Raw genomic sequence first — 276,718 nt, 5'->3', positions numbered from 1 at the left:
AGACAGCTCCTTCCAATGGCTGCTGCTCTTGGAGCTGCCTGCTCGTCGGGCTTCTGCTGCACTCTTGTTGATTTAGGAAGGATTCTGTGAAAAGTGTTTCCTTTATAAAAGTCACTTCTTTTTCCACTGTTTTTATTGCCTGCATTGCAAGCTCAGCTTGTCACCAAATCATTTATGATTTCAGTACTTCAAGCTCCTGAAGGGGAAAAGGAGAAAGAATAAATTAAAGCAAGGTATTTTAATTACTCTGCAACTGCTCTGTAACTGCTCAATAAATAAGCTAACAAACTTAGAAAGAGAAATATTATGATTATTTAATAGTTTATGAGGTGCTTAAGCATATGCTGCTTTGATAGATTACACAATACCTCTGGTGATTTATATGCTTGCTTTTCAAAGGCCACCAAAACAATAGATAATTTTAAAAGTAGAGTCATTCACCTTTTAAAGTAGCTAAAATAAAGATAATAGACAGAAAGTTCTTTCCACAGTTTTAAAGAGTTGCACTTAAAATTCAATGCATTGTGGTAATTATGCTATAAAAAGCCTCACACAATTTGTATTCTGAGAAGGTAGATATACTGTTATTCCCAGGAGAATCAGCTCATCAATATTAAAACACATCACCATTGTTTTCCCTGATAAGAACATCTGGCATGAAACAAGATAAAACAAAAAAGAAAAATAGTAGTATTCAAATGCTACTAAAGAAAAAGAAACAGTAAAGTATTCCTCTATTTCACCCAGCATATTTAATAATTGATTTAGATGGAAATGCTTCCTAACTACTTTGGAAGCTTGTGCAAAAGTTTTAATCAGTTCCTGCTTCTACTTCATTTTTGCTTTAGCTGCATAAGCGTCAATATTTTATAAATACATTTTCTGAACTTTTAGACAAATATTTCCTTCCACCTTCAAAATTTAGAGTTAATATAACTGGAATAGAAATCAAAGGACTTGAGAATGTCAAGTTGCCATATTGGATCAATTCAGCTGTCCAATACCTTGGTTCAACACCAAAGAGGTAGTAATTAAATAGATTTTCTGTTTATATGTATTCCTCACAGCTATGCACTTCCTCACTTGCAATTTCCCTTTCATCAGGGATTGCTTAAACCAACACATCATTCCAGGGAAACACATTCTAACATCTAACTTTTACTTTTGATGTAATTCCTACCAGACATTTCACTTCTTTCCTCTGCCTTAATAGACATTAAAGAAGAAGAAGGAGTACCATTCACATTTTAAAAACTATACAGGCATCCTCTCCTCCCCCACCCCCTACTTCCTCCAAGACACACACTATTTTTTTCTCAAAAATTTCTAAATACCTTGACAAATCTAGGCTCTCTTTTTATAAACAGCAAATAAATGCTTTTTATTTGGTTTGGAAACAATAACACTGGTAACAACCCATGCAAAATAATATTTTGAACTATCATCATTTCTTCCTTGTGTTTCTTGGTCACTTACTGCTCTGATGTAAGCCCTGCCTTGAGGGGCCTGTGGTTCAGGCATGAGAAAGAAACCTCTTGTCTTCAAAAATTTGAGTATTTTATGTGGATCAGATGACTTTGTATACTCAGTGGGATGATTTGGTTGTCTTTGGTTTTTTTAATTATTTTTCCTTATCTAACCAAGTCAAACATCTATTTTTTTTCCACTTTTAACACTTAACAACTATAAATATACAAACAAGAACTAGTATAGCAAAACCTGCAAGAGCTTGTTAAATGATTTTTCTTTTTTTACTCCATTCCTGCTTTTATTTTCTGTTAAGCTACTTAGTTTCTACTTTGTTGCAGTATTTTACCTCTTACATCATTACTATGTATTTGCAAAAGGCTTTTGAAAGCACAAATAATTTCATTCCAACTGAAGATACACAGTAAGAATTAAGGCACAGTTTGAGAGAACCATTGTAGTAGAATAATACCTTGATGGGTATTTTAATTGACTAGAACTGACAAACCTAAGCTTTGATTACAACTGGAGTACTTGTATCTTCCAACTTGACTTAAAAACTGTTTTCCTGTTAAAATCTGCCAGAAAACAACATAATGCAGGAGTGGTATAAAGCTACTATGGACCAAATGTGTAAGGGAACTGGTAGAATTAGTGGAATGTTCTGAAACACTCCCTTTCCTTCCTTCTCTGTAAACTCGCCTGTCAGATCCTATACACTTCCACTACAACTAATGACAAATCACCAGCAGTGATTACTCTGTAAATTGTGTTGCAAAAGCAAGTCATTGACACAGGTTATAAGGCTTATAAGGGAGTCAAGTAAAGACCAATCTTCATTTCTTAATTAGATACTAGAAGCTTGTAATAGGTTTAATCATGTAAGTATTTGCATTTCCTATAAGTTTTCATACAGCATATCATGATGAGTCAGTCATTAAAAAACTGCCCACATAATGTATAGCCATAGATATTTTCAAAATTTAAACATATTAAAATAAAAAAACAAATGTTAATATTTTGGGATATGTTTATTCTCAGTCAGTCTTTTAGCTTCTAGAGAAAAACATGTTATCAAAAGTCAGCAAGAAACCATTTTGGCATCGTATAAGCTACATTTTAAAAGCTGGCATGGCATTTAATATTTTACACCTAAAAAAGAGAGACTTTCAACAGACACTAAATGAAGAAAAGAAAAGAATTTAGGTGTTCAAGAAAGCTATTTCATTTTAAAGAGTGATAATAACTCATTCTGAGTTACCATAATTTATCCATAGCTTGCTATAAATTGTCAACAAACTGCTGAGGCTAGTCAGGGAACCTGTTTCCCTGGCTTATTCAACATTTGCCAGTGCTCAACCAAAAATACTGAGGGGTGACACTACAAGCATAGACCTGAGATCCTCTTCATCTCTCACTCTCCTCCTAAGCTCAAGAGACACAAACGGCAACACACAGAGGAGAGTCAAAACTTACAACTCGAGACAGGTTGTCCTTGTGCTCCCAGAAATCTCCACATTAACAGTCTCCTGTTAAAAACACAAAACCCTGTCACAGGACTGCAATTATTTACAAGATAGTTACCAATCCCTGCAGCCTCGCTGGAAAGGTGAGCAGCTCCCCCAGCAGTGCCTGCCTAGCCCTTGATCAGCTGGGAGGGGAAGGGCAGCCCTGACTGCCCACACCTGGGTTCAGGACTCAGCCTCCTGGAGCACAGCCAAGGCAGAGTGCTGTCCTCCTGTCAGGTCAGGAGTTCTCCCTCCAACTCCTTACAGAAGGCTGGGTAAGCAGTTGGCATCCTGCTCGTTTGGACCTGTGGCAAACATGGGCTGCCTGGAGGAAAAGAGGGGTGCCTAGGGGAGCTTGCTCAATGGAGACACAGCTTTCTTGGGGTGGATAAGTTTTCACCATGCTTTACTGACTGTGGTATTTCATTCTGCTCTCAACAGTAGTTGTTAAATAAATCCCAGTAAAGTGAAGACAACACCCTGTTACTGCCTCAGGCTGTGCCTGCTGGAGTCCAAGCCTTTGGCAGGGTTAGGCTTCACCCACAGGACCCCAGGAAAGGGTTTAATGCACAGGAGTGGTGGCAAAATATAAAGGACACAAAGCAGCATCCCAGCAGTGATGCTGCATCAGTACCACTGCAGCAAAGATGTGGAGGGCAAAGAATGACCTGTGCCAAGTGGCCCCATAGCACCCTGCAGAGTGACTGAGGGACAGGCTCTGTACTCACAGCCAGCCCTTCCAGCAGCCCACAGTGGCTGGTCAGGCTACATATGTGTGTACATAGGCTCTGTGCCCTGCCACTGCCCTGCTGGGAGACTCAGGGGGAGATGAAGCTGCTGAAGCCTGGGCGTAAGACACGACACGGCAGGCCAGGGTAGAGGCTGACTAGAGGGGGCTGAATCTCAATCTCCAAGGACTCAGGCTCCACACAGAAGTGGGCTGAGGCTGGGGCAGCAGCAGTGTGAGAGCCACTGTACTGCAGGCCCTGGGATCTGGGCTCTGCTCCCCCAGCACTGTGTGCTCTCCAGCCTCTTCTCACACTGCTCCCAGAGAAGACATGGCTGCAGGGGATCTTCATATATGCCATACACATATATGCAGAGATTACATATATGCAGAGATTAATTTTAGTGAGTGGCTCAATGATGTAAAATTTATCTTCCCAGAAGGCATCAGCTACCATTAAATATTCCCTTACATTACCAAAGTCATGCTCCAAGCAGTTGAAAATTTCTTCCTGCCCCTACATTCCCATCTCTTTCAACTATAGGGAGAATTGCCTTTTAGAACTTCACAAGCTCTAGGTGTGACTGGCAAGGGATAAGTCAGGAGATCATAAAATATAAAGTGTATTGAGACCATAGTGGCTGGGATTAAAGCCAATCCTGCCCTTGCTTTATTTAGCTCCTACTGGATATGAGGTTCTGCTCTTTCTTTTACTACTTGTTTAAGCAGTATGAAACCATGCCTTATGCATTGTATTTATATTACGTAGAGGTGATCCAGCTACTGGGAAACCTGGTTTGCCTGCTAAAAAGATTCCTTTGGGAAGGTTCAAGGAGCTTGAACCTAGCAAGCAATGATCCTAGGTGAGATTTGACTTGCTTAGGAACTTTTATTTAGTGCATAAAAAACTATTGACTAGGATTTTCAAATGCCTACTATATAGTGCTGTACTTTCTCATAATTTCTATCTAGTGAGAACTATCATTTAAAATTAATGTGCTTGAAGAAGCAGTATCTCCAGCAAAGCAATGTTTGCCAGCTACATGCTGCAGAAGGGCACTGGTTAGGAGCCAAAATCTCTATGAAGCATTTAACCTTCTGATTTTTTCACCTAAATGCAATAATACATTTATGCATTGTGAAATAGAGCAGTTTTTGTTTAAAAATACAGTCAGCTTGACATAGCAAAACTCATACACATTCCAGTAAGTTGCTTTATTGTTTTCCCTTTGCATTTCCATATTCTTATTGCTTCTTTATTGTAAAATATACTTTTCATCATAAAAGCTATGCAGAACATATCACAGTTACTTATATGGGAGGGGTTGGCTGAACAGCTGCACTCAAACCCTTGCCAGCATTCCTGAGATTTATGCATTGCTTTTCAGAGTTAGGTCACAGAAACAAGCTCCAAAAGTCCAGGCCTCTGCAAATACTACAGCCAGAGACTCCTGGATTTGGAGCACAGTGTACTACACTGCTACTGTATCTAAACCCAAGCAATGAGGAAGTCTGAAAGTCTGGTTTATTCCCTATTACAGACTGAAAAGTGCAGTATCTTGTGTCATAGCTTCCCCTATTCCTTGCACAAAGTTTATTTCAGACAAATTGTATGTTGAATGCAGATCGCCAGTACTAGTTTGCTGGTATATACTGAATGAATTCAATGCAACTCAGTTTAGGCTACACCAAGAAAAGAATAATTAGCAAAATATCAGATGACCTGACTGTTAATGTAAAGAAAAAACAGTTTCTACCATTTAAGCCACTGTAAAATACTATCAAAAAATTGGAGTAACAGTCTAAGTTATAATTTTGTTTTCTAAAGAAATGAAATTTAAGCAATAAAGTTATTTCTGCAGACCTCATAATAGCTTTTGAACAGAGTAGGAACATCAAATAAACTTTTAAGATGGAAATAATTAAACCCCTGCAAAATTCACAAATGTGCAGAATCACTATTTGCATAGAGGGAGGAAAGATAAGCAGAACTGACTGTGTCAGTCAATCAAACAGGATTAACGTAGTTTAGAACTACCCACCACAAGCAAGCATTTCATAGGAAAAAATGAGAGTGGACAAGATTTATTGTACTAGAGGATAGAGAAAGGAACAAAGAACACAAAACTGTAGGAAACTAGGCCTCCTCATTTTCATTCCTCAAAAAAGAACATATTCTGTTAAATCGAGTGGAAAATTACATATTGTCTTGTTGGTTTTCTTGGACAACTCCCAGAGTACTTAATGACAGGTTTGAAAAATGTAGACTTTGATCATATCAGTGAACAATGGCGTATTTTTGAGCCTACTCCTTTTCTGCAGGAGACAAGGGATTAACTAAAGTACCTAATACTCTAATTTTATCTTTTCTACTGTAGAAATTATCTACTAGTCAGAAGGAAAAATTGACAAGGATCAGTTTTTCCTGAGACTCCTTTTAAAGTTTTTAAAAATCTCAACTGATTACATTGATTGTTTTTAAAAATACATAAAGAGAAGAAATAATATTAATTTTTTACCCTCTTGTTTTAGGCATCAGTCATTGTTCTGTTGCATATACATATGTGGATGTGTAAAATTTGGGTCAAATAAAAAAGAAAGAGCATTTGATCAGCTTTCATTTCTTGTTGAAACACCAAATGTTCTCCTGTCAATTGTCGTATGTTCTTCATAGAGTGAACAACTCTGGGACAAACTCTGTAAAACACTTGGACAAGTTTCCAGAATGTGATAATTTTTATTTTGTACTAATTTGTTGCATTGATTCAAATACTTTTGGCAATTAGAAAGCAGGACAATGGACATCAGCTGGTCTATAAGTCTATCTATCTACTCTAGTACTTGCTAACACCCAAGCAGTCCTGGCTGCCTCATTCCTGTCAGTGAGCTGTGACAGGAATTACCTACACTGAGACAGTTGCAACTACGCAAAGTGGGCTCAATCCATAATTTATGTTTTATGTCCTCAGCTAGACCTTAGCATGAGGGACCTAAAGCCTAGTTAGTACAGTGATTTCGTACTGGTTTTGTAGTTAATATGGCTTTCCTTTTGTCAGCTGAATGGTTATCATAATAAGCTACGGTCCTGATTGTCAATAATGATTGAACAGGTTGCAAACCATTTAACTACAGTAAAACAGAAGAAACATAGTCCAGATAAATGACCCAGATGCCTAGATAAAGGTAATGAAATTCAATTAGGATGATGATGTTTTTATATCAAAACTATTATGATATACATAGAAGCTACCACTGAACTATAGCTTTTGTAAGGCTAAATAGGTAGAGCAACTAGTGTGATCCAGTTAGGAGACTGGATGTTCATTCCATGATCAATATAAAGCTAAATTTTTCCAGATCGCTGTTCTGCTCGCTCTACCCATTTCCAATCTTTCATAGTCTTACACCTTCTTCCTCAACTTCAATGTCTTTATCTGATCAAGTATCTAATATCAACTGTCTTATTGAATTTTTTTGTCCTGAGCAACTTTCCTTTGACTTAGCCTCCACCACTGCTGTATACGAGAATTTTTTTTTGATGTCTCTTATTTCATGATCTATCCAAGGTCATTAAAACATTGACACAGGTAGGCTTATAAGAGATAAATCATTTAATGATTTATCCAAGAATAACCTCATTAACCTCATTAACTCAATATGATGGGTGACCTGCCCCTAGATACAAAATGGCACCTCTTTTTCTATATTGGTTTATCTTCACTAATTCATTTTTCTGAAGTTGTTGATCATTTCAAAGGCTTACATTCATTTGCCAGTTTCTACTGCACCTCCCCTTGCAGTGCCATTTCTCCCTTTTGCTAAGTAACCCTGTTCTCTTCTATACGTGATAACTGTCCTATCCTTAAATGGCATGTCATCACTCATTTTTTATCTTTTCATTCAAAATCTCGTTAACTGTACCTAGAGGCACATCTGTGCTATGATGGAAGGAGTCACTTCTAACTCTTGATAGATAGCCAGTAATGAATGGAAGCATGACCAAACATCACTTTCTTTCACCTATTACTGTGCGTAAGGAATATAATAAAATTATCTCCCCAGTTTACAGTTCAGGCATTTTAATTGCTATTACTTTTGCCTTCCATATCTTGGTTCTAGGATAACATTAGTAAATGTTAATGCCCATGTCTTTCAAATATTGTCAAGACATGACTGACAATATAAAGGACGTTCTGTATTCATCATCTATTTTAGCTATAATTTTTATACAATTTACTTTAGCTTTATGCAGTAGATTCATTTCCCCTTTGTGAAAACCCTGAGTTGGATTCCAGTCTTCTACAGTGTCACAGAACAAACAGAACTGGTCAGAAAGAGGAAGCAAAGAATTAAGTATTTGCCTCCCCATCTTTTTAAAGAGAGTTTGCGCTATGAAAACATGTAGAAAAGAGGTTAAGGAAAATTTTATTTAATTACTAAAAACTTAAGTTCTGAGAGAGAATTGTAAAGAGTGTAGGGAGTTTTAAGTCAGAGAATGCTTGCTAGCTCAAGGTCTTAATTTCTCCTAAAACTGTAACATGGTCCCCAGTGAAGTGGTCACAGCACCAAGCCTCTCAGAGTTCAGGAAGTGTTTGAACAGTGCTCTCAGGCACATGGTGTGATTCTTGGGGTATTCTGCTTAGGCCAAGAGTTGGACTCAATGATCCTGATGGGTCCCTCCCAACTAAGCAAATTCTATGATTCTATGAAAGTGATGCAGCCTAGAGTGCTTTGGGAAGTTGGTTATAGAACCCAAAGCACTACGCAAACATTAATTTATGCAACAATTAGCAAGGAAAATTTCAAGCAAATGTTTTACCATGATACAACTTTGCCAATATCCTTATATTAAGCATTTACATAAAATTATTTAGAAAGTAGGGTTCTTCCCAACATCCAAGCTGGTCAGTTTCACACATTAAATAACATGACATTTTCATTTCATTTCTGTTCAGGAAAGATGTTCAAATAACAAAATTTAAACACTCAGAAACAGTCCTATATTAAAATTAAAAGTCCTATATTAAACTTTGTGTGAGCTGTCCACAGACCAGCTCATCTTTTTGTATGTGTTTACAATAAGAAAGAGAAATTATGCCCTAAGAGATCTTTTAAATTTTTAAAAATAATATACACCACTTGGAGAAATTAAATGTAAATGTTCAATTAACAAAATTCTGATGGGCTTCTCTGAGCCAGCTCACCTGGGGTGATATTACAGGAGCTGTTTGCTTTACTAAAGTTATGTCAGGCTACCTTAGTATAGTGTAAAGAAAGAGAAAAAAAAAAAGTCATAAGGTAACTCAAAACTTTTAAATAGGGTATTCCCATTATCATCTGGCACTTTAGTTACTTCTGTGCCAGAAATATTCCCAGTATCCACAGATACTGAAATATTTTAGGATATACTACCTGAAAAATAAAAAAAAACCAGGATTTGGACTCAACATCAAGCTTCTAGCAGTTGTCAGTTTGACAGACTGCAGACAATGATGTAGGAAACACTCTAAGTGTAAGCAATGGGAAATTTAATTCCCCAAGTCTGTCATTCAGGTTAATGGATATCCTTAGATAAGGGGGTTGGTTTGATTGTTTTAATTGAGTCTCACAACTCCAAACAATCTTGTGCTGAACACCTTGTTCAGGGTTGTGCTATCATGTTAGCTGTGTTTTGTGCCCATGGACATGTCAGTCAAAGGTGGGACAAGCTGCACCAAACACTAAGCAAAGTGCTAGAAGCGCCCTGTTGCTACACCAGAGAGCTGATAATCTAAGCAGCCTCACGTGGATAACCTCATTAACTCAATTACATTTATTCTCTTCCCCCTGCCTTTCACTGCTTTCACACCACAGTGCAGTGAAGAGGTATTTAATGGACAAATATCAGTAGCCTTCCAGAAAACATGAGCTAGAAATAGATTCTTAATGTAGAAAGGATAGACATCCTGGCCTAGTAAAATTAAGTGGTTGCTTCATGTTTATAGCAAATATGTATAAAGTGGGAAAAGAGAGTGCTAAATCTGTCAGTACTTTCAAATCAAAGGACAATAAGCTACAGAAGGGCTCAGGCAGTACAGGTCATAGGTGTCACTGACATGGGACAACTATGACATGAAATGCTCAATCACAATACAGCGTTAAAAGGAAGTGAAGGAAAGTAAAGGAAGAATTGGAAAAGGAAAACTGAAGACACATGGAAGATCTGTCTTTTTTGTAATACATCATGAGAAAATATTGCCTTGAGCTGCCTTGAACTCTCTGATTCCTGGGTGGTTTAACTGTGGGTATAGACATTAACCTCATATTTCCATTTCACCCAAATACATGAATCCTCAAGCTCTGAAAAAGCAAAGATGACCTTTGCTGTCTCACAGATACCAAAGTCCTGGACTTCTCATGCACAATTGCAGGAACATATAATTACTCACATGAATGTACTAAGCATTATTTTCAACCATTACTGTTACCAGTGCTACTTTTGTGGTAAGATACTGTAGCTCAATGTGAGTATACAAAAGAGAAGGAAACTCATGACTGGACTAATATTGACATTAGGCTCTAGCATAGACCAAGGGCTCACTGTGCACTAAGTATCCTGTAAGCAGAGCAGAAGACTAGGTTTGGGGTTTTGGAGAGCCTGCTTGGTGATTTTCATTGGTCGTGGGTTTGGTTTCTTTTATTTATATATATTTTTTTAATTTAATTTGGGGCACAAGACGATTACCAATGAAGCAGAAATATGTAATATTAAAAAATACACCTTATTTTAATCTTGTCCGATAAATATCTTATACGAGTCTGAAAAACAAGGAGAAAAGAATTTGACAGGATATTTACAGATCCTGCTTTCTTTCTGTTCCACTCCACTGACCTTACTGTTATTCACTCCCATTAGAGACTATTCATGACACAATTGTTTTTCTTCTGCCATCATGTCAATATCTGATTAGACACAAATAAGCTTCTTCTGTTCCTTTTAATTTAGTACTAATGAAAAATATATTGAGTGCCATTACAGGCTTCTAAGCAATCCAAAGTTTCTGTGTGAAATTTTATAGTAACAGTCTGACATTTCTCCCTCTGATGTGGAAATCCAGCTGTGTCCCAGAGAGAAAATCAGATGGCTTTCTATTAAACCACAGCTCTCAAGATTGTCTGCACAGGCAGGAATAAGTCAATTGGAAATAGCTTTGAATAAACATCTGTTCAGCAGTATGCTGGATATACAATTTTTCTGATAATAGAAGCTGAAAAATTTCCATATATATATAATAATTCCTTTTCAAGACATAAAAAGCATAAAATATATATATATTTTTAAGTCAACTCCTATACTTCTCACCACAGTTACAGTTCCTTAAACGGGCATTAGCCCAAATCATGTATTAAAAAGACTGTTTATGCTTGCCAAATAAAGGCCTAACTGCATGGAAGATTTCAGGGAGACCTTAAGGCAAACCCACACCAAAGCCATCCTTATTTATAAATATACATGTATCTTGACACAGCTGTTTTGATCCCTCATTTAGGGTCTGCTCCAGCTGTGTCCTAGAACTCTTGATACTCCTATTGTAGCTTGGAATGAATAGATCCTGCCCACTGTTTTCTGGGGAAGGCATTCAGACAAAAGACAGAAATACCTTGTTCATGACCTAGAAAAGCATTTCTTACTCAAATATTAACATGTAGTACATCTTATATTTCAAAGAGATTAGAATGTCATGTTACTTAAGAATTAAGAATAATAGTGGCTGCTGTTATTCTATTTTGATTATGTTTCATTCCACATTCTCTTCTGATTCTGTCTTGAAAATTAGTGCAGAGAAGAGAGCCTTGAAATATTTATCATGTGTATATGTAAAGGCAGCTTTAGAGAATGCAAATTTAAATTCTCCATTGAAATATAGCCTGTATATAAACTTCTGTGTTACAGAGTATAACATTCAAGACAGTCATAAAGTTCTGACAGAAAAGATACTAAAGGCTCAGGCTATTGCATGAAGCAGAGAAACCTCCAGACTGGAATTTAATGATTAAAGCATTGGAAAGAAATTGAGTTATCTTATGTACAAGTATGAAAACATCGTAAGGAACTTAGCATAGGTAAGGATTAGAATTTTGAGTATGTAAATATATTTTTACTTCAGATCTTCACACGGAACAAAGAATTAATTTCTTATGCTGCAAAATGAATTTAATTTAAAAAATAAAAAAAAAATCGGAAGTTTGATCCAGGTCAGGGATGTGTGTACATATAAATCACAAAAATCATTGTGTACTTTCAGTATGATGATAAACTTTGAAAACTTCTGGGTTTTGGGGGATTTTGAGTTGTTGTCATATGATGAGTCAGACTGATGAAGAGAAATATTACAGATATTTTGTAAACACCAAGAATTTCAGTAGCTGGAATTGATTACAAGACTATTTCAGATCTATCTAAAGTAAGGTCTCACTACTTAAATGTTCTTTTACCTGGCACATCTACATTTTTTCTGTTATAGAACCATTTGCATAAAGACTTCATGAAAGAACATTCAATCTCACTTTTTTTCTGTTAAAAAAATTTCTTAATAAAACCTCAAAACAAGGTGCTTTTGAATTCTTCTGTACTCTTGAGTGCAACTGGTTTCTACAGGCACACAGATGAAACTTTGATTATGTGGTATTAGTTATTTCAACAGTTTGTGGCTTTTTGCAAATATATTATACTGTTTCTTCTGCTAAAGAAATATCCACAGAAACTGGGTTTATATTGTCACCTCATTTATCATCTCAAACCAGATAAAACGGGTCTGATATACTAAGCCACCTACTTGGTTGGTTATTTTTAAACACTTGGGGTATAGCTTTTTGTCTGTGGTAAGATATCCCCCTGCTTCTCCCTCAACATCTCTAGACAAGTCATAACTTTTCATCAGTTAAAAATGGTAAAATAATGATGACAATCCAGCTTAGGGAAAACACTTGCAGATCTTGGAATATTGAATATGAGCTGCTCTAAAGCATCATTATCTGCTATTTATTTCTTTACCACACTCATCATGTTTTTCTTTGAGGATTTGTTTTTAAATCAAAATCCACATCCAGCATGGATAGGATGAAGGATGAGCAGAAACAGTCTGATATTTTGGAAATATTAGTCTCCTTTGTCAAATTAATTGACACGTATTTTTCCTAGTTTACCCCTACCACACCTTCTCTTGGAGGCATGTAGGAAAGAACATTTTGATGAAAGAAAATGATAAAAAAACCCCAAGCAATCCATCCATTCAGTCAGGTAGCCTGGGTCACATAAATATAAGTTAGTGCAGTGTTATGTGGGCAGCCTGAAGACACTGTCATAGAGCTACACAGGAAAAAAAAGTGCTGTCCCGCCAAAGCAGCAAACCTCCTGTGCAGTGCAGCTGCTTCTCTATACTGTTCCTCTCCTACTTGTGCACATGCTGCAAGCAGGATGCAGAGCAGAGAGGAGAAACAAAGCACAAAGGGCTACAGTTGTCATGGTGTGAAGCTACTGCTTGCCTCCATGTAGCCAGGTACATGCAAACAGGATTGGGTAACAAGAGAAGGTAGGTGGAGACAGGGGACAAATAATTAATTACTCTTCCCTGTTTCTCCTTTCGTAAAGTAGTATCTTAACATACACCCTAACTATCTGCACTGGCCATCCAGTGTTTAGTCTTAAAAAGGCTTATTTCTAAATGACAGTTAAAGTTTAGAGAACTCATCTGAGTCTGTAATTATTATCAACCTTTTTAAAACAATAAAAAAACTTTTTTTTTTCTTTTGGACTGTGAGCTTCATAGGGAGTTAGGAATTCAGTTACAGATCTTCTGCTTTGCTTCTAGACCTTCCAATTTCTCTGAAAGTATGTGCATATGTCAAGTCCTATGTCTTAAATATATTTAGCTGCACTAACACCTTTGGAGGCAATTGCAAGTGCAAGTCTGCAGCTGCTCATAGTCCAGCCATCTCTCCCTGGCATAGTTTTCTGTCTTCAATACCACTCATGTGACACTCCAAATAAAACTCATTCACATGTGCACAGAGTTCAGTTTATCTCTTTCAGTCTTCGTGTCTAAAGATGCCCTTTACCCTTATGCACAGGTGGTTGCTGTGTGGCATTCCTTCTACTTAAAAGGTGGAAAACCTCTTAAGAGCCTAAGGCTGTTCAGAACTGCTCCCTGAAGTGGCTATAAGCTAAAACCCCAAATTCAGCCTTCTATTCTGTGAGATAATTCCAATATAATCCCAGAAGAGTTTTAGATACTGCTGGCAACATGTGAGCCACTTAGCCTTGTGTCCAGCCAGAATCCTTATTTAGATTGTTGTGTTTTTCTTCAGCTCTTAGACCATTTATTTCCCCAACATACCTTAATTAAAGGTAATAATGATAATAAAGGGGTCATAATGCAGCCTTACCTTGTTTCCTGCCAAAATGTATTCTGATGTGAACTCAGCAACTTCTACTTCTGCTCAGAGAAACATTTCCACACAGACTATACTTATACAAGAGTCAGAACGTCTGGCTTTTTTGCTCTGGGCACCATTTCCAGTCACATGGACTGGGAACAGTTTGATTCAGATCTTAACAGCCACTGACATTTGCAGGAATGTTAAAAAAATAAATCATAAATGCCTTAAGAAATTTCACTGCTTAAAAGACTTAGCACAAAAGTTATTGAAAATGTGGTATGTGTTTTTTTTGGAGGAACATAGGTGTTCATAGTAATAGGTCACATAACTGTCTGTTATGTTATGGAGCAAAGCATATTGAATAAAGTTTTCTTCCCAACTTTTATGCCTTTACAGTTTCACTGAAGTAGAACTTGTGTGCAAATCAGGGAAGAATCTGACATTTAAACTAATATTGGAGTTTGAGAAATTAACAAACTGACAGAAGTAGTGGGTTTGAATAAATCTGTGATTGGTGCCTAAGCTTCCAGTAAGCTCCCTTCCTTCTCTTTATTTAAAGCACAGTTTTTAATTCTGTAAAGTAATTTATTTTTATAGTCTTAATTTGAAGGAGCTCTGCATCAGGGGGAGGGGGAAGATGACAGATTTGTGGTTTACATTGCATAAGACTGTGGTAATGGAGACACTCAGAATACAGCTCTCTGTTCCAATTCATTTCATGCTCTGAGAAGTCTCATGCTCAGAAGGTGACCTTCAAGGGGCATTGCTCTGTCCCTGAATCACTGTCTTACAGGATAAGTCTTAGCTGACAGACTCTCATTCCTCTCAGAGTAAATGGAAGTTACACAGATTATTTTAAGCCTTACTCCTACCTGAGATACTTTCTTTCTGCAGTCTCTGGCTTTTTAATGTGAACAAAAAAAAATTAAAGAACCTCATGAAGCCTACAAGGAATAGTCAGAAGTTTTGAAACCTTTTCCCTTTTAAGGTCAGTGAGAGAGGAAGAAATAACTCCAAGGCAGCTACATGTAGATAAAAGAAATACATGCACCTTTTTCCCTTTACAACTTCCACATAGTTCTGGGAGCAGAGTATTGGTATTTTTCTAAGAAGAAACAGAGGAAAGGAAGCAATATATTTCCTCTTTCCCAATGACTTCCACAGTTCTTGCACCTTCACTAAAGAGATAACCAAATGATTGGCAAACCAAGATCCTGTGCTATGTACAGGAGAAAAAATAAATTGGTAAGTGTGCAGTGACAAATTGTTCTAACACAGCTGGTAAATTCCTGCTGTGCAGTGCAAGTTTCGCAGGAAAAGCTTATACATATTTTGTGGCCGTCAGATTTCCTAACTAGGCACAGATCACCTGAATTATACTTGGATGGACATTGAGTCCATCCAACATTTGCCAGAAAAGAGTTTTTTTTTTTGTCAGATTTTTTGTGTTTGCATGAGCAAAGGACAGAAGCAAAGAGTATCCATTTGTAAATGACATTTTTTTTGTTGTTCAGAAGCTAATGGTAATCTAAATTAATGATCACATCCCTCAAACATTGAAGTACTGAGAGGAAACTGCCTCTTCCAGAAGAGTTTGGGACACCAGCAGCCTGTTGGACTAAATAAGAATGAGCCAGTGCTGGTGTTCCACAGACATGTCTGGAGTGTGATGTTTCAGTAAGAGCTACTATCCTTCTGATGTAGCACTCATATTGGAAAATCAGTTTGATGCTTACAAGTAAATTGAGAGTAGATATGTGTGGTAATCACATATCCTCTGAACAGAGATATAGCTCTCCTAGGATTTCTCTGAGAAGATGTGAGAAAGCTCAGAGAAAAGAATGAGAAACAATTCTTATCTTCACTTATTGTACCTGTTGTTGTACACATGTGAAATGTGTTATAAAGATTTGTTTACCAAAGAGTGATTTCTTAATTAGACACTAGTAATTGTGTTTGTATTTTCAAGGACTGTATCAGACTGTGTGCAAGAATGAAAAGTGTTTCTTAATAGTAGAGGATAGTGTAGTATAATATAAGATAATACAATAAAGTGATTGATCAGCCTTCTACAATCATAGAGTCAATGCTAATTATCACCTGGAAGGGACTCCTGCTATGATAGATATGATCATGTAATTTTTTTTTTAATTCTCCTGAAAGATATACAATTCTTGGCAATGACCCTGCATGTACCTCCCAAAAGTTAAATGTAATGAGGCAGTGAGTAAAACAGTTGTTTCATTTAGTTTGGCAGCATGAAATGTTACTATTTATTTGCCATATTTTCAGTCTAGATTAGAGCTAAAGTGTTTCTTTAAAACAATATATACTTTTAGCCAAAAAGTGGGAAAATTCCATACTCTAGAATAAAGAATTCCAGCAACCTTCAAACATCCTGCTTCATGAGATTTCTGTGAACATCACAGTATTCCTGCTTCATGAGATTTCTTCCACAGTCTAAGATTTAAAGGACTAGATCTAAAGGATATTAATGACCTCACTATTTTCTCCATGCTCACATTGACTGCATCATCATTATTAAGACACAGAATTAGACCAGTAAGACATAATGACCATCTGAAAACTCCACAATTCAAAACAGGGGGAATTATCCTGCCAGAGTGGGTTATGGGTTAAGTTAGAAAGATTATCATCAAGACATCATTTGAGACTATTTCATGAAGATAGCCTATGAAGCAAAGATATTGAGAAGAAGGAAGATAGCATAAGCAATATAAGAAGCCACAGGACAGTCATAAAAATAATAAAATATATATAAAAAAAAACCCAAACTGAACGCCTTTCACTCCAACAAAAAACTCCAAATCAAAACAACAAAATGACACCCATAAATCTGGCAAGATTGCTTTAGAAATTGAATGGGAACATTTCCTTTTGACTTCATTTTGTCTCTAGAGCTGTCACCACAGCAAATTAAGCAGATACTGAATACGCTCCATCTCACCGGCCTACAAAGCTCCCTCCACTTAAATTGCAAGACTGCGTGGGATCCCCTGAACTTACAATCCTGGTTTCAACCCTCCACGGAGGGCTGTGCACTGATCATTTACTGAGCCACATGTGAGTGGATTTCGTATCTTTAGCACTACATGAGCTAATTTTACTTCAGGTGCAAGTCAAAGAAATTGCTCCTGAACCTATTTTCTTCCAATTATGAAACGATTCTATCTTAATATTTAGACAAATACGATGAGAACTAATGCCCTACAAGAAAAGCACCTGCATGGAGGTGCTGTGCTTTGTCTCCCAGTGTTACAGTCAAGAGAAGAAAGTGGATTTTGGTTTTTCCTATCTATCAGGAAAAATTAATATAGTAAAGTTGCCATATATTAGTAACATTGTCTAGAAAATCACAGCAGTGGGATACAGAGAACATAAGATATAGGAGTTTGGTTTTTTGATTTTGTTTTTTTCTTGGTTGGTTGGTTGGTTGGTTACGGGTTTTTGTTGGGGTTTTTTTTGGTGCTTTTGTTTGTTTGTTTGGGGTTTTTTATGTAACCTTGGTGAAATATAAGTAGAAGGCAGTATGCATTAATATTGTTGCCCTGCCAAAAGTCATGTCTAGGGTAACAATACTGGAATGATTTTCCACTGCCAAAAGCAGGATCTAGAGTGAGATGAAATGCGAACAGTTACTTTTTTCCACCATAGGCTGTTGAAGGCAAGCTACAAATGTTATTTCTTGGAAATTGAGTCACTAGGCACCATAGCTTTTTTGATGAAGAATCTTGCAGAGGTTCTCTGCAAGAACTGATTAAGTAATCAGAACTCGGATTTCTATATGTAATACAATCTTCCCAGAGGAGAAGATCCCATGTGCTGGAAAATGAAACATTACATTATATTTTGAAGGATCACAGGGGACTTAGCTGTGACAAGTTCTAATCCTACAGCCATTACCAAAATGGAGCTTTAAGACTGAAAGCCACACATGTGGCTTAAAAACTGTACCTTGGAACACATCATTTTGATGTTTTAGAAGTGCAAAACAGCAAACAGACGAGTTTTAATAAAAGGAAATATGTTCAGTAAGAACTCTTTCCTTTGTTTGAAAATTCAGCACTGGGAAAGCCCTTTCACTGCTCTCAAATCCTGTGATACCATATTTGATTTGATTTCTTGGTTCTGTTAGATGTGTGATGCATCACTACTTGTGATGGTCTAGGCACTGAAATTCTTGCAAACAGAAATGCTGAGCATTTTAAATTGAGTTGTTGATCAAGATAGAAGAGGATCAGAGGATCACACCTCAGTGAAGGCACTCCAAGGACACAAGAAAAAAACAGATTATAGAGAAACATAAAAGTCTGCACTGTCATTATAACTGCCCATAAGTATATCTTTACACATACAGGGAAAGAAAGAAAAAAACTCCTCATATCCTTTTTTATTTTTGGTGGCTATTTTGCCAGGTGAATAGTTTCTTTAGCACAGAAGCCCATAAAAGATTAAGTGATAAATCTCTATAAATTTGTCTTTAATTTTCAGTTTTTATTTTACTTTCTAGTCATTATTTTAAACCCATTTATGTAAATACTGCTGAATATACCATTTGGTCAGAGCTCCTTCAGAGCAACTTAAGGCAGTTATTTCGAATAAGCAGTTTTTCATGTGATATAAAACATCCTCAGAACACCAGATGGATATTATTAAATTTTATGATAGACCATACAGAGATAACACTCATTTTATGGAGACAGAAAGAGTCATAAATCAATTAGAGTATCAGCTCGGTCTTTAGGTTATGTTCTGCATTTTGAAGGCAGAGGCAGAATTCCCAGTAAAGTCCCATCAGACAGCACAAATGGCCAGAAATAGTACAGAATATGTCTACAATAACTGTACTATTGGAAAACATGTAATTCTTGCTCTCAGCCAGAAACAGCAACTTCATTGCTCTACTAGCTGCAGTCAGCTGCAGGGCAAAGCACCAGGTAGGGGATTCTGAGGAGAATCATAATCCCACTATATGGGATAATACCCTATTACCTCAGAAATAGGTGCATGCCAGTGAATATACTCCAAACTTTAACACTGTGCCTACTGGGTCTTTCATGTACCTTCTAAAGAAGAATTTGTGTGATGGGAGAGAAAGATACCAAGAAGATAAAGAGAAGATGAAAGCTGATAATTAAGAAAACAAAGCTGTTGACGTTGTTCATAGGAAACCATAGAGTTTCTTTCTGACAATTGCAAAGATTGGGAAAATGTTAAACAGTTCAAACTGAAACTTAATTCTAGTGTTTGTCATTGTTTTCTGGGCAGATCCTGGGTAATTCACAGAGCTGAACTTGTATGTAATGCTCTACACAGATGGCAAATGCACAAATCAGGAGGGGTCCAGCAACAGCAACCTCACCGACACCTCAGTATTGTTTTGTCCCTTTTACAAGCATGGAAGCATGGACAGACAATGTACCTTGCCAAAACCTGTCGATCAATTAAGCAACAGAACTACCTTGAGCTCAAGGCCCGTGTCCAAGTCACTGAAGACCACAATCCTTACAAAAAGCCCATTGCCTTAACTAAAGCTGTATCCCTGTTTTGGGCTCCCAGCTGGCCCTCAGACTCCACTCATGAGAAAGGTCTGAAGCTCTACCTGCATGGTACCTCCAGTTGCACCAAACAAGACAGATACTGTTTAGGGACAGAGGAAGATTGGGCTGTAGATGCATCACCTTTTAAGTGTTTCTCAAGAAAGAGTTGGAGATGCCATGTGCCAGCAGCCACACAGAGTTATGTTCTCTAAAGTTTGTTACAAAAATATATCCTTCCTGAAACTGAGGCTACAAGTGCTGCGACTGATTTTCTCACATTGCTTTCCAAACTCACCCACCAGCCTGAAGTTTTCTACTGACAAAAGCACATTGTTTTGATGTACAGGTCGTATACCTTATATGCCACTTCCTCACTCTTCAATTATTTTTTCTTCACTTAGTGGTCAGTTCCTTGTTTAAAAAAGCACAACCAAATTTGCTTATAAACATTTTCCTCCCTCCACAGCAAGCTCTGAATATTTTAAGATATGTGCATCAATGAAGTTTTCCATAATATTCCTGTTCTTGAACTTGATGACCTTCCTGTATTTCAGTTTGAAATAAAGCAAGTTACATTTTGCTACATTTTAACTAGTTAAAATGTTCCTACACTTAAGATGTAAAACATTAGGTGTATACTTGTTTAAAAAAAAACATAATTATTTCTGTTTGCAAAAGGCTTCTTACAAGACATCTTTATGCTGTAAATATAACTTTTACAGACATTATATTGCCTAAAAATTATAAAAAAAATTAAAAATACCTCTTGCAAACATAAAAAAACCCCTGATTTTAATAAATATATAAAGATACATTTCTTGAGACAGTATCTTAAGACCCAGCAGAAATCCAAGGAATTCACTAAAATGACAGCATATCTTACCTTAAGAAGAATCAGCAGAGGCTCTAGTTTTTCTCTTACCTCATATTCAATCAAATGCTTATGGCAAGACTTAATGCTGACTCCTTCCACCTCTCTAGTGGTCAAAGAACAGATAGCCAGAATCTAAGCTCTCCTATAGGTTTGTCAAACTGAATGGGAGTAACATCTGGCCTTCTGCCTGAAATTAATTGGAGAAATGTATTACAGGCTGTGTACTTATCATCAGCTGCCAAGAAGCATTTAGATGATGCTTCTTTACAAGAGGAGAAAGGAAGATTTTTCATTTCCAGAGAGATGCATGTACAATGTCAGGCAGATAACAATTAAGGACTGACTGGTGAATATCAGAGGGGAAAAAAAAAAGTGACATAATTTAGTTTTTTCTTTTAAAAAAATGTAATAGCAAATATAGAGTGGGGCACTTATATTTTCCTATGGATTCCAGGATGAAGAGCCCAGCTGATAAACTTTCAGTTTTAAGGTGCTTTGCCTATGTGCCTTGTTTAAGCACTGAAAGTCAGACCTATTTTTCCCTCTTTTGATAAATTATGAGTAGAAATTCCATTTCTTCAGGGCTGTGAAATTGCACCTGTGACTCTTTACTACCTCTCCTTACTCTGTCACAGGTGTCACAGTGCTTGTGTTAGGGCTGCATTACTACTGTCAACAAAAGATATTCAAGTAACTTTCTCTGTGGGCTGTATTACGATCCTACAGGGAGGGACCAGAAAACAATAAAAGCTGAAAAATATGGGCAAAGGGGAAAAGAAGAGCTCCCCAAAAAGCATAAGTTGAAGGACCCTTTCCTACTAAAAGGCCATTAGCATTACAATGTATATGGTAGATAACATCATAATAATATCTATTATTATTATTATTATTATTATTATTATTATTATTACTCTGAAGTGAGCAGCTTAAACCAGGCATACATTTGGATGAAGATGGATTAATATTGTGGCAGAGAATAGAGCAGGAAATAAAACAAAAATAAAGCAGGAAAAAAAGAAACTAGAATAGGACACAAAAAGAGTTTGGGTAGAAAAATATATGGCACAACCTTTTTTCTATTCCCTTTGCTTCTTGGATCACAGCACATGTCAGGAAAGGCCTGGAGTGGTAGGCATTCCTTAAGAGCTGGCTGCCTTGAGAGGAGGGTCCCAGCAGGATGCTTTAGGCAATGGCAGCAGGAGGGTCTCCCCAGCCCAGGATCAGCTGTGTGCCCACTGTGACTGCTGGGGGATCAGGGCTTAGCCAGGCACACAAGGCTGTGTGGCAGGAGACTCAGCATATTGCTATATGAAGTGCTATGGGCTGCAGGAACAAACACACTCTTTCAAGCAGGGGGGAGATTTTGAATGCCTTTCCATAAGATTGGCAGTCCTGCTGGCAGAGCAGGAGGGTTTTTTGCCTCCTCACTGGTGGTAGATCCTCTCTGCTCTGCCCGCATTGCGAAATGCAAATATGTGAGGGCTGGCACTGAATTCTTCTGGAGCTGTTTTAGGCAGAACAGATGTAGCACAGTTTTACAGTGCAGAGCCATTTCTCTAGGCTGGCAAGGCAACTGGAATGGTAGCTGTATGATTCCCAGTCTTTTGGCATTAGCATCAATGAGCAACACCAGCTTTTCCCATGCATAAAAACTCTTTTAAATCATCCCTGCAAATTTGAGCCAGTCTGAAAAAATCAAGAAAAATTTGTTTTCTGCACAGTAACATCTGGTGCAAGTTCTGAAGCACTAGAGTTCTGCTTGGTGAGGTTCAGTAAACTCACAGCTATCAAACAGGGAAGGTGCTGCCCACACAGGGGGCTAGATGCAGGTAGAGTAATGAAAAGAGGAGATAGCTGTGGTACAACACAGTAATTAGAATATAAATCAAGATTAATCTCCATGAAAATATTTTTATTTGAGTCCTGACAAATACTTTATTTCTAACACTAATTAAAAGTAGTCCTACAGATTATCAAATTATTCCCAAATTAATTTCTGCAAAGGTTTTACTGTACTACTGATTTAATAATTTCATATATTCATTCTAAAACATGGTATAAATGAGCACACACATAGCAGAAATTTACACCTGCATAGAGCTGACTTTCTATCACTTAACCAAAAACATTACAAACTAACTAAGCCATGAAAGTAAAGATGATGGCCCCAATATGAGAATATATATACATATCAGCTCTTATACTTACCTTTTAATCAAATAATGTCTACATATTGGCATAAAGGCAGGCATGTGGATGGTTGAATAGAAAAAAGATGTAGGTTCATATCTCTGATTATGATTCCACCAGCTACACTTTCATCAGGAAGTCATTATAGTTTAGCTGGGAAAAACTTTGTGCATGTTTGTGCATTTTGGATGATGCTAAGCATGCCTGTTTCATTTGCTTTCATATGCATTTGTTAGGCTTTTCTGCATAGTTTGATTAGCAGAAGAGCATAATGGAAAAATAAACATAGGCATGTGTTGTCTTTCACATTTATTGATACAGCAAACTAATTAAGTGGAGCTAGGCTTAGCTACCAAATTAAAAATCTAATGCTGATATTGGGAATCAATCTCCCTGTTAGTATTGCCAGTGATGTCAGCAGCACAGCACTTATGAGAGGTTATATTGCTCTTATTAATGTAATAACTGTAATCCTGTAATATTAAAAAAAAAAAAAGCTGCCTAAACCAAACAAGCAGAAAACCCAAAGCCTGGGATAATAGCTCAATAGTTTTCAATTTCTGAGATAGGTGTATCCATATCCATGGGGTTCAAAATTTCATGTCCCCCCACAAAGAACAGCTTTCTAACCAAAGTGGAACCAACCCTTGTGTACAGACAAGAGTTAGCAGTGGTACAGTGCTTTTGCAGAGCAGGAATTGGCTAAACATGTAGGAAACATGGTAAAGATCCCAGTCAATATGGCCAGGTGAACTCACTGGCCACCAGCTAGAGAAGGGTAGGAGCTGGGAGAAGTAGGAGGCAGCTCCTGCCCACTTGTTGAGCCTGGGGCACAGACAGTCTGACCTGGGAGGGAAGGAAATCCAGCACAGAGGACTCTGACTTGCTCCAGCATGATGAAAGATGAACCTCTCTTTCCAGTCCTTCCAGGAGCATGTCTATGCATTGGTTTACATGGCCTTTAGAAAGAGAGACATTCTTGGAATAGGTGTTCAGATCACCCTCCTCAGGTCCATGTCTCAGCTACTCTCCTTCATGGGCACCTGGAGAGCTGGCAAAAAGGTGTAGGATGCTATAGTAAGATTAATGTATTTTGCTTAGAGTGAAAAGATGACACTGACCCCTTATGATTAACTCCTGGTTGTTCTGCCTTTGAAGAAACCACCACAGGAACAACATTAAGTAGTTCTGTTACAAGTTTTCTTTTCCCTTGTGACATGTAACATTCACTTTCACATCAAGAACCACAATCAAGGACTGTTTTACCAGAGAGATACCTCCTAGGTTTTTATTTGCCCAGAAGGTAGAATTTAGGAATAAATACATTTAACATCGCATACTCTTTTATTTGAGGAGTGTATATGGTGTAGGTATGCATAGTTATATAGATACAGATACTCATATAGATAGATCTTTAATGTTAGAGACTTCAAGTGAATTTAATAGAATATATTTAATCAATGGAATATATATCAATAGAATATATTTAAGCAATTTTTAACAAGTAAAATTTTTAAAAAATTCAAATATTAACTATCTTGATATATTTTCATGCTTTCTTTCCTTTCTTATATATTTTTTTTCTCTCAAATGATCATGCAGTGCCACCTAGTTGTTGCTGCTGAGGTTTGCAGCACTTAACTGAAAACAACTACTTCTCTAAAGGGTTATTAAAGAAGGGATTTTCTTTGACTCTTGGGAGGAAGGGTGGTTATGTTGTTCCCTCCTACCCTCCCTCAATATTATTCTAACATCATTTGTTTATAGAATATTTTAAAATTTTACTTTTATGTAATTTTTTAATTTTAGAATGCTCACATTTACTGCTATGGCATACAAAACATGTTAATCTGAACAACATACAAAGTTACCAAACTTCCAAAAGACAATTGAGAAGTGATGCTTGAGACGAGCAGTCACAACAAATATGAATGAACATAGAATAATAATTTCCTTCTACATGTTACATGTGGAGGTAGAAGCAATTCTTCTGGAGCTGTTGCAGCCACAGGAAAATGTGAGCGTTAGCATGAACACGTGGCAGTAACACAGCTACTCCTTGGGGTTGATCCTGCAGTTAATAGAAGGACACAGCAGCCATATGGTCAGCCTCAACTTAAATATGCAGGTATAATGCAGTCATAAGAGGAGCTTGAATGGTTGCTTTTCAGGTCTTGAAATTAGGGTGTGTCTTGTCACAGTTGTCTGAAAACTTTTCTGGTTTTCTGTGGATCTCAAATACTTATGTGGCAATCAGCATCTTCATGTAAGCAATCAAAAGGCAAACCAAACAAAAATAAGTAGGGTTCCAGAATGTAACAGCTACAGAACACAATTTGGAAATACAGACATCAAAGGCTTAAAACTGAAGTGTAAAATAAATGATTTTTGGTTCTGTTAAATATACATAACTATTTTTAAATAAAGTCCCTAATTCTGGGAGTACCAATGCATGACTTTTCCATTTGTACTGTGGAAACTGATTGTATATCCTGGATCAAAATATTTTCCCCTCAGAGAGATGGTGAATTAACAGATTTTTGCAGAGGAGTCTTTTTGTACAGGTTTTTGGGTGCCCTCTAGAGTATGTAACAGACTGAAAGAGTAATGCATGATACTAGTTTAAATTCAGGTCCTTTGATAAATTAATAAGGGCTAATATTTCATAACCAGTATTGTCCATTCCATCTGACTTTTAGACTTTTTCTTGATATTGGAATTTTTGAAAGGTGATTATAAGGAAGTGTCTAACTAACACAGGACAGCTTCCTGCAAAAGCTGAGAAACTCCATGCAGATATAAGAAACTAATCCATTAAAAACCTAACCAGAGCACAAAATAGGCTTTTTTCTTTATCACTTGTTGATCTGCTCAAGAGGATGCTGTTCTTTTAAGCAAACATCCTTAAAAATGCTTTTAGTATCACCTGTTGGTTTAGAACATCTTGAAGGATATCTGTGTGAAAACATACAAAAAATCAGTGGATGGCACTGTTGGCTTACATGTAGAGAATCATCTCCTAAATTATAAAATATATAAAGATTTTAAAGTTAGCTGCATGTATAACACATATATTGTGTTTGCCTAGTACTTTACAGATTTTGCTGTATTTGAACAAAGTAATTTTTTTAAAGTTTATTGTCATGCTAAAGCCTCCAAAATTAAACGTTATTTAATTCTGAATTTTTGTGGCTCACTTTAAACAGAAAGTGTTTGGACTAAGTATTGGACTGAATAATCACCCCTTACAATCACTGCAAGGAACATACTAGGTCTTGCAACACTGAAAAAAGGACTGATTTTACCTCTTTAGTACCTCTTTAGTAAGCACAAAGCATGAAAATTTAGTTTATTGAAATCTTGTACAAAACCCCACTTTTTCTGACCTATAGAGTACCTTAGGAACTTATTCATTCAGGCTCCGATCACTTCTTCTTCACTGATCACAAGTTCCCTTAGAGCCCTCGAGCACTCTTTGAAACAAGGTAAGAGAGAGAAAATGATGTTGCTGGAAAAGCATCACATGGTCAGTGTGGAGAGGAAACAAACCCGGTGACAAAGCAATTGCCTTCCCCAGAACACAGGGCTCTGAGATCATTTGATGCTTGGCACCATTTATTCTGTGCTGCAGCTCAAGCGTTTCATGTCATAGGGAGGGGGAAGTCTGCAAATCTTTCTGCTGTGGATCATATGGGTAGGTGAAGGGAAAAGGAACTGCCAGGCTCCTCTACCATGGATAGAGAGGCTGAGGCTTCCATCACTCACAATGGAATTAATTCGACCGAAAATAAGCATACCTGAAGGTTGTACCTTGGCTTTGAAGGCAAACCAAACTGCAGCCTCAGTGTCAGCCTTAGTTTGAACCTACACCATGGATACAGTATTGTACATTCCTTTTGAGAGCTTGCTCACAGGGGAGAGATAAAAATGCTCATCTCTGTGTAATGGATGGACAATCAGGAAAATTAGGTGTGTTGTGTCTATGCTTTGGCTTTACAGCAGGATTTGCAATCAAGTTAGCCAAGGGTTCCCTTCCTGGATGAGCCCACACATAATGTAGCAATGGCACCAAAAGTTTGTAAGTACCCCAAAACTTACCTCATTTTTCTGGCGGTGTGGTACTTACCTGCAAGGGTCCTAACCTAAGATCATATGAGGCTACACGGAGCTAAATCAGGAAACCTGCTAAGGCTCCCAGAAGCTTGGAACATTTTAGAATGCCTGCATGATGATTCCAGCTATAGGGGAATACAGCTTAAGGGCCAGAAACAGTAAGCACTGAACACAAGAGAAAGATTCCCACTGAAATTAAAGGGGTACCTTTGTCCTCGGACCTAAATTCCAGCTGGATGGATATCTAGCTAGGGGCAGAGGGAACAGACCTTCCTTCCCTCCTTCTTATTAGGGGTTTCGCAAAGATATTTGTGTTGTTGCATTTTATGGAAACTAAAATTTTAAAACTATTTGTTATTTTAAGATGGAAAGAAAAATCACACTTTTATTTTTTAAACTGAGTGTTGTAACTCTAATGTACCAGTCAAGGCCCTAGAAAGCAGAATGCAGACAGGGATTGAGTAAAGTTTGGGGATTATTTTCCATTCACTTGCTGTGGAGCTTAACCTGCCTCTCTTACACTGAAAATAATACGAGTTAAAACACCTTCTAAGGGACTTTTGTTTTGTGACTCAAAGGTCTTGAAGGAGTCTTTTATCATGTCAGATAATACATTTCTGGCATGTCTGTTGCATCTCCACGCTTTTCATCTAGGCACCTACAATTGTCATGGCTACAGTATCCGTACTCTGAAAAAATAATAAATAAATAAAATCCCCTTGATCAGAGTAGAGGAAAAGAATATTTTTTTCTGAGTACATGAAAAACAGTTTTCTGCACTAGACTTATTTTAAGATTACAATTTCAAATTATCAGAACTGTGTTGTGAATTCAGTTTTATGCCTCCAGATGTGAAGCTGGAATATACATGGATGCATCTAGTCAACAACCGAGCTCACAGCTGGGCACTGCTGGAATAACAAGAAACACTGAACCTTGAAATAGATCATGAACAACATCTGTTTGCATTATCCCATGAAGAGAAATCTCCCCCAGAAATTTGGTAGGGTTTTTTTTTATGCAGAAGGGGCCAAGATCCCTTAATCATGAAGATCAAATATTTCAAGATGCAGGCAGCAAAACATTTCTTCAATGTAAGTAACATGGGAAGTGGGGACAGAGTCTGTGGTGTAACTCCATTAAAATGGAGGGATTCAGCATCACTTCAGGAGCACAATTAAAATAACATGTTTCCAAATGTAACCTCAGAATAATTCTGCTAACCAGTAGATGACTGTGCTTTGAGCCAAATCTTCTAGCCTCAGGGATTGAAAGGAAATGTCACAGAGATTTAATTGTCTCACTATTGAGTTTTGCAAAGCTAGCACTACTAGCATTGACAAGAGCATTATTTTGATCTAAGTTTACATAAGGCATTGTGCCTTATCAGACAAGGCATACAGTCCCCTGCCTCTCTCACTCATGGCTGTTGGGAGGCTTTTGTGAAACTCAGCACGCTCTCCTTGTCATGCCATCCTTTCCCTGTTGCTGCTTGCAGAGGTCTCCACTTGAGTCTCATAGCCAAATTCTTACCTCAGTTTTGCTGTTAATAAGCAAATGCCTTCACTGTGGTGCATAAGATTAACTGCAAATAGGGTGTGCAAATTACACAGCTTGGCCTCACTTGGTACCACTTTTCCCAAAATGTTCAGAGGAAGCCTGCTTACATTACTGGATGTCAGAGTGTTTCTGTAAGGTCAGACCCTGGCTGCCATGATGCTTGTGTAGATTTCTTCCTTATTGAAATGGAATGGCTCCTCTGCCCTGTCACATATAAACAATTCTGCCCTGGATATTGTCATAGGTGTCTGATTCTGAAAGATTTCATTTCTTGTTGGCAATAGCAAACCTACTTGCTAATACAATTTAGTGGAGTTTTAATCAGCAGCACCAGGCTGCTCACAGAGCAGCTCCCAGACATCCGCCATACATTTCCCATATCTGGCAGGACTTTTCCCAAAGCACATGCCATTTATCAAGGAAGGCATGTGATGCTGTCTCTTACCAAAACCTGTTCTCTTAATGCAAGTGTAATGAGGTGGCTAATGCTTTGTCAGTAGGAGTGCCCAGCCTTAATAAATACTGACATGCACTAAATGATATCATAGGCTTTGGAGTTATCCTGCAAAACAAACAAACAAACAAAACCCTTACATATGTATTTGTGTACAAAAATAAGTTTCCAAGTATGATTAAAATTTGAATATTTTCATTTAAATTTTTTTGTTACTCTCTGTTAATCATATGAAAACAATACAGAAATTGCAGTCTCTTGCTGTTGTAATAATATTAACACAAAGAAATCTACAACACCTATGCCCAAAGAATGTATTATAACTAAACATTGTAAAGCTAAAAGTAAACATTTACAGAGAGGAAGAAATAGTTTAACAAAATGTGTAAGTTTAGGGGGAAGACCATGCTTATCTGGCCAATAGCCTTTTTCAGCTCAATACTGCAGACAGCAATTCTGATAGACTTCTGATTTTGTATGTTCTGAGGGAACTACAAGTTCTTGCCTTCTGCTATAAGCAAGAGTCTAATACCTAAAATGCTTTTAAAGGCAGTCTTTCACCTTCTCTCTGATATTCAATATACATTTTCCTTTGTTTTCTTTTTTCTTAGAAGGCTACACCACTGACTCTCCACCTTTGCTGCACAACATTTCTGCAAGCTAAATCTGCTGTTGGGACCGCACAGTCCCCCAAGTCCAAGAGCCCATAATACTGAGCACTGCCTTCTCCAGTTGCATGGCTAACAGCTCTGCATTTCTCCAGAACCACATCCTCTGATTTCCTATTTTGTTCTGGGCATTTCTACAGCTATTGACCACAGGCTGCTTGGTACAGAAAGCTACAGCCCCACTCAGTGATTTTAACAGTAGGAAGTCCAACATAGTTTTGGACAAAATATTTCTTCCTGGGAAAAAATACTCCATCCCCACACAATTCTGTCCACCTAGGGCTAGGGTCTCTTATTCCCTTCTTCACAAAACACCTATTGTAGAAAACCCCAATAGCCACAGCATGTGCCTCATTGGGCTCTCCCTGAGATGGCATGCAGGGCTACAGCCACCAGCTTGGTTTAGGACCCTGGACAAGCTGCTTCACTTCTGTGAGCTGTTATCTGTGAAACTGGAACATCCTTTAAGACTTCATAGCCATCTACCACTCCCTCCACAAGAACAACGTGTTAGCAATTAACTGATCTGTATGTTTACAGTATTAAAGGATCTGCTTTCTCTTACTAGGTCAGTTTACTCTGCTGTAATTAGCTTTAGCCTCTTCTTACCATTAGTGTCACACCAAAGCCTCAGAGCTTAACATGGGCCAAACTTTGGGAGTGATCAAAACCGTATCCCACAGGTGTAATTGAAAAGAGGGTTTGTAATTTTGTATAACTCTGTATGTTCTACTTGAACACATACAAGACACTTTAAAATGGTAATTTAGGCTTGAATATAAGGGATTTACGAAACACAGAGATGCTGAAAGTGCATAGGAGTTTCCAGAGAAACCTGTGTGAAGCACTACAACAGGGGAGCACACAACCCACTGCTGAATGACCTACCTTCACTTCACCGAAGCAAGCTGGCTAGATGTGAGCAAGGTCTGATTTGAAAGCAAGTATACCACCAGCAGGGCTTATGGATGAGCTGGAGAAGTCAGTGCTTCTAATTCCCATTCCTAATGATATTCCCTTCAACACTGTCTGGAGCTTCACAACTTTTGCTCCGTGATTATCTGGAATGATTTATCACTTGCCTCCTCTGTTTGGATAATTGTTGACTCCAGTATTACATGCTCCACAAAAGCTAAACCACAAGCAGCAAACTTCTTAGCAGTGATAGTCATTCAAAAGCATGTAAGAAGAGTTGCAACGGCTGTGCTCTCAGAGTAAGGAGGTGCTGAGTGTGCTCTATCACCAGGAGTTGGAAACATTTATTGGTCGTGACGTTATCTGTGTTGCTCCTTATGACTGTCTTCATACATAATCAGAGATGATGCCCATGTTGGCATATAATCCTCCTCCCACTCGATACACTTGTGGCTGATGACAAAAAGTGCCAATGTAACCCAGTCCCCTGCTTGTAAGATAATGGGCTCAGCAAAAGAGCCAGACCTCTTGGTGCTTCATGTGACACCTGAGCTGGCAGGCATTCCCTGTGTAGCAAAGCAACACAGCTTCTGATTCTTGGGTTTTAATTTTACCTTGCCCATTTGGAGTCACTGTCCTAGCTTGCAAGCAGCTTCAGAATCTAATTCATCAAGAACCTCCCTCATATAGCAGGAAAGAAGACAAACTTTTCAGGATTAAACCATTCCAGTTAAGTTTAATTTCCCTCACCTTCCCTTATGGTTTGGCTGTCCTGTCTTCAGCTCAGTTAGCTCAAAATATCCCAAGTTTACAAAAGACTTTTGCTCTGCTTCTGGACCTTCACAAAAATAGTAGATGAACTGATAGAAAATTTAACTTACCAAAATGTGTGTAATCCATTGCTTTAACCATTCTATGGTGTAGTACTGGGCTGTTGTTAATAGACAACAGTAGCTGGAAGCCTGGTTTTAAAATTATTTAAAATTCAATATTATGTCATTAAAATGATGAATATCTGCAATATGAAGGAATTCTTGAAGAAAGTGATCACATGTAGATTAGAAGATCTGCTAATCAGGTAGCTCTAAATAAGTCCTCTGAGAAGAAACTACCAGCAACTGGAAATCAGCTGTTGTTAGACCACTCACTGAGCCTCATGGGTGTTCCATGCACTACTCTGCAGCAGCTGAGAGATTGACCTGTGGATGAAGGCCTGTTGTTCACAGCAGGGAAGGTTTATCTGTCTGATGCTTTTGCAGCTCCTTTCCTTTTTGGTCTCCTCTGAAAAAGGCATTCAAAACAAGGTTAACAACACCCCGTATTGACAGACAAGAATTCAAACCACTCAAAAAATTATGAGAATGATCAGAAGACTGAAGACAAGGTGTGCTGTCTGTAACAGAACCAGTCTGTAGCATAATAGACTTGGTCTCCATGTACACTTCCTGTATCTTTGCAGTTAATTTTTATTACAATTAAAAAGTTCTTACCATTGGAGATATTCCATCTCAACTAACCATCTGATATCTAGTCATTCTCCTTATTTTCCTAAACAAACTAGACATGAAAGGCTGGGGTTTTTATATGTTCTATTACTGTTGGAAATCACTCAAGCAAAATATATTCCTATTCAGGAGGGATCAGACTTAGGCTTGAAAATTAGGAAAAAGTAATTTCATTACATTCTAAGTAAAAAAATAGCTGCTGAATCTGACACTATTTCTTAAAATGAAACCCATGAAAGTCCCAGATTATTTTCTTCTATGCACTGTCCTTTCTTCTTTTCCCCCTTCCCTTCAGTTCAACAAAATACTGGTTTTTATTCTCACAATGAAAAATGCCGGCAAAGAGTGCAGAGCTTCAAAAGCAAGGCAGCGGGCTCAGACTTATTTTAGTACTACACAGCTACAATAATTCTGAATAATGAAAAACATAATAAAACCATAAGTATGCATACAGCTGTAGTTGCTCCATATCATCCTTCTCTCTGCACTAAGTAGATCTCTCTTGTTAACAGTTATATCCACTTCTCATTTTTCCACTACATTTCCACAGGGAACACTGCTATGGCCAAAGCAAACACACAGACTTTTTGCCTGTATGGATTGGATCTGGGTTTGGGGACTCCTGTCCTGCCCTCAGTCCTTGCGCATATCAAGAGGAAAAGATATTTGGCAAAATCTTCACAAACCTCACAGCTTGGCACATGTAGTGAAGAAAAAAAATGCTGTCTCCACAGCATCTGTAGACTTTTATTGTTATAGACAGGAGAAGCAAGAGGCAATTATTTCCCAATTTTAAAAATCTTTTGATCACATAATTAATAAATCCAAGGGACTCTTGCAATTGTTCTCATATTCTGTTCAAATAATCCAAAAGCAAGGCACATTCATACTGTGCAAAATCCCTCCTAGCTTGTTTTGTGTAGAACTGCCATTAAGGTAATTATCTTTCAGACTGGCTACAATCAAGATGACAAATCTTTAAAACTGCAAAAAAAGCACTGAAAATAAAATTCAGGATTTTTTAATTTGCATAATATTAACTGGAGATTTTTGTGCTGCTTTTCCTTTGTATCCTCAGTAGATGGGGGGGGTGTGAAAGAATCTTTTCTTTCTCCAAATTAAGCACATTTTAATTTAACATGTAAAAATTCACTAAGTAGCCATAATTCATAGCTACAAAAAGATCTATCATAGCTACCTATCCACTGTATTTCAGAGTAACAAGTCTATTTAATTAATAATAATGCAAATCCTTGCTGAAGGAACTGTAAAGTAACTTTGGGAAACAGACTAATATACTCAGGTTCTGTTTGAGCAGCATTAGCAACTGTATTACTTTTCCTTTGACCTCAGCTGGATGGAAGTAACAAAATATTGCTGTTCAACCTTTTCAATAAATCAACTTCCCATGCTTCCCTGCTGACTTACTACTTCATGGCAGAATAAACAGCTTCGGAGAAGGTACAAACAACTCACTAGAATTCACATCTAGTTGCATTAAGTAGCACAGCCAAAAAGCTGTGAAGAGTTACATCAGCTGTCTGACTTAAGTACTGCAAAAAACACAGCATACGGATATTTGCCCAATGAAGCAGAAGTAAATTTCCATTTTGAAAGCATCCTCAGGAAACAGCTTGCTGGCTAAAGGAAAGTGAAATGTGATTTTACATTTTCTTATTGCAGCAACCAGATGTATTTAGCTGCCATAGTAGCAGCTGTAACTGGTTACAGGACATGGCTTATTGTTTTATTTGCCAAAGAACCCTGAATGATATTTAGAATGAGGGAAGCACAGAGACCCTTGCATTAAGGAGAAGATTGAGGATGTTCAGAGAGTTAGGAATGAATAGCTTCATAAGGCCTATTATCTGGGTTTCTGAAAAGGAGATGGACTTTACAACTTCAAGGTACATGCATCAGGAGCTTGCTTTAGTCCCAACCCAGAGGTTCTTTAGAAATGCTTAATAGCACCTTTCAAACTTTAATCCAGGATTTTAATCTATAACTGCTTTAGCCTTACTTGAAGCAACTGACCTTTGAATGCAGCAACAAGACTTTCCAAGACAGGTCTTTCCCTAGCATCCAAATAGCCAGACCTTCTTTTAGGCTGTGCCAAGCAAACTTACAAGCCCATTCCACACAAGGTACTGCAAGAAAGCCCCAAGCCTCCTTTTCCTTCTCCCTCCTCTTTATTTATTTATATCTCGTACAGCATAAATAGGTCAGTTTGTATCAGCTGTGAAGGCACTCCTATTCTGGGTGGAGTGTTACCACTTTCAGCTGTAACTCGGAGCGTGGGTTGCTGCTCAGCTCCCTCCTGAGCCTGGCACAAGCAGCTCGCTGTAGATCAGCTGGCTGGGGCTGGAGGAGTGGCAACCTCAGCTCCTCACTGCATCCAGCTGTGCTCCAGCTGCTTGAGTTATTCTGTGATCACAGTTCACACAATTCCTGAAAGGATGACAATAAATCTACTACATCCTGTAACAAAAGGAAGGAAAATGGACAGGTGAAATTTGATAGTGATGAAAAAGAAAGGCTCATGACACAAGCAGATGCCAAATGACATAACAATAAAATAATCCTCTTTTGCAGTAACTATAAAAAGCAAACACATCAATTTCACAACATTAATTGTCGCCCTAATTTTTTAAGATTTTCTAAAGCCTTCTGAGTTTACATTCTTGTAGAAAACTTTCTCACAAAACTTTCTGTAAATAACCTATTGTTTTGCATTCCTTCATAGAGGCGGAGAAATTTGATGGACTGGTAGTTTGTCCAGTGTCATTGGAGAGGTGGTACATTCACCCTCCAATTCACTGGCACCTTTGGAAAGCTATAAATGTTGGAGTCAGAGGAAATAAAGTTAGTCTCTTCATTGTGACCATAGCTGTGGTGCGTCGTTTTTCCTTGTGTCCTCTAGTGACAATTAATTTCCCTTTTCTATTATGTGTGGTCAATGTCCAGGGCCTTGCCTTTTTCTTTTTATATTTTAGATATTTCCTTTAGCACTTTATTGCAGAGAACATCATATAAAGTGACATTTATTGTTTCTAGCTTCCTTTGCACTTATATTCCTCTGATCAGCAAGGAGAAAAAGAAATTGAACTGAAGGAAACTCCTCCAGTTAAGTTCATTCCTCCCATGCCCTTTCTTTTGTAGTGGCTGTTGATATGAAACTTAAATGTCTATAGACGACTGCATTTCAGAGTAACTAGTGGTCCTTGATGTGCGGAACATACATTTGGCACCCTGTTACACACCTGGCCTTTGGACTGGACCAAGGAAAAAGCTGGAATTGTGCAACCATTCCAAATGGCTGTGAATTTGCAGGTACATTCCATAGTGTACAAGGTGAGGAAAGTACTTAAGACTTCTACAGGCTGTGCTTGTGGAGGAAAGTTCTAAAGCCTTTCCTTCAACATGAAAGGAAACTGGAGAAGTATTATTTTACTGAATGAAATCTCAACAGTGGGGCTGATATTTTAAGGTGCTCTGCAAATTTGACCCATGTTCATTGTTGTAAGAGGTCTGAATGCCCCAACTTCAGAGAGCCTGAAATGACATGTGGTATGATGTGGAAACCATCAATTAAAAAGTAAAATGAAACTTTGTAGGAAAAGAGGAGGAGTTCTGACTTTTTGTCCCCCTTCACTTTCTGATGTCCTCTTGGTAAGATGCACTGAAGTGGCAATCCCTTTCCAGGACTTCTGCAAAGTGTATCCCCAAGTTCTCACATGGGCAAGAATAGCCCATGTATTCACCAAGAACTGGAAGACATATAGTTAAGAACTCAGTACACACTTTGTTTTAGTAAGGAATAGAATTAAAAGTATTAAAATAATGTACTGGATATAAATGACAGCTGTGACAGGAAAATGAGAACAACTTTCATGTTTTTATTGCTGCCTTAGAAGCAATTGATAAACAGTACACTTCATATATAAATGAGCATGTGTCAATATATGACAACAAAAATAAATTACAGTGACATAGTATTTAACTTTACAAGGTTTTACAAAATTCCCAAATATGAATAGATTTCAACTTAAAAATTTGAAATAAGTTAAAACTTCAACTATTCTGAAGACTTAAAAATATACATACAGTTTCACTCAATCACATCATTTACAGTATGATTTTTTTAAGCTGTTTATTCTTATACACCCATATATTTTTGACTGTATTAGTGGAATATATCCTGCTATATGCAGCTTTGCTGAAGTGGGATAAAGGGGTTCCCTGAGGGCATAGAACAGGCTTTGAGTGTTTATATTTTAAATAATTTGATTATATATATTAGCTAGAAATATAAACACAAAGTGTTATTTATCTGTCCTATAATGAGAGACTGATTTATCTGCTCTTTCTAGAACTTCCATTGATGCTAATGAGAATTTTGAAGAGAGCTTAACAGAAGGATTGAACTAAACTAAGTCTGTTTCGCCAGGATGAATTAGGTCAAATTATTTAATGAAGTATTTGAAGAATATCTGTTTAGTATTATATGTCATTATAGACTACATAGCTAGTCCTGGCTATGCACTGGCATATTTGCTTCCACAACTAATAGGAAAATATATTTGATATGGTACTTTGAAGTAATGGGATGGATTATGGATTGGCATTTTTAACACCTCAATGATATGCACATGATTACTTTATTAAATATTATGAAGATTAAAAGCATTTCCCAGAACTCCTTGGCTGTTGAGCATGTGATAATTGAGAATTCCAAGGGTCTAATTCAAGCTGTAAAATAAGGTAAGGTGGAGGAAATTCATACAGTGGCTGGATCACTCCTGATAACTTAAACTAAGGCTGGTGCAAACAGACTCTGTGCACCAGCAAAAAGGCAAAGGCTTGTCAATTCAGAAACCATTTGTAAGAAAACAGATAAAGAAAGAAATTTGAACAAACTGGCACATGTGAGAAAATTGCTCAATTGTCAAAAATACAGGAAGACACTTGTGCAGAGGTGGATCTTAAACTGCCTGTGATTAATTTGGTAAGAAATAAAAAATAAATCCAAGATGTCTATTTGTGAGACTGAATTTTCTCTTCTTTGAGTTTGTTAAAATATCTACCAGAATGCTGCACCAGTAATCTACAATCTTTCCTCCAAACAAATAAATGTTCTGTGTACATCATTTAAATGAGAAAGGAAGAAAAGGAGTCATAAACAGGCCAGAGCTGTGCAATTCCTCATTTCCATTTTTCTCTAATGTTACTGGTAATGAAGACCACTGCAGTCTACAATTCAGCTGGAAATTATTTTAGAAGCCAGTGTTTTTGTTGTGTGAATATGCTGGGCAGCAGCAGGAAGGAGGAAGGGAACTGGAAGGAGCTATACATACATACATTCATACACACACACACACACACACATATATATATATATATATATATATATATATATATATATAGGTATGAAAATGGCTGGGGCTGGTTTGCTCTGTTTGCTCTGTGTTTTCCAAGAGAATTTCTTTGCAGGCTCATGCCCAGGGAGTGCAAGGTGGGGGGCACACAAGTGGAGGTAAGTTATTGTTATGATGATGGGAGGCCACGCAGTCCAGCCACACATGATGGTGTGGGGGCCTGGCTGCCTCCTGCTTTTCAGGGGAAAAATGTTCATTTCAGAAGCACAGAGGGAACCTTTCCCTCTGGAAAAGCCAGCTGGAGCTGGGCTTGGATCAGCCCCCAGAAAAGGCTGTTTTTCACTGTCGCTAGGAGAGCACAGAGCAACTTCACTGAACAACAGACTGGGTCATTAAGTGAATTAATAGCAGTCAAAGAATATTGTAGCATATGACTGGAGTAAAAATTTTCTTCTACAAATCTGCACCTAAGGGGAGTCCTCCCACACTGAAGGGAAGGACAGTTTCCTCAAAGGAAAGCATCTACATGACAAAGACTTCAAAACACTTTCTAGATTGTTTACCCCTCTTGCAACCTGTAATCTCAAATTACTTCAATCAAAACAATTACATTTCTCTTAATTGCTTGTTCTGTATTCTGCCCCTGTTTTAGCTCCCGAGAGGAAAAAAATAACATGGAAATATATCTCAAAAGTTCAAGCAACATGTAGCAGTTATGTAAACCTTACCTCACCTACTGCTTGGCACACAGTGTATTACTGTACAATCAGATATGTCTTTTATATCCCATAATTTGTTTTTATCTTAAGTAGCAAGCCGCTCTATGAGCAGCAACTAAAGAAATGAGTTTATCTCCTTATATTAATGCAATTGTTATCAGGGGCATACAGGGTAAAAATAATTTGTAGATTAGAGTAATATATCTGCAAGGAAATTTCCACACGGGAAGGTGCCACCTGATTAGTTTCTGTAGAGAGTTAAAAAAAAAAAAAAAAAAAGAAAAAAAAAAGAAAAAAAAAAGGTATTAAAGCATCTTGGCAGGAGAAAAATCTCTTAAGAGCACAATGTTCCACTGTGATAGTTCAGTGGGAGCCAAGTTTTGACAGCACATTTTGGGCTGATACCCATGCGGTGAAAGGAGAAATGTGAGCTCTTGTGGGACACTTGACCTGCACCGATGTACTGATTTTTCTACCAACACACAGCCATCCACTTCCTGCCCTCAGGATTGCAATGGTGGCAGTCATGCCAGAGGGGAGAGTAAAGCATTTGAACCTCTCTCAGTACATCTTTTCTTACTCTCAGCTGCAAAAGGGAAGGTTCCTCTAAAATCCTGAAGCCAAGGAAAACGATTGCTCTTCATCATTATCTGCCTCTACTCTTCCAATTACTGTGCTAGTGTTTTGCAAACTGCTGTCAATATGAGCTAGGGCCAATTATTCTTTCTGAGAGTTTAACAAGACATAGAATTTAATTACATGGCAGAAAAATTGCTGCAGAGTAAGGTAGGTGTTAGCAAAAAAAGATCAACTTGGCCAATAATTTAAAAAATGCTAATATTCTGTCTAGTACCTGGATGGGTAGCTATGCCTAGATCAATAGACACCAGATTTTGAGTAAATGCTCAAGCACTGTCTTTGTACACAGCAGAAGTTGAGGGGCTCTTTCTTACTGTTTCCTGTTATTTTATGAGTTTACTGTTATTTTATGAGATTCATCTCCACTGGTTTTGATAAAGAAAATCAGTTTTATAAGGTGTTAAATTCCAAATTCCTTTTCATGACATCAATTTCTGAGATGCTTAATTACTGCATGCAATTTCTTCATACATTTCAAAATCAGAAAGCCACAGGCAAAAGTCAATTTATTTAAAATTTTCAAGCCTTAAAAGTATGTTGTAGAACGGTTTCAAGCCTCAAAAGTATGTAAGATATTGTCTCTGGGACTTGTTTCGCTCCATAACCAGCAGAACAGAAAGCTTTCAAGTAATAGGAACATAGCAGGGAACACATAAAATATGTTCATCAGATTCCTGCAATGTTATCTCTATTTCTATCACAAAAATACTCGCTATCTCCAAATAGAAGCAGGAAGCTTATGGCTCTTTCTTGTAACAGCTTGACTGGTGTGGCCCACACCCTTCCTGTTGTGGGGTGGCAGGGGCAGGAGTTCAGTTCCAGCTTCCTCTGAGGCAGAAGTCCCATGACTGCTGGTCAGCCTTGAGGCAGGAGGAATTGGGTTAAGAGTCAACTGGGTGATGGGACACCTCTAGAAACCCAGGGATAATTAATATCAAAAAAAAATGACATCTTCACTGACATCTAAAATCTACAGCTTACAACCACAAAACTTCACATTATATTTATCATTTTCTTACTTCTTTTGGAAAGCAATGAATTGTATTTCAGGCTTTTCAAAGCTTAAACTAAGAGCTCTTGTGTGCACTTAATACATGGACTTCAATGATCCATCCCAATGCAGCTTGCTTTTGAGAGCAGCTGTCCATCCTTAGTCTTTTCACTTCACCTCTAATGATGGATTCTGTGTCAGTCAATATGCATTGCAAAGACTAAAAACCAAAATCAAACAAAACCAAAAGTGGCACCTGTGCACATTAGTTTAAGTCTCTTGGCATTTTTCATGATGATCCTGTCTCACAGCAGGAGAAATATGCAACTATGTCATGTAGTTGTACTGTTTTGAAAACAAGTGAAAGGACCTGAAAGGACCTTCCATCATATTCAGTGAAGTGCAGGGGCAGAGCAGGAGATAAATGGTGTTCTATCCTTTCCACAGAAGATTTTGTTCAGATTACCCTATGGCCAAGAAATCACATTCATTTTGAATAAAGGAATGAAACATTTACTCAGATGTACTTCTACAGCCTGAAAAGTGGGGAGTTTTGGTCCTAATATCACTTGTAAAAGAAACATCATTAATGGACATATGAGGCAAGCAAATGGAATGTATTTCTGAATCAGAAAAATTCATGCCAATCAAGGAAAAAAACTGCTTAACTCCAGCTATATCTGTTTCATATAGCTTTGCAGATGCAAAGAAATTACATATTTATGTATTGATGGCAGAGGGTATTCAATAAATATATGTGATAGGTATGTTCAATAGGAGGAGAATGATCTATGTGAAGAATAAAAGTAATGAGGGGAGAAAAGTACTGAGCATCAGGGAATACAGCACAGGCCTATTTCTTGTGATGAATCTGCATAAGCAGAGTGCAGCACTTGTAGAGTTCAAAGTAAACTGGCTTATTTGTTTTGCTCCATGGTGTTAATTAGTCAGTGCCACAATGGTAATTATAATTCTTCATGTGGACACATTAACCACAAATTAAGGAAGGCCATTTGGCCATTTCCTCATCCCTTTGGCATCTCTATAGAGTAGGTAGTATTTCAGAAGTGACTCCAGTTGCTTTGTTACCCAAAGATTTCAATACAGAAGAAAAATAGGCTCAAGAAGACTGGATGTTTTGAAACTACGTAAGGAATCAGATTCTTGTCCAGAGACTTTATTTCCATGATAGTGTAAAAATTTTCGTATCTTTTGAGTATTTTCAGTAAATTAACTATGCCTGTATGAATTAATTGAAAAATAAATTTAAGTTCTCTTGGCACAATAATATCCTGTGCTTCTCTGATTGTTAGGCATGGTTGAGTAATGATTACCAGATCATTTTAAGAGTGCTTTCATTCCAGAAAGTCCACTAAATAACTTTGGTCCAGAAGCAAGAAAGAATCTCCCACCAAATTCCTGGAAAATGCATATGCACCCAGACAAACAAGCCCTGCTTACATATTAAGGCCTCATTATTTAGTCCTAGAATGCTATAAAAAGGATCTCTTCACAGAGGCCTGAGTGGGGTGTCAGGGTGCTCTGCCAACAGTGTAGCTGATGGTGATGTGTGCTGTTGGCTCACAGAGTCATTCATACACTGAACTTTTTTGGGCACTGTTTACATGTGTTTATTCACCCTTATGCAAGGAGGATGTGCACATCTATAAAGCCTTTAAATGTCTTGGGTTTTTTCCACACTTTCTGCCAAGTTACATAAATTTTATAGCTTCACTAGCTGGGAAAAAATTTACCTCTCCTAACCACCATTAGATTGAATGGTTTTATTGTCATTTTCATAAGACATTCCCTTAAGCCAGCATCACAAAGTAAAGGATTTATTGTTTGAAAACACAGAAGGGGGTGAATGATCTAGATATAGTGGGTATTTCTTAGTCTTACCAGGCAAATGAGGTTTTTAAATCCTGCAAAATTCCACCCATGGGACTGGTAAATGAAAATCATTATACTATGCAAAAGAAAGGGCAGAGCAATAGGATGGGATAAGGGAGGGTGGTAATTTTTTTTCCTTCTATTTCTAATGGAAGGAGTGCTGTTCTTACCTCAAAGACTTTGCAGTGGTGACTTGCTGTGTTTGTAACATTTGCCTCCAACTGTTTTCATAGTGATTGGATTTCTCTTTCAACTTTGAGAAACTGGCAGTGATGTTCACATGGACATAGGAGTTCCTCATACACGAACCTAGATAGAATCTAGTCTAAGAAGCATTTTTTTCTTATTTGAAAAAAGGCAGTGTGAGTTTGGGTAATGTAATGGAGTTAAATCTAGTGCAGCCTTGATGCAATAGCTCAGTAAGTGAAATATGTTCATGCATTTCTAAATTTTGGCTAATGTCTAAAAAGCCAGCTCAATACACTGAAAACAACATATCCAGAAATAAGAACAATGCATTTGTAAATAATATGCACTAAGGAAAGATGTGGAAACTTTTCTTGCAGATAAGCAGAGGAGACTTAAGCACAGTTTCACTGTCCAGTTACAAATGATGAGGCATCAAAGGCAATGTTTACCATGGCTGACAATTTCAGCATAAGTTTGTACATACATCTGTAAACATTGCTCTGAGTGTAGTACATCTCTCTGTATGTGCATGCACAGTAGAGTCACACATATCCTTCTGAGATATACACAGTGCATGGAGATGTATTGGCACAATATACACACCATACAGCACATGTAGGAATAGGCCATGAAATAAGCAGCACTTAATGTTTTCCCATGTTACCTGTGCTCCTTGCATTAAGCAACGCCTGACAGGGATTGGCTCTCTTGAGCCATCTTGATATCTAAAGTTAAGCAAAGCATCCTCAGACACATCTAGGAATGCATCTGGAAATAACTACAATGATATTTCTCAAGAAATACAATCTATGTTATATTTTTGTTATATTTTGAATGCGTAGTGAGAGTGGTGAAGAGCAGTCAAAGTCCCAGATGGGGACTTACAGCATAGGTAATGAGTTTGCCAGTTAAGATTGTGAAGAACTGTCAGTGACATCAAATGCTGTGATGCTCAATCTCAGCCAAGTTGCAGTGTCATGGTGTATGAAATGAAATAAACATAGTGTAGAATTCCCATTCACACACAATTTGTTTTCAACAAATAGCACAACTGCATTATCTCTGCCTTACTTTAAAAGCTGAAGTACAAAAATGCCCAAAAATGTATCAGACATTACAAATTAGCATTTTCCCCAATACCCTTCTGGCAGTTCAAAAATGTAGAAGTAGAGAAGTGCAGATGCTATAAATGATCTATGCCTGCTACAAGGAAGAACATCCTAATTAAATGAAGTTTTTAATTCCATGAAAACCTGAATGTCATGCATGCTTTAGCTAAGCTTCCAAACAGAAGTGTTTGGGTATCACGGGAGTGCAGTGCATGAGTCAGAAAAAGCAGCCATCACTATGAACACCTCAGCACCACCAGACATCTCTGCATACCCTTCGGGCTAACAAGAAGCAACCTACAAATATGTATCAGTTTGACCTGCTCCCAGAAGCCAGTGCAGTAGTATTTGAATGGGTAAATACATAAAAGATAAAAAGAATATATAAAATAGAAAATCACAGAGTGTGGAAGCAGGTTGTGAATAGGGACAGTAGATTTGCATGGATCAAAAAATATTCAGAACTACCACAATGAATATGTATGGGGTTTTTTTTAATTTTCAAATGCATTAAAATACTTGATGATTCATGAGCTGTGTGAAGTTCAAGTTAGTGGGGGTTTGGGAGAACATCCCTAGGGACAGGTTATCCCCCTGGTCAGGCTTGGTGAACAGACCACTTATGGCATAGACCATTTTTGCCAATAAGGAGCTGGCAAATGTGAAGCCTTCTCCAGTTGTTTTTGATATGTTTTATATATTTTTAGAAAAGAAAGTATCAGACATCAACACTTTACAACTCCTGAAATTAGTAAAGTGTCTTTTGATAAGGTAAGATCAGATAACTTTGCATAGAGGGATTGTGAAAGGAAAAGAAAAAATGCCTGATAACAAGACAGGCTTGTAGAGCATATTTTAGCACAAGAATCTAGGAGCCACCTGGAGGAAAATGAGGGTTTAGAATCTTGAATACAAATTTGAATAGTGATGCATAGTCAGATGGGTAAGGGGTGAGTGAAAAGCAGTTTATAAATAGTATGACACTGCTTGACCATCCCTACTGTATATAGGGTAGCATGATGATAACTATTTTTAAAATTATTGATATTGCTGATTAGGGAAAAAAGTTTAAAACTTCCTTTTGCTTTGATGTTTGCATTCTGTAGAGGAAAACCAAGTGTACTTTGGGATCTCTACTCACTTTTAGATATATAAGGTTGATAATGAACCAAGACTTTTTAGAATATTCTTGCAGAATACATGAAGAAATATAACAATAAAGACAGCAAAGTAAGAAAATGAAGCTGTACATAATTGAGAAAGGTCACCAACTCTCTCAGAATATCTGTGTGCATATTCCTACAGCCAGAACCCTGTAGGCTATTTATTGTTTAGGGTACACAGATCCACAAGTTTAGATCCTGGGAAGTACTCAGGTCTTTCCTGTATTTGTTTAGCTTTAAACAGTGCTAGATTGATTTGCTTTTGTTGAAAGTGTGTTATGCAGGAGTACTAAAAAGTGCTTCATGCACCATGGCCCCTGTCCTCTGATGTTCAGATCAGACATCTCTCACTGCCTATACCAGTACAGAAGTAATAAATTTCTATCACAATTTTACACTGAAAAAGCCAAACATATACTATAATGTATTTTGTTGCCTGTTCAGAGGCTGATAGTGATTGGGGTCTATTTTATGAAGCTTTCTCCAGACTACCCAATGGCTCCTGTCTGGCTATCGCTTCTGACTTTTTGGTCCTTTTCATATGGAGTCTAATCCTGTATTATTGCAATTAACAGAGACTGGTCTCTGGAAAGCCAGCTTTCAGAGCTGTGAGGAGAGTTAATGGGACTGAGCTGTTTGTCTGCCATGAGAATTATGCTTTCTACTGTGTTTCTGACTTAATTTTCCTCAAAACAGATGAAATATTACACCACTGTACTTCCTAAAAGTAACTCTGTGTCATTGATCTTGCATTGTTCTTCTTCTGCAACCTATTATGTGTGCCTGTGATCATAAATAATATATCCACTAGTGCATACAGCTAAAATTCTTGTGTGTGCATGGGTTTAAAGCAAATACAGCAACATAAAATACAAATTAAATTGATGCCCACTGTACTTGTAATACAGCCAAATTATTAATATTTTATAGTGCATATTCCAGTAAATAAATAACAACTAAATTGATCTATGCTACAATATGTGTATACATACACATTTTATGATGCCTGTAAATAACATTTTAAAGCCTCTTCACACATCAAAAGACAGGTTATTTATTTCTCTGTTAGAACAATGCAAGGATTTAACTCTTCCTATTACGTAAACAATGGTGACAGACGCTTTCAAGGAAGCTTAACCTCAATAAAAATAATAGTTTCCCATTTTAAAATCAATACTAATATACCATAAATCCCCCGATGATCTCCGGCTTCCTTACATGCTCTCACATTTTGTGTATTAGGGGCACAGCACTACTCTAGATATCAGAATATAATAATATGGCAATATATATAGATATAGATATATATTTAAATGGTAAAACATTTTTAGGTCAACTTGAGTAATGAATATATTTCAAATATATGCATCTTTCTATAAATAAAGGTAATTAATTTTCTTTGCAACATGGGTGTTTTTGTGTGTGGCTAGCAAACCAGCAAAGCAATTCTGGTATCTTTAGTTCAAAATGCAATTGTGACATAGATGAAGCTTTAACATTTTTCTTTTTTGTACTAAAACTGTACTTGCAGTAGAGTTTAATATAATTTATGAGATTACTTTAGGGTAGACGTTTTAAACAACTCATACAAAAGAGAATTTGTTTAAATGACAAGAAAGCTAGGTATAATCTATTCATTTCTCAAGCAGACCTTTATGAATCACTTTAAAAGGACACTACAGCTGAAGACTGAAGAGCAATATTTATCAACATTAAATAAAACATTTGGTGAAATATGTATAAATATTTCTTTATATGAACATAACACAAAATTAAATAGTTCAGATACACAGACACCATTTAATATATTTCCACTGTTGTCAAAATCATCTGTAAACACCATCTCACACTGAATACAAAAGCAGCTTTAACATCAGTTCTGTGTTCACAACACTGATGCCCCTTTGTAAAATAAGATACTTGTTTTATTTTCAGCAAAATAAGAGTCTAAGCAATAAAAAAAAGTTTTGGTCAGTTCAAAGGAGAATACAAAATAATCTTTCAACATGTAACTAAATCAGATTTAGAGCAACAGTTTAAAGTACAATCCTTTCCCCAGGGGACCTCTGACTTTTATAAATCATGTTTGGTGCAGACCACCTCACAAATACCAGGAAATACTGGTCATGTCTAAACTATAAATATTAAAGCCCTTTTAAAATTGTCTTTATCAAAAATTGCCAGGTTACAAATTGGCAATATCACATTTTTCACACCACCGAATAACCTAGTGTCAAACGGATTTAGGTGCACTTCTCCTGATGATTTTTAAAACAGGTTGTGGAAAACAAACACTTTCTAGTGAGCATCCTTCACATGCAAAAATAAAGCATTTCTTTGAGACAAATCACTTGCATCTGAAGATCACCTGGGCAGACAGTGGAAGCAGCAGGGCTCCACCAACTTGAACTTTCATCGGAAGCCATAGAGATACTGCACACAGGATCTGAGCTGGCTCTGAGAAGGGTGGTGCATCCCCACGGTGCAAGTCAAGACAAGGTGTTGCAGGAGCCATGTGTGCTTCAACAGCAGCACAGCCTCCCCAGCAGGACATGGAGCTGCTGTTTATGGTTGCACCTACCTGGCTCCTGAGCAGCTCCCTTTCAACATTGGTACTGTGCAGCCCAGATCTGGGTTCTCATCATCCTATGCCCTGCCAAGATAGTTTTACACTCTTCCCTGAATGTAGCCTTCAATTCCTTTCCCCTTTGTATCTTTTAAAGAGGTATGATCACTTGAGGAGACTCTGTGCTCAAGATTAAGGTTTTGTGGGCAAGTACCCAATTATAAAGCTCTGTAAACTCACAGGCTATGTTTTCATTTTCTCAGTTTGAAATGTGGACACCATGTTTTGGTTCCAGGCATAAACTTGAATTTCAGGTGGCAAATAATGAGCTATATACTTATAACATGATTTTCGGACTTTTAAAAAGTTTCAATCACATGTAATCATGATGGGGAGCCCTGTAAAACCTAGAACAAAGAGGTCACCTCTTTCCTGGCATGTGTGTATTTCAGAGGTGTGAATGTATGCTATGCATACATACACACTCACACACACATATATAACATCAGCTGCACCATAGATACTCAGAAATCAGGAATCAGAGATACAATTAACAATATATCAGAAGAGAAGTAAACAGGAAGTACTACCAGGACAACAAGAGGCAATTTTTCAACTTATACGGTGTCTCAAATAATTTCATAAGCCTGTTTCACTATCTTTCTACATCTGTATGTAAATTGAATTGAAAGTTGTTGGATTCCTTGGAAAAAGAAAAGTTGGGCTAGCTAGATGTGCTTACCTGAGATCCCAGAGTTGATTATAATCAAAGAGCTGGGCAGATCAGTAATGGGTTTATAATTGCTATACAGCTTCTGGCAAATTCATAGGAAAACTTTATTAAATCTTTCACTCCTTAGTAAAAATGTTGAAGTTTCTTAGTTTTGGCTGAATGTGGATTGACTTTTATATTAAACTGGATTTATTGAAAAGATAAATAATCCTGGCAGCTGCTTTCATGTCTTGATGTTTAAATCATAGAATCAGCACCCTGGAACCACCTTCTCACCCCAACCCATCCTGCCTCATCCCCTACTATCTTGCCCATCCTGCCCTGTCCTGTGCCATCCTGTCCCATCCCATCACATCCCTGCTTCATTATGTTTTTATTTGTTTAAAAAATACTATTCTATGAAGCCTCCCTAGGGATCCGCTTATGAAAAATGATGGACTGCCTTTGCTGATACTGCTGTTTGCGTCGTTTTCGTTTGTCACACTGGCACAGCAGCAGCATCTTGAATGTGTTTCTGAATGTTTTGTTACACAGTGCATAGCACATGGGGTTCACTGTGCTATTGATGTAGCAAAGCCAATACCCTAGGTGCCAGAAAGTTTTGGGGATACAGCTGCAAAAAGTGTTCACCAGGACCATGATGTTATATGGGGTCCAGGTAATGATGAAGGCAAACAAAATGGCACTGAGTGTCTGTGCTGCTTTCTTTTCTTTAATAAGTGACATTCGTTTTCGTTTTGTGATCTGACTTCTGGTCTTCAAGGCAAACTTTTTTGCCAGGGTTGCTTCCTTAAAGGACAAGGGCAGGGCTGTCGATGTCTTGGTGACTGATGAGATGCCATCAGAAGCTGTGGTTGTCTCTTCTGATTCTGGTTCAACTGGAAGCTTAGTAAAGCTCTTTTGGAAATTTCCACCATCCTGAACACCTTTGGGAGGGTGCAATTTTTTAGGTTTCTTTTCCTTCGATTCTGTGTCAGATTTCTGCAGTTCATCCCCTGACTCATGCAAATCTTCCAAGGAGGGTAATTTTGTGGAATTGAGGATAGCACTGTGACCAGGAAGCTTCAGCACAATTGAATAGATGGCTCTGGTCTCTGCAGCAATGTCTTCTTCATCAGAGGAGGCTGAATTTTCAAGGGAGGCAGCAGCATCATTGTTGTTCCAGCTGTCACTGCTGCTATGCTCTTGGTCCCCCTGATCTGTGCTGGGTTCCCAGCTCTTCATTGTGAGCCAGAAGTGGCAGCGTCTGTATTTCTTTCGGGCAGAGCGTTTCATGTTCTGACGTTGCAGCTCGTAGCTGCTGCAGCTCCGGGAGCTGCCTGTCTGGTGCACAAAGCGTGCTGCCTCTGCTTCACTGCCCGAAGCCTGTAGCCCTGCTAACTCTTTGGTGCGTTTCTCCGTCTCCTTGTAGATCCTCCAATACAAAATACTCATAATGGTGACCGGCAAATAAAAGGCAGCTATGGCAGTGCCAAAAGTGATGATAGGTTCACTTAGAAACTGGATGAAACATTCATCAGGAGGCACAGTCCTCTCCCCAACAAAATACTGCCAAAACAAGATGGCAGGGGCCCAAAGAACAAAAGAGACGATCCATGCTAAACCAATCATTACCCCAGCCCTTTTGGTTGTTCGTTTGGCTCTGTATGTCAGTGGCCTAGTGATGGAAAAATACCTGTCAAAACTTATCACAAGGAGATTCATGACAGAGGCATTACTGGCGACATAGTCAACGGAGAGCCAAAGATCACAGGCCAAGCTTCCCAAAGCCCAGTGATCCATGATGATGTATGTGGTATAAAGATTCATGGAAAGAACACCGATGATCAAATCTGCACAAGCAAGGCTCAACAAGAAGTAGTTGTTGACTGTTTTCAGTTGTTTGTTAACCTTAAATGCAACAATCACTAAGATGTTTCCTATGATGGTCACCAGTGCAAGGATCCCAGTGAGGAAAGCAATCAAAACTACTTGCCAGACAGTGTGTCCACCCAGAGGGTCTTTGCTTGTGGCATTCAGGGTCATGTTTGTTGATTCCACAGTGGAGAAAGTAAAACTCTCTGTTGTCTGAGGGAAATCATAGCTGCCAATGAGTGATGCTGCTTCATCAAGGAGTCCCAGTCCATGTGAATCTCTCTTCCAGAAGGAGCTCACATTAGGTAAAAGGGGCGAGGATGAACTGTTTTTATGCAGGATCATTGTGGCTCTCTGACACAGTCTGTAGCAGAGAAAAACCAAACAAAAATCAAGTGAACAGGTGAAGATGTCAAATAATTGTCCTCATACTTGTACATAAAATCACTTCAGCACTTTGAAAGATGTCTTTAAAAAGCCCAGCTGCCTGAGACACATTTCAAGTCAAACCTGTATATGATAGCACTAAGTTTCCAGACTGTGATTACTTTGATCTCTTTGTAGTGATCAATTTGTGTTTCCTTATAAACTTTCAATTACAGAAGAACCACAATCCCAGGAGAATTTGAATGCACAGTAGTATTAAAATGCCCCCGAACCCTAACTCTGAATTAAAACACGCCCTGCAAGATCTGTCCTGAACTCAAAATCTCAAAAATCCTGGAGCCTTTAAAAATTAAGTTCCAATCATATGAAGCCACAAATCTTCCAAGTTCCAATCTACACTGGTCCCCACTGCTATCCTGGCTCTAGCAAAATAGAGCCACAGCTTCTCTGCTGCCTCCAGCTATAGTTGATGACAAACAAAAATATTGTTCTGCCTTTCCTTAAATTATGGAGATACAAGCCAGCATAATTTCAAGCTACTCTAACCTGTGAGGCTGCAAAACTCTTCCCATTTTCAACTACCTTTCTGCTATCTGATAAAAGTAGTAAAAGTTCTTATTAGCACCTTTTGCAGGTGCCACTATTAATTTTTTTCATGCATATTTTTATACTTAGGATTTTGCATATCTAATGACTTCAAAATTTCTTTGGGGGCAACGCATGGTAAAAGTTCCTTTTAAATTATGGTCTCTAGAGTCAGGAAAATAACCTTTGGCAAATGTATGTCAAAGCAATCACTAAACACTTTAGGAAAATAGCAGAAAAAAGCATGAAAGGGATTCATAATTAAGCTTTAATCCTTTTCCCCAAGTACTAACATAAAATGAAAACATGCTCAGAATAGGAACTTGCAATTCTCTTATTTCTCAGCTTCTCTAGTCAGCCGACTAGATCCCTAGTAATAAATGAATTATATCATCAAGAAGAAAAAAATCAGCTGAAAAAGTCCATCATTGACTGTAAACATTGAGCAAAATATGCTGTCAATATTTTTTTGTTTTCTAAATGTGAGTCCTTCCAGAGTCAATATGTCAATAATTGTGAGTCCTTCCAGAGTCAATAATGGCACGAGATAATAATGAGTATCAAATTACACTGATTTTACATAAAAATATTTACCCAAAAGAGGAGGGTTTGGTTCTGTTTTTCTAATAAATTTCTAAATTCTGCTTTTCCTTGAACTGTACTTGCTTTTGTTATGAAGGCATAAGACACTTTGGGATTTTAAATGGTGCAGTTTCTTTGACGTATGCAGTAAATAGATCAGCAATGCCTTTCCTTTGCTCATGCAGGACAACTAACACAAACTTCTCCCCTATTTCAATATCTAGTGTAAAGGAGGTTTTATTGTTTCTTTTTATTAATAGGAACAGAGGTTACAATGAAGATGACATATTATAATCTATTATAATCTAATTCAGTCCACTTTTAACACATTCATCATTGTATAATTCAGAATATGAACACAATAATAATGAATAAATATTGCTCTGGTAAATCACACAGTTAAATGTTAAGTCTTTTCCTGATAGAATGATTGAAAACTCAGAGCAGCTCAACTTCTAAAAAGAAAAATGGTAAGACAGGACTGCTGGAAACCATCCTTGTTGCAATGTTTTATTTCAGAAGCAGGCATTTTTTCCAGAGCTGTCAGACAGGATGAGGTCAAAACCAGAATAGTATGAGAGAATTCTCAAATAATGATATTTGCTAAATATATGCCAGAAATTATTAATGTTATAGGGTGCAGACCTTTCTTCACTCACACTAGGGACAGAGAGCAGAGGATGAAAGCCAGAATGCATCCGCTCTGCAGCTGTAAGTTTCTAAAACCTCTGTAGGGCAACAGCCAATCCAGTCAAGTATTGGTTGAGAAGTCTGACAGGTACATTTAGATGGCAATGATATCATTATGCTTCTTTTTCATAAAAAAAAGATAAGCTGGCATCTTCTAACACACAATAAAAGATCAGGAAGAATATATTGATAAAGGAGATCAAACTTCCACTAAAATGGATAGAATTAAAAAAAAATCACTTAGAAGTGATGGTAAAAATAACAGTATTACTAAGAAATAAAAATAGTTAACAGTTAGGTAGTAGTTCCCATTTTCATTGTATAACACAACCATGAGCTAATCTGAGTGTTAGTCTTGGAAGTCCAAAACAAATACCATAAGAGATAAGAGATACAAATAATCTTGCAAAATTAATATGTAAATGCCACACTATCTATCACTAAGTCCACAAACTAATTGTGAATTCTATTTAACTGTAGACTTTGAAATGGAGTTCCAACGGAAATGTAATTATAAATCCTTTCAGAAATGCCATGATTCAAAAGACTCATGATGAGGAGTCCTGGGATCATCATAATTCAGCTGTAGTCTTTCAGACACTGAAGAAGTTTTGGAACCAAACCTTTCTTTCTCAGGTCAGTTCGTTCATGTCTGGACTTCAAAGTAGTTTCTCTAAGCTATTGTTTCAATGAAAACCTGAACAGTCCTTAGCAGTCCAGTAACTGAGGAAAAGGAGAAACTGAGAACAACCCACCATCTGTCTCCTGCTTTCCAGTGCAATCCAATTTTTTAAACTCCGCAGGGATTAGCAGGAACCCTAAACTCACATTGACTGCACTATTTGATAAAATGGAAGTGCCAGTGGGATGATTAGTACACCTTTTGTTATTCTGCCTCTTCTACAAGCTCCTGTAATTGAACCATTTAATTAAATAAAAAAATGTATTAACCATATGCTCATGTGCACAGAAAAAAGAAAATATCACTACCACTACCACCACCACTACAACATACCAGATCAGCACAACTGGATTTTCTTGCCTTTAGAAAACCAAGGCAAGCTACATTATCCATCATTTTCCAAAGCTGCCATGCAGTTTCTGCTTTCTGTATAAGTGCTGCAGGGAAAGAGTGTCCTGGGTTTGACAAGATGACAGTGGGATTTGCAGTGCAGCCACCATCACCTATCCAGCAAGCCAAGCTCTGACAGAATGATGTGTGACCAAGTGGGAAAGCAGCCACACATACTTCAGTAAAACAAACAGTGCAGCAGTGCCTGACTGAGGCAAACATACCAAACTGTGAAATGATTATAGGTTTACATACCATGATAAGAATTTACAAATCATTGGTATGATACACTACATTACAATTTCAAGGCAGGGAGTATCAAAGGAAACTTCTTTTAGCCTAAGAATATATAATTACTTACCTGAGATCATAGTCATGGTATACCTTGTGGGTTTGAGTCTTTTTTGTTCTTGTTTTTGCTTTTTAATAGGATCTTATGAAAAGTACAGGCCAGAGATCATCAGACACAGTGTATACTTCCCAGGATTATTCAGGAAAAGTGTAGGCCCACTACAGGCAATGGCTATACAGACTTTCATAAACATCCATCCAGCACACCCCTGCTCTCTGCCCAGCCAGAGGGAGTGAGGTATTTGATAACCCACTAGGACTGATGGAAGGGTAGGAGAAAGCATCTACAAAAATGGTCAATGATTTCAATAAATGGGTATAACCCAGATTTAAAACCCTGAAATTTTGACTAGTCTAATTTATTGCACATTGCTGTAAATAGAAAGTAAAATAGAATAAACAGTAGTAACAGTTCTGTCACACATTTTCAGTGCATTTAATTTCTCTCTACTTATTTCAGATTTAAATGCTTTTGTGAATACTCCATATTTTACCAAAATTTTTCTTTTCCTTAAACCTTCCTATTCAAGAAGTCTATTTTTCTTGTTGTCTTTAAAGGGCTCTAAGAAGGATTTTCTGGGAAGTGAGAGGGCAATCTATGGGCTTGGCTATCTGTGAGCTCAAAACTAGCAAGCCTTTATGGCTGAAGTATTTCACATTGCATCTGTTTACACAGAGAAGAAAATTGCTTACCTTATTTTTCCATTTTCTTCTGCACTGCTCTTATATACATATTAGCCTAAACAGCAGAGAGATCCATGCAGTGATTTATAAAAGTCTTTTCTAACACAGAGAAAGGAAGCCTTCAGAATGTTTAATACAGTTACCTAAACTAGCACATATACTTTGTTCCAAAACTATTATTTGGTAAAATAAAAATATACATTTGAATTACAAGGTTTTCCTAAGATTATTAGCAAGATCATGAATAACAATTTTTCAAAACACACAGAGGTTTTTTTGTTGTTTTTTTTTTTTCTCAAAATACAGTGTATTTTTTCAAAATACAATAAAGAATTTTAAAAGCTTGTAATAGAAAATGAAAGCATTCACAGTTCTATATTTATAGTAGCTCATACCAATTGAAGTTAGTGTAGCACAAAGTACAGGATTCCATATGAATGTTTATGTGGCAACAGGAAGCACAGTGTAATTATCAGTGAACATGACTTCAGATTTACCATGACTATATTACACTTATATTAAATATATTACACTAAATATATTTTAGCTTCTTTAAAGAATGAGAATACCAAGCACACCAGGAAAAATCCTGGCCACTGTCTTGCACATTCACAGTAGATAAAAACAAATGACTGATTGCCATATGCTTATATATATATATCTGCATATACATGTAAGTATATCTACATACAAATGTATATCACATATAGTGTTATGAGTATATGTATATAGAGCTGCAGATGAAAGTATATATATATATATATATATATATATATATATATATATATATACACTTACATCTATATACACACATAAAACTGCAGCTACATATACACATAATTTTGTCACATTTTTCCAAATATTGTTATAATGGAAGACTATATCTTTCACTAATTAGTTATCAACTTGATATAGATAATGTTCAGTCAAACATATCCTAGTAACACTTCAACCCAAACTCTTTCACTTTGCATTCTTAAATATATTTTGTTTTCTAAATTCACCTAAATTAAATGCCAGTGCTTTAAAATCACCTTTGTGATTAATGAATTATATTTGCTCATTATTTGCTTACTCTATTTGTGCTGATAGTGTGAAGTTTAGCATGAGCAATTGAGGAACTCATTTCTCTAGCCATATGGATCCTTTTCATTACTTTGAAGAGTGTATAGAGAACCTAATTCATAGCACAGAGCTACCTGATTCATCTCCCTTGCAGCCCTGCAGCCAGAGGAAAGGAGCATCCCTCCTGGGGGGCAGAGGCAAGGGGATGCTACTTCAAGTGTTCCTGCTGGGACACCTAAGGATGGCAGACTGGGAGTACCTGAGTCTGTGCACCTGGCACAGCCAGGAAATGCACTCTAAAGCTGGGCCATGACAAGAGCCTCTCCTGTGCCTTAACTTGCCAATTAGCTTTTGCCAAACATCTACCATCTCCTTCACTAGGACTGAGAGACTTATGTTCATATTGCCCTGCCATATCCCATTGGCAGCTGTACCTGCCACATCCTCTGGGGATGTGATTGCTTAAACTGTGTTTGCTTTTACAGAATTTGCTCTTCCAAACACCTTACTTCTTGTAGTATGAACCTTTCACTGACTGTTTTTATATTATGCTAGAAATGCAACTTTGAAAGTGTTTCAATGACCAGTGACTTCAGTGGAAATATCTGCTAATTTATATGGCCTCAAAAATAAGAATAAATACTGTGTTGCCATTAAGACCAGAGAAGAAAAATCTCAGACGTTGCGTCTGTGCAAAAAATCCAGATATGCATTTCTGATCTCTTTCACTTAAGACTTCCATCAAAGACTGAATTTATTATACAACCTGTATAATTCTCTTGCATATTTTTTTTACAAATATGCCATCTATAACAAAGATACATCCTAGTCCACATAGTTAAAGGACAGTGATTTTCACAGATTTACTGGTGTTTCTGTACTATTTATTATTTACTCCATGACCAAATACTCATTCACACCAAGAATTTCAGTTTCAAAATAATCCTATCTTGAAATCCTCTAAAATCCCAGAAGTTTCAGAAATGAGCTACTAATCTCACCTGTGACAGGCCTCAAGGCAGTGCAGGTTTCTCACATGCAGTGGCAGCTGACTTGCCAAAGGAAGATCACTAATCTTTCTTGACAAGTGCACTTAGTGGTTATTGTCGAAACAATTCATACACAACAAAGTGAAATCTTCAAAAGCCTGAGCTTGGACATGTCTAGAGTTTCCAAATGCTTGAAAACCAGAGCAAATCAAGTCTTGCCTAATTAAGATTGCAGTAAATATTGACTATCAGCTCAGTTAAATCTGAGGTACAATTCTTTAAAGAGATGAAATCATTTAAATTCCATGCAGTTTCAGTGAGCTTTATTAAAATTACACCCTATCTGATATTGGAGGAAACAGACATGCAGCCTGAAGTTCCTAAGAATTACAAATACTGAGAGTTTTACTCACTTTGAGCAAACCACTGTGAACTAACTGACTTTGCAGACTTTGACTCTGACTTTGGGGACAGGAAAGTTTGGAAAAAGGGTTTATTACTACACTGAATATAAATACCGTATTAGATTTAAATGAAAGAAGAATACATGCCTTTCAATTATCTCCTCTATTTGTGAGAAGTGCATATATTTTTCTTTGAATGAAACCTGTTCATCTTAGAGACTTCGTTTCACTATTTTATTATGTATGCACTTTTTAACCCAGGATTTATTAATATTTTGTTAAATAGTATAATGTTGGATCAGAGTTGTGATCTAGATTTTCAGCTCCCTTTATGAAACACTGTCCATTGACTCCACAGATAATCCTCCCAGTGAGATATTTAAAGTCACATTAAAATGTTCACTATGTGAAATAAAGTAACGGGAACTCTTAAGCTTAATTATATCATTGTCACAGATGTTGTTAAATGATAGAATACCTCGAATCAACATGGAAAAATAGTGTCTAAAGAGAAAAAAAATCAAGTCTTGTCAGTGATTTCTCCTCTTTTACTGAAATGGCATCGTCCTCTATAAAAATAATCATGTTTGAGCATATCAATATTGAGAAGAGCTTGTTATCAATTCTAGATAAAGCAAAAAAAAAGTTATATTTCTAATCCTGCCCAACTTTTAGTAATACTGGCATGCATTTAAATTCCACGTTTAATGTCAATATTAGCCATTAAGAACCTTCACAGTGAACAACAAACCTCATAGGCAGATCTCTTTACTATCTTAAATGGTACTGCTTTAAAATGAAGTAATCAATAGATTATGCCTTAAAAAGAAATAAACTTTTGCTTTTTCTGTTTGCTTACTACACAATACACCTCCAGAGAAAACCTGAACACCATACAAACACTTTTCAAGTATCAAAGAATTCAGAGAGCCTGGAAACTGAGCTCTAAAGAAGCTCACCTGACACCTGACACAATCTTTTCAATTTCATTTATCTGCAAGAAGAAAATGAAATGACAAAATGTCTGTCAAGCCTTGAAAACAGAAAATTGAAAATAGTTTTTTCTGGAAATCTTTTCCATGGTGGGAAAAGAAATAGCCCAAACAACAACAACAACACCACCAACAACAACAAAATTGTAGGAAAGCCCCCTTAAACCACAGATTTTCTGCTTTTCAAAACAATATGTTTTTTACTTTCAGAAACTTATTTCATTTTCTCTCAGCTTAGAGCTGAATCTCAGATATTTTGTAACAAAAAGTGCTGAAAGAAGATGAACTCCATTCCATTGTTCATTAAGGGAAAATTAAAAAATATTTGTGTTTCCATCAAGGTCTGGCATAGAACCATCCAAGTCTGGATATGATGTCATGTTTACCTGGAGTCAGGTCCTGTTATATGAAAGATCTCTAACATACATCATTTAAATGTGTTAAACAACATGAACTTGAACTTCCTTGGAGTGTCAGAATCTGAAGGTTTCTAGATTGAACTATTGCTAACCACTGTGTTTTCTACTCTAACTATGGCACTGCATGCAAGTACTAAAAGAGCAGATTATCTACTTTGGCATTTGTTGATGATGGATAGTGTGGCAACTTAACATAAGATGCAGTAAAGTGACTTGAAAAATGCTAGAAAATTCTCTGTTAAGGGAAATTTACTGTTATTGGCTTTGGTGATTGAAATATTACTGCTATCTACTGTGGCAAACCCAATACTCCCACACAGGACAGATGGTTTACTTAAAAAGTGAAAGAAAAAACCTCACAACCCTGTTGAGAGGTTTCAGCTAGAGAAGAGAAATCACTAAGAACAATCTACTGGCTAATGAAATCTACATAGCTTTTTGGACACAAACTATTTATATAGCAAAGGAAATTTTATGAGAAACTTTGTGTCAGAATGTTATGATATTAATATAAAACACTGCTTATTATTTTGTCTAAATAATGCCTTAAAGCATGCAATTGTAATAATGTGTTAAAGCATTTTTTCTTGGTGACAAGTTATCGCAGTTACTTCAGAAAATAACATTTTCAGTGTATTTATTTATTTGTTTTACAGAATGAAAATTCTTATAATCTGAGACTTGGGGATATCTTTTCACACTGATAAGCTTATGAATTGTGCTAGTAATTTATTGGAATGGATTTATTGCTGGGGAGGTAAAGAGTTCTGTGTCCATCCTTTTTATGTATTATATTTCTTTAATACATTTGCAAACAAAATGCTATTTTATGGTTGAAACTGAATATTTTTTACCTCAGTGAAATATCTTGGTAAATAATCAAGAAAAAAGGGAAGATACTTGTTTCTTTAGTCACCAGGATGCTTAAAGTCAATCTTTCCATCTATTTAAAAGTGCAGTTTAACACTCACTAGGTGGCACAATAGTTATTCAGAAGCAAAAGTCTGGACTTAGCAACAAAATCTTAACCAGTCTCTCATAAAGCCTTTGTTTTATACATAGAAATTACAAACCAAATTATATCTATTCCTTGATAGGGACAGCAGATAAAGTAAACGCATGTCATTCAAGTACTGGTCTCAAACTAGCAGCCAAATTGCAGAAAACTGTGTTCCCTGATGTAGTTTAAATTAAATTCTTTTTTTTTTTTTCTTCCCTGTTGGAATAGACACATCTGCAAGCCCTAGTGGAATTCTGTAAATTAATCAAAATGGCCCACTCCAAACTTCAACCCTCTTTATGCATGCTGCCAGGAATTTGTAAAGTCTCTGGGAAATTGATGGTGGCAGGTGCTGTGGATTTTAATACATGCAAGCAATTGTTCTTTAGTGAGATACAGACAAGTAATCAAATAATGCTCCAATGCTATGCTCCTTTTTTAGGCTTTGTTTGCAGGGCTTGTGGGTTTCTTTCGGCTATTTGTTCAAAGATGTGCCCAAGTGGGCATGTCACTAAATGGAGACATCTCCAATGAAAACAGACTTGATAGAGAGGGAGGAGGCACTTAAGGAAAAAATAATTTTTAGCTATTCTACATAAATGCCTGTTGGTAGCCCTCATGACAGGGTTCTCTTCCTACTAAGATTTAACTAGGTTTGCTTGACTATCTCCTTTTCTGCCCATTTTAGATGCATCCCTATAATTTGAAGGTTTTGAACTACAGTTTTAAAAAATCAATGCCAGTATAGAGAATACACATTCACAAGGCAGTGATTTTATTCTGTGTGCAAAATGGATCTGCTCCAGCAATTCACTGCAGTTACACCACAGAGTATTGACTTCTTTAAGACCTTCTTCTCTGATGGTTTTAGGAGTTTTGTAGTAAAAGAGGCATAAGGCTGAGGAGGGAAAATGAAGGACTCAAGCTTAAGGAAGTTAATTGTTGAAGTCAATGTATTCCTAATTCTGTCTCAATATCTCTACACACTACAGTGCGGCGTGGGTTTTCGCTTTCCCTGGCTGCACGCGGCTCTTGGGAGCCCGGCTGTGGTGTAGCTTCCACGTGCTGCCGGGGTTTGCTGCCGCGGGTTCCCGGACACGGCTCCGTGTCTCGGGCGCGTGGGCTGGCCAACCGCTGTTACCGTGCGCTAGGGACCCGGCAAAGAGGAAGGAATTTGTCCATTTACTCCGTGCTTGGCAGGAACGGTTTATTGATCACGTGGCGTGGTTCGATGGAAAGACACGACCGCTCCCGGCACTCGCATGGGAGAAAATGGCACCTGGCTGCCGGCGTGATAGGGTTTTATGGAGGGGCGGGGCGAGAGGATCCACGGCCTGCCGCCCAATAGGGCGGCTGCCGCGGCGGTGACGCCACAACAGCGACCAACCAGAGAACCCCGCAGGGGCGGGCACCGAGCCTCGGGCTGAGCGGGATCGTGTGGATTGGGGTGGCCGGCACGGGGTTTCCTGGGGCCGGACGGCAGGGTGGTTACAGGAGCGGCAGAGGGGGAAGATCCGGCAGCAGGCAGCGTGGGGCCAGAAACCGCGGGGGGGAACAACACGGGGGGTCCGCGAGATTACAGAACTTGACTTATTTTAACATAAATTAAAAACCCTAATCTAAACCCAAACTCCAGGATGCAACACTACAGGAGGAGTGATGTATGCAGATCTTTAAAATAATATCACCTTCCATTGAAAGGGTAGCACAAAGCTGAATTTAGTAAATCACAGGCACTCCCTAACTTTCATATACACAACTTTGTAAAATGAAGGATCTTGAACTATATCTTTGAAGGGTTTTGTCTACACAATTCTAAAATTTTAGGATGATTCCATCAACAAAAAAGACCATTTTTAAATTCAGCAACTATATTTTCATGTATTACACAACAAGTTGTCTATTCACTATCTAGCTAACATAGTCATGGTACTTTGCAGTCCCTTTGTGTTTCTGTTTCTGAGGATCTGGGCATTCTCTGCATGGCAAGTAGAAAGACATGGAAATATAATTACATTAGCTGTAAAGGTTGCTATCTAAGTAACACGATTTTGCTTCTAAAATAAGAAGGTAGAGTGGACTCTTGAACTGTTTGCATTTTCCTTTTCAAGCCTATAAAGCCTGCATTTTGTAAACCCATTACAGTCTAGGATAAGCAACAAAAGACTTAAAATCAGGAGTCCTACAAAAATTAGAAGGAAAATATTTCTCCTAGCTTTGATTGCTCATAGGATTGGCAAATATAATATGCTATTTTCAGAAAGGAAATAGAAAGCTAGAAGAAAGAGAATCTGTACCTGGAAAAAAAAAATCTCGTGCTCTAAAAGTCAGAAGTATTTTAATGCTTGAACTAAGAGCAGGGATACATGCTGCACATTTTTTCACAAAGTCCCATTGCTTCAAAAAAGAAGAAATAATGCTGCATTATTTCCTTCTATTCATCTGAGTCTTCCAGCTGCCCCACTTTAATGCTTTGATTTGCCACGGAGCTGTACTTCTGTGGTTCTATCTGATCAATTATTTTTTAGAATCAGAAAAGAATTCTGTATTTGGTTGCCACTCAGGATGGTATTTTGTTTGTTGCTGTTTTAATCTTTCTTGTCAGTCCTACAGGGATACATGTGGGTAAAAGCTCCTAAGACTGAGTATTCTTAATTAGGTAAGTATCTGCAGCAATCCATGGACAGACTCCAGAGAAGATAAAACAATTTTGGATTTCTACTGGTGGACATCAGAGAAGAGGACAAATTTAAACCTCACTTGCTGCTATTGGTACCTTCTTGCCCCATTTCTTGCAGGATTAAAGGCTTGCTATGAAAAGGTCAGTGCAGGCTTTGTCTTTTGCTCTCCTGCATGACTTGAGCAACAACTCTCAGAGGTGTTTCAAACTCAGTGTTCCCAGTTTGCAGGACTTTTGAGCTGGATCCTTGTATTCAGCCAGAATGTAAGTGTACTGCAGTGTCACTGTGTTCTTAAGACACTGTCCTGTGGGCGAGGGCATGTCCTTTGGAGAGAATGAGGTGTGGCTAGGGTTTGCATCTAGGGCAGGTGTACCAGGAGAAGAGTGGAATGGTCAGCATAAACTGCACATGCTTGTGAATGTTTGGGTACTAAAAGCACCTGCATGAAATTTCACTGCACAAACAAAACCAATCTAGATAAAGAAAAAAGGAACACAAATTATAAAATACAATACAAAGATGTATGATGGTGCGATGTTGTAACTCCTTATGGGAACCTGAAGTCAGCAGGTAAAGCAGGGAGGGTATGAGGGCAATCCTTCCTTTTGGGATAACGATTCTTGTAACGGAAAGTAGCAACAGAATCACTTGAAGGGAAAAGGCATTTCCATTACTTGGAGCAGCAATTTCCTGTCATCAGTTCTCCCTCTTCCTATGGTGCTCTTATTGCTACGAGAAAAGCTACTACAACCACACGTGGTCTGGAGAGGAGTACAAGTATAATGGACTGAACAGGTTAAGAACAGCTGGGGCTTGTAACCCTCTTCTACAGAAGAAAGCATCTTCAACAATGAATTACTCAAGAGAAAGAATTGGTTGAAAATGGCTGGAAAAATGCCACTTTCCTAAGAACTGAATTTTTTCTTTGTCATGGCAGAAATACAGATTCAAAGAGTAGGAAGAGAAGACCAAAGGTTTTGTTAATATCAGAATTTTATATCAGAACAAGACAAGTGCACGGAGTTGTTTTGGCATATATTATAAACAAATCAATGTCTTATTTATCCTATGTCTGACAACAGAAGTGCCAGTGATGATCTTAGTGAAGAGAAAGAAGAAGCCATACTGGCGCCCAGGCTTTCAGGAAACTCACACTTTTTGTTAAATAAATACATAAATCCCTCACCCACTTACATCAATCTCATACCATTTCAGCTGAGACTTGAGATCTGATTGCAGATGCTTGGTATGGTAGTATGAAGAACAGAGCTAAAAAGAGAATCAAGTTTCCAAAGAGACCAGGAATTATGTCAAAGCCAGTGAAGTTGTGAGCCAATGCCAGGTGATGGCAGATAAACATGTGGACTTCTGAGTCAAGTCCTGCTTTCTGCTACCCCAGCTGCTGCAGATGAAGCAAATCCACCATGCTTGCTCCTGAAGAAGTCATTGCATGGGACATCTCTGATTCAGTACCATTTTATGAGAGAAAGGAGGCAGGGAGAACTGAATTTCAATAACGTAGTTAGACATTAAAAGTGACAGATGAGAAAAAGAATGCATTTCCAGGCTTAACCTCACATCAGTCAATGGTGGTAGCTGGGAACTGCAACATCTCCTTGCTAACAGGGAGGCAGTGATTGCTGAAGGAGGAGGAGTTTATGGTATTTCAGCAAACCCATGGGCACAAGGAAAAGACACTGAATTTATCTGTGTCACCTGAAATACAGGGGCAGAAGGCATCTGGAAGGAAACAAGCTGGCTGCTCAAGTGGCTCCATGCTGAAATAACACAAAAGACCTGGAGTCCACATCCCAGATGGCTTTTTTATATTTTTTTCTTGGAAGTGATATTCATATTTTATTGAGAACTAAAGGCAAGGGACATAGCAATGTTATTAGGAAAGTGAACATGTTAATGTTGTGTTAACATTTGGAAAACCTTGATCTTCAGGAGGTCAAACACTTGCAATGTAGTACTGGGAGCACTAGACAGGCAACTTTGAGCAGTGTAGGAATGCACCTGAGCTGTTATATTTATGCACATCATCAGTACAGCACACAGCAGGATTTTCTAGATTTTTTGCTGTACTGTGGATTTATCATCAAAATGGCAGGATTTCCCTGCCATTCTCAATACTGCATGCCAAATTTTCTAAATTTTCTAACTAAATAATTATTGAAAAGTAAAGCATTGGTATATTTATCCATCACTGAAAAATACCTGTTGACTTTGAACTGGCATTTAGCATCCAGTATTTCCAGCTTTTTCAAAAATCCAAAAATCCTACCTCAGCAAATGTGGCCCAGTTTGAGAGATTATCTTCATTTCTGCTGAAGTTACTGATAAATTATAAATTAATAAAAGCATTCAAAGATTTTGAAAGAAGTAATATTAACTTAACTACTAACACTTCAGAATATTAATTGCTGCCAGAATACTGGTAAGACTTTCAAAAGGCAAAATGTATCCATGAGGGACTGCGTGGAATCACAGTCGCTTGGATAGGTATTAATATTTGCCTGAGCTTTTGAAATAGAGACTAACACTTAAATCTCACTGTAGCCTCTTTTGACCTGAGCTTGCTTTTCCAAATGTCTCTGTGTCCACATCAATCCCTTTCACTAATCCTTACTGCTGCTTCACCATTTTTCTAGCTGAAAATGTATCCATGCAGGCAGTAACCTCCAAGCTCTACATTATTAGTGAATACAAATAAGCTCTGATTCTTTAGGATTCATGTAAACCTATCAATATTCCCATGCTGGCTGTGCTTTCAACTGCAGGAGAAACACTCCACACCAACAGCTGCAGCATATTAAAAATCAAAAATGAGGGTTTTGATGACACTTGCACATTTCTGCCCTTTCTTCTGTTCTCTATCACTCATTTACTTACAGGAGGAAATGACTTTTCCTGACAAGGTAGAGGTAAAATGTGTCAGACAAGGGCAAAAAAAAAAAAAAAAAAAAAAAAAAAAAAAAAAAAAAAAAAAAAAAATATCATTAGTGCACCAGAGGAAACAATTTCTGAGATACAAAGTGTCAGCAGAAATGAGTTTGCACTGTTGCATTCTTGTGACCTTCTTCAGAAAGGCATAATGTACCACCTATTTTTTACTACTAGAAATAATTTTCAAATGATAGTATCTAGATGAATCAATGCTTTACTAGAGTCTATCTACTTATCAATACTTTTTTCTTTCATGAAAATGAGGAAAAGCTTTTCTGAGAAGGTGAAATAAAAATGTGTGCTTTACTTGTAAAAATCTGAGAGTTAGGAAATAAGAAATGCCAGTGTAATTTGAAATATTGTCCCTAATTCCAATGCTGCAAGATTTCACACTGAGTTTATTTCAACACACTGTTTGCAATTTAAACTTCTTGTCTATTTGAGTAATTTAAGCACATTTGCAAAGCTTCTCATTTCTCTTAGAAAGAAAAGAAAAGAAAAGAAAAGAAAAGAAAAGAAAAGAAAAGAAAAGAAAAGAAAAGAAAAGAAAAGAAAAGAAAAGAAAAGAGAGAAAAAAGACAGGAAAGGAAACCAGTATAAATGAAGTCTTACTATTACTTAGGACCAAAAAATTTGGCCATTAGAAGAAGGTGAACTGGAGCCATGAATATGCAGATTTGCTGGCATGGACAATGAGAAGGTCATCTGGAAATGGGGGGCACAAGAAGAAACGGAAGAAGAAAGAGAAATACTTGTATCAGAAGAGGGAAATGGAAGACATTTACAGTTCCAGTCATATTTCAATCTCTAGTACAGGAGAGTTAGGGAGTGATGGGGATGTGACTTACAGGGAGCTCATGGTCAGAGACAGCACACAAAATCTCTAAAGCTATTGCCTCATTTGCAAGCCCTTGTTACCCCAAGGAGATGAAAGGCTGGGATTTTAGTCTGTGTGTCCCAAAAAAACCCCAGGTATGGGAAGCAAGTGCAGCAGGGTCTCAGTTTTGTGACCTGAGTGCCTGGCTCCCAAGTGCTAACTTCACTGTGCTTTCCACTGGCTGCAGTTTTTCCAGGTGCACTGCTGGGTTGGGATCCTGTGCAGGAAATATCACAATGTAACTTACCACTAACAGCCCCCACAACACAGCAGGTCAGAGCTCATTTAAGACTGCCAGTATTTGCTAGGTTTTTTCATTTATTCATTGAAACTGATGTCCAGAAATCAAGCTAATCAGAAGAACAAGAAATCAAATCTGGAAGCGGTGTACCTGAGTAAATAAATCACAGATTACACTTACAGTGCCTTCCTCTGGCCTAGTCAAAGGCAGAGAGCACCAGTCATAACTTAAATGCATAAGTGGAGAGAAAAACAACATTGCTAACAAAATATTTGGGGATAACTGATACACAGGAACATTGGGTAGGAGTTTGGGATGCCTCATTTAGTAGCTATTCAGGAAGGAACTAATGGGGCTTTCACTTTACTATATATATACACATTTATATATATTTCTCATTCATTTGGATGGCTGCATCAAGTACTTTTTCTTTCCACAGTCTGATACACATCAATATAACCTAACTCATAACTGTTTTTCAAAAAATCTATATCAGTATTAAATAGGAATGTCTTTTTGCAAAACCAGAAAGTTATAGAAAAGTAATTTCTCTATTAGAAGGTTACTTCAAGGCAGATTTTTCCATTAAATAATTTCACTGGAGTGTATACTTGAATTGATAGAAGTGAAATGCAAGCAAATTCAGACAACTTAATTCTCTAAGAGCTGTATATTAAAAGGGGATGGCAATGAGGTTTTTCTTTCTTTAGGAAGATACTTTATTTTTCTTCTAACATGTAAAGAATTTTACAAACAGCAAACATTTTTGTTTCCTTGTTGTTGTAAAAACCAGCTCATAAATCAATACTTTCTAGTAAAAAGACCCATTCAAAAATCTTCCCCTGTATATACTTAAGCACAGAGTCCTTGTGCATGAATTATCACATGGTTAGAGAAGTCAACAGGTTACACTCAGCTCTGTTCTCAAAAGGAGTCACTGGTGTGCCATTCTGTAAATCACTTTAATCCCTTATTTTTATAAATGGGTATTAAAATCCATTTATTTACCTAATCACTATGTCCAAGTCCCAACTGAATTATTCTGCAAGACATATTCATGCCTTTGGAATAAAAGTCCTTAAAGCTAAGAGGAAACAACTAATAGCTATTTAATCGGACCTTTTCCTTAAAGCCAGGTAAATATCAAACCCTAGTTTGCATGTCTAAATGGAATGTGATTTGAGAAACCCAAATGGAATAATGATACTTTTCCCAGGTCTTGCTATTGCACCTAATTAGAACAGTCACCCAAAAGGACCCTGACTCTGCTTCCTTTGCTCATCTTCAGGAGTGGACATAGATAGTGCAAGTAAACCTAGAGGGGAAATTCAGATCATTCAGCATTGCAGAGGATTGCCATCAACTGGATTAATAAATCTGCACTTTTTAAATTGGACGTAGCAGGTTTCCCTTTGTGTATTTGTCTCCTGCTAACCAATAAAGCCTGAAATTTAACCTCCAAGGGAGTTGCATGGAAGACTCCCAGTGGTTCTGGGAGCAGCCTGTTCCATGAGCTCAAAAGCTTCTCGGAGTGACTTCTCTGTCCTTATGAGGCTTCTGTTAGACCACTCACATTCCTCACTTCCAGGCTGCTATCATGCCCTTAATAGACTTTGATGTAGACTTTTAAATAACAAACAGTTCTGATTTCTTTTTCATTATTTTATTATTCTGTTTGATGTAAGATCTTCACCTGAACTTGTTCTAAATATACCCAAATGTCAGAGTTTCTTTATATCTGTGCTAATACGACTTTTCTAAAAATTTTATTGACCTCTTATTTTTCATTCAGTTCACTTCCATCTATGCAAAATGGTCTTATTTATGATGTTCTTATTTATGATGTATTCTAATAACTCACAGAGGCAAGTAAGTTCGGAAAACATAAAAGAAGGATTATTTTTCAAGTATTTGTTTTCTGAAAAAACAGTATTAAGTCTGGATGATAGTAAATTATGGACAGCATTTATGTTTTCACTCAAAATGGTCTCAACAGGAAGAAGCAATTTCCAAATATGTATGTCTGTAAAGAAGTCTTAGTTTAGACCTGCAGCTTATAGAATGGATTCTAAAAAATTAATTACTAAACTGACCATTGGGAAACCTTTAGCTCCTCAGTGCTGTGCAGCTCAGCTCTACAAAAACCTCCTGTGCTGCCCTGTGTTCTTCATGCATGCATGTTCTTAAATCTGGTTAAATCTACTTTGGATTTAATGTGCCTAAGTCTACTTACTTTATCAGGAGAGAGCATGTTACCTGCAGAGACCACACACCTAGTCATGACTGATAAACCTGAAAAATAAAGCAACCTGAATATAATGCTATGTAATTTTAAAACAAAACAAAAATTAATCTGATTCACATGTTGTTTTTATTCACATGCTTTTAAGATTCCAAGGAAATAAAATCTGCTGAAACTATTTTCTACAACTGACATTCGAGTGTTTTGTAAAATGTTGCAAATTTTGTAAATGTTGCAAATCATATAAAGCTCCCAACAGTAAGGTGTAACATATTGATTATTTCTTTGACTAAATGAACACTCTATCCCACATACCCAAATGGTAAAAAAAACCATGATGAAACCATTCATAACCTAGCATATTTCCACCAGCCTGCGGCATAACTGATACTAATCACATTCAACAGATGCTTATTTTTTATTTTTTTTCAGGATTGTGTGTGGTAGGTTTTTCCTGCTATTATTTTGGGGCTTTAATCCCTTAATCTCCTATAGTTCATTAAGGACTAGAGAAGTATCCTACAAGGAAAACATAATTGTTAAGAAAAGAATTGAAAAAGCTAATTCTTCTTGCTGAGGACCAAACTTTGACCATTTACCAGCCCTGACAACAAATATGGTCTGTGGATCACTTTGCCCTTTCAGCATCAGCCTCTGTGAATGTCCAGCCAACATTTACGTGTTAAGGAGGTGTTCCTCTGTGCCACATCCTCTCATGACAATGTGATGGCACTTTCCTTAAAACAGTAAGGAGATCTCCTGAACCAAACACAGCTGCTTCTTACACAAACAGTGCACAAATCCTGGTGGAGGTTCCTTGATCTCCTTGTGCATTGCATGGCTGACCAGATATACTAATTCTATACAGAGTATTCAACAAATTGCATCAAATCAATAACTGCTTTCCCAAATTCTGTGAAAACCTCTCCTCATAATTTTAGTAGTTTCTCTGAAAGGTATGGGTCCTACATCTCTAATGCAATTGATGTCTCCAATGAAATAAATGCCTTAAACTTACAGGAAGTCCAGCTGCTTCCAGATCTCAGCATGGAAAATATTTTTCTCTCTGACTGTGTACTACCTATTTCTACTGAAGCTTTTGAAATCTACAATCTAATTTAAATATAATTTTGTGATTGATGGCAGAGCTTCAAAATAGCGCTCTATGAACTATGGAAAAATACTGGCTACATCTAAAGAGAGTTGTAATTTTCTTAGCTCAGTGAAACTAAATTTGGTTTCCAGGTATCCCTGAGGCCATAATTAATGCATGTCTTCAGGCAAAGGGAAGGTAAAGTGCACCTGGACTTCTAAAACTATAGTTTGAGAAACAGCTTTCCAAATGCAGAGTTTTTCCTGGCATTCTTAATGAAACTGCAAAAACCATATGGACTTATCAGTGTAAAAAATGGTAAAAAACCTTGTGACTTTGAGCAGAGAAACCTTTAAAAATACTAATTCAATAGAATGTTTGGAGCAGCACAGGACAAGCCATGAATAAAACTGGGCATGTGAAAATCCCTTTTTTCTCAGAAGACATGTTTCTCTTTTTTTTTTTTTTTTCTTGGAATGAAAAGGCAATAGTTCAAATTCACACAGGTTTGGGGCTTTTTTCTATTTTATTTTATTTGGAATCCAAGCAGGTTTTTGTATTGATAATGTAGTAAAACTATTTTAGTGTCAAAAGACTTTACTTTCATAATGTCATTATGTGTTTTAAATATTTAAATTTAAAAAATATCAGTAGTTAATTAATAATTAGTGTACATAATGCATTTACACCCTTTTACATACAAAAGATGTAAATAGAATTGCTGGATTCCAGAGAAAGTCTTCCATTTCCTGAATAATGCATTTAGCAGAGGAAATTTCCTTGCCTGAAGCTTTCTGGCTAGCTTTCTTTGTAAGGCTTATAAGCCTTTTATAAAGGCTTATAAAACAGTTACCTGTTCCTCTGGTGAGGTGCAGGCACAATCTTATTAGAAGTAGTTCTAAGTAGAGTTTTTCTATATCTATTTTTTTAAAAGGCTTGTATCAAGCATCAGATTTTGTTTTCATCAAGCAGTACTGCAGTACTGACCTAAAAGGCCCATAGGAGATTCAGGAGCACAAATTGAATTACAAGAGAGCGTGTTTCCCTTGTGTTTCCTCTAAATGGTAACCATGCCCAAAGTGAAAAATTGATCCAATAGCACTCATTTTTGATCCACCTGAAGGATCAGAGAAACTGCCACCAAAGGAATTAAAGCATCAATGCTCCAATGATGTAACAGAAATCTGTCTTGATGCACAGAAGTAAACCATTAGAGACAATATGGGAATACTGTCCAGTGGCAGAATCAGATATAAGGTTATGTTAGTTACACCGGTGTGTTTTTAGAAATCATTAACATGTGGTATATGGCATTCAAGTATTGTCCCATAACTGCATGTCATACTCACTCATATTATTCTCATTTGGACTATAATTAAAACCAAAACTTTCAAACTTCAGAAAACTAGATGGAACTGAGGTTTTCCAAAGTCCCAGGGTTTTGGAGGATCATTTAATCAACTTCTAAGGAAAAAGAAGTTAGGTGATAATTTTAGGCCTAAACAACCAAATTCCCCAACAAAGGGATTCTGACACACAGCCCTTTGAGAATGGAGAGCTTCCATCTGACATCACTAGCACTAATGAGAGTCAGGTCAATCATTTAGTAGTCAACATATTTTTTTTAATTCTTACATGACTATATGACTTTGAAACTAAGTTCCTCATGATATAACTTCCAATGGTGCTAGCAAAGCTTTTCACCCTAAGCTATTGACTTGTGTGTATGGAAAGTCCAGAAAATTAAAGATGGTTCAAGGTGAATGTCAAAATGCAGACTCATATAAACTTGATCATATAATCTTGGCTTTTAACTGCTTTGTGCCTCAGTTGCTCTATTCAAGTATAAAAAAAACCCAAATGTATTTAATTGTCAAGACTATAGTTAGTTATTTACAAAACAACTAAGTCTATATAATTAATTTTTCATTTCCTCAACTCTCAAAGAATTGCTAATTTGTCTTGAATTTTTTATTATCTCTAAACATCTCAAACTACTCTGTCCAAGCAAATATAAAATATAGTTTCATATGGATTGAAAATCTTAATATAAAATCCAGCAGAGTTATAACATGTACCACAACAGAAGTCATGGATCATGTTTTCAATAAAGCAAAGCATTAGATGGCTAACCTTTTAAAGTAAGTTAATGCTGCAAATATTGCAGCAGGGCTTTTTTTTTTTTTTTTTTTTTTTTTTTACAGAACACATTTCCTATCAAGGGCAATTGCCCAGATCCTTGAATTATCAGATCATCCGTACTTGGCAACCTTGTCAGCTCTATACCTCATGGCATTAGAGCTCTGCTTTACATCCAGGAGGAAACCTTTTCCTCAGAGTGACATGTTCCTGTTACCCCACCACTGCACTGGTATCTGGCCAAACATTATCTTTCACTTTTCCAGTCTGGCAGTGTCCATGTACTTTGATTCTTGCCAGGAAGCAATATATTGTGCATTTTTGCATTTATACAAACACATACAGTCTAGCTTACTTAAATGATGAGGTTTTGGAACATTAAAAGCACATCATAAAAGGAGGGAAGAGAGGACAGTTTCATATATTGATTATAGGAGTTATTATTACCAATGTCACTACATATGTGTATTTACAGAGACTACTGGCAAGATTGTCTTTTTTCTCTCAGAACACATCTTTAACTCCTTCTAACAACAGCTTATTATCAGAGACATGCTTATCAACTGTGAAGTGCAGTTATGAATGAAGACATGCATGTGAGAATACATGTATTCATGTGCAAACTCACATATACCTTTCTATTAGAATGTTTTCTCAGGGATTATGGAATATTCATGAAACAATAACAGAATGGTTATCAACTTTTCTAATGGCTCCCCCAGTTTTCCTGTACTATTTATACACACCAAAGTTTGTTTTTTTTTCACAGCCATATTACATAAGACACAAGAGAAATAGGAAATAACTAAGAAGACAAATCAAAGAATCTGAAGATCCACTACATGTAGTAGTATGTACAACTGCAACCATGCAGTGAGCAACACTATCCTTATCTATATCTAATCTATATCTATATCATCTATATCTATATCTAATCTATATCATCATCTATATAATCTATCTGTATCTTTCAGTGACCTTCTACTACAACATTTCTTCATTTTCTGTGTGCCTAAATGACAGGAATAAATTCTCTATAACATGAGTGCTTGCCTGTAGCACACAGTTAGCTTTCTCTCCTCCTGAGGAGACAGACTGCACTGAGATTTCTTACTGGCTCTCTGGCACAAGAGGTACACTGCCTGCTGAGAAACAACAGGCTTTGCTCAGCTTGCTACTTTCCAGGAGACTGGTACCTCTCTCTGCACTGGCATCACACACATCTCAGTCAGGGAGAGCAGCAGCTGGAACTCTATCTCTGCACAAACAAGGAGACAGCAGCTTTTTGCAGTTTCTGTCCTTCCTGCGTTGAATGCCTGTACAAGATTAGCAATAACACAACCTTGAGCAAGATTTCAGCAACTCTGGGGAAGAAGCAATTTGCATCCCCAAATTGGTCCTTCACACGAGGCTTGCAGTTGCCCAAGGTGCCTCATTTTATTGCATCAGCTGTAGCATACTAAGCAGAACCTGTAATCCCCAAATACCTACTATTTTGAATAAATTTAGGAATTAGGCTGGGATAGATTTCTTTCACTGATGCTAACTGAGGATTTTCTGGGTGGTAATGGAGATCCTGTACATAAAGGCTAGGAACTTTCTGTTCCGTTTACAGAGTACCAAATGATAAGGACGTTAACTGGAAATGAACAAATAAACCAAGCTCGAACAGAAGTCCTGAGGGTGGTCAGTCCCCTTAGTTTGAACACTCCTTTTGGTTTACTGCCAATTTCTCGTTTACTTTTTCCTCTGCTTCTGTATCTCCCATCTCAGATCCCCAAGGGCACTTCAGCAGAATCCCTGAAGCTTCTCAGATATTTTCCAGCCATGCAGGGCTGCACACAGGATTCCCTGGCACAAAATGGAGCCAGCCATAAGTAGCAAGTTTGGCTGCTTTTTTCCTGATAACAACAATTGTCAGACTACAATCTACAGGTATGTGCAATGGTTGGTTGGGAGTAAAAATGATTACTGAAGCTTTACAAAATTCTAGGAAAAATTTCAGTCAACACATACTTTATATTTCTGTTACAGCAGCATATATTACTTATTTTTGCCTGAAAATTCCTCTTGTAGCAAACAGTATCAATTAAACAACCAGACATCAGTGAACTCTTTCTTCCCGAAGGAATTTCTGACATGCTGTGATATTTAATTTTGGCCTACCTTTAGTGGACTGCAATGTACAGCACTTACAGCACTTTGCATCTGTATCACAGACAATAAAGCCATGCAGTGTTACTTAGTTCTGTTCTTGTTTTCTGGCTAGTACAGCTGCCTCAATATTCAGAGGCAAGAAAATTCCAGGGCATACTGAGTCCAGATGAAAATGAAATCAAGTTACCACTTGTAGAGAAAAAGCTACCTGAAAACTTCATATTGATTTTTACCAAGACAATGCTTCTACAGAAAGTTTTAATGCAAATAAATATTTGTACTTCATGGAAACTGTACTTTTACAAGGGGAAAAAAAAATTGTCTTCTAGGTTTCCAGCAAGTCAGAATATGACCCCAGATGTTAAGTATTTGAGTTAGAAAACTCTTCATATCATAAAAGTATTTCTGCATATTTTATATATGAAACACACACACTTGTAACAAAACTACTTTGACAGATGCTTTGAACTGAATTTCATTTAAAAACCAATTTGACTAGAAATAGTAAACTTCTTTTCTCCCATTTGTTAATGAATGAGAATTTTAAATGCCAGGCAGTAAGTAAATTGTGGGCAAGGGCTAAAATAATGGAAAGAAAATAGATACTCAGTCATTGCTAATGGATACTGCATTAACTTCTTTACTATATCAGTGCAGGAACAATGGATAGTCCCTCTGCACTACCAAAATACTTCCCAGCAGCATCTTTTGGAAAACCCACTGGTCCTGATCAGAAAAAAATACTATGCAAATATTTGTGCAATTGCAATGTGAAAAAAAAATTGCCTATGCTATTGATTTTGACTTCCATAATAGAATATCAGTTACAAATCTGAGACTACAGAATCAGAGTAAATCAGAAAATTAGTGGGAAATGAGAAAGAATTAAAAACATCATCCTTCTGAGAAATTATTTTTTACAATTTTTTCTATACTTCATAGTCATATTAATTTAAAATATTAACTGTCCAAATTAACTTGGTAATTCATAACAACCCTGAAACTTGGAGGGATTTAAAAAAAATTACTTTGGAAAAATATCAACTTTTGATGTGTTTCTTTTTATTTAAATAAATCTTATTTTAGTAATTTTTTTACAGGTGAACTCAAAACATTCAAGAAGGAATAGATTTCAAGGTAAGAATTCCAAATTATTCTGCAGAACCTGATCTCCTTAACACCTCAAGCCTACATGGGAGCTATTTGCTTCACTCTACTTCATCAGTAGTAATAAAATACATTGCAGTTAAGGGGGAAAGTTCTTTTGAGGTTCTGAAGTTTTGACATATGAACAAAAGAAAAAAAATCACATGATTTTTTTTTTATTGAAACAAGATTTTGTCTTTTAGTTATACATTAATTTCAGTTTACCTTAGACATCTTCATGACCCACAGCCTTATGTGAATTTCTATGATACTTCATATGGAGAAGACTGAAACATTGAAAGATACATCTGGTCTTACCACAGTGTAATAGAGAGTTTTGTTCCAGCCAACTTAATCTGTACAAGATACTTACAAAATAACTAAAGATTAAATACAAAAAAATAGAAAACTTTGAGGAGTAGAAGTCCTTGAGTTACGGGAAGAAAGTGATGAAACATTGTTTAAACAAAATGGGATGAACGGGAGAAATATTTAAAGTGTAGAAGGGCACCAACTAATTTTGGAAATTGTAACAGAATAAGAGAAACATTATTATTCTCACAGGTTATGTCAACATCTTCAAATAAATTATTCACAGCAATGAAGCACAAGTGTCTCAAAAATAATGAAGAGGCTGACAGCAGGGGCAAAACCCCCAACAGTGCAGCTCCAAGAAAGGGAGGACTTTATTTAGTGTTATAAGGAGAGTACTCAATTATATCTGACCAAAGTGAAGATTATTTCCTGGTGTCCTGGATTCAGCTGAGGGTTATGCTATGACATCTGTCACCATGAACTATTAGTTTTTAGGATACATTTGAAGTTCTAGAGAAAGTTCTTAAAATGCCAAAATGGCAAACAAGCTAAACAGACTAAACTGGCAAATGAGAAGTACTATAAGAAAGAAATTATTAGCAAAGAGGTGGACTAGAGGGTCCAATGAGTTGTAGCTGTGTAAAGTCTTTTCAAGTGTAGAAAAATGTATAGTTTTAAAATTTATTCTGAGAGAAAGATATATTAGTCACCTAAATGTTTTGCAATGGAAGAATCCAATACTAGAGAAATTAAAGTCTTGTTCTCTTGTGCTATTATAGACTCTAAGCACATATTTAACTTGCCAGATTAAATGTTATTAATGTTCATTACAGGAACAACTGTAATGAAAAAGGCTTACTTCACAATATTCACACCTGAAATTTAATAAAAATGTGATCATAGGTTTTAAAGTTTTCATCTTCTGAAGGTCTCTTACCTACAATAAAAAAGGTTTACAACAACTTCTGAGAGGAATCACACTTTTGTGCCCTTTTGTGCTTGTAGGAGCTTGTCAGTTTTCATTTCCGATGAAAAATACTTTTATTCCTTTGGGGCTTTTTTTAGTCAATTATGGTTTGCTTGCATTCATGCAAAAAGTACTAATAACAGTAATTTGAATAATTGTTCCCAGCAATGAACACTTAGACTACATCCAGCATAAAAAAAAAATCCTGTTGCTTTGAAATCTACAGATGCAGCCTGTGCGACAGGATAGCCAGGCTGAGACATGAAGATCTACTGAAATAAGAGCTGAACAATGATAATAATGAGAGCTAAACCACTTCTGTACTGGGAGTAGGGACACTTAGGGACTATCATTTTGGACTATATCCACTGATGAAGATCAGTGCTTAATAATTTCTTAATCCCACACTTCTTCAAATTTTAAATTCTGAGTCTGTTCTTTTCTCTCAACTGGAGTTGAAATTGCTGTGAAAACCTCAGGAGGGCAATCAGAAAAGATATATAATTTTATTTGACTGGTGGAAGTGAGGAGTTATTGAAAACCTGTCTCTGTCACAGCTTAATAACAAGGAGAGAGTGAGAGGTGAAGATGTCAGCTCAGAAAGGCAGAGATACTTTTCTTCTTACTTAGGTGAAGTGAAAGAGTGTGAATGGAAGTGTCACAGCACTGCGGGGGGTGTGTCACGGCTCTCCTGCTGTTAGGGCCACATGTCAGCTGACCAGTCAGCAGGAGATACCAGAGAGCTCTGCTTTTGCATCAGCCCAGTTAAACAACAGCCCTCATGCATCAGAGGCACACATAAACAGCAGTAATCCTGGGAAATGCAGCTCCCTTGTCTCCTGGGAATATGAGAAATCCAGATTACATGGCTAGGACCTACATCAGAGATATGATTCAGGGACTGGAAACAAGCTGGTGGAACAATCCAATAATGCCAGGTGTTCTTACCCTGAGTTATACTTCAATTAGTCTGTCAAGACAAAGGTGTAGACCACAGACTAATTTTAATTACTAAATCTTGAGGGTTCATGTTTTGAGAGGAGTTATTTAAATGACCTTTGCCAAGTTAATGAAATAAGTAAAGGATGATCCATAAAAGTAACTAAAAGGCAATTCTGAAAGTCCAGTCGTATCAATACTATTTCATACAGCTTATCTTTAAACCTAAAGCAAAGCAATACTGAAGACAACTAGTAAAACACACTTTCATCAATAAGATTACTGCATTAATGAAAACCTTATAAAATATGTGTTGTAAATCACTTTGGAATACAGCTCTTAGTGCAGCAAGTCAATACAAAGTTTTACTGAGCTCATACTGATTTCAAAAAAGAAAACAGTTTATTTATAGGAATTATGTCTAACTGCTGATAGTACTCTTGTTTCTAAACACTAGCACAGCTATATTTGGAAACTAAGTAGGAAATGTACTGGGTGTCCAGGTGAAGCCTCTATTGCGCTTTATATGTGAAACTTAAAGGAAGTTTAATAATGCAGTAATAGATCATTTTAAGGAAAATATATTCATCTTTAAAAAATATTATGAGTAAGAGTTTTCCTTTATTAGCATGCCCACAGACAAAATGCTCAGTATCTGGTAAGTTTTGCTACTCCTTCACACCTACTTGCCTTACCCCAGTACTAGAAACGTGTCATCACAGCATAGAATTGCATTTTTAACTGTGGTTCTTTATAGAAAAATAACAGATATCACTAACAAAACCATTTCATCCTAGTTTTGGCACTGCATTTCTTCTCAATATATTTAAACCAAAAATTACGAACATATCTTTATAGTCTGTGTACTTAGGGCTTTCGATTTATGACCAAATTCTTATAAAGATTTTCTTCACTGCAGAAAGATTTTTTTTTCATTTGTGACAAGGTTTCTTGTTAGTTTTGTTAAAAACTTTGATCTTAGACATCCTTAACACATTTTCTTCACAATCTAAAAATTGATTCTACTGAAAGTAGCATCCTTCTTTTATGCCAGCATATAAACAGACTGCTGGCCTAATTGGAAATATCCTTTAAAAAGGAAGCTTGAGGTACAAAATCCCTGCAGGGATCAATTACAAGAACAAGCTATTCCCAAACAGAAGAAAAATAAAAACTGAAAGACCCTGCTGCAAATAATAATGGCTGAGAACAGCAGAATAGTCACAATATGTCTAAAGAAGTTATATTTGTAATCCTCTCTGTTAAAGGAACTATTTCAATAATATTTTATATTTATTTGTGAAACAAAAAAGAGAATGTAGTTAATTTGCTACCAACACCGTAGGGTGTAAAACTGTGTGCAGATTAGTTATGTCCATATTTTTTTAAATGGCAAAAGTGAAAAAAGTGGTAGTCTATTACTTTTAAGATATCAATTGACATTGTCATATGGTATCCTAACCTGGAGCAGATGATGAGTAGCCTGACTAGAGGACATTTATTTCCAGAGATTTACTAGGAGATGAGATGTGATGTAAACTTGATGTGAACACTGACTGACCTCTAGCTAAGTAATGTGGCTGATTATATGCGAGTTCAAATGCAATCCATAAGATTTGGATCTGCGACATTTCCTTAAGCATGGTCAACACCTTTACTGGATTTTTTGAAAAAAAAGTTGAAAACCAGTGATTATTCACATCAGGAGCGGCTCTCTTTCCTGTGACTGCTAGACGTAACAACCAGTTTCACTGATTACAAAGGGTAAAATATTTACTGTAAAATACTACTTATTGCTGACACAGTCATTAGAAGATTTTAAGTGTGTGACTCCTCTCAGGAAGGTTTCAGAATGGCAAGAAGAGCCCTTCAGGATATGAAATACATTAGGAAACAGCTCACAACCTGAGCTGGAGGGTCTATTTCACTGCATCTCATAATCTCATGTAAACATACTGCATGATTAATATAGCTTTGGACATTCATGAACAATTGTCTCCCATTTTGTCTTGCAGTCCTCTCCACTCAACAAACCATGTAGAGTGTGGGAAAGACAGGCCTGAACATCAGCTAAAAGCACTTGAAGAAAGGTGTCTGCTTTTTCCTCAGGGCTAACTGCTCTCCCTACGCCTAGTCTGCTACTGTGAGCCAAGGATGGATACTGTGTTTTAGAAGTCCACAACACCTCAGAATAAGACAAATCCATGTATCCAACAGATACTCAATTATCTTTCAAACGGATGTGGCATCTGCACAGATTTTACCACACTGCACAGAGCAAATGGCAATTTTCCATCTGTGAATGGAGTTGATAAAGCAGCAATCAGCCTCGCATCCAGACCCAGCACTACATTGTGCCTACTAAAAAGCAACAAAAATTAAAGAAAAGAGATGTCTCTTTAATCAGCTGCAGGAATTATGGCCATTTACCAAGTATCCAGCCAGTCTCACACACGCAGGTCCTGCACTGACTCATATTGACTTGGGCATATATAAATCTATAATATCAGAACACAAACAGCATAACAGAGGCGCCTCTTTGAGTGTCATTAGCATCTTATATACAAAAGTTGTCAAAAGCACAGGAAGTGTGGAATTACCAGATTCCATGACAGAATTCAATGAAAAATCTTAAATATCAGTAGACACATGTTTTATCAGTCTTTTTCAGGAAGAGAAGAAATATAAGAAAGATTGAGAGAGAGATTTGTGAGTGAAAGCAAGCCAAGTGAAAAGTTGCTCTAGTCCTAATGAAATAGGATATATTTGGTTCATAAATATATTCAAGGTACTCAGTTCTGAACATTGTACTAAGATCTATATTCAAAACTGGGCTAAAGGCTTTTTATTTGTGTAAGCAAAATGAATTTATGAGGAGAATGCTGCTGGGGATAAGAGCCAGAAAGAATTCTATTTTGATGTGTTGTGCAAGATTTCTCTACCTTTCTCCCTTCAAGATAATTTCATCTCTGCAGGGACCCAGGGGTTTCTCCTATAGATTTGAGCAGCCGATATTAATTTTAAACAAGGCTGAGACTTGACCACAAGGTATGGGCTGGCTTAAACTCTCCCCTACTTTCACAAATAGGTAACATAAGCACTATAGTGGGGACTTACCAGGAACTGCTCCCACAGGCAGTGTGCAGGTGGGCATCCCCCTGCACAAAGGGCTATTATGAAGTGGAGGGCATTTGAGAAGATAAGGAGGGAAGACACTTCTGCATCAAACCACCTTTAAATCTAGATCTGTATATTGAGGAGAGGTCAAGGAGGAAAGGACAGTCAAGGAGACTTGTAGATACACCTAAAATACCCCGGCAGCAAGTGAGAGAGATTCATGACCTGTGGAGAGCAGAGCTGGGGAAGGGAGTATCTCAGTTTAAGGAAACCCAATGTCTGTGGTGCTCCTTCAGCATAGTGCCTCCTTAGGAGGCTCTAGAGCCTGAAACAATAAGGAACAACAGACCTTCAGCAGACCCAGAACATATTTTTTTGCAAAGAGGATCGCTACCCATTTCCAAATGGATAGCAGCCAAATTACATTCCTTAAGTCTCAATGCAGGTCCTAACAGAGTAAATCTGATCATAAAACAATAACTGGTTAAGGAAATTTTAACAATAGCTCAGGTATTAAAAAAGCTGTACTTGATACATCTAAGGTTGTCCTTAGGTTTTTTATACACAATTTTTCCACACCTCAGGGATTTTTCCACTTCTTGACTTTAAAATACAAACTAAAAACAGAAATAGAGACATATAATATTAATTTTAAACCCCCTTCAATTTCAAAATCAATTTCAAAACTCAAGATCAATATGCTATGTTTTCAAAGTGGAAAATGCACTCATGCCAAAAGCTAGCATAAAGTTTATGTAGCAGCCAGGTCCTGATAAGGTCCCAATAAGACTTCAATTCAATTTTTTTCCCTAAAGTTGTATTAGTCTTCTCCATAGAGCTTTATTTAATCCTAAATGAATGCTTCCATTAATTAACTACCCAAATGTGTGCAAACAAAAATGCAATTTCTCTACAAGAATACCAAAAGAGTACCAAAACAGTAGTGGTTTTTACAAGAATAGATTTTACCTCTATAAACTTCTTTCATCTTATACACTATTTAAGCAGCTTACGTATATCTGTGAAGGATATAAAGTTTCTAAGATAAAAGCATCCAGATAAGAGTATAAGATCTGTATTAGGGTTGTTACATAAATGGGATGATAAAAGTATTTTTTTTCATTTATTGTATTTTCCAAAGATATTCAAACTACATATAATTATCACCTCATCAAAAATGAAATAAATTAAAAAAAAAAATCACCAAGCCTGCTCAGCTTTCAAATATTTTATCATACACTAATGAAAGGAAATTGGAAATGTATAAATAAAATTAGATAAACAGAACTGCGATAGCTAAAATTAATTATAATTATAATTAATTATAATTTTAAATTCATTTAAGTTACAACATGAATGCATCCACAAGTTATAAATTTTCTTTCTTGAAAATGTAGTTATAGTTTCCTTTAAGTGAGAAGGCTGGCATATTCAGCCAGGCTTGCTTGGAACATCAGAGCTTCATTTGAATTGTCTTGAATTTTTCTGTAGGATTTTCTTTATTTACATAAAAATATAGGCAAAACTGTGCAATGAAAATCTTAGAAACACTAGGAACAGTTGTGACTGATAGTGCTGTTATATTAGGCTTTCTGACAGCAAACTGGGTCGTAGTGAGAGACCATTCCTTCATTCCCTGTTTCTACAGCAGCTCCCTGCAGTGATGGCCCACCCTGTGACTGTCTTTGCAATAACTCCAGGCACAGTTGTGCCTTCAGTCTACAACTGACCTAATGCTTCCAGCCAAAGGAAAAAAGCTTCCTGAATCTTCATGGTGCTTCTCTAACATGTGGAAGGTGGTAAAACCTGTCATCTCTGCTTTTGTCTCAAATGAAGAGAAGGCATAGTTACACATTTCAGAGTTCAGTTTTCAGATGTGGAATGAAAAGTATTCTGAGCTGTGGTTAAAACTGATTCATCAGTTTAACCTCCTGAGAAACAAATATTTCACCTCTTGCTGCCCATATCCTCCCTTCCCCTTCTCCCTTGGAGATTCCCATGCCTCTACAGAAGCAACAGAACATTAAGAAAACCCAATCAGTTTTCTAACAAACTTTCAAAATGCTTATGTACGGGCTTCCTTTCCCATGATTATAATTATTAACTAAGACTGAATTTAAGTCTTGCTCCAAATCAGAAATAGGAAGTCCACATTTTGTTCTAACAGCTCTCCTGTTGTTATTTTTCATCTAGTTATTAGCAGTAAGTGCTAAATAAGTTCTTTTAGTATTACTAAACGTCAAAATTCACTTTGCAAACACAAACTAATTCTATAATACACCAGCTCATTTAAATCACCACTTAACTTTATTTGCCACAATCAAAATAACCAGTCCTCACTCACGACACAAAGACATTTTTCATTAAAAGAAAGGAACAGTTTGTTGTCAGATAGAAACATTTTGTTTTCTATATATCAACTATAAGTATGCAAGGAATACAGTGTTTCCAATTTAAGTTGTGCCTGATGGGAAAACCCCACCAAAATGTTTCAAAATTTTCTGGTTTTTACCACTATCTGTTGAGCTGATTGCCTGCTTTCAGAGGAATTTAGGAATCAGGCTGACAAAACCTCTGGGTAGTTTCCTGTGAAGTCTTATAAGCAGTATTTCTAATTACCTGATCACTGAAATTGAAATAACATGCGCTGCAATGATGACTCTAAAAACAAAGTAGCAATACAAAACTAAATGAAAAATAATTATTTTCTAAACTGAGATTAAATCACCTTCAAGGAAAGGCGAGATGCCTTTATTTTAACATTCATATTAATTGCTCTGAACTGCATTGTAAATTTCAGGATAGTGGCAAGACAAGCTCTGGGATATTGAAAAAAAATTAGGATATGCAATCTTATGAGTCAATTTATTTTCTGATTTGCATCATTGTAAATTTAGAGCAATCTTACTAGGAAGTCAGGAGTCACTCCAAGCTTAAGTTGATGTGACCTAAAGTAAAATCTAGTTCCATTAATCTCTCCTTTCCCTGATTTGTCCCATAAAAAGCAGCAAAGACTAGATGGAATCAAAGTTATTCAGTGTATTTTATTTCCACAGAGCTCTATAAATATGTAATTTTCAAAAGAAAAATGAGCTGCCATTAATTTTCTGCCTTGCTTAGAGGTAATTTGGAAGATGGGTGCTGGGAGCTGAAGAATAATCATTCTCCTATGATCAGCCCTTGAAATCCCAAGATGAGCATGAATAATCACAACTCAAGACATACGAGTAAACATACAGCTGTTGTTATATCCTCTAATATGTGACTTGGGAAGATGGGCCAAAATACTGTAATCCATTTTAGCATCACCTGGTTTGATGCTCATGTTGGTAAGACACCTGTTTGTATCTCCCTTACAAATACTGCAACTTAAACTAGCTCTGATTTAATTTAAATTTTCATTGCTCCCTCTAGTCTAAATTAATTTTCATCAATGTCAAGCCTTCTTTGCATCATCAAGCAAAAACCATATTTTACAGTTGTCATCAGAAACCGATAATTAGTTTTGTTTCATTATCAGAATTATTCATCAGTAATTTACCAAGGTACAACTTCTGCCTACAGATCCACCCTTCTAACCACATCCTAAACCCTATCCTGCCAGACATTATGCTAAAATTTGCTTTCCAGACTAGGAGTCATACTCCTAATTGCTATGTATTTGATTGTGCAGTTTTCATTTAACTGATTTGGAAGGAAGGACACTCATATAAAACCTACTGCCTTCTGCATGTACTCTTTGCTTCCTTTCTCCTTCTCTCACACAGTTATATCAAATGTCTTGGGGAGACAAAATTTTAAAGCTCCATTTGGAGGTGAATATATTTTTGTCATATACTTATGCAAACATTTTTAAAAACATATATTTTGAGACAATACAGCATTTGTTTTCTAATTTCACTAATTCATCCAATCACCATAGAGTAACATAAAACAAGCACGTGACTGCTGACTATAGACAACAAGCAGGAATAAGGATTTGGACTGCACCTTCCTCTCATTTCTAAAACTATGCACTCCCAGCTCTGGTGATAAGGAAGAACTGATTGGCATTAACACTTATTTCCCTTTTCTGTCTGCAAAGAGAACTAGGCAGTGTATGCTGGATATTTCTGTGGATATACACTACTCTGCCATAGTGCAGCATTCATAACATAAACTCTGACTGCTGTTTCTACAGGTTGGCAGAGCAAACACGATTGGTTATAGCAACTGTAATTGGGGTTTGTAAAGAAACTTGGTGGAGTGTTGTTCAAATAAAGAAAGGTCCTATGGTTATTTGCACTGACTTATTCCAGGAGTAAATTTTTTTTTTTTTTTTTTTTTTTTTTTCCTTTTAATTATGAATTCTCCTTGGAAACACAATAGAAAAATTGGTGGTTTTTTCCTTATTTTCATAAGGATCATGTACAATATTGAGAATGACAGCCCAGACTTTTATATAATTTCCTTTCATTAAATGGAAAAGCTACACACAAAGAGTCTGCCACACAGAAAATACTAATTTCATTTTCTAAACCCTAGGCAATAGAGCTTCTGGTCACAAAAAGAGACATTACAACATACTTAAAAGTTGAACTGATATATATTAATGGCCATTAAATTACCAAAGAAGTTTCCTGGCATGACATACAGAACTCTTGTCTCTGCTGGAAATGGCACTGGAATCTTCGGTATAAACACTGCTCCTGGAAGCAAGAGACTTTCACTTTCTAGTGCAAATATGCGTTCTGTGCTTCGAAGATATCCAAAATCACCCTTTTGGATGACTCTGAAGTATTTCACTATGATTCAAAGATTCCTGCCTCCTAACCCTTATTTATCAGATTCCCATATGATGTATAAGAATTCACACTTGTAGGTTAGATGTGTAAATATTTTCTTTGCAATGAATCAGGAGGAGATCAGCTGAAGGATCTGCAGGCACCACTCCTTCACTGCTGCTGCCTTGCTTCTTTTCCTGCCCTCCTTTTCCCCAGAGCCTCCTAAGGGATTGGGAAGTTGATGAGCACCTTGGAAGCACTGCACTATCTGATGATAGCAGATGAAACCCAGATCTGTGATATTGGGTCACAGTCTGGTGACTCTGGAGGCAGATTATTATCTGCTATCTCTGATGCACTGATCTCAGTTTTAACTATGTTGCCAGGTTTTCATGGTTGGCACAGTCAGAATAAGTTCTGAGTTTGGGCAGAGCTCAGCTGCTTTTAAAATACCTAAACAGCAGCCAGATTTTGCTTCCACACAAATTGTATCCACACAGTGCTAGTTTTGCTTCAATGCTTAGATTATGTGGTTCACATGCAATTGTTGCAAAGCTCCTGTAAGATGTAATGTTTATTTTCTGAATTGTCCTTCCTAACGTGGCAAAGGAGGAGGAGCATATGAAAGAAGAGAGAGTTACTTTCTCTGCTTAGCTGGAGCACTGTGTAGGAAAACGGAAGGATCCTGAAGTTTGAAAGTGGGTGTGCTACAACATGACCCTGGCAGACTGCACAGCAGATTGCAAGAGCTCTGCCAGTCAGAGCTGGCTGCTCCTCTCCAGCTCTTGAAAGATTACCTTGACAGGAAATTTTTGTTGTCTTTCAAAACAAATTGAAAAATTAAAGCAGAACAAGAAACAATGTGGAGGGGGCACAGTGGATGATGAGGCTAGGGGCAGAAAAAGGGAATGAGAGCAGTAGATGTGAGAAAGGCTTTAACAGTTCAAATGAATTATTCTTGTCTCCTTTCCTCAAGATGCTCTTTGCACTGAGGTTGTCAAGCATCAAGGCTATATATCAACATGCACAAGTCATCTCAGTTTTGACACTTCCTATTTTTGCAGAGCTTTTGATACTGGAACACTAATAATAGACCTTTTTATATGGACTTCAGCACATAAGTCTGATTTCCAGCTCTTTAAACATCAAAAGTCTGAGTTGTTTGAAGAATTTTTTCATTAAGGATTCTTTCCTGATTTGTACATGTGAAAGTATACTTACAATTATACATTGTGTTTTCTGTGTAGTGCTAGTTTCAGTATATATTCCATCCTTGCTAGACAAAAGACATTGTGATTTTAATTTACTTAACTGACAGCAAATCAATATATAAATAAATGAGTAATGAAGGTCAAGGATCAAAAAGCCTGAGAGAAACCAATGCTCAGAATTCTGATTTCTGATAAACAGTTATAGCATTCAAGTATTTCTCAGTCTGACATTTGGCTGAAAGTTGAATGTTGATCATACTGAAATGATTTCACAAGCCCTTGCTGGGACAGGCAGTTCTAATCAAAAAGAAAATTAAAACCTCTAATAGGAATTTAATCTTTTCAGTAAATGAAAGATGAATGATTTTTGTACAAGATTTTAATTATTTCTAAATTATCAGCAGTCTTTTAACAACAAAGGTGATGGATTATAATGGTTGGTCTAAATGCAAAGGAAAAAATCTTTACCATATGAAGGAAACATGCATTATTGCATGCCTGAATGGACCATGCAGAATGAAGATGTTGTTAAAAATGACAGAGCAAATTAGCCAGTTTGATAAAACATGTGACAGCTCCTTGGATTTGCTGACTACTTTACATAATTACAGTAGCTCTTCAACAGTATCACTCTCAATAGATCATTTTAGTAATTTTCCCAAGGCACATAATTTCTTGCTGCTTTTCCAATTAATTTATCTCATTCCTATTTATTCAAGTTTGCTCCTTTTCTTTCCTTACCCTTGATCGTTACCTACTGTTTAATGTAAGGCAGTCCTATGAATTCACGGCAGTCATTTCAGGATAACAGAAATCACTAGGTTGGAAAAGACCTTTGAGATCATCCAAGTCCAACCTATGACCAAACACCGACTTGTCAACTAGACCATAGCACTTAGTGCCATGTCCAGCCTTTCCTTAAACACCTCCACCAACTCCCTGGGGAGCCCATTCCAATACCCAATCACCCTTTCTGTAAAGAGCTTTTTCTTATGTCCAATCTAAACCTTCCCTGGCACAGCTAAAGACTGTGTCCTCTTGTCCTAAACGTGAACCTCCACTTATGTAAATATGATACACAAACCAGCAGACCTGCTGCTGATGAACTCCTGTATCCTGAGGAAAGAAAACTCTGTGCCAAAACTGCATGATAAACCTACACACTTACGTGCATGAGCACAAACTCAAGCGGCTGATTCAGAAACTCTGAGTCACTCTGTAATTGCTGGACCTCCCAGAGCACACAGGCAGCATGTAGACCTGAATTCTTCATCCAACCAAACAAGAAAATTCTGCTGCCTTATCTGGGTGCCCAGACTACTCTGGGCTCATCTTCTGCCTGTAGGGAAACAGAGGGCTGGCTGCTACATTTCATGTAGCAGGAGAATACATCATGATAACAATGAACCTCCCCATGAATTCCTCGGAAACCTCAAAGGAATTCCTGGGGCTCCTTTGCCAGTATATCTACTTCCAACCTTGTGACAGTCATTTAATACCCTAGAATCACAATCCAGAATGTTTTCCTTTCAGGTTATAATTACCTTGCAACTGGCTTTGTTTCTATCTACCTCAAACAAAAGGTGACTTTTATAAAAGCAGTCATTGTTCACAGCAATACTGTGTGCTGAAAAGTTTATGGGCTCCTTCTGCTTGCCTGGCACAGTGTGCAAAACAAAAGGAGAAGCTGTGGCAGAACTCCAGAGCTTGGATGATATATACTTGGTACAAACAAATACTGAAGTATTTTATGCCCAAATGTAGTATTACCTCAAAAATAATCTCTGTACCACTTGCATAGATGAATCATCAATTCCATTTTCATTCAAATGCCCCCTTTTTCAAATTCACAAACTATTGGCTAAACTTTTTTTCCTAGTATGCAGCTATTGACAGGCTGGGAACTTCATAAAGTAAAATAATTGAATGGTCTAACTTGGAACAGACAAGCTAGCCCTATCATTCCATACATTAAATGACAGAAAACCTGGCAGCCGACAAAGACAAGAGGAAGAGTAAATAGAAATGAGTTTCCAAGAACCCTCTCAGTATTCTTCTTACACATTATCTTGGATATGATCTGGATTGTTTGGTGCAATAAACAATGTCACCAGCTTTCCTGCCAGAAATCCCAGGGCTCAGGGATCCTGCCAGTTAAGAACTTGTTGTATGAATTGCTGCTTAAAAATTATCTTTATTAAAGAAACAAGAACAGTATAACAAGAAAGAAACCACCTTAAGAATGGTACAGTACTAAAGACACTTGTAATTCTCGTCCCTGCACCCACAAGGATTCAGAAATGATAACCAATGTGTGCTGCATTGTACAGTGGCTGCTATGGCTGTTCTTTGTAATGCCTCAATAAACACATGTGAGTAGGGCACATCATAGCAAAAGTTGCCCCAAGTGCCATTTGATCTCTGAAGCTACTATGGAGGGAATGGCATAAAGGGTTATAACTTAGAACATCATGCAATCATCTGAAAATTATGAGTTCCAAAATATTCTCCTGAACTAAAAGAGTTTCACTTTTACATTAAAAATCTGTGCAAAAACCGTGTAAAAATATGTGTCTGCTAGACTTATAAGCCGCTCATAACAGGCAATTTTGATAATCTAACATGCCTATTAGAATCTGTTTTGCTTATTTTGCTGTGAAACTGTGATTTTTTCCCCCTTTAAAGTACAAATCATACTGCCATATTTCATTCCTTTCTGCCATTTTTTCTAGTGCTAGCGTAAATAAATGATAAATACAATTAGGATGTGAATTTTGGTTGAACATTTCAAAATTATTTCCAAAGAATCATTCACTTCCAGTATTTCTTTTTGGTTCAGGCAGCTATTCAGCTTCACTAACTCTCCTATCTTCAAACTAATCAGACCTTACTCACCTTTCTTCCATCAACAGTTAGAAAAATAATGGTGGCTTGATCAATAGACACAACACCAAATTCTGGTAAAATTCTACCACTATCCATGAAAGGCACTGAGGGGCTTTTGACATTTAATTGAAAAGGCACTTACCTGTCCACAACTAAAGTACTTAAAAAAAACCCTGAGATCCATTAAAAAGAAAATATTAATATGTTAACATAATATGAATATTCAATATAAACATATTTCACTATCCATATAATCATTATTGTCTTCTCAAAAACTAGTTTAGCATTTTTTTTTAAATAGCAGAGGGTTGGTCAGAAAAATAAAGGCCTCATTTTTGCAGGTATCTCAGTAAATAAGTCAGAGAAGCTGATTAAAAAAATGAATTACTTTATAAAAAGATAACCGTTATGAAATGGGATTTCATTGAATATCAAGGATTTGCTAAAGTGATCTAATGTCAGTGCACTTTGACTTTCAGCTATTCTGACTATGCTGTTTAAGTACTGTAACCAGTTCTTATCTCATAGCATGAACTATAAACTTCAGATTTACAAGAAAATTAAATGTGGGAAAAATAAACAGGAAACGGTAACACAAAGACATCCATCTCCAGAAGGAAACTGCCTCTCAGAATATATTTGCTTAGAAATAAATAAATGGATATCACAGAACATAACACTTAAGGTAACTTGCATGGCAAGCTAGTTAAAAAGGGAAGCAGACCCAGCATGAATTGGTTTATTTTCAAATCTTTCCTTGGAGACTTCAGTGCCTCTATGATCTAATGTTAATACAATTTTACTCAAGCATCACCCATTCTAACTTTAGAGTGAGTTTTGTATCACTTAAGCCTCAACAAGTGGTCACCCACTACCAAATTAAGATACAGCTGCTGCCCAAAAGGGCAGACAGTTATGATGAAGTGTGACATTAGAAGCATACTCATATAGTGAAAAGGGGATTGAATAAACAGAAAAGAAGGACAAGTGTCATTACAATAAAATGACAAAAGGTTATCTGGAAGGTTTTGTCCTAGCTGTCCTACAGAAAACGAGAACTGAAAGGTTGGAGGCAGGAAAAGGTTTCAGAAAGGTTTGTATCTGAAAACTGCATAGAAAAAAAAGTGTCATTCAAGGAAAAGAAGACAGTCAAGTTGATATACTTTAGTTTCAAACATTCTTGCATATTCTTTTATAATTTCTTGATTTTTCAATGTGATTTTCCTCATATCTGCTTACTTTATACCACATCTTACTCCTTTGACATCAAACTTGAGACATCTCATGACATATTTAATCTCACAGGGCAGCTGTGTGTCTCAACATCACTTGCTCCTGGGCCCACTCTTTCAGCCTCTGCATCCAAGAATAAACTAGTCTGGGGACTGCCCAATAGCTCCAGAGTGGTGACCTGGTGATTTACCCTTGGAACACCACGACACACTGAAAATAAAAAGAGACTCTGAACAACATACTCATCTCTACACCACAAAATTATAAATCTGTATGATTAGAGTTAGCCTTTCTTAATGGATGGGTTGTCCAAGACACTAGGTAGGACAGCAAGGGGCTCTCCTTATTTGTCAGGCATCATTTCAGTCTCTGTTGTGCATGTCTTCTCATTTTGCATTCATAGGTACTGAAACTGTATGAAAAAGTTCACTCTAAAATTTAAAACTGTTTTACCAAATGTTACCCAGAAAGTATTGCCGGCCTTAACCTCTTGTATTTTACCAACCACCCTTGTGGTTTTTACTGAGGTAGGCAATACTTTGCTCAATAATGCAAGCATTGCAAAGACCAGAATAAAAAAAAAAAAAAAAAGTAAAAAAACCCTTTAAAAATATAAAATATAAACTTTACCTGAGATCATGCTAATGTATATTGTTAATGATTAAACTAATGTAGTATTTATAATCTCATTAAGTTGCTTATTAAAGTCCATTAACATTTTACTTTTAGCACTTCATCTTTTATTAGAATGGTAAGGTTTCTGGAAGATCTAACTGCTATTACCTGTATCTTAACATGTTTGGCTTTCTTACATTTATCACGGGCTTGAAACTTTCTTTCACTTATTACCCTGCGGTTTAAGTTGCTGTTTTATATTCTCAGTTGCAACCTCACCTCAATTTTATGCATGTGTGTCTGGAAAGTTGCTGCTTTTAAACTCCAGTGGTACACTCAAAAGTTAACAACCTCTGTCTTGAATTAGAACAGCACAACCTATGTAAACAAAACTCAGTCAAACTTCAACTCACCAAGGCAAGAATTACAGTCTCATTCATAAACATATTTGGCCATGCCCTGGTGTGGCACCCTTCAGATGTGGCTGCATATTGTCGATTTTCTGGACTCTGGAGAGGGAATGTGGAACAGAGGCACTTGAAAGAACAAGCCTTCACAGTCAGAGCTGAAACAAATCCATAGTAGAGCAGCACAGAAGTGGTTCTGAGATCCTGTCAAATGCTGATTAGCATCCTGCAGTGCCTATAAAGAAATTGGTTAAGTCTCACTGCAATTCCCAAAGCTGTAAGAGAAGCAAATTCTTTTTTTCCTTCAGCTTGATATATCAGACTTATGAGAAAACCTGATGATTGCAGTTTTCTTTTTCATTTTTCTGTCTCTCCTCCATCCTCCTCCCTCCCCTTTTAGAATTACTCTGTGGATGAAATTTGACGAACCTCTCCATTTATCTCAGCCAACAACTAGCTGGGCAAAACTAGTTTGGAAAACCATAGTATACTTCTCTTGTGGTTGATAAGCACCAAATAAACAGGGGCCTGGCATGTCATTCTGGAGAATAGGCTGCATGCTGAGGCTCTAAGGATTTGCCCCTGCACAAGGAAATGTCCTGCAGAGGTGAGAAAGCTGGCTGCCAGCCAGGTGGCTGCAACCAGCTTGTCCTCAGTTGTGCAGCTCTAGAACAAGCCCCTTCACTTGAGTACATCTCATTCTGAAGCTGAGATGTCTTGGTTCCATTAGTAAAATAACAAGCTGCTGGAAAACTTCCTCTTCACTTCCAGCCTTCTGACCTCCACCTTGTGTCAGCTGTTGTAGATAAATTCCATCTATCTACCTGTGAGATGAATTTGTGGTTGGATCGGGTCACAGAGCCACTGGTGGAGCCCCAGGGAAGGAGAGGAAGGGACAGCCAGGGCTAGCAGAGCAGTACTGCCCCTTGCAGCTCCACCTGACTCTGTGAACCTTGAATGCACCAACTCTCAGAAAGACTGGAGACTACAGGCTGCTCCAAGCTGCTGATCAGTTTTTTGTGTCCCAGGGATCATCGTGTGTTGTGTCACTGATAGGAGTGCTACCCATCATCAGGGACTAATAACAGTGCAAGCAGTGCTTGAAAGAATATTGTAGAACACAGCAGGGAATACTGTGCCTGAACAGTAAAAGCTCAAGGCTTTCAGTGGATCAATCATTAATGTGATCTACCTCAAACCTTATGTGCATGACATCTGCTTTAAAACAAACTGCCCTCAAGAAATATCCAGAGCAGAGGCTTGGTAAATAACCTAAAATCATCCATCCTTTTACAAGCTGAATATTAACTAAACAAATACACTCTGTAAAATAAGAATGATTAATATTTCTTTTCAAATTTTAGAGATGTTAGATATGCTACAGCAATATTTCAAAATTCAGCAATATTAGCAGACTTCCAGGCTCCTGATAGATGAAAACTTGTAGCATAATCATTATATAGGTTAATGAGACAGCACTTGAAATTTCAGTCAGAAACATCTAAAAGAGATGAATTCTACTATAACACTCTCTACAGGAGTTCTGTGGACTTTATAATCACAGAATTTTAAAAGCTAGGTGCTGGGATCTTCAGAGTCAGCTAAAATGATAGCACAGTTCTGAAGTAATACAGGAGAAAAATAGCACACTTGAAGCTAAGTCATCAAGCAGTGAAGCTATGAATTACACTGACTTTGGCTTCTTACCTATATTTATCTTGCAACGGCTAAGTAAGGGCTGGATGCAGCCACAAAGGTGTATCAGCCTCTTCCCTAACCCATTACCCACAATACAACCACAGAGGGACTTCAGCAAGGAATGTACAGTGGGAGGATCAGAAGATTCTTCTGAAGCAAAGTCATATGACAACCAATGACAACAACAAGGCAAAAGCCATACTGTAAGAGGCACATAAGAAGCATAATTGTACAGTAGTTACCAACTGCACAAATAAGATATTTATGTCCTCTGAAGGATTTGCAATGTTTTGTGTTTGATTTCACCCTATGTTCTTGTAAGCAGAAAAGCTTTTCAAGTGCTTTTGTAGAAAAAAGTGGAAGTGTGAGAAACTACACTGTGCAGGACTGCAGGCCACTAAAGGACAATGAAAATCTATCTCCTTTGTCAATCTGGTTTGCAAGTCTGGGTCATGCTCTGTCTCCCCTTAAGTAGGCTCTCCATGCTGCACAAAATTAATGATTGTATTTTTAACCTAATTAGGTGTATGATTCTCCAGCTCTGAAGATACAGCAATGAACTTGAGATATGGAAAGAGAAACCTAAAACTTGTTGAGTTTGGTTTAGTTTTTTTTTTTTTTCCCCCTCTATCTAGTTCTTGTCAGGTGCTTTAAGGGTTTTATCCAGTTCTTTAGTGTGCTGTTGCTTCATTTTAATAATGCTACCCCTGCATCACAATCCATTAACTTTGATTTTTTTGGTGTTTTTTTTTTTTAGTTTCTAAACAATTCAGCCTATAATCTTAAAATATGGTATAATCTATAGAAGAGTTTCTCTAACTTTTTGATAACCTGATTAATCTTTTTTAGTTGTCTGCATTGCTCCCACAGAAGGCCTGAGCTGTCTCAGATGCTTTTCCAAAACTTTTTCAGTAAATCCCAAGGCCTTTGTGTTCCTTAGGAAGTGCTTACAGCTCACTGCTTTAAAAACACCTTTTTGCAACCAAATATATTCCCAGCTCTTCCTTAATAATTAAATGGACTTAAAATCTGATAATACAAGAAGAATGTGTCAAATTAACTTCAGGAAAAGTTAAAGAAATCCTCCAAGAAACCACTTTGATTGGTGCTCAGGTTAGTCAGGGATTCATTAATTGCCTATTCCCCCACCTAATTAAAACACTTTCTAGAAATATCGATGAGGAAGCATTACAGAAAATTTTATTTTAGTCTCACATTTCCCTTCCAAAACTTGTCAGTGTTTCATCTTATGAAAGTTTAATAGGATAGATTCATAAAATAGTGTAATATAGAAAACTGAGCTGAGACCATTTGATTTTTAACAGCTTGTTCCCTTGTATCCAAGAGCTTAAACAGTCCTGTATTTCAGCTTTTTGACTACTACTTTTTCCTTTTGGAATCATCTATGGGCTTTATTGATTTTTTGAGAATTTTTTTTTTTCTGGTTTTCCATCAGGCTATAAGACTGTCAATGTCCTTATGATAAATTTCTTAATGGAACTTTACAATTTGGTCTTGTTTCTCCTTCTTTTATTTCCCTATACATGCCTCGAGAACTTTTTCCAAAGGCACCCAGATTCTTTTCTCTCCAAATAACCTTTAAGTTCCTTCTCAGAACTAACAGGATGTGACCCTATGGCAGGAGTGAATATGAGAAGGTTTTCCATCAGAAGCAGCTCCCACAGCTGGAGAGGAACCTGGATGATTTCCAGCTGCTCCAGTCAGCTCAGTTCACTACTGGTTACTGCTGAGGCTGCACTTTCCCTAGAATGATTTATATTAATAAATAAAGTGTTATGACCTATAAGGAGAGAATTTTAAAAATTTATGGATCTTTTGGATATAAGATGACAACTCTCACAGTAGGCACTCCTTATTGTTCAGTGCATATCAGTGTCTTTCTTGGGTATCTCCTGTACAAGATCATTTCTAGGATGAAAGAAGGGTAAGAGTATTGAACCAAAAATGGGAGAATAAAGTTCTGAGTCTGCTGAAATATTCACTGCTTTTCTTGGAGTTTCCAAAATTTTCAGTTATAAGAAAATCTATGTAAAAAATATGGAAGACTCAAAAATATGTGGGAAAATAAGTCCTGTCCCAGGAAATCTGGGCACCTAGCTCCAGCTAAATTGGAGAAAATCCACAGGTTGCCATCTGTGCTCCCTGCCCAGTAACAATAGGGACCTGGCCAAGTGGAGTTGGCTGGGAGTGGAACAGATGAAGAAAGGATTGTCTCTCCAAAAGACAGCACAGCTGCCACTCCTGTCTGCTTTCACTCCAGAGCCCTGAAGGGAATTCAGCCAGAACTTCTCCCATGGTCTTCACTGCAGTAATGGGAATCCCATAAATAAATGCCATAGCATTAAGCAATTATCTAATCCTAACTGCAGGTTAGACAGATGTCTAAAGGAATTTGTTTACAACTTCACAACCAGACTAGTTAAAAAAAAATGGGAATTTGAGTTGAAAGAAGTCAGTGAGCATTCATTTAAATAGCAAACAATTAATTTAAGACATGAACTTAACAGATTTCTCTTGCTTTTATTCTAGTTCTTTTTTTTTTCTTTTTTGGTATGAATAAAATAATTTTTATAGTTCTTGTTGTTTTTATACTGTGTGCTGAAAAAGTTAGAAGTATTCAGAAATGAGATTTCCTACAATTTTCTGAATGCTGTATGTCTTCTGCTAGTTAAAAAAGTAGTTAAGTGCTGAAAGTACTGCTTTGACAACGGAGGTTAAAAAAAAGTATCAGAAAATATTTAAGGATTGTTCTAAATTGTTCTAAACATTTAAAAACCCTGATGAAGCTGAAAAATTATTCATTTATAAATTAAAATTTCCCTATTCGTATTTTGCATTTGAAAAGTTAACAGGGGAGGATGAAATTCTCTATGAAAAAAATAGTTCAGCATATCACTTTATCTTTTATTTATTTTATTTTAGAGGAAGCTCCTCAACTGCCACTATCCAAGATCAGAAGGCTGGCTGCCTTCTGTACCTCTTTAAGAAGCTGCATGCACTGAAAATTGCATCTTCTGACTTTGGCAGACATCATAAATGGTCTCTGTACTGGCTAACAATACTAATACTTCTAAAACCATGCAAACAGAAAGCCTCTGCATTCTTTTTAGAAGTAAAGTTTCAACTCAGATTTGTTAATTATGTTGTTTCTCATGCCATATATTAGTGGAGTATTTGGTGAAAACACAATATTCCTCCTGCCTGGTACTATATAAATCTAATTCATACAAGTCTGATTGCTCCATGCTCTACTTGAAAGAAACAGAAGAATTTAGAATGATTTTTCCTTTAAGACTTACTTCTAAGCACTCTAGGGGCATTCCACAGAGGCTGTGAGACTCTAGGTTTTGGCATTAACACTAAATAAACGTGCTGTTATATGCACATTTGCAAGATGAAGTGTCAAAACCACTCATGTACAGAGAAAATAAATGTGAATTTCCTTGCACTACATTGATCCTAGCAATAGAAACATGAATTACAGACTCTGAAACAAAGCCCCATATATTTGTTTACGACTGCTTTTCCCTTTTCTGTGTTCTTATTTATTAGCCAATTATATAATCTGGGGTTGAATCTTGGCTTTGTTTTTAACCACCTGCAAGTCACAGCACAAAGAAGAGCTGATCTACGAATGCACTGAGAAATGCCACAAAGTTTCATCCTTGGTCTCCTATAGCAGAGGCAAAAATCAACACAGGGCAGCAAATATCCAGCACAAAATATTTCCTCTACTGTGGAACCAGATCAAAGGCTCCAGGCAGTCCTGGAAGAGATCCTCTCTGTCAGTTCTCTTTTTTGACTATGGAGGTTAGTTTTCTAGACCTGCAGTATGCAATTCAAACAATAAATGTAAACGATATATGCTTATTGCTCTGTAGGGATGTATTCCTGATTCATAGTCTACTGATTAAAAAAAAATCAATTTGTTTTCTCAACTTTGAGAGCAGTTGAGCTGGACAAAACTGAGCAACAAGTTACCTAAAGGCATGGTCTATTTAAAAAGAAAAATCTTCAAACACTAGCTGACTTCGCTAGGAGCTATAGACTTTTGAAAACATGTTCCCTCATCCCCTGTAGATGATGAGTTTCACAGGACCACCATATTCTTTTAGAACTGCAACCAATTAGAAACTAATTTGATAAACAAAACAGGGATCTAGTGCACTATTCAGTAGCCACCCTAAGAATTCCCAAGCAGTAAATGTTCTCATTCTTATTCTGATATAAAGAGAAACTTTCATGATTAAAAAAAAAAAAAAACCCTATGGAAAGTCCAAGAATGAGATGGTAGATCTACAAGGCACTACACCACCATGCAGAAGACTCCATAGCAATCCCCCTCTAAGGGAATTTAATATTTGAATGTTAGAATTAGGAAATTTGGTAAATTCATGGCCCTTCAGGGCATGAAATCAAAATATTTCTCCAGTTTTCGGATTAAAAATATTTTCAGGTAGCAATCCCTCTTTTTTACATGTTTATATGGCAACTATGACCATAGCCTCTGGACAGCTTCCAGACACAGTATCTTTTAAGACAGAGAAATGTTAATGCTTCCAGGTAGCTAAGAGGGGTGGATTAAACCCTTGGTGATGGTTATATAGACAATTTCATAACAGAATAGGGAGTTATGTGTTTAAGGCCTCCTATGGCAGTGTACCAGCAAGGGCACAGATCTGCACTTCTGACTACGGCACAGATTCATCCTTGGGGTTTGGCTATCAGTGCTTAATTTAATGACCTTCTGAGAGAAACTTGGGCCCAACTGGAGAGGAATTGCTATGAGCTTGGAGCCTAACAGTTTTTCATAATTGGCTGTGTACAGCTTCCTCATAAAGATATGATAGAGTTTAAGTTGCAGCATCATGAATTTTTCTATCCATATATACTATTTTCTCTTAAGCAAACTGAGAGAATGTGGCTAGCAACATCTTTCATAAGAAATGCTGAGCTGACCACATAACGTAACAGAACAGAGACATCACTGGCTTTATTCAGGTGGGAAAATAACCCTTCTGAGCCAACATTGTCCAAATAGCAGTAGAATACATTGTAATGTCTTGTTTTTTGGAAAAGGTGAAAACCAATGCAAACCAACGGAGAAAAAACACCATTAAGATATTTATGTGCTAAGGAAATGAGGAATTTCCTAAATTGCTCCACTTTGTGCAGCTAGTATCTTAATTTACAAAGAACATAGATACTACATAGTCAAAACTAAATGTCATTAACCATTGCTTGTCCATTCACTTTATTCTGTAAGATGTCAGGCATACCAGGGATTTTACAACTGTGAAACTTTTCCTTCAGAAAAGACTAGACAGAATATTTGCATTTGATGTTATAAAGGGTGCTGCTTTGCCCAAAGATCAGTATTGGCACAGTTGCAGAAGTGTGGTTGGGAAAGAGGGGAAATGACAGTGTACTGCAGCTACATGATGATGTGCGGAAGCCGATTAAGTACACACTGTGTACCAGAGATTAGAAAAAAAGTCAAATGGCAAAATATCATTTCCAAAGTAGAAATAAAGTGAAAAAGAAATTGAGAGGATGATCAAGAAAAGATGTGATATTAAAGACAGGAAATATGTTTTAAACTGAAGTAGGATTATACTTATCCCACAGAAAAAGTAGCTGCAAATTTTGCTGAACAAAACATCTGCCATGAGGCCACATCTTGAGTCCTGTGTCCAGTTCTGGCACACAAGAAGGGCATGAGGTGCTGGAGTGAGTTTAGAGAAGGGCAACAGAACTGGTGAAGGGTCTGGACAACAAGTCCTGTGAGGAGTGGTTGAGGGAGCTGGGGGTGTTTAGCCCGGTGAAAAGGAGGCTCAGGGGGGACCTTATTGCACTCTAAAACTGCCTGAAAGGAGGCTGTAGCCAGGTGGGAGTCAATCTCTTCTCACAGGCAACAAGCTGCAAGGAAGCACAAGGGGAAATGTCCTCGAGTTGTACCAGGGGAGGTTTAGACTGGATAACAGGAAAATATCTTCATGGAAATGGCTATTAAGCACTGGAACAGGTTACCCAGATAAGTGGTTGAGTCACCATCCCCAGGGGTATTTAAATAATGTGTAGATGTGGCACTTAGGAACACAGTTTAGTGGTGTACTCTGCAGTGTTAGGTTTACTATTAGACTCAATCTTAAAGGTGTTTTCTAACCCCAAATATTCTGCAATTCTATGAATTCAGCAAAAATTATTTGGAATATCTCATGTGGTTCTGGCCTCCGGTTTTCTAGGAGGATGAACCACAAAACACAGCAGCAGCACAGACAACCTGTGAGGAGAATAAAGTGGATTCATCCTAGGAGTGGAGTCGTGGTGGAGACTACAGAGTGTGACCTAGAATCATAGAAACATCAAAGTTAGAAGGGACCTTAAACATCAGGAAATCCAACCATCAGCCGAGCACTATGACTAAGGACTATTAGGTAAGGATTTCTGCCCACGAACATAGCAGGTATCTCGTTACCCCTCCCCTAAAAGGGAAAATGCATAGTAAAATGTTACAAAAAACATGTAAATGGAGTTACAGTAGTATTTGAATATAACCATACAAAAGTCAAAATATGCTGAAATTTCCTCTCCATTATACATCCCAAGACCGATTGAAAATGTGACTTAATATGTTGCTACCCTTTTTGCACAGTACATTTCACTTGAGTCTCTTGATATACATTTCACTAGATTTATACTCTTAGTTAAAAGAGTCATAACTCCTTCAAAATGAAGAAGCATCAACTGCCTACCATGAATTTGTGCAATGATGTGCTCTTTCAGGATTAAAAGATACATTAAATGCCCTGGAGTTGAAAGAAAAAAAACCCCAAAAACTAGCTAGGCCATCTGTTAAAATTACTGTTCTGTTTACAAATAATAGAGCAATGGAGGGGAATAAAAATAGGATTTTTGTTCCCAGAAAGTCAGAGAGTGAAAAAGTTCTGTTAGTGTAATAGGAAAAAGAGCTGATATTCAGTCAAATTTTTGTCTGGTGATTCTTGTACAGGCAGCCATGTCCACAGCATGTAAGCATATGGGGGAACCTTCTCCATGCACAGCGCAGATGCAGGAACAGACATGTGCTCTCATTCTGACAAGGTCTCTGCTACCTTGAATTTCTGTTCAGTGAAATGAAGCATGTTTCTGAGGTGGAACACATCAGCTGTTTAATGACATGCAATAGTTCTCTTCAATAACCAAGGATAAAATGCAGGAAGAAATACAATATTGCATTTAACATTTCCTAACAGGGGTTTCACTGTAGCTGTCTCTCTTGCAAAATAAAAGGATGACCAGAAGCTGCACCTTTCATTCTATTTTGCATGCATAATACTGCAGCTTACAAAAACATGGCTTAATGTGTATGAATTCATAGGAAAACATACAAGGGTAGGATAGAAGCACAAATATACATGGATATTTCTTCTTCTTATATAACCAGCTGACTATTTCCCCTCTGAGACAACCAATTAAATAACTATTGAAAAGAATGTTGTAAACCAGTCCTTTCTCAGACCCCTTTCCTTAATCTCCAGAATTTCAGACATATAAAGGGGCTATAAAACTGATGAGTCAAACCAAAGTGGTTATAACTTTGTCCTCTGCTAGTAAACAAAGATGAATCTGACAATTTGTAAAATGTCATCATCTAGTGAAATGAGAAAAGTCTAGTGAGGCTTGAAGCACTATCGTCTCATACTTTAAAAAGTTTTGAAACCTTAATAGCTTGGAACTCAATTCCACAGCCACAAGGAAAGAGGTTTCACTTCATTTAAAGCTGTAAATACTTTTGAGGGTATTTAACCATTTGAGATATTGGACAATTTCCATTCAGGGTTGACAATGACAGTAAACTAAAAAACAAACAACCAACCAGAAAAAAAAACCCAACCCCCCCCCCCCCCCCAACCAAACTAAAATGACAGAAATACAAAAAAAATTAGATACCTTTGGCTACATTCTGGGGACATAAGCATAACCTCTATCATCTTGTCTCAATGCAGCATCAAGCATACAACATCAGGACAGGATACTAGTCACACAGCGATTTGTGCAAGCTTGTGTGTAAAGGAGTTCAGAGAAAAAAAGGGGAAAATGCGAAAAATGTTGCAAATAGTGACACTAAATTATAAGGTAGTGAAGAGAACCAACTGAGAAAGAGAAATCCCATTGTTTAGTTGAATAGTCAATAGCCTCTAGGACTGCCTTTTTATGAATGATGAACTTCCTTTTAAAGAGTGCCTTTTATGAAAAGGAGAGTTGTAAATTAGTTTTCCTTTGAAATTGTTTGGTATGAAAGCTAGCAATCAAGGGAAGAATCCCTGAATCCTCTCTTAACCCAGAATTACTGAGATGGAGGACTCTGACTTGTATCCAGACCACAAGTAAACTTTGATGCGGCCAGGTTCACACATTTGTGATGCTTCTGCATTTCTGCAGAAGATGCTGCCATTTTCCCAGTCTGTCTAAAACCAACTATGGCTTGCCATCAGACCTGCCAGCTATAAAAGTGGTTTGCTCTGCCTGGTTTGCTCCATAGAGTCAGCGCCAGCACTCTGCTTCATGCAGAACAGCTCTTGGCAAAAATGCCCACCAGACTTTGCTAGAAACTGGCAATGGAAATAGCAACAAGTCTGTTGGGTAACCCGACCCTTTAACTTTTTCCATTCCTCTTCAGCATAGCAACTTATATCTATTTAAAATATAGTCAATAAAGACTATTGGTCTGCATACAAAACCGTGTGCAAGAGACTGAAAAATTGATATTCAAAGCTGAAATTCTATCACAGAAAAGCCCTGCACCCCCTATTTTCATTCAATCCTCAGCAAGAGAAAAAGCCCCAAATGATAAGCATAGTTGATGGCCTGAAGCTTGGGTTTGGTGAACAAGAGAAAATGGCTACTTCTTCTCAGAGAACTTTTCTACCATCATGTTCCTTTTGTATTAGCTAAAGAGCTCCTGCCTTGCCTTTTTTTGCAGGTACAATTATTGCAAGGCATTGCAGTGACAGAGGCAACATTACATTATCCAGATCACAGTGGAGGCGTCATACATTAATTGAAGTTATCTCCCAGTATTGTATCTCCTGGAAATCAGTATGAATTATATGAAACAAATGTCATGCTCTTCCTACAAGAAATAATATTTAATAGACAGAGACTGTTAGAGAAAAAATAATTGATGAACGATTTTTCATTAGAAAATGTTATGTCAGACTTGAAATATTTTGCCGGAATATTTTCCTTTGATTACATCTTTGGGAACATTTCAAAACAATTTGGTTCCAATATACAGTATTTAATTTTGATCAAACTTGCATTCAGCTGAAGTAGTGTATGTGATAAAGTGTATATGATATATTAAACCTCTACTTAATATCAATAATTCTATATATTATATTGGTCATTAAAATTCTATGCTACAGTACAGCCACATTAATACCAAGCAAAAAAGAATTCAATACAAGATTGTATTTTATGTGTGGAAGCCAAATATCAAAATATCACTTTCCCAGAAATAAAATTTGTCTACCAGTTCCTTTGAGAAAACAAGAGGACTCATGGGACCTTTGATGGCCCCTGTCTGAGAGCTTGAATTTCCAAAGAAGAGGAGGGGAAAGAAAAAGGAGGTAGGTGTGAAACATGGAGCACTTCTCCTATGAGGAAAGTCTGAGAGAATTGGGATTGTTCAGCCTGGGAAAGAGGCAGCTTTGGGGTGACCTAATTGTGGTGCTTCAGTAACAGAAGGGGCCCTACACAGAAGATGGAGAGAGACTTTTTACAAGAAATGTAGTGAGAGGACAAAGGGGGAATGGCTTCAAACTGAAAGAGAGTAGGTTTAGATGACATGTTATAAATAAATTCTTTAGTGTAAAGGTGTTGAGGCACTGGAACTGACTACCCAGAGAACTTGTGAATGTCTCACCCTTGGAAGTGTTTAAGTTCAAGTTGAATAGAATTCTGAACAACCTGGTCTAGTGAAAGGTGTCCCTGTCCACAGCAGGGGATTGGAACTAGATGATCAAGGTCCCTTCCAACTCAAGCCATTATATGATTCTGTGATTCTATGATTCTATGATTGTTACTTTAAGATGTGAAATCTGTAAGGTTTAATAGCTGAAACTCACACTCCAGCAGCCCTTGGGAGCTCTTGACCAGTGTGTATCCTGCACCCCTGCACTGCAAGAAACTTCGGCCATGTAAGAAGTGGGGCACCAATGGGGCAGAAAGACTTTCTAAGGTCCTGATGATCCTCCTCAAACCCAGGTAAAGCAGTTCAAAATAAAACTTTCCAGGTGGACTCTGTCCTGGAAAAAACTACATGTTCAGAGGTACTGCTGTTTGTATCTCTGGGAAATTGTAGATTAGACTAACACAGGACTTCTCAGAGACAGTTGGGAACATCATCTGTATCCACCAACACGCATTCATGTTAGGAGATAGCAACATGACTTCTGCATAGGACTGCCAAGTCTTATGTGAAACATCAGGCTGTCTTTACTCGAAATGATTGTCTTAATTATAGAAACTCTGAATTTTTGTGGTAGAAAGCTGGCATTAAATTGAGGGAGCAAGTCTCCCTCAATATAACTTTGGTTAAAATTGAGTTGCGCATTTGCCTAATTCCTAAGCTCCTTTTTTTTTTTTTTGTTTTCATTTTTTTTGTCTTATGAGTAACTAGAGAAAGCCAATAGAAGATTTGACTTCAAAAAACCTCACTACCAGCCCTCCTCTGCACTGTAGCAGAGATATGTGTACAGAACTGTGAGGAACATACGTGATAAATATATTTGGTAGAATGGAGGAGAACTAATAAGAGGAATCAGTGGATGTAAACACCCTTGAATTTCCAGCTGAAGGAGGCGGCTTACTGCACCTCTGCTCTGCATTGCAGCTACACCACACCAATGGTTGCAGGTCTGAGACCAAAGCCTGTGTGAAAGAATGCTTTAATTGACTAGACAAATAAAGGCAACTGCAACTCTGCAGTCATGGCACAATAATGCCTGCATCATTTAGGTGCTGTCTCTAGATTCTCAAGATGCTTTGGCCTCAGTTATTAACCGATGTCACAATCAATTTTTGTTAAGTAGGATTCTTAGTTTTCTTAGTCTCTTCATTGGCCTTCTCTAGAATACAGGAAGAATAAATACATTAAGGACATACCTGGATTTGCAAGGACCAAAGGCATTTAAGAACTGTTTTTTTTGTTTTGTTTTGGTTTGTTTTTTAAGTGCAGTTTATAGCCTTGCTTCCTTGACAGACATGGCTTAAGCATAAAATTGTATTTATGTGTATGTATATGTGCTTTTCCTGTCCTCCTTTTACTTTCTGTCCAACTAAATGCTAATTTAGTTCACATATGATATGGAAGAGAAGATCTCAGATTTCATGAAATGTGCCTACACATTTAATGAAAAATTATTGTCTATTAAAAAGAGACCCTGCTACATGGTAAGCAGGAAAAATAAGACCCTAAACTCTGATTGCAAAGAACTGTTTAAAATGTATCAACTATAGGGAAAACATCAGAATCTCTATCTTAGAGAATCTCATCTGAACCCATATATCAATGGGATAAAAGCTTCATTCATTTAACTTCCTATATATTTTTTCTTTTTCCTGCTAATATGTATACCATATTCATTCTTTGTTAACTTGGATAGCATACAACTACAAATGAAGCATGCATTTACCATGTGGCACCAGATCCAAATTCTCCAGAAATTTAAAATCAGACCCATATACAATAGCGTGTCTCATTTCAATTTGGTATTATTTACTGCTATGCTGAGCATAACTTCAAGGAAGACAACAGTCAAGCATAAAACTTTGCTTTGCATATTTAATATTTCTTTGTGCAGAGATAGTGTGAAAAGTCATCAAAAGGCATTAAAACACTGAAGTCTTGAAGAATCAAAAGTGTTAATTTTAAAAATGGGGGAGGTAATGCAAAAAAACTGCTTAGCAACTCGAGAACAGATAGCAAATGTGATGGACCAAACATGGAGCTGTCAGAATAAATTTTCATACAAAGACCTGAAAAATCTCAGAAATCTGCTGCAGTGGAAAAGCTGTCTCACTAGCTTAATATGATGTAGGAAGGCATGCTTTGCCAATAAGAGCAAGTTCCCAGAGTTAATACAAGGTGGATATTAAATATATTAGAAGTGCCTACTTCTAACGAACAATGTAATCTGTAATTATTACCTCATTTTTTCTTAGAAAACAGAAAATTGTCCAACTCTTCATTACTTTGTATCACAGTAAGTGAGGATGTAATATAACAATCTCAAGAAATTAAAATGCTTTAGGTCTAGATAACGAACAAGAGGTTATTAGCCCATGAACCAGCTCTCTCAATCTCAATTTCTGTCCAGCCTTGAATGGATATACAACTGCCCTCTCTCAGAGTTCTCCTGGATTTTAACTTCAAACTTGTATGTAGACCCAGTTAATATATTTCTATGGATAATGAGTGCCTGTATCTCTCCTTATATAACATGAAGATCCAGGCTTTATTAGGTGAATCAAAGTAACAGCTATTCAGCTTGATTTTGCACAGTGTCCTGGTGCTGATTCAAGGACAGGAGGAACTGGGTTCTGAATCGTTCTCATGCCTACATGATTTAGATCTGTACCTCCTTTAATCTGACTTCTCAAAACTCACAGGGCTTCTCTAGTACTTCTAGACACAGGTCATGAACTCTCATAAGGAAAATCATATCCTGATTACTTAGGAGTCACCTAATCAGAGATATAATATTATCAGAAAATCATCTCATTCCTCCTCTGGCTATATAAAATTAATCCTCTCACATCCTCTACTATTATTTAAAACTTTTATGATAAAGCTTCTATTATTTGTATACGTAGACAGTTAAACACCTTGAAGATCCCATAGCTAAAAAACTTCTATTAAGGTTCTATTAATTCTCTGAATATACTATCACTGAATGACAATCATAAAATGATAAAGAAATGCATGAAAACACAGATATTAATTTATACATATACCTAGTTATCACAGGAATGTTTCAAGGATTTGATTATTTTTTGCATTTCCAGAAAGAAAGACTTTGGACATTAAACCAGTTGTGACCTAATTTTATTTTTAAGCCCTTATATGGTCAGGGCTGGTCTGCAATCTGCCAAAGAGAAAGTTAGACAAGGCTAAAGTTAATAGATCCCCAATTCTCCTTTAACTGTGGATCTAAGGATGCTATTCCAAGATTTCATACTGTTTCAGTACACTTTTCTGTACTTGGTTTTGAGTCAGATCTGTCCCCTTTGTTCTCTCTCACACAGCTCACAATATATTTTTCTATCAACGACTGACTCATTGGCCTCTTTTCCCTACAGGGTCGAAGAAAGAGGGCACTCAAAAAACATCTGACTTCCCTTTGAGCATGCATGCTTCAGGAAGCATGCAGAGGCATTTTCTTCTGCTCCTTTGGTCTTTGGCTGCTGTGCCACTGCAGCCAACTGAGGGACAGCTCCTGCATCCTACCTCCTGCATTGGGAACTCCCTTCCTCCTTTACTTAATGGATGACGCATGTCCCTCATCACCACACACACCCAACCAACCTGTTTGGCTTAGCTTCTCTCCTTACTGTGGACTTCTCCATCATGCAGTAACACACAAACAACTCTTTTAATAAAGAATGACTTCTCTCTGCTGTTTGTAAAGCATAAAGCAAATCTACCACAGGAAAGTACCAAAACAGAAAAGGTCCTGTTCCAGTCATTTGATTTAGTGAGTCCTTTGGCATATAGGTCTCATGAAAGACACAATAATAAAACAAAAATATGAGTTCACATTTTACAACACTTAAAAAGTCCCCACTAAGACCACAACTGTGAGAAAGTTAAACTGTTTTTTTTTCTCATTCTTCCTCCTGAAGTTTGATATTTTCTGTACAATCCCTGCATACAGTAGAGGTAATCCATACACTTGTGTGAAAGGTAACCTTACTAATTTTGCATATCTGTCAGATGTGGTTTGAAAAGCAGTTATGCAGAGTAAGAGAAGGCAGTATCCTGAATCTAAATTGATTGATACATAAGACACACATGTACAGAGTAAATGTGGCACTGTGTAAATGTGCCATGTGGCACAGTAAATGAAGATACAAAAGGTTACAAAGTTTCAAGCAAAAACAACAGAAAAGCTAAAGGAATTATGTTCATGAACTAAAAAAATTCTGTCATATGATATAATAGAAATCTATGAAATATAAATGAACTGCCAATTTTTAAAAATCCATTTCAATGTTACCAACATTTCTAATATATTTTTTAAAAAAGATGCATTGACAGTCTTAAAATATTCAGTTATAACATATCCCAAATAAAATGCAGTGATTCTCAGTTTGGCATTATATCTGTTTTTGATATTTGCATTACGTGTTAAATTATAAACATTAGAGAAACTATCAAAATGTCAGATGATAATGCTGATAATTGCAAAGAAGATTTTATTTACTGGGAAGTAACTTTACTATGAAGAATTTAGACAGTCAATTCTGATAGAAAACTAAACTACAATTCAAAGCCCTCAGTATTCTTCAGAAAAGATTTTTCTGCCTTTTATATAGTAGCTGTTAATTTCACTGTCTTTGGTCTGGTGTTCAATCACATAAAATTTTAGATATTGTAGTATATTTTAATATGAACTGTCTTACCAAACAAACATTATTTTCAAATATATTTGAATATATTCAAAAGAAAGGATTATGAAACAGGAAAGAAAAAAAGTGGAAAATTACTTAGAGTAAGAGCACTGCTGGAAATCAATGAGGACAAAGTAGAAAACACGCAAACCAAAAGTAAATTTTATTGCGATTTTCAAAATTGTTCATTGCTAAAAGTACAAGCCTAATGTGGAATAACTCAGTATCTAAGCTATTTTTGCAACTAAAAACAGCAATTAAAATAAACACAACCTAATTTTCACTGTTTCTTTGATAGGAAAATAATTAAATTTACCTTTGCATAGTCTTTTAAGAGAGGGTGGTGCACTTGGAAATCAGATTCAGTTTATACATATCTGCATACCAGATAATCTGCCAGACAGGGACAGCTGCAGCATGAGGGGGGAAAGGGGAAACAGCCTCCACACGGGAGCCCCAGTAAAGAGCCCCAGATGCTCTCCTCCTCACCACCTGGATGCTGCAGACTGCCCAGCTACCACCAAACCTTTGCCCTCTCTCCAGTAAAATCAGCCGTGCTGTACTTGCTGTGCTTCTCTTTCTAAAAGAAGAAGAAAAAAAAAAAAAAAAAGAGCCTAAAAACCATAGGGCAGACACACAAAAATTCATCAATAGTAGAACTGGATTAGTGACTACTGACAGGAAAACTAATTTCATATTACTAAACTTACACTAAGAATTGATTCAATGCTAAAATGAAGTAAGCTGCACATGATGTACCCATTACTAAGTCAGATGTTCATAATATGGGATTAGAGCTCCAGCCTCCTATGATTCTATTTGAGATGAGAAATACAAGTATGGATTATGAGCAAGTACAACGTGTTTTGAAACAGCTTGCAGGAGATGTTTAGTAAACTTGCATACATTTTTACATGCATTTCAATAGTGGGAAAGGTACTACTGAAGGGAAGCACAATAATTTTGGATCTGTGAATTTTAAACCACCTGCAAAAATGAAATAGTGACTATACCTGCTATTAAATAAAAAAACCATATGAAATATCCATCTTTTTCTTCAACAAGTATGGGTCTTTTGCTATTAAAATAAATTTGAAAAAAGTTAAAATTGTTGTTAACATCACTTTTCTGCAGCGGTGATGGTGTAGGCATAGACAAGAAACAGCCTGAAGGAACAGGTAATCTCTTTGTTTTCTAATCTTCTATTTGACAAGTTGAGATAATTAGGAAAAGCAGGTAGCTTTCAGATTCAGGCTTGCATGAGACATTTTCTTTGTTAGGGAAGCTATGTGAAAAATAGTCTAAGCCTTTACTGCAACCCCTCAAACTCATCACTGAACTGCATATGGGCCACAAAATGCATTTTATAATTTATGTAATCCAGGTTAAAAAAAATAGCCTGTTACAGAGAGGTGGTTTCTTGTTTGTTAATTCTTTGGGGTTTTTGGGGTTTTTTTTTTGTGTGTGTTTGGGGGGTTTTTTTGGGTTTTTTTTTGTTTTTTTGGGTTGGTTTTTTTGGGTTTTTTTTTTGGTTGTTTGTTTTGGTTGTCTTAACTGATTCACCGATAGGGTTAAGATGTTGTGGTAACCTCATACAAAATAGTTAGATGAAGCAAAATCCCAGGTTAGAACAGGTCAGGCAAAGAGTCCTTTGCTTAAATTAAAACATTCTTCAGTTACTTGGGTAAAACAGGCAGGCAGCACAATTAAAGGCCAGAAGAACTGATAGGCTAAGAGACTTTGTGACGGAGAAAGAGATTTTTTTTGGAAACAGAGATGAAGAGATGTGGCAGCAGAAAGTCTGTAAGTAGACATAAACCCAAGGTCTGTACTGAATCCATTATTTTTTGGTAACTTGGGAAGGCTTGAATTTCGCTTCCCAGACTCATCTACTAAAAAACATTTATATGCATCTCATAGTGATGATGACTGGGTTTAACCTCAATGGAAGGTTATGGGGGGATTTGGGGGGAATCATCCTCCAACAGTAGCAAAGTATTTTTATTCTTTTTATGTCAATTGTCTGTTGAAGTAGTCATAGTTGATGGTTTTCTAAAATTTCCAGGAGGGCATTGAATATGCAAGACATAACATAATCACTTTGGGTTGAGCATATGCAGGATTCGTGGATTTTAAACATTCTTTTATAGGGAACACATGTTCATATATTTTGGGTTATGGCTCTGGTGGTTTAATTCACTACATAAACAATTAAAGCAGTTAAAATAAATCTTTCTTTAGGTTTCACTGACTACGAAGACCAACATTGGCCATAGTAGAAGATTACCTGCTTCATTCACAAGAAGTCAACCACCCACCTAAAGTTATGTTGTCCTACTCTCATTACTTGCACATGTAGCATGCTTTTTCTTATAATTTTAAATTGCTTCTTAAAGCATAAATAGACATAGCTCTTGAAGAAGGACCACACAAGTGGAGCCTACCAGATCTGACACTGAACTTCTGAGACACTATCAGAGCACTAGGCAGTGGAGGAGAGACCACAGACTACCAAGGCAGATCTGCACACGTTTGCAGGGATGTATCCAGCAGGACAAAAACCCTGGAGTGGGAAGACGGGTGAGAAACAAAGATTTTGCTCAACTCTCATGCCTGTTTAATTGGCATGGTGTATAGCTATCTGGGAAGAACTAGCAAAAAAACCAAAGTATATATAAGCTTTAAAAGCTCATTTTTTGAAACATAGACTTGCACTGCAGAGCGAGACTTTACAAGAGGAAGTTTTTCTTTTGAGTCATCTTTTGTTCTCAGTGTTTTCAGAACTTTTGTTCTGAAATCACTGAGAGATAATGGAGGGTCATTATACAATTTCTGAGTTACTTGCAGCACAAAATCTCATTGGAATAGGAATGGTGTCTTTAATTAGCTTCTTGATTTGCTATTTGGGCTTTCTGTGAATTAGGAGAGAGATTAAGAATTGCAAATACTCTTGCATGTGACCTTCACTCTCACATTTTAGTGTCCTCTCTAAAGGACAGAACAAGGAAATTTGAAGGTGGGTTATAAATGTATTTGTGGAGTTTCTATTTTATCTTCTGAAGTATGATTTCTCTTTCTTCTTACAGTATTTATTTGCTAGTAGTTCCCCATTATAGCTGTTCTAATTTCTAGACATAATGCAACTTTATGTTAGGAAAACAGAACAAGAATGCATCTTCTAGATCACAAAGGTAATGTTAAGAAATCAAATAATATAATTCCTCCCTCCTTTCCCCCTTCAAAAGGAAGGCTACACTGAAGCTTTGGTGTCTCTCAATGGTCTTCCAGTCTAGTTCCAGCACCCTGGAAATCCCTCACATGTACAATCCCTTCCTGAAGCAGCTCCTGCTGGGCTGTTCTCCTCTGCAGGAGGACTATGGCAACATCACCCACAGACTAGTGAACACTCTGGAAGATGAAGGAACCACACAAATAAATTTGGTTCACTTTGAATCTAGAATTAATTTTAATTTAAAAAAAGAAAAGAAAATGACTGCTAATGCTAAGAGAAGAAGGCTCTGCTTCCCATGCTATTGCATTCCATTCCCAAGGTGCTGTGGGCAGTAAAAATAGTTAAGATGGCCCAAGCAAGACGAAAGTGAAACCAATGTACCATGGACAGCACTGTCTTGTAGGCGCAAAGCAAGTTGCTTTGTAAATATGTTATAAAAATAATACAAGGTTCAATTTTACTAATCTTAAGGTTAAGTAAACTTCATTTGAACTTAACAAGAACAGTTTCCCCTTGAAATTCCTGCTCATTACTCAGTTGTCACATTTAGAAAACCTCCCGACTAATATGAAAAGCTCCTGGCTGTCACAGCTTCCTCCATGAAGACAAACTGAGCATTTCACTAAAAGGATAATTCCACTTTTCTTATAGTAACTGTTTTTGTTTGACTGTGCACCAATTTTTTAGACATCTTGAGACCAAACAGTTTTAATTTTTGTTTTTTTTTTCCCTTCACAAAACAGTAACAGAGGCTTTACTAAACTCAGGCATGCTAAAAACTTAATACTGGTAGAGATAAAAACAAACCATTAAGTAGTTCTATAAAATTACTCACTCGAAAGCTGTTGAAATAATACAGAATTAAAAAATCTACCATAGTTTATGGCAGATTTTTTTCTGGGGCAATGAATCACTCCCATTCTTCTCTATGTGATTAATATTTTTCCTCTCATAAAGGAAAAATAGAAAAAAATGTACTGCTAAAGAATCTGAAGTGAGCCAAACCGGCCAGATAGCTCATGAAAAACGTTGTAGTCTATAAAATGTATCTTCTGTGGAGAATATGCAAACAAGACACAAATATTTAAAGATAAAAAAAAAAATTGCAGGGACTTCACAGGCATATTTTTAATTAAATTTATCTATAAAAAGCGAATATTCTTTAAAAAGCGAATATTCTTTAAAGTTATTGATAAGGCTTATCAGATCAGTCTAATGTCTGTGGCTTTCCAATTAAGAGAGGTGATCCTACTTCCTCCTCTCCCTAAGGATATATAATAATGATTTTTTTTTATTGTGAAGTACCAAAAGCACTCCAGGAGCTAAATTATTGGGTCACTAATAATTTTAATTTTTCAAAAATACTGTATATTTCATATATTTTTCTTCTAATTAAGCATTTGTTATTTCATTAGCCTTCATTTCTCTAAGATACATAATATTTAATGTAATGTTACATGTTTGTTTTTCTCTCCCTGAACATTCACAATTTCCAGGGAACAACCTACTTCCTCTGAAATTTACTGTTTTCTAAAATATGACCATCATTCCACTATTATACGGTTACTAACTAAACTTTGTACTGAATTGAATACTCACAGAATTAACATGTTTATTCATCCCAAATAAAAATGAGCATGTCCTTCACCCCAGAGTAATTCAAAATTGCAAAAGGGCCAAATATATCTGTATTCCTTGTCTACTGTGAGGTGAAGGTTTTAAATATCCCACTCTCAAGCAAGGCTCTGAAGCACAATGCTTCACATCAGTTGTTTTCCACAATTAGCTTAAACACATGAGCATCCTTATTTTCCAAGTAGGATGAACAGTATATACAGTAAAAATATAAACATGCATTTATTTAGAGGCAACTTCCCTGGTCACATTTACTGGAAGACTAACCAGTCCCTACAGTAAAGGCAGGGGGGGGGTCCTTTAAATCTGCCTAAGTTCTTTAAACTTGTGTTTTTCTAAATATTTTCCTCTTTTTTTCCTAGAATATTACCAGCTCTCCAGGACTTTCTTAGAAGCAGCTTAGCTTTGAGACTTCTTGTTTTACCACACTACACACTAAACCAGCATATTCATGGGATGAATACAAATTAAACACAGACAGAGTTCAAAGGAAAGGAACTAATTTTTGACACTGAATCACCAACTGTATGCTAAATTTAAACAAATATTTTGAAAGTAGAGCATGCAAATACCATATGGAAAACCAAAATAATACAATTAAGAACCTAAACGATACAAACATTAGTTAGTTATTTATTCAGAACACTACCTGGACTACAGAAAAGTTTTCTTCAAATTATTGCTTGAATGCTTGTTTTTTCATTTTTGTTATCTTAACCCATCCAATGATTATGTACTGGAACATTTTAGGTATTCAGAGTGATACTTTGTGTCTCCTCTGGAATGTGTAGGTAGGAACTCAAACTTCAGATAGGTCATTTATCTGCCAAACCAAGGTTCAGTAAGTTTTCTCTTGTCCATACTAATTCTTTGACCCAGCAAGGAAGATTTCTAGGATATTTCACACATCTACCACAATGTACAGCATTGCCCCTGCTATTACCTACTTTCAATGAATACTCTTTAGGCTGAGATTTCAGCCCTTTCAAGGCATAGAAAATAGGTGTAACATACATATAATCACTTGTAAAATTCCTGCTTCAGAAATACCTTACTTTAATATTTCCATAAAACAATAGCTGCCCTTGCATAAGGATTTCCAACTTAGAAAAAAACCTTCTATTTTTTCATATGCTACTATATGTGCTTTTAACCAGAAAAGCACATTAAAAATGTTTTAAAAAAAAGAAAGGGGTTTAATTTGTGAGGTAGTGCAAGAAATGTCTCCAAGTACCTGAGATAGGAAGTGAATGCTTTATTGAACACACAATGCAAAGGAGGAAGGAACTCTTTTTTGCAGCAAGACTTATGTGTAAATCAACAGTAAGATGCACCACTCCTTTTCAAGTGGAGAGTAAGGAATAATTTAAAGTAACTAAAAAGGATTCCTGACCAGAATATTTTCATCCTGTCTGTACAGTGCAATACATGAACTGTCCCAGTCCTCAACCACTCACAGTTTCAGTACAAAAATCTTTTGAAAGCAAAGCTCTGCATGGAATGTTGGAGTCTCAGATCAGAGACAGTATCTACAATGCTGAGTAGAGATCCTGAGGGTGATTTTTTAACATGATTTTCTTTCTTCACACCTAATTGTATTTTGCCACATAAATCTGGTCCTAACAAATACATTTTTTTCAAGCATAATATCTTTATAAAATTATATACTGATTTTGATCCTCTATGGGAGACTTCTATTCATATTTACTGAATGGGAGGTTTGGGTTTTTAAGAGAATTAAAGTAATATTTTATTAACAATCCCTACACCTTGCTGGAGTTTTAACATCAGGTTCAGCCCCTTTTTCTTGATCTGATGTAGATTAGTGGTAATTAATTTTCATTTGATTCTCACTATAGTTCCAAAAGAGAGTTTGTTTAAAATCAAGTAAATTTCATCTTGGGAAAGCATCCAACAGGCAGAGGAGACAAAAATATTTTAGTTGCAAATGCACCGAATATTAGGACAAAATACAAGCCCTATCATAAGAGATGAAGGAAATATGAAGACACTGTCAGCAATTGTGATGTTCAGGCTGGGCTTTCCCCAAACTACTGCTCTACATGGCCTTTGTATCATGTGAGTGGAGAAGGGACCAAGCCTGCATGCCAGCAGAACCCCTCACGTGAGCTGTGGCAAAACCCAGCAGTGCTGCTTCCCCTATTTAGTCCCCATTGCTTTCTGTCTTCTAACTGCTCTGGTTTACTGGCAGGAGACTGTGATTTACACTCTAGATGGCTTTCACATCCTTGAAAGCAAAACACTGCTTAAATATGAACACGAATGTGCACATTGCCATCAGATGTACTCTCCACAGATGAATTGCATACTGCTTGCCCATCAGCATAGGATCCCATACAGAATTGAACTCTTTAAGAAGTTCTGAGCTCCACTGCTGTGCTGGTTACCAAAACAGGCACTCACAGGGGCAACACTTCTGACATCACAGAAGTGGAAAAGGAGCCATTATGGAAGTCTGGACTTTGACAGCTCTATGAGGAGTTGCAGTACAATCTCAATTGTACAAACAGCAATCTCAAACACATTCCTTCTGTGATGGTAAACGAGGCTGTGTGTCCTGATTCATATGAATGAGGAGTATAAAACATCCAGAGTATTCCAGGTCATTGTGTTGAAGCAAGACAACCTATAGCAGCTACAAATATGGAACAGTAAGATATTGGGTTTTGGTAGTGCTGTTGCCACGACTGCTTGGAACATTTCACTGGTTCATGACTATAGCTTCTGACTCCTTTTAAGTACAGAAAAATTAAGTAGCATTTTAGTAGACATTCCACTAGCAGCTGGATATCCTCCCCAAATGGACAAAACTTTAACCAAAGTACAGTGATGGCAGTCCAGCTGTCCACAGGCTGGGCAGCAGCAAATCTGCAACATATAGCAGCACAAGAAAAGCATGCTGGATCCGGCTTGCTCTTTCAAGCTGTTGGGTTCATAGGTCTGCACGTAATTGAGCTGTGTCACAGCATGTCACTTTTCCACAATGCTCAGATGCAAGCAGGAAAATTTTTAGATGCTAGTCCAAACCTGTGTGGACTTTTTCTCATTTTTCTGAATTGATTCTGAGAAGGAACAGTGATGAATAAAAAGAAGAAAAATCGCCTGAGTAACTGCAATGTCTATCCCTTGCAATCCCTCCTGGTGTCATTTTCAGGGCATCTTTAGCCAATCTCATTAGAGCTCTCAGAAGAGTTTCATTCCTATCGACTGAGGAAATGTTCTAATGACAATTGATTAGGAAAACGTATTCAATAATGTCTCCTGTAGAAGTGGAGTTATTTCTACTGTGCATTTCTAAGCCCATTTTTCAGCACTAGAAGGTAGCACTTTGATACCTGTGTCCAGGTAGCTGAGATGATGAGTAGCTGATACAGATGAGACACACAGACTCCAGACATTATTTGAGGGCTGGATGACAGAAATCACACACTTTTTCACTACTACTTTAGTGAGTGACTGTCGGCAGCTACTGCAAAGCTCAGATTTTCCAGGATGGTATGGCAAGTTTAGACTGGTGTTTTTCCTTCCGTAAAGGGTGACCATACAGTCACTCAGCAACAGTCTTTCAGCAGGTTTCCTTCCTTGATTTCTTATTATATAAATAATACTATTTATATAATTTATATAATAATTGTTTTATTGTGTTCACCTTCAGTATAACAAACAAGTTAAAACAGGCTGTACTAGAAAACAAACAATAAGTCTGAAATGCAGTATGATGCAGCCTTGACACTAGTAGACATAAATGCTGCCCTACTTCAAAGTCTTCTGTTTGACAAGTTTCTTTCCTAAGATCTGCAAGAATTCAGTCAGGCCAGCTCAGTGCCTATGTTCAAGTCACTGCTGCTATGTGGGTACTTTCCCAGTTTGAACCACACTGACAGAAATAATGCAGAAAAAGAACTCACATAGCTTTTTCACGATTCAAACCTTTTAATATATACACCACTAGTTCTACTGCAACCACTGGTGTGAATAATTTTTTTTTTAAGGTCAGCAGCTCTACCTAATACTACTAAGTTCTCCAAAATACACACTCAGATTTGATGTCTCTCCTGATGGAGGAGAACATAGTGAAGATACCACATTTCAATGTCACTCTAGCCAATATATTTCTAGATAAATCACGCAGCAGATATTGCTTTTCTTGAAGGCTGGCAGGTATTATAACCTTCTTTTGTGCCCAAATGGAAATAACAGCTTGACTTGCATGGTTTGACTACTCTCAGTAACTGGAAACTCAGTTTTTCCAAAGCATCCTCCTTCCACACTGCGTAATATTGATCAGAATATCCAGGAAATAGCAAAGTACTTAATAAAAGATCTAGAAGCTATGTTTCTCTGCCCCCCTCTTTGTGCCTAACTCCAGATACCTGTAGGCCCCAGAATCTGTGGTGCTCTTAAGGGTTGTTTTCTCTCTCTTATATACATGAAAAACTGTACAAGGTTCAACTTGCCAAGGCCATGGTTACCTCCTATGTTCTGAAGTCTTCCTTCTGGACTTAGGTGAACTAAATTTTAAAAGGATCTGGGGAAATGTCTACAGATCACCTCAAAGCTACCTGAATTGAGAGCATTTGCCAGAGCAAGTCACTTGCTTAAACTGACTGAACACTTGGATCTGGGACACCAAGAGGAGTAACATTATCTACCTGTCAGTATATGCCAGATACTGTAACCAAGGAAAGATGTGGCCTTCCAATCAGAGGTGCCTATGATAAAAAAACAGGTATGAAGCAGAAAACAACAGGAAACATAAGGCAAGTTTCTTCATCTAATAAAGTGAAATGATGACATTTGTGTGTCCAGCATTGAATCATGAAAGAGACAGTGTTATAAGAGAAAAGGGGAGAATTAATATACTATATTATATATTTCTTCTTTCAGATTTTAAGAGTTCCTGTGCTACTGCTTAATGTAGGATACAATTTTTTATCTGTGATTTCTTTCTGTCTATGTTTGAAACATCACATAAAATATTCCAGTGATGGGAAACTTTCATTTTTTTACTACCAACTATCCTGGAGCTGAGAAGCAGCTTTATAGATATAGTATAGTATAGTATAGTATAGTATAGTATAGTATAGTATAGTATAGTATAGTATAGTACAGTATATACAGTATAGATACCATTGACTGTAAGTGTCTCATATACAAACTAGCAGGACAACTAGAGTTATCTAACATTCAGAGAAACATAGAATGTCCTGGACTGGAAGAGACCTTAAAGATTATCTAGTTCCAACCCCCCTGCCATGGGCAGGGACATCTTCCACTAGACCAGCTGGCTCAAAGCCCCATCCACTCTGGCCTTGACAACTTCCAGGGATAGGGCATCCACAACTTCTCTGGGGAAACTTTTCCAGTGTCTCACCACCTATCAATAAAGAATTTCTTTCTTATTTCTAACCTAGCCTCTTTCCATTTGAATCTCTTCCCCCTTCTTGTGTCACTACATGCCCTTGTAAGAAGTCCTTTTCATCTTCATTGTAGGCTCCCTGGGAAGGCTGCAATTAGGTCACCCTGAAGTCTTCTCTTTTCCAGGCTGAACAATCTCAATTCTCTCAAACTTTCCTCATTGGAGAGGTACTCCATCCCTCTAATAAACTTTGTAACCCTCCTCTGGACTCCAGCATGTGCTTCCTGTGCTGGATACCACAGAGCTGGATGCAGCACTGCAGGTGGGGTCAGAGCAGAGGGGCAGAATCCCATCCCTAGCCCTGCTGCCCATGCTGCTTTGGCTGCAGCCCAGGACATGTTTGGCTTTCTGGGCTGTAAACACACACTGGTGGGTCATGTCCAGCCTCTCATCCACCAGCAACCCCCAAGTCCTTCTCAGCAGGGCAGCTCTCTCTGTTCATCTCCCAGTTCTGGGGGTTGCTGTGACCCAGGTGCAGCACCATGCACTTGTTTAAACTTGCCTTGTTAAACCATTCCCATGGGCCTATTTCTTGAGCTTGTCCAGGTCACTAACTCTTACAAAGAGTATCTACATCTAGGTTATATAAGAAAAAATGTTGAAAAATCATGGTTTTAATCTCAAATGAATGTTACCTTACCTTTTAGCATGCACAACTTAGCAAAACCGTCAATCTAGCTTTCCCTCCTAAACGGGCATCACCTGACTGTTGCAGTCAGGTTATTTGTGAGGGTACCAAAATGTGATATTTTGAATGAATGGTGCACAAACAAGGCTGAGCTGCTGAGCAGACTGTGCTGGTAATTAGAGGGAGGAGGTACCTGAGTGAGGCCTGGGAGTGACCTCACTGTAGAGAAATAGAAGATTTATAGTGCTGAATGCCAGCAGTGTGTTATGCAGACAGATTCCATTCTCACTTTAATGTAAATCTAAAACGGCTTATGTTAAGCTAATTGTGACACGATTAATGAAAAATGGCCTCAGACGGGATCTGGGTAACTCAGTTTTCTGTGCTTAGGCTTTATAAAACCAATTAACTCTTTTTGACTTCAACTTTTGCAGCACTCAGAAAATGTTAGAAAAGGAATTCTGTGCTGTACTGAGATTACTTTATGAGCCATTCTCTTTAGTGACTGCATCTGTTTGCCATTGTCTTGCTTATAACACTTGCAAGGGGGACAATAAGCAAGAATTATGCAATTAACTGTTTGCTTAGGTGTAAATTTCCATCCTTTTTGCCAAAGAAATGGTTCTATGAAATGCAGTTCATATTTCTTAATTAGAACTACTCAAATGAGAGCAATTTGAAGAAGAAAAACTGAATCAATTTTGAAAAAAAAAATTACTGAAGGAATGGTACTCTTGGGTTAAGCAGTTGGAAGCTGTGAATGTAAACTCTTAAGACATCAGGAGTTACATGAAATAAAAAAATTACTGTAAAATCTCATTGAATTAAAGAACAGAAACCTGTTGCAAAACAGGTTGCATTTCTAAAACCATATATACATGACTATTGACTGCACATGGTAATAGAAAGAGATGCTCTAGAATGCCCAAAGAAATAAATAGTTTATAGGGGCTGTAAAAGCAGAGAGAATAAAGATAACTTAGGATGATGATAGACTGAACTTGAGCTTTATTTCAAATTAAGAGTACAAGACTTCCTGCTAAATTCAAGGTGAATGCAAGGCAAGATTTGTTCCATTCTTAAAATATATTCTGATTTGTTAGTTCCTTAGGATATATTCCCATTCCAATGATCCATAAGTGCTGTAGCAAACAGGGATTAGTGTAATACAACAAGTTCTGGCTGCACATCCAGTGCTATTATCTTCTTACAAATATTTCAATTGATAAGAAGCCCAGAGATCCTGTATCCATACTGGTTTAGCTTTGAACTGCTGGAAAGTGAAACAGCTTGCAAACCAATGTCCTGTCGCCTCTGTTCCCCAAACTGCACAGCACAGGATCAGAAATAGCTTTGTGTGTTCTGTTATGAATTCTTGCACTATACTTAACCTGTCAATCCTAGGACATAATGGTAATGTTACTGATGGTGATTCTTGTAAAGGATTTACATATGCTTCAATTTCAAACAACTATTAGAAGTGATAAACTAAAAAAATAAAGAGATTAGAATCAATTCCTCTTACTTCAAAGCACATATCCTGTCAGAAAAAAAAAAAATCTATAGCAAAGACAGAAATTGCCAAAACTGTTATGAATTTCAGCTGTGGTCAGGAAAAATATAATCAATTGAACATAACAGAAAACAGTGTCTCTTCAGGAGATGAAACTGCAGGAACATATGAACTTTATAAAAGGAGGTACACAGTTAGGTTTGGTCCTCTGAAGATAATGAGAATAAGAATCTCATCAAAAGTGTTATGATAGAACAGAAGGAAAATTGGACTTGATGTGGATTGCAGACAGAAGAGACGATTTGAGCTCAGAAACAAAGAAAAGACTGCTCAGCAGCAAGATGCTTTAAAGAAGGGCAAATTGAATTTCAGTCGCATGGAGATAATCATGTAAGAGACTATTTTTATAATATAAATCAAGACTTTTTTTCATGTGAGAAACTAGAATGTTAGAGGGAAAATACAGCTAAATTATTTCAGTTTACTTTTCTCTTATTTTACTCCTATATTCACTTTGAATACATTTCTTTTGTATACCACACAGGAACAAAAATACAAAAAAACAAAACAATAAAAAGGTATATTTCTGTTTCTAAGCATGTTGCATGCCGTGTACCTGCTTCAGTGAGGTCAAGGTAGAACACAGGCATAAAATAGCATAGAGGAAAATAGAATTTTTGACAAAATATTTGCAAGAAAGCCCACAACACTTAAGAGAAGGGTATAAACTGGGTTAGACGAGTTTTCTGGTGTAATCACTTAGATCACTATTATGATCTTGCTCTGCTCATCTGGCATAAACCTCTTGCATTAGTCTTTGGTAGTCCCTTCTATCAACAGGTACCTTAGTCACTTGCTCTCCATAGAATGCATAACTTAAACAAAATCCTATTTCAGTGCCTTTCTGGGATTTGTCTTCAGTAACAATAAAAATAAGGTAAACTTCAGCTCAAAAATTCTGTTGATGCTGTTTCATTTCATTGGGCCTGTTGCTAAGATGACAACTTTGGGACTTCTGAGCCCACACCCTAGATTCTATCTTCTCAGGCAGCTACTTCCCCCTCTTACATCCAGAAGTTATGAGTCATCTGCCTCACTATGCCAACAAATGTCTCTTAGCCTTTTTCAGGCCTGAAAGAATAACAGCAGAAGGAGATGTTCATGCAGATTCTAATAACCTTTAAAATCAGAATAACTGTGTGGGACAAAATTTGGTCTTAAAGTTCTTTCAGAAAACACATGTTAGAATGTAAATGCTAATTAATATGCAATTTCAGATAGCATGTCATACTGAAACACTATCTAATATCTACCAAGGAGAACAGTTTCCAAGTCTGTCTAAACCAAGCTAAACAGAGTGAGGGTTCTTAAGCATTGGTGGCAGTGATTTATTCTAGCATGCCAAAACTTCATTATAATTTTGCATTCAGAGTATGATCTTGCACTCCTCTTCCATAAATAAAGTCAAATCACCCTGCAGAAGCTGTGAAGCCAAATTAAAGCTTTTAAAATTTAAATTTCCTGAAACACCTTTATTCTAACTTGCAGAAGTTTAGAACATTTCTCATAACCATGTTACTGCTGCTGCAGGAAGCAAGAGATGCCTTAAGCTGTTCTGTGAGCAGCCAGTCGCAGGCTCTCAAAAGCATCACAGGCAGATCTTTTTTCAGATGACCTGACTGTCAGGATGTCTGGACAGATGGAAAGTAGCAGAATGCTGGATAGATATTCCAGACTAGAAAAAGTTGTTTCCCACCAGACAGAAGGTAGGGAAATTTCTATTACCCCACAATATGATAGACATCTATGAGAGTAAGAGAATGTTGTCTTCCTAATGAGCATAAAACAGAGCAGAAAAGGATATCAAGTAATGGACCCATGGTCTAATCAGCAAGACAGCTATGATGCATTAGTTAAAGGAAGCATATTTAGTTCAAAACTGACCAGCCAACAGAGTTACCTGGCAGAAAGGTACGTTATTGAGAAAACATAGAAAATGTAACAGCAAGCATGTCAACTGGAGAGGAATATGATAGAACATCATTAGGAGAGCTTAACTGCCAATTTGCTTTCTTATATAAGAATATAAGGGATGTCTATCCTGACCAGTTCAGTTATCTTATGTAACTGTAAAATGCCTGTGAACTATTTAATGCTAATTTTATCCCCTTGTTAACACAAAATATCACACCAAAACTACTGAATAATCAAAGAGAGGTTCCTTTTACTAGAATAATTATTATGTTCCAGTGTTGCCTACAGAATTTTATTCCCTCAAATTCTACAATGTGCTTGTCATGGGTGGGACCAATTAAGTAAACTGAACTCTGCAGCTGTGTCTCTGATGCTCCATAATCTTGTTTTCCTACACCTGTCTTTGGTATGATTGATGGCATGTTTGCAAATCTGTTATGATATCCAAAGGCAGGAGTGACGAGGCTATGGGCCTCTTGCATTTCAGCTCACTACATTTCCCATTTCAAAACACTTTCACAAGATATCAAAAAATGTACTTTTTATTGCACTGTTGTAATGGACAATAACTGGGAGGAGGTCTTCTACCTTGGTTCCATCACAGCTCTGAGAGCAAAGTTCTGGCTACCTGGTTTGAAAGGGGCAATAAAGTTATCTCCTTTCTTGGTCTTTCCTCACACATTCTTTATCTTCTACCTTTTAGTGGATTTATTCTTAGAAAAGCAGAGACACAATTCCCTGCTGTCAAAGAAATCCATAGCACAAGTTTTGTACTTTTTCACTGTGCTTCACACTGTGTGTATTTTATAAAGGCTAGAATACAATCTGATGTTTTACTTAATGTCTTCTGCAATCAATAAAGGTAATCGCTGTCAAAAAATGCCCCCCACAAAAACCCTGAATGATCTGCAACACTTAAATACAAATGCAAATAATAACAGGTTGTAAGCCTGCAAATGCCTGTAAATTTCATAGCCTTTAAATTTGAGTTATTAATTTTATGTGTCAAAGTTAAGCATAGGAAGTATTTAAAAACTTACAGGATAAGGTGTTTAGACTATTGAACATTACAAAGCATATTTTTTTCTAACACTTAAAGCATTAGACCAAGACTGAAGATCCACAGGTTGCTTTTTGTAAGTCAGCAGCCATCTGCATTACATGGGGAAAATATTTGCATTTACTCTTCAGGTGCCTTATCAATGACATTAGAGCCAAGAACATTCTTCAGCTTTGCAAACTGATATACAATAATTAAAACCACAGATATAAATATTTTGTTAATTTATTTGTACAAGACAAACAAGCTTCAATAACAACTTCAGAGTAAAAAGATATTTTTTCCTAACTAAACTTATGTGGAGAATATATTTAAGCAACTACAAATAGGCTAGGATAATAGAACATACATAAATGCTCATTAGTGGGATCCAGTGAGACTGCTTGTGTCTGGCTTTCAGCCCTAGGAGGAAATGGCTCAGAGACAAAACCTTCCTTTGGAAAGTTATTCACCCCACATGACTTCATTACCATCCCTTGTTGGATGCCACCTGTTCCACAAGCGCCTCTCTCTAGGATGTCCCCTGGCTGGGACAAGATGCGACCTTTTACATGGGAAAACACGAGGAACATAAATTCTAGACTAAATGTTTGTCAGAACAATCATGATACAAATATCTTGCATATACCTACCATTTTTCAGGCCACCTACATTTATCGTCTCATGTGGATTAGCCACAGAAGACAACTGAACTCTTTAAGGCAATTTTAAAGAAGTTCTAGATGACATTTTATGAATATTCCTTCTCCCACATAACCTGAAACCAGATTCTAACTTTTCTCCCTACATTTTAAATAAATTAAATAAGGAATAATGCTAGAATCCTAGAGAAGCTATAATGCTAACTCATAGTTTTAAAGTTTTATTTTAATTATAAGAACCCTATTAAAAATAGCCAAGATTAAATATTTGGGAGGGGAAAAGCATTTGGAAGGGGCAAAATATTTGAAATACATTTCTAAAAATAAAAGAACTCATATCTTTGGGTTCATTTCTGTACTTATTAATTAATTTAAGAGCAAATGGTTTCCATTCAATGTTGTCTGTATTTTAGCTCCTGTGCACCTGATGTTCTTAAACTGTCTTTATTTACCTGCATACACTGTACACTATGCTGTCAGTCTGAAAATCACTGTATCATCTTATTTTTGTCATTTATGGAAGACTTCAAAAGTCTAGATTTTTAATTCCATTTGGAAAAGCAAATCTGTGATTTCTGCTTCAGGAGTGGGCATAATATCCACCAGTAAGATCTTCATAACCAGTCTGGTTGGTTGGCTGAACATCAGCAGGAAAACTGCATGAATTCTCAAGCATTTTAGACATGACAATTGTGCTGTAGTCCACACGATTTTCTTTTTAGATAAGAATTGTTTTTTTCTTAGTGAAGTCATGATTTCAACTGGACCCAACGACACCACAACCCTTTGTACCAGTATTCTGAGTAGACTTGCACATGTAATGCACACAACATATACAGCTCTATATTCAGGACAGAAATTTATTTTCAAACTTTCAAGCTTGAAAATAAGTTTGGTAAGACATTTGCTTTGTATGCTTAAAGAGTTGAATAAGGATGGGATTTTTGGTAAATATTAATTTCAGTATTTTCATTAGAACAACATGGTAGCATAATTTAAAGGGAATTAATAATTTCCCTACTCTTCTCTAAAAAAACCCAGCAAACTAATATGAGAAGTGAGTTCTGTAATGGCTTGCAGTAAGAAACTACAACCATGTTTTAACAACAGAAGATCAAAAATACAAAAAATGATCACGTGAGACTACCTTGATGCAAGAGTACTCACACAGGGAACAGCTATGACTAGGACTAGAATAGAGCACATAAAAGGTTACCAAGACTCAGGGCACTCTGCAGAATTCTGAGAAGTAGACAGGTGTGGGTAATATGGCAATGATGTAGTGCATAAATTCTGCTTCTTTGTTCAATAAGCAGCACATGCAGTTACTGAGGTATCTCCACAGAGAGCTCCTTTATAGTTCAGTTGGAATTAGCCAGAGCTAATTTCAACATAATTTAGAGTACAAAGATATGCCACATTGGAATGCGGTCTCTGTGAGCCCACAGCTCTTCAGTGCTTTTTGCAAAGGAACATTGAACTTTTTTTTTCTAGATAGCATTAACAATTCTTAAGGTTCCTGGAGTCACTTTAGTACCCTAATAGATGAGGTCCTCAAATACTTGGGGTAGAATAAAGAAATGATAAAAACATCCCTGCTTAGGCTCCTAAAAATGTCTCCCTTTAGTATTCCACCACAATGACAACTTCCAAAAAAAACCCAGACAATGTACACAGATCATGCATCTGGTGTAGGCATAGTGAGTAGTTTTTTATTGTTTCCCTAAACTCAATTCTAAGCCCATGGGACAGCTCATCTTCTTTATATTTTCAGTATTTTTATTGTGTTTTCACAAGAAAGCTCCTTCACAAGCTGTTGAGACTGCCAAAAGAGAAGGCAAGTGAAGTGAATGTGCAGAAGTGAATGCCATCCAACCAAAACAAGAGAAGTGGCCTGTGCTCTGGCCTGTACTGACTCCTGGATGGTGGTTAATGCCCAGTGCAGGTGGCTGCAGCAATGGAAGAATTGACAAGGCAGGGGTAAACCCACCTTGGCTGCGGCACTGCGGCCAGACACCACTGCATGGGTGGAAAACATGACTCTGAAGGGACATGACACAGATGCCCAAAAGTCACGCCACTGAAGAACACTGAAACAAACAACAGGTAGATAAAGTTGTCAAAACTGAAATATCTCAGACAGACTTAGACTGGGAGCGGAAGTACGAGCTTCTAGCCTGATGGCTCCGTGAAACATCAGGACATCTAGAAAGAGATGCAACACATATACAGATGTGCTTGTGTTGGAGGGGTAGATGCTGATTTCATCCAGTGTTCTGCCTACAGTGAGCAGTGCTGGCAAAGCATCAGAACTGTCTATCCAACATTCCACCTCCCATCAGTAGGCTAGATATGGGAAAGTCCTGGGAGGGGATACACCTTGCTGACCCAAACTGGCCAAGGGGATATTCCACAGGGGGGCATTCATTACTTACAATGTTTGCCTTCCCAAGAAACCCCTACACATGCTTCCTCTTCCCAGGGGGTGGACAACTATTGTCTGATGATGGGGAAATAAATGAGTATTTTTTTTTTCTCTTTGCTTGTGCATGCAAAACCCTGTGCTTTTGCTTTAGCAAACTGCCTTGTCTCAACTTACGAGTTGTCTTCCTTCTTATTTTCTCTCCTCTTTGTAATTCCCCGTTTCCAGCTGAGAAGGGGGACTGATAGAGCAACTTGGGGGATACTTGGCATTCAGCCAAGGTCAATCCAGCACACATTGTAGGAATACTAATAATTAAATAATATTCTAATGGCCAGACAAGATATTCCACCTGATTCAGGGGCAATCTAATGAAATTGAGTGAGGTAAAACTAGTTGGATTCACTTGGCTTAAAATAGCTAGGATATAGATCAGCATTAAAATTTCAGCCCTGAAAAATATTAGGATATTAAAACAATTTTGCTACAGTTGACAAAATACAAAGCTGGGTGAAGAAGCAGTTTCCCTTTATGGTACAGTTATAAAGCAAGTACATTACAGTTGTTGTTAGATCATTAATCATTTTTACTACAGTAGTACCTAAAACCATGCAACAGATGAGCCTCATAGGATTTTGTAGTATGCAGATACACTGCAAAAGACCACAGCTATCCTGAAGAATTTATAGACCAGGCAAACAATATAGGTACCTGAGGAGAAAGTGATGCAAAAAATGAGCAGTGTGAACAATGCAATCACAGAAAATGTTAGGTTTGCAATGGGAACGAGCACACAAGATGCTGAGAAGGGATGAGGGGGAACAAGGGGGCACTAAGAAGCTCAAGCAGAAAAGACAAAGAAACTTGGGCGAGCAGGATAAGGATGGACAGACTTGGGACAGAAGTGAAGTAAAACTGAGGTGAAGGGTGTTGGCAGAGATTCAGAGCAGACATTCAATAAGTAGATGGGCAGAGGCAAGCCTGTCAGAAGTGCAGAGATAGCTGAAGAGTGTAGGTAGCCTGCAACAACAGCTGGGTGCACTCTCTGGACTCTCTTATTTTCCCACACGATTGCCCTAGAGTTGCTGAAAGCTCCTCAGTAGGTCAAGGGGTGTTTAGAAACTGGATGTATCTGAGACAGATGATGCACTGATTTGTTCTTGTATATGCTCTTACATAATTGTGTTTATATATTACCACACCACAGAAAATCATTTATTTGCCATTTTGGACCATGAAACTATAAAAATAAAGCACATATGACACCTGCCTTAAAAATTATACTCGCTGTCACTCTTTGATTGAAACAAATCAGCTTTGTAATCAAAACAAAGTGAAATTAGGGACTTTATGCTTGAACAGATATTACCAGTGTATCTCAAAGGATTAGGATAACTGTCAGTCATAATACAGTTTTGCTCCTCAATATTTACTGATATATTTTCTCTGCCCTAAGCACAGAGTGAGGAGACAGTGAAAATCAGACTGAACATAAAATCTTTTCAGCAAACAGGAGTTACAACTGACAGTGCAAAATTAACAAGAACATTGGAGATAGTGTGGGTTGTTTTTTTTTTTTTTTTCTCTCTTTGGTGTCACCAGATGAGTTATACAGCAGAGAAGCAAAAGGGTATATTGAATATAATACTGCATGCAAATTCATGGTAAAGCACACATGGATACAATTTCCTAGGAAAAAGCCTCTTCCTGTGATCAGCTCCATGAAGTGAACTATCTGATTCCACAGAAGTCTGTGGAATTCCTCTGGTGGGGCATTGTCTGGAAGGTTCTGTTTTCATGACCTCCATGAAAAATTATTCTAAAGATGTTCTTTATCTACTGAGCAGGGACCCAACCTAGAAATAGTGAATATAAAGACCTCTTGGTTCAAGCAGACTAAGAGATGTTCCTAGAGCAATCCTTTCATAAAGGAATATAAGATCAATAAAGCATATGAATAAGGGATGTGGTATACGGAGGAATTAATCTCTGTGGCTAAAATTGAGAAAACATAAGAAAAAAATACATTCCATTCTGGTGGCAATGTTGTAAAAGAAACAGAAAATTAAGAGTAGATGCAGAATACAGATTAAAAAAAAAAAAACCCAAAAAAAAACAAAAAAAAAAAAAAACAAAAAAAACAAAACAAAAAAAAAAAAAAAAAACAAAAAAAAAACCCACCACCAAAAAACCTCAGAACTTTCTCTACCTTACTCAAAAGAAAACAGATCTATAATCTATTTAGTATATACATTCTATCAAAAAGAGAAAATACTAGAACAATCTTCATTCTGTCAGCACTGCAGTTAATGACCTGGAGCGGAAATAAATGTCTGGAAACAAGCAAAATGCATACACTGTCACAGAGCATGGTCATCCACTACAAAATCCATCAAAATAAGCAACAGATCGTCTGTCACTTGATGTCTTATTCATGATTCAGAAGGTCACTCTTTAATTTAAAGCATTTTAGATCAACACACGAATAACTTGGTGAAATTTAATGATTCATGTATGTTCTGAATGTTTTCTGAACAAAAATATCTATACTAGGTACAAAACAAAACAAAACAAAACAAAAAAAAAAGAGATGGATGTACATCAGGAATTACTTCTCCCACAGCTGAGGAAATTTCGGCTTTCTTGCAGGAATTTCCCTGATACTTCCCAGCTTTTCACTGACCTTGCCTTTCAGTTCATCCTCTACAATCTTTTTTCTTTTAACTCCTTTAAAGAGGATTCTTCTGGCATACATACGACTGGCATACAACTATTTAACAATCTCAGCAAACTGTAGCTGAAGCTGAGGAGTCTTTTCCGATTGTGATTTCTGCCATTCACTTGACTGTTTTGGTAGAAGACATTTCTCCTAGGCAGATAGCAAGAGTGTTTCTCTACTTCTTTATTCTTTGTTGCCAATAGCTTCATGACCATCTTCAAATGTACCTTTTTCTATTGAGGCAGAGTGCAAAGCCAAGCTGAACAAAGAAACACTGTAGAGTTATGAAAATACATTGTATTTTCTGAATTCAGTGCCAGCTTCTGTGTGTTTGCAATCACAGCAAACTGCTATCAAACTAAATGTTACAGGTTTTCAGATAGAGAAAGAAAAGCAATGAAGCTACTTAGGAGCACCCAAGCAAATAAGAAATGCAATCAAGCAGCCCATCCAGAAAAAACTCCCTGGTCCTGGCCAGTCCATGACACAACTGCCAAGGCAGAGTACAGAGATATGAGGGAATATCAAACCTTTGAGGTCTTTGGGAAAGGAGTGGAAACAGAAGCATAGTGAACAGTTCAGAGCTTCCAGGGCAATGATCACAAAAGCTGTCAGCTTGACCAGGGATAATATAAGGAACCTGAAAGCAGGAAAGGTCTTTCCTCTTATCAGATATGGAACTGACAAACGTGGGGGAAAAGTTTATTTTTTTCTTACCAGCTTTTATGAATAAGTCACACGCACAAAGTCCTACTGTCGTGTGACTTTCTGCTTGCTTTTGAAGGTTAAGTAATAAGTAATGAATTATGAATAATTCATAATTAATGAATAAGTAATGATCCTTTTCAGAGTGGCTGGGATTGACTTGCTGATAGCAGTGCTTCAGAAAGACAGAGCTTGCAGTGAAAACAGGATCATTCTGTTCAAAGAATGTGAAGAAAAGATAGATGGATAAAGGCTCTACATAAAACTCTTAACAGAGAGGTGGAGGAAGCCAGGTTTATTTCTAGGAACTGTCTTATGTCTAGGAACTGTCTAATTCTGTGGGAAAAGGGGATTAGATATATATTCAACCTCCAAACTAAAAAGTAAGTTCTTAAGTATGAAGACGGAGAAACTCTGTTCCTGTTTTCTTGCAGAGCCTTCAAAAAAGGGAGCTTGCTAAGAATACATGCAGGGAGTACTGAACAGAGGCAGATCCCCGTGTGCCAGCAGTGTGTAAGTCTGTGTAGGTTTAGCAATGTCTCAGGCTGGCTACACAGGAATGGTACTCAACATCACTGTTCACAGGTTTTGTAATTCTGCAGTGCTTATCTCCAAAATCAACACTTCAGAGATGATGGACTGCTTTGTACAATGGTGTAAGGCTAAAGGAAATACCACTAAAAAAATTTCCTCTTCAAGATCAAGGAACTAGGATAAGCATTCCTAAGCCAGATAAAAAAGAAAGATGTTATCAATGTAAAATATTGCTTCTATCCACTCTGTTCTCTTCCTATTAATTTTTCCAACCCCAACTGTTCTCCTGTATCCCTAGCTCCTATATCGGGTTCCCTATTACAGCTCTGATGATGTCCACTACCCTTTTTTTGCAGTAATCACCTGAATTTTCATTTAATTGAAAACACATGCCATTTGCCCCTCCATTGCACTGAGATACATTGCTTATGCCACAGACAAGCAGAATGCACTGATGTTCTGCTAGAAGGTGCTTACACCTATTGGAAGGAGTGCTCTTTTGGCCAGGTTTTAGAGGAGACTCAGGACAACCCTGCAGCCACTCCACTGATGAGCTTTACATCACACCAGTGGGCCAAGAAGCACTCTGCTCTTCGCTGCAGGTGAGCAAAAATAGGCACAAGGCATGAGCTTCATCTAGGGAAAAAAAATCAACAGTCTGCATTTCTGTAACATGCAGGACGAAAAGTCCTGGGAGAGAACTTAAGCTTAAAACGTGCCTGATTTCCTCCCTGTATTAGTTCTGTCTATGTGAAAGAATTTTGAAACACAAATTGAGGTGAGTTAGGAAAGGAACAACCCTTCTGCAAACTCATGTAACTATATGCATATTTACTTATCTTTACTAACAGTCTTGCTCAGTATCATGAAAACTTGTAGTTATGAAGCTTTGTCTGAACAGCAACTCATTGAAGCTGCAGATATTTTGCTCTCCTTGCAGTTCTTATGCTGAATTCACTTTCCCTTATTTTTCCATGTGCTGAATGTCACCTGGATATCTACTGGGTAGTTTGAGAAGCAAGTCACTCTGCAGTGGGCTTTAGGAAAAATCTACAATCTCACATTTGATTTGATAGACCTAAACAACATGAACTTGTGACATATGAAAAAGGACAAATAGGTGATGTAGTTAACTGTGAAACAAACTCTATGAGTATAGTTTGAGCAAAACATCTGCCATGTATAAAAAAGGTTATATGATGAGTTTATGTATACTTTTTTTAGAGAAAGACACACTTAGCCCAACTTACAAATTGTATGAATTTATTTCACACATGTGATTTTAATTTTGGATTTACAGATTGCATCAATTTATCACATTTGCTTCACATCAAATAAGGAAAATGAAATATGTATTATGCTAACATGAAGGATGCTTCCCTCAAAGCACTTTTTCCTGTCCACAGTAATTAGGGTGGCAGCACCATTATTGTTTGTTGCTCCCATAGCTTCTATTTTCCTATTGAAATCTGAATTTGTTTTTGTTGTTGACTCAATTACTCTAAATAAGTTTATTTGAAACTTACTTCCAAAAAAATGTTCTTAAAAACAGAGTCAGAGTAATTTTCATTGCCCTACAGGTACTAATTCAAAGCATTTTTTCAATAGATCACAATGTGGAAGCATTTTCCCAATTTTGGTTTTTTGGTCAGTAAATTTTAGGTACTTTAATAGTGTCAGCAGAATCAAATATCACTAACTTTTCTCCAGTGACACAAACAAAAAGGTAAATTTTAATGTAATTGTCAAGTCTGGATTCCAAACTTTAATAGAAACAGCATTTTATCTTAGCCAAATACTAGAAGTGCATGCATGTAAATATTTACATATACGTATGTGTACATACACATATATATTTTTGTATATATGAATGCACACACAACACAGAAATTGACTAATCTGCCTATTTATACTTAATTGTTACCCCAATATCAACCAGTAGCACAACCTTGCTAAGAATCTTTTTGTGACCTAAATGTACAGGCTTAGCAAGAATAAGCAGGATCTAAAACAGGAGTAAAGGATAAGAGAAGAGACTCTCTTGGGTTATTAAAAATCTTTTTATTAAAAGTATAACTAAAGATATATTAAATATGATCTCTTTACTGCACACAAAAATATTTCATTCCCTTTTTCAAAACAAATTCTAAAGCTACATAATTTAACATGATTATCTCAAATCACCAGTTGAGAATACAACAGTATCCATAGCTTTGATATTTCATTAATCAACAATGATCAAAAAAGAAATGCATAAAAGATGTAATAAATGAATCTTCATAAAGTTGTATGTCCACTGTATGATAAAAACCTATGTTTTATTTTTTTCAGAAATTCTTATGTATAGGAATTGTCTTTTTTGGCTCCAAATCCATATATTTTGGCAATGCATCTTTACATAATACAGGTTAACACAAGGCCAACACTCAGAATTAACCTTGTTATTTTTCTATACAGACACACAAAAAGAGTTTTCACATTAACTGATTGCTTTTATTAGAGACTATGAGCACAAAATAATTGCCTCTCCCTCTACCAAGAGTACTGCATGCACATCTGGCATACCAGTCCATGCTGGACCAGTGATGCTTTCCTCATACCAACATCCCAGACTCCTGAGAGGACTACGGGTGCCACACATCTATCACAGGCATTTCACTACACAGTTAGGTATGATGGCCATCACCTCTCAGGGATGTCATTAAGATTTGCACATGTTTACTGATTTCTTTTGCCATCATGTGCATAGTAAGTGTTAAAATGCCATCACTGCAGGCTGTGCTCTCTGGCACTTGCTTTCCATATTTCAGATGTATCTGCTGGTCTAATGAGTGCCTTCTGTTCCTGGGTAAAAGTGCTAAGGATGTGTCTCATCCTCTTTCCTGACAGAGCCCAAAGACACCAATCCTTCTTTCAGAGATACATCAGTAATTCTCACACAGTAAAACTGCATTAGTCTCACAAAATGTGTTTCACAAAGTGGTGCTGAGCTCACAGGCTGGGGCACATAGGAAAAGAGCAGCTCATTTTATCAAGTAGATGTCAGCTGAAACGCATGACTACAACCAAAGAAAAGTGTAAAAAGGGTTTTGGAATTGATCTCACCATTTTCATGTTTTATTACTGCTTCAATGCAATTCAGTGAGTAACAATCCATCATAAAACCACAGTAAATATGGTTAATTGACATCTATTTCACTCTTCTAATATAGTGTGCTTCTGTATCTTAAGGAAGCTCCTAGATGATGAATGTTTTTTTTTTTTTTCCCTCTCTCAGACTAATGGAACTAGGGCATTTTACTTTCTGAAGCTCTAAATGATATTGCATGCTGCACCATAACTGATACTATCCATAACACTCCCCACAGAAGAGATACATACTTCTCAAAATGTCACATATATTTTGGAAGCATTCTAAAATTACTTCCATATAGGAAGTATATTGCAGATATTGTCCTAAGTGTTTTTATCACTCTAAAGAAGGACTAAACTGCCATATAAGCATTTCTTTTAATAACTGAGACAATATTTTGGGAGGGTGTTTGGTCTGCTTCGCCTGGAATTACCTCATCAGTTTTATGCAGGGTGTTTGATAAAACAAGAAATAAAGTCACACAGCAGTAGACAAACTTAATTCACTTAAGACATTGACAGTGAACTTCAGGCAGTAGGAGTTGAAAAGGGGGAGATAACCCACACAAAACACCCACACACTAAGCAAAAAGTATACCGTAACTAGATTAAAAAAAATAAGGCAAAATATCCTCACTGACTATGTGAGTCAGAGAGGAGTATCTAGTACAAATTCCACCCTGTCCTCTTCTGAATGTGAGTCTCACATTTTAATAGATAATGGTCTCAGGGCTGGAAGCTCCTGAATTGATCTATATGACACTAATTTAAAACATGTTTATCTTAGAAAATATGTAGAATAAATATTGATCAACCTAACAATTCTGAAGAGATTTAAAAAGAAGACAGAAGGAATTGAAGAACCCAAATTTCAAAAACTTTTACATCCTTGGAAAGAGGTTAAACGGAGAGGGTTATGAGCTGTGTGGGATTTTACTTTTTCTTCTCTTTCTCATGGTAGGAGACCAGAATATCCCTAATAAGAATGATATAATTAGCAATCTGTGCTGTTTAGTCATTCTTTTTCTGATCCTGTGACTGTCACCAGATCAGAGGAAGCTTACATAAAAAACAAAAAAAAAATCAGTTTTATCCCATATTACATACACATCTCTGTACTTCTAACATGTTAACTGTAGCTATTATGTGTAATTTTTTTCTTAACTCTGCCTAGACACCATGTTTTCATTTGAAGTTTCACAAATAATTAAAAGAAGCACAAATAACAGTTAAACCTACTGAAATGTAAGGTACTTCCAATCATATTGAAATGAGGAAAACAATGAAGCAATTGCCAATAAGTGAAAACCCTTCTGAGAACTCCTTTGGCCACAAACTACTAATTTTTTCTTAATAATTGACTGAAAGTCCTCATAATTGTTGCTGTTCTAATTTTGATGTTATTGAATTCTCAACTGAAGGCAATGGATAACTGAACTGAGTTTACTTTTACTTCCATAGGAATCAAAATGGTCTATTAGAAAATAATGATGAATCCAGAACTTAATAAATAAAAAAAAACCTGTATTACTTTTTGGTGTGTTAGTATTTCCATACTTATAAAATCATTAAAATATCTTTATTATTAGCAATTTTACATAAAGAAACCACTGAGAAATAACTTCATTTTTATTTTAGCATTTCACAAGTAAAAGAAGAAAATTAATAATTAATATGTTATGAAATAATTTTTATCTGTCTTTGCTTTTTTCTGCTAAAAGCTGAAAAGCATTTTGCAAATATTAAGTATCCCTCTAAGGTGACTCTTTCTATTATTGACATATTTAGAAGAATTGAAGCAAGAAAAGTACCAGTGACTGCTGAAAGTCAGAATGAATTGCAAAAAAGAGTATTTAGAATTCTAAAGTCCTGATTATCCACCCACAGTCTCCATCACAGAATGACACTCCTCTTTGTGAAGACAAGATGATTTACCACTGCCTTCTCAATAATTGGAATATTCATAAGCAATTATAGCTGTGTTCTTGGACTTAAGCTCTTGAATAAAACCATTACCAAGGAAAAAAAAAAAAAAAAAAAAAGAAACCACATTTTCAGAAAAAATAGCACATGTTCACCTTACCAGGGTGTTTCAACTCTATTCATGAAATTCATTAAGTTGTACAGCAAATTTATGACATCTTCTGCACTTCTAGAGAACTGAAGTCTGGTAACACCCATGACAACTTGGATTCCAAATAAGAATTAAATTAATTGTGATCCTGTTGCTGCAGAGCCACAAACCTAATTAACTACCAAGTTATATTTCCAGTTTTACATACTAATCCTCCAATAAGCATCAAGGAAAAAAACAAAAAAAAAAAAACCTTCAAATTTGCCAGAGGAAATGTAAACATGTTATTCACAGTACCAGAGTGAGTTAAAGAGTCATTACTTAGAAAGTAGGCAACTTTTCAACTTCAAAAGTTATCCTTTTAAAAAAGCTGTATTTTGTCAGTGCCTCCTGTGGAACAGAAAAGCAAGATTTTGCTTATTTTATTTCAGTCTAAAAGCACAGAATCTCCAAAGGGGTTTCACCAAATTTCAAACAGGCCCCTGGAAATCTAGAATTGAAAACTGAAATAAAAATAAGTACAGTAAACAAGTTGTTGCTGCCATAGTGTCTCTTCTCAGTGCAAACCAGGCTGCTCTGCAGCGGCGCAGCAGATCCGAGCACCATCCTTCACTAACACAGATCTTGGACCTCCCTTTGCTGCACTGAGTGCTTCATCTCAGTCAGAGAAAGAAATAGCAAGGCAGCTGTGTGCCAATGCCACACTCCAGCCCTGGAGCTGTTAAGTGAACACCCAGTTCCAGTGTGTCTTGACAGTGTCTGGGTGAAAGCAGGGGCACAGGGCAGTGCTTCTGCAGCCACCTGCCAGCACAGCTTTTCCAAGCAGCCCAGCTGCTTTCAGCAAAGGGAAGCAGGAGCCATCAATGAACAGTTGCTTTCCATACCTGGAGACTGCAGCCTTTATCCAACTAATATGCTTTAAAATTCCACCCACATGAACCTGGCTCTAACGCAAACCTGGAAGACTTTGTGCCACTGATCCTCAGGCTGACAGGCTTTCGCTTAAAACTCAGTTGCACACACTCAGCCTGGAAGCAGTCACAAGACACCTCCTTCCCTGCCAGATGGCTGGGCAGTGCAATACCCTCACAGCATTCCCTAAAACATGCTGGTGACATCCAGTGAAGCGTGGACATCGAGGTCCCCTGGGCACAGGGCCAGGAGGGATGTGGGCAGCCCTGCTTCTGGCAAGCCTGAAAGCAGTCACTCATCGGGACGCAGAATTTGGAAAAGGCTGATGCTAAGACCTGGGAGCACAGCAAGTTAACTGAAAGTGAAACGAAGGGTGACATCCCAGCTTCCAAGAATAAGTGGCAAAACCCATCATGAATATCTCTAAAGTTCTCCTTACTTACAAAAAACAAGAGACGTGTTGCTTAAAAGCAAGTTAAATTGAGCTAAACTTTTGTACTATCAAAAAAGTGAACTTTTTGTGTCCGTGGGTAGGCACATACTGATAAACTTTACTATAAAATAACTACCACTAACTTTGCAGAAGGCAACAGGAAATTACAAGACCGCTATATATTATATACATTTGTATATGTATTTTATATATATATATATATATATATATATATATATATATATACAGACACAGATTCTTAAATTTGCATGGATTCTTCCAAAGAAGTGGATAGTGTCTTTTCTCTATTAAGTAAAAATGATGCATTCTTTAAAACTAACTTTAATGACTTCTAAGTGGTAGAACCTGATAAAAAAGGACTAGTAGTAGGTTATCTCTCCAGGTATGTTTATTCTCTGGCAGTTTTAAGAAAAATCAGATTTCCTATGTGGATTTATTTCAGACATTTACAGTAATCTGACTTATGGAAAGTATTTCAGATGGTACCTGCTTAATGAAGTAATAGAATTTCTGTTTTCAGTGTCTAAATGTAACAATGGGCTTATTTCTCACTAGAACTTGCTCTTAATAATGAAGTGGATAATGGCAGCCACTGAAAGCCATGAAATCCAAATTTCAACTTAAGTTAAGTATGCTTTGCATGTGAATATGCTGTGAAAATCCACAGGTAAATAAAATGTTTATCTTAGTTTTGAGAAATCATTGTGATATATTTCTGGCAAAGAATATAATGCTTTTTTTGATCTATGTGACTTGTGTTTTCCCCTGCAAGCACTGTGTATCCATCATTCTACACATTCTGGAGCATGATGCACTGGAGTAAAGCATCTGTGTACAAGAACCCCTAAGCTGGCAGCTGTGTTTTGCTGACAGATCTTGGGAGTTAGATGTTTATCGAGTTCTTGCTGGTGGATGGGAGCATGGTTCACAATAATGCAGGATAATCTCTGTGGACTCGACTTTTGCAATAAAGCAAGATAGACTCTGTCTGTAAGTTTTAAGAAAAGTGACAAATATAGACCCTTCCTAAAATTTCATCATGATGGTGAAGCCAATCAAAGGGGAAAGTACTTGATGCATTATAAAGTATTATATTTTAATAAACTTCATTGCATTTCAGTTTTAGATATTTATGATCCTCAGTTTTTCCTTTAGAGCTGGATGAGAATGAATAAACACAACCACCATAAAGAAAGAGTGTAGAGACAAATTCTTTCAATTTGAACAGAAATATGGGAAGCCCACCTTTCAACTTTTGGCTTGTAAAGTTACTGTCTTAGAAAACAAATAATCAAATGAAATCAAATAGAGAATTGACCAAATTTGGTGGTAATTTGTTGCTATATAAGAAGCAGTGGAGCAATAAATATAATACAAATGAAAAAGCCAAATTATTAGTCCAAAAGAAGATCTGAACTAAAACAAAACCCTCTATGGGGCTACTAAAGAATTCAGCTGATAATTTTCTCCACACTTCAAGGCTTTATTTCCATAGTTTAAATTGCTAAAATCACCTTTGAAATCAATGGAAACAGTCTGAAGTCTCTGGTAGGACCCACAACATGTACATTGTTAACCTTCAATTTCTCCATCATCACCAGAGTCTGTTTGCTGAAAGACTGGTCCAATATGTAGTTAAGTTACAGTTAAGTACAATATATGCACAGTAATATATGTAAGAGGATATCCAAGGTAAAACAGAGATACAGAAGAGTACAACATGTAATAATTAACTGCATAAGGTGATGAGTAGTTTTATAGCATTGTTCTTTCTGTTTGTTCGTGTATTTCTTCTTCATTGTCTCGTTTTTAAGCAATATGTAAAGTGACTCAGCCCTAGGGAGTTCAGTTTTGGAGAAACGACACACACACATACAACCCTGAGAAAAGATAATGAAGAATGAGTCCCAACAGATTGAAAATTCAAATGCAGTTTAATTGAAAAAGTTGAAAAACAGGGGAAAACATTTTTTTCCAATTATTTCAGCTTCTGCCATAAACAAAGATGAGTGTTTCTCACAGTTTTGTCATTAATATTGTTGCTGTAAAACTCAAGTATGCAAAACAAAATTAAATAAACAGGACTGATTCATCATTACACTCCAGTTGTTTTGTAGTGCTCTGGTGAAGCAGTAAATGCAGAAAATACACATTGTTAGAACAACTTTATGGCTGTTCTGCATCACCAAAGTGGCACAGAGCAACTTATCACAGACAAGTAGCACAAAACAATTTGAAAAACCCTTTCTTATTCTTCCTATCTCTGTCCTCTCTCGCTTTCCCTAGCAATTGCACAAGACTAAGAAAACTAGTTGCCCTCCTGCTCCTTTGATCCCTTCTGTACTTAAAACCATATAGAATTACTTCCATGTTGCTACTCACCCCTAGAGCTTCTCCTCAACACAAAGCTGGTGAGCACTGCAGATGATGGCTAACCCTGACTCCTGTTCTAGAACTGTGCCTGGCTGCAGCCCAGCACAGAGCCAGGGCAGGACTGGGATCACTGAATATAAGCTGTACAAACAGATGAACAATTCTAACAATGTGTTACTAAGAGCTGTAACTAAAACAGCAGAGGAAAAGCCACAAAACATAAAACTGAAAGACAAAACCTCTGGAAAATGAATGTGCCCATGATGCACATCTGCAATTTGTAAGACACTACTCAGCAAAGCACTTACACTGCCATGGCTGAAGTTGAGCTTCCTAAAGCACTTCAGCACACTTCACTTTCAGATGAAAACTTTTATGAACAATGACAATTCCTAGGTGGTGAGAAAGGGGCATCCACTTCTGCACTAATCACCCAGGAGATGAGGAAAGCAGAACATGCAGCAAAGGTGGAAGGGACATTGCAAAGGTACTAAATGCATTTTAGGACTGTGTTGTGTGAAAGAACCTGATCCAAAGCTCCTCAGTTGCAGGGATGCAGTTTCCCTTTATATACTTGTCTGGCTGACTGCCAGCCCATTTCTGAGTTAGGAAGTGAAAGTGAACCTCCTTACCATTTATTTTCTTTAGAACAGTGAAAGAACTTATCACCTGTTGTTCAGGCCAGGAGGCAACAAGGTAACCTCCCCAGCTGCAACTCTGAACTCTCACCACTCTCACCTTTACATTCTCAGCCTCATTGTGGCTCTCTACTTTGGCATTGGTATCCATGGCCATATCCACAGCAGAAACAAAAAGCCCACATTTCCTTACACTGGGATGATTTTTTTTAAAGTTCAGAACCAATTAAATTCATGTCACCAGCTGAACGAAAAATCATATTTTCCTGACATGCAGAGAACAGAAAAAAGTGCTTTGTATATCCTTTATCCCCTTTATTTCCAAAAAAAAAATCAGCAGTAAAGTTCCATTTGTATCAAAGTCCAGGGGAGATTAAAAGCCATGGAAAAATATGTAGTTAAACAAAGTCCACCTACAACTGCTGCAGGAATAATACACAGCAAGATTTAGATGCAAATATGATGGTCTAGAACCTCACATAAAGAGTTTAAATCTGCTGGCATACAGACAAGCGAGACATCCACAATGATCTCTCAGGGAATGACTCTCAAAACCAGGTTGGATATATTTACCAGCTAACACTTAGGAGATGACAACCCTTGACATTTACTATCTAATATTAGACTACAACTCTCCAATGCTTTACACCTACAGGATGAACTACAGGCTGGAGAATGAAGAATGAAGACAGGTACAGGAATGTAAATAAGGAGGTTGATACTGAAAAATTTTTGAAAAACAATTCCAGTTTTCACATCACCAAAGCTTGCATTACATGTGCTTGATGCTCCTGGGAATTTGTCTGAGGGTTCTCAGTCCCAGGTTTTACCCACTAAGGCAAGGTTTCCATTAGATTCAATTATAGTTTAATATTGGTATAACTAAGGTATACCCTAAGACACTGATCTGTTCAGTCACTGGCAGCGTTTTCAGCTCAACTGGTAGATAAATCTACAGCATTTAGAAATCTGAAAAGCATTTATTTGGTTTTCAAGAAAATTATGCACACACACTGAGCCATTCCCTCCTGACATCTTTTCATTGGCTGTGATCACACTCCTTGGAAATGAGAAAAAATCACAACTGCGCATACATGATTAACTTTAATTAGCAAGCACCTACAAATCAATTATTCGATTGTCATCTAATTAGCTGGATTAGTAAACTGTAAGCAGCTCACAGAAATTTCAGAAAGGAATGAGAAAACAAACAGTGCCAAGCACACATGAATTCAGAGCCAAGTTCAGCACCACTAAAGAGGAACTGAGATGGGGTCTGGGAAATTCTGACTTGTCTTCCAGTTCAAGTAATGAGGACATTAAATAATTCCTGTAAAATTACACAGGTCCTCACTCTGAGAACAAGAACCAGCAGAGATATAGCTAGATGTTGTGTTACAGCACTGTGCTGCTCCACAGCACACAACCTGAGGACTTAGGTGATTTTCTTGTCTATGTATTTTAAAAATGTTACATTATCTAAAAGATTATTTTAGCCATATTTTACCAGGCTGCAGAGACAGGAACATGTTTTGCCATCTTGACCTCTATTTTTTTCCCTATTACATCTCCCTTCTAAATCTTGGCTCAGATACAGAAATATCAAGAGGATTTGGTGGACATGGCAGCCAGGCTATTGACACAATTGCAGTTTCTTTTGTTGAAATGGATGGGGTCCTTGCAAGAATTCCTATGATCACAATTTTGGCTGTAATAACATAATTCATAGGCAATATGATAAAGATGCTCTGAGGCACTTCATTGTGAACACGGTTTTTTAACATTAGAGAATGTACATCATAAATCATTTTAGTCTAGGATGAAAAAATTTTATTAGACTTTGCATTTCCTGACAAGGTTATTGCATGAGCATATACATCATATGCTACTCAGGGGGGAGTGTAGGTGCTGGTCTTGGAACAAGGTAGGTGGACGCAGGTACCACTCAGGTGATTTGGTCCTGACAGTAAGTATGCTGCTCAGTTTCTGGAGGGAAAAAATCGCAGATCACCCCTTGGTGGATTGGGCAGAAAAGGAATTGAACTTACATTCTGTTTTTGAAATAGTTTACAACTTAATTAGTTGTTTCTAGTAAACAACTAATGAAGAGAAAAAAAAAACAAACCAAACCAGTGAACCACCAAATACTTTTCCTTTCCTTCCACTTTCCTCAAATGAAATACCTTACAGAAGGATCTTTATAAATCTTTTTTTTTCCAATAATACTATTTAAAACATTATCTTTCTTTATAACAAATAGAAAAGCACTACTCATATAAGTGGTAGTTCTAAAAATTCTAGAGTGTGGTTGCTCTTCATATGAAAAATAATTTATTCTTTTAATATGTAGTGCTCAGAACAATTCCATTAAGTATTAGTGCTTCTGACTTGATATGAATTTGGCTTTCTTCCTCTCTCTGTTTTTCTCATCTAACAAAATTGTATCAGCACAAATGGCATTATGCAATGTACCTTATAATGCTCCTAATGTAAAAGCCTGTCTTAGTCTACTTTCTCCAGAGATTTCTGTCTATGCTTTAACAAATGTAAATGAAAGAAAAATCTGGAGCATTTGAAAATATTTGTAACAAGCTTAATATGTCATATCTTCATAACAGGGAAAAGTGAATATACATTTTTAGGAAGTGAGTACAACAAGAATGCTTTGCCTGAAGTACAAGTTTTAAAGCAGACCCAAAGCCTGCCAGCCATTGTTATGAAAACCATCAGGCAGTGAAGACAGCCGTGGAAATGGTTGGGGTAGTAGCTGGCAATTTCAGCATCACTTAGGCTTCCTCCTTGCTGAACTGTACAACCTACTTTGCTTTCGGGTAGAAGAAAACATATATTTTTTATTTATAATCAAGGATTACTGTGGAAACTACCAAGTATTCACAATACATTCTACATTTCCCATGTTACAGAGAAGACAAAAAACCTAGGATCTGTAAGAGGAACTGTTCTCAGTCTTGTAGTATAATCTAGTGCCCTTTGTTCTGAGAGAGGCTATCACCAGAACAGTAGTCATTTATGCAAACTGTATTCTAAGTTTTGAAACCCATTCTTGACATAAATATATGTCAAGGTATATGATAAGAAGATCTTTAATGCAAAATCCAGTTCATTAACTGACAGCCTTAGTCTCTAATTGTAAAGGATTGCTTTGTGAATTTCCTGGATGATTCATAGTCTCTTTAGGAGCATATGTTTATACTGTTTTCTACAAGTTGATTTTGCTTATGAAATTATGTTTCTTACTGAGGACAGAATTTTTTTTTCACATTATGAGAATGATTCATAACCATATTTTTTCCTTGATCAGAATTTATTATTTTTCTTGATGTATCTCACACCAGACTGATGGTCAGCTAGACAGAATGTCTGTCATGCTAGGAAAAAAATAAACCCTCCTGTTATACTGACAACTGTTCATTAACAGAACTCATGAGCAAGATAAACTAAAGCAGGTGGAGAAAATATTTTTTGCTGAAACAAGCAGCTGAAATCCCTTTCAGGCCTATCAGTTTGAATTGAGGATTATCTACTCCTCGTGCAACACTAAATATGATAAAGGGAAACATACTGTCTGTTTCAGGATTTGCAGTAAGAGAAAATGCTTCTCTTTGAGCTAAAATAAAAGCACTAAGAACATACTGCTGCTGCTAAGTACTTTGTACAAGAAAAAAACCCTTGATACAAGGACTAAAAGTTTTGTCACATTAGATTATTACATTCCTAGTACTGTACTAGATTTCAAGAAGAACCGGTCACAAATCTCTTTCTGGATTTAAGAAGAGTGCAATGAGAATAGCATGTTATCTACACAAAACGACTGTGATGCCATGACGGGCCCACACAGCTGCTCTTTCAAAGCTTATCCTCTAATTCCACATAACAGTTATTACATTTTTAATATGCAGAAAGCATTTCCCTCTCTTACCTTTGACAGGCATGTGCTGAAAGGATGCTCCAAGATATCTTTCAGGATGCTGGTGATAGAGGAATCCCTGACTTACATAGGTCAGCTGCCATGGCACAATACTAAAAATGTCAGACAGAGCAGTCAGAATTAGCCAGTGGCTTGATAAAAATAAGCTTGCTTCAGGTCTAATCTAAAGACTGTGTACTGATAGGCATGTGCTGGAGAAATGGCAAATATGACAGGTCCAAAAGAATGACTGAGGAACAAACCATGAACTTAGACAGCTATGCCTATTAACTTGACTAGTATAGAAATGCAGTGTTACTGTTCCTGAGTACTGTAAAATTGATCATATCCAGAGTTCTCCTTTCAGCAATTCTGCATAATATTTATGCAAACACTATTATAATTATTTTGAAAAGATTGGCATAACTTCCAAAACACTCTCTCCAGAGAGCAATCTCCCAAATGAGCTTTAGGTTCTTAATATGAAAAAAAGATTCTATTTATTCTTTCCTTTTTTACAACCTATTAAATTTGCTAAAATAATGAAAACATCATCCAAGAAAAAAGAATTGTAATAAATGTCTCCATAATACAGCCTGTGGATCAATGAAAAACACAGCATGCCAAAGGAATAAACAGTGAAATTTTTCAGAATAGTGAATAATCCAGAAAAATCTCAATAAGGTTTTGCACATACAGAAGTACATATCTTATCAAGCAAGTCAGTGAGCCCTATTTTCTGCACCTTCCTTCAAAACCATGAGGCTTGGATGTAGCCATGCCTGATTTGGCCTTTTGGACAGTTCCCATTTTGAGCTGCAGCATTTTGCATTTGCTATTTCATTTGGAAAATGTTTTCATTTTAGGATCCATTAATACTGCTTGCGTAGAAAAAGATAGCAAAAATGACTTTCATATCCTGCTGCTGCAATCAGCAACAGGGGGACAATTGTTACTTTTTTGTATTATATTAACTACATTGTCTACAAGTCAGCAAAAAGTAACCACAGGACAAAAATATATTTTTGGTTTTTGTTTTAAGAAGTTATGAGCAGGGACACAGCACAGGGCTAAGCTGGGGCAGGAGCAGAGGTACTGCTGAGACTGCTCCTTCCAGGACAGCTGCCAGGGCACAGCAGCTCTGGGCTGGGGATGCCCTCACCACATTCACATGCTATCTATGTCAAGTAAGAAGGAACCTTTGATTTTCTACAGATTGGTGAAACTTGCTGAGAGCAGTCTCAATTCAGTATAACCTGAGAGGTGGGAGGCACATTATTCCTCAAGAAGAAAGTATTTCTGATAAATAGTGTGCAGGACAAAACCCTTGCAACTTGCATCTCTAACTAAGCCATGAGTTTAAACAACTGAAAAGGTCAAGTCCCAGTATATAAAGAAATCTCTCTCAGGTGTGAACTAAAGCCCTTCTGCCACAGGCAGAATTAATTTCTGAAATGCTCCCTGGGGATTTGACAGGCTAAAGTATCATCAATCTTAAAAGTCTGCAGAAACAGCAGACTTTTTTTTGGGAAGCCAAATAAGTGAAATATTGACAATCCCCTAAACAAAACTTCCATCCTATTTACTGAGATTTCAAGTGAGGTTTACATATAATTTATTGAAGGAATTCAAACTCATTTATTGTGAAGCCTTAGTCACAGGATTTGAGTCTACATCTTTCAGCCCTGTCTCATATGTTATGCTGCTGTCACTCCCACTCCTCTTCCTTCTCTAGATCAACAACGTTGTAGAGGGATAATCAGGTAATTTGAAAAGACCTTAATTTTCACTGAGAGCTGACAAAACCCCTTCAAGTGTATAAAAAAAAGTAGAAAACACTGATAATTGAAAATTAAAAGCTTTCAAAAAGGAAAAAAAATATCCTCAAGGAAAAATAAACCTTTTAAATTATTCTCCTGGAGATCTCAGAGGACAAAATCCTTTAAATACATTAATATTTTGGCATCAGTTTGCAGTTATTAAAATCACGCTTGACTACTAAAATAACACTGAGTAGAAAGACAGTACACAGGGTTCAATAACTTTGCTTGATTATGTGCTACTTAAAAATGATGCCCTAAAAGAAAGGACAACCCAAACTCCTTAAAAACACATAAAATTGCCCCCTGAAAATCCTAGCCTTCCAAGACATGTAAAGAGGGAGAAGCACAGAGCCCTTTCTTTGGCTTTCTCTGACACCTTTCCCTGGCGTCAAGATTTCAGAGGAGTCACCAAGACAGATGCAGAATAAAACAGATGATACAAACTGCAGATCTTTTCATTTACATGAAAATATTCAAGTTAGCCAGGAGGGAGGGGAGCCCCTTGCTCTCTGCATGACGCTTTAGATCTGCAAGCACTGCTGAGCGTAGGTGCTTTAGGCAATGCAGGGCTCTGCTGGCAGCACTGCTGGGGAAAATCCAACAGTTGTGCTTCAGACCTGTGCTGGGACACTCTTTGGGAGCAGGAAGAATGTGTTCTCTTCAAGCAAAAGATTTCCCTCAAACCTGTATTGAAAAGACAGTTTTTTCCTCCAACTACAGTAAGTGCCAAAGGCTGCAGACTGAATATAGCAGAAAACTCATAAGTGAGGATGATGTTTCCCTTTATGATGTTTCCCTCCCTTTATCTTGCATGAGAGATGTGCTACAGATCCCACCTCAGCATGTTCTGGTGGTTCTTTTAGGAAGAGTCTCACACACTGTGATGGCTTTTTAGGTGCCATTTCCCATACACTGTAGAAGGTGCTAGGTTTACAGCTTAAGCTCTCCTAAGAAAGTACAGCAGCCAAAATAGCAGTTTTTCAATAGTCAGTGTCCTGTAGAGAATAGCTGGTTAAGTCTTGACATATTTAGGGCTTATGGTCTTGCCAAAAGATTATAAAAGAGCCTGAATTAAAACTCAAAAGCAACTAGTTTATATAATTTTAACTTTGAGGTAGGAAATATTTTGTATACATATATTTGATATATTGTATTTAGTGGAATAATAAAACATGCAACATTATTTGATTATTACGACCTTTAAAATTATTCAATGATTATAAAATAGTTGGTCAGACAATAATTTGGTCCTGATAATTAAATCTTTTCCATCCCTGTGATTGAAACTAAAAATACAGAATTAACTAGGAATGATCCATAAATAAGTTACCATCAAAAATATGTATTTGAAAATATATATATGGATCCAAATCAGTTCAGCTGTAACTGAAAGAACACCAGTAGATACAGTTTTGAGGGTTTTAAGATTAATTGCAGGATCTGGAACATATTAAATATAATTTGATAAATCCAGAGATTAGGGAATTTTAAACTTTCTTATTACAGATAATATATAAATTCATGAACTAAGTTTTGGCTTTCTCTTTTTTCCATATAAAGAAATACATTTCAGTTTCAATGAAATAAGCTTTCATTATAAACATAAGTTTTACTTGAGAAACCTACCATAGACTAGTATATTGCATATACTCACTTACATAATCATGTCCTGAATGTTCTAGGCAAAGAAAAAGATGAATTTCCCATGCTAGGTAAGATGAATTATTTTAAAAAATAGAAAATTTGGGATTGCTAATTACAATGTTAATTCCTTGCCCTCTGCACTTTGTTTAAGGACTCTTCCCCCCACCAAAAAAAAAATGGTAACAATATATGATCATAAATAAGAGTATTAAGAGCTAATACTATTTGTAAGCTCTGCAATGATTACAAAACCAAATAAAACCAAAAAATAAAGAAGACCTATTGTAAACAGGTCATGGAACATCCTATAAAGTATTTTCAACATGTTTGCCATGCCATGCAAAATCTAGGAAAATATAACTTTGTATCTTGAAACACTTTCTGATGGTGAGTTCTCCAGGCACATTACATAGTTTTGTAAAGCCTACTTTCTTTTTAATATTTCTATGTTTTTAATCAAGAGCAGATTATTTTGAGTAATATCTAAGGAACAGAAACATGCTGGATTCTTGCACAAGTATGGATCCAGCAAAATAATGATGTACCAGCACCATCCTGCAGAAGTATGTTTTGAACACTGTGCTCATGCCCAGTGCTTTGCTGACACTCACTACTGACATCTGAGTCTGCTTGGTGGTGTTTCTTATCCCAAAGTTGTTTGCTGCTTCTTGATTCCTGATGCTCTCTAGCTAAAATAATAGAATAACTTAGATGTGCATATATAATATCAACACACAGTAAGCCCTAACAAACAAAATCAAACAACCAAAAATAAAAAAATGTACTCCAAAAGCAATATTTAGGCCAAGCTTAACTTTCATCAAAGTTCAGCAAAACAATGGTTTAGTTTTTGGGTCTTTAAAGTTTTAAAAATGTTGTAATTTTATATGAATACATATGGGTTATTGAATTTTTAATTTGTAATTTGAGATGGAAGAGCAGGAAGATCAGTAGAAAGAAGATTATTTTACATATCAGTTTTGTTTTGAGACCACAGTTTTCCCTTATTTGCACCCAGGGAGAAATAAACAAGTGTTTTATTCCCATTTAATGAGAGTAAAAGGAGTAATATGTTCCTCTGAAATGGAATTTGTAAAGCAAGAGGTTATTTGGTATCAACAAAGGCAGAAGATAGGCTGTCTTGATGACACATATGAAAAATGTGAATCTAGAGGTAAGTGTGTTTGAGAATTCTTTAAAAACCCTCAAAAATCTCAAAGAATAAAAACAAAAGGCCAAATAAATACAATATAAATTCTCTTCTAATTTGAGAAGGCCTATGCAGGAGTTCTCCTTTATGCTGAAGCCAAGTTCAGCACATATTTTATTACTAAATTCTGCTTATATTGTATCATAAGATTATGAGGGGAATTCACAAAGAATTTGCCCATTTGACTGTTGTAAAGAACTGTATTTATCACAAAGGCAGAGCTGCTTCCAAAGGGCACTAAATGAGGATATACAGTTGCAACTTGTGTACACCAATCAGGTACCAAACTGCAGTCCTCATGAGCCAGAGAGAAAAGCAACCAGCATGCACATATAGATCAAAAAGCAGGAAAAGAAATGTCTCTGGAAGTGTGTAAGACCACAGAGCAACTTCCTGCTGCAACACAATTCTGAACTGTGTCACTGGCCAAAGCGTTTCTGCCATTGCTACTTAGTTGATTAGCTGGAAAAATCTAACCTCTGAAGCTTGAAAACTCCAGAAGAGCTCTATTTTTTTCAGCCTGGGCTTCCTGCTGAAACAACTCAGACAGGCTTTCTGTACAGAGACGACAACGTAGCTCACCTTTTGTAGTTCAAGGCTGAAGACCCTAAATAAAAATGTATTCTGGATGTGCTCAGAATGTAGATGTATTGTACGAAAAATAAACATGAGGTTTTAGTACATTCCCTGATCTTGGCTTTTCAGTGCCAAAGACAGCCTAAGAGATGCCTGAAAATTATTCCCATGCATTGAGGCATTGCAAAGTAATCAGCATAATTCAAAATCAAATGTGGCCAATGTTAGTAGGGTTTGCAGAGCACACTGATTTAAATTCAAAGGAATCCAGTGTATTACCATACTAAAGACTCTTAAGGGATGTTTATTCATCTTGCACTTACCTTTAAGCATAGCTATAAAGGTTGATATTAAGGAAGAAATGCAGAAGTATTTTATAATAATTTTCAGTTCCAATGTCTAAACTGTCTGATTCCATTTGGTTACAAATCCACTGGTGTGATGGTGAGCACACAAGCCACCTAAAATCAATGTAAAGACCATTGTTGATGGTCCATTTCACATTCCCCGTTCAACTAGAACTCTGGAAGCTTTAATATTTCCATAGGCATAGAGAGTTTAGTGTGATGAGCTGAAGGTTAATGACGCCTGCAGTGATGTGAGGCCCAAGGTCAGTTAACACACTGACTGCACAGCCTGTCTGAGAAGTTTGGTAAATATGGATGTAGGCTGCTAACTTGAACTGAACACTAATTATCCCAGATCCAGCAATTCTAAGCGAGCTGTGAGGTGTTTATATGAGGCACATTATCTCGAGTGATTACACTGTAGCTATAACCATCAGTTTATCACAGTCTGGTGGAAAAATACTCCATGGCCTCTTTTGAAAAGAGACTAATATACATTTTGCAGGACCTTTCACAATGCCACTGTGTTCTTTTCACCTTGCTAATTGAAAGCTAAGAAGGAAAAATTGGTAATTAAAAATTTAAATTTACCATTGAGATGAGATATACGTAAGACAAAATATCCCTATACTGCTGGTGTTGCATAGCAGTTTCATTTTATCAGAACTTAATTTGCACATTTTTTTAAAATAGCTTTTGCATTTAATATGTTGGTTTATAATGTCATGGACTTGAAAATACCAGGCTAATGATCAGACTTGATGATCTTAAAAGCCTTTTCCAACATAAACAATTCTGTGATCCTATATAATTATTTTTTAAATGCTCTGGCTCTCCTTACCTTAAGTACCAATGGTGTAGACCAAGAAGTTTAGCAAAATGGAACCAACTAATCTCTAAACAATGATGAGACCTGAGGATTTCTTGCTGTTTGGTTTTAGCAAATTATCTTCTACTCACACCTTTTGTACGCGGTACTTCCACACTATCACTGTAGACAGAGATGCATGCTAAAGATTCTTCTGCAATATACAGTGCAGAAAGCAATAAAGGTATTTATGAGCTGTAAAACTGAGAAATGTTGATGATATGGGCAAAATTTGATTCTGATTTCTTAGCCTATATAAGAGACCAGAATTTTTATCTGATTAAAATTTTTTTTTTTTGCTCTTTGCTAGGCTGACAGCCCAGTCTTGTTATTATCCCTTTGAAAATATTTATCTCTAAGACAGCACTGCAGTCCAATATTACAAGTATAGAGACTTACTTTCTTTTAAAAGAAAAACCGTAACAGCTTCAGTTATTCCATAGTCCTCATTATGATGTCTCTAAAAGTCAGAAACACCTGTAGCTGATTTTTTTAGGTGTATGGTCATGTCAATAAACAAGTTGCATTCATTCCTACAATTATTTCAGTTTATTCACTGAACAATGCTGACTGTAATAATCAAAAAATAATACCTACTATTTTCTGAGAGGGGCAGCCACTTGTTTCCAGTGCTGCCACCAAGGATCTCACAATTGCTTTCATTCCTCCAAGGAGTTTCATACACAGAGCACCACAAGGAATTACTGATTACATGAACTATGCCAGGAAACAAGGCTAAAACCAATACGAAGTACCAGAGACTCAAAGAAGCCCTTGAAAATGCAAGCTGGCTTTAGGCACTTTGTAGCTCTGCAGTACCAGTAGATGCTGCCCCTTACTCTTTTCCTTCCGGACTTTACAATGCTGAAAGACTTAATGTCCCTCTTGAGATGTGTTTGCATGTGGCAAAAGGGGAGAATTACTTTTACCTCAATGAAAGACACGCCAAAAAAAGTATTCAGAGGCAGAACTGCAGCAAAATTATAATAGCAGTCAGTTTTGCCAATTTCTTTACAGATAAAAATTATGAAATGTTACAGATTAGTGCAACTTTTATCTATTTTATTAATTTTAAGGGAAAAAACCCACAAAATTTATAACTGTTTCTTTCTCTAAATAATTAATAATTCAACAGGAAATAGAACTTTACTATAGAGAACTGGACAGTCACCTGCAGAAAAGAACTATTAATAAGGAGAACAAAATACACTGTGCTGGTTCAGACTAGTAGGCATCAAACTGGGCCTTTTTCACTCTGGTAAAAACCCCCTAGATATCTGCAAACTATGCTACTCCAGTTTGCAGCAAGGTGTCATTTATTTTCCTCAATGGCTTTGTAGAGTTTAGATCTTAAGACATCTTTTGAGTTTCACATATAAGATACTATTACTCCAAAAATCTCACAACAGATCTAACCAGAGCAATTACACTTTGATCTGAAATCCCAAACAGAAGAATCACAAAACAAGTTTTGTCTTGGAATTTGGCCTATAAAATAAATCTATTCCTGCTACCAACAGATATCTATGCTGTCCCATATTATTTCTTCCCATTCTTTCTCACTGATGGCTATTGCCATTCAATTTTGAAAATGCCATTGACTAACAAATTACAATAGAAGCAGTGGAACACGGGCATAAGGAAAAATTAAATAGTGACTGGCAGAAAACCAAAGAGATAGTCCAAGAAATCAAAAGGATATGGAAGAGAAGTGATTTTTTTTTTAATAAATTATGGACTTATTTATACTTGCCTGTTTATTCTAACTGTCCCAGCTGCCCACCACATGGAGACCTAGTTCACACTAAAGCTTTCCTCACTGCATATATTTCAGTATAGACCCTCAAAGGTATTAAAGCAGAAAATTCCTGAAGAGGTTGGTGACAGAAAGGGGAACCCAAGGCAATCATGTTCATGTGGGCCAAGAAGAAATGTAAATGCTCATTGCTAAGAGACAAAAAGTGGGTGTGATAGCAGGTGCTGGGTTTGAGGAGGGAAACCAGCTCCCTGTGAGGCTTGTTTTTTTTTTTTTTTTCCTGGCATAAAAGATGTATCAAACCTAGAGTTTATGATCCAGTTTTCTTAATTTCTGCAAAACCAGGAAGAGATTACATTGTCCATATTATAAGATCATAGATGCTTTCAGCACCTGCTTATGCTACATAAGGAGAAATCAAGACAGTTCCCCACCTTCTTCCATACTCATCCGAAGTCAGTCCACCTCTTGGCTCAGCTACTTTGATTCCATGTTGGCATAATATATTATTTAGGGGAAAAAAAAAAAAACCAAAAAGTCCTACTCATGAATCAAAAGGTCTACAAACATCGTTTAACTGTTATCTAAACCGGATTTAAATCACGCAGAACATTAATCTGGAAAGAAAAGTATGTGTGATAAGCTAATCTATACACTGATGTAACTAGTTTAAACTGTGGTTAAATAGAGATATGTTTTTTTGGAAAGTGTCCCCTTGTTCCTGGAATAGTTCTTCATGCATAGAAAGATACAGAATCTGACTTTTCAAATAGCTCTATGTGTGTTATAAAGAAAAAAAAGTCTGCAAGAAAAAGAGTCAGAGGCACACATCTTCACAGTCACATGGATTAGAACATTAGAAAAACTATGTTTAGAGTATTACAGGTATCTCAACCTAATGAAAAAAAAAATGTCTTTCAGATTTTTCTAAAACCCATCTGCTATTTTTACTTTTTTTGACCCCATCTCACACAGACAATACAAATTAGGATACATTACTGTATATAAGATTTAAAAAAATAAAGCTGGGTCCTTGCTTGGGAATAAGAGAGCAATGATTTAATTAACTATATTTCTCTGTGTCTGACAGAACTGAAAAAATGGAAAATAAGGCTGAAAATATAGACCATGCCAGGATATCAAGATTACTTATAGCAGTACACAGATACAGTGTCTCATTTGAGAGGGTTTTGATTTGTAGTGAGCACATGATAATTCATTAAGCATGTCTGCATTGATGTGATAAAAGAAAAAAAGTAGGAATAGGAATAGAAAAGTTAAGAAATGCTAAAACTTGAAATGCAGACAGTGTTTTTTTTCTAGCATAACAGGAAGAGCTGTGCTTTATACGGAAATAACAATATAGTCTTAAAACTTTATCTTCTGCCCTTATCAGAAATTTTCTGGACAAAAATGAAGGTCGTGGTCTCAAAACCTTGCCAATTAGGAGGATTTGCCACATTACATATGTGCAATAACTTTGGTCTATGAGCAAAGTCTGAAAATGGCTCACATAGGCACTTTTTAGATACTGTTTCATTCTTAAGGGATGTGAAGCCAGAATTAGTATTTTTCTTATTTAAAAGGTGACCTTGCTCCAACAGAAACAGCAAGAATAGAACTGATATACATGTAAAATATCCCTTGTTTAATACTTTGTTTTCTACAAATATTATGTATCTTCATCTCATCAAAGGTTAAAATCTAGTGGAAGATGGGCTCCTAATGGCTGAGTGAGTGGCAATATCATTTATAGCATATCAGAGATTTTTCCTAGACATATAAGAAATCTTGAGGATGGTGGAGCTTTCTGATCCTTCTCCATGCGCAAAAATCAAGCAATTTTCTCCTTCATTCAAAGTTTGTCCCTCCTGAATGTTTATGAACAGCAAATGACCTCAGTGAGAGATATCTGTTTACCATTTTCCTGAAGCTCTTCCAAAGCTTCCACTGTAACAAATTTATTTGTCCCTGCTCAGACTGACTAGGAGGTGACAAAGAGCATGTCACAAGCTTTGTTTTTGAAGGAAAGCAATTTACTGGGGAAACATCATGCAAAATAAAAATAGGACTTCACTGTTACATGGCATGTGACTGCGACAAGAATATTGATTTATATTTTCATCTGCACAACAAAAATGTCACAAACACTAATGGCAGTATCACTTAATGGGCAGGTCCCTAAATGTGATTACATTTTGGCAATGCATTGTTCAGGCTGATCCATCTGGGAGTAATATTTCAAGTTGTCCTCTAAGTACTTGGACTTTTTACAAACACGTGACTTTACTTTGTTGGCAAAATAGAAATTTCTATGGAGATACTGAATACATGGGAATTAGAGTAAATTCTCCTAGAAATTAGCCAGAACATGAGGAATGAATTCCCACAGAAACAAAGGACAAGCACAGTCTTGCCTCAACACTTTTTATTGTACTTATCTGTGTGACTGCTTCAGGTAACACTCTCCACAATGGAACTCAATACCATGTGTGTTTCTTCGCATATGTGATAACTAATCAATCTGCATCCAAAAGATATTACAATACTGCTGTGGGGAGGACAGCATTAAAAGAGATAGAGAACAGCATCTAGAAAACAGTCACTATGTCTTGTATAAAGCAAAAAGTGGTTTGTGTTTCCAAACTCTGTTGCTTATTAGATAAGAGTTTGTATTTTAGTCCAAATTTTAAAAAGTTTATAAAAAACCCCAGATTAAGAGGCTTGAGTTATGTTCTACTGTTTTACAGTTTCAGTCTTTATTACAGAAAATAGTTTATAAAAAAAAAAAATCATATTTTTAGAATGACCAATCCTGACTGTATACATTGGGAAGGACCCTGAATACAGTATTGTTACTGCAAATTTTTTCTAGTGGCCTTTGAAGACCATTACGCTAGAATTCACTTTTCAACTATTAAGACAGAATAATGAAATCATAGTGACATTAAACAGCTGTACTTTTGTGCAAGTTTTGTGCTACAGCAACCTTATCCCTTGTGTTATGTGTCAGCTTGCTCTATGTCACGCTTTGAACAGAATACGCATACAGCATGTTGATTTTGTAGAATTTTTTTCCTTGCAATGCTGATCTATGTTAATTATTTAACCTCCTCTAAAATCATACTGAAGCTTAGATCATACTCTCTCCAGCCCACTTGTTACAGCCTTCTGTGGAGGGCTAAGCATAGCAACAGATACAGACCTGTGAATAAATACAAGAGTGCTGTGCTTGCTGACAGACAATGATGTTCTCAAGTCCTTGCTACCAAGATCCCATTGAGCTGGCAGCCTCCAACAGTCTATCCATGCTTCCTATCCAGCCACTATCAGAAGTTGCAGATTAAAGTCGCCTGTGCTGTTTTGAGATTAGCAGTATCATAGAAATGTTCTGCTTCCTTGATCTAGTACATTTGTGAGAGAAACATATAAGCCCATTCAGCCACTGCTGGCCAAGATGCGTGTGTTTTCCCAAGAGATGTGTTTGCATGTACACAAAAACTGAATGGGCTTGGGTTTTCTTTCTGATGAAAAATACATACAGTGGACTATCCCCACCACCCCACTTTTCGTATGTCTGCACAGGGGTGGGAAACAAAATAATGCACAGCTTTTCCAAGTGCTGCTGCTTTACAGCTCCCTGTAAATGGGGCAGAAAAATCCTGGGTTCATGTCCCTCCCACTAGCACAAAGCTAAGAAATCATGTACTTCTCCTCATTGACCCAATCCTCACTCACAATTGATTTGATATTCCTGGGTCAGGAAACTGTCAAAAACATATAGTTTCTCTCAAAAAAAAAAAAATCTTGTTGAAAATTTAACTTCCCTTACATGCTTTCAGAATAAAAAAATATATAGAATTTTAAAACAAAAAATACTGATGGAAAACATTTGATATCTAATTAGCTTCAATTTTAAAAATCAGTTTTGATTATGAAAACGGAATATTAAAATATGTGCTATTGCATTGAACCATACATTTCAAGAAAAAAGATGTTTTCATTCATGTTAAGTTTATATGCTACTATTACTAAAAATTTGAATACAAAGTCCAGCCTTTTTAAATCATTAAGTTAATAACAGACCAAGAACAGTCACTTGCTTTTCTGTATTTCCATTGTCATATGCTTATTCAAGCCTCATAAAAAATGGAACAACAGAATACCACAGTTTGTAGTTATGAGAGCAAACATAAAAAAAACCAAGTGCATTGTTGCATCCCGGGTTTGGGTTCAGATTAGGGGCTCTGATATGTGTTAGTTAGCCAGTTCTGTGTACCCCTGTGCACCCCCCGTGTTCCCCTTCCCACGGTGGTCCGCTCCCTGTCTCTTACTTATTAGAGCTCACCGTGCCAGTCCTGTAACCACCCCCCTGTCCACTCCAGAGAGTTTGGTGTCTGTTACCCTGCTCCTGAAACCCCATTCACCCCAGAGCCCCGTGTCCGCCCCTGTCGTATCCCCGTTGGTTACCCTGGTCCACATCACACCCCCGTAGCCTGCCCCCATTGGGCGAGGGGGCTTCCGCCTCCCTCGGCCCGCCCCCTATAAAACCCCGTGTGTTCCTTTGTTCGAGGCCATTTTCGTCCACATGGCACCGGGAGCGAGCCGCGGTTCTCCACCACGGCTCCCCGCGGCCATTAAAGCTTTCCAGCTAACCACGCGGACTAAGTGGACAATTCCTTTGCCTCTTTGTCTCGCCCCTCACGCATGGCAGCAGAAGCGGCCAGCCCCACCCTGGTGCGTGGAAAGCAGAAGCACCCGGGACTAGTGGCAGCCCTGGTCCCGCCAAGAAGCAGCGCCTTAGCTGGGCTCTCCAGAGCTGCCCGTGACTGGGGAAAAACAACACAAAGCCACAGTGCATGTTTACATAAATAGGTAAAGAATGGAATCCATTTTGATTAATCTTCAGGGAACTTTTTACATCTGATATAAAAGAAATATATTTCCTGACATTTTGGGATCTTGATACCACAAACTGATCTAGAAAATAAACCCAAATAAATGTATTATTTGTTCATGTGAAAATTTTTCTAAATGAAAAATGACTGAGAAAGAAGAAACCAACCAAGATTAGTTTGTGTTTTTCTAAAACACCTGACTCTTGATTTTCTAGTTCCCTTCACTGAAACAATGGAAGCTCCTCACTACCTCATGGAGATACATTCAGTTTGCATACAAGTCTTCAAAGCAATGATTTAGAGGGATTTTTAGCCACAGAAAGTAGCTTTGAGATCTAATCACTAATGTAGCAAAACCTGGTCTCCCTGGAAGCTGAGGCTCAAATTCTGGCTGGCTCATCTCAAACTTTCATCTTTCAAAGGTAAATTAAATTCTATGTAGCTTAGCATATAGGGGTCCTCCACAGGACTTTAAAAAGATGAGGTCCTATCGCCTCTAAGTGTTGTTAAATTTAACATATTTTCTCTTTTTTTTCCCCTTAGAAATGAATCTTAGCAACTTGAAATCATTTTTCTAAATACATTTCTCTTTTATAGATGGCTCCCTACCTCCTTGTTTTGAAGGTCTGCAGGTTTATTTCTTTGATTCTTTATTTTAGTATAACAGACTCTCTTCCATAGAATTGTTCTATTCCATGGACAGCATTAGTGGAATCAGGGCCCAAAGGAATGCAAGGATTTCTTCCCAGGTTAAGATGTGCTTTTTTAATTTCTTTAAATTGCAAAAAAACTCATCAGACACACTGAAAACATTAAAAGAAAATTTAAAACTATCTTTATAAAGAGGAAGAAATCTCAGCAAATATCAAAATAATTATTGACCATCACCTACAAATCCCTATGTGCACTGAGAAACAGTCTGAGGAAATTAATGACAGTGGCTACTACAGCTGAAGCTGAAATTTTTATAGCTAAAGCTTTACATATTACAAGAATCAGTGATTGTACATGTGTGCACTAGGGACCTAATTTAAGCATTTAATGACAACTAGTGCATTATACAACCTCATAAATTTTCATAGATACTTGGTACAGTTTGTCCCACAAGCTTCTTCAGCAATTACAAAGAACTGAAAAGTTGCTAATAGAACCTGTGAATATGCAAAATATCTTGGAAAGAGAGAAAGTGGGATTTGTGGATTCTTAATCCTTAGGTTTTTGATTTTTTCCCAATTAAATAAAAAGAGTACTACGAAAATTAAATTATCAGTTCTTTAAATCTTTCTTAATCCTGACTGGGGTTTAGGCATATAATGCAAATAGTCCCCCCAAAAAAGATGCCTAAAGAAAAGAGATAATAATGAGTGGACGACTTTGGCTGCTCTTTGGACTCTTAGGAGTGGACGCATGGGAGGAAAATAAAACTGCAGTTCATCAAAGAGTTTACACAAATAAAATCAGAAACTTGCGAGTCTGTATCCTCTCCCCAAGACACCGTAGGGAATACTTTGGTATACAATGCAACATATTTTGTGCAGAAAGAGAAATAAAACAATATAGTATATCACAGTCTTGGTTGTTCCCACATGAAATACATTTTGTTTCTTTCCTCAGGGTCCTTTCAGTACACCTAGCTCTTATTAACCATGTGATGTCTGCTAATATTTCAGAAGGAAGGAATATACAGTTTTTAAATTATTCAGAGCAACACAGCCTGAAGATCTGGCTCAATGCTTTTGAAGATGCACATTATTACAAGTGTTGCTGACAAATTTTGTGTTAAAAAGTTGCTTCTCAAGCTTTGTTTAACAAGTTGTTCAAGCTGGTAAATGCCAGCCAATGTGCATCCCAGTACATGTTTGTCAGCCCTCTCAAGCCTCCAGCTGTTCAAATCCCTTTGCACAATCCCACTAGGGCTGCAAGAATCTTAGATTAAGTGGTACAGCAGCGGTGCCTAAAGTACACCTCAAAATCAGACAGCAGGCTGTGAAGTTCTCTCCTGCAAGCCGTGCTGCCTGCAGCTCTGTCACCCAGAGATTGCAAAGGGAATGGTCCACAATTATACACAAGACTTTGAGATCCTGGACAGAAGAAGAATGATGTAGAAGTCACAGAGCAGTGGACAAATCACAGAACCACAGAAGTGTTAGGGTTGGAAGGCATCTCTGGAGATCATCTAGTTCCATGCCACTACCATGGCAGGGTCATCTAGAGGAGGTTACATAGGAATGCATCCAGGCTGGTTTTGAATGTCTCCAGAGGGGACACTCCACAACTTCCCTGGGAAGTTCTGTGCTCTGCCACTCTCACTGTAAAGGAGCTTGAACTATGAGGCAAATACTAAAAAATGAGCACAGAGAAAAACTGAAACAAATCTTGAAAATGCTTTGGCAGGCTGCCATTTACAAATAGAAGCAGAGGGTATTTGGATTACCAAGTCTGAGTTCTTGCCACCTTGCCGCAGAATGCCCTGCTCTCCATTGAACAAATTCCTACTGATCTTTTCCAAGTGCTGCAAAATCTTGTCTTGGGCATATTCTGGGCCACTGTGTGACAACGCAAATTTGTTGTGTTCTTGAAAATACTTTTCACTTCACTTTAGATAAATCAAATAAGATAAGCATCAAAGCAACAACAACAATTCTTTTAATTAATTAAATTAATCATTTGAATAATTTTGAGAAATGTTTCAAATTCAAGAATCATCACACATCAACTATTTTAAACCTAGAACACAATCATTCCTAAGTTCCTAAGTTCTGCTACTTAGTGCCAGTCTGTTAACACAGGCAACATGTTAATATAAATTACTACAAGGTATTTTTTTTACTGAAAAAAAAATGTAGAGGCATGCTATTAATTTCTTCTTTTGTATCAATCACTATGCTAAGTCTTGCAAAGCTCTCCAATGAAGTAGTTACAGTGAATGTGAGTCTAAATCTTCACTCATGCACAGTATACCAGAGCATGTCTAAGTGTACTTGCCTAATTTGTTCTCAAACAATGAGCTTCAGTCACAGTCACCTATTCAAAATCCTCACTAAAAAGATATAACATTTTGAGCATGTAGAAACCTTTTTGGTTTGTTTGGTTTTTTTCCCTATGAAAGCAATTGTATTCAGTTAGCTTTAAATCAGTATAGGGACAGATGTTGAGAGTGACTATACCTTAGGGTATGATCATTTCTGCAAGAGGGTCCCAATGACATTCAGGCGTTTTTTCAGGAGATGCGCACTGGTATGAAAGCATAAGCTTTGTTATTCCCCCAGCACCAGGCAAATCACCAATGACCATCTTGTTAGAGTCAACTGTGAACCCCGCTAGCTTTCATGCAGAAATGATGTACTGTGCCCAAGAACGGAGTACAGATCTCAGTTTTTAAATGGTGTCTACAATGGAAAAAAGCTTGAAAAATCCCAGAGAAACAGTACAAATGCAGCCTCTGTCTGGACCATTTCCTTCAAAGCAACATTGATTATTGACTGCAGCTGGACTGACACCTCCAATGTGATATCTGCTAATATTTATATTTTGATAGTAGCCACTAACACATCACACACAATCTATTCCCCACAAGACTCATGGGATAAAAAAGAAAACAACAGAGAGATGGCTAGTGTCTATATAAATGTAGTATGTTTTACATTGCATCTTTGCACACCCTGAACTATTTCTGACTTTAATGCTGCAGTATTTCATCTTCAATTAGTCACCATATGGTTCAACATGATAAGAAAAGGAGTATGATTTGAGGGGATATTTCAAGACAGTGCTATAAAATCATGAAAGGCAATATGAAAAGCACCAATATGAGATGAGAGCAGTCATTCAGAAAAATATAACTAGAAAAACAGACTGGCAAGGTGTTGTCATACATACAGAAGATTGAAAATATTTTGTTATGAAACTTTTGAACATTTTGGAATTAAAATATTTTCCTTTCCACATTAATTGTCCATTTGAAAGATGACTTTAAATTACAGTGAAACAACAGATTTAGTGTACTTACAACTTTGTTTGCCAATGACTTGTATTCTGAATAAATTTTCTAACAGTCCATCTACTGCCTTGCTATCATTCAGAGCATGGATTGGTGGTTGGGTGGCAGTGCATATGACGCAGAGTGCATGATTAAGTGCACAACTAGTCAAGTGAACGAATTGCAAACTTCAAAGTTCCTCATTTGAGGAATTCCACAGCTCCTTACTGTTTTGGCTATGCACCTCTATAACAACAATATAAATATTTCAGTGAAATCCTAAGGTTATATCACTATAATAACAACTGTAAATTCCTCCCTAAGTCCTTGCACATGAAAGTTTACAAGGAGAACTTGACTGTCACCTTGTGCACCATGGGTCTGGAGAGGGGCAGGCAATGCAAGGTGAACACAGCTGAAATGCGAGCTGGGAAAAGGGACAAAGGGACTGCTGCCCTCCCACACCATGTCTCCAGTGTTTGCTATCAACCTGAATTTCTCCAAAGACTTTTGCTTCTTTGTTATAATCAAGCAATCAGCCCTTAGAGTAGGACCTGAACCATCTTAGTCTGCTGAGTTAATTGGAGATTCAAACATACCTATACCTATAGAAATATGGAACCCATTGCAAAAAAGTTTCCAATTTTTAATGAAGAACTACCTTTTTAGTCAGCCTACCACAAACCATCCCAACCAGAGAGCTAAACTAAATATGTGGCGATATGTGCATCTTAAATGCATCTTAAATTTATTAAAATAATTAAAATATACATTTGTTAAAAAATAAAATTATTATCTACTTACTGTAAAATTGGTCAAAAAGGATAGGAGACAAGAAAAGGAAAAAAATATGATGAGGTTTAATTGCCTAATGAAAATTATTTTTTGATCTCTTTCATAGAATCATAGAATAATGTGTTGGAAGGGACCTCTGAAAGTCATCTAATCCAACAGCCTCTGAAATCAGCATAGACGTCTTTCAGTTGATCAGGCTGCTGAGAGTCTCATCCTGTCTGGTCTTGATGACTGACTTCTAGGGATGTGCCATGCACAGCTTCTCAGGGCAATGTGTTCTAGTGCTTCACTACCCTCATTGTAAAAAAAAAAAAATTCTTTCTTATATCTAGTCTGAATCTACCCACTTTCAGTTTAAAACAATTAACCTTTGTCCTGTCTCAAAGCCCTGAAAAAAAGTCTATCCCCATCTTTCTTGTAGGTCCCTTATAAGTAATGAAAGGCTGCAATAAAGTCTCCCTGGAGTTTTCTCCAGGCTGAGCAAACCCAACTCTCTCAGCTTTTCCACAGGGAAAAGAAACTCCAGCCCTGATTATTTTCAGTTTCTGTCTTCCCTGTATGAGGTCTGCACAGCTGGACACAACACTCCAGGAGGGGTTTCACCAGAGTGGAGGAGAACAGCAAAATCCCCTCCACTGCCCTGCTGGCCACGCTGCTTTGAATGACCCCCAGGATATGGTTGGCTCCCTGGGATGCAAGAGCACATTGCTGGGCCATATCCAGCTTTTCATCCACCAATATGCCCAATTTTGGAGAAAGTTAAAAAATAATACAGAAAAACTCTTATTTGCCCTAGTACAGTAACTTTGGTATTTCATTTGACTTCATTACCTGCATTGTTTAACTACCTGGCAACCATTTACAGGAGGAAGAAAAGCTAGTTTTGAATTGCAAACAAATAGCATTGGAGGGAAAAAATCCTATAAAGCAGAAAGGAAAAAGAAATATTTCTTTAGAATATTCAACAAAACTATAACCTCATTTAAATGTTAATGAAAAAGCTTAGAAATTTTACTGAAGAATTTTTTGTTTAGGTTTTTGTGATTAAGTCTCTTTACTTTTTTTCATAAAACTTTTAAATTCTGCATCAACAGAAAACATGTCTAAGTTTTGATATTTTGTACTACCTTTTTCCCTTGAGGTTTAGCTAGTCTACTTGAAACTCTCAGGTCAACAAAGTTTTTAGTCAATTCAGCAATAGTTTCAATTAATATTGCTTCTTGAAAGCACTTAAAAAAAAAAAGAAATTATAATTTAGGGAAAAATATGTGCCTAGCATCTTTTTATAGATTTCAATAGTGTTAATATGTAGCTGCAAAAATTTATTTTCTTGTGTAAAAATGTTCATATCACTTGAAATTAAGTGATATGAAACGAAAAACACATTTTAGACTTAAATATGGATTAATTTGAAATTAATGGCTTTTTTAAAGTTGACTCTAAAGTGGAAATAAATGTTGTATATGGGATTGGCCTGCTTTTATTATACAACCTGTTTCAGCATCTGTAAGCTTATATGTGCTTAGACTATCTCTACAGAAACCCATACTGCAAAGCTGTCAATATTAGAGGAGCTTGGCAGTACAGATTTACTGCCCTCCTTGCTCTTAGGAATGACAGCCTGATTTGGTTCTGCCTGTAAAGTCTTCACAAAGGATGGAAAAGGAAGGCAGAATAAATCACTCTTACAATTAGATAGTTCATTAAGGTTTTCCAATAGTTTCCTCTCCTAGAAGACATATTATCTTCATATACTATCAGGACCCCTTGCCTCAAAATTGTCTTTATGGAGTAGGGAGACTAATGGATTCTGCTGCTTGTGTTGCAGTCCCTGCTCAACAGTTACCCCTGTAAGCACCCTGGAAAGAGCAAGCAGCATAGTTTGGATGAGCAGACTCTAAAATATTCCTACAGAAGAAAGCTTCACCCCCTCCTTTGTTTTGATACAAAACTCCAGGCTGAGCTGAGAGACTCAGTTCCAGTAGGAGTTTGATAAAGCTGAACATGCGTGACAAAGTAACGGTAATCTTCTATCACAGCCTGATGCTCAGAGCGTTAGTCACCTGTAATAAAGCACTGAGAAATGAAGGAAGGCAAGCAAAAAGCTATAGTGATCTACTGAACGCAAGGGCTTGGAACAGAAGATGGGAAAGAATTGCTCCTGTTGCAATGACAATACTTTTAATTATATATAGTCAATGAAAAATAAACTATTAGGGAGAGAATAAAATACTTCCAATTAATGGAAGTAATGTAATGTTCAAACTTAAATGAAGTATTTTTCTCTTGGGGGTTTTGCTGTACTATTTTATTTAGCTTAATGTAATTTAAATTATAAACAGAATGGTTTTGTAAGGCCCCAGAGAAATGTACTTTATTTATAATGTATTTCCTTTGAAGTGGTTATGGAAATCATGCTCTTCCTGAAGTCTGTATTACACATACCACCTACACCTGCAAGCTAGTCAGTCCTCACAAGTTAAATATGATCTGTCTAGTGAAATGCATTACAAGAAAACCTGAGATTTTTCTTAAATGCCAGCGGAAATAAAAATTTGTAATTCTGCCAACTAATAGTCTTCCTTTCAAAAAAAGTTATTGAAGGATCTTTGTTGATAAAAGTTATGTTTTTTTCAGAGGGAATGGAACTCAGCCATAGTCACTTCACTTGAGTTTTTAATGCACGTAATGGAAGAATAATTGTTTATACCATACCCTAGAGAGAGATTCAGCTGGGAAAAATTATATTCTGTATACTTAAGTTTAAACACATAAATATTTCCATCTTTCATTTAAATAAAAAATCCTTATAAATTTAATTCTAGTACAAAGAGTAGACTTTCTTTCAGGAGGAAAATTACAAATGCCTAGCTTGTGTCACCTTTTATCCTCCAAGAAATTAAAGTTATCTATTTACACATAAATAAGCAGCTATGAGTGAATAAATGGAACCCAGTCTATGTGCTCTCCTCACCATCAATAGCTACTGCATTGAGTTGGTGAAATAGCTAGACACAAAGAGGAAATTGTTTCTAGAAAATTAATTTTGGCCATTATTCATCTTTATAAAGCACAATAGTACCTGACCCTCATGGATGAACCGCTAGCTTAACACACCAGCACAGACATACAACAGTCTAAGCTGTGATGCTTCTCCTGAAATAACATCACTCCAAGTCACTTCAAAGGGAATAGACAATTAAACACTGCAACTGCTTACATCATGATCGCATGACAGCCACAGTCACAGATTGCATGTGCTTTGAAATGACCCTTCCTTTTGTCAAACCTACTCTTCTGCTCTAACCCACTACCAAAGTGGATAAATAAATAGAGAAATAAATTAAAACACAAGTTTTCATTAATCTTGGATTAAGAGCTTGAATAATTTTTCAAGGGGCAATATATGGGAGCAAATGTTTCTTTGTAACTACTCTATAAAACAGACATCAGTGCTCTGGTGTTAATTTCTGATTGAGTTGGTAGATTTTATCAATATCACAAAGTTTCAGGCAGATATTTAAAACCATTAAAATATTTAAGATCACATTTATGAACAAATATGAATTAATTTTTGCTGTTGTAATGAGTGACTCAGAGACCCCAGGCAAGTGCAAAGGAGTGCTTTTTATTGCCACAAATCCAGCCTTTTGAAGCAGTTAGCAGGTTATCAATTTACATAATTTGAAGGCACAACAAGCCCAAGTGAGCCAGCCACCATACAGCACGATGTGGACATGCAGCAGTCACACAGCACATCTCTCACTCCTCCTATTCCAGCTGAGTCTCTCCTCCTACTCCAGCTGAGACACTCTCTCATAGCTCCCCTCTACTTAGCTTAAGTAACAGCTTAGAGCCATGGTTCAAGGCCTTCCCTTTATAAAGCCTTACCTATTGGTAACATTTTACAAATTAGGTTTTTCAAAACAATCTTTCTTCATATACTACTGTACAAAACTTTTAAGAAAAACATAAAGACGAGAGCAACCAGTCCGTGGCTCAGGTCAGGATGGTTTGTTGTATTAGGAGGGTAACACTCTTTTTCCCTTCTCTCATGGAAATATATATTTGTTCTCTCTTTGTGTAGCTTCTCAATCTAAAATAAAAACCACACCAAACAGAATTAATATTTCCATCTTTGTCTGAAGAAGACCTGGCCTTTTAGTTGGATCAGCCTTGCGCAGGCAGTGGGACATCCTGCTGGATCAGGCTGCATCACCTGAGGAAAGACTTTGGAAATGCCCCTGGATGAGAATTGTGCAGTTTGGTGGTTGGTCCCACTTTCCCAGACCCTGCTTTTCTTAGATCAGACATAATCCAGTTCAATCTTGAAAACTGCACCAATTGTGTTAGAAATTCCACTTGGTTTTAGAGATCCAAGATGTACCACAACCTTTGCAAACATCTGTGCTCTGCTAAAAACTACTCAAGCACAAGTACTACTTGCATTACATGACAAATGCACATCATAGTGACCATTATCCTCACATTTGAGGTGAGATTTTAAGATTCTGGCAGCCCAGTCCAGCTAATGTATCTGTGCTAAGCAAGATAATGTTGCTCCTCTTGAATGTAACATGTTCAGCACAACTGCCAAATTCTGTTTACTGCTCTGCACACTTGTGGGTAATAAAGACCATTATTTTATTATTTCTTTCTAGATATGATCCCTTAAGAGGTAGCATGACAGCACAGTGTAAATCTAAAGCAAGCTATTAGATTTATTTGCATTAATGGCTTTGTTGCCATTAATTTATTATCAAGGAAAAACCCAAACAACAGATATCAATCCCTGGCTTTTCTGAAAATGGATTATATGGCTTGGTGCTTTAACCCTTCTTTTTTGGCTCACTGTTTCCACACGGTCACATCAGAGTCTAAGTGACAAATAATTCATGTCTATATAGGAAGAGAGATGTGGACAGTAACAAAATGTACAGAAGTTCACTATATGAATTTAGATACTTTGTTTATTACTTTCAGACTAAAACTGAGCACAGTTCCAGTTTATTTCAGGTATCCTGAAATTTTGCATCAATTATCAAATTTTCTGCAACAGAACAGTTGTGCCACTGACACCTACAAAAAAGACATTCTCCCATTCTCCTCATACTCGATATCCTCTCCAACATAATATAGGTCTTTTGGGATTGCTCTCTACCCATCAGTTACAAGTGGGAAAGACTTTGGATACTCAAAAATTTGAATCTCTTTTCCATTCTGGAGACAGAAAGCCATTTAGGAATGATGATAAATTTAATTTTAACCACCAAACCAGCAAAAATATGTTTTCAGTATTTATTAATAGAAATACTGCCATCCTAGGAAAATAAAAGAAAATAAAGTAAGAATCCCAAACCACAACCTTTCGCTTTTTGTAAAATACCTGAAAAACATCTAATCAAATCTGGAATGTGCTCAACACAACATGAAAGGCAGCTGTGTATGTAACAGCATATGATATACCTTGTCATAATTTCAGGAGAAAAAATCAGGTATAAACATTGTTACAGGATTCATCTGAGGCACCTGTTGTTAAAACTGAAGTCATAAAAAATTCAGCCAGTGAAGATGCTTTACTGAAGATGCTTTACTGACATGACTTACTTAGAAACCTTTTCCAGACAGAACTGTGTGACTGAAATCTCAAGATGCTCCAGAAACAATCACAATAAACTTTTAGTGTCACAGCTCCTAAAGAGAATGTGAGGAGAGCTGTTTGTTATGTGCAGAGACTGTGCCACCATGCGTACATACAGGCTATCTAAATCACTGCTGCACACCCAAGTTTACAGCTAATTTCCATAAAATTAGAAATGCAAACCAAGGTAGAGCTGCTCCAGAACTGATTCAATTTCTGCGCTGGGTTTTGTGCCTAAGCTGAAATTTTCACCACCGCAGCTGCTACTAAAGTTAGCCTACAGGAATGATGGGCATCACCTGTTGCCAGCACCTGCAAGTACTTAAAACAGATGTAGCAAGAAGACCAAGCACATTATAACATATGACAGTCTACTTTTGTGCTTCTGTTGACAATAAAACTCTTTAACATTAAGCAGGGTCTTAATGATATTGTAGTCCATAAATTCCAAAAGATTTCAACTCCACAAAATGAGCACTGTTGCCAAAACCCAGATGTTTTCCAATAGGTTTCAAATACTTTTACAGATATAGTGTGGATATAAATAGGGTTTATTGAATTTTACCTACATGGTCCAGTGAGGATCATCAGAGCAGCTAGTTGGATCAGACACTGTAATTCTGTAAACTCTTTTGGAAACAAAACTGATACTGTGTCAGCATGTAGGCTGTGAACAAAGCAAAAGATAGAACAATTATTAAAATAGATTATAGAAACATGGGGAAAGCACAAACATATAAGCCAAAAGGCCTAATTTGGGGCAAGACAAGACAAAAGCTTTTAATACTTTTTATTGCCAAATAATACTGGGTTTTCTTTTTCAATCTGAGAGACCTAGCTGGACACAGAACAAATCAAGCATGCATTTATCACACAGAGATCTGGAGCAGTGGTAATAACATGGTACTGACAAGCCTTTGGGCTCCTCACACCTACCTCCAAAGGGTTATGTATGATCACAGTACTTTCAGATTTTTTTTTTCAAACCTGGTGACTAAACTGGAGTGAAGAGTTTCTCCAATACAGTACAAACAGTCATAGAATCATAGAATACAAAGTTGTACCTTTCCTGGCAAAAGCACAATCGTGACAAGATAACGCAGCAAACTGTCCAGCTGAATCTTAAAAGTGGTCAGTGCTGGGGGATCCACCACTTTCCTGGGGAGCTTATTATTTTAAGGTTGCAGCTGTGTCAGCAAGCAAACTTGTGTAGCTTGTGTCTGAAAATGGGCATCTCCAGCACAGAGAAATGACGAGCCGATTCAGACCAAGGAGCAGGTTGCCCCAAAGGTAGAATTAAGAACTGGGGTCTCCTTCCCCAAATGATCCAGTCTTTCAAGCTAATCACTTTAGAGAGTTGGTCTGAAATATCATTTTTCATGTAAAAAATATGACAGAGGAAGCAAGAATATTAATAATTAAAACCTAAACAAAACACTTTCCTCTGCAGAGGTTGTAAATATCTGAATTCAGAAGCATAGGGGAAAGATTAATGACCGACCACCATGTTCCATTTCATTACGTACAATTAGGGCCAAGTAGAACTATGTGCCATTATTATCCCATTTATTGCATGCCATTGCAGCCTAAGGCTTCCCTTCTGTGGGAATTTGAATAACTTAAAACACCTTTGAATAACTTAAACACAAAAGAGTGAATCTAATCAAGGTGTTTCACAGTTTTTCTTAGTGTCTCAGCCTTTACCAGAACGCCAAGGAATTTTTACTCCCAGGTGTTATAAAAAGGAGGCAAAGACCAGAGAGGGAATATGCTATGCTATGCTGCATGTTCAGTTTCTCAGGAAAAGAACCAAAAACACCACCAAAATTCAACAGCAACAACAAGGATGAGGTTGCTAACAAAGTCGAGACTATATTCCAGTTAATTTTCTGCAGGGAAGACAATACACCATTTACTACCCATGTACATTGCTGCATGCCAACCCAGCACTTGTAACACAGCTCTGATATGCCTTTAACCATGAAGGTCTCCCCCTCCTCTGGAAAAACACTCTCCTGAAAGAGAGCTGTTCCCTCCACTGACCCTGTACTGTCAAGAAGTACAATGAGTTGAAGTAGAAGCCAATCTGAACACCCCCTTAAACCAAATGAGCACAAGAGGGGCTGTATTTGAATGAATGAACAGAAAGGAAACAAATCAGATTAAATATGGCCAGAATTTGCATAATTTGTCTTACAAGGACTGCAAAGCAGTTCTTAGCTGGACATGTCATTGTGGCGACCCTTTCATAAGAGCAGGCTTTGAGAAGGACCCTCTCAGCTCGGGATCTGTGTTTAGATGAGACTATCACTCCAAACTCACTTCCTGAAACTTTTCTTTTCCTAAGCATTTCTTGGCCTAGCCATTACACCACTATAATGCTCTGTTCCCACCACTGCTCCCAGGCTGACCATCCACAGGGAGCACAGCATAAGGAAGCCTGTCTGCACCGAGGGTCACGTGGCAAAGAAGGCAAAACTCTCAGACAGAGGCAAAGAACAGCCAGGGAGATCATGTGCATCATCAACCCCCTCCCATCTGAAATGGGTTTTCACTCTGTAAAGCTCTGAAAGAATCTCATGGAGCCTTTGGTGCTAGAGCTCAATCTTTTGGCTCAGGAAGGATGGTTCCAGATTTCTCAAGACAGCAGTTCTGATTTTAGTACTTCATTCCAGCAATGCAGAAGTAATAATTCTCTCACATAGTAAAACTACAATTTGCACAGCATGTACCAAATTTTGTTTAATTGAGGTCCCTAGAGGTCTGTTGTGGTTTGACATAGAAGTGAATTTTTTCTAGAAAGTTAGATTAAACTAATCAGTGGTCAGGTTTAGATATTGGCACTTAAAGTGACTACTAAAAGTATAGACACGCTTCTGAGAACACAGGGGGTTAAAAGCAAGAACTTTCAGGAGAACTCTCTCTCTTAGTTCTGGTCGTCAGAGAGTGCAGATTCTCCCCTGCCCAGCCTTAGGCTGGGTGGGGGAGGGGAAGCCACGTGGCCTTGTCCAGGTAGGCCGAGGGGCTGAGAGTCTAGAACTGAGCCAGCTCCTGTGGACGGAAGGGTGGAGAGAAGCGGAGATGCCTTTGCCCCCCCCCCCCCCCAAGAGGGAAAGAGACAGAGAACCTGGCGGCACCTAGAAATTTGCCGGCAGAGAAGAAGGAGAAGGGGGGGGAATGTCCAGCGTGGGAGACAGAACACCAGACCAAGATATCAGCCGTCCAGGGAGTCTGAACGTTTAACCCTTTCTGGGAAATGAGGGCTTTTTAAAAGTATAACTCCTCCTTAATTTGTAGTAAAAGAGAGATAGTCCGGGACCTGAGATGTTAGAAGAAAAAATATTTAAGTAAGAAAAGATGATAAAGTAGCTTTTAGCTGGACTTTTCTTGTTAGCCATAGACTGAACCAAAATCTCCTACAATAGAGACTGCATTTTAGAGAGATGCAGTGGTGACCCAGGGAGACCTGTTTCAGCTTCAAGCAGCACAGGAGTGGCAAGAACCAAAGAAAGCTGAGGAGAGAATAGTAATACCCTCTGTCTTCGGGAAGAAGGTAAGTCCTGTTTTTGGACCCCTCGGCCCCAGGGGAAAATGGGGGGGACTGTAGTCCCAGGATGAGAAACTGAACTGTTATATCTTTGAGTCCGTGGCAAAGCATCCTTAAAAGAGCCCTATGAGCAGTCTGTCCATGCACAGTAGTGAGAGCACTGCGACATAGAATGGAGAGTGTCACACTAGCAGATTTTTTTTTCCAGGCAGTTACCATGTGTAACAGGGAAACACAGAGTAGCAACTGTGTTTCCTGGGGGGTCTGTGGTGCAAGAGAGACTTCTCTCTCCCTTGATAGTTTAAGTATAGATTACCTGAAAGGTAATAATTTGATCAAAAATCCCGGGTGATGTTTCATAGCTAGGTATTTTTAAAAATTAGAAAGAGGAGGGGTGGTTTAAAAAGTCTTCATCCTAGATTTAGTTTATGTGTTTTCTGTATTAGTAGTAGTTTAATAAAGTGTTTTTTTTCCCTTTGTTATTAAGCTTAAGCCTGCTCTACTCTGTTCCTAATAACATCTCACAACATTTATTTAAAGAAAGTACATTTTCATAGAGACGCTAACATTACACCAGTATCCAACCATGACAAGGTCCTTAGTGGAGTGTTTACAGTGTTGACAATGTGAAAGAACAATGCGAATTGCTCTTAAAAAACTTTAATGTTTAAAAACTAATTGATCCATTTTTTTATTCTGAAAGTATAAAGGTTGAAAAAGACTTCTAATTTACACTATCAATGCAGAAAAATAATTTTAAAAACTGCTATGTGATGAAAGTCAGTTTTAAATAACTTGCAAACTTTTAAGACTGCAAAACAATTGAAAAGAGAAGCCTATTTTTAGTTAGCTGAGCATCCTTTTAGTTGAGTAAATGAAGTTTCTGGCAATTAAAATTTGAATTTTGATAACTTCCCTCTTATCAAGTTATTATGCTTTTAGTTAGCAGAAACCAAATTTATTATTAAATTAGCTTTTCAATCTATTTTTAATTAAAAAAAAAATCTTCCCAATAATTTTCTACAATATTTTAGTTTTAAGCCATTACTACCAAGATTCCATTTTTACCCTCCTAGCAGGTTGTGACTCAGAGCTTTGGAATTCATTGCCTTAATTTAAAATAAACTAAGTCTCCTCAAATAAGCTTGTGTTGTTTGTATGTTCAGCTACAAAGCTAATACACTCTACTGTTTATGAACAGTGACCAAGGCCTGTTGACAATCCAGCTTGTGCAGAACATCAAGCTCCAGTTAAACAATCCTGTCAACAAACCCCCAAAGCCCCATGCCAGCTATCAGCATGAACCCCGGATTTATTTAAGCCATCATCAGCCACCTCTCACCTCATTTACTATGTCTGTGTTAGAAAATTTAATTTGAGGGGTGCTTCTAGGTATTGGCACCCAAATTCTGCCATAAAACTGTGAGACTGGTCCTAGCAGTATTTTAGCTTGACTGTGGTCTGGGAGGCAGCACAGCCAAGGAATTCGAGTTATTCTCTGCACACATGGGCACACTGTGAAGAGGAGAGGACTGAAATTTGTGGCACCACAAATACAGCTGTGATTTCAATACCAAAAAAAAGCCCCAAACTGCGGTCAGGACAGGCAGGCACCTGGTGTTCCAGGTACAGAACTGAAAATCACATATTATGACTTGTAAAATCCCTTTCCTATATTCATGAGTATCCCTCCTTAAAACAAGAAGAGACTCTGTGTGCTGCCTTTACCTTTTAATTTATTTTTTATAAAATCTCACTTGAGACTAGAATGTCAGAAAGGCCTCTAAATAAGATAAGTAGTTTTGTTGAAAGCAAAACTATGGACACAGTAATTTCTACCCTGTTTACTTGAGAAGACAAATTTGCATGCATTGACTCTTCACTGAGAAAATTAGTTCCCGTGTTTCACCAAGTAGGTTCCTCTCTATGAAAAACAAAATTCACAGACAAGTAAAACTTTATACATAATACAGTAAGTATTTCATATGAGTGTGTATCAAGAGAGATAAAGGTGATCTCATGAATTATGTTCAATTTTTGCCTTGTTGTGAGGACAAAGTCTCAAAAACTTGATCTAGTTACATATTTTTATTTTCTTTCTGAAATAACCTATTAAAAATCAACACTTTTACACATCACATTTTTTTCAACCTCAAAAATGCCTACAGAGGTACCCAAACTATTCATATGGATATGAATAATAATGAATATGATCCCGATGTCAAAAAAAGAAGTCAGAAAAAAGGCAGTTTTTATTTCCAATGGACTATAAAGAGCAGAAAATATTTTGGTTCTTAATCTTCAAACATAAAAAAGTCTGCAAGATGGAAGAAGCATCTCTGCCTTGTGCTTCTTTCAGTGGATCTCATTAGACAGAGGTTAGGATCTTTCTGGACCAAGACAATATCAAAGACGGATGGTAAAAGATGGCAACAGAATCATAGAATCACAAGGTTGGAAGAGACTTTCAAGATCATTGAGTCCAACCTGTTCCCTGACACCTTAACTAAACCATGGCACCGAGTGCCACATCCAGTCTTTTTTTAAACACATCCAGGGATGGTGAATCCACCACCTCTCCGGGCAGACAATTCCAGTACTTTACCACCCTTTGTGTGAAAAACCTTTTCCTAATATCCAGCCTATATTTCCCTTGACTCAGCTTGAGATTGTGACCTCTTGTTCTGTCAGTTGCTGCCTGGTGAAAGAGACCAAACCCCACCTGACTACAACCACCCTTCAGGAAGTTGTAGAGAGCAGTAAGGTCACCTCTGAGTCTCCTTTTCTCCAGGCTAAACAACCCCAGCTCCCTCAGCCGTTCCTCATAGGGCTTGTGTTCCAAGACCCTCACCAACCTTGTCCAGCCCTCCTCTGGACACACTAAAGCATCTCAACATCCTTGCAATACTTGTATACTTGAAAAGTGCCTCCCCAGTGATAAGACAGAAAAACATGCAACATGTAGGTCAAAACAGAATTTCTTCGCAGGGACAAATTCAATATCACAAATTCATCCAACTTGTTCTATTTTTATTTATTCAGGATGGCTAAAACCAATCATTTTATGGTCCTTTCATTCAGTTTAACAGAGGAAAAAACTAATGATTAACATCATGATTTAGGACAATGTTCTTGATTAAGACATGTCAATTCACAGTACTGTCTTAGCCAACTCTTTCAGTTGCTGAAGGACTAGAAGCCTTTATTTTCGTTTGAAGTTCTGAGGAGCACGGTAAAACAAAATCCAAACATTTCAGATATGATTCTAGTTCGATAGTCTCATAGCTCAAAAATTGTTCAATCTAGACATATCACATTTGTTTCACGCTAGAATAGTGACTTCACTGTTTTATTGATAAAGCTGAGTGCCTATTATGGAAATACTCAGTTAGGACTGCTCATCATAAAGATGCTCAACTCAGTTCAGTTCACATACAAAACATCTCAGAAGTGCACTACAGTGTCTGAATAGTCAGTAGAGCAAGCAGCTAGGAAAAAGAACAACATCAGGAAAAAGCCACTAGAAGAATACTTTAATCTAATTGCTCTATTACTTATCTTTTCTACAAAGCTGGCATATAACCCCAAAAGCTTTTTAAAATTTGCAGAGTGATTTTAAAATCTTTCTTTCTTTGATTGTTGTTCCTTCAGGTGCTTAGTGATACCTGACTACTAGTGTCTCTGACAAAGATTATTATTTTACACTGAAATATTTTAAATGTCATGTACTATTTTATATGACACTAAGAGATGGTAAAGGTTAAACAGACCAAAACAGGAAGCTTACTGTTTAGTATACCGTTATCAGCATTAATAATTTAGTAAGTGGTTCCACTTAACTTTAGATATCTTTGCAGTTACAGGCATCTACCCCTGAGCTGTACAGGCTGCACAATCAACACAAGAAAAGCTACCACACCAAAGAACCATTCAACAGAGCTGACTGTTTTAGCTGTTGCCCCTAGGATGAGATGAAGTAAGCTTTAGGAGGATCTCATGTTCATCATCCATTATGTAGCACATCTAAATCTGTTTTGATTAATCCCATCCTGAGTGTTCATTTCTCATGATCACATATTGGTATCCTTAATTGTTTTTACCAATCCCTTCCACCCACTGTTTAGTCTATAAATATTCTGATCCATCCAGCTACTTAGAGTGAGATTAGACTACACTATATGAGTGGAAAAAAACCCATACCCCTTCTTGTGGAAGACAGCCTTATCTGAAAAAGATATCCCAAGCAAACATATGGCTCCATTTCTTTCACACAGTGTTACTTTAACAATTACTTAAAAGTTTCAAGATATTCCTGACTCCTGTATTGATAGCCTTTTCTCCACCCATCTCTGCAATAACCCCCCAATGTGGTTTTTACTGTAACTGATTACTCTAAACACAAAAAAAGAAGTCTCATGAAACAGTAGACTTTTCAACATTTGAGGAAATATTTGGGTGTGACTTATGTACACAAGATATGTCTGATGTGTTAAATCTGAGAAAGTGGGAAAGCATAAGTAAAATTTTGAATTATCATGAGGCAGCTGAATGTGCAGTGAGTAATATGCTGCTTTATCAGTTGGAAGCAGATGGACTTTCCTGAAAAGGGATTGTAAGTCTGTTAATGGAAATGTGCAGCTTGTTCACTGGAATACCCAGGTAGGAAATGTCCCATAATTTGGCCTTTCCTAACTACACCTTCCAGGCAGTACAGGAAAATCCAAGAAATCATTAATTTCTTTTAAAAACTATATTTTATATCAAGGATACACAAAACTACCCAAAAAATGCCTCAATGAAACATCTGATGAGAAATTATGGGATTAATGATGTTTATAAGCAAAAGGAAAAGACAAGCTGTTGGCAAGAGGTGCAATAATCTTGGCTACTTACCTACCAAAATCCCCTCTTTTACATCCATATCCTGGCATGGGGTCACCTGCCTTCCTACAGCCTCAGTTAGAGCTCTTGTGGAGCAGGTGCCTTCCCCTACCTGGGGGTGAGACCCTGGGACACTGTGATGGAGATGCCCACACCATCTCCTGGGGCTATTCCCAAGCATCCAGAGGATCCCTGGGAAGGTAAAGAAGACAGCCCTGCATGCCCCAGGGACATGGCAGCACTGACACAACCTCCAGGGTGAATGTCATTTGAAACAATAAAATAAAATCAGCTAAGAAGCCTTGGATTCAACTCTGCTCTGGGCATCCTTGTCCATGCTGCAGGGCCCTCTGCCAAGAGAGGCAGGGGATGCCTCATGCCAGGCACAACCTGTTCCAGCTGACTCCAAGGTAACCACCGCAGGGTATGGATGAGCCCTGCAGCTGCACTGGCAGTGCCCTGTGGGATGTGTGGCCCATGGAGAGCCCAGGCTGGAGCAGGCTCATCCTGAAGGACAGCAGCCTGTGGATGCCTCAGGCTGGAACACGAAGCACCATGAGAAAGGAGTGGCGGAGAGGAGCCTCCATCAACTGACCACAACCCCTGTCCCCCTGTGTCACCTGAAGGATCAAAAACCAAGAGAAAGCTTCACCATGGGAAAACAGTCCTGACTCCCTATGAGAGAATATTGTAAGCATGGTTTGGGACTGTAACATGCTTTTGCTCATGTCTGAAAACCTGTTAACCTCTTAAGATCACTTGCAGAATGGTCCTCTGTGCATCTGAAGCTAAAGATCTGTTATTAATTTTTTATTGAATTAGTATACAGAACTTCAATATTGGAAAAAGCAGCTCAATCATTTCTTTCCCTATCAATATCTTGATTTTTTTGGGCTTTTTTTTCTGTTTATACAAAATAAAAAGCTAAACATTTTTTGCTGATGAGGAGAAGGGATGAGAAAGGAAAATAAAAAGAAAGGAATTATATGTGGAAAGATAAATTCCCTGACACGAGGCTTTTGTGTAATGCCACATTCTGTCATTAAATTCACAACTTAAACAACAAATCAGATCCCCAAAATTACAAAATATACTGTATCATCCCAATGCTTTACTAAAACTAGACAGCCCAGGGATGCTGGGCTCTTCTGCTCAGATAATACAGGTTTGGCTTTGCTCAGGATTTATTTAATTCTGAGTATTAGGAAAAGCTTGGAACCGATTACTACCAAGGGCAGTAGTAATCAATATCTGTTGTTTATATACATTTATTCAGATGAGTTAATATGAGTAAAACAGTGTAAACAACTCCATAGTATATGAACTCAGTGATACAGGAGGTGAGGCTCTAATGGGATGTATCTATGAAAGCAGGGGAATGACCTATACCCTAACCAGGACTGAGGATCAGGGCAGACCATGTGCTCTGTGTGCTGTATGTAGGCTTTGACTTCCACGAGCAGTGTCATAAGAGCAGGCACTTCTGACTGATTCACTGTAATCACTCCTGCCATGCAGCACTGCTTTGCTATCCTGTGATTTCACAGCTCATTATAGTAATGGAAGTGCTGTCACCTAGACAAAATGAGAAAGTACACATTTCTCTTGAGAACTGATGGCAACCCCAGCCATATTTTCTAGCTGGAATTAACGTGGGTCTTGCCTATACATGTTTCCTTCTATATTTTAATTAATTAATCAAAGAGAAAGTGTTGTTTCTATACATTCACAGTAGAAGTGATGTTCCCTAAAGCATAATTATTCTGTTTTCACAGAGTTGCTTTGGAAAGCAAATGATGGCCTTTTTCTGATAGATTATATGACTGGAGGTGACTTAAGTCTTTTAAATACTTCAGAAAAATTAGATGCCTTAAAAACTGGGGAGAGGACTCATATCTGTTTTCTTTCTGTTGCAGGCTGAAGTATGGAAGTGGAAAACCATTTTCATCTTCAAGGAAAACTTAACCATACCTGACTAATTTCAAAGTGATATGAACCAATGCTACCAACCAGCAATCCTAAAATTTTCAGGTACCTAGCTAGATTCTGTAAAAAACTAAACTAAACTACCGTTAAGCCAATAGCCAAATCTGAAAGCAAGATGAAAAATAGTCTGGTTAGATTGGCAGAGACTGCTGTGTTTGGTTTTATTATTGCCTTTCCCTGGACTATGAAAAGCAGTGCTTTTCCCACAAATAATATTTTATGTAACTTCTTTTCCATTTCTACAGGTACATAAGCTATTGGCAATGGCCCTCATTTCTTACACTCTCTTTCTGAAGTATCCTGTAATTGTGGCTTTTGACCTTTTATGTTACATATTCAGCAGCCACCAGGAACATACGAGTAAAATGTTTTACGAACCTTCTGATCTAGAAATTTACTGAATAATTGCAATGTTGGGGAACAATCCTTAAAACCACAGGTACTTCCATTCCTATGGTACACAATCGCATTAGCTTTATGTTTCTGCTGAAGTAATGCAATTCAAGACTTAATAACAATATTAAATTGCATAATTAATTTAGAGGCATTAAAGAACACCAGGATGTATTGAGACAATTAAGATCTTTAGCAGCATTATATTATGATATTTTCTGCCTCTGGAAGGCAACATAATACTAGTACACCATCAGCCCAAGCAAAGGCTCTCACTGGGATAAGATTTTAAATTACTTAATAAAGACTTTAACAGACAAAACTTCTGTGATCATCTTCATGAAGTTCATAAGTCAAGTAAGGTCTTGATTTATTGCAAGCTAACAATGTAATTACAGAAATTAGGCATCCTGCTGACATTACAGAAAATGAGACAGAAAGCTCAGCTATAAAGAGAGAGTGAAAACCCTCAAGGCTGAGCTCAGTCTTACATTAGTATAAGAAAATACCAATGCAAATAACCAACAGAACTCATTGTGCCTTGTGTTTTCCTTGCCAAAAATGTGTCAGCATGGGTAACTTTTGAATTAACTGCATTCAGGAGGAATAATACTATTCCAATGATACAAAAAGGATAACTGCACCAATTCTAAAAAACACTTATTTTTTTTCCATTAGAAATATCCCTATGGCTTAACTTCCCAGAGATGTAAGTAATGCTCTGAAGAGGGCTGTTGATAACTTAACTATTTATTTTATTCTGATGTGAATCATTCTTTGCAGGTGTTTCTCTCCAGGATCATAGGAAAAAGACCACTGATTAATTTAGATTAAACATCCAATACCTAGACAGGTAACTTAGGCAAGTTGGATTCTACCCAAAACTAAGCCAAGAGTCTGAATAAAAATCTACCCCTTTCTTTCTTAAAAAGCAGTGACACACTCAGGGTCTGAAGATATTTCAAGCCAGAAAGTATCACGTTCTTCCCCACCATCTGAAAATGGTCTGAAATCCACTGATTGCTAAACTAAATTTCTAAGTCACCAAAGTAAGCAAACTCACTCATTAATTCCTGTATTTCTACCTGATTTGTTTTGCTGTTGTTTACTTAGCAGCATTCATGAACAGAAATCTAAGCATTTAGAATGTGTAATGAGGAATGAGTCAGAGGTATATAATTATGTAGCAGGTAATGTTAGATAGAGAGAAAATCATACCATCAGTCTTTGTAAACATATGTCAATGGAGAAATCTGATGGCTTCAGGATGCATAGCTAAACTTTGGTTTTTGATAAGAACTCTGCCAAAGATGGCATGTTGTTGGACTGAGCCCTGAAGCAGGGAGGAGAGCCAGGTATTACTCTGTACATCTGTTCCAAATATAATATATCCCTTAACCACCCTTAACCACAGGAAAGAGACTGTCCTTGTATTGACTGGATTATTCTGAGAACTCGAGGCTACAATATCACCCTTTAGGCACCACTCATGCCACCTTTCTTTCAGCACAGGTTTTCTGACCTGCAGATATCTTCATCTGTAAACCTTGGTAAATGTAGGTAGCTTCAACCAGCTTTAAGGCAGTACTTCATGCCCTCCTATTTTTTAATTTTTAAACAGTGCTGCCAGCCAAGCAAATATATTTGTTACAGACAAGAACAGCAGCTCAGCAGCTGCTTTTTCTCTGAATGTTATTATATTCTTTCTTTTTTTTTTTTTTTTTTTAAGAAAATAAATTTTCTGTATACCCTTTTTTACAGTCCAGGAATAAGGTCATAATCTGCTTTGACATTAAGTCAATGAAAGAAATCCAGTGTCAACACCCATGAAGAAAAAACAATGTAAAAAGAGAAGCAAGCATTCCTAATTGCTCAATATCGGTATTATTATGGAAGACTGTTTGGCAAAGCACTGCTGCAAACTGTTTCTGGTGTCATCTACTCCTTTAAATAGCACCGTTTTCTTATGGGGAGCTAATATAATAGGAATATCAGTTAAAACCATGGGGTGGTTCTTTAATAGCTAGTAATTTTCAAGGACATCCTTTAGACCTTGTAGCAAATAAACAAATTCCATCTACAAAACTTTTTTTCCCTACCATATAACTTCAAGCTAATCAACTTTTCAAGGTTCTGCTATTTGTAAGAAAATAGCTCTTTCTCAGCCCAGCAAATGAAAGGAACAACTGGCAAATTTTTAGTAAGACTGTAAATCAAAAATGCAGTATGAAATCATAAAAAGTATGTTGAGGCCTCAAACACTGTCATATATGCATTAGATGTTAAAATGACATTTATTTAAAAGCTTACCACTTTGAAAGAAAAGAAAGAAGTGTAAGGAAACAGGTGAGGGATAATAGTCCAGTCTAGTAGTCCAGGTTCCCAGGTGGGGCTTATAAACTTTCAACCAGGTGGAATAATCTTACTTCAGGAAGAGAGAGAGTAGCTGTTGGTTGTTTAGTTGCAAATATAGCTGAGGTGAATTTCAAAACAAAGTTAGTTGAGACAGAGATTTTCACTTATGCAGAGAACAGAATTTTATAGTGGACTTGACTTTGACAATTACTTTTAGTTAAAAGAAGCTTTTTTTACAGCAGCCTAGCATTCAAATGACTTGGTAAACTCACGATATTCTCTCCAGAATATTGATGTGCAACCAATCTGTACCTATTTACTTTAGACATGACCTATTCCCTAGTATTTTATATGTCAGTGAAGAAGCATGCACCTTGTTTGGGGGAAGGCGGAAAACTCCACTCAGCACATATCTTCCACAGCTTGTTTCTGGTTGTTTTAACAGTGCAACAGTACTTAACAAATGATGGAGCAAACTTGCTGGGCTTTACTGTAGTTTTCTTCTCATAAGTCTGAGATTATTAAAAATCTCATAACCCACATTAGTTCACAGGAAAAAAGCTCACCATCCACATAGTCTGCTGCTCTGAAGTGGTTGGTTTTTGTCCAAAATCCCAGTTACTACACTGCTGCAGCCTAAATATTCTACCCAAGACAAAGCTCACCTCAAAGGGAAGAGGCACAGTGAAAGGAGTCTCTCTTTTCCACTTCTAAATGCACTGTGCTCAAGATGAAGGTCACTATTTCTTAAAAGATTATTTTGATGAAATTTATGCTTATTCACTCCTAGACAAAAGCTTTTCGTGAAAGAAAAAAAAAATCCAAACAATTCACCTGAACCCCAACCAAATACTGCAGAAGCAGAAAGCTTAGGTGATTTGTATTGTAATGTTGAAAGGAATTTTTAGGTTTTGCTACAATATTTCTGCTGCACTGCACACCCTGCAAGCCTTAATGCCAACCTGTTTGTACATCACAGCAGTTCCAGTGGGCTCTTCACAGACAATCGAGTCTCAAGCCAGGATTAGCTCCAGAGTTAACAGAGTAAAGAATAAACACACACATGTGCTCCAAAACAAAGCCTCACAGAGAAATGTCCAGCTACACTTTTCTTTATTTTTGTTTCTTTGCCTTTCTTCAACACAGAACCGTTTCCCCTTAGCTTACAGTGGATGATCTACACACTCTTCAATTCACCTCTATCTCTTGGTTAAAGAAAGCATTTTGCTGAATTCTCCTAAAAGAATTGGGAAGATGGCAAGATTGCTACATGTTTTGCAGTGGCATATTCCAGAACATTGCCCTGCAAGTCATATCTGAGAATATGTTGAACTGTAACTCATTCATTACAAGGAAATTAATTTTTCCTTGTATTTTTTTTCTTCTGTCAAGGAACCACTAAAGTTTCTTATGTCCAGATTAATTGTATCTACTAACTTGAATTTTCCAGACATGGGATGAGAAGATCAGCTACTTGGGAATTCTGTTTCTGTAAAGATACAAGTCAAAAGCCAAAAAAATGCCTTTAAGCACATATATAACATATAGATACAAATAAAGTAATAAATCAAAACAAAGAAGGGAAGAAATTTAATCTCTACATAATATCTCAGCTGATTCTGAGGAGTGTTTTGTCTATTTGACTAGAGAAATATCCAACTGAAATCTTTCAAGGGTTTTAATGATGAAAAGCCTTTTTCATTATTAAACAGAAGTCCTTCTACTTGTTCAGAAGTGACAAAAAAAGCAAATTACTACCTCAGGTTTACATATCTTTAAATGCTAACATTATAGCAAGAAAAGGAAAAAGGACAATTAGAAAATTGTCTCATTCCTCCTAATGCATTATGGGATTTCATTTTTTTCACTTGCATCAATAAAAAACAAGTTCCTCTTTACAAGAAAACATTCTAACATCATTGTACTGTTACTGTTTGGAAGATTAAAGTTCTTTTTATTGCTAAAGGAATTCAACGAATCCAGCCATATGCAGTCTTTTCAATTAAGGTTATTTCTTCAAATAGAGGTCAAGCAGATATAAAAATATTCCAATTTTATATGGTTATTGAAAGTGATTTTTTTTTGAGCTTTACAGTTTTTTAGCTGTAATCAGGTTTGATTTACGCACAAAAATGTTTCATTTTGAAAAAAAATGAAAATAATCTTAGAAAATAGTTGTTCAGCTGAGATGTGGTTTGGGGTTTATCCCTATATTTTTTCAATGTTTTGCTTTAAATGTGGTTGCTAAACTTCTTCAAGTCTTATATTCATTTTTTCTTTTCTTTTTTTGTCAAATACTTATCAAGACAACAATCTTGATTATCTAATACAATGATCAGTGACAAAAAACAGAAAGCAATTATTTACAAGTAACTGTCAAGTCCACTCATGGGTAGGCAATAACAATTTAATTTTATTGACAAAAAGAGATGCTTTCTATGTTTATGTTTCCTGTTACCCAAGTTAACACAACAGCCCCTGAGACTGGCTCACTTGGTTAGAGTCTGGTGCTAATAACAAAAAGGTTGTGGGTTCAATTCTCATTTGGACCATTCACTTCAAAATTGGACTCAATGATTCTTGTGGGTCTCTTTGAACACAAAATATTCTGTGACCTGTGATTTAATACTAGGCTGGCACATGTTTTGCAGCCCTGAATAGTAAGCATGACATTTACTTGAAGCTGAATCTGCATGCCAAGAAAAAAAAAAGTAGTTGAGTTGTACTTACAGATTAACATTCCCATTCAGCCTGCCTGAAATCCCACTAGGCTATAAAGCACCCCTAGTCATGTACTTGTAATACAGAACTACAGACCAAGAATGCACAGCAAAAAAAGAAAAATTAACATACAGACAAAACTCACATAAAAAGCAAATATTCATATCCAACTTAAAATAAATATGTCTAAGCCTTCTCTTCCTTTGCTTCTACTTTAAGCCATGTTATTCCAATAATTTGTGAAATTATTTGCTACAACTCACGTATCTGAGGTTTTCACATGCTGATGTGAAACACAGCAGCCATCACAACAGTGACCCAGCTGTCCACATGCCTTGTGGATGTGCAGCATATTCAAATTACACCGAACATTTCCAGCTCCCAGCTGTATAACAATCTGCATCTTTGGGCTCTCTGGCAATATATATAGCATGCAGATAATTTCACTTCCAAAAGGCACTTGGAGAGAACACATTTAAAAGGCCAAGAAGTCACTTTATTATGAGAATAGCTCAGAAGTTCTTCCAGCATGACAAGCCCAGCTGCCCAAGGAGCCCATCAAGAGCCAGATGTTAGAAAACATCTTTCAAGAACTTGCCATTTGCATGCTGTGATTGCCATCCAAGAAGGAAAAAAAGGTGGACAAAGTATCTGATGGGACAGGATGGCAGGCAATCCCTGCAGAGTAGTATCCTGATCAGAAGATTTACAAGACTGAAATAAGAGATTAAAATTAATGAATAACTGATGATGGACCTATTTAGGTGCATATTTGCACATAAACCTAAACATTTATTAGCAAGAAAACTATGTTTGTTTTATTATTTTTTTTAATCTTGACAATTAGCTACATATTTTAACAATAACGTAAACCTAACTTATTGACACAGCTAAATTCTGGGGCATTATGAATACCTGGAATGGTAAATATGATGGGAGTGCTTTATTTATTCTTTGCATTAGTTTGATGTTTGAATGTACAAAATTAACGAGGTTTTTTTTCCTTTCACTTGAGCCTGGGAACCTATACTGTGAACCAGATCAGTATTGGGTTTAGAAGCGGGTAATAAACAAATAGTGAAATGGACAGATTAACAACATATTTTGAAAGTTCTAGATAAATGTTTGTTCAACTATCAGAAATAGCACCTATAAATGTGTAGATACATTTAAAAAGAGACTTCTTAAACTATACTGTCTTTAGCTTTTGCATACTTCATAAGACTTGTTGAAACCTAATTAAAGTATGTATTCTTTCTAGGGAACTGCAACTGAATTCTACCGTTCACAGATCCAAAAAATGCAGTTTGTGTAACCTTACTTTAAATTCACTAACAGAGTAAGAATGTTGTCTTGGGGAATTTATCTTGTTACAAGTTCCTAGAGATATACACAGAGCTCAGATGAAGACAGTCCATAACCCAAGCTTTGTCCTTGAACCAGCATTTCCATCAATATTTTACTAGTCATTTCTAAAACAAGCAGATAACTTTCCCTTTGAATTGTGACTTCAAAGCACTCACAGTTTTGGATCTGAAAAAGTTTTCTGATTACATACTTAATCTAATAAAAAGTAGTGTACAGGATTATTTATAAAGTATTTTCCTACAAAGGATGACAATTTCTTTGGAATCTTTCTTGTTCCAAGCGCCCCTGGGATCATAGTTAAACACTGGCAGCTTAAAGATTACCTCAATGTATTTAACAAATCTTACTCCAGCTCTATCAAGATAAGATGAAAGAATAGTTGTACTAGCCAGGGTCAAGAGTTAAGGCAGTATAAAATGCAGAGCACTTTGCACGATGATAGGATTTTTCTGAAATAGAATTTTGAGTGGGTTTTTTTGGTCAGTTGTTTGGGTTTTTGTTTTGGTTTTTTTTCCCTGAAGTAGGATAAGAAGTTAAAAAAACAACATAAGTAAATGGAAAAGAACAGAATTTTCTAAAGAGATAGCTGAAGTAGTCCAGTAGCCATATAAAGGAATATTATAAAATGCATGGGAGGAGGAAAAAGAAAAAAAAGCTCTCTAATTTTTGTACAAGAGTCAATGCAAAACATAGGTATTTCTACATACATTGTAATTGATGTAACTTAATTTCAGAATCAACATTTTCTTTGTTCAAGTCTCAGTTTTTTCTCCCCTCTGGTTATGTTTCTTAGCACACTTGATCAACTGTGTTTCTCCCATGAGGATGCTCAAAGTAAACCCATGACCAACCTGGTTGCTGCCTAGGCCACCATTGTAAGGCAAGGTAGCAACAACACTCCTTTTTCCCTCACAAAATTAAGTAGGATATATTTTCAAAGAACACTTTAAAGAGAAAAGCCAGCAGCTTTTGGTCTGAACCTGACTACATAAATTTCATGCCACATTTGAAAAGGACAAACTAGATTATCATTTATAAAAATACTCGCAATAATGAAGTCTGCGGCGTGGGTTTTTGCTCTCCCCGGCCGCACGCGGCTCTTGGGAGCCCGGCTGTGGTGTAGCTTCCACGTGCTGCCGGGGTTTGCTGCCGCGGGTTCCCGGACACGGCTCCGTGTCTCGGGCGCGTGGGCTGGCCAGCCTCTGTTACCGTGCACTAGGGACCCGGCAAAGAGGAAGGAATTTGTCCATTTACTCCGTGCTTGGCAGGAACGGTTTATTGGTCACGTGGCGTGGTTCGATGGAAAGACGCGACCGCTCCCGGCACTCGCATGGGAGAAAATGGCATCTGACTGCCGGCGGGATAGGGCTTTATGGAGGGGCGGGGCGAGAGGATCCACGGCCTGCCGCCCAATAGGGGTGGCTGCCGTGGTGGTGACGCCAGCAACAGCGACCAACCAGAGAACCCCGCAGGGGCGGGCGCCAAGCCGCGGGCTGAGCGGGATCGTGTGGCTAGCACGGGGTTTCCCGGGGCCGGATGGCAGGGCGGTTACAGGAGCGGCACAGGGGTAAGAGCCGGCAACAGGCAACATGGGGGCAGAAACCGCGGGGGGGAACAACGCGGGGGAAACGCGGGATTACAGTACTTGACTTATTTTAACATAAATTAAAAACCCTAATCTAAACCCAAACTCCGGGATGCAACAGAAGTCTGCGTGTTCTTTCATCCTTCTTTCAGTCTTTGACTTACTTTCCCTTCCACCTCTGTAAACAAAATTTCACTCTCTTAACTTACTTCTTCTTGATCTGCAGCATTATTTTTTTTCTGGATGTTTCCCCTTAAGCCTCTAAATAATTTTTGTTTATTTCATGTCCTTCCCCTCTGTCTTTCCCTGTTACTGTTTCCTCTGTTCCTCCTCCTTCTTTTCACTAGATCTCAGTTCTCTGAGCCATTTCTCTCCTTTAGCAATTTCTTGATAGCCCTTTCAATGATCTTTTTTTCAGCAACAAGGAGCACCTGAACTACTGCATCAGTGCCACAGCAGTTTTGAAACTAAACATGTTTAAAAGAGATGTTAGAAACTCTTCTGTCACAGACCATTTTATTATTTATACTTTTAACTTTTGTATTTGACTGGGATTTTTTACAGGGATTTTGAAAGAAAGCAAAGATGGAAGCCGAGGCACGTAAACATCATAAAATTGCTGGAGACGGTTTGCAAACAGCAACCTCAAAACAAGGAAAAACTAAACATATTGCTTTTATCCCCAGACAGTTTTCACTGTCAGGTGCCCTTAGAAGGCCAAGAAGTGCCTTGTAACTCAGCCATGCCATGAAGATCCACCCCCATTGCTCCTAACAGAACAAGAGCAGAGCTAAGCCTTCGTTTGCCTTCAAGTAGGGAGTAGAAAGGACACAGGATTTGGACATATTTCATAAAGTTGCCCTAACTACCATGGAGAGAGAAATGAGCTAATGCATTACCTCTGCTATAATTTACCTTTTCAGTATATATGCCAGCTATGTACTTCTGCAAATGTCCCTTATAAAATACGACAAGGAGAACATAAACCTGGTGATGAGACACACTGTGAAATGTGAAATGTGAGTGTGAAACCTGTAGAGAAAAACCCTGGGAATCAGTGTTGATATGAGCATAGGAAAGAGAAAAGCAAGCCCAAGAATTAATAAATTTATTCAGGGATATTTACAGATTAATAATATTTTAAAACTGTTGAACAGAGAACTAGATATGCTATTTGCTTTTACAGACCTGATTAAAAAAAATAAGAAAGAAAAAAACAAACCAAAAACAACCCTCCTCAGAAAATTAGTAATAAAGGCAAGAAGATATAGTTTGAGTTATAGAGAATACATCTGCTTCCTCAGATGATAATATGATAAATCTTGGCAAGATATTTAAGTTTGCACAAGTTCTCATATATTCACAGAAAAATTGAGAGGTAGGAGTTAGTATACCTTGCCAAGGAAAGGCTCTTGAATAAAAGCAAAACACCATAGTGGATTAGAAAGAACTACTAAGTGTCATTAAAATGGTTGAGGAGACTTCTAAATAAGTTATAAAAATCACGAGTCAGTCTGGCAAAAGAACTTGCTGAAGAATCAGAAAACAGTAGAAAGCTGTGAAAAAGCCAATCACATAGCCAACATTTTTTTTTTCTTTTTAAGAGCCTTCTCACATTTCTCTTCCTCTTTCAGTCCATTTCATCCATTGCATGCAATTGAATCTCTTATAAGAAATAAAAACAACTCTTCCCAACAACATCTAGTGTAAGCAGCAAGGCAAATCCTGTGGAAAAAAGGCTTGCTGTTCATGTTTATCTCCAATACTAATTTCAGGGAAAAATCGACAACCAAACACTGGTATTTCTAAGTAATTTTAAATTACTACACTTCAAGAATACAGGAAGAAATTTTGTAAGAAATTTAGTTTTGATCTAAGCAAATTCACTTCTGATATCAATGAAGGTCTTGCATCTAAAGCAGATTAAAGCACTTAACAAAAAGATACTAACAAAGTAAAAAGTTACTAGTATAAACTGAAAACTGGTATACTGTTATTGATAATTTGATAGTGTCAGGATGTCGCTGTCAAGCAGGACGGGAACAGAGAACTCCAGATCAGAAGGCAAAGAAAATGAGCTCTGATTTATTTCAAATATACCGCTCTATATATAGAGAACATCGAGAAGACTAATTTCATTGGTCTTAGAGTAAAAACATGTCACACCATTGGTGTGCAGTAAAAACATGTCACACCATTAGTGTGCAGTGAATGACGCACAGTGGCAGAGCATATCTATAAACAATGTGAATAACAAGATAGATTAGAGAATTATTTACATTCTTTCCCAACTGTTTCCCAGGCTCTTGCCTTTCTTGCCTTGCTCTTGCCTTTCTCTCTGACTGAGCTGAGAATATCCACATCAGTCAATACTATTGCTGTGATTGATTTTATATAAATTAATTGATTTTTAATTCATTGCATCATATTTTCAATCCATTTTGAGTATTGCAGAAAAAAATATTTATTCCCCCTGTGCCTGAATGCCTCATATTAAACCTGTTTTTTGTTCCACAGCACTGTGCATATCAAAGAGCAGGTTAGAAAAATACTATCTTCATTTTCTAGAGATTCTGTAGACCTGAAATATCTTCTCTGTTACAGACACTTACAGAATTTGGTCCATTATGTCTCTTATTGGTCCATTTGGTCTTTTATTTCGGTTGTCCAGGATGGTGAAAATGACTACAGGTAGCATCCTCTCCATTTTTCACAGAATATCAGTATCAGTGGACTTTTGCAGGAAAAAGGCATGACTGCAACTTGCTTTCTTAAGTGGGATCGACAGACAAATATATACAACAGGTCACGGCAAACTATTGGAATGCCTGAGAAATACATGGGCAAGCACGGACAGAGCTTGCCTTCACACCCAGCCTGTACTCCACAGCAGCAGCTATGCACTGCTTTTCTCTCTTACATTTTATACAGCACTATCACAGCTCCCTGTTTGATGTTGACTTTTGGTAAGCATTTGACTCTGCAAACTGTGAGATGCTCATTTCTGGGCTAGAAATGCCTTAGGCTAGTATTTTTAACCTCCTGCTTTCACTTCCATGGGTTTCTCTATTCTCCTGCATGTTGGCTGTACTGTTGTGATGTATGCAGTGATAAAAGGTGGTAGAAACTCCTTGTAACAAATGTTGAAAAATTTGAACAGAACCAAACAAAAGGGTTTTGCCTCTTCTTGGCATATATTTGTATTTATGGGTAATCCTGTAGGGTACAGATCAGTTAAAAATGACTATTAAAATACTGAACTTAAAAAGATCTTTATGTAATAATGGATTTTTTTTCACCTTATAAAAGTGCTAATTGGGAGTACATAAAGTATTAATATTTTTTATCAGCATTACAAAGCTTCAAAAGGTTTAATTGACTTTTACTTTTGCTAGTACTGTTCCATGCTTGAAAACAGTTTTCTGTCAGTTCTGGTTAACAGCAGCTTTAGTAATAAATGGCTGCAACAGTTACTCACAATTACAGTTTTGTATCTGGAGAAATAGGTTCACAGCATTTAACCAGTTTTTAACTTCACACCCTGAATTCTAGACCTAATTGCAAAATGCTTCAGAATGATGCTTTAAAAATTGTAACTTACATCACTTTTGTCAAGTAGAAGTTATAACCAGCAAGCAATCTCTCTGGATGCCTACAGAAAAATTTGAACTACGGTTTATGATATAAAACATTAGACCATCTCTTGGTAATTTCCTTTCCTCCTTTTCCTACCTCACAAGAAAAGAAGATGAATCACTTTTCCAATCTGTTTCAGCACTCAGCTGCCCAAACAGCTTTGGGGTAACACAGGAAAGGTGACAGGCACAAAATACCAGACTTCAGCATGGCTGCATACCTGTACTGTGAAACTCAAGACCAATACTGCTTTGAAGGTGTTGGTGCTGCTGAGACCACAGAGTATCTTTGCCTTTACATGATGTTACTGGAGAAAAATTAATTATTTAGCGTTCTTAAAGTTCACCTCTCCAGGAACTGAGACTGCACAATAGGGAAATAAAGCAGGATCTGCTCACTCAGAAGATCTACCCCTTTTTTACTGCAGAAGCAACTTTAGTATTGACACAGTTATTAACTATTGTTAATATTATTAACTGTTGTTAATAACTCATATTGACACTACTGAATCATCATATCCTCATAAGATGGATCTAGGAAATAGATAACAATTGCCTAATTATTGTTCATGATTAAATACAGAAGAGAACCCATTTAAGAGTCACAGGTTGAGCTAGAAGCAACACCAGTTAGAAGAGAACTCTATGTTCATAAACTCTAGATATATTTCACCAGGACTATTAAACACCTGACCTTATGTGGGCTTCACCAGGAAAAATTCTACAGAAGTAAAATGTAAAACTTTATAAATGGAAAAATAATTTATGAATGATGATTTTTAGACCAGTCTAATGTAAATCAACTTTTCCTTTCAAACAAGAAGGAAAAAGTCAATTTTCTTCTTTACATCAACAAATAACAACAACTCTATGACTTTGCCATGCGGCTAAACAATTTTGAATCAAATTGTGAAGCACTGCATTTGATACAGAGCCATTCTGAAATTTAGAAAGACAGTGTGTGAAGGTCAACATGAACATTTATTCTGAAAATTTACATGGAATACTTATCACATAACTAGTGAATCTGTTTTTTCATGTCTTCAGCTGAACACTCAACTTTTAATTGTTGCTAAATGTCAGTCTGGGGCCCAGTGACTTGTAACAGCTGATGAAAATATTAATGCCATATGCATGCACAAAGAAAAGAAACAGCCATTTTGAGAAGTTTTGAAAGCTTATTTTTGAGTTTCATTTATATGGATGACAAATAGGCTTGATAGTGAAAAGCGGACAAAAGCATACCTACTCTGTTTGAAACTAATCTAACAGAGTAATCTTATTTGAAAATAACATATTATAAACACCAATAATTATGTTAGATTGCTGTGTTAAAAGATAAATTGTTGTGTCTTGTTATTGCCGAAAGATTGGATTGCATGCATCATTTTCATGTGGAAAAACATTGCAAAAATGCTAGGAATCACATTAAAAGGTACATTAAAATCTTTACATCACTTTAAATTCCATTGCCATTGTCTTTGATTCTCATCATCTTAAAAAGATGGGAAGGTAACAAAGTTACTATAGTTGTAATACCATACTATAAACTTCTTCCCCACTCACCAGCAGAAATCTCCCAAGATGTGCTTTAATGGCTGGTTGAGAAACTTCTAGTCACAGAATCACAGAATCATTTAGGTTGGAAAGGACCTCTAAGGACATTGAGTCCAAGCTTTCACCCACCACCATCTTTGTCAACCACACTATGGAACATACAGTCATTCCTAGACTGCCTCTGGGATAGTGACTCTATGGGCAGTCTGTTTCAATGTTTAACAGCCTCTTCCATTATGAAATCCCTTCTGCTGTCCAGCCTGACCCTCCCCTGGCACAGCTTGAGGCTGTGTCATCTCAGCTTGTCACTCGTTGCCTGGGAGAAAAGTCCACCCCCCACCTGGCTCCACTCTCTTTACAGATAGATGTTGAGAGTGGTAAGGTCACCCTGAGACTCCTTTTCTCCAGGCTAAACAACCCCAGCTCCCTCCATAAAGGGACTCAAGTCCATATTTGAAAATAGCATAACTGTTACATAAGCCAGCATAAATCAGAGCAAGTCAGAAACTTGGTTTAAGATCTGATGGTTCTTGGCTGCTTCTGAGCACTGATGGAAAAGTCAATGTGCATGGAAAGTACTTATATATCTCCCCTCAGCGTTCCAACAAATCTTCTATATGCCTCTGAAACAGGCTTTTAAAAACATCGACTACCTGGGTTGGACAATACTTTTGCATACAACATAATTGTTATAGCAAACTGAATTTATTGAATTGTACTAGATACAAGTACTTACTAATTACCTTGAGAATAGCAAATTTATTAGCATACATTACCTAAGAAAGAGAATTCATTTTCAATACCTATTTTTAACAGCTTGTAACAGTTACAAGAAAATTGGAGTTCAGTGATTTCTCTTGTTCTACTGAAGTTTTTTTATATGAAAACCTAATTGATTATTTCACTGATTATTGTTGCATTCAGTTATCATTCTAACCCCTTCTTGTTCAAGCTGTGAAATGCAATATTTATAACAGATATAACTCACACATAATTGTATACTTAATAATCATGTGCTGGTAAGGAGAATGTCAGATGATAGAAATATTTTGTAACAAGAAATCTATTCTCATTTCCAATTTCCAATGCATTTAAAAAAAAAAGGTTATACATGAAAATCTAACATGCCTAACTTTACTGCCTTCTTTAAGGTTTTGCAAAATGAAACATATTAATTTGCACTCAGAAAATTAGCAGAGATCATTAAAACTATCTGCTAAATTCCTCAAATCCAAAAGTCATTATTAACAGCTCTTTTGCACTTGAACTAAATTAAAATTTGGGCATTCAGAGATGCTGGCAACTTCTGTGTTGGCAAAAATACATAAGCTGAAAGTGGATTGAAAACAAAACAAAAAAAGCACTGAGAACCACTTGGGTATTAGACAGAGAACAACATTCAGTCACATGGCGACATCCTGGCAAAATCCTTTGAGTCTTTTGTTGGAGCAAGACAGACAATTCTGACAAACAAGACAAAATCTACTCCATTAAACATATGTGTGTCAGCCACGCTTAGCAAAAAATCTTTGACTGCAGCTACATTAGTGAACTTTAAATTGTGCCATGCATCATTTCAACTAGATAAAGTTTTGGAGAATAGCTAAACCTTCTTTTTGTTTTTTTTTTACTTGTCTTTACAATCTTGACTGTTTATTTGCTTGCTCTACCAACAGTGGTTAATAGGATTCTCTATAAGGAAAAAAACAAACTCAAGTCCAGTTTCAGTTTGTTAGCAGGAGGGTGTGGGAACAGAGGGCTCTGAGGAAGAGATGACAGAAAAGAGTTCCTTAAATCTAGACAGACAATGGAATTCTCATATTTAATGGAACCTGAAGGCTTAGTTTGAAAACACCTCATTATTTAGACATCCCTCTATGGGTAAAGAATTTACCAACACTCTTCTTCACACTTATCTCTGACTTTCCATGTAGTGATGGTTATATTTCAAGCTGTCACTGCTGCTCCTATATTTCTCCATGTGTAATTGTACTTCAAGAGTACATATCTCTGACAATGTGCAAATTCCTATTTGTGATGAGACCACTATAAAATATGAAGAATTTCTCATCAGTCATCTCAACAAAGTCAGCAAAAGAAAAATCATTTCTACTCAAAAGGGTCTCAAGGATCAATTTTCCATTTTGTTACAGCTGGGAAAATCCTGAATCTGTAAAAACAAGACAAAAACATCATTCTCCACCTTGATCTTGTTTTGCCATCCTTCCCCAAATTCCTAAAGAAGATACCTGATTAATTACCCCTGAGCTGTCAGAAGTCCCTCTGTGTTCCCCCCGTGCTCTGGTTTGGTTGCACAACAGGAAAACCAGAGAAGATTAGAAGAGCTGAGTTTTGGGAATGGCTGCAAAAGTCAATGATATATTTGAAAACACTTGAGATACACAGACAATAGCATGTGAGATTACCTTTTTGATAGGATATACACTGTGCTCTCAGCACATCTCTGGACTGAAGTATTTATTTGAAATGACAGTTTTTTCTATCTTTTTGAACTTTAGACAAACCAAAGCAAAGAAGTCATATATTTCATATCTCTTCTTAAAAGTACACACATAGGATGTAAGATACCATAAAAGTTGCAGTATAAATCAGTTGTCATCATCTGTCATCTTTAATATTGACATTGTTTTTCCAAAACAGAATAAACTTCTGGGGAATGACAGGTGTTTTCTGTTATGGTATGAGTTGCACATACTTTGTCCCCTCCTCTTTTTTCCCCAGTTTCACTCTAGTTTTATTACTGTTGGCTAGAAAGTACACTCTAACAAAACTTAGCCAAGCTGTGTTTCATGTTCAGTCAAACTTTTAGCACTGTAGGAACCCCTGCAGTGAGCCAGTGGGGTAAAGAGGGAGCTGGGTAAGAAACAGCAAATTAGGAGCGCCAAGAAGCCAGGCCAGTTCCCATTTCCACTGCTGCCACACCAGAGCAAATAAATCACAGGGTGACTTGGTACAGTTCATTTTTTGATCTCTTTACATGAGTAACAATTCATTACCACACCTACTGCTGGTTACACTGAATTAACATGAAAGGCCCTGTAGTATATATTGTATACTTAACACCTAACAGCTAGATATAACATTTACATATTAAAAAATCTTCACTCAGAAGGCAAAAAAAATGGAATACAAATTTGTATCAACTTCAGGGAAGTCAGTAAGTTTACATCACCTCAAGAGTTCAAAGAGTATGGAGTCCTGCCTGGGATCTTTTTGAAACTGAAATTTGCTCTGGCTAATGTCAGACAAATGTAAATTCTGCGGAAGCCCACTGAATAAATATATATATACATATATATATATATCAACCTAACACAAGCTGGACTCTATTTCAGGATCTTCTCACACTGCCTATAGAGACACAAATGAAAATACTAACACGTTTGCAACATAAATTAAGGGGTTTTGTACATATCATCATTTATCATGTCATATCTAAATGTCACCTTTAGTTCATATAAATGTCACCTAATTAGTTCATATAAATGCTTTTTCTGAAATTACACTAGTCTTAAAATTTCAGAAAGGTCAGAACTGATAAGCAGAAGCACATACATTCTCTCAGAATATTCTCTCTTAATTCCCTGTTTAGAGTTACTCTGAAAAATACCTGACAGAGAATTTTGTCTTTGGTAACTAATGTAAGTAAGACAACCCTGAGACAATGTTTAACACACACGTGTGTTCCAGAGAGTCCTTAGTGGCAAGACACACATTATGCCAACTAAATTTCTGAAAAGTAAAAAGTACCGAGTTTAAATGCAAGTCCGAGTATTATGTCTCCTACTTACTCAGTAACCATCTCATTAGGAAAGAGAAATAAAATAAAAATGTTGCCACAGCTTTTACATAGATCCTCCCTTTAAATATTTTACTTTCTTTCTTTTCTAAATACATGGCATTTTTTTTCAAATAAAGCCAAATCATAGCCTGATCATAGGAGCAAATGATTTGCTGAATTTCATCTGCCATGTCAAGTCATTTTATTTACATTTAATATGTTTAAACACTTCAAGATTTACCTTTTTACATTTTAAATCTAGAGCCCGAAAATAAGCCTAGTGTGGAGTTGTATCCCAATAACACATCCTTAGGAAATGCTGATAAACAGGCCACAAAACATGGCAACAAATATTTCTAATCCTACATATATCAAAACTCCAAAAAGAGATTTTATAGTTTTTAATCCTGAATATATCAAAACTTACCTAAAAGGGTTTTTTGTTTCCAAGTAGACATAGATGCTTCAAGACTGATTACAATTTTTATTTCTCTTACAAAAAGGACTGAAACAACTGCTCCCATGATTGGTTTTCAGATTAACTAAATCTAAAACTTCAAGCCAATGATAATGAATAAAGAGAAAAACTGATCATTTAAGATTTCAAATTGTCTATTTTTTTTTTTTTTTGGTTGGTTTCTAGAAAACACTACAATGAAGCCCCAGAAATAAAGACTGAGAATCTTACAACTTTTTATAGTTTCAGAATACTTCCAAAGGGAAAGGTTTCATTTTGGGACATTCTTAATATTAACATGAAATTAATTAATCAATAAAAAATTACTAAGAGTCCTTTTTTTTTCATATCAAAATCAATTCTGAAGTCATTAATGGATGACTAGAAGGGTTGGAGACAGAAAAAAAGGTAATTCTCCTTTCTGGTACATGGGCATAAAAGAAAATATTGTGGAGCATTATTAAAGAAAAAATCCTCAGAAATGAAAGAAAAGGAAGCCTATATTAATACTAATGTTTGTTGGGTTCAGATTTTTCTTTTGTCTGTTTTGTTTTTTTTTAATCTTTATTTCATATGCTGATAACCACCCAGAAACACTGCATATGTGCTGCATATGACATTACACATATTACAGGCCAAAATTAAAGAATGCAGATGCAAGTGTTTTCTCCTTCAAAGTGGAAAGATTCAAAGTCACAAGTGAAACATTTTGAGAAAGAAGTTACAGTGAATTAAAACACATGAAATATACAGAATCTACAAAGCACTTATAATTTTGCCTTCTAAACTGCACTTTTCTTGCAATTTAGCTTCATAACATATTTCTACTCTGCATACAACAAATTGGCTTCGCAACATCAAGACAATTGCAGATGAGGAGATTTGCTCCAAAGGTGCACTACTGAACTAAACTAAAACTCTCAGTAGTTCAACTGCCAGTGAAAGGTCGCAGATCGTTTCTGTCAACCACCTTACTCCTACAATTGTTCTGTATGAAAATGTAAACAAGATATTTGTATGTATAGTCACATTAGGCAGTTACTGTAATAGACTGTGACATTTAATATTTGCTTTCAACTCTGCTGAACTGCAGAGTCAAAATTTTTACTGTTAATGTGGCAATAATACAGTTTATATTTGTATAAATATACAGTTTATATCTGTACAAATGACCACTGAAATCTACTTTAGAAACAATGAGAAAAGAACCAATACTCACTTCAACAGAAGACAGTTCAACTGAAATAGAATTTCCTTTTTGACATGACAACAATTAACATTCTAAGTCTTCTTCACTTATTTCTAAAACTTGGAATCAAATGTGAAGAAAATAGTTTAAGCTAAAAAGCCAGCATCTCCATGTCTTTCTTTTAGTGGTGTACATTCTTGGATCAAAAAATGGTCATGCACCTAGGCAGGGACACTTTCCACAAGACCAGGGTGCTCAAAGCTCCATCTAACCCAGCCTTGAGCACTTCCAAGGACGATGTGTCCACAGCTTCTCTGGGCAACCTGTTCCAAAACCTCATCATCCTCATGGTAAAGAGCTTCTGTCTTAAATCTTGTCTAAACCTACCTTTTTCAGTTTGAAGCCATCCCCCTTCATATTGTCATTACACCCCCTTGTTAAAAGTCTCTCTCCAACTCTCTTGTAGGCTCCCCCCCGGTACTGGAAATTATAAATAGGACACCCCAAAGCTGTCTCTCTTCCAGGCTGAATAATTCCAGTTCTCTCAGACTTTCCTCATAGGAGAGGTGCTTCACCTCTAAACCTCATCAGTTTAGTGGCCTTCCTGTGGACTCACTCCAACAGGCTGATGTCCTTCCTATGCTGGGGCCCCAGAGGTGGACAGAGCACTCCAGGTGGGATCTCTCCACAGTGGAGTAGAGGGAGATGATCACCTCTCTTTCCATGCTGGCCATGCTTCTTTCGAGGCAGCCCAGGATATGGCTGGCTCTCTGGGATGCAAGCACACATTGCTGACTTATGTCCATCAGCAGCACCAAGTTTACAAGAGGCCAGACCCACTGAATTTGTAAGAACAAACAAGTCTTCTCTGGAGTCCAAAGAAAGTGGCTGTAAAAACAGGCCAATACCCCAGTCAGGATGCCAATGCTTAACATGTTCCATAAAGAAAAACAGGTTGAACATGTTAAACATACGTTTAAACAGTCTTAAATCTCTGGGGTATTTTTTACTGTTCATGCAGTATCCCTATTCCCATATTTTTCTCTCCTGTCTTTTTTGTCTTCTACTTAAATTGTGTAGACAAGCTTGACAAGCTTAACAGAACCCTGAAGTGATGTAATTGCTGTGATAGGCCAAAATGCAGTCAGCAGCCTTGCTTCAGGCCAGGAAGACCAGTTACTGTAATACTGCTCACCACATTTCACTCATCTGTTAGAAAAGCAAGCTATGAAGTCAGACCACTCCATTCCATCCTCTCATCCCTTCACATGTTCTTCCAAATGATTACGACATTTGGGAGAATAATTTAGAAGAGCTGTTACAGACACTAAAAGGATAATAAGCTGATATGAACATTGTCTATCTTTGAGAGACAATGCATTCTAATAAAACTACCACAGACCAATAAGGAAAGGAAAATTTTAACTTCTGAATGTCAAGAATATATTTCTATGTTTTTTCTTTTCTATTCTCATATGTCATTAAGATAAATAGGGGTAGCTGCATATAAAGATGGAAAATTCCCATATGCACTCAAACCACCTTCATGATAAACAGTGATGTGATTTCTCATATAGAAAGAACCTTCTAGCTCCATACAATTTTCTTCTATGGGCAATGAGAGGAGCTCACTGTGACTGATTAGCAAATGAGATAAAGAATAGGCTAGGCTTTTTGACCTAAGATAAGAAACCTAAGTCCTTACTTTTCTTTTACAGGCAACTCAAACCCAAAGGCAAGACATCTACTTTAATTTTTCTTTCACCCTCTTTTTAATAATCTCCTGTCACAAAGTCATTTCTTAATATAAAGGTTACAAAGTATATATGTATAACAATGTAAATAATATTGATTAAAATTATAAAGTTATAATATATATCCATATTTTAAAAATATAAATCTTCTATTTATATATAGTATTGGTAAAACCAATATCTGCACAAATTAAGTAAAAATTAAATGCATATTGGAGTAAGTTAATAGTAACATGCATGTATTTATCGTAAATTCTTGCAGTTTCAAGTGCTTGCTAAAAAATTTTAGATGAAAATATGGGGAGGTGTTTTGAGTTTGTTTTAAGATTTATATGGATACAAGTAATGGTTACCACTGCATAATTAATATAATGTTATAAAAAGATTTGGGGGTAAATAGTGCATGTAACAATTACTAGTTATTTACTACATATCTAAATATATTTCCTATAGAATATGTAAGTGAATACATATATCTAAATATAAATTCTAATATAATGTTACAACTTCTTTAAGTTCAAGCTCTACATGAATTCATTGGAAAAAAATTTTAAAAAACACCTAAAAAGTTCTCTGTAAAAAGGATGTGGAAATGCTCACTATAAAATCAAGAATTCATATCAGGATCAAATGTAAGGATAACTGAAGCAACCTGTCTGCAGTGCAGAACAGCATTTCTGCAAATGAGAAAATGTAATACTGCAGGTCACACCGACTGATGGAAGCTAAAGGCTCTGTGACAACACTCACTACAAGAGGCAGATGCTACTTCAAAACCACTGGGAAATGTCTAGATAAAAGCAGTTGTTTTGGTAAAGCAATTCTGCTTGTCCTTTGCCCTGGCATAAATAACTTTGCAATTGAACAGTACAATCTGCTCTTTTTTCTGCCCTTACCATCTGTTCTGCTCTTACATCACTATGATAGGCACCTCAGCAATAATCAGTGAGGTAGGGAAACTTTATCAGACAGACATGGAGAACCATATAAAAAGCAAAACAGATTTTTAGAAGTAATTTAATGAACTGTTAGAGGAAAGAAACCCCGCACATTGTTTGTTTGCTTTTTCTCTAAAGAAACACACAACCAAAATCACCAAGACAATTCATGTGAATTATGCCCCAATAACGATAAAAGTGAATATCTGGAAAAAAATAACCTCAAGAATTCTCCAGGATAATGAAGTTTGAAATACTTTGCTTTATAAATAAGTCATTCTCTTTACCTACTTTCAGACAGGTTTCTGTTATCTCACAATAATTTAATTGCATTTTTCTTTGCTTCTTTTCCAGTACCTATTTCTTTTTCAGTATTTATGCTGATTATACTGATTACTCCACAGTGGAAAGATCCATTATTGAAAATAATCCCAATGTATTTTAAAGTAAATGTTTATGGTGACACAATGAAAGGCTTTTTCTCATCAATTGTATATTTGTATTTAATAGAAATCACTGTTCTTCTAGTGAACAGACATTTATTTTCCAAATAAAAACAATCAAAATAGTCTATTTTTAATAAAAATATAGGATAATTTCCTTCCAGGGAAAAATAACAGTAAGAAGCAGACTTTCAAAATACCTAAATGAAGTAATTTTCAGACACTAAAAATATAAAGCGGTTTACTCACTACATCTTATTAATAACAAATTAACAAGAAGCACTGAAAAATAATAAGTGTATAGTCACATCTCATGACATTTTAGTCAAGTGAATATTCTCTCAATTTAACACAATGTGCTAGTGGTGTTATCCCTGTACACTGCAATATAAATACACATAATGAAGGTGGCAGCCCTTCCCTTGGTACATACAAATTACTACTAAGAAGCATCTTCTGGTCATGGAGGGCCAAAATCCTTGAAGCTCACAGCAAACTCAAAGTCCTGTATTTGACTTTTCTAAGCTGCAAAATACAGAGATGCTGACAATCATCCATTTATTTTTCCCCTGTATTTCCCTCTGGCCATTTGCTACGGGGACAGATGGATGCTGTTCAATAGCTCACTTACCCTCTCTGTCATTACACCCATAGAATAGATTATGGGTACACAGTGCTAATGAGACCCTCAGAAAAAAAAGATATTAAATGTCAGCCACCCCTGGAAACACATAGCAAATTAAAACGAATTTCATGTGTACACCACAGAATTACAAATTGATTTTGACATGACCAGAGTAGGATAAAAAGCTTGTAACAGAAAGCAGGAGGATCTGGACATTATAATTAAATAAAATACAGATGTACGTTAGAAAAAAATAACCCAGGTTGGTGACTCAGCTGCATCTCGTGGGTACTATTACAATGAATGAAGGCAGCTCCTGGATCAGTACAAAGTTCTTAATCAGACATTCTCCCAAATCAAATTACAAGTCAGAACAATAGGAAGGCACCTCAGAATAGACAGTAGCCTGATGAATAACAGTAGTACGACAGTGAGGTGTTTTGCTTTCAGTACATCCTTTCTTTCACATTTACCTTTCTCTTTTCTGCCCACCCCAAAAAAGTCCATAGGGCAAGTGCATCCTTCCATCTCCTGCTGTCCTGCAAGACTCTTAAATCGTATGTCACTGGAAATGTTCAGTCAGGTTTGATGGAGCCCTGAACGATCTGATCTCTTGAAAGATGACCCTGCACATGCAGGGGGTTGGCCTAGCTGGTCTTTGAGGATTCACTACAATCCAAAGCACTCTCTGGTTCCATGATCTGTGAGAAATTCTGAGGCAGGTTGCAAGTAAATCCTACCTATACCCATATGTTGCCTGTGCTTACAAAGATCTGGCCTTTCATATGGCAGAAGAATTCACAGAGCCCGTGAACAGAGCAAATAAACTCTCTAATTAGCATTGTCATCAAGTAGATGTTATAATACAACTGTAACAAAAGAGAAGGCAGAGAACTGCTTGACAACCAAATGTACTTGTGAACAGATTCTCTACCACCCCAGAACTGCTCTGGTAGGACCTCAGTGAAATGAGACCATGTTAAATAGAGTAGGGACAAAGATGGTTATCTTCACCACTCAGCTAGCCTTGTCACCATGTATTTCTTTTACAGAGCTACTGGTAGTTGATCTAAGATGAAAATTCTTTCTTTCTCATTAAGGCAGCAGAAACATCTGAGTCGCAAGATTCATTTTGATAGTTTAATGGGACTTCTGTGGCTTGCATGCCTTATGCTATCACTGTTGAAAAGAGCATTTCACTTGGTATGCACATGTATCAGGACTGTCAGACTGAGAGGTCTGGAAAAGCTGCTGCTCCTGAAATATTTGAAGCCATTTCCTCAGCCCTTCTAGTGAAGAGCAGGTCACTTTTCCTGAAATGACAAAAGTATTAATGATCTTGACATACATAAAGTGGGGGCTTCTTAAAAGAAGAGAAAGCAATAAAAAAATCAATTTACCAAAGATCATTCTTTAATAAGAGTTCTTCCTCTTAGCAGCTAAAGTGATAGAAATCACCTATGATACGTTACATAAATGGAAAAAGTGAAAATGGTATCGTTTTGGTATCAAAGCAGGAACCATAGTATTTCTTTTCCTGGCAACACAGCTTGAAACAAGCAGACCTGAGATAAAATCATCACCTCTGGTCAACTCAGTTTTTCCTAAATTATCCACTATGAAATTATCTATTAAAATGTTTCCTAAAGACTGCAAAATGTTGCGATGAAGTGCACACAACTAGATTTGAAATACTATCTGTCAGAAATTAGCTTTTCAGCATTCAAAACACCAGTTGCAAAGGGCAGGGAAGATGGAAAGGGATCACAGCAGTAAATATCCTGTTTTCTTTACAAATTGTTACAAAAAATTAGTTTTCAAGTATTTCCAGCTACTCTTACTCAGTTGAACACGTTTCTAATTGAAACCTTCCTGGAAACCTGAAGACCACATGTCCTTGAATGAATAAGGACAAAAGGTAAAATGACTTGGAGGTATTGGTACATTAGAAGGTCAATGTGACCTTCAACGTAATACACATTTGCAGCCCAGAAAGCCAACTGCATTCTGGGCTGCATCAAAAGAAAGTGACCAGTAGGTCAACAGAGCGGATCCTACTCCTCTGCTCTCGTGAGACCTCACCTTGAGTACCGTGTCCAGCTCTGGGATTCCTAACACAAGAGAGATTTTGACCTGCTGGAGCAAGTCCAAAGGAAGGTCACAAAGATGATCAGAGGGCTTTTCTCCTATGAGAAAAGGCTGAGAGAGTTGGGATTGTTCAGCTTGAAGAAGTGAAGGCTCCATCAAGACCTTAGCTTTCCAGTACCTAAAGGGAGCCTACAAGAGAGCTGAAGAGGGACATTTTACAGGAGCATAGAGTGACAGAACAAGGGGAAATGGCTTTCGACAGAAAGAGAGTAGGTTAAATTAGCTATTAGGAAGGTATTCTTCACTGTGGGAGTGATGAGGCACTGGAACAGGTTGCCCAGAAAAGTGGTGGGTGCCCCATCCCTGGAAGTGTTCAAGCCAGGCTGGGTGGAGCTCTGAACAACCTGCAGGTGGTGACCATGCTCACAGCAGGGGGTGGAACCAGGTGATCTTTTAAGATCCTTTCCAACCACAGACATTCTATGATATGCAGATCAAAACATCAAACCACAGAACTATGATTTTTCCACTTCTTTTCAGCAACCTATAATCTCTCTCCTGAGGCATGAACATTTACCTTTCCTAAATCTTACAGTTTCAAGGTTTTCTTTACACAGCTTTAATATTCTCCCTTTTAGAACAGGTAGAATATTACCAGCCTTCTATTCCTTTTCTGCAACACTGTCCAGAAGCCTACACTCCATTCAGAAAAGCACATGCTACGGGCTGTCCTGACAAAGACCTCTGAAATAGATCCTAAGAGGAAACAGTTCTTTGAAAACATTACATGTTTCAAGGCCTAAAAGAAATTTTTTTTAGGCCTCTGAATGGGGATGAACCCTGTTAGTTATAAATAAAAAACTCAGCCGTGAACATGGACAGTAAGGGATGTCCACTTAGGAGAAAAGTTTGGGTTTAAGGAATTTTAAAAGGAAAACAGACTCTTCCCTAGCCACCACACATCATGCTGACTGGCTAAGAAAAGGACATGCAACCTAACCATATGCCTAACAATGCATAAGTCAGCATTTATGACCCTGAGCACAAAGATTCCTACGCTTCAAACCAATTGTTTTGATTCCTGTTCTTCAAAGAGACTGCTTTGTTATATGTCTAAGGGAACATTCTCTACAGTGACAAAATCAATTATTCCTTGCAAAAACTCCATCTAGGGATATTATAAGAAAGAGAAGGGATTCCCCCACCCCATAGTTCCATGATTCCATCAGAGCTCTTTGTAATGATAAACAATTTTTAAATCTCAGTTTAAATGTCAATTATACTTCAAAAGTCCCCTTATCTGCTTTACAGTATATCTGTATCAGATAAAGCTTTTATCCTTTAAGCTGAAAATTAAAAAAAAAAAAGTTGGAGACAATTACCCTAATTTCCTAACCTCTTCAGGGAGTTACAGTAAACTTTCTTTTCAAACAAACAAAAACCATTCAAATGAAAACAGTTTATATTACCTATTAAAAGGCTAGTGATGGTATGCAATGGAAGTACCAGAAAGCTTTGTCTCGTACTACTTTGCAAATTTAACAACATACCATAAGCATCAATTCCCACAAGCAGATTCTGAGAAAACCAATAGAGAATTTCTATTATGGTGTTAGGAAAATTACAAGGCATATTAAAAATCACAGTCCAGGAGAGAGAAAATGTCTGGATACAAACCTGGGTTTGAAATTCATCCTTCATTCTTGAGATGCATAGGACCGGTCATGATTTAAAGCACAGCCATCAGTACTTCCCTTCCTGATGCTCTGCAGCTAGCAGCCTCTGGAGCAGCCCAGCACTACTGCTTGGTGTGAAGTATCCAGGAGAGGGTAAGGCAGCTGAGACAAAAGGAAGGTGGAAGGGTGTGTATGGGAAAGAGCTGAATAAAGAGAGCAAGCTGAAACCTTGCTCTCCTTTGCATGCAGAATGGAGAGTTGCCCCAGTAATTCCTTACCAGGTCTCTAGTGAGATCTTGTAAGGAAAATGTGCCTAGAGAGCCTGTTGTCTCTTGCTGTTGTATCAAGTTCAATTCCATCCAAGAAAAACGTAAGTTCAGTCTCAAGGCTTCAGCAAGGCTTGAAGAAATTAGGGCACATTGCTTCCAGTGACTGATTTTAAAACATGACACAGAACACTGGAAAACAAGAGCTATAATGAAAATGAAAAAATGAGTGATACTAACCCACCTGCTTTTTGACCTGAAATGAGAGAGGTGAGACTCAGTCACTGGGACTTGCCACTAAGCTCATTGTGAGTAATCTCCCTAGATAAAGTATTTTTAATATATAGGCACTCAAAAAAGAACAAGCATCTAAAATTAAACAGCTAGCAAGATATCATCAACTGCATCGGTCAACCTACTCTTCTACGTTCAATTAAAAAAAAAAAAAAAAAAAGATTAAGTGGTTGGTTTGTTAAGTTTCTCCTTCTAAAAAAACAGAAACAAAACCACCACCACGACCAAAACAGTCCTGTCATCTCAGAGACAGCATTTAGCATAGACATGATGTGCGAAGTGCTTTGCTTTGAAACATGTTGGACAATATGATGCTTCACTAGAATTCACACTAAGATTCACCACCACCAAGTTCAAAAATCACAATTAGTTACAACGGGGTGTAAGGGGAGTCTAAAATGTTTTCTGGTGGGGGTAGGGAAAAGATCTCTCATTCAGCTGGAATCAGCTGATGATATCACTACAGCCAGAGGATTTGTATCACTTTAACCTTCCCTGTTGGCTTCAATCTATGAGTGATCCTCATGCTCACTTCAAATGCAAGTAAGGATATTTTATATACACAACAGGACTTTTTATTGATTAATACATGTTTTTTTAGTCTGTAAGAAGATGCCAGAATGAAATCTGGATCTGTGGAAGTTAGCAGAAAGCCTGTTCCACCTCGCTAGATAAAAGAATATTATTCTGTACTCATCATTCTAATGTTCCAAAAGTGATTTTTGGGAATGAGAAATGTACTGGTGAAAAAGTACACAAGCTATTGACAAGGCTGATTGCTAACATTAAATGTCTTTAACAATTACTAGGTTTTTTTAATTAAAACTTCACTGTTCAGCCCGGGTAAAACTTTAAAAGCTGCACTATTTCTCCCTGATGCTCAGACCTTTAATAAGTAACTGGTCTCTCGGTGTTTTATGGGCTGTGTTAATAATACTCTAAGGTGTTCTGCACAGTTACAAACCAATGTCTCTAAGCTGCATTAAGAACCCACATCAGACACGTAATACATCTCTTAATGTTCAGAAACGATGCAAGTAGACTATGGCCCTCTCTGTCCCTTTTATTTCCTGTATAATTATCCCCATGATAAATTATTAATATGATCCAGCATTTTACTGACTCATCTGCACACTCATTTCAGGCCAGGAGATGTAATACTTTGAACAGTACAGTGCTGTAATACATTGTCATTACCTAAAGAGAAAATTTTGGTGAATTATTTTTTATGACATCCACACCTAGGATGATGGGGAGAAACCTTAGGAAAAAAGATGAGTATGTTCAGATATTTCTGAGATTCACTTTGGCACAGAACAAGTCCACACATTTTTCTTTTTTTAAAAAGAATCCTAGTGCATATTATCAGTACAAGGCAGAAAATATTACTGAGTTTCAGTCATTAACTTTGCAGGGTCAGAAAGTACCTCCTGAGTTGCTGAGTGGGGTTCCTTGCTATTACATGAACACAATATTTATAATCACAGTCAAGTTAAGATAGTAATTGTAAGGGGAAATCTTACCAATTATCTTTTGTATACTACTGTCAAAGCTTTTTACACTAACAAACCTAATTGCATATGTAATTAGTGACACCACAATAAACCCAGTAAAATACTGCTTTGATGGAAGACAAAGTCAGCACAAAGTCTAATATTTACCTGCCTAGAAAGCAGTTTTAAAAATCCACAATAATAAAATAGTCGATGTCCTAAATGATTTTTTTTATTTTAAGAACTATGTAAAAAATATTTAAAGAAAGATCTAGGACCAATGTGTCTGGATGTCTGAATAAATTGTCACAAAGATTGTTCTAGATCTATTCTATCAGTATACTCCCTTCTACACTTACATGACAATAAAAATATTTGAGCTGTCTGGCACAGGTCTACAACTACACGGAGAGAAAAATGAAAGTCAGGGGCAGCATCCAGCTGAAAGTCAACTTGGATGCCACAGTCTGTAGAAAAGTGCCTGGGCAGCACAGCAACAGTAACAAGGTTCATGGATTAATTGAATAGACACCAGAAATCAATTAATGATCTCAATGACACAAAAAGCAAAGGCCCCAAGGAGGAAGGGGTGTAAGTACAGGAAAAAGACATTGCCCCTTTTCAAGGGCAGTTGTTTCTGAAAGACAGATATGGGCTTTGGATGCCTGGCATAGGCTTTTCATCTCTGGGATTCCAGAGAGAGCCTGCTGAGGATCACAGGTAGGCTTGGAAGCAAAGTTACACACATATACATACAGAAAAAAAGGAAAGGAAAATATGGCGTGGAAGAGACTATTTGTTTCTAATATAATCTAAAAAATATGGAGCAGGGAGACTGAACAGGAGTTAAATGACAAATTTTTTTGCTGTTTATTTTAAGTGCATGGTTGCAAGATTTTGACTGATGAAAAGGACTGAAGCAGAGGTGAGGAATGGGAAAAAGATGAGAGAGAGCACCATTTGTACCCATCAGATCAACTCTTCAGAGGTAAGAAAGGCAAGAAGCTATTGTTTTCTGCTGTGAACATATGAAGAGCAGGCTCTTGGGTTCCCTTTATTGTTTGTAGCTCCCTTGACCTCTCCTGGATACCTTCAGCACATCACACCAAGCAGCTGTGCTGAGCTGATCCTGAGTGAGGGCACCCCCAGGGCTTTGGGCAGAAGAGGCAGCAGGCAGCCCAGGCCAGTGCCGGGCTGCCTGATGTACATGGCTGCAGAGCCTCAGGAGTTGAAGAGACCCATGTATGGGCAGCAAACCATGGCAGGCCCAGTGTGTCTCAGAGTACAGTGGATTTTAAGCCAGAGTTTGTATCCAGATTTCCTCTCTGTTATGAGATGACAATTTTTGCAATTTTCTCCCTGATAGTTTTTTTCTTGCTTTATATAGAAGCGGTCTATTAAATTTCTCCAAATTTTCTTTTGAGAATTATTATGGAGTTTTTTTTTTAAATACCCAGATCAGTTTGCAAGGACAGGGACTTTCATCTGTAGCAGTTTCAACGAGCTGAACATTCCATCCTCCCTTCTTCTTTTCACTTGTACCTAAGCATAGTGACACCTCTCCTCCTCCACTTATTTTCCCAGAACAGACTACAGAAGTGGTCCTGTAATTAGTTCCCAGATTCCCGGTGCTTCTTATGCAGCCTCTCTGCTGTTACACTCCGAGCTGTAAAAGGCCTGAGCTATTTTCTTCATTGCTTGTCACAAATGGAAAGTTCAGGCAGGAGGCTGGAGTCCTGCCATGCCTCCTTGCAGACTTGGACTGCCTCAGCTCTCCATTTCTCAGCTATCATTCATCAAGGATTTGGGACATTTTTTGTGCTGGATGCCGAAGTTCTGCTCTACCTATTTTAAGTGTGACGTATGAACTCAGCTCTGTGGAATGGGGATTTGCACACATGTCTATAATCAACTAAGGTAACAAATCACACACAGAGGTAAAAGCTCTGAATTCAAAGATCTTGAGCAAATCTGAAGTTTCCATAATGCTTAGTCATGGACAATACATCATCCTGAGCTCAGCTACAGACTGTAAGGTTCTCATTAAAGATAGCATGCCATGAAAAGGCTTTAAAAAGATTCACCATTTCATCAACACTTCTGTGGCAGAAAATGACAAATTAGGATACAGAACATTTACAGGTAACTTTTCAAAGGGTGAGAGAGTTTCATTCTAGGTGTTATTAAACTCTAAGTGGTATTAGAGCTATCTCTGTAATAGAGATTTTGCCTCTCTTAGAAGTGATACATTATGAGAAATATTACATAGATTATTAAAATTACTTCTCCCCCCCCACAAACACTTGCTAGAGGACACACCCCAAGAATTCAGAAATTAGAATAATCTGTTGATACATTGTTAGAAAACATTTATGCATGTTATTTTCAGAGAGGAGTAGCAATCAAAGATATAAAAACACAGAAACCTGCAAAAAACACAGGAAATTTTGAATACCACTGCTTAATGTTATCTGTCCCTTTTGTGCTGCTGTAACAATATTATAAAGGGTAAATTTATTTATTTATGGGTGGCTGGGACAGAGGTTATTTCTGATTTATATTTTTAGTTTCACTGAACAAAAGGAAAAAAATAAATCTCTGTTAAATAACTGCAGCACAAGGATTTGACCAATTAAAAAGTCTCTTGCTCAAAGGTTAGCATTCAGTCAGACTCTCAAACTTCATGGAAATATCACCTCACTATTGCATTTCTAGTATCACTCCAAAACAAACAAGATATTTCTTTTCTGTCACTTAAAGAAAAAGCAACAGGCCTATAGCTGTTGCTGGATATACAATGACTGTAACTGACTGAAGTGCTCTGAGACAAAGCAACCATGACGAGGCCCCTTTATAAATTTCTGTAACTTTTATTGCCAAGTTAGGTTACTACAGCTGTTTTCTGCCAGCACTGATAGATGGGTGGCTATCAGAAGAACATTTGCTCGTACCATTTCAGAATCAATTGTTCTAAGTGAAGGAGAAAGTTCATTGTGCAATTCGCTGAAAAGAGGAAACCAAATGGCCTTCCCAGAGCACCCAGTCATGAGCAGCCTCGGAGTAATCTTTCCAGGACAGGCAAAAGGGGACCACAGCTATGAGCACACACTTAGATGGCCACACAGCATCATAATCTCCTCCTACACAACTAGAGGCTTTGCCCAGTGACCACCAAGGAGGGATATCAACTAGCCAGCCCCCTTCCCTCCAAGAGACAGGCCTTTCCTTGTCATCAACCCCATCCTTCCCTGGAATCAGCATGCTTCCATGCTATAACCAGGAAAACCCCAGAAATGCTCCAGATAATTCAGCAAGATGCTTTCATAACTGATTTGACAGAACAGGTTGAAGCATATATGGAACTATGCAAGGATTTAGCAGGACTTAACAGCAAACTCAGAAAAGAGAAAAAAGTGACATGAGCTAATCAAGTGGAAACACAAACTGCTTTCTTATATCATTATTCTGTGGATGCTGAGCTTCTTCAGAGGGAGCTCAGTAAAAAGACATTTGAACTCCATCATTATGCTCCATAAAAAGAAGGCAATTGGCAATGTACCTAATCATTCTTATGTAGGATTACTTACACCACAAGCATCACCTTATTCTTTCCTAATAACATATATTTAATGGTAAGAAATCTTGAGCATTCAAATAATAAATATCAATAAACCATGAAAAAGCCTGTTACTTTCTTATATAAAACCACTACTGCAGTATCATCTATCTGGAAATATCTTGTAGGGTAGGGTGTTTGAGAGAGAAATATTTCAGAGGGTATTTCAGAGAGAAATAAATATATTTTAGAACCACCATACCACAGCAAGTTACCAAGGCTTGTAACAGAGACCAGTTTTTGACTAATGGCAGTGATAACCCACTTAACAGAGACATACAACTAGTAAAGATTGAGCTATGCTCTACATAGGCATGTTTTACTGCAATCTTGAATAATAGCCCTTATCACAATTTATGGTATTCTCCTAAAATTTCACTGGTTAGAAAGCTCTTGATCTTCATCATAATTATAGAAGATGAAACTTTTTTCCCCTTTGAAAGATGCAAGCATTTCTTTCTAGTAAGGTATCAGCGTACTCATTCCAGATTTAAATCAAAGCAAACAGCACCTGTTTGGAATAAACCTGCTTATTTCACCTACTATTTTGCTTTCAAATCTTAAAGTAACATTTTTGTTCTGTCAGCTCCATCTCACAGGTTTGACATGGTCCTCCTCAGGCAGAAGCTGATTTGTCTGTCTTCCTCCTGGAGATGCAACACCAGGCTGGGACCAGAAGGATAAGCAGAGACAATGCCAGACACCAGGGAGATCGAGAGGCCCCACCCTTGGATGTTTTCCACATGAGTGGCCAAGACTTGGCATACAGCCCAGTCAAACTATGAAGTTAACCCTACCTAGACCAGTGGACTGAAGAAGGTACCTCCAGAGGTCCTTTGCACCCATCATAAAGCAGCCTTTGCTCCCTTTTTCTTTACTCCTGAGAAGTACAAAGGCTTCAGCATAGCAATATTAGCTCTTACTGTTTTCTGCATACCTATGTGCCAACTTCTATTCATGCTGAGAGTAATATCTGCTAAGGACTACTTGAACAACATACAGGAATATCTCCCTAGAGACAAGAAAGTGTTTATTTCTTACCTCCTAACCTGTAGATTTTAGCAAGCACAAGTCACATATATCCATAAAACAGCTTAATGTTTAATAAATATCTTTTTGAACCTTTTTCCTCTTTTTCATTTTGACAACTTTTCTTCATCCAATATTTTTATTTGCAATCTAAGATAAAAAAAATTTTCTCACAAGATCCCTGGAGCTCACATACATTACCTTCTTTTCCCATTCTTTCAGTGAAAAATAAATGAATAAGTAAAAATCTGTAGAAAGAAGGGACTTGATGTCTGCTTAAAAAGGGAGCAGGTGAAGAAAAAAGTAATCAGTAGGCTTGAGAATTACTGTGGAGAAATAGGCATGTTTGGAAAGTACAAAAGGTTGCTGAGAGCACTAAACACCACACAAAACCTGCCTCAAGAGTTGTTATTTTCCTAGCTACAATATCTGAAGAGGCAAACTGTATGCTCTGTTTATTTTCATTCACCATAAGCACTCTGAACTTAGCAGATGCCAGCATGTGTTTCCACTAGAAACACACAATTAAACTCGCTTGGAAATAACCAATAGGTGGAGGAATAAAGACATGTTGGGGCACTTGACACTAGCTGGAAAGCACAAGGACAATCTATCAGCCACAGTAGCCAACAGAACTTAAGGAAACCAGAATATTTGATTGTATAGAAGTTCAACTGAGGACTGAACAGTAATTGTTGAGTGGGGGTGAAATAGGCCTCTACATAGAACAGAAACCAGCTGCACATCCTTTACAGCGGGAACTCTGCAAATCACCCTGGATTGCTAGTGTCTTTTTAGCATTATTTATAACTCTTCATTGCCACAGTTTGAGACTGCAGTATTTCTGCTTGGTTGGGGTGTATTTCTGAGTTTTTCTGAGAAAATACCCCAAACTCTATAGACATTAAACTGTGGCCCCCTCCCATGTTGCATTCTGCAACTTCCAGTCCCAAGTGTGCCACACTACCAGTCCTTTGTTTATACATTCTGGCTTTCATATTTTTAAGGTTTACTAGTTCCATACACTCCATTTAATTTTTGTCCTATGCCCATAATATCATCTTCTGTCAACAAGCCAAATGATTCCCCTGAAGAGACTGGAAAGCCACTTGCTCCTTTCCCATGCTTTACTGACAGTAAACACAATTCCTGAATCTTGCTTGTGTAGCATTTTAAATGTGCCCCTGGAGATTCCTGAGCTCTGCCGCTAAATTGTTCAGCCCAGTTGGATTGCTGAAACCCCTGTTTCAACATGCCAGCACTGACAACCATGAGGAAAGAGATATCCTCTGGAAAGCAACAGTTCAAAAGAGCCTCTTCAGTATGCTGTGTAACAATTTATGTAAAACTAGCTGACTGAAAAGAAGAAAAATAAAAGCTGACCAAGAGTGAACTGGACAACTAAGAAACAGAATCAGACACCAAGAGTTCAGTCATCAGTAAAAAAAATTAACTACAGTCTACTAAACACCACCCTTCTGTCTCTCAGTATCTCATCCAAAGCAAAACAACAAAATTTTATTTTAGTGAAAGGTATTAACAATAATTTAAAATGTTATCTTTCAACTATCCCCCAAACAAGAAAAGTTCCCTCACAGATATTGACAGAAAAACAGAATATGCATGAAATTAAAAATTGAAAACTTAGCTACCAAAGAATACTTGCCAAAATGCATGCTTGAAGTATTTCCCACTTTGTGTCACTATTACCATGGGAAAAAAACCCACACAAACTGCTTTAGTAATAAGGATCCTGGAATGTCTCTGTGGTGTAAATGAGAAGAAAACACAGAGAATGGAGATCTCCCACCTCCTCCCTCTGATTCTTCAGCAGCAATAATGCGCAGATTAAACCACATATAACATTTATTAGACATTAATGTGAAGGCATTTAAAGCCTTATAACAGGAAAGAAGGCTAAATTAATGCCATCTTCAACAACGTGTGAAAAAATAAGAGACTGTTCAGTGACAGGAACAAGCTCAAACACAGTGATGAGAAAATTAACTGACCAATTCATTAGTCACAAAATGCACCTCATTTGAATACAACTTTAAAAAAGTGTTGGCATTGCTTCTGTTGCCTGTATTTGCCAGGAGCCTGAGCTACCCTCCACGTAGCAAGATATTTTCCTCATACTTCTGTGACACTTCCTACAGAGTTAATCCTGATTTTTCCTGTGCTAGAGAAGACTATACATTAAAGCAGCATGCATTGAGGGCTCAGCCTTGTAGCATGTTGAGTGCTCTGGCCCCTGGCCATGAGAGCACTTAGGCACATGTTTTACTTTAAACACATGAGTAGTTCTGGTGAAATTCAGAGAGAAAGTCACAGTATGGCCAGATTATGCCTTGCAAATGTAAAGCTATTTTAAAAATGAGCAAAGCTATTAAAAACTAACACAATTATTTCCCTGAATCATGTAAATCCGGGTAGACAAGATGTTCTACAACATATTAATAGGGTCAGAGAGGCCTCTCAGCCCCACTCATGGCTCAGGTATACTCCCAAATTTGACAAGCATGATAAAATTGTTTTGCAGAAAATACTGTGAGCATTCAAAGTTCAGCACTATCATTCACTGCCACCAAAACCAGAAAGAAAGGCAGAAACTGAAACCTGAAGGATATCCTCAATTATTGTCCAGCTTGCAGGCTTCTGAACCATGAAGGGTATGCGCACCCTTCACAAAATTATTCAAGTTTACACTACCTTTTAACAACTACCCAGGTCTGGAAAATTTATTTCCTTTTCACCACTGACATAAGCAATAAAATTGCATTAATTATTCCCTGAAAATGCTTTTAACATTCCAGTGTTAAAATTACCCTATATCAAGTTGCAGACAAAAGGAAAAAAGTTGAATAAGTTGAATGTACAGACTACAGAAAATTTCTGTAGACTTAGTGCTTTGAGGATAGGAATAAAAAAAAAAAAAAAAAAGACATCAAGATCACTTTTATCTGTGTACCTAAATCTTTACATATCTTTCAGATGAAAAGAAGTATTATTGTCACTACTATGATCATATTTTCTGAAATGTGAATGTTACATAATGCATAAATTTTATTTGAAAACAAATCTGGTTTTAATCTTGTTAGCATATTTTATATCTCTTGCTCAAATACATCGGAAACAATTTAAATAATTTTTGTTACATATTGTAATCTGCACTTTGAGTGACAACCTCTGCACTGGTTATCATCTTAGAGGGATGAGATAATAACCTCCTGCTTCAAGCAGTATTTCATAATGCAAAATGTCACAGCTCTGTAAAGCAGCGCTAGAACATCTTAGCAAATTGTTGTATCAATGACATTTTAAAACTAGAGACTAGGCATTTTAAGCTAAGAGATCAAAAACATTCTGTGCTTGATTTTGCAGCACATAAAAGTGTAATGCTTCCACCGCTGCAGCTGAGAGCACCTTAGTTTCTTCAACACTACTGTATTAAAAAAAAAAAAAATTAAAAAGAAAGGAAAAGTCTAATTACAAAAGCTTTAAATTTTGAGTAACTGCTGGTATATACAATATCCCCACCTTTTCCCTCAGTGAAATCCTCACTTGTTTTACCAGGTATGATGGGAAACAGTGATTGAGAAACTTGGTTCAAGACTTTGGGCTTCCTGATGAAAGGATCAAACAACATGCATTTGAGCCACAGGTTGTACAGACCTCTGGTATCTGTACAAAATCTTGCAGCTGAAAGGAAAAACTGGGACAGGATTTTGAGAAGCAGGCTTCAGGTAACAGTTCATGCCAGCCCTTAGGACACAGGATGTCTCTCAGCTACCTACCTGGGCCCAGGGATAGAGACCCACCACCGCTGATTCTAAGGAGTTGCTCAGTTTGGAAAAGACCTCTGTGGTCATTAAGCCCAGCCATTAACCCAGCACTGCCAAGTCCATCAATAAACCAGGTCCCTAAGTGTCATATCTACATGTCTTTTCAATACCTCCAAGGGTGGTGACTCCACCACTTCTCTGGGCAGCCTGTTCCAATATTTAACAACGTTTCAGTAAAGGTTGTTGTCAGATAAAAACCACTTAAAATCTGTAAGAAATTTTTAATATATATTTTAACATCTTAACATCTTCCTTTTTAACATCTATATCTGTTCTATTTTTTCTGGTGCTAAGACATTTAAAACACCCTTCAGGTGCTGAAACATTGCCAGCCATTTCTGCCACTGTGGCAGCTGTGATGAACATTGTTCAGAAGAATGATTTCAATAGACTTGCCCAGTCCTGTGAGACCTCTGTTTCTAACTCTTTTCTTGGCCCTACCCTGTAGTGCTTAACTCTATCAGTTCTCATCGACACAACAGGTTAGATTTCCAAGTCCTGACAGCCTGTAGAAAAATACTTAGTTTGGGACAGCACACTATCCATTCTGCTTTTCCTGATGCCTTCTGTAGGAGAGCTGGGAAGTTCTGTATCTGCTTGTTTTAAGGGAGATCCCATATGGATAAACAATGCTGTTCTTATGACATGATTTGACTTGGCTGACAATGAATCTGTCCTGTTACATTGCTGTGTCATCATGTCTCACTGGGCTCTGACAAATTACAGAAGCAGGTACACTCCTAAAAGCCACCTGTGAACCACTGATGGCACATATATGGATCTAGCAAGGTGAGCTTCAGATACTGAGGTGCTCAGCAGCAAAGGGTCATATGACTCATTTAATAAATTCATTATTTATATTGAACATAACCTATATGCAGAGGTGGCTACATACTTTAATTGCACTAATGATGAAGAGACTATCTTCTAAGTCCTAAGCTACATTTATACATAATTTATAAAATTATTCTTTCATTTAATGCATGTTGGTCTTCATCAAGGAAAAAAAAAAAAAAAAGCCAAACCAAAAAACCCACTCTAAATCAGGACCACAAAAAAAGCCAAAACAATTTGAAAAACCACTAGTGGAAACAAAGTAATAAGCAGTTTAGATACATAAATAAGTAAGGGAAAAAACACAGCCTGCTATCTCTTTCTGTATAAAAGCAGAGGCAGAGATAAAGCAAGTCAGAACTAAATAAATACTGAAGAGATCCATTAAAATAACCAAAAAAAGGGTGACTTTCTATTCATATTGAAGCCCACTATAAACCTCATTTGTTCATCAATTTACTCTTTATTTTGTCAAATCACTAAATACAAACAGAAGCCCAGACAAACCCAAGCCCAATCAGACTTACAAAAAGTACTTCACATAACTACTCTGCTCTTAGCGCTGAATGACTCAGGAGCAAGGGACACAAGGAATCAGGCCTTACTGGCAAACAGGGGCACAGGAGCAGCGCTAAGTCTGGACAACATCCCCTCTGTACATCCTCCTCACTAGCTGTTATTAGTCCACATACTTTAACTTTTCCTTTTCAAATTAAAATAAATTATAAAATCTCCATCGTGAAGACAAAGAATTTGAGACAACTATCACCACTCTACACCAGATTAACCAAGCAGAGTTAATTAGAGCAGTTTGCACATTTGAGCAAGTAGTTATAAACCAAAGATAAAGCTGACAGTAGTCAACTGCTTTGTTTATATTTTGTATGACCCACAAGATGTGTCTAGAAAATACAGCAGGAAAAAAAACTAGAGAGCTCAGACAGCTAATTAATACTGCTAATTTAACTTGTACCCTAACACACCACTCACTTATTGTTATCTGCACTCCATCAAGGAGTAGATGGTGACAGTTCTCAAGCATTGCTAGTAAATTATTTTCACTTTGTCCTTTCCTTCATAAACAAAACATCACAGTGACAAAAGCTGCTTGACCTACTTTTTAAGAAAGAGATTTCCAAAGAAGCACACCCCCCTCCTATCTCTAGTATGCACAAGAGCACACAAACTAGCTACTAAACTGATTTGCATGTTTTTTTCCACTGTATCACAGATGTTTAAAATTAATCTCACCTATTCTTTTCCTGGATTATGTATTTTAAAGTATCCCTTTATTCCATAAGTAGAAAGCAAGACCCACAGCTGTAGTGAAAACATACAGACATGTAGACATAATGCTAGTTTATCACTCATCCCAGTGAGACTTGTTTTCCCCAGATCTCAGGGATCTGCCAAACTTTTAAGACACTTACAAAAGAGCTCTGATAAACTTTCTGAGAATATCACAGAAGTGAAATAACCTCTTGAAAAAATCATCCTCTTTATCTTTTAAATAATTTTCTTAACTTTATTTTTTTTTTTATCTATGGACAGCTACAAGTTCTGAAGTAATAAAATGATGCTATGCCATGGGGCTTGCCTTTGGAACCTCACTGTCAGCTTCTGCTGGACAGCTATCATTTTCCAACGGCTAGCCTTCTTTTATCTTTGCTTTTTGTTTCCTCAGATGCCTCTTTCTTCAATTTTGCTGCACCTTGAGACTCTCTGGAACAACGACAGCCTTTTCCTATAAAGCATGTGCCAGGGCACAGGAACTACTATCCTCTCAGTGGTCAGGGGAGTATGATCTCTGAAATGAAGTTGGTTACAGCCAACAGAGAGGTGCTCACATATTTGGAAGCAACATTCCTTTACCAAAATAGAGGCACTTTGAAGTTCTTACTTCTCACGCTTAGAACAATTCCTCACACAATCTGGGTGGCACATAAAGATTCACACTGTATCAGTTAATCATGGAGAATGGGTTCATTACACTGGAATCCCCACCAGTACTAAATGGGTGGGGGTAAAAGTGATGGTTCATTGGTTTTTAACTGACATAACACAACAACCCTCTCTGGGAAAAACAACATAGTTTTACAGTTAATTTAATTGAAAAGTACAGTGGATTAGTTACTGTGGCGAAAAAAGCATTCACAGAATTTAACATTATTTTGGGATACTGCAAAAAAGTAACATGGACATGGGAAACTTAGAAGAACCTCAGTTTTCAAAAACTTCCTGGAAACTCACAGCTCCTAAAAGTGAGTTGAGATAGGCAAAATGTTGCTGGAAGATAGTGATCTCTCTGCTGCCTGGGGCTCAGAAACAGAGGAAGAGGGAAACGGGGAGCACATTCAGCTGCAGCGTGGAATGAGCTCTTCTCAAGCCTGAGGATCCAATATTGCTCCTGGCTGGAATGGTCAATCACAAAACCATTTTTTCTCTTAGTTCAGTTTTCACCTATCACATCAGGAAAATGAAACCTTAAGTGTAAATTAGAGAATTTGAAAAAAATACTATAGCTCTATAGTTCATCAAGTCTGAGAAATGATAAATTCTTCCAAAAATTTAGTCCAGACCAAGTACAAGCAGCTTTTAAAGTGTGTTGTATCAACACATTCAAACTAAAGCATTCTTTGCAGCAGATAATGACAAGCTTGCACATGAACATTGGTGTCTTGCTTTGACTTTCTTCTCCTAAAGGACAACTTTAAGTAAAGGGAAAGAAAAAGGAGAGGAAAAATAAAAGTAGTTTATTTCAGTACTTCAAACAGTTAGAAGCTTATAAGTAATCACACACTGTATAATAATGAATTCAGTCCAAAATGAACACTAGGAGCAAAAATGAAAAGTGAAACATAAGTAAACTCTGTAAACAATTATATGGCTCACAGAAATGTGATATAAAAGGAACTGCATAAAACAGTTTACAAGCAAGGTTCATAGCTTTCTTTAACCAAATAGAGGGGGAAGTCAATGTTAGCAGTCTCATAATACTCACTGAGGTGATGGTAATATGACAGCATTATTTATCCTCTGAAATAACAATGACTCTTTGTGAACAATTGAATTAGCTGTTATCTTATAAACAGCTCAGGATCACAGACATATATGTAATAACAGAGGATGCATACAGCCCTACAGTTACATGCACCTTCTTTCTTCCACCTGTGTCACCCACAAAAGCCTGGGAGCACTGGATGATGTCACCCCATGTGCAGTCCCCCATCCAACCTAAGCACAGAAATTAAGTCACCCCTTTTGAATCATGTCTCCCCAGGCTCAAGTTCTTCTGGTTTTAAAAATTTGTATTAGGACTTTAACAAATATGGTGAAATTGTGCTTGAATCTGCTCAAGTATGTGCATTTGCCAAACAAAAGAAATCCTGTGAGTATTCCTGCTCCACAGCTGACTCACATTCAGAACTAAATCCTACACACTATTATTTTATGGCCTTGCTTGGAGTCAACATAAAGCTGACTTGTACTTAAATTACTTTCAAATCTCCTTTGGCAAGAACAACTTTCCATAGTAAGGAGAACTATTCTTTAGAGACCAGATGTTTTAACACCAACACCTGAATTCATTTCATCTGAGCTTTTCAGACTCATTGCCATCACCTGCTGTAGATGCTAATGTACTGCTTTGGGCTGTTGGAAAGTTTGATGCCTCAATTCTCACAGGATTTATCACTTTGAGGCAGGGCCTTCTCTTCCTCTCTCCTGAGTACAATAACACACCCACAAATCCTCTCTTCTCAAAAGCCTTCAGCCACTCTTTCATAGCTATGTAGCTGGGCAGCACACAAAGAAATAAAATTATTTTCCTAACATAAAAAATAGTTTCTTCTTTTTCTAATGTTGCAAAGACAAATTATCACAATCTTTCAGTCAGGAAAAAGTGAACCACAAGATATTTTAAATACTTATGGTATTACCTATTTCTAAGCGGAATAATTTTTTCCAAGCATTTGAAGCAAAGCCACCAGGAGGAGGGGACACAGCAGCTGCTCACCAGAACCAAGCAACAGAACAGCTTAGAGGAAGAATTAACAGAATGAGAGACTATATAACTGAAATTATTATAAAAAGGTTATAACACCAGATGTAAGCTGAAATCCGGTTGATAAACCAAATTGACACAGTTTATTTTATTAATACAAATAGTTAAACCAAACCATAGTGTTATCACTTACTCAAAATGTTTCAGCTTTAAAGCATGGCATTGATTAATTAGAACTACACATGAAAGTCTTGTATAATGGAGTCAGGCCATTAACTTCACTTGGCTGAATGTGAAACTTGGGCTGTAAGTTTTAAGTCTTGAAAAGTGCTATATATATTCTCCAATGGGAAATAATTTCCGCACCACTAAAATGCCCATATTGCTCTGCTGAAACAGAGACTATTTAACAGAGCACCAAAACATCAATTTCACTGAGCAGAGGAAATGAAGACTGTCTACTACAAATGAGTAAACGTTTTCCAGTAACAAGTAGAACAAGTAGAAAATGTAGAACAAGTAGTAACAAGTAGAAAATGGTTCAAAACGTCTTGCTTCTCATGACTTTTTTTTTTATTTATTTAAAAAAAAAACCTCCTTGGTTCAATAAAGTTAACATTCTGTTTATATATAAAAAGAATGCATCAGGTAGCATGCAAAAGGGAAAGTGTGTAATTTCTGTGAATGTCAAACCATTGAGTTCCTATCATTTTGAGACACCGCTTGTGTACCTAAAATGTACAATCCATTTGAAAAAGTGTGGTTGCTCCAAAGATGCAATTACTGCAATTCCAACAAAACAAAATGAACTATAGGAAGCACTGGGCTCTTGAGGCTTATCTTGGCCTTGCATTTTAAAATAGGAAATAACAATATTGCATGCACAGACAATTACCCAGAGGGTAATATATCCCTTTCTATGATAAGTATCGAAGACAGATGTAAGACAAGAATTGCCTTCTGAAGTTTCCTGCCTCTCCCCATGGACAACTTAGAAATACTAGGTGAATCCTATCTTTATTATAAAGAACTGAGTAATAAGAGATACACAGTAATGGCTTCAGATTTCAGATAAAGTGAGCAATTTAAAAAAAAGTGAACATAATTTTAAAAGAAAGGTCATTTTCCAAGTTTACTCTTCTCCTTTTTTTCCCCCTCACCAAAACAACTTTTTTTTTAAAGTGCCTCTGTATAATTTAAACTATTATTTCCTCTTCTTATGTATGTGCACATTTATATATATACACATACAGCATACCAAAAAATATATAGAGGAAATGAAATTAAGATATAACAGCATATGTTAATTCTTAGAATAATGAATATCATGTCTCACCAAGACATTGGTACCAAGTATTCAAAATCAGTATACTGTAGTATCTAAATTGTTTCCATATTAGCATGGAAAAGAATGACTTTTGATACTAAATCTATTTACTGCCTCATTTAAGCAAATGATGTAGCAGAAAAATTAAACTTTCCCAAGAGAAATGCTTATACACAGAAATGTATAGCCCAAATTAGTAGCTAAAAACTGCTGTAAAATGCACTCAATTCACATAAAACACAGTTAGAAGACATGTTTTTATAAAGCTCAAGAAGGCTGGATAATACAAAGGGAAATAAAATGAGAGGAAAGCTAATAAGAGAAAGTATTACATTGTTTTAATAAAAGCAGAGAAGGGTACTAAAATGCTTTTGCCAAAAGCAATACTACGAAAGATACACATTAAAGTTATCAGGATTTGAGCCGGTTTACTCCAACTTTAATTTTTCTGGTAAAAAAGGATATCAAAGGGTATTTAACTGAGACCAGTGAGTCTGAAAAGGTGATTATCTAAAACCATTAGTAATTCCATCAGAAAGCATATATTTGTGAAAATCTGCACTGATACAGTTTTGATCTCATTTAGCTAGTTCTATCCAACCTAAAAAAATGCCAATATCTAGATGGTGAAAATTATTTGACAACAATAAGAGAAAAAAGAAAAAAACACCAAGCCTTACATAAATTTCTGAATAAATTTGCTCAGATTTAATACAAACCTCATCTCAAAGCAATGAATGTAAAATTGAACTGTGGATGCCTGTTGTAACAACATGAATCAAACTTATGAATCTTATTCGTCCCCTTCTCAATAACTTAATTAGTTTTTGAATGCCTAGATTTTGTTTCCTTAAGATGAGAAATATAAATTGCTTATCAGAAGCTCTATCTTCTCTACCAGTTTCCTCATTCCACCATTTTTTGCTGTTGCTGATGCAGGCTATAGGAATAATCAGTTAGAGGAGATTTAGACACCATATGCCTTTGTTCAGTTGGAAAATCAGAAAAATGCAATGATTCTTACCTGTTTTCCACAATGTGCTTTGCAAAGGCACTTTTCACAAAAGTTTTAAGATATTATGCTTAATTTGGGTACACAGACTTATAACTATTCTTTGATATTAGGTAAACTATACAACAACATTGATATATTGACAATAATTCAAATAAAACAAAAAATCAAATCTTACCTCACTGTAAAGGCAAATTTTAGCAGCCTATATTTTTCAATAACTTCATTGTTGACCTGCTGATTACACAAGAGGCAACAACTGACAGTAAATTAGGGGGAGTGCTGGCATAAATGATGGCAGCGTCTCTAGCTGGGAAGATGTTTGCATTCTTGAGGTTTAAGCCAACAAAAACCTCATGTCCTATCCCAGGTGCCAAGGTGGGTTCATGTCACAGAATAACTCCCAGCGTGAGTAGGGACCAGGTGTGGAAGGGATGGGCAGGAGCCCTGGCAAGGGCAGAAGCCACATTTGCCCTCATCCAGGTGGGCAATGGTCCTGGACAAATAGTGTTTAAATACCTCATTATCATATTATTTATTTCAGAATTATGCCTATAATAAAAATCTATTCCCAACATCTATATTTATATAACACTAAGCTTCAAAATAATAAACCTTCAGAAAGGAACTCTACCTGCTATATATGAAAAAACAAAGAAAAAAAAATGCTGATTTCTTTAAGCAGCATACTTCTTTTTTTCTCCTAGAAGTCCCTATTGAATCACTTCTGTGACAAACCTCGGAGTTATCAAACTCAGGTTTCTCAGGGATATTGGAAGAACTACCCAATTCCAGCAGTCAGTGTACAGCATATAGGAGATATGTATATTTAGTTTATCTTTAGAAGAAATAAAGTTCCACTTTCTAGGCATATTTTTGGGTGATTAATCCTAGGAAACTGTTAAGTCCTTAACTCTTCTAGTAAGCATTTACCATATCTTCTCCAGACAGATATCCAGAATTAAAACTGTGATTGATTACACTGCAAACCTGGCTGCTGTGCAAGTCAGGAGTGCAAGCAGGAAGAAGAGGTGACACAACATGCCATGTGTCTCCTCCTGCCAGCCCAGCCACCCTGACAAACAGGAAAGAACATCTGGCAGCGGATTTGCCTAGCACTTACAGAGGCTGAAGTAAGCAAAATTCTTTGGTGAATCCCTAGAACTCATCTGTTGCCACCAAGAAGAACCAAAAAGAAGTGGTGAGGATGCAGCTGCTGGCATCTCCTGTCCTCCAGACATGGACAAAAGTGATGTTGGTAAATCACCTGAACATGTATTTCAGTGCTGTGAGCATGCCAGTGTGAGACCACAAACTAGTGAACTCAGTTACTGATTGTCTAAAATAAGCCACCTCTCCTTTCCAAATGGTATCTGACTGAGTTAGCTGCACCAATTTCATGCTGTTCCACAAGGTTTAATTTTGAGGAGAGGAGGCAGTGCAGCTTGGGCACCACAAGCAGTTCATCACCGATACAGCTCTGCTTGTTCACACACCATTTAAACACTTCCAGCTTTCCAGGCTCCTCCCTCCCCTATCAAACTTACAATGCGTTGGATAGTTCTGGTTATCTGTTGGAAACTTTACCTTCATAGCAAGACTATTAAAAAAAAAACCAAAATACAAACCCAAATAGATCTTAAGCACTCATTATATTCTTGTATTATTTTTAATGAGAAAAAAACCCATAACAAACTAGATTAATATTCTAATTTAAAAAAAAATAATCGGCTTACTAGTGTTTGCTTGTTTGTTTTTTTTTTTACCCTAACAAAACTGGCAAGCTCTTAGTTTTCTGCAGAAAATGGCTGCTGTTGCTTTTTCACAGTAGCACAATAGAAAAGCTAAAAATTAAATATTAATACATTGAATATATTTTCAAGCAAACTTGCTCAAGCTTTAGACCCAACTTTTTCTTTAAGAGCCTGCAGCAGTTAAAGAGTATAGAATTTAAACACAACAGTAAGATTACCACAGAACCTCTTCTGATTCCAAGCAGTTTTAAAAACTTACTATGTTTTTAAATGCAAAAATGTCACAGTAGTAGTAACATTATTAGTACAAATAATTCATTAATTCAAAAGAAAATTATGCAGGAATTCAAAACTTTAGAAAGTGAAAATATTTTCTCCATTCAGATAAAGAAATTGCTTGCAGCAGTTCATTTAAAACCAATTCCTGTCACACTAACATTAGAAGGACGTTCTTTAAGAGAAAATAAAATGACAGACTGATTCATTGACTAGCACGTTTGCAGGACATCGTGATAGAGAATCATCAATCAAGACTCCCTACTAATAGAAAATCATTAGAACAAAGCACATCAGCAGCAATGCCTCTTCAATTATCAGGCCTTTCTGTAACCAATACCTAACCTTGAGGCCAGTTTCTCAGTAGCTTTCAGAGTTCCTATGACATAATTTATTCAAGACTCTTGACATAGTGCAGTCCTTCAGTATCAAAATATCAGCTTAAAAATTAAGTACATAAAGGTGTAGGTAAACAAGGACAAAGGGGAGTTCTTACTTTGAAGGCACTGAAGCAACATGAGTTTAAATTCACCCAATCCAGAAGTTTTCAAGATAAATGTTAGCAATATTTCTTTGTTTCTATTACCTCAGTTCAGGATATATCTCAGCAGGATCGGGTTTACTTTAATAAATGCTTACACTGATTTTTTGTGTACCTGACATGCCATTTAGTCTGTCACCCAAACAAAGCCTGTGATGTGGTTTGGACAGCCAGACTAGCAGGTGGTACTGATGGACCCAGGTTCACTGAATTCACTGTGTGAATTCTGATGAAGCAATGTTCTAAGCAAAATCAATGGCAGTCTAGAGAACCCTGAATATTGCCACAATAGGCAGAAAGCAATAGAAATAATAAAAACTGGTTTTAATACGTATTAATGATGCTTTACAGTTAAAATTGAGTACTTTAGTTACAACACAATTTGTAAACTCTGAGGAGCCTCCAGCACAGAGAAGCTGAAACAAGAGTTCCGAAGCAGAACCAGATAAAATGCAAGGTTCCATTGCTCAGTAATGATACAGGAGGTTTCACTACATGATTTTTGACAGATTGTTTTGGGTTGAGAAATGAGATACAGGGCTAGACTTTTTTCATGTTTTCTTCTCATTGCCTTTTTTTTTTTTTTTTGTTTTTTTTTTGTTACATAATAGAATGGTAATCTTACTTAGCAGCAGCTGCCATTGTTTCTTTAAGTGGTTATCTATATAATATAACACTCAGAAAATACAGGTGGTAAATATTAGGAATACCTGCTATGTTTTTTTTAATTGAGCTTTCTAGAATTATTCAGTCTTCCAAGTAAATGAAGGTAATTCTATATTAAAAATTCCTTTGTTATTCTTATAACTTAACATATGGCCTGAAACACTTTTTGTAGATGTCCTGACCTTTAATGTTTTATACATTATCTTTTCAATTACCATAAACATCTCCCAAATAGCACCTGGCTCCTGTTCTCTATGGCTTCTTTTTCATCCTGTGCTGACTTTGCATATTGAACATCTGAAAAAAAATCCTTTCAAAATTAAAATACTATATGAATTTCCTCAATATATAGCAGAAAATTAAGATTTACACTTTTATTGTTGTTTGGCTTTGGTTTGGATATTGTTGTTTGGGGTTTGGTTCATTAGGATTTTTTTAAATCTCAGTGTTTTCCAGCAACCAAAAAAATCCTATCAAAGTTGATCAGTTGGTCTAAAGCAGAATGAAGATCAGAAGGCACTCAACTACAGGCTGATACACATTTTTATATTTAAAGTACTTCTTCCTTTGAAAGAGATTGTATTTCCTTTTCACACAAGTTCTCAAATCCCACTGTGCCCTCTAAAAGCCTGACTTGATTGTAATAGGACACCTGTAATAGGTTTCCCTGGTCTATTTAATGGGGTATAGGATTTGGGAACAAATTAGAAATATTGTTATCATTATTATATTACAGATTTTAAATATATGCTACTGCTTGAATATTGTTTTCTCTCTTGTAGGGTTTGGATTTGGTGAGAAAAGCTTACTTCTCCATTCTGTAAGCTACTGTGGTAAGGGTAGAAAATCCTCTAGGTTTCACATCCTGTGTGATGGCATTCAGTTTACTTCCTGATGCCCACCTTAGCTTTCTTCTGGTTAGAAAGAAGCAGTGGAGTAACTTGCTGGCCATTTGAGGGCCTGTGTGAGCCTTGAGTGGATACAGTAGTGAGAGGAGGATGAGGATGCCCTTACACGAGGTACATTCTCTTTGCTTGAAGATTTGGATTGCAAAGAGGAACAGTTCTAGCAAGAATGACAAAACAGTGTTAAATTGTCAAGACAATGTATAATGACACTTCTTAAACAATTGAAGATGTCATCAAACCTTTTTTTTTTTTTTTTAAGTCTGGCCTCAAGGGAAACACTGTGGATTAGAATGGATTTTGTTCTCTTGCTGGTGGACACAGGAAAAAATGCAGTAAAATGGCAGGAAAATGTAGTGGAGAAGACAGCTGCAAAAGGAAACATAATCCTGCAGTACGTACACATATGGGATAGACAGTTTTTTCTGTTTAAAGAAGTTAGTTCTTCCATGAGACTTGTCACAAAGCCCTGATTTCATGATGAATCAGTGCACACCCAGGATGTATAAACAGGCTAAGAAATGTATGGCACATTGCTAATAAGGAAAAATAAAAAGGTAAAGTCTTTGAAGCAAATCTGCTAATTTGGCAAATAGAAAGCTTGGTTAGAGAGCAATGCAGAACTCAATAAATACCCAGGGCAATGCTTCGCAGAACCAACAGGTGCTGGATAACCCATCAAACAATATCAGGTTTGTCCCCTCAAAAGTTGCAGGTGGAAACAAGCAAGGTGATGCTTTTTTTGCTATTTATCTGGCTCCCTGGTTTCAGAGTTGTATGGTTACTACCTGGGAGGTGGAAAATTTGAAGTGCAAAGCCAGCTGAAACTGGTAACAGAGAAGCAGGCAGACAACGACAGGATAAGAAAATGTGCTACAGGGCTGTCCCTTTTTCAATGTAAACACCCATAATAATAGCAACCAGTTTTGCTGGTGAACATCTCTATCCACTTTATGAGATATTTAAACACATCCTTCTATTACCAAGTGCACTTCTAGAAATTGCATTGCATCTTAGTTCATTACAGCAATTAAGCATGTAGTAAGAACAGCCTTGACTAAATGCCTTATGGCATTAGGCAAATTCATATTTGTCTCTTCTATTCTCTTTACTTTTTTCACTACTTCTGCATCCTTCTAAGAACTCTGGAATCTGAAGAAGAAAGGGAAAGATACCTTTCATATATCTTTTCTAACACAAACACTAGATGCAAACTTAGGGTAACAAACATTAACAGGCAAATTTTAACAGTGGCTAAGCAACTGTTCCAGATATTTCAGTATCATTTATAACCAAACACTGGCATAAGAACCATATCTAAACCCTCAAAAAGGAGGAGAGTGAGAGAGTGAAAATTTAAACCTCAATTTCTTAACCTGATTTTTGGAGAGGAGGCTGGGCTGCAATTTCTGCTGTGTTAAGGAGTAGTCAGTGGAATGTTCTGACACCCAAATTTGGTTTGTCAATGTGTTTAGCCAAATGAAAAATGAGTGCTTTGGATCTCATTATTGTATGTCATTATTGTATGTCTAGACACAGAAGCAATAATTCAGTTATAATATGAAGAGCCTTGCTTTTAATATTATTGATTATACAATACTTAACAGTGCTCACAGATACTATAATCAGATTAATTGTAGGCACAAAACAGAGAAGCAGCACAAAAAACAAAACTGAAAAATTATTTCCAAATATTTTCTCCAATTAATTTTTTTACCCATGTCTATTTGTAACACAGTTACAGTTATCTTAAATACATTGTGGTACATATCTGACCAAAAAGAACATTTGGTTGGAATCTAATTTGAACTAAACACACTAAATGAAGGTGAAGACACTTTCAAGTTGACAGGAAAGAGAACATTTCAAGTTGTGTATCAGAATTTTTGCACAGCTCTAAAATAATCCAAAAAGAGAAAAGTTCTATGCAGTTGTTTCTGAACTTCGGTTTCAGTTCTATACGGTTATTTCTGAACTTAGGTTAAAGTTCCTTCTCTGAAGCATTTAATATAAATGTACAGAATCAAAACTCACCACAGACATGGAAGAGGAGAAGTATATAGCATGTTTGAGATGACTGTATATCATCCAACTGGCAGTCCATTATACCATCGGCTGATGAAAGATTTTTCCATAACCATAAAGATCTTAAAAAAAAAAAAAAGAGAGAAGTCAAGAGATAATCACACACTGAAGAAGTGAAAACTGAATGCTCCTTATTTAAAATACAGTTTCACTGCTGTTTAAAGCATACTTTTAAAACAACAGTAACAAAAGAGCCTGTTCCACATCATTACCATCCAGCAAGAGGTGGACACACATTCTCGTACAACCACTGCAATGGTATTTGGTCAGATACTTCATTTGCAATTATTTTACAGATTTTTTGACTTCCAGCTGATTTTAGGATTCACATCTATTTTTTTTTTCAATATTGTTTAACAAGGACAGTTGTATGCATTGGCATGTTCTCAAAACAGTATTTTTCAAGTGCTAGTTTCCTTCTTGTTTCATTTATGCAAGGCTCTACCACACATTTTCTACCAAAACACAAAATCCACATGCCAAAATTATCTACAAAGGTGGATGATGGGGATGACTGCACAAGAGCAGGCAGCTGACAAAGCCAACACCTCTAATACAAGATACACTATTCAACTTGTGTTAACAGCACATGCAGAACAAGGGACACCCACCACCCCATCAACAGCAACTATTAATTCCTTGTTTCTCTTTTGCTAAACACAAAGGCCAGAGTGCTACAAAGCTTGCCTGAGGATCTGATCCCAGAGTTGCATTTTTAAACATTGGTGATGGGCAGAATGATAAGAGAGATGGATTCTAGGCCAAGTGGCTGTATAGCACAAAGCCAAATGGAGCTTCCAAATGAAGCAAAAGCCAATGGAGCTTCACAGAAAAAAATTATATCAGCAATTTTCAGGAATCTTGTTTTCTCCCAATTAATCTTTAATAGGCATGCCTGAAAGAATTTCTATACAGAACCATTTTTTCATGGTTCCTCAAAGTTCCCAGAAAGTGCTACAATTTAAAGTGAAACACTGGCTCAAATCAGAAAACCTGGCAAATTTGGAGTTCTTGAGTTTTGTGGTTAGTGTTTGTTTGTTTGGCAGGGAGTGGGGGGAGGAGGGGTTTGTGTGTTGGTTATTTGTTATTGTTGTTGTCTGGTTGGTGTTTTTTTTGGATTTTGTTTCCTCAAAGCAAAAAGGGATGGGAGGCTTCCACCACTCAAGATGTATCCTGTGGGTATTCTCAGCTCAGTCAGAGAGAAAGAGAAAGGTTTTCTAACCAGACAAGAGCCTGGGAAACAGTTGGGAAAGAATGTAAATAATTCTCTAATCTTGTTATTCATATTGTTTATAGATATGCTCTGCTACTGTGCGTCATTCACTGCACACCAATGGTGTGACATGTTTTTACTCTAAGACCAATGAAATTAGTCTTCTTGATATTCTCTATATATAGAGTGGTACATTTGAAATAAAGGGAGAGCTCATTTTCTTTCCCTTCTGATCTGGAGTTCTCTGTTCCCATCCTGCTCGACAGCGACAGTATCCCATTTCAATAGATTGAATTCAATTAGATTTAAATATTTCCTCTCAAAAGAGGCTTTCAATTTTAATTATAATTAATGTCAAATCTTCTGTTAAAATAAAGTTAGGATAAAAGTGAAAATGTGACCCCAGCACAGCAGTTCCTCTCTTATGGAACTCTTTTATTAAAGTCAGATGTTCCAAAACACACTTCTCATCAGATAAAGAATGAGATTTCATGAGATTTCAGGGATCTCTCTGAAGTGAGGTTTTACATTTTTCATAGAACTGCAAAGAACTTAAAAGCTAAGAAATTGATTCTCTTTTCACCTTTTACGAGAACAACTTAGGTAAAATGAATATAATTTTCTGACATTTTTCCACGGACTATTTTTGTCTGCATCAATCACACTTTTCTTTTGACTCTCTCTTCTGCAATTTTACGTCTAAATTCTGTTGATAATTTAAGGACAGTAACATGACCCTTCCAAACATTTAACCCTCCTACTCTGCTCTTCTCCTCTAAAAACCCACTAAAAATGCTGAATGATGGGCTCAATTGAGTGTACATGAGTAGAAAACACCATCACCCAAATAGAATAAGCAACTCCTATTCAGATTTTTTTATACAAGGGAATTAAATTCCTAATTTTCTTAACCATGAGAGTATTTTATCATGGTGGTGACCAGCATAAAAGTCAAAACAAATATGCATGGGAAAAGGCATTTTACTCACATGCAATAGTTTTTGTTGTACGTGTTCTAAATATTTTTCTGTACTCACTTTCTAATTCTCTTTCACAGGACAAAATAACATATTTTCAAGTATAGTAAGGCTTTTTTCAAACCATAAGCAACTTTTAGCAGATCCTGCAACAGGCTACTTATTGCTGCTACATCTCACATCTCTGCTATCTTTTCAGTACAAATGAACAGGAGTGAGGAATTGGTCCAATACAAGAAAAATATGTGAAAAACCTGTTCTTTTTTTTAAAGACAGGTCTGTTTACTCCCCTTAGAATACTACTGAACCCAAATGAATATTGTAATGGATGAAGTGCACAGGGGTAGGCACAGAGAGAAGATAAAGTGCCTCACCTGCCACTGTTACTACTGAAACACACGTCAAAACACACCCTTGTTTTGAAAAAGTATTTTATTGGTAAAGACAGTATTTATATGAATATATTAGTATTTCAAACCAGTATTTAATGTTCACAGTTTTGCTATGTCAATGCATTATGCAGTACAAGCTTTAAAATTTTAGGCTTTCTAAAGAGAAAATGAAATTCATATAAAATGTAAAAAATATGTAACAGAATCAGTTATTTGGGATCTTTTAAAGGATATTATCTTTCTCAAAGCCTACAAGAGCCATATCTTTATCATAAGGTCTTTCCATAACTTATTTAGATAAAGTGATCTATTTGTTATTTCATTCATCATTTTCAGCTGTGCACCTATGACAAGGCACGGGCCTAGCCCTGCCAAGACAGTAAGGTGGGCAATCAGACAGTTAGTTTTTCCTTGAACAGACTCAGAATTCACTGAAGGACTTCCTTTCAGGTGATGAAAGAACTAAAAAAACAGAACAAAACAAAAAGCCCTAAACAACATTAAAACTAGGCAAAAATCTGTAAAGTCCAGCATTTAAGAAAACTGTGAGAAGACAATTTCCCACTCTTCCTAGCTATTTCCATTAAAAAATAGAAAATTAATGTGAGAAATCAGTCTTTTTGTTTTATATTAGCATATCTTTCCTTTACTATAAAGCAGTACATTCCACAAAATTTTCAGGAACCTGGCAGATTCTTCTTCGCAGTGTGAGAAGCTATAAAATGTAGAAAGCCATAAATATGTACAATGAACAGGGCCTGGTAAGGTAACTGCTGCAGTTGCATTATAATTTCTGAAGAACAACACTTTTGTTTAACTCTTGTCTTAACTTGGAGGTAGATGCTATTTAAAGTGAGTGCACTCACATGTCAGTGGACTAGCTACCTAGAGATGATCAAGCACTGTGACTCAAATACAAGGGAATCGACTTACTGCTGTGAAATGCAAAGTTATTAAAACATTTTAACAGAAACCCCTGACCATCATTCAGTCATATGACTGAGGGGTTTGTCTTGCAGGACTAGATTTCTGAGTTGCACTTAAGGATGCTTTAATGACCAATGTAAAAAGCTGGAAATGGTGTTTACACATTCTGCTGACAGCCTTAATCTGTCAAGAAGATGTCTGCAGGGCCAAAACAATACAAGTTTTGGCCTTTCTGACTGCCCATAAAATAAAAAGCCATAAAAAGACTTTGATGTTTTCAAATACTTCAAGAACATGAAGGAAAAAAATAAACTTTGCAAGGACTAACATCATTGTATGTTTTGAGTATGCACAAAACCAAATAAGGTATTATTCCCTACAAAGAGGCTTTTTAAGAAAGCTACTAAATATTAACAAAAGCGAGAAAGCACCTGAAATACAAACAACTAAAAATCTGCTCACTGCAGCCAGAGTCTTAATCTGTTCCCAGAATTCAAGTGTCTCAGGTGGACAGTAAGAATTTATTTGTGACTTCTCTGCTGGACACAAGACAGTAAGTGGAATTACAGTCTCAGAATTACATAAAAAACAGCAGTCTCTGTGCACCAGCATTATATTGGGGCCACCCATCCCCTCAGCCAGTTCCTGCAAGATCAGCAGTGCTCCAGCACAGCTCCAGGCACTAACACTAGTACCCACCCACCTCAGCACCAAGGGCAGCCTGCTTCGAGAGCAGAGCCTCCACAGTCTGTAAAATACAAAAAGAATGAATCTGAGAATGAAGTAAAACTTCTCTCCTAGACTGACATCTCAGAAATGTGGAAAGAGTTTCAGGCTGTGCACGTCTCGCTGTCATTGCCACAAAAGCCTTTCTAAAAAACAGCAATTTCCTGAGTGTCTTACACAGCTACACAAGCACCCAGATGGAACGCAAACTACCAATTGATTTCATTAATTAGAAAAGTTGCTTTGAAGGAACTGAACATTACTGACAGAAGCAGTTTGCAAGCATTGTTCTCTAATGAAATCCAAACTGTCATTTCAACAAAGGCAAAGGGTTTTTTGCTAACAAGCAGCCTGCACTGGAAACTAATTAGAAGCCATAGGTACATAGCTGTAATTCACACTCAGTGAAAGGTTAATCTCAAATAGCCAATTGCAAATGGCTCAGCTTGTACAGATAAAATTAACAAGTCACTTGAACACCCTTTATTGTCAGCTTACACAAGGCTGTCCCAGTGCTGCTCATCTGAACGGGCAGGGCGGAATGTGGTCATTCCCACAGCCTGCCTCTGTTGCTCTGCAGGCACCCCACCAGGCCACCATGCATGCTGGAGACATGCTTGGATGCTGGATACATGAATTTCCAGTCCTTAAAAGTGTAACACTGAGGAGAACATTTTTTTGTACCTGCACCTCCAATTGTAAGTATAATTCTTGACTCCTTTTTTTCTTTAAATCAAACCAGTGGTTACTACCTGGTATAACGTGACAAAAAGAAAACACAAAAACCCAACAGTGCTGCCAGCTACACACTGTGCAAAGCAGGATGGATACAATGTGTAAATGCACACAGGTGCTAAAGAGCTTTCATGACAAAAACAAATAAGCTACACGTGGTTTTCAATCATGGACTATATTCAAACTGATTGCTATTTATACAGTTTCCTTTATTTAAATGAAAACTTCTCATCAGGTTTAGTTCTACTAAAATTCGCATCAACAACATGCTAAATGACAGTTGATTATTCTATTACACTGAAAAATAACTACATATTAATTATTTACAAAAAAAAATGGATGCATTTGTCCCCTTAAAATAAGCAAAACTGGATTGTATTCAAATGACCAAGAATTCTGGCCCTAACAACTAATACAACTTGTTTTAATCAAATTTTGTTTTATGTTATGAATATGAAACATTTTAAACTGTGGAATAGCACATTATTGCTTGAAACTCCCAAGTTTGTTTTTAGAGTGAGACCTCATAACCACAGCATCTAATGAGCCCTGATAAATTATAACGATAATGAATCCTTTGGTCTTTAAGCAAACTGTATTAGCCACTGACCTATATTCAAAGTTTAACCAATTCAGCTTGCACTTATAAGAAAAAAAATCTACTACTAAGAAGAAAAAGAATATGATCTTCCATTAAAATACTATTTTCGAAAAAGAAAAAAATGCAGAAAAAAATTGAACAAAGCTGCATTTGAAGCATAGTTAATTAAAAACACATCTGGCAGCATGCATTTTAAAAAAAATCAAAATTCTGGTTATTAGCACCAGTATCCACCTCCATAATAAAGGGCAGCCTGCTCCGAGGGCAGAGGTTCTAAGCTGAATGCAAAAAGACTCAGATGGTATCAGAGGATGAAGTAAAAATTTTGTCCTGGATGCACTTCACTGTGTACACAGTTTTAGATTGTACCTGTGTCTTACTGTCATTGCCACAAAGACCTTTCTAAAAATTGGCAATTTCCTGAGTGTCCTATGCAGCTATACAAGTATCCAGAAGGAATACAAATCAGTAATTTTCACAAAGAATTGGCCGGTATCAACTTTCCAAACAACGGATTTTCACTCAAAGGAAGAAAGGACTATTTACCTGTGACTTCTGAACAGTGAATTCCGCTTGTAGCAGAGCAAGTGAAACTATGAAACATAATTTAATTTCTCTTGCATCTTTCTTTGCTTTTTCCTTGTAGAGATCCCCCACCTTTCTACATTCTCATTCAATGTTTGTAATGACTTTAAGGCTATTTGCCTCAACTCTTCAATACTGTGAGATATATAAAATTATTCATGATTATATTGTAATTTATTAAAAATTTCTAGTAACAAATTGTTTGGGAAAGCAAATATTTGTATCCTCATATTATATTAACTAAATAATATTTTCAGGAACAGGAAAAATTCACATGCAACCTGTTGTGCTATGTAACAATTAAATGACCAGTTTTTCTGTACAAAAATTAGCTCCTTTTGCCTGTGTGAGATATGAATAAAGTAGAAAAACAAAGTATAAAGTCAGAAGCAATGGCTTGAACATATATTCTAGCATCTAGCAATAACAGTTCAATAAAATGAAAAAAGAGAAAAAAAAATTACTCCTTAACCAGGAAATAATCCTTATCCAAGACTGATTGTGGATGGAGTTTGAAAGCAGAATTATCTTGCTCCCACAAAACAGCAATGAGATTGTGCTTAGCACATGCCCCCAAAACCAATCCTTTAGGGAACTGGTGGTAGTGAACAATAAACAATAAACCTCTATGTAGCCCAGCCATATAATCACTTGTTAAAAAAAAAAAAAAAAAAAGAAAAAAGAAAAAAAAAACAAACAAAAAAAAAACACAAACAAACAAACAAAAAAAAAAAAAAAAAACAAAAAAAAAAACAAAAAAAAAAACAACCTTGAAATACTCCCTATGATATATTAATTATATTGTAATAAAACTTCTCTAGGAGAAATCAGGATGTAACAGCTTCACGGCAGCTCCTCCTTAACGCACATCAACACCAGCACCGTGGATTTGGACTCAGAGGTGAGGGGATAAGATTGGTTTTAACCTCTTCAGAAGTCTTTCATTCTTCCTCTACAGTAGTATGAAAAAAACCCAAACTGGTGCAGCAAATACCCACTATATACACGTTTTGGGATTACAAAATCTGGAAACAATCCTGGTTTCTTTGAAGCAAAGGTAAAATTAAAGATGTGGGGTAAAAGCAAGTAGTCAAAAACCCCCAAGGATCTTACAGATAGAGGTTCAGACTAGAAACATAGGGGTGTTTATCAAAGGATGCAGCAGGCAGCACTGGAGAGAAAAAAAAAAAATAAAAACTGTTTGGGAGGCAGTTAAAAATTGTTGGTACAGCACTTCACCTACTTTGTTTGTGGATGACTTACTGAACACTTGACATGTTGATTTACCCTGAAGCTTGCCTGTGATGTTCTAATTCACAGGCTACCTGTTCAGAGTGCAAGTTTTGGGGAGAGAGAAGGTAAGAACCTCAAACCATGGAATACAGGAACCAAGAAAATTACTCTTTGTCTCCTGGGTAGTGGAGGCAGTCACCCATTTGGCAGAACTTTTTCCTTACAGGGACCAAAGACATAATGGAATATCTGAGACAGGGTCATCAAATTCTGTCATTTCTAGAACACTGTATTGGAAGTAGCATCCTGAAAGTAGGAGTAAAATCATAAAAGATGGAAAGAAAGTGAGCTATAAAGTTTCATGACTTTTTTTTTTTTTTGAAAATACTATATTTCAAAATCACTAAGGACCAAGTAATTTTTTAATAATTAATAAGACATATCATATTCAAAAGAATTTGAGGTAGCAGAGAATATTCATCAGTTCACAATACAAATTAGCAAATTAATTCAGAAGATGTCTTCTGTTACTAAGGCATAAGTACATATTGTACAATTCTAGATAACTAAGTTATATTACTGATTTCTATATGGGTGATAAAACACAATGTTTAAAAACCTATTTTTATTACTGTTTTAGCATAATTCTTATTTGAACTTAACCCCAAGCACAGAGAGAGAGAGAGAGAGAGAGAGAGAATAAGCAACCTTTTCCCTCAAAATTCTAGTGCTTTCCTAAACAAGATGTTGTTAGCCAAATCTTAATATTCTGTTTCTGCATTACTATTGCTCTGTTACATTGTCTAGGAAGGTCCTTTTTTCAGGAAATAAGAAGGGACAAAGAACAGTTTTTCTGCTAATATGATCTAAACAAATAAGATAAATAATTCAGATACTACAAGGATGTACTGTTCCCTGCTATGGGGTAGCTTTATTAGTAATAATTATGAGACTAAGTTACACACAAAAATCATTCAAGAGAGATTAAAGGCTTATGCTAAACTTATAAAAGCTATGACCTAAAGGTTAACCTTCAGATATTAAAAAACTTACAAAAGGCAAAGAAGAACATGCTATATTTGGAAAGATAATCACTTCATAAATTTTAGGCAGATGTCTGAAAAAGGAAACTGCTGAAGAGAGAGAGCATGAAAATGCAACACTTGCTATCACTTTAAAGCTAACTTGTCAGAGAGGAGAATGATTTCAAGGCTGGAAGAGGCTTAAAAGACAGGCTATTGGTTTTTTTCTACATTCTATTTCAAAACCCATGAAAAAACAACAAAACAATCAAAAACAAACAAACAAACTCCAGAATAATTCAACAAAACATCATCAAAGAAAAATGCTTCCATTAAAGCACAATGTTCTTCTTTGGTCACAGTTTATCCGTTATTATCCATAATCATTCATACTACCCACAGAACCATACAACCTTTTAGCTGCTTTATACAGAATAACAGGATAATTGTGTACTTAACAAACCCTACAAGAGTACAAAACTGTGATCCTACGAGAGCAAAAAACACTTTTGCCACTGCTATCAAAAGGGTAAGGGGGGGAAACAAACACCAGCTATGACTGATAGAATATTAGAAACCTATAATTAATTCCAGTTAATAATTATAATCTGTTTATTGTCTCTCTTTCTTTTATTTTTTTTAATCAGATTACATGTAAAAAGAGATTTGAATCTCTTTTGAATTTCATTCAGGCATGTTCCAGAGCATGTGGTATTCTGGAACTACAACTTTAAGAAAACCTCAAAATTGTATTTTGTTGTTTTTTTTTTTTCTTTTTTTGCTTAAGAGACATCCTTTATGTGTGGAAGATAATTAACCATATTGTTTTATCAATTCAAATACATTTTTAAAATAATAAAGCATTCTGAAAAACTAGTCTAAGTTTTGAACACACTCAAAAAAATTGCTGTGTTTGTTTCCAAAGAATAAGTTATAGGGGTGGAATGGGGGGGAAATTTTTTAAATTTAGATTAGTGTTTGGTTAGTTTTGTCTTTAACAAAGAGTTGAGGTCTTGTTAAAAAAAATCTGAATAACTATACTTGTTTTAAGTGTTTCATTCACATCAGTATTCCTACTGCTGTTATTTTTAATAAAACGATGATGCTATTTCTAGACATTCTTCACAGAAAATCTGCTGAACTTGGTATCCATTCATTTTGAAATAAAATCAATAAAAATCAATACTATCTACACCTTTATCTGCAACAGTACATGACAATTATGACAGGGTGAGATCTAAAACACAATGTCTTTTCCCTCCAAGTAGAATTAACCAGCAATTCCTCAAACACTCTGGTGACAGGGAACTGTGTTTATATTTTAGATAGTGACTATGATAAGCCAAACACTAATGACCTTCTCTTTCCAGGCAAAACAAGCCATTTTTGTAACGGAGTTTATTTCTCCAAAGGTTTCTAACAGATATTATTTGTAAATGCATGATTTTAATCTCATCTTGAGGAATTTGTGCTGAAGTTCACTTTGTACATCCAGCCAAATGAAAGATTTTCGTGCCCTGTGAACTGAAAACATTCGATTCTCACAAAGATGCTAACATTTTTCTTTATAAATCAGAGTGTAAGCTACCAAAGTAAGACAGCTGAAGACTTCCTAATAAGAAAGAGATCCATAAATTGTCAATATTATAGTTGTTTCTTCCCAAATAAAACTTATGCTTGAGTGTCTGGCTTGTTTTTATTTGTTTTCATCTTTTTTCTTTGCTTAGCTCTTTATCATGCTTGAAACAGCTTTACTGGCTTTTTAAACACGTTTATTTCAGAAACATGTAGGAACATAAATGAATTGTACTGCCTCTGAAAGGAGTCCAATGAGCTCAGACTGTCACTTCCAACACTGGCCAAAAGCAAATGCTCAGGCAGTAATACAAGTTATCCACAAGAAAACCCATCTATTCCCCAGCTTCCAGACACTTGACAGAATCACTGAGCCACAGATGGTGGGGTCTTCTGTGTATGGCATTATCTCCATCTCCTAAAATCCCTCTGCAATTCTTTCAGTTTCCTTCACTATCCCAAATAAGTTTACACCATCAATAAACCTTGCCATTCAGCTGCTCTCCAATTAAATATATGTTCACCTGCATGAGCATTTTTAAGGTCAAGTTAATTGATATTTGTAATATCAGATACAATAAAATCATGACAGTACAAGATGAATAAACATCCTCATTACAAGGGCATCTGTTATTTTTTTTCTGAGTTCTCAGAAAAAAACTCACAAAAAATGGAATGTATATATGAGTCTAGTATCTAACTTGTGAGGTTTCTACAAGTTTCAGGATGAATAGTTAGTGGAAACAGACAGCAGTAATGAAATAAGGCTATTAAAAATGGGCAAAAAACACCAAGTATTAATCTGCTTTGCCTTGCATCCATTCCATCTGCTGGCACCAGAAGCATCTGCAGATCCGTCCTTTCCAAATTAGGTCTGTCCAGAGAGAGTATGATAGGAAAATGTAGATAAGACAGAAAAAATTAACAACTAATAAAGCTTAGTTATTTTCTTTGCTTACAGAACCAACTTTTGCAAATTCCAGATCCAAATTAACATCCTTATATTGGGGCAGGGGAGGGGGTGGGGCTGGAAATAGATGCTGTTTTAGCAGAAAATAGTAAGAGCCATATTCTGGTAATGGTTCGATTTCCTGTGCATGGAAAAGGAAAAGAGAAAGCAATAGAGCTTAGAAAACACATTTTCTTTTCTTCTATAAGAAAACATGTCATAAAGGGAAAGTTCCATTGCTGTGAAAAATGGTCAGTTATTATTTTCCTATAGACAGAGACTTTTGACTGGATGTCAGATACTGAGAGAGGCAAATATGCAAGTCTACACTGAGGTCTGCCCAAAATTAAGTGTGCCTGGGGTGGGATGGATAACTTGGAAAATGCCCTTCATCTTATCCATCACAGGAATCTTGTCAGTCCCCATCACCAAGTTAAAGCATCCAGTGGCATGGCTGGTGACAGAGGAGCTTTTCTATACAAAAGACTTTCCAAGCCCAGTGAACTTTTGCACCTGCCAAGTGAGATCTGGAGGAGGTCTTTATTTCCAGCAAAGACAGAAAGGCTCCAAGGAAATGTCCTGCAGGAGCAGAGAAACACAGGGGAATGAGTAAGACTCACTGGCAGTGTCAGATAGCAAAAACCCGTATTCATACCTGGTAGGTTTCTTTCACCTTTCTTCTACCTTAACATTCCAAGGTTCTCAGAGCAAGCTAACTTTTTAAAAATCAGAATTATGACAAGACAAAGAAGAACACCTTAAACTTGACTCTATGGGACATTTGTTGTTTTCTTGCACTGTTGGTAAGCCTTCAAATGACCTTTTCAAAATCTTGTGTGCAACCTGTATAGTGGCCAATTGTGCCAGAAATTAAGTAATATGCCATTGGCAGGGTTCAGGAAAACAGAGTTAATGAGGCAGTTGTGTTACTGGGACTGCTTGCTGGACCTCCTCAAATGATACTGCTTACTACAGCTGCTCCCTATGTGTGCCCATAAATATGCAGGAAGTGTTAGAGAAATACAAAGAGGTAAATACCAAATCCCCAGCTGGGATTCTGTTGCATAACTCTGAAATCCAAGGAAACATCCCTGATCTCAAAGACCTGACACCTCCCTAAGCTAAAGGATCTTAAAGACACCTTAAAGCAACCAGAAGAATGTATCCTGAGATACAAAGCAAGAATAAAGGGCCAGGAAGCATTATTGTGGTAAGAGAGGAGGAAAGCTAACAAAGTGAAAAGTCATGAACAGTAATCATATTTCAGGGGCTCATCTCAACAGCTCTGTAAATTAAGGAGAGTAAATATCAGTGCACATTCCAGGGAAGCAGCTGCTGCTGAGCAGGTACCTGCACACCAACTGAATGTCCAATTTCTATACTCGATACAGGGACAAAATTTGTCACCTTGCCCCCCTGCTGGCAACTTTTGAGAACAAAAAGCACAGCAGAATGAAGGCAGAAACAACTTAACACTCTCAGTATCAATAGCTTGGTACTTGTATAGTATTTACAGGGAAATGCTGCCAAGACATTGACCTCCAACAAAGCCTTGAGTGTGTGAATCAGTGAGGTCCAGCATAATCCTCTCAAAAAAAATCTGGTGGTGAGTCACTGTAACAGCTTCCTGCTCACTTTTCAAATGAGGAAGAGACCGTAAAGGGATGAATGAACAAATGAATAAATGGTTTGTGTATTTCTTTTCTCTGAAATGCTGGCTCTGAAGAGGACACAGGTGAAGAGAAAGCAGCAGCAGTTGTTCAAGGCTATCACACATGAAAAATGGTAAAGAAAAGACCCAGAGAAGAACATGTAAGACATGGTTCCAGACAAAAAAGTTAATGTCTTCTTAAGAGAGTCTGATTCACAGACATATTATCAGCATAAACAATGCTTAACAGTTTTGGGCCTGAAGGAACAATGTCATATCTTCTCCATTGTAGAGATTTAAAAATCTTTCTTTCCTAAAAGACAATCATAAAATAGTTTGGGCTGGAAGGGACCTTTAGAGGTCATGTAGTCCAATCCCCCTACAATTAGAAGGGACACCTTCAACAAGCCCAGGTTGTTCAGTCTTGTCTAACCTGACCTTGAATGTTTCTGGGGACGGGGCATCCACCACCTCTCTGGGCAACCTGTTCCAGACTTTCAACACCTTCATTGTAAAAAAAGTCTTATATCTAATCTAAATTGAACCCCTTTCAGTTTAAAACCACTACTCCTTCTCGTATTACTGCAGGCCCAGCTAAAATGTCCCTCCCCAATTTTTTTTTAGCCCCCCTTTGAGTACTAAAAGGCCACAGTAAGGTCTTCCTTGTATCCAGGCTGAACAACCCCATTTCTCTCAGTTCTTCCAGATAGGAGAGGTGCTTCAGCCTCATCACCATCACAATGGCCCTTCTCTGGACCCACTCTAAGTATGTACTGTCTTAAGTCTAGGATGTCTTTCTTCAATTACCAAAACTACTCTGGGTTTCCATATAAAGATATTTAAATAACCCTGCATAACATAAACAGTTTTATTAAGTTATGACTGGACAAAACTACAGTTGTACATACCCATATATCAACAAATTTAAAAAAAAATGTAATCTGTGCTTCCTAAAGGCAAAGAATCAGAAAATCTGTAAAATCCTTTACACTTTCATTTTAAGGCATGGAAAGGACCTACCACATACAAAGCGACCTTCAATGTCATGTGAGAAAATAAGTATTTTAAAGGACTATTTTTTTCCCTATGAAGAAGTAAAAAGCAAAATTTCCCTTACAGCTTGTGCCAAGTAGAGAGCTGTAACATATTTTTATGAAATCTGTTAATATCTCACCGGTAACTTACTAATTTTTCAGTTCATTGCTTGGCTAGAGATACCTAAATTAAATTTGGACACATCACGTCCTTGGAGTCACCCGTTTATACTGGGAGAGTGTCAGGAAGAGATGTGCTTTCAAAGACAGCAGTGTCAGCAGATGCTGTTGTAATTAGGGTGCCAGACTGACTTTCATCAGTAAGAGGATCCATTCCTTGCTTCAAAATACCATTCCTGCAAGGCCTTGAGAAAGTCTCTTAACCAGTTAAACACGCTATCTTAAAAAATGAGTCAGGTTATAGAAATTACAACAAGAACCCAGGTTAATCAGGATACACCTGGATTCAAATTAATCAAATCTCCCTAAAAGGGATTCCCATTTCTTAAATGTGTATATTTGTTTCTGAAAAAGTTGAAAATTTAAATACATATTTTTAATTGCTTCCTGTTTTAAATGTGTTGAGCAATTCTGAAACACTTAAAATGCTTTGGCATCTAGTCAAATAATATGAAAAATGAAAATTAATTTCCATCATTTTCCTTTTTCTATTGCCAAAATACAAGTTTTCTCGGGTTTGTCATCTTCCGGGAATGGCCAGTTTTACTAATCACAGAAAGCTCATTTGGCCATTTACAATCTTCTTGTGCTCCATAAAAGGCAATTAAAACAAAACTTCACATTAAGATGTCTTTATCTCATCAGATGGATGGATGATTCAATTCTGCTTAATTACTTTGATGTCCAATTGGAGTAAATTTGGTTTAGGATAGCAGAAAAAAATGAAGGAAATAAACCAAAAAGGATGGCCAAATGAAGGGAGTCAAGGTACCCAATAATTTTATCTCAGAAATGCATATGTCTGTTAGAGCTACAGGAAGGCTTTACATATCGAATCATCATTAACTTTGCATGTTTTTGTCAGAAATTCACAGGGAGGAGGCCTCAACTACAGGAACAGAAAGTCAAGAAAACATAAAACTTCCCCACTCTGTTCCAGTGCATTAACTTATGGTACCTCCAGGTGGCTTTTCACAACTATGGTGATTTCTATGGGAAGAGCTGAAGTCACAGTCAAGAATTCAGAGAGTAAAACTGAGAGTAAAGTACTTACTTTGCAATAAAAAGCAATTTTTGCAAAAAAGATTTTTCAGTGAATCTGTGTGTCTGTCTACCAAGGCAGAGAGGTGCTCCAAGGTTTGTATATTCCTAATGATTTGTGCCAGCGGAAGTGATGTGACATTTCAGAATTTTTTTTTTTTTAAATGCTTATAAAAAAGAAGAATGGTTTTCAACTATTGAAGGAAAATAAAAACCTAAAGATTAGAAACATTTGCAACAAATCCCACATACCATAGTCAGTGTTACATTATCAGATGAACATTTTTACTATTGCTTTGTACTTGGTTATTTGTAAAATAGCAAACAGACATTGTGAACAAATTTTCACTCATTCTTGAAAACATCCAGAAGCGACAACGTTTGATATACAGTTATTGGCAGTATACAACCCAGGGGGTTCTGCCTTACAATAATGGGATAACAGATGAAGCTTTGAAGCTTTCTGTATTTTTACGGTTTAAAGCTGCATTTCATACTTACTTCATTTTTAATCATCTTGCTTTGTAGAAAACTTTTCTTTTATTCCTGTCAATTTCCCCCCTTCCCTTTTCTATTACATGCAAAATAGTATGACTCTTTCTGCACAGCAGACTTGTCTCCATGCTGCAGAGAATGGTAGTAATAGGAAAAGAATCTAAACTTGTCAGAATTTTTATAATTAGTGACAGGCATAAATCAAATTACACCACAATCACCAAAACTTGTTTTTAAATCTCTAATCATTCAGTAATGGGACAGCATCAATATCATATACAAGACAAATTACTTGTTCCCTAGAAGTTATAGTCAGAAGTCATAAAGCAGGATTTCCCTTTAGAAGAAATCTGTAAATTACATTGTATTTCCTGAAAATCTTCAGGAGTGAATAAGTGATCTCAGGCAGAGAATGAGGAACTTCCAATTAACTTCCTTGAAATCACCTTACCAGCTTGTGGCAGAGGTACACAAAGAATTTTTTCTCTCATAATAGTGCTTATCAGGTAGACTACAGTAATCTGTTTTTGAAATTCTTCCACACTTTGTATTTTCTTGTCATAGCAGATGTTACTGAGGTATGGAGTAACCACAAGACTAAATAAAGGACATTGTCACAACACACTGTGCAGCTTACACATCAAACAGAACCCTCAGGATTACTACAATTAACTGTTACTGTACCACTCAGAACTGGTACATTTAGTTTTTAATTCAGAAGGAGAGTGGCATGTGGGAAGAGTATAATAGGACTGTTTTTAGTGGAGGAATTGATAGAAGGGAAAAGCCCTCTAAGTCACTCCTGGCCAAACCAAGTCTTCAGACAAGGGCTCTAGGTGCATGCTCTCTCTGTGGGTAAGAGCCTACCTTGGACTTCCAAAATGCAATTCATTCCAGGCTTAATTTGGCCTTTGGAAACATAGACCATGGCATGGCAGCAGCAGATTGTGGGGTGAGACTCTTCTGCAGGCAACAGCAAGTCACTCAGCACTAAAAAACTTCCAAAGAGGGATCATTTGTTTTGTAGTGTCTTCCCCAGGATGATGAACTGCCCACAGCCACACAGGAAGGCCTGCCAGCCTTAGTCATCCCAGATCTGCAGGGCATCAACATCCTCATACCTGGCCACCATGGCACCTCATTGCCCAACCAAGGGACTGCTCAGAAAACTTTGTCTTTAGGCCTGATCACTTAGAGAGAAGAGAAGGAGAAGTGCATGAAGAGAGAGGACATAACTAGGGTAACACATGGACCATAAAGCTAACAACCTCTCCCAGGTTGTACAGTGCAAGGCTATGTCTGTGCTATTAGCAAATACACTAGGTCTACTTTGAAAGAAAACTGGAGAAGCCTCTGACAAGAAGAGCAGAAGAAGCCACACAAGAAGCCTGAGTAAGGGACTGCTTTAACAATAGTCATGTGGTGCCTCTATGACACAGGAAAGGCCAGGTGGCCATACAGAGGGGATATTGTCACAAAATACATTTAGTAAAGCACGTTGATACATCATGACTATAATGGGAAAAAGAGAACCAGCAAGCTGTAGACAAAAAGGAGCCGGTCAGAAATCACTTGAGGAGATGTCTGAGAGACATAAGCAAAGACATTTGTGAAGGAAAGAGAGATAAGCACGTGATCCTTATTGAAAGAAAGGATGCTTCCCTTCTGGCACAAGCCACAACAGGTAAGAGCCCTAAAAGCATAAGCTATTAAATCAGCCATTGCCCAAAGACTTACTCACATGCAGAAAATGCCACCACTCAACAGAAAACAGACTGGTTGGAACTGGAATGACCAGTACCCTTGACAGTGACATTTCACCATCAGTTTACAGCAGCTGAAGTGTAACAGATGCACAGAGCACTGCTGCAGAGAGGCTGCCCATGTCCTCTGGTGACAAGGTGGTCCTTACATTAGATGTCCTTTCTGAAAAAACACTATGGATGTTCTCCATCTCCTCCCCAAAACAAACTTATTTATTTGTTTATAAACAACATCACCTGTCAAACACACAGTTGCAATCTATTTGGAAGACCTAGTTTTATTTTTGATTGATTTTGTTTAGATGTGCATAATATCCCCAAATGCACTTGAATTGGCTTGTTTTATACTACCAGACCAGCTCAGTCTGTCCAATGTGTGAAAGTCATGCCCCCTCCTGCTTTGGTAACTGGGGAAGGCTTCTAAGTGCTTCTTCTGCCCAAAGTGCAGCAAGGGATAGAAGAGAAGACAAAGACAGGTGTAAGTCCAAAAGAAAACCCCAAAACAAAAACAAACAACCCCCCTCCCCAAAAAAAACCCAAAAAGCAACAACAAACAAACACCATACCCACGTCCAGTAATTCCCAGCAGAACCCTGTTTATAATGACATTTTCTTGTCTTGACATAGATATTTGTCTGCTAGGAACTTGAAGAAGGCTCTGTAATTTGTAATTCACATAAACCACAAACTACACCAATATAACACAGACCAGAATAGGAAGCACATGACTTAATAACATGACACTACGGCTAAGAGGAAATTTTTGAACTCTTACATTCTTCACTGGAAAGCCTCCTCATGCTCATATTTTCACGAAAAATGTTTCTCAAAAGATCAAGCACATAGGTTTGTAAAGCAGGAAAGAGAGAAAGCCACCACACAAAACCCAGAAAAACGATTTAGCGAAAGCTGGGTGTGCCCACCAGCACCCTGCATCCCCCTGCACAGATGTAAGGGAGAAGGAGAAAGGAGAAAGTATGTACATCCATCTACTCTTCTATTAAGATGAAATGGAAACTCCTCAATTTTTGTTTCCTCATTGGAACAAACCCACAAATTTTAAAGTGCTTTCTAAAAAGCAGTATTTTGGTTTTCAACAAGCACTAGCAATAATCCATTACATCAAGTGTCAACTCCATTGCTGAGTCATTTCTGATCCACCATGGTTGATATGTACATCCTCTCTTAATGATAGCCCAACCCTTTTGTTTCTTCACTGCACTTTCTTAAATAAGTTTAAATTAATTGGCCATTAGATATAATCAGTGTTGAGAATAATACTGCAGCATATTTCAATTCCTTTAATAAATCAAATGAAAGATGCTTGTAATATTTTCTTAAAGGATTTATTTTATGCCTGTATTATCATTTTACTTCTACAATTACCCTACCAATTAATTTTCAAGTGCATGTACACATTTTAACTAATCAAAAATTAATTTTAAAAAAGTGTTGTTTCTGAAACAGGATAAATTGAAACCTTAGCTTCCAATTCTCAAAATACACAGGCAGAAAAAAGCATTATTTTTCCTTTAGAATAGTTTTAAACAACCCACTAACTATTTATGGACACTTTTTAAAGATCAAAAAGTTTAAAAATCAAAATTTGCCTTTACCACTGTGAATTTTAGAGGAAACTTATTCTCTTTTCAAGTACTTCCCACAAAGAGGCACTGCCTCAAAATTCAGCCATAGGAAAATGTTAAAAATAAAAATATAAAAAAAAAAAAAAAAAAAAAAAAAAAACAAACAAACAAAATTGCAAAGCAGGAAAAAGGTAATTAATTTAAATATGCATTTAAAAGTAAACTATCAAGAGGAGGGAACAGAAAATAATGAAACACAAGGCTCTATGTTTTCTGTTTTATCTGCCTTAAAAACAGTATTAAGCTTGAGCTAAAATTTCAAACAATTTTATAATCAAAATAATGTAATCTCCCTGTGTAGAAAAGAGATCAGGATAAACTCCACTGGTATGGATCTGAAATGGGATTTCTGGTATAATTTCCTCTGAGAAGCCAGGTCATGGTTGTCAAAACCACGTAACAAAGCAACATGCAGTAAGTAGGGACCCACAGGGGTTTTGTGTTGTAAGCACACCACTGATGAGAAAAACACTAATGTATATGCAACCAGTGAAGGATCAAATATTGGAGCACAAAAAAAAATATTTTTTCTTTAAAAGACAAAAGCTGAAGCCATGGAAGCAGCCATGGTTATACTTTTGTTCCTTAAAGAAATTAGTTTACCCAGATTTAAATAAGATTCATTTTTATTTTTGTTTTAGTTACATTTGAAGAGGAGCTAGAGTCCTCTGCTTTCAAACCATGAACCACTTCTTTGTGCAGTGGATAAAACTGAAAATACCATTAAAAAAAATCCTGCTGCATGACTATATTTGTGGAAGAGGAAAAGGTATGGACCCAAAAGCAGATCTCTCAATGACACAAAAAAAAAATCCAGGTGTCATTAGCAATTCAATTTTTATTTTATTCAAATAAAAAGATATAATGTCTCATATATATATATATATATATATATAACCTGGAAAAGACAGTTTTTAACTTTTTACCTGTTACTAGATTTCATCAATGTAGAATTATATGAACAAGGAATCTGCCTGCTATAACTAAAGCACAGAATCTAAAATTGCTATTGGTCAATCCACCTAAGCAGCCAGATTTCTAAGATACCTGGGCTCCTTAGAGCTGTCTTGATTCTAAATATGCTTTCTAACATAACCATTTATTTTAAGTCAACTTATTATGCAAAGCCCAGATATTGTTCCTTGAGGGGAAAAAAAAAAATAAAAGCAGAGTTGACACAGAATGAGGCTTAAGCAATTTAGTCCCAAGGCTGTTGGCTTTGAACACTCCCACTGGGAAATAATATTCAGCATCAAAGTTGATGAGTTTCCCCCATCCTTCCAAGTTGTTTTCCTTTAACTTTATTAAGTCCTTTAGCTTTGTCAACCTACTGCAATTGCTCTTTCACGAAATTGATAACATTATGCCTAGTGCTCAACTTTCACTTTATTAACCACAGCAAAGCACTCCCCTGTAAATCTTCACAACACTTAACCTTTGTGATTCAATGATCTTTATTCCTTCAACAATTAAAAGATTGTCTTATCTTGGTATACAGGTCTTCTAGAACCTTTCTAGTTTAAATTTCATATAGAATGGGCTTAACTGAATGCATAGGATAGATTCTTGGAAAATAAATTATTCTTAGTTTTCCTGGCACATGAAGAATTTCAGTCCTTCTAAGCATACATTAAGATTTATGAACCCTCTTTGTCTGAACCCATTTGCAAGAAAGGGTAATTACCAAGCCTTTCAAAGTAGCTATATTAATTCAAGAAAATAAATGCTAAGCATTAAAAAGTATTACTATAGTATTTTACTATTTCAAAAAGATGGAAAACATTGCACATGTTAACAAAGGCTAATACTTAGCATTCTTTTAAAAATAAATGTTATTTTAAACACAGAAGAGCCTCTTAAAAGTAGTTATGTAGGAATAAAAAGTACTGCTTCATTGGAAAAATTGATATAAACATTACAAGCAATATTTTTTCCTGTTCTTTCTTCTCCTTTCATTAAAATAATTTTACCACCATCTTATGACTGTTCAATTGTTTCCCAGGTGTGCATATAACACAGATCCTGCTATCTACCATGGCACAGTAACTGAAGAATCTTTCAGAAGTGAACTTTGTTTTCATTCCTCTGATAAATATTAGCTAACATTTATTAAACCAAAATGAAACAAAACAAAAAATAAAGAAAAAGCCAGCCAGAACTTTTTGACACTGAATAGCTTTAGAGATCTACTATCTCTATGAAAATTTTATTTTGAAGAGGCATTTCCACACTGGCCCAGTCCTTGCTATGCTGATTAAGGGAAACATTATGTGACAAAGGCAGCACTAAATCTAAACTTCACTAGGCCTGAACTCAAGAAGGTGAAGCCTGCAAAAGTACATCCACTGAGCAATGCCAAGCCTGATTTTAAATATCACTTTCTCCTTGTAAGTTGAGCATTTCAGCAGCTTTAGACCTTTTAATACTATATACTTGCATCTTCAGTAAATAAAGTATTTCAAGAATTTTCCCCTCATCCTCCAAAAGAAATAAATTACAAAAAAAAAAATCCATAAGTTGTCCAAATGGTAGTCTTTACAGGAACTGTTCTCCTATGAAGAAGAATAATTTCATTCCCTAGTGTAAGCCAAACTGGTTTCCACAGCCCTTCCCATCCACACTGCCCTCACTCTTAATATTAACCTAAATACCTGCTTTAGTGAATAAAGATAAAAATATTTTTAACTTATGTACAGATAGAACCCAAATCATTGCTCATTCTTTTTATACTCGGCCAACTAGCTTAATTGAATGGTAAGCCATTACAAAGGTAAAAAAGCCAGTGAGATTCAGCAGAAATACATACAGAAATGTCACACAGAACAGCAGTAAAGTAGAAGGGTGATATAAGAGATGCTGCTCAGCTAAAGGTTTTGGCATGAAAACATTTTCTCCTGCTAATGATATAATTCAGATTATCTGGCTGCATCAAAGAGAGGCAAAGTGTCTAAAATGATGAAGCTACTGAAACTGTAATAAAGACTTGCATTTATGAGCAGAGCCATTAGATAATGCTACACGCCATAAATTAGCATGCCAATAACACAGCTTTTGGAAAGACAAACTTATGATCTACCATCCTTTTATGGTCTGGCTTAAGATATTAGGGTCATCATCATGTATCTTCCCAGAGGATGAACACTGAGTATTGTTATTGCCCCCCCCCCCACCCCTACCGACATAGCACAGCTGAGTTATCATTGATTCTCCCAGACAATCTCTAGGATGAAGGATTCTTTCCTACGAGCACAGGTGTGATCACACCTCTCTACTACTTTTAGGAAAATAATTATCTTGCTTTAAGTCTGTCTTTTACTTCTTGCTGCTGTCAAGCCTGAATATATGGCTCTCTCACTCCTCAGTACATCAAAGACACACCTGAGATATCTTTTTGTTAATATCTCCAGCTTACCTAACCTATGGTTTTGCACCACATTCAGAAGTTGTGGTTCTGAAGCTTTGCCCACTACAATGCTGTAATACAAAATATCAGCAGATTTCTTCTGCTCCTCCAAGAAGCCTGTCCCTGAACAACTTTGGACCATGAGAGACAAGTAAATTCTGAGAAGAAAAGAGTTCTCTGACGCTGCAATTTAACAACACATGAAGATCGTCATGGGACCTAATCATAATTCCTCCATGCTGACAAGGGATTTTTAGACAACCTACATTGTCTCAGCCACAAACCATTTGTGGGGGATATGCTGCTAATTACCATGTGTAGGATGCCATTAACACATGGCTTAGTTAAGGAGGGATCTTTCACTACTTTAACATCAGATTATCAGATAGGTAAATATTCAGCTGCACCACTGCATCAAATCCTGCTAGTTAGAACTGTCCAGTGACTTTTTTTTAACACTAAGGGCTAAGACTAAATGCAAATTTTGAGAAAGGAGAAATGGGTTGGCTCCTCTGAAGTTATGGCTACAAGGCAAATCTGATCGAACCTAAACCAGAAATAAAAATCTTGAAATTATTGATTTCGCATCTGTACAGAAATACAGCTATAGCAAGTTACTGAACAATGAAAATAAATATAGAATAGAAAAGGAAAAAAGCCCTCAGCTTTTTAGTCTACTTTTCTAAGGAAGTTGGCACAAATCCACATAAAAAATAAATTATGTTTTCACGGTGTTGTGGATCTTCTTGAGGAGGACAGTTTTAGTCTTTGGTCTTGGCTCAGGTTCTAGATCCTAAATCCAGAATTAACAAAAAATATTAAAAATTCAGTGTAATACCAAAATATTGTAGCTTTATACAGTCAAATATATAACAACACATTTTCCAGAAGATATATTATGTAATTTTGATTCTCTCTTGTTATTTCTACTATATGAAGAATCTCATTAGACTCACAGCCCTTCAGCTGTTCCTCACTCTGGTCAAAAAGATACAGTTAAAAATCAGGATTTAAAGAAGATACAAAGAAATACAAAATAAGAAATCCCCTAAGACGGGGGGGGGGGGGGGGGGGGGGGGGTGTATTTGTTTGTTTTACTTTCAGGCATGCAATACTGCTGCATTTTTCAAAAATTAAGCCATGCATATGTGCATGCTTTTAACAACATAAAAAATTCAGAGAATATAATACTCAATTTTTCTCACAGAATAGTAACTAGAAAATATCCTAAATTGTATGGACATCCAAAGGTCAAAACTCACAGAAGCTGAGCTGAATGAAAAGTGCAAGGTCACTGGTGTGAAGAAAGGCAGTTTAGTTAATATTAGCACAACTCTCCAATTAGCACTGCTGAGAGGCAGCATTTAACCTGAGCAGAACTCACATCTGACAAGGCACTGCTTATTCCAAGTTAGCTCAATTATTTTCACTTGGCAGAACACAGTGCACACAGATGTACCAGGAGTGCTGCTGAAAAATCATCTCTCACGGAGTACCATAACAGTGTTTTTTTATTCCCTGCCTTTGAGAAACCCAGGTACCACTTCTTATAATTATGTTCTAAGCAGGTATTGTAAATTACTCTTTTCCTCAGTCCTGATGTTTAAGAGACAATCAAGTGTACAGATATTCAAATGAATACATACATAGGAAAAATGCCATTTGCTGGCACTTTCCTGAAACAAGGGACTCATTTGTGAAGAACACCGATCTATTCTGATACACAGAAACTGTAAGAATGAAATTCAGCCAGCTGTAACTCCTTCTGCAAGGAGACCTTGCTGTGGTTTGAAGAATTCTAGGAATAAATTGATATTTTGCCATTGCTTTAGGACAGTATTAAAAATTAATCCCAGAGGGATCAGGCAAATGGTGCTTTCAGGAGTATGGGCTCAAAGCCAAGTACTAATCTTTATTTACCAGTATTTAATCTTTATTTTGTTCACGTCTCTCTTCTGTTTTATGCAGAAGTTTCTTTGCATATACAAAATCAGACTTTTTGAGTTACTTTTGCTATCTGCTGAGAAGGACCCAGATCCAGGAAACACAACTGTGAGTGGATTTCTCATCAGTTTTATGGTATTTCTGGAAAACCAGGGGCAAGCAGCTAGAAATAGTGTCTTTTCTTTTTTCTCTTTTTTATTATTAAGTATTCAATAATAAAATTATATCCTTTTCCCCCATTCTTTTTTTTCCCATAACTTTTTTCATTCTGAAGAAAGACACAGCTCCTGATAATGCCAGGTTCTTTTCAGACTCCTGCCTTCAAAACTGGCCAAGATCTCTCAACTCAGATATTTAAAACAAAATATTTAGCCTCAGTCAACTTCCAATTTCAAGACATATTTCTTGTTTCCTTTCAGAAAATTTCTGACCAGCTTTAAACAGTGGGCATATCTATAAACTGAGCTTCAGAAATTGTACTTCAGCATGATCTGAAGTTCTACAAAAAATCACAGAATTAAATAGTAGATTAAAGCCAGGAAGAAGTATTAACATGAAAGGTAAAAAAGAAATGTGGTTTCAAGTCATATTTGGAAAGAAATTTCACTAGGAAATTAAATTAATGAAGCACTACACATAAAATAAGTAGATGGGAGCAGACATGTCGCTGTGAACAGAAACACAGAAAAGCACAAAAGTAGTGGAAAAAAGTTTCTGAAGGCAAACTGAAAGAACACTACTATGCAGAGGCAGAAGTACTATTTTCTGCAGAGGCAGAAGTACTATTTTCAGGATATAAACAGGATAACTGCTTACACATTTGTGCTCCATGGGAGAGGGCTGGCAACTACATTTTATGCATACTGGAACAGAAAGTTTTGAACTCTTGCAGGAAATGCTGCCAGGCCACCAGCTCCTTCCCACTTCCCCAGCAGAGTACTAGGTACAGATTTCAGGCCATCTCCCCGAGGGATGGCCACTGACTGGGTAGCAGACTGCTGCCTCTCCAGATGGAGACAGGACAGAGCTCGCTGGTCGTAATTCAGCACATGGTACCACTTCTCACAAATTTTCTTTCAAATAGCTCACAGTTACACAGTCCGTAGAGGTGTGCTAGCAAATTGCAGTGAGGTAAGCCATTTTTTTTGGTAAAGAAAAAAGGCAACACACTAAAACAAAAAACAGAGTCTTAACTAAGAATTTGAAGCAGAAGTACCAAATCAAAATTGGAAATCATCTTGTTCAGAGATTTTATTTTCCTTATTATTTAATTTAAAAAATGAAGATAAAGGTAACTTGTATGAAAATGACAGAAACTAGGCAGAACTAAATATCATCTGAATAAATTACATAACTTAGTGAAGTTTGGAGATACATAAAGCTGAGTCAAAAGCCTCTTTCAGAAATGCATCTAGGAAAAAAAACTTTTGAACTTTTGCAAATTATGAAGTTGATGCATAGTAAGACTGAAATTACATCATATGTTTTACAGAGTGCATCACACAATAGTCTAATTCTTACTCATACATATGACCCATCCTGCAAATGAAATTCTGCTATATTGATGTGCTAAGACACTGAGTGTAATCACAGAAGGGAAACAGAAGGTAAACCAACCCCTTTTAGTGTTGTGCCACAACTTTCTACAGCACTCCAAGACAGAACTATAAGGGACTTCAAGTCTTTCTAACCAGAACTATGCATTTTTTGCATGGATTTGTAGAAAAAATGTTCCAATGTTGACAATACTTTCTCCAAGGTAAGTTTCTCAGATACTGCATAATCTCCAGTCTCCTTGGTGGCCAGCATGAAAGACGGTCATACCTGCCATAAGTTTAACAGTGGGTATACATGCTCCCCATCTCCTCCCCCTGAAGCATGAGCCTCAGCATCACTGCTAAAGCAATAGAAAAGCAGAGCCAGGCATGAGCTTGGGCATCACTTGATCTGATGGTGGGTTGGGCTTTTTTTGGAGGAGGGGGGACAGTAGAGAGGAGAAGGGGCAGGAGGGACCAAAACAAATAAACAAAACAAAACAAAACAAAACCAAAACCAAAACCAAAAAAAAAAAAAACAAAAACAAAAAAAACCACAACTATTCAAAGTGAAAAATTTGTTTGGACACAATAATGTGGAAACCAGTTCAAAGGGATAAGATAGTATTGCATGGTCTTATGGTGAAATGAAATAGCCATTAGCCCTCTTCCTGCAAAACAAAACATCACACATCTGAGAAGGAAAAACTAACAAGGGAGGCAAAAAGATGTCTACAGTAGCTGCTAAGACTCTAAATAAGAGCTGCAGAGTCTTTTAATACTTATCATTTTTTTCTATGGGTGGTTTAAATTTCTGTCTTTTAATGGAAAATGCAAACAAGCACTATGTACAGCCTCCTGATCAATTTGTACTCTCAAAGAAAAACAAAGAATGCTTGCTTTGGAAACGCATCTAAGAACTAACATTTTCTGAATTAAGTCCCTTGATGAGTAGAATGCTAACAAACAGTGTAGGTGAAACCCTACATCAAGCCCAGCCTCTTCACATGCAACGAGCACAGGGTAAGAAACCGCAAATGATAAATGTGTCTACATTCAGACTTAAACTCACAGTTTCTACTAACACCATAATACTTCTGACCTAACTTCATTTTCACACGTCTGTACAGCATCATAACAGCCAAAAATGCTTAGATGCATTATCATATCTGCACCTGATTTCACATTCACCCTTACAGAATGGTCCAGATGCATGCATTTAAATCCAGCATGGATTATCACACACATCTCTTAGAGCTGATAATTCTTAATGATGACATAATTAATTCTGGCATTATACATAAATACTCTATTAATTCTGGCGTAATTTGTACATTAAAAATACAGCTTGAAGTAAGTAAAAGGAAACAATTTGACCAGAATGGAAAAAATATGGATTTCCCATTTTCTGGGAGAAGAAAATGTAACTGATCCTATTTTTGGCTGTGGTATCTCAGAATTAAAAGTTGTGTCTGTCTCAGCTGTCTAAAGGAATGTATCCACACACCGCAGTCCAAATTCATATTATTGTAGTCTAAATAGCATTTTTTTTTTGTTTTTTCCTCTATCCCTTCTCCCTAAGTTTCTGACAATCATTTGACTTGAATCATTTGGGCCATTTTTTCCTAGGCGTCATCTATTGCAGTGACAGTGCCACAACACTTCTGAAACTGCAGATCTGAACTGAGATTGTGTAATAATCTACTTTAAATATAATAACAATACCACTATTACTACTAATAATAACAATAACAATTCAGAGTACATGCCCATCAAGGACTAATTTTCTCAACTTTGAAGGCGAGATGAATTAATCTATGCGGTTTTCAGCAAATCCCTTTCATAAGTAACACTGGATTCTTAGGTGCTCCAAACCTCACAATATTTAGTGACCTTGCAGTGTCCCTACCTCACCAGAGCACAAGGGAGCTGCAGTGTTTCACTCATGGGGTTGTTTATTGCCAAATCACAGCCCTGCAATGAGTGGCATTTAAGATTGAGACATCCAGTTAATATCTTTAAAAAACATAAACTTTGGAATTAAGTCCTGCTGTTCAACACCTTTAAAGTAGACTCCATGTTTGACTCCTGTGACCTGAAAAGCACTGGCTTTCTCCAGGCAGGGGCAGGGCTCATCCCCAAACACAGAAATCACCTGCAGGTGTGCCCACTGGGTAGGGAACAGGCATGCTACCAGTCCTGTCAATACTAGGGCTTGTCAGGAACCAAAAATATGAACCCAAGCTAGAATTATAACTAAGAAACTCTCTGAAAGGGAAAATATAATTCCAAAAAAATGTGGGAGGGGGGTGAATGCAGTGTGGCCATATGGTAGAAGGAACCAGAGAGGGGCTGCCTGCCTGCCAAGCCCCTGAACACCTCTGCTGTAACACCTGTGCTGACACCAGGAAAGAGGGATAAAAATTGGCTTTGCGTGAACATCTAGTGTCCGTTCACCATCACAGGAGACAAGAAACACCTGCCCAAACATGCCTGGAACTGCTCCTCCCATTGTATACCCAGAAAACCTCTTTTTTTCCCCCTCCAACCTTTGAAAAAAGTGTATAAAAAGGAAACAGTATGACCTAGAGAAATTAAGAGGACTGCCATCTGTAATCAGCCTTTCAAAACATCTAAATATCCTATAGCCTTGCAGTCACTGCACTGTCCCAGGGAGGAAATACTTTTCAGGCCGAGGAAGGAACCAAGCCCAAGTTACAGAATTATTTTATTAAAAGATGACAATTACTTAATCTGTGGTAGTTTTCTTAACATATCCTTCCTTTTCTGTTGCTTTTTTTGTAACCAAATAACAAGTTCTTCACATTAGCTTTATAAAAGCTCTTCTAAAGTATCAGTGTCTTCCTTAAAGAGACAAGGGCTTGATTGTGGATGGGAGAAAGGAAAAGGGTCAATCGCATGGCACACACTGGGTCCAGCTTCTTCATGGCATCATGTTAGGATAACCAATGCACATTCAAAATACAGTCCACATCTGTGGGTTTTGTTCTGATCTACTTTGTCATAACATATTCCTCATACTTACATGAATGACCACAAAGCCCTTTTATTCTTATTTATAAATAAGAAGTGTTACTTAGGCACAAGTTACCTGTTCTAAGATAAGGTAAGTTAAAATAACAATGACAGTGGCCAACTTATCTACTAATATCAATATTTTTCCTTCAAATTAAAAGCAAAATCAGGAAGGAAACAAACAGTTAAAAGTTTTGTTAATGAACGGTTAAGGTTGCCAGCCACAGTTCCAAATAACTCATTTAGTGGTAAGAGAAAAATATATCCAGAACATAAAATTTACTACCAGAAAGCCATTTAACACTACTTTTCTTGAGTAATATTCTCATAATGAGCACCTACAGTTATACATTTAGATCATTCTTCTGATGTTGCAGGACCTTTGTCAGACAAATATATCTGTTACCGAGTAGATTTCATTGTGGAGAAAATCCATATTTAATTTCTATTAGTTGTATAAATACACCTATTTGGTGTAACAAAAGGATAATTTGGGACCTAGAGGTAACAAAAGTCTTTAGTTGCTTATATCACAGAAGAAAATCAAATAGTATTTTACTTTAGACATGCTGGAATTTCTGAATCACATGGGCAAAGCTTATGGAATTTACAAGGGAGAAAAAAATCTAATCCCTTTCACCAAAAAAATCCCAAATGTACACTTCAAACAGAAGACAGAATGGCATGAAAAGTCAAGGACTCTATCCCATCTGAGTGAGAGGGGTAAGTGAGGTGGGCTGAAAAAAAGCAGGGCTCAGAAGCTAAATACATGCAAGAATAAACCCCTTGACTAGATGCTGCCACCTGAGATAAAACAGAGGAGCGTGTCCTCTGCACAGGTGTCACTTCCTTCCTGTGTATTTTAACTGGGAAGACAAGTGATGCAATTTACTCTGTCACACTGTTTATAACACTTCCTCCTTTAGTAATCAGCTCATATGTGGGAGTGGGAATCAACGTCTCTTACAGAGTGGATCTGGAAAATGCCATCTAGCCCTCAGCTCTTTATTTTCTCTCTTTGTAAATTACTAAATACTTGCCTCTGTTATATGAATGTTACCAAGACTTTGATGTCTTCAACATTTACAACTGCAGCTGGCTTCAGCATTTTCTGGTACCTATAATCATACTTTACATCATTAGAAAATAGTAACTACAGTATAACAATATGAAAGCATGAGGACTAGTCACCAACAAATAAAAAGATTGATCTGCTTTCTTTGTGAGTTCAGATAACAAAAGCCATGCTTAACCGGTTCATTACATGGAAGTGTAATGAATAATAAAGCTGCAAAACTAAACTAATTGCCAATACAGACTAATCATTTCACATTTACCCAAGCCAGTGGCATCCAAGTAAGACTACTGCATTCCAAAGCAGATTTCTTAATTAATGTTAAGTTTTTTATGTCATGTTCTAAGAAGGTATCTTTATTTTATACTTAAGTCCAGAATAAGATGAGCAATGTGAAACAGTGCAGTCATTACCAGGCTATGTAAGGACCAAAATGAGCTACCAAGTTTAATATTATAGTTTAAGGATCCAGTCCAAAAATGGGAAAGCATAGGAACCAAGAAAAGGTCAATGAATATGCTATTTTTCATGGTTCTGGGGATATATATGATAGCAAAAAATGATGATGATTTGTGACTGTACTTTTCTACACAAAGAGTTTAGCCTAATGTTTCTTTTTCACTTTAAATGTTCTCAAGAAATATATTAAGACAAGTTTAATGTGATAAGACAAATGGTGGTGATGTGCTGAGCAAGCTTTTACGTACTTCAGCCTTGACCTGCAGTATCTCTGACAAAAACCAACTGAAGCAGAAAAGGGCACTTATTCTAAATTATGCTTTATTAGGGGGCAGAAATTCAAGGAAAAAACTGACTAAATCTGCCAAAATTATTTTAAGTCTACCTTGCAATGGACTTTAACATAGGTTTTAAAGACAGGAGATTCAGTACCTGAACATACCCTGTCAGCAAAACTTCCAAAAGGCAACAAAAGGGACAATGACAAAGTTATTACAATTCCAAATACAAATAAGAACTGTATAGTTAATATGTAGCAAGAGTATCTGGTTTAGAACATCATGTGAATTGAGGACAGGCACTCAGAAATGGAAAAGAGTTTTATAAAAGCAATTTAATTTCATTTATTGATTATTCACAGTTCCTTGAAACAAATCTACTGAAAATAAGCTGGCAGAAATCCATACTGAAATGAGAGGGCATGGAATAGCATGAAGGAATGGCATGAATTAGAGATATAGAAAAAAACTATGTTCAAACCTGAAGAAGGAAAATGAAGAAATGCATGGAAAGATACATTGATACTCAAACATCAAAAACCCTGGAAAGATAGATAAAGGCCAGAACATGGAATTTAATATTTTAGGCTCAAGAAAACTCGGAAGTGCTTCACAGAAATAGCACATGAAAGGTTACATTGCACAACAGGCTTATTTCTCAGAACACACTTTTAAAAAGGTATGTGACTATCTGGTTATATGTATAAAAACAAGTCTCTTTTTATCAGAATTGTCATGCAAGAATCCATGCTGCACGAAAGATAGATTTTTCCATTCTTCCACAAAATTTAGACTTAACTTCAACTAGTTAAGGAGGAAAAAGATAACAATCAATTGGTGTATTTATGAGTTAATGAAATATACTGGGGAAAATATCTGTTATGATTTGTTCCTAAAAATCTGTGAAATGCTATAAAAAGAATACATTAAAATGATAAAACAAATATTGCCAGCTTGCCTTCATGGACATGTGAAAGAGCATTGTTCTGTCTTATTTTAAGAGTAAAACTAGTTCTACTGAAAAGTATCAAATGTAATCAAATAGTTTATTTATAAATGAAAAAAATCTTTCCAGTGATGGGCTACTTCTCCAGGAAGTATATACATATTGTAAATACATACTGAAAAATCTGTGACTGTCAAGACTGTCATGACCCAGGATTCTACATGATGCAGAAGAAACGTAAAACAATTTTAACAAAATATTAGTACTTAAACAGTAATAGACAAATGGCATAAGTTACCAATATGCAGTTCAAAGCTAGGCAAAAATTATTTAATATGTATTTGCTACTATAATAATATGTAAGTAGAATGCCAAGCAGCAGCTACAGTACTTTTCATCCGCAAATTCAAATTGCTATTTAAAAAAAAAAAAAAAATTATAAGATATGGCTAAGAAGTGCTCTATCCCTTGAACTGCTACTTGGAATTCAGCAACACTTCCAGAAGACTGAAAGAAAGCTATGCTAGAAATATTTAGCAAGATTAATTCGTAAACAAAAAATACCTAGAGGTATTATGAATTGGTCAGACAACAGAAACAGTATTAATACTCAAAAGCATTAATGGAACTTAACATAAATAATGGCTACTCAATATAAGTTTTTGGAATATTAATTTTGTAAAGTTTAGACTTAGAAGATTATAGATTTGGTTAAGTTTATTACGATCATAAATTTGTTTTTATTAAGATCTGGTACAACATAGTATCTCAGTTAAGAAACTAATACAATATAAAAAACAGTATAACTTCACCTGAATTGCTTAAAAATATTGAATTCAGAAAATACCCTGCAATTAGTCCTAGTAGGTATTAATTTCATTGTTCTTTCTTTTCCATCTTGCTCAGTCAATTTAACACATTACCAGCCAGGGTTTTGCCACTTGCTTAAGAACTAAAGAGGCAAAAAATTAAATGTAATAAAATTATAATTCTTGATGACATAGTTTTTGATTTCAAAAGTATTCATCTCTTGAAATTGGTTTTAAGCACCTATCTTTGATTAAAATTAATTACTCTTTTTATTTTTACAATGGTCTCCATAATTTACATCCTGTTGCAGATACAGTCAGAGTTTTTGACCTCCCAATAACATTGATAATGACTAGAAGTGGACCAGTGGCTACTGTAACGCTTTAGATTAATCACCTTTTCTTCTCATATTAAAGGAAGTGAATTTTTCCTTTTCTAAATATGAATATTGTGCCTATGCAATACTGGCCAACTTACTGTAGCAGCCTTAATAGAATCTAATGTAAAAGTCAGGCATTCCTTCACTTTTAAGAACTTCTAACAAACCTTGTTGAAATAGAAAACTGAAAATATGAAGAAGATTTTCAAATGACTCATTGGATTCTGAATTGTAACATTGTATAGGCTGCACGTTACAACAAGTGAAGGAAAAACATACTTTACACCAGAATACACTTGTATCTCCTCAAAATGCTAACAAGCTAATATAAAAGCTGCTAAGAATTTCTGGAAAACCATGAAAAAACCCAAAACTTCTATATAATTGGAAATAATGCCATTTCTAGGACATTTAACTGTAATTGCAATTTAGACATCTCTTAGGTCAAGGAAACATGGACACTAAGAATCTTTCACTCTCCCAGTTCAAGAAGCGTTTCTTCACTACTTTACACAACACTTAACTCAGCCTGATGTAATTTTCCACTAATTCCAGAAGGCCTGGCATGCACAAAATAAAGGTCAATGTTGAATACCTTGCTTATTTATTGTAACTTAGCCTTACTATGCCAGAGATACCTATAAAAGACAGCCCAAAATAGTTGTCCTTATCTCTACACAAATTTAAAAATTACTTTTCAACTTCCAAATCTGAGCTGCTGAGATATAGCTATTGTTAATTCAGTAGGTTTATTACTTATGCCTTCTTTAAAAGAGCTGTTAACAAAGCAAGAATCTCTTTTTTTTTCTGGACTGGGAGAAAATAAATATTGTTTAAAAAAAAAAAATGGGCTGGTCACAATTGAGAAAGTGCAGAGCTCTGAAAGTAAGACATCTGGTTTCTGAGACTGACCCACTCACTGAGATTAAAAATAAAGAGAAGATTATGAAAAATCTAGTCCCTGATTCAATAAAGTATTCAACTTTGTCTAGCTTTACATATTTAAGTTATCCTACTAAAACTAATGAAATTAGTTACTTAAAAAATTATCTCTATGCTCATTGACAATGCTGGAGGAGAGAGTAATGTAACTTCAGGGAGAAGAAGTAAGGCCAAGCATTTCAGGGGTCAGGCTGCACCTAGCATTGTGCAGAAACTCCACAAGCCCCCTGTTCCAGAAAAGGCAAGGATTTGGCTTTGCTGTTTTCAGATAAGCAATGAACCCCATCCATGCAATGATCACTTCCAGTATCACCTCACACAAGTTCCAAGCAGCCCTGTTGAGGGATAAACAGCAGCAGTGGTTTGAAACGGAACATTTGGGAAAAGAAGCTGTTAAGGAACTCCATGAATCCTTCCCTTGGCAAGATCAAAGAGTTGCAGACACTGATTTTCTGTATTTTTCAGGATACATGAAAACCAAGATTTACTAAAAATGGATACTTGTAGCACAGCTTCTTCTCCTTAGTGACAATAAAACATGCACGTGAACAACTCAAAGAAGAATTAAGGTATTACCAATTGCTAAGGCAAAATTAAATGCACTGAAGAAATCTGTTAAAAGCAGCTTACCAGGAAAATAAAAAAAAAAAAAAAAAGAAAAAATAAATAAATAAAAAAAACAAAAAAGGAAATTGGCCAGGCTTTCATTGTAAAATTACTAATGGTTGCAGAATAGATTGTTACTATTCCTGTTTCAACTGTGGTAACATTCTATAGGTTGAAAAAAAAAATAAAAACCCAACAATTAGAACAGAAATAACACCCTTCAGAAATATTTAAATAATCTGAATTCTTTCACTGAAATAATAAAATTCCTTGATATTCCAGGTGACTTTTTTTTTTCTTTTCCATTTGTTAAACTAACTGAAAATTAAGTTCAAAAGCAGCTGCTGTTTAAAATTAATTTTAAGATCAAGCTGCATTCTCTTATGGAAAATGCAGTTGCAGAAAGTTGAATTGAATCTCAAGAAACCATCATCAAATATTGTTGAACTATATGAAACTTTTGTGGTCAGAGAAGGATGTGTCTTAAATAAGGCAAGGCTGATACTAATTTTCACTTTTTCGTCTGTATCTTTCAGCAAAGCTGAACTGGAACATTTTGCCACATTATTTCAGTGGAAATAATTAAACATCTCTCAAAAGAGCATGAAGGCAGGAAAATCAACAACAAAAGGGGGGAAAAAAGCTTCTCAAGGAAAACAATGAGCTGTCTTAAACTATTTTTAACCACTGAAATGAAATTATCTGAAATGACTCATCAAACTCATGTGAAGCAAGGCCATCACTTTCAATTCCCTTAATCTACAAAGAGAAACTTCAGTAATTCAAATGTTGCTATTTTCCTGATTTTGTTCATTTTAATATAATTTGCAGCTAACAGATAATATAAGTATAGGAAATCTCTCCTCTTTGGATATGCAGTTTGTTCAGCTGTTGCTGACTGTCTTCTATTGCTACAAAGTAAAATTATAGTAGGTATTGAAGCAATATAAATTAATTATCTCCCAGATTCCAGCTCAAGAATGTTCCATTTTTAAAATCTGTTAATTTTATAAAGTTATATTAAAATAAAATTGGGGGGGAAAAATAATTTTGCCAATCAAACTTGCTTTACTTGGGTACTTATAAGCCTAGGAGTCCCTCAATACCTAGATCCTATATAGCCTAAGTAGTAGTCCAAAGATAATTGATGAAATTTCTGATTTTCTACAGTTTAACATCTGTGCTCCATTTCTTCCCAAAACAGGCATGCACATCTTCTGCCTGTTTCTAAACTTCTTATAACAAAATAAATAATGCATTTTTTCTCCTTACACAGTTCATCTTAAAAAAAAAATCAACTTTTTCTAAGGTTTATCATTAATAAAGTTAAGAGAAAAAAATCACAAAAAGGACTGAAATGAAAGCACCAAATATAAGTAAGCAGCAACTACGCTGTGCCAGCCTGCTTGTTGGTAGCTATTAAAATGACACAAATGTTTTTCACCAGTCAAGATAAATAAAGGAACAGATTCATTGAAAGGAGGTGAAAAAAAAGAGTCATAAGTATATTTATGCATTGGAAGGAAGAAATATAAGTGAGAATTTAGCTTTTTCTTTTCACAATTGATACTAAATGTCATAAAAATTTCTGAACTGACAGAACTTGCCAATCATTTAGTAGTAAAATACTGAATCAATAAACTTGCTGGCACTGTTCACCCTAATCAAATATTAACCAACCCTCTTCAAGCTATAAACTATGACGGATATATACTGCAAAGGATTTAGTTTAATAAAATGGGAGGAGGAGACTTGGTAAATAAAAATAATTTGGAAGATGATCTTCCTGACTCACACCTTGCTCTGCTGTTTTTTAAGAGAATCAATTGAAATTTTCTATTTCCTTGAATACATTAATGAAAACAAATTCACATTTTTCTCTGTTGAAAACTTGTTTACAATTGCAGCTTTAATGTCATCCAAACATCATGGAAATAAGTGTATTCAGGAATACAGTCACTACAGCTTTTCCTCTTCAAATTGTGTATCGAAATTCCCATGTGCTGGGAGATCTGCACATGCTGCTCCTCACTCTCCCAGTAATCTGGGAAATCAAAAGTAATCAGGTTAATACTGAACAGAACCTGCTGCTTTCACATTTTTCCACCTTTTTGCACAAAGACCTTCCTTTTTTTCCAATAATTATTTTGTCTAAACAAGCACAATGATGTTTGAAAAAAAAATCACTCATATATGCTTTTCAGATTCAAAGGAAAGATTCTTGTGTCAAAATCCCCGATATCAAAACCAGCTCCTCAGGGTTTATCTAAATACCAAAGGTTTTTTGTGCTTTATGAAATCATGCTAATAATATTGGCTTGATTGGCTTCTTTCACTTACAAATTTAAGGGAAGACTTCATTTTTGTTTTCTTTTTTTTTTTTAATGGATTTGGTTTGGGATATGTCTTTTTTTTTTAATTTATGCTCCATATTTAATATGACAGAATAATAAACTTAGGTATGTGATGTTTATATCATCAACAAGTATTTGTGAGTAGAAGAATAAGAGAACTACACCTTTTCAGAGGAAAAAAAAAAAGTCAGAAGATGCTTCCAGAGACTGTCTAATCCAACACAGCTGCTCAAGAAAGGTCACCTAAGGTAGATCGTCCAAGTTCATGTCCAGTAAGGTCTCAAATACCTCCAAGAATGAAGCTCTACAGCTTCTCTGGGCAACCTGCACCAGTGTTTTCTCACCCTCACAGTATTAAGATATTTCTTGATGTTCAGACAGGAAGTCCTGTGGTTTAGCTTGTGCTCATTGTCTCTCGGTCACAGGGCACCATGAAAAAGTCTGTCTTCCTCCTCTTCAGTCCCTCCCTTCAGGTATTCCTTCACACTGATGAGCTCCCTTGAGCCTTTTCCTCTCCAGGCTGAAGTCCCAGCTTTCTCAGCCTCTCCTCAGAGAGAAGATGCTCCAAGTCCCTAATCCCATTTGAGGCCTTGTGCTGGACTTGCTTCACCATGTCCACATTTCTCATAGTGGGAAGCCCAGAACTGAGTCGAGCACTGCTGGTGTGTCCTCACCAGTGCAGAAGGGAGGGGAATGATCACCTCCCTGCACATGCAGGCAACACTTGTCCTAATGCAGCTCAGTCCCTTATCTTCATTTCAGCTCAAACTGTAACTGAAGATCTCTTGGTTCCTTGAGGCAAACATAAGGGCACAAAAATTTTACAGATAAAACAAGTTAAAAGAATAACATTTTGTCTCTATGAAGAACCATGCAGGTCTTGGTGCTTGACCTACTCAAGCATCTTTTGGCTAATCATTCCCTCTTGCACTTGAATTAGACATGGTCCAATTATACCCTTTGGAAAATTATATGCCAGTTTGAAAATATCTAATACTCCAGGATAATTGGAACTGTCTCCTGTGTATAAACTGTATGTAAATGGAGGAAGGGAAGAGTTATGAGAAAATGCAACTCTCTAGCCTGGTGGCAAGATTAGTCTCTTGGGAAATGAGACATCTGGTTCCAATCCCTGCTCCCCTGAGTGTTTAATTTTGTATACAGAGCAGCACAACAAACCTTATTTCTGAGTTATTTCTAGTCTGGTTATTAGAGCACTTTCTTCAGAGAGGAAGGTGCATGTTCAAGTGTGCTTAGGCAAAAATAGTGAGTTGAATCTGAGTTTACCACATATAACATGACCACTCTCATCACCAGGCTAATATTTTAGTGCACTATCAAAAGCAGAACAAAACCACTTTGTTCTTTCCCTGTTTCACCACTTTTATAATATAAATTATTTATGAAATGTATAAATAAATAAATGAAATAAACAAATAAAACACACACACACAAAAAACCCAACTTCCAAAAAAATTGTACAAAAAGCCAGAAAATACTTATCTCTAATTGTTCTGCTTCAGGTGAATATCATATTTGATATGTTTTTTTTCCAGTAGCAATTTTGAAATTTGACTTCTTTCATACTGGAAAGGCTTGATTTATTAAGAAAAGAATTGTCATTATACAGTTTTAGTATTTACCTATTCACCTATTCATTATGTTGAATCACCACCAGACTTCTTAGAAAGGATGAAGAGAAGGGACTCTGCTCCCCACCAGCCCACATGACTGATACACACCTTACCCTGCAGTCCCTCTTCATCCCACCTGCAGCCTTGGATTATGGCTGATTGAGTCTGTTGGTGCTGCGAGGTCAGACTAGGGCCCAGACACCAAGGCCTACATGACAGCTTGACCTGTTTACACAGGTCATAGCAATGAAGAGGAGCTTTCTTCCAACTAACATGCAATTTCCTATAATGTAAATTTAAAAAAAAAAAGTCTGGAGTGTATGTTATCATATCAAATCAAATATTTAGGCTAAATGCTTGAGCCTAATATTACATCAAGTATGAGATATGAAAATAATGAACCAGTGCACTTGATATCATTACAAAAGAAAAAAAAAAAAAAGAAAAAAAAAGAAAAAAAAAAAAAAAAGGCAATATGAACTGACCAGATATGTCAACAGAAACAGTTCAACAGAAACAGTTTTGAAAAGACTGGTATATAAAATATAGCATCATCTTTCAGAATTACATGATTATGTATTTTATGGAAAAAAATTTGCTTCCAGTCAAGTCTGATTCCTTCAGCTTCAAAAACAAGCACAATGAAAACCCACTTTCCTTTGCCCAATAAAAAATGAGCATTTAGAGAAAATCTCTTTCCCAAGAAACAGTCAATCACAGCTTAAAATTTTAGAAGTGGCCTAAGGAATTCTGGCAGCCAAATTCTATTAAAACGTATGATCATTTGCCACTTTGATGCATCCCATCCGTAACTGCAGGAACAGCAGCAGTCCCATTGTCTCAAGGGCACTGGGAAGCAGGATGCCAGCAGCGCAGCCACCCACAGCCCCTCTCAGCACTTTGTGCATGATTGCACCCACATGCAAAATCCTCCTGAAAAGTGTTTCACATGATCAGTTGAGGAGAAATGGGAAGGTGACTTTTTACGAACAATAAGAAATAAAAATATCTAGGTGAACTGTCTAGCCTAATGCTGACAGGGGTGATTCACAAAGCCTCTAGATAAGTAGAAGGTTTCTTAGGAAACCAGACATATATTGAAAGATAAAACCTATATTTTGAATAATAGAATCCTCTAAAGAATTTGAATTGTGTTCAGTTTTAATGTACACTTATTTTTTCAACTAAACATTCTGCTGTTCACATCATAATGCAAATATCAACATGTGTGGTATCAATGAAATTAAATACTTCTATATTCTTGTGCAACAGCAAAAGGCAATGCTATAAAACCTGGCCATTTCTTAATGATAAAGTCTTTAAAGTAATTGTGATTTAGATATGAAAGAAACTACAGCAATGGCAAAAAACGTGGTCTCTGTGCCCATGCATCACAGCTCCCCAGTGACTTTTTCTTCCTCCCTACACAGGACTAACCTCTGTTTTCCTGTTTTTCTTTTCTAAGACTACAAGGCCTTTCTCACTTGAGGGCCTCCATAATAAGTTAGTTTACAGGGAGAAGGGGAAAACAGCATTAGTAAGAGCCCTGGAGGAAATTAATTTGAAATTATCTTGAATGTTATAGAAGGGGACTACAGAACAGACAATATAATTTTAAACCATATAAGAACATGATAAAATACAAAGACAAGCTGAAGCTTGTCTCTATTAGACACGACTGTAAAACTGCTTCAGATAGAAGATCAGAGCAGCAGAAATGAGCAAAATGATGGGAGAATTTATTTTGACAAAAATGTAGCACACATGCAGAGAAATATGCCCAATTTGCATAAATGGATACATATTCCAAAGCCTCACAGTGCAAGAAAAAAAATTTAATGTGAATACATATGTTTAACACCAATAACAAAGAGACTAAATAAAGTAACAAAATGTTACGGGTTTTTTTCCTTTTAATTCTCCTGAAGAGATAAAATCATAAGCTAAGCAGAAAAAGAAAAGAAACTTTATATATGTATATGTCAAACTAAAGTACCTAAAGGGGATGGTCACCAAAGTGGGAGATTCACATTCAGAAACACTGACAGCAAACGTGATCTTGTGAATTGTGTTTTAAGAAAAAGTAGGGTAACATTGCCTTATGTTATAATGAAAAATGTCACGCTCCTAGTACAAGGTCCACCTTGAGATTATAGCTGTCCATCTTATTTAACAGACCTATAACACCCATATCTAGGTGTGTTAAATAAGATGACCATGTAAGAGCCATTTCTGTTTCTTAGTCATAGGTACCTCCATTAGGCAAGTGAGAGACTTAACAGGGCTTTAGGAGACAACCCAGACCACAGGCAGCTCCGTGCCCTGCTAGGAGTTCATGGTCAGACTTAAGACAGACAGGTTCAATAACAGAAAGCTAATTTGTCTTCCAAAGTATTCTACTCTTTCATGTTTGTCAGATTCACAACATTTTGTAAGCATTATCTGATAAATGCATAAAGCATTCTGCTTTCAGTTTGGTTTCCTACTGACAGAGAAAGCACAGAGAGGTCTCGTAGTAACAATTTATATTCGAATTACAGCTTGCAGTGCTACAGACACATTACACAAATCATTTCAGATCCCCTTTGCCAGAAATCACAAAATATTACTATTTTCTAATGAAACTTCAAATCAGCAGCAGTTGCTGTCAAATACCTTGTAATTTCTAAGCTAAGTCATTGTGTCCAGCTCAGATGCTAAAACATAGGCTTTTTCTCAATTGCACATCATTTCTTACTCCTTATTTGCTGATTGGTTCTTTCTTTTGGTCTGTTTTTTTACCATTTTTAATTAGAGAAGAGCCTTTATAAAAACTAGAAAATATTTCATTTAAAACCATGTCATAGTATTACAACTTTGTTACAGTAATCAAAAGAAATAATGTATTTCTAAAATGCTTTCAGATAAAGGAAAGAAACTATTAGAACACATTTCAGGAATTTCTAAGTTTTCTTGTAAACTTGTTTATTTTTATTTCTCAATTGCAAATTTTTGTTCCATTGAAACATAATAGGAGGCTCATTCTGGAAAATAAACTCCATGGGATCAGAATTTGAGTATTACTTAGAATACAGAGCTGAGGAAAATAGTTTAGTTTATTGCCCCACTCAACTGCTCAAGGAAAAGAACAAAAGAAAAAAAAATAAAAATAAGAAAATTAAAAAATGTAAGCAAATTGTTAACCAGATAAAGGCTAACATTTTCACAGTGATCTGCTCAAGACCACAAGTAGTAGCTCCCACTGCCCAATTATTTTAAACTACAGTAATATCTAGGTTTTTTCCAAATACCAGTACTTAGTTTCATTGTGAACTAGTCCCACCACCTGCTGTGTTCAACAAGCCTTAAACCAAACCTGAACACTGGAGGAAGTTTTTTGGAAACAGACTGAACAGATACAGCTCACAGGACATTGGAACCAATGGCATCACACCAGAAATGCACAAAACCAAGCTGTAACCAAGACACTTGTCCAGCCAGAAGAACACAAAAACTTAAGTATGGATCACATCAAATTCAACTGAGCAGAGAAGAGATGAGGTTTCTCTTGTGCTCCTAGGTGTTCTGAAAATAAATGCATGAATGCTTAATGCCCTCATGGTAGCCAGGTATGTACCTCTGCCTGCAAAGGAGGGAGCTTCTGCAAATAAAAGAGCTGCATTACTTACATGCATCTTTAAAACTTTTGCAAATAAATGACTAAAATCCTCTATATGTTTTAGCTAGAGAGAGTTTATAACTTCAAATTATGTTGAACCTGGTGGCTCATATTGCTTGATGACATGTGCCCTCATAGAGGACACTTTGCCATAAGGTGTCCTGGACAGGGAGTCAGATGTTTGCAAGAGGAGCATCCTTCTTCTTCCAACAGCCAGGCTGAAAACTCCTTATGAGTAAAACCTGCATCAAGCTGAGCAACCAAAAGTGATGAAGTTTACAAACAACAGGCTACCCTGTGTTTTGTCAAACAGCTTTTAGTGGAAAAGCATAAGAAGAGGTATTTCAAATTAATTCTACCATCTCTATCTTTATATGAAATGAAATCATACTTGACACTTCTTCTTAAAGGAACAGTGTTAACAGAAGGAGTTGTACCTGCATCATGTCAGAAGGATGCACCTTAATGAAAATATTGTACAAAAAGGCTGGACTATGACGTTTTGCAGCCTTTGTACCTGGAGTGCAGACAACATCTCCTCCTTTATGTAAACAGAAATACTTCTTCCCTGCCCTCACCTCCTGATTTACCAGCCCTACAAATTATCCTGAGACTGGAAGTTCAGGCTCAGTGTTTCCTTCACAGTTTATCTATCACCACCAATATTACAGGCCAAGGCATTTCACTCAACTGCACCTGTTCAGCTTGATCAAACCCGAAGCATAAATTCATTGACATCTGGAAGAGTAAGTTTGTAAAACATTAAAAAATCAGTCAAAGCCTTATGTGTGATTCTACCAGATCCTTTTATTTATTTAATTTGGTGGCAGTGCATCTGTTATTGCAGGGTAAATATATTTTAAAGGGTTATTCAATACTGTTTGCAAGAACCATGAATTCTAAACACAATATTTAATATTTGCCCATCCTTTAAGTATAGGAACAGGAAGATAAGACTGACTTTCATCTGATGGTAGATTTGATGCTGCCCAACAGAAAATTTAATGCAAGCACTTCAGGCAAATAGGTTTAAAAATATTGTTTTTCAGTTTATAGAGATAAAGTAAATCATACTGTCATGAGATCCCTTAATTTATCTGTATTGCAGAATTGTAAATGCAGCAGAAAACAGTTTACTGAAATGTAAATAAAGCTTTGTATGCAGTGCTAACGGGCAAGTTTATTTAATATAATATATTACACAAAGTCCTCATTGCTACCTTTCAGTTTATACTTCTATGGTAACAAACCTAAAATAAACAGAACCCTTGTGTTAAAATCCAACATAAAGTATCAACACTGATGCTTTTCAAACCTTAGAGACCATTTAGCTCTTTACTCTTCACTTTTTAGTTTTAGCTACTAGAATTAGTTCTGTTATTAAAAGTAATAGTTTACCTGTACTAATTATTTAAAAAAGTAGTACTCCAAAGTTTCAGTTTAATTCTTACTCTTGAACACTGAATAGCTGTAAATTTAGTTAAATTTGATCAACTTTATAGGATGTGGTAACAGAAAAATAGTTTTATTTATATCCCAAACTGAGAAAACAATAATGCTAAATGGATGTTCAGATATTAACTGTATTCTACAGTTAAGCTTGATTCTGACACTGTTGTATTCTACATGTTAGAAAAAGAACACCTGAAAACCTTATGTTGGTAAGTATTCAGATACTTACAGCACCAAATGGCAGGTGAATTTATGTATTCAGATACTTACAGCACCAAATGGCAGGTGAATTTATTTACCTTTTTTTAAAGCCCACGTAAAGTATCAGTACTTGAAGTACCAAGGTACCAAGGCATTTGAACTCTAAAAATTGTGAATATTTATAATTTTCTGCTTTAGGTCCTCATTTCTAAAACTGGAACAATGGAAGAGTCACTGAAGAAACCTACCAGCCTACAGCAGCTCAATTTGTGATAACTTCAAAAAAAAAAAAAAGAAAAAAAAAAAAGAAAAGAAAACTAGCTAAATTCTTGGATAAGAATTGATAGTGCAACCTGATGTTAAATGGGCTTCAAGCAAGAATTCAGGATATTGGAGCAGCTGGTACAATAATGACTGCATAATTATTATAATCAGCAACTCCCCTGGCATCCTGAAATACTGCATTTTGGTGTCTAGGCCTCCAAATGGAGCAGATACTTGTGCATAGGTTCTTGATACATAACTGAAGGAAAATGTATTTCTTCCTTCACTCAAAACAAGAGATATATTATCACAACTCTTTGGAAACACTCTACAGCACAGATTAAATTGATAAAACAGAGAATGAGGGGGGAAAAAAAAGCCACAGAAGAGAAGGCATAAGGATACACTGCTGCTTATGCCTCACCTCACAGGGGAGGACTGTGTACCAGCACAGACTCTGCAACCATTAGCTTAAGGATTTTTTTTAAGTAGCACTGCTTTAAGTAGCAAAAGAAAAAAACAGGAAAAAGAAAAATAGAGGAAAAAGAGAGAACAAGAAAAAGCACATGCCAAAGGGATCATAATGTGAGAAGGGGAAAAAAAAAGCTATCCAGCTGTTTTCCATTCAAGTACATAGGACTCTTCTTGAGATTTATTATTCAAACCCCCGAGACTCCAGCTCTTAAATGAAAGAGCTGCAGACAGCATTTTGGGTTGGCTCTGCTGCCTGTAAAAGGGAAGTCAAGCCCCATAACCTGTGCCCTGACATGGAGGAAGAGCTGCCAGACATATGATGACTTGAAGACACAAAGCAATGGCAGGGGTGAATACTATCCAGTAAAAAGATATTTCAAAACTATTGAGTTTTTTCTTTTCCGCTTCTTCTGGAAGTACTTGCAGCTCAGAGGATTTTCTCCTGCACTGCTGGGTTTTCTCCTGCACACCTCAGAGAAAAGCCCACCAGGGCCAGGCCCTGTTCAGAGCACCAAGATATCAGCAAAGAAGCAAACAGCACTGTGTTGTGGTTTCAACCCACCCCAGCAGGAGAGGCAGTTGCTGCATATGCACTGCTTGGGGGCCAGGAAGTCTGAGCTGATGGGGCAGGGCTGGAACTGAAGGTGTCAGGCGGCTGCCCTGCCATCTGCTGCTGGAGTGGAACCACCAACCACCTGCCATGCCCAGCCTGCTTAGTAAACACACCTTGGGTGAGATCACTGCTGAACACAGTCCTGTCCTCTGCATACAGACACACCACCCAGCCAACTCCCAACAAAGCAGCCTTTACAGACAGGCTCAGCCACAAGGGAGTTTTTTTTCAAGAACCAGAGTGACTGCTACAGTCCAACAGACCCTGGAATGAATAAAATGCCCAAACCCTTCAACTTTAGGTACTATTTCCCAATTTCTAGCTCTTGAGACCAAGAACAACCGAGACAGTGCCAGGCAAAGGCTTATGTGTTGGTGTTTCCCTGCTCCCCACCCTTCCTGTTGGCCAAGCTTCTCCAAGGCCTTTCCCCCTCAGCAGGTTGGATTCACTCTACTCCGGATATGCCTGAAGGCAGTTCCAGGAGATTATGACACCACTGATAGTAGCCTGGGGTGGGTGAGGATAAAGTAGGCTGTCCAAACAATGGAGAGTAACTCCAGCACCCTTTGGTTATAGGAGACACAGTCAACTAACCAAAGCCACGGCAATGTTTGGCTAGTAAAGATCATGTTTGCAATAGCAGTGGGCAAAAGGAGCAAGGGACCATCTGCCTCCTGGGTTTCACCTTGCCCCAGACTCTCCCCACTGCCCAGACATCCTGCAGCAGTTTGCAAGCAGGGCTGAGTCCAAGGACTAGACAGATGACTAGTTTGCAAGCAAGATCAGTGCCCCAGCCTTCACCTGCTGGGGGTTTTCAGAAGGGAATGAAATTTTCCCCCATCAACATTTACATCTTTTCCCAATCCATGTTTTAACTGAACAGCAGCATACCTTCCAAATCTTATTTCACAAATAGCATAACAGAGTCAATTATCTTGTTTATATTTTATTCTGAAAAAAAAGATATTCACCTTGAAAGCAGCATATAACTTTTTTTGTAGAAGGAACTCATGGTTTATGCATGCCTGGCTACTGCATGAAGCCCATTCTTTAAATTCAGACAGGTTTGTTTTGGAGTTCTCCATTAATATTTTTTTCCCCACAATGTATTTCTTCACAGAACTGCAAAATTTTAGTCAATGATCAGACAAAAATAGCAACCTCTTTCTCATGAACAGGAAACAAACACACTTCCCCTAATTTTATAGCATATTTATGGGAAGTGCTGACCAACAAATTAAAGATAGTTGTACCACCAACTGTATCCTGTCTCCTCTGTTGTACAGTATGTACAGGACAGATTACTTTGTTTTTTCTTGGGGAAACAGTCCAGGACACAAATGATCCCTATATTTCTCAGTACAGCTCTCTCCCTCACTCTGAAGGCTTTTACACTGGACAGTGGAATCACTGTGGGACAAAAACACAAACAAAGGAAAAGTTTACCTCAATCACGAATGTGAGTCTTGGAGTTATGGAAACATGGCTAGGCCCCATTGAACTTAAGAGTAAAAAGAATCACATGAGGCTCTAAATTCTTCTGGGCAACTTTGAACCAGAAAAGTACAGCAGCTGCTAGAGAGATAAATGAAAATCAGGTGCTGTGGTACAACTTCAGCTTGCAGTGCCCAGATCAATCAATGCCAGTGCTTGTCTTTACTCCAGAAAGGGTTTGTAAGGAACAACCAGGTTGTCTTTCCCACATCCTTCAGTGCAGGCAAACACCACTCATATCACAGGATAGTAAGGAATTGTCACAGCAATCTTTAAGCTTCTCAAAACCCACAGAAGCACAGCCAAGACCAGAGGTGACCACGCAGAGCAGAGGTTACCAGTCCCTCATGGCTTTGGTCCCATGTGGTGGCCCAGCTCTACCACAGCCCACTAAACACAGCACCCTTTAGGAATAATCTGGGGCATTTAAATAAACAGATTTTAAAAGTTATTATTTCACAGTGTGCTTCATAGCATCTCAATACATGTTTGTATTTCTGTATCCTTAAAAATGAACATTCCACAGTTATTGTTAGCACACAGGCATGAAAACTAGAAAAAAAATTGTATAGGTCTAGTATTTCAATCTTTGCAAAAATGGTCAAACTTGCAAAAAACACTGTGACTAAAGGTTAATTACAGATACAGACCAACACGATGACATAGAATAAATTAGCTCCTGAGCTTGTCAGTGTCAAAAAACATTCTCTAGTATACAGTCACTGTGTTTGTATAAAAAGATGTTTTCCTTAGGTGGCAAGTCAAGGAGCCCTGGATACTTCTTCTCATGGAGACAAGTTATCCTACTTTCTCATATCCATACAAATCCCTTTGGACTGTGCTATATCTTCCAGGTTTTTAGAGACATAACAAAGCTGTAGTACTTTTGTTCTATTTTCAAAAGTTTCAACAAGAAAAAAGAAGCACATAAATTTTGATTAAAATTACGGTCCCAAGTAAGCAAGTTTCTCCACAACAGGAGCTCTAGCAACACCTTTCAGAAAAGAAAACTACTGAAAAGGCACTTCTCAAGAATAAAAAACACAATTGTCTTTTTTTTCCTTTTTTTTTTTTCTTTTCTTCTTTTTACTTGTGCTTACCTGCTAGTTGTTTTCATCCATTTATTACAAATCTATTTTGGGGATAGGACCCAGTATCTGGACATGGACCTAAAATATCAGGTACTTGCCAGGGTCCTCAGAACATTTTACAGATGCTGTGGTAAATCATTTTTTGACGTGCAGTTTAAAACCAAAGTACACCAACCTAAAAAAAGTCACAAAAAAGTAGGACAGGCGTTGGACATTTGCTCTGATAGAAAAAATGCTTATTGCTAAAAAAACCTCCTGAACTAAGATGAACTTTTGCCATTTCACTACCACATAAAAGTCTTAAATTTCCCATAAGCATATTTGTGCTAAATATTTAATGGATAGGATAATGGACAGTTGAAACATAGAAATACAAAATTATTACTCCTGCAAAGGCTGCAATATATCCATAGCCTTGCTTCTCATCAATACTCCAAGAACACAGGGAGAAAGCAGAATATTGAGCACATCCCTTTTCCAACCACTAACAAGCTGTTCCTTCCCTCCCTGAAAGCCCAAAGGCTGCTTTAAACAGGGTCTATAAAAGAGAGCACAGCACCTATGGCTGTTGCTGCTATTATAGAGATCCCATGATGATTCCTTTCTGGGAAGGATCAAAGCCACCCTCCTTGCTGTGGTCCCCTTTTCTCCTTTCCAGGGGTTTGGCATTAAATGAGCTTCATTTCAGCACTGCCTACCTCAATTTCTACTGTAAGTCCAACAAGATCACCTAACCAAGTGATTCATAGAAATACAAGTAAAAAGTAAAGGCTGCAACTAAATAATTCTTCCAAAATCAGAGAATCAATGCAATATACTTTGTGACCAGATCTCAACTGTCAATTTTCATTTAAGTGAAACAAGAACACCAAACAGGAGTTAAAGCTGCAACAAATCCTCAGACTAGTTTGGTAGCAGGCAACCACCCATACCTGTGACAGATCATTTATACAGCTTTTCACAGCGTCAAGGATTTACTTTTATCACCAAAGTGACCATATACACTTTGTTTAAACAGACAGTACCAGAAAGCCATTGCCATGAATACAAGGCAATCTTGTTCATTAATTACACAGATAGTTTTAAAGTGGTCTTCATTGCCAGGCTGAGCTTTCAAAGTCCCTCAAAAATGTGTGCCTTGCCACTTATTCAAATACATAAGAAAATATAACCATGATGTAAGATCAACTAAAACTCTGGTCCCTAAAATGAACAGCAGGGTTCCTATTGGCCACAGTTGGTTCCACTTATCTTACCTGCTATAGCCTGAAGGAAAGAAGGCTGTTACTGGAAACAGTAATAACAGGAAAACACAGTCTTAACAGGATGTAAAACCATACTTTCAAGATTAATGTAAAGATTTTGTTATTAGCTTTGTGTTTTCTGCCCTTCTTTTTTTCTGCTTACAACACAAGAGGAAAGACTCCTGTGCTATATTACATTAAGGTACTGACTTGGGAATGATCATTCCCGAACTGTAGCTCCAGCTCCAATACTCACATACTGCAGCAGGGCAATTCAATTAACCTTCCTCTGTATTTGCTTACCTTTCTGTGTAATGGGGTAAGACCTCCAGAAAAGGGCTCTATAAAGCTTAATTTTTATAAAACTCTTAGGATGAAATAGAAATATGCCATGCTAAATAAAATGTACAGAAATAAAAAGTGCATAAATAGTTACTGTATACTCTAGACCTAGTTGGAAAAAATTGCAACTAAACAATTATCTACCACGGAATGCAGCTTTACTGAAATCTAAATGCTACACATAATTCATATCCATTGTGCTGACATTTAATATCAAATTATTTCTTCTGTTAATTTTTGAAGCATGTGTCTGGGTTCATTTGGAATACTAATAATAAAATAAAACTTTTAAAAAGTAATAAAGTGCTCCATAAAACGGCATGTATTTTTTCAGTAACTTTGTTTTTAAACTGCAGATATGCACTACATACTTTGGAAATTTGAAGTCAAAAAATTTTAACTGTGCTTTAAAACACTTTTCTTGTCCAAATTGACATTTTAATAAAGTTCCTTG

At 36.9% G+C, this 276,718-nt stretch overlaps 1 protein-coding gene across 2 annotated transcripts; it reads right to left on the bottom strand.

The window, feature by feature from the left end:
- Positions 1 to 47,734: 47,734 nt before the first annotated feature.
- Positions 47,735 to 227,306, bottom strand: CHRM3 (cholinergic receptor muscarinic 3). 2 transcript variants are annotated; one of them, XR_008436557.1, is made up of 3 exons: positions 227,235 to 227,306; positions 166,909 to 167,006; positions 164,639 to 164,794 (listed from the first exon to the last, which is right to left on the bottom strand). XR_008436557.1 is itself a non-coding variant. In XM_053974639.1 (2 exons), the coding sequence occupies exon 2, from the start codon at positions 49,535 to 49,537 to the stop codon at positions 47,735 to 47,737; it is 1,803 nt and encodes a 600-aa protein (XP_053830614.1). In that variant the 5' UTR covers positions 49,538 to 49,556; positions 166,909 to 166,933. The 2 variants fall into 2 exon arrangements, 1 of the variants encoding a protein (XP_053830614.1); XM_053974639.1 differs by lacking the exons at positions 164,639 to 164,794; positions 227,235 to 227,306 and adding an exon at positions 47,735 to 49,556 and having other exon boundaries at positions 166,909 to 166,933.
- Positions 227,307 to 276,718: the final 49,412 nt, after the last annotated feature.

Source organism: Vidua macroura, chromosome 3 (assembly GCF_024509145.1).
Source record: "Vidua macroura isolate BioBank_ID:100142 chromosome 3, ASM2450914v1, whole genome shotgun sequence".
Lineage (NCBI taxonomy): Eukaryota > Metazoa > Chordata > Aves > Passeriformes > Viduidae > Vidua > Vidua macroura.
The sequence above is the reverse complement of the archived record's forward strand: the minus strand, read 5'-3'. Positions and strand labels throughout refer to the sequence as shown.

What these genes read in the sequence shown, in the direction of transcription:
- CHRM3 (XM_053974639.1), bottom strand. Translation starts at nt 49,537, where the DNA reads ATGATCCTGCATAAAAACAGTTCATCCTCGCCCCTTTTACCTAATGTG.